This window comes from Onychostruthus taczanowskii, unplaced genomic scaffold (genome assembly GCF_017590055.1).
Source record: "Onychostruthus taczanowskii isolate IOZ18803 unplaced genomic scaffold, ASM1759005v1 scaffold23, whole genome shotgun sequence".
Taxonomy (NCBI): Eukaryota; Metazoa; Chordata; class Aves; order Passeriformes; family Passeridae; genus Onychostruthus; species Onychostruthus taczanowskii.
Genome location: NW_024499573.1, coordinates 12,312,525 through 12,588,082, shown reverse-complemented (window position 1 = coordinate 12,588,082; position 275,558 = coordinate 12,312,525). Strand labels below are relative to the sequence as shown.

The following is a 275,558-nucleotide window of genomic DNA, read 5'->3' as shown; positions in this document are numbered from 1 at the left end:
GAAGGAAGGAAGGAAGGAAGGAAGGAAGGAAGGAAGGAAGGAAGGAAGGAAGGAAGGAAGGAAGGAAGGAAGGAAGGAAGGAAGGTCCAAATCAAATGTCCACCATTTTTTCAGCCAAAAATGTTGGTCTTGACCCAATAAGGAAGTATGACAATAAGGGTTTGCAGTAAGAAGTTGAACCCTGCCATAGCAAAAAAAACCCCTAACAATATGTCACAAACTTTATTCCCCAAAGACTTTGGTTTCTCCTATGCCTGAGAGCACCATTAGGGTTGATCTTCACTCCATGGCTGCTAGGTGAACAATGTCCATCTGTCTCCTCTAGGTGATGTGGTGTTTACTCTGTTCATAGGAGGAGCTGAACAGTGAGATCACTTTGTTCCTTGTTTGCCCCTGTACTACTGGCTTCATACTCCCTCCTGAGTGAAAAGTTCAGTCTGTGTAACTGAGCATAGGTGAAAAGAAGACTGAGGCAAGGGCTTTCATCAGTGTACTCAGCATAACATCTTTCTGCACTGAATGATGAGATTTCTGAAACAGAAGTCGACTTTGATGTGCACAGCATAAGGAAAGCAGAACTAGGTCACTCTCATGTCTAGAAATATATTGTATTTTTCACCGTAGCAAGGGCTTGGCTTTATATATTGGAAAGCTGTAGAATATTATTAGTTTTCTAAAAATATAACTAATTCCTACTTTTTTCTCTAATAATTACAGAGGTTTTGCATGCCTAAGGCTGACTACATGCAAGGTTTTTTTCTATTTTTGTATATATAGATAAAAATATTGCTGTACTCTGCAGACTGAGCTTTCAACAGCTTCAGCAGCCTGAAATAACTGTAAACCTAATAACAAAATAACTGTAAACCTAATATTACCTTTTTTCAATGTGTCTTATGAATTTGAGACCTCTAGAATTTTATTTAAATCTCACAGTCATCACTCAGGTGAAGAAAACTGTAACATTCCTACAGGGATCAGAAGCAGTAATGAATGTAAATGACTCAAGTGTGGTCGAGCTAACTACAGGCATTTCAGTTCATAACCTGAGCTGCCATATGAGCCCAGAGCCCACACACCTGCTCACACCCTGACTCACATCTGGAATGAGACAAGGCAAGAAAACTCATGCCCAGGCTAGATCTGCCTCACACACCGGTTATGCCTTGGTTGGCAGAATGGGTACATCCACCTTGAACCCTAGCCCAAGCAGACAGAGTCAGAATGAAAGTAACCACCCAATGTCTCTTGTGTTTTGAGTACAGAGGGGAGCAAGGCTGTGTATCTGCCTGACCTGGTGCCGTGACAGTACTGTGCTCTGATCTGAATTTGAAGACATGACCACAGATTTTAGCTGGTTCAAAATGCAGAAGGCAGCTGCCTGCTGCCTCCTCAGCGCTCCTCCAACGATGTGCAGTGCAGTGCACTGTGCAGAGCACCCTGGCTCCCTGGTCACCTGTAACCAGTGGCCAGCTGTCGCTCATGGAGTGACTCGTGCTTTTGTCTGTGGTGGGTTTAGAATAATTTGCTACTTGCTCTGGGGGTAATAGTGAAGTTAATTTTGGCATCAGTGGCAGAATGTTAGTTCTGAAAGAAGAACTGTTACTTGAACTCAAATAGTGGTACAAAAATCTCACATAAAATTGGATCAAAAGTCTAGAACTCCTTTAAACCACGCACCCCACCCCCTCCTCCTTCCCAACTGTATTTTGGACTCCATCACAACTACTGAGTTCAGCTGAGAGCCCTTACTGAATCCTACCTCAGCTGAAATGCCTGAATCTTGGTGGCATAGTGGTCTCAAACAAGAGTATTTGACTAACACTTGCATTAACCCTTGGTAAGTGGCCTGCAGCTCTTAATTTCCAGACCACGTTGAAACACCTTCCAGTTCATTTGATTTGTGATTAAAAAGGCTGATGATGAAGAGTAGCATTTTGGACAAAAAGATGTTAAAATCTGATGTTTAGCTTTTTGAATTTTATGCTGTTTCATTCTGGGTTTGTTTGACTTTTCATATGTGTTTTTTCCCAAAGGCTAAGAAATATAATTAAATTAACTGGAAAATATAATTGTTGATTTTCATCGTGACTGTTTAGAGATTGGAGCACTTAGTCATTCTTGAGTCTGTGACATTTTAAAAGGTTGCATGGGATTTTCGTCACATCTGTCCTGCTACAGTCCTATCAAATCAGACACCTCACCTCTCTCCTCTTGGTAACTGATAGGAGAACAGTCATTAGAATTAAAAGACCACACATGAGTTTGGAAAGGTAGTGAATAAAGTTTTTTTAGAAAACCTAGAATGGATTAAAATATTGGTAGTCAGTCTGAAACTGTGAAGTATCTTTCACATGGAAGGCATCATTCCAGCACATTTGCAGCTAGAAGTGAGTCTAGACAAGGTGTCTATCAGTCTAGGTATATGTATTGATAACCTCTGGTGGAAGGGGAATATATAGTATTAAGAAAACCCTATCTTGATTTCCATATAATTATTTTAAAAATAGAAAGAGATAAGCAGAAGAAATAAGAAATGTCAGTATCCATGGCAGTCAAGCACGCTACACTCTCTTCTGAGTAAGCATTCTTTGTATCCAGGGGCAGAACCAATAGTGACTCAAATGGAAGCTCCTTGCTGCTACAAGCATGGCCTGTGGCAAACATCAAACTGTGGCTTACCTGCCCCTTACTTCTTTCTTTGAAATGTTAGACAGAAATTGCTACAGTTGTCCCAAAAGCACAATATATACCTGTTCCCTCTTTGTTTCAAAATGCAATCTGAAGTCCATTTTTTCAGTATTTCAAAATTGATACAGCTTTCTACAGCCAGATTTACTACAGCAGTGTCCTCTGCTTTGAAAATACTATCCTGTGGGGATTTGCCTGCTCTCTGAAATTCCTAGGATAATTCTTCTATGGGTGGTGCTATAAAATTCAGTGTTGATGATTGTGTTCTATTGTCTAATGACTTGCTTTTCACATTCTTCTGCACCTAATTAGATTCAGATCAAATGAAGTCATAAGCGCCTGGGGATAAAGAAAAAACTTTTAAAGGGCAATTGGCTCAGTCAATGCAAGACTCTAAGGGGTGTTTGAAGCAGATGCAGTGATTAATTGGTTATTTCAACTTCTTGTGATGAATTGTTCTGACAGGACAGGTATTTTCATGCTGTCTGATTTGATTGCAAAAGCTGTTTGTGTAAGAAAAGTGCAGCATCGAAGAGACAATCATTTAATGTGCACATGGGGACTGTATCATCAAAATAAGTATATGGAAGTCATGAATATGTAATAATTAGTGTGGAGAGGCTAAGAACATATTTCTAAGATCTAGGATATGCTGAATAAGTGCTCCAAAAGTGGTGATGTTAGTAATGATATGACAAGTAATAAATATTTAGCTGAAACAAACTGACATCAGTAATTTAGAAGTAACTCTCGGAAAATGTAAATGCTTCTGTATAATGGTGAAGTCTTATGAAGGTAACATGCACTGAGCCAGCACAGCAGCAGCTGGGAGAAAGTGCAAGATCCATCACTGAGAATCCATGCCCTAGCACTGGTACCCGTTGCCTCCAATTCTTCATGGTAATGACAGGGTTAGGATAACCTTCTAAAAGTTCTGGTCTGATTAGCCAGTGTTGAAAAGAAACTTCATACCCTACAGGTCCCAAACAGTCTAACAATGCAAACTCTCAACTTCTGTTTATTTTACTAATTTAGGAGCAAAACATCTTCAGCAAGAGAAGAGATTTCAGAACTTGGGCTAAGGGAGTTAGGGGTGTTTAGCCTGGAAAAGAGGAGGCTAAGGGGTGACCTTATCACTCTCTACAACTCCCTGAAAGGAGGTTTTAGCCAGTAGACATTTGGCCTCTTCTCTCAAGCAGCCAACAAGGATGACAGAACACAGTCCCAAGATGTGCTGGGGAGGTTTTGTAAGAATTTCTCCACAGAAAGTATGATTAAACACTGGAATGGTCTGCCCAGGGAGGTGGTGGAGTCACTGTCCTTGGAGGTGCTTAAGTAAAGACTGGATGTGACACTCAGTGCCATGGTCTAGCTCATATGGTGGTGTTGGGTATAGGTTGGACTTGATGATCTCAGAAGTCTTTTACTACCCAATTGATTCTGTGATTTGTTAACTTGGTCCCTTCCAGGCTATAAGTGTATATTTTTTTTTTTGTGGTATAACTTTGACCTTCCAAGTACGTTACCAGGTCACACCATTAAAGCACAGATTGTCTGGAGCTAAGCAATGAGGAATTACCTTTGGAGTCTCTCTGGGCTCTGGTATTGGAAGTACTTGCATGTAAGACTGTCTTGCAACTGACCTTTCCCCATCATCCCCCCTTTGGCCCCATCTTTTTTACAGTCTGATTTATAGCCTGTCCCTGGTTCCTCAACCTTTCCTTGCTTCCTTCATTGCTCTCACTTTATTGTCATTTTGCTTTGCCATCCTTTTTCCCTGCTGTATGTATTCTGTGCAGACACATGCCCTCCCATCCTACATTGGGTTTTTTCTATTTTAGTCTCTCTCTCTCTTTTTTTTTTTTTTTTTTAACAGAACACATGCACACAGGTATGAGCAATGCTCAAACTGGTAAGACTTCTGAAAAGTCTTACCAGTTTGAAAAAGAAACACATTAACACCTTTTATTTTGGTCTTGCTTCCTTTTGCTTTCCCCATTCTTTTGATTTTTGGCTTAATCTCTCATGAATAATCAGGCTATATACATACTTTGTAGTAGGAACTATATCTTTTATCAGTACGTAAAGCACTTCTGGATGCTATAGAAAAGCTGCAATATGTGGTTAAAATATTTACCTTAAGAACTCGGGTACTTAGCACTCAGACTTGATTATCTCTCTTTCCTTAGGCAATTGGCTCTGAAATGAGAACAGCAATAGCAACAAGGAATTAGTCAACTTGTAGCAGTCAAGGGACTGCACTTGGTCCATTTATATCTTGTTTACACGGAAAAAAATCAAGGCAACTTTACTGTGACTACAACTTCTGTCTAGGAAAAGAACACTCCTACACTCAAGATTTTACACTTAATTTAGAGAGGAAGAAGAACAAAGGATTGTAAGGTGAAAATACTGCTCAAATTGCATTCTATAACATGGTCCAGTGTTTTGAATTTTGCTGTTTTAAGATAAGATTTTGCTGCTGTGTATGCCCAGTGATAAGGTACAGCAGTGTCCCAGTCACCAGATCCCTTCCCAGACAATCCTCTTACTTCCACAGGGCTTCTACTCCCATTTACCACATCACATGCTCAGCATGGGACACCACAGCCTTATCCACAACTCAGCAAACTTGGGTAGCAAATTGTCCAGGATGTTTGCTATGTGGGTCTGAGCCTGTGGCAGGCCTGAAAGACAAGTTTTTGCCGTGCTTGCAAGGGTGCTGTGACCACTGGAGTATTTTCAAGGCATGAACAATGTTACAGAGGCACGAAGGAGGCACTGATTTGTTCTGAGAGGAAAAACAGAGCTCATAAAACTGCAGTTTCTAGTATATACAAAAGAGAGACAGAACTTAAAACATAAATTTCCCTCTAGGTTTTTGTATGTTATCCACCTACTTTACACCAGCTAAATCTTGATTTCTATACCACTAGTCCTCCATTCATTGTACATAAAATTCTGTGAGGACTAAACATTGCCAAAAGAACCAGATACCTAAGTGTTAACATGGCAAAATCACTGAAGCAGACCTATAACTTTGTAACTGGAACAATTATACAGTGCATTAGAAAATGTAGAGGCGTGTCTTTGATTAGTTGTCAGCTACTAAAGGCTTTTTTCAATTATTTTTTAATTAAAACCATTGGGGCATTGGAAGAAACAAATCCGATCTTTTTACTTTGTTTCATATTTTTAATGTGTACGTTTTAAGGATGCTCAGTGCAAAATTAACTTTAATGCATAACCTTTACAGCTTTATGAATAATGCTACCTTATTAATGGTGAATCAGTCTGAAAAAAGCCCCAGTATTGCACTCTTGCTGCTGGCAATGTGTTTGCTTTTTATTCATCTGTTGTGATGAGCATAGACCTTCAGGTTATCATTTTGCTTCACTCTAGTCTTACATTTCACATTGCAGACAGGATCAAGTTTAAGCAAGCACTGAAGGGAATGTGGTTAAACTCCTTTTTACTATATTTTAATACAATAGAAACATGTAAATGAACTAACTGGTCTGTAATTTTTTTTTTTTTTTTTTTTTTTTTTTTTGTGCTAGACAACACAGCAAAGCTAGGAAAAATAATCATCCCCTCCTCAGATTTGAGGGCTTTGGATGCAAAATTAGGACGTGAAACTTTTCAATTAAGTTGATGCTCCAAGAGCACTTTGGGACAGCACAGGTCAGTCATCATATCAAATATCCGTCTTAGAGCACCTCTCTCACTGTGTGGCAGTGGTCTGAATACACAGGGTCAGAGAATCCACTTGATTAGAACCAAAGTGGAAAAAAACCAGATAATCAAAAAAACCTCCCATCTGTTATGCGTCCCCCTCATCCTCTCCCCCGCCACCACATAACCCCTCCCACCCCAAGTAAAGGGTGTACACAAAATCCTGGTTAGTTTTAATCCAGTTCAGCTCCCTGATCAGGTAGCAACATAGGACAGGTTTCAATTTAGGCTCCCAAGTGCTCTTGTCTCCAGTGTTAAAATTTAAAGGTGAACCCCTCGCAGAGGGTCTGACTCTCCATTACAATTAAGAGAGATGTAGGCAAGAACTCAGGGGGTAGCAGCTAATATCCCAGATACCCCAGGTTATCCAACGTACTTCTACAGAGCTGTCATTCTCTTGCAAGATTAAGAGCCCTATGCCCTCCCAGATGGGTAGATGGGCAGCAGGTGAGTTAGTGTAGGGACATGCACAAGACTAGATATGTATGATTAGCCAATTGAATATGAATGTCGACATTTAAAAAATCCACCTATCCACCTCTGTTACTCTCATCCTGAATCCTGACCCTAAACTCACTCAGCCTAAAGCAGAGCACCACTCACAAACATGCCAACACCAGGGAGAAGGGCAGTGCAGGATGTAGGTATTACTCAAAACACACAGGAGTGAAAACCTCCTTCTTTAGAGCAAAAATACTTTCTTTTGAGTGGAAATCTCTTGGTGTACTAAAACATGATTTTTATAATTACCATGTTACTAGTTAAAGCAACAGCAATAATCTTTTACTTTGGAACAAGAGGCCATTAGTTCCCCTTTAGTCCTAAAAAGACCTCTCAGGAAAGAGTTCCAGTTCAAGATGCATCATCTCTTGACCTGTAGTCTGTATCTGAAAGCATATGAAGTTATCCTGGAATATTTTCTATAATTAATTTGCATTCCTTTGTCCACAGGTTAGAGACTCTGACTCAAAGTGCTTCTGGGCTCAGACTGAGGTGAGGACAGCCCTGAAGGCTTAGGATCCACTGGGAGCATGCTCTCTGGTAGTGGAGTGAACTGTGATGAACAGGGCAGTAAGAAAGTTGAGGTGAAGTCCCCTCCCACCTGAAGTACTGAAATAGCATAAGTCCAAATAAGTGTGATCAAAAAGGAGAAAACTGTATTTCAAGAATAAAAACAGGTGCTGCAACGAAATAAGTGATAACATGAATGAGAGCAAGAATGAGAAGTCTAATGCCCCTGAAATTCATGAGTTTAACCTCAATGCATTTTTCTGCTGATTTCATCTGGTTTCCTCACCTAACCTTACGTAAAACATGTGGACAATACCTTTGATAGGGATATTTCACTTCTAATGAAAACAAGTGTTCATACATCTTCCTGTTTAGGTGGGATTTCTGCAAGCATCTCTCTGCTGCAGGAAAAGGGAAAAACGTCTGTTCATTCTCTATTGCCATCTGGGCCTTTCTTTCTCAGAGGTTACTACCTTTACCTCATATCATTCCTCTGAATAGACATTATAAAAGGCAAACTGAAAAAAAAAAAAAGTAACCAAAGGACATTTAGGGAACAGAGAACCCTCCTTCAGTATTAAATTTACCAATAAAACTCATTGCTCAGTTTTTACATATATGAATACATACATAGAGCAGCATGTGACAGAAGGGAAACCTCATAAAGAGAGATCATCATTACTCAGAGATATTGATTCAGAAGTTGGGAACAGCCAGCCCATCTTAGCTGGCATGGGAAGAACTTCCTGGGAAAAGCTGTTCCAGCTCAGAAAGTCTGACTCAGCTAAAATTAAACTTGGAAGCAAGGACTTGCCTGCAGGGACAGCTCCAGGGTAGAACAAAAATTGGAAGTAACACCTTTTTTTATTCTAGTCTTGACTCATTCATTTTATATTTTCTCTGTGTAGAAAATTAGATTTACTTGTATAATAAATACTGCCTTTTATATTTGAAAGTCCCTTTGGTCTTCTTTGGGAAAGTTCAAGTCAAGTTTCCTCCTGTATTTTTCTGTATCTACAGAAATTTGTTGAATCTGAAAAGGCTTATGTGAAGGAAAAGTTCTATGTTTATTTTAAAATAGAGGAAGAAAACTTGAAAGGATGAGCCTTAATGCTATGGAAGAGCTTGCAAGCTTAAGCATTAATACTCCAACAAGAGATTACAGAATTAAAACATGTTTTTAAGTCAATGCTCCATTTATTTCCTTGGAGCCTTTTATTTTCATGTCTAGAAGTCAATTTAGTTCATGATTTCTAATGTTAGCTTGACAGCACTGAGTGATTATGTTAAACTTGGCATTAAAAGGACCACGTTTAAAATAAATCAAATACTTAGTGCATATGTAAAGACAGAATAGGATTTAAGGAAATCATAATGAACACTTGAATGTTGCCTATCAGTCAGAAAACTCTTAAAAGGTCCATATTCTTGAGATATTTTCTTTGCTTAGTTTGATTAGTCATGTTGAAAGTAACAGGACCCTTTGTGCGCATCAGTGTCTGAAAGACAAGCTACTAAATTAGCAGGAGCTACTATATATCTATTCTTAGTTAAACAGTCTGAAAATCTCAAATTCTTCTTTAAATTCTTGACACCTTCAAAGTTTTTTTCTCTTTTCAGGTAGCTCAGTTCTTTGTTAATTCAATTGCTTTGTGTGGTTGTCCCTACCAAATGGAAAACAGCAATTTTCCTTAATCTGCAGCTTTTAAAATGTACTTCCCATGATTATCTGATGTACAGTATTCCCTCCTGCAGTATCTGCTTTGTAATTTGCAATAGATTTCCAGCTTCTTTAGAGTGATCTGCAATAGCAATCCATTAAAATATTTTTGATGAATTTCCATGACTATCTGATTTGATAGTAAGGCTATAGAGTTTTTCAAGAAAATGTATCTGACAACAATCAATTCTATATTATTTCTTTATTATATTATGTTAATTCTATCTCTTATGGATAATTAATATATGCAGAAGTTGCATGTCTTCCTCTAGGGACACTTTTTGAAAACCAATACACTGAAGTATCAAAAAGAGGAAAAGGAATCAAAGTATTCTAGATTTCTAACTGTTAAAAATTCAGTAGTTTGCAAAGGCACTCTGATAAACTGCTTCTATTCCCAGACAGAAATAAAAGCAATACATGTTAGGGAATCTAAAATAATTCCCAAGAGAAAGGGTTCTGTCTGACAACATCCAGTTTCTTTACACCATCACTTAGCTGCATTTGGAGGAGCTTAACTTTATTGTATGCCTCATTATTTAGCATGAAATCCCTTAGACACTAATACCTGCACCTGGAAGGGGAATGTTTCTTTCCTGCCTGAGGCTTTACTGACTGGTAGTTTGTTCATTCAAATGGGCAGCATTTAAGTCCTGACAGCAGCCTGGAAAGTTAGTTGTGCCCAAAGATAAGAGCTGTCCTCTCCTGGCCTGCTGCTGCTCTTTTTCCTTTCACTGCCTGTCTTTATCAAGATCACAGAATCACAGAATCCTCAAGTCTGGAAGAGACCTTCAAGATCATCTAGTCTAACCATCAACCTGGCAGTATCATAATCACCCCTAAACCATACCCCCAAGTGCCACATCCAGACACCTTGTGAGCACTTACCAAGATGGTGACTGCACCACCTCTCTGGGCAATCTATTCCAATGCCTAACTACTCTTTCAGTGAAAAGTTATTTTCTAATATCTAATCTGAAAATTCCCTAGTTCAATTTAAGGCCATTTGTCTCAACTTTAAGAGGACTGTTGATGGGTGGATACAAAACCAAGGCTGAAAACAAGGTTAAGCATGTTCCTGTAGGCACCCATAACCATGAGGTCAGATCCAGACTTTCCTTGTCTTTTGCTCCCAGAAGCATAGTGTTCAGTTTCGACCAAGGGACAGGGGATGCCCTAATTTTCAGATCACAGAATGTTGTAAATTCAGCTATTCTTAGAGGACCCATACTGGGGGAGCACAGACCCATCACCTAGTTCATCCTGTCTTCTGAGCAGTTTTGTTAATTGCTAGTCTGTTACACTAAAGATAATTATCAGTGCTATCACAAAGATCTATTAAAGATACCAGCCTCCAAAGAGCAGGGGTAGACTGCAACATGAGTGACAGATATTATCAGCAATCTGAATCATCCCTTAAAGTTGCCTACAGATTCAGAGGGAATCACTCTAGTTAAGCATACAGCATTCAACCAGCATGGAATTAATGTAACTTTTTAAATGGTGTGGTTTGAGAACCTGGAGGAAGCAAGTTCCCATTTGGCCATGGAATAATAGAATTGACTAAGAAAGAACTGAAATGCCTATTTTGCAATACATATAATGATCAAAGTGCTCTGCAATTGTGAGAAATTACTTATTCCAATCAAAAAATAATCACATTTTTCTGAGGTGATACTTTTCTACATTATATTATGTCTAAGATGCACCTGATAAAAGAAAGACACAGTGAAGATACCTATTTTTAGATACCTATTTTTAGATACCTATTTTTCTTTGGGCATAATTTTGTTTTTCTACTTCTTATCTTCCTTTCAATTAAGACAGAGAAGAAGAAAGCATCATAGCTGTTGTGTTTTGGCCTAACTCCATGGCTAGTTGCAATTTAGTTCTCTGCTGTTTGCCCTGCAAATCGTGGGTATCACTGGTTAACAAGCCACTAATCTTGTAGAAATGGAACCGAATAGAGTGTCAGAAGCTCAGGCAACTATTTGGACAACACAGCCTATAATTGGATTTCATTAGTACTGCACTAATAACTCAGTGCATTAGCAGAAAGAAAATCATGTAGGAAATGGGATGGAATCTGTCATCAGGCTACTTGTATGTTTTCACTCTGGTGTGACAGAGCAGAAGGGTTGATGCCTCGGTTACTGAATTTGATGTGCAAGAGTAAAAAAGCAGATAAATTCAAACCTTCCTTTTTTCTAATCCATTATGAAAGTATATTAATCTGTTTTTGAATTCTGCAAAGCTATGCATCTTCCTCTCACTCAGTGCAGGATCAATGAACAAAATGGAACAGGATTCATGCTATTTGCAAAATTACTTTTTTACATGGAAGCTAGAATGCCATAAAATGTGTGACTAGTGATGATTGTCATGACAAGTAAAATAATTTCCTTTTCTCTTAAAAGGTAAGTAGCAGGAAAGAAAGAAGGAAAGAAATTATTTTACAAGAAGGATTTTGCAAGCAGCCACAGTGGGCTTACTGTTGCCTGCTCCCACTCCGAGTGGCCCCTTTAACAGAACAATTATGGAAAAATGCAAGAGAAGTTTACTTACTGATGGATCCTTCTCATGGTTGATGTGGTTTGTTTTTGTTGTTTTTTTTTTTTTTTTCCTCTTTCCTCTTTTTTATAATCTTTGCTCATGCAGAGGTAATGGGGAAGATTGGTGCAGCTGTGGCTGGACTCTGCTGGGGCTATGTTAATTCATGAAAAGGAAACGTTCTTTACAGATACAAAAGACTTGCTTGGACTCTAGAGGAGAGACAACAACTTGAAGTGAGGTCTGTTACAGACTACAAAATCTACTCAGGGAGCCTCCTGGATTGAAGATGGTCAGAGGCCAAGGATGCCAGGAGAAGGGTACAGCAAGTGATTGTCCACTAGCTGCTCACAGCTCCCACTGGAGACTGGATACTAGCTGAGAACAAGCACGGGGCTTTTCTTACTGGATCATGACTTTAAAGAAAACAATATTTCTGCCTCATAATTAGGCAGGAGATTAAAAAATTGTGGGTATTTCTAAAAATACTTTAAATTAATTTACATAGAAGTATCAGTTAAATTTTAACTCTAAAAACTTACTAAGGAGGTCTTCCTCATCTCTGACTTTGCCATTGTCTGTAAGTGCAATCCTTCCTAAAACATTTTCCCCTAGAAAGTTTTGTGTATTCCTTTTGTTTTCATCACAGAGATTTCAGAAGCTGTTGTGTACTTACCATGTGAAACAATTAAGCAGTTATAGGTACAGTAATATGAGCATTAATAACTAAAACTACTACATTCATTTTGTATACAACCTATTCTATATTAGAATAGTAGAATGGTTAGTAGTCCAAATTGCAATGCTTTGCAAATGAATATGAATAGTCAGCAGTGAGGCTGGGCTGTTACATCACACCCAGAGAGCTATTATTTAGCATGTACATAATATTTTCATCCCCAGAGAGTTTCATGAGCAGCCATGCATTCATCTCCTAAAGATGCCTCAAGCAAAGTAGGTAAATATTACCATATCTATTTCTAAACATGAAAGACCAAAAGACAGGAAGGGTAGGGAAGCTAAGCGACTCACCCAAAGGCAATCAGTAACAGAAAGTCACTATCAGAGACATAATTATAGACCAAGCACTCCTAATTATATCTAGAATACATTTAGAGGAGGAGCTTGAGGCCATGCAAGTCGACATGCTTTTGTCAGCATTTCAAACATGAGGCTGTGGTGACCTTTGGAAAAAGTCAGAGAAAGAATTTCTGGATAATATTATCCCTTAGTGCAGCATGCCTGATCCAAACACCTCTATGAATCATTCCAGAAATGTTTCTACCATACCGTGCAGTATAAAGAACATGCACAGAATTATTCTGATATCTCAGCAACTTTGCCCTATCAGTGAGTGGGATTTGTTGACAAAATAAAAACTTCTGCTGTCAGCAGTATGGTCAGTTAATAATGCAGAGCATGCTGGGCTGTACCTGGTAATTTCCTATCCTGAAAGCATAATGTGGGTGTGGATGCCACCTCTAGCACTCATAATTCAACTTTAGCACTCCGTTTTCCCATTCCTACTCCTTTTGTGCTGTCATTTTCGTCATGTGGAATCTCTCTCAAAAATGCAGTCTTTCTTTGAAGCTCACACTTCCCTTTCTGCCCCACAGGAAAAAAAATTAAACCCTTTGCCCATGACCTTATGAAATGTGGCTTTGACTGCTGCCTATTGACTGTTCCTCATGATGAGGGGATTCATCTTATTCTCTTAACACTATTCTCATCTCTTGTCTCTAGTCCCTGTACACTTCATCACACAAATTTTTTGCAGGAGAGGTACATTCTTTACAGCCCTTCTGTACAGCAACACAGTTCTACCTCATCTGTCTCTCAAACTTCACTGACCAATTTTTTAAACTTTTCTATGCCTTCTATCTCCAATCACATTTGTGCATTCACATTGCCCCTCTCCTTTCTATACCCCCTTTTCTACAGAACAGTTAAGAAGTCTTCTCCTTTCAGTCTCATTCATTACACACAAACCCTCTGCATTCCAACAAAACTTCCATCTCAGTACTATTTCCCTACTCACTGAAAGCTAAATACACCCCAAGGATATTAGCATAACTGAGCAGTTCAGATGACTGAAACCAGGGGAGGACTTGGGGTTTTGAAAAAACATCACCCTATTCTGTGTTGCCTGAACCTCAGCCCATCCTCCTCCACCCACATATGATCAACTCCTTCATGATTTAGATTATTTAGATCCTTTGTTTTACATATCTCAAACAACATAAGCTAGACTGTTGATGCTATAGAGTGGAGGTTTTTGCCTCCCTTATTTTTCTAGCACAGTGATTGACCACACAAATCAGAGTTGCACCGTTCTTTATAATTCTGTTCATTTTAGTTTACCATTCAAAGGTGGGAGAGTTCAGGGCATCCAGTGAACTGAGTGAAGGAAGGATCTCCTTGCCTTGTGGACAAATATACGGAGCTTAGGCATCTCTTTCCCACAGGCAAGAAGTGCAAGGATTGCTAAGCTATGCCGGCTTACTTATTCACATAAAAACATAAGATTTCAGGTTCTATTTCTTCTGTTTTTCTGCATTTGTAGTCAGTTCATGTACAACACTGCAAAAATGTACAGTCAACCTCTTTAACCCTTAGCGAGCCCATTTAAACTAATTTTTACTGGGCAATTTGTGGAAAAAATTACAAGGAAGAAGCAAGCTTAAAGGGTTTAATTCTCTAGTCTTCAGAAACACAATTTGGTTTTGTTTGTTCTTCCTTTACTGTATAACTTTTTTGGTTTTTAGTTAATAAAGAATAGTTTAGACTGGAAAGCTGAGCTTATCTTTAGTTTCAATGAAGAAATCTTGTCAGTAGAATTTCTTGATGATTGAAAGAAGCCCACAGAGACCAGCTGGTGGGATTCTTTTCTGAGATTAATCTTTTCTGTTTGCAGATAGTTACAACAGTTAAAGGAATTCAGTACTGAGAGCCAGTCTGAGTGGCTGAAAAACACTTTTCAACCATTCAGATATATGCAGGAGACAGTACCTCTAGTATTGTAAATGAATGTATCACTCTCAACTTCAAAGGAACTAAGATGTTTCACACCAGATGAAAAACCAATCCCATTGGAATTTCCTCTTGTGCCAGAGTTTGGTTGCTGTTGCATGTTGGGTTCAGCTGATCTGGATCAAAAAGGCTTTTAGTCCCAGCTGCTTCTCACTGTGTTCTCTAAAGGTTAACCCCCCTGTTTCCTTCCCATGCTCCCCCTCTGATATGTGTACATAATTGTTCTCTAACCCAATTCAATCAAAATGAAACAGGTTAGGAAAAAAGCTACTATTTAAAGTGTGTGAGCTAACCTGGATCATTGTGACTGAACTGGGTCAGGGAGTGATTATACGTGCGTTCTACCAGCTGAATGAAAAGGAAGGGAGACAATCTATTTGCTTGGCTTAGTAACAGTCAAAACAAGCCATAGGACTGCAGCTTTATGTGATTTATTCATAGACTGCCTGTGGATGGTATAAACTGGCATGTGGTCTAAGAGATGTCTCACTGCGCTCTTCCTTTTGATGTGGTTTCTGCATAACTGAAATGCCCTGACAAATCCTCTTGAAACCATAATGGGGAGGTCAAGTGAGCATTTCAGGTCTCCCAACATGCTGATGCCTTGGGAAGTTCTGCCACACACACTAAGCACTGGCAAAACCCTGCAACCAAAATGGTTTAGAGCAGTGCTGGGAGATGCAGGGCATCAGCTAACATGTATGTCTTTTGAAATCAGCCGGATGGTTTTCTCCTGACAGATCGAGACAGCCCTGTTCTATTTACTCTGAAGGGGAGAAAGGATTTGCTATCACCATCAACATGCAAATGTTACTGCACCCTGTCTAACAGATTTAAGCATTCTTCAAGTGAAGACATTTAATGTCAACATTTGGGCTTAACAGTCTTTGTCAACAGCTCATTTTATGTAACAAGCCTGTACTCTGCCTGACCTTTAGTTGAGCAGAAGGGAAAACCAGAACATAGACACTGCATGGCCTTAGATGTGTGCTTTTTGGACACACAGAAATCTCAGCCTTTCCAGTGCTGGGGCTAGTATTATTACTCTGAAGCCTATTCCCTTCTTGGAAGAAAAACAAACCAATAAACCTCAAATGTTTTAGCTTGTTTGGTCTGTTAAACAGTAAAGTTCTTCACTGCAACTCCTCTTTCTCAGTTCTCCATTATCCAGCTGCTGGCAGGAGTACAAGAGCACAGGAAACTCTGTCTAAAATAAAACAAAACAACCCTCTAGGAACCATCCAGGTAAGAGCAAAATTCACCCTGGTGTCCCGTCCCCCCCACACCTTTTTGTAGGCTCCTATTAAGTCCTGGTAGGCTGTGCTAAGGTCTTCCTGGACCTCTCTCTTCTTCAGCTGAACAACCCCAGTTCTTTCACCCTGTCTTCATAGGAGAGGTGCTCCAGCCCTCTGACCACCTTTGTGGCCTCCTCTGGACTCTCTGGACTCACTCTAACACAGCCACAACCTTCTTATTTTGCAGACCCCAGAGGTGAAGCAGTACTGGAAGTGGAGTCTTGCCAAAGCAGAGGAGAAAAACAAAATCCCCTCCCTCAACGTGCTAGCAACACTGCTGCTGGGGAAGGCCAGGCTGAGGGGGTACAATATACCAAGGTCTTTATCCACCAGTACCCCTAATCCTTCTCGGCAGGGTTGCTCTCAACCCTTTCATCCTCCAGCCTGTATCACCTGGGTTGACCCAGGCAAGGTGCAGGACCTTGCACTTGGCCGTGTTAAAGCTCCTGGAGTTCACATGGACCCACTTCTCACAGTCTCAGGTGAATCAAGAGGCTGAACTATAACATTCAATACTGATGCCCAAAAAATATTAGTAAACATTAAGGGCAGCTGTCAGTACTATTCGAAAATTGTGTCTGAGAGCTGTGGTTCACAATCCTTCTCAAATTCAGCTCCTCTTCAGAAATGAGGGTTAACCCTGACATGATGATGATTTTCATAGGTACAGCTCTGCCAGCAGCAGACCTGCTGCATGCTGTACCCACTCTGCAGTGGGTTGTTAATCTTTCCTGCAGGAAAAGGGTGGACAGCTGGAGGCAGTAACCTCTTTTGCCATTGTAGTTAAATCCATCAGAGACTGCGAATCACAGCTCATATTATTTTCCACATGAGCTCCATTTATGCTCTGATGAAATGATGCATTCAACAGAAAACAAAATGAAGTGCTGAAACCATTAAATTCTTTAAGATCAGCAGACACCGCAAGTTTTTGTCATTAATCTGCCATAATTAGGAACTACTATTAATGTCTTTCTTAGTACATAATATTGAAATGTTATTAATGAAAATGTTACCATGGCATGATATGGTGGGATGCACAATTTCGTCTACACCCAATTGTGCATTACTGATAGTGTAGTGGATTAATGTGGGAATAACACAAACCTGAAGCAATATGATCTGAAATTAAAGCTTAACTTAGAGAATTCTTCTGGATTTTTTCCCAAAAAGAAACTTTCAAAATATAGAAGGTGTGAGGGGAAGACCACCTGTTTAACCAATGCAAAAACAAAGCCTGGGTTTAACTCCAATTTGAGATGAAGTGAGATTTCAAAGCTAATCACAACCCAAAACTTTGGAGTTTCACCTGCACTTGAAATCACAGAAGAAAAGTGATGGAAAATGTGATATGTTGGAATGGAAAGAGGATATGGTTTTCAGGTTATCTGATTTTAGGCCATACAAGCTGGACAGACTTGTCTATCTCTATCACTACAAGCAATTTATTTACAGTCAAGGACACCAACAAAATAAAGAAAAGCAATATATAAAAGTTAAATATAAATATACATATATAGTATGCTTATTGTCTGTAAAATAGACAGTAAAAGATAAGATCTCTTCTTTGCAGAGCAGAGCCTCTTATATTTAACAGGAAAATTTTAACAGGAAAATGCAAAGCCAATCCTGATTTGCACAGAGATTAAAAAAGAGAATGGTTCTTTAATTCCAGTTTGAAGAAAATGCAAATGCAAATCTCCTTCCCCAATATTTTTCATTATTTTGAAATCACAGAAGAAAAGTGATGGAAAATGTGATATGTTGGAATGGAAAGAGGATATGGTTTTCAGGTTATCTGATTTTAGGCCATACAAGCTGGACAGACTTGTCTATCTCTATCACTACAAGCAATTTATTTACAGTCAAGGACACCAACAAAATAAAGAAAAGCAATATATAAAAGTTAAATATAAATATACATATATAGTATGCTTATTGTCTGTAAAATAGACAGTAAAAGATAAGATCTCTTCTTTGCAGAGCAGAGCCTCTTATATTTAACAGGAAAATTTTAACAGGAAAATGCAAAGCCAATCCTGATTTGCACAGAGATTAAAAAAGAGAATGGTTCTTTAATTCCAGTTTGAAGAAAATGCGAATGCAAATTTCCTTCCCCAATATTTTTCATTATTTAAAAAAAAAAAAAAAAAAACCAAAAAAAAAAACAAAAAAAAAAACAAAAAAAACCAAAACAAAAAAAAAAAAAAACCACCACACAACACTTAAAACTGTTTCATTTTCTACATACAAGGTGGAATTGAAAATCCAAGAAATCTGACTTTCTTTTCTTTTCCCCCACCAAGAGATGTCATGGTGCTCGCTCCTTTTGGAGTCGTGATGTTCAAACTCCCTCCCGTACCCTCAAGAAACAGACACAGGAGAGGTCGGGAGGGAACAGATGTTTCCATTCTTCCCGCTAAGTCTGCCTGTGGGTTACCAGGTGGAAGACTCTTTTCAGCTCTCTTTTATTACTGGGTAAAAGCACAAATGGCAAGGTCCTGCCAGACTGAAAGTTGTGATTTTAGTTTTTTGAAAATATTTATGACTATGCAAAAGTATGAAAAATTCCTGTTGACCCTATTACAGCTGGTTTTTCATATGTCTCACGAGAAATGGAACCAGTAAATAGTGCGAGGAGAGAAAACAAAGAGAACAAAATCTCATGGTTATTTGAAATTGTGCACATCTTGATAGTTCTTTTAAAACTGATTTTTTAATGGCAAATTCCATTTTCTTCTTGCACACATAGTGGAATTAGCAGTAGGCATACACTATATTTTATTTTATTGCAAGATCTGTTTGATTCCATGAGAAAATAAGACCATTCGTAACTATTTATCCTGTAAAATCACATTCAAGCACAATACTCTGGGAGATTTTTATTTGTCATTTTTATTTATGGAAGCCTTTGGTGTTCTTGGCACTGTACAAAACAGAAAAAGCCAGAAAACTTCTCTTTCCTATGGAGTCAACAACCTGTGAGTTGTGCTGTGCAATTTAAGGCCAGCCTGGGTCTAGAGTAGTGAAGAGCTGCACTGTGTCCTGGAGTGAGAGCACACCAGCTACTACTCTTGCAAAGATAAAGTTTGCACATCTGGTATGCTAAGCCAGATTTGCTCTTTCCTTTGATGCAGTACCATGCCCAGGGAAGCCATAAAAATGTGGGATGCAGCAGATCTTTGAGTGAGAAGTGAAGCCACATGAGGTGCAAGTTTTGTGGCTAGTTGTTGAGAACAGCAGAGTGCTAATCTTGCAAAATGGTCAAGATTTTGTCTACTGTGTGCAGAGCAATATAGGTTTGGTACTGCTGGTACTATTGCCCAGAAAGGGATCAAGATGGGTGAAATAATAGTTGCTGCAATGTGAAACCACTCCAGTGCAACACCTTTTTCCAAATAATTCTTTCCAGCAGAAGTGGTGGCCTGTCTCTGGCATCCCACCTTCTGAACAATAAAACTTACATTTTCCTAAGATGGCCCAGAAATTGAGAGTACTCTATATACCTGTACAATTTATGCAGTGCTGTGTAGACAGCTCTACACCAGGGCTAGATAAACAAATATATTTAAACAGGACAGTGCACTATCTTGCAGTGATATTAGCTTGGCTCCCAGAAGCATAAATTAATAGTTTTCCACTGGGGCAAGTTTGGATGATGCATCATCCTGACATGGCTGTAACCCTGGCAGTTTTTGAGTCAGTTCATTTGCAGACAGTTTGGATATGCTGCACTGCCTGATGTGGAATTATCCTTTATGATCTCCCTGCCCTCACAGCCTCAGTACTTGAGTAATGACCCACCCCAGGCAGGTCCTAATTTTGTGAGAGCAGTCCAGACAATGAATATACTGAGTAAGCAGATGATGTACCCAACTCAAAATGGTTTAGATGTCATTTTATGATTAAAAAACTGTGTAGTGAGCATAATTCTTGCAACAGGCTAATCCAGGAAGGCATTTATAAAAGTGAATATAAGGGGAAGGTGTAATGCATGCATGGTCATCAGGCAGTGGCTATATGTGACCGTAGACAATATGCAAAGACAGACTGGGAGATCATGTGTCACTTACAACTGTCATCAAACAGTGGAAGAGTAGGCAGTGATAAAGGATTTGCACAGAGAATGAGGAGTCTGCTGAGTATTCAGAACAGGTTTGAATGTGAGCAGAAAGGCTCTAAATTAGTTAGTGTAGGAATTGAGATCATTAGCGAAGGAGAGAGGAGATCTGCCCCTGATGAGAATGCTGCTATGACTTGTCCACTTAACCAGAGATTATTTGGTCGCACACCCCCTGTATTTGTTTGCCGGGGAGGTAGACAGCAGAAAATAAGTCAAAATAATTTTGTGTATATTACTTTTCCCTAAAAGATAGAATGTTAAGTAATTTTTAATAGATTTTTGGCAAAAAAAATCATGGAGAGAGAATAGTCTTGTACTGCATATTTAGTGTGTTAGTTTCCATTCTTTCAATTAGAGAAATAGAAGACTCAAGAGGGAAAACAGGGTTCTTCCACACTTGTCCCATCCTTGCTGGCACAGATCACATTCCCAGCCATACAATGGGGATCTGCAGCAGCAGCATGTGTGTCCTCAGGACCTCTTCTCTTCAACTTTCTGGAGCAAACCATCAGCTTCCTCTCCCAGCCAAGATGAATACATCAATGAATCAATTTGAAGGGAAGATTTGAAGTTACACTGTTACTAGTGTTTAAACTGCTGTGTATTGACTGCATGGGAAACAGGCTGATTCTTCCCTACAGCAGCAGAGTGCATGGGAAGACAAGTACTTTTGTCATATTCAACTAGTCCCCTACATACAGCTATACATCCCATGCTACACAGTGCACAGAAAAAGTTGTTCAGCAGCTATCTAGAGCTTGTTTTACACAGAAGTTTAAGAAACTCAAAAACCCCACAGTTCTTTCAGCAGTAGTTTAAAGGGAAACTGGATCAGCAGTAATGGTTCACACTACACATATGCATATGTACTGATACATATCTTTCCTTATCCTCATGAAATTTTAGGTTTTTAGAGGAAGTCACAGTCAATACAAACAACAAAGTCCCATGTTACAGTCCCTGTGAGGACATGCCAACTTTTTACACATGACAAGGTATTATGCCATAGAGAAGCTCTGTCTCAGTTCCTAGATTTTCCAATGTCTCAGAGTATCTAAGCTGGAACCTCAGGAGTTCAGCTTTTTCTGAAAGTTGAAATTAAACCTAAAACTGACATAGCCTAAACCTCTAAGGAGTTTTCAAAATGTTCTTGGTCTTTATTTTCTCTGCTTTCAGAATGTTTTGATAAATGTCCTCTCATGAAGGTGTCCTTCAGGATCCTCTCCGCAATGAGCACACCTAAAGTAGATATTATTCAAACAAATGCAAAATTAGTATCATTTGATATGCCTTAGGCTGCCCTATATGGATATATCTCATTCGTCAGGGACTCATCCGTAGATGTTTTATATTTTCCTTGCGTTGAGAACTTTCAAACCTACGGAGCCCATTTCCAAGAAAAGGGCCATGAGACTACTATCCACTTTCATCCTTTTTTATTTGAAGCTAGATTATTAAAGAAAAAATATGTAAATTTCAGAATGAGAGCAGATAGGGAATCAAATTCTGTACAGTTTGCTTCATATAAAGAAATTCAATAAATCAGAGAAACACACAATGTTACTTAAGGAATTTTGATGTTGAGAATTCATTAGTATATGTAAAAATCATCCTGTCATTAATTATGTAACTGTCTTAGATGTCGTTGTAGAGCATCAGAGATGCTGATTACTTTCATGTATTTTTTCTCTTTCATATCTTACATAGTACAGAAATCACTACAGAAATTATTATTAAATCATATGCTGATGAATGAGAACAAAACTATTAATAGCACATAATTTGCAGTGTACATGTCCACTGGAGTATTTAGCAATCCATGCAGATCTTATAGTATGCCCTATGTGCTTTGATTTTCTCTGTTAGATGATTGAAAAATATTCATTAAGAGATTTCTCTAATGAGCTGTGTTCAAGCATAAAATAGGCCATTCCTTTTATAATTTAAGTGTGGTTTTTGGAATATAAATATCCTCCAATTCCCTATAGGTACCAACTTCAAATAGGGGTTTTGTCTTAACACAGATTTCAGGATCTTTGAAGGGTCTTTGAAGTTTATAATTGGGTGCAAGCTGAAATGTGGTGTCATTCACTCAAACACTGGCATTTGCAGTGCTTATGTTTGGTAGCAAACATACATTTTTTTGAGATATATCCCCAAATTTCTTTGTATAAATACTGTAGAAAGCTGAGAGAATATTCACATTATAAAATCAGTACAACACCACATGACCCTCTGGTCAGTTAATCCTCGATCCCATTCATAGAGTTACATCAGACTTACCCTTTTTGTTTTCCTTTAAGTTATTAGAGAGAAAGCTTTTTTGTGCTTTAATTTATTCTGTTTTCATTTGCAAGGCACTGAGAATGCTTGAGCAGTGGCAGCTTTTAAGAATATACTCAAATATGATGAAAACCAAAATAATGTTTTCCCATCTACAAGGTGAAAAGCGCAGAGTGAAACTGCCCTTTGTGCAAACATTTTGCTGTTCTGCCGGTCTGAAGACTGTTAAAAATAAGAGCCATGTCCTGAGCGTGCAGCAGGTCTGAACTTCTGGCCTCTTGGGGAGGTAAACCTAGCTGAGGACATCACTTGTCAGAAGTGGCATCTCTGAGCTGGATGAGCTCACTGTGATTTGTTGGTCCTTGCAGAGTTGAACAGAGGAAGACCAGGAGCATTCTGCTTTAATGAAGTAAAATAGCTAGTTATGTGATGAAGTGAGGGTACTGTAGCTCCTTTCCTTTGCTATTTCCTCTTCAGTCATGAACAATTCCTAGCTGATGCTAAATTGAAAACTCACTTTGGCTTCAAGCTCCACCACAGATATTCAAGTAAACTTCAAGCTGTATTGTTGCACTCATCACTGCTTTGGTTTTCTTAAATAGAGACAAAGGAGCCTTAACATGGTGGCAAATTTAAAAAAAAAAAAAAAAAAAAACAAAACAAAACAGCCAAAAAAATTTAAAAAAAAAAAAAAAAAAAAAAAAAAAAAAAAAAACAAAACAGCCAAACAAAAGCCAGGCACAAAGACTGGACTTTGGCACAGAATTTTGGCAGATGTGACTGGGTGATGGTGCATTATAAGTGAAAAAACCAAAGCCAGAACCAATGCCACATTGCAACCTGCTGTGTCTATCAAGGATAAGCACAGAGCAAGGGTCCCATCAGAAATAGACTGTAATTTTTAAATAAGTGGAAGGTAGATACATTGTCTACTCTAGATACCAAGACACCTAACAGAGCTAAAGAGAGTCTGGTTACAGAATAAGGATTGCTCTTGAGGGACAAGCACATAAGTGCTCTGTCCCATAGGAGTACTCTGAGCATTGGGCTGCCATTGCATTTCTTCATGCCTCATCTTCCTTTGGCTCTGTGATCATTGGCCTCCAGGTGCACATTCTCAGCCTCCTGAAAAATGGATCTATGAGTTCAAACTACTCTTCAGCTCAGAAGTCAGAGCTTCCTTCTTAGGCAAGCACACGAGAAGGTAGACTTTATGGTAAAAGATAAAACTGCTGTCACCAAATTCAAGCCATCAATGATTCCAGGTAGCCATCCAAATGAGAAAGAAAAAAACCCCACTTTTCTATAATATGTGCAAGGTATCAAGATAATTGAAGTCTAACATCAAGCTCAGTAACTTTCTTCTCTTTCTCAGCCAAAAGAGTCTGGGGACACTGAATGTACTGTCACATCATAATTTAATCGTGCTTCCTTTTTCTTTCCTGAAAAGTCATTTTGGAGAATGTCATCTGTGCTAAATGCTACACAATCAAAACTCCATTAGTTATACTGTCAAAATGAAATTCATTAAACTTCCAACCAAATGTAGGCAATTGTTCTTCAATGTCACTGGTGTGGTCAAAATACTTTTTCAATTAATTTTCACTAAGGAAAAATTTCAGGATTAGGGTTGAGTGGTAATTTACCCTCCTGTAAGTCATATTTGTTTTTCCATTGCCTCAGTTTTGTTGTAAAGGTTCAAAGACATAGTTTTAAATTGCTGTAAAGTGGCACTCCATTGACTGAGACATATGAACACATCAGGCAATTAGGCTAATCTTGACAGGCATAAATCATCTGTGCCTTGAAACCTGAAATCAGTATGAAAGCTCGCTTCTCGGACCAGAATTCACAGAGACAAAACAGCCATTTTCATTGTGATAACCAGCTCATTTCCTTTTGGAGACACTTTTGATGCCTGCCTTCTATTTTTCTCACATCACTGAAAACAGGCATGAATTCAGTGTCCCTACCTTAATAAAACTGTCAGCCTGACTAATCCACAGCCATTCCCAGGATAACAAGCAATTTTAAAGATGTAGTTTGCTGCAATAAATACCATGGTGACTGAAGATCTGCTTGTCCTTTAATTCTCATCACTCAGCCAGGGATTTCCAGTTGCTGCTCACAGTCCTGTGTGGTTTACCAACATCCACCATTCATTGTGAAAAATTCACTGTACTTTAGCCATTGTTCATCCTGGTGCAGCTTTATGCTTTGAGAATACTCCATGAATGATCCACTTGGATCCAAGCTTTTCTATGGCTGAAAAATATTGGTTAAATGGGTACTTCTAATTTAAGAGACCTAAACATTTTTCAATCTTTTCCAATGTTTGAGAAACCATGCAGTAGATATTTTTCTGCAAATATCCCTTTGATAAAGAAACAGTGGCATTTGGCAGCATCATCACATAAGCCTTATATCACAAGTGCTAGATGGAGGGATAGAAATGTGTAGTGTGGTTGGACAAACATGCCAAAAAAGAAAGAGCAGCCTGTGTTTGAGGGTTCCTCTTACCTGTTGTGTAATCATAGTTGTAATCATCTGTTACACCTATGATCAAGAGAGATATGAATTCAAGTCACTACTAAGCAGCCACTGTGAGCTTATATCTCATTAGAAAGAAGCACATGCAACAAGGTCAGAAGGATTCAGTTCTCCTCTAGCTGTAAGAATTTTATGTATATGCAATGGAACCAATGGCTTGGATTTAATACACGAAGAGTAAGTAAAACTAATGTGTGAAAAGATGGCTGGGGACCTCATGGAAGGACGGCTGGGAGTAAAAGCAGAGGAAACTGAGATGTTATATTCACAAATCAAACTGTAGTTGTGAGGGTGTGGAAATTATAGGGTAAAATACAGTTGCTGATCTCTCAATGGAACATGGTTGGCATGAACCACAATGAGTCCCCACACAACAGTAAGCACCTGCTAAGGAAGATGGAATGGAGTTGAGAAACCATGGCCAGGCTCAGTGGAAATCCTTGTAGTGAGAGGAACTCCATGGTAGATTGCAGCTGATAAACCATGTGTCACCTGTCAGCCAAGGGAAAGAGGGGAAGATGTCCTGCTGCTGAGCCAACAGCTGCGCTGAAATCACTCTCCTCAAATGAACATGGCTCACTAAAACCTAATGGTAATATTATCATATCCCTGCCAACTTTACCTGACTCCAAGGTATGACCACCCCTCACTGGGCATGTGCTCTATATCCTTTTGATTGCAACTTTAAAAGGGAAGGGAGAGAATTTTACTCCAATGAGTAACAAAGGTATGTGTGACTATAGTCACTCAAACTCCACCTAAACATAAAGAAATAATGTGAAAATAAGTCAAGAATGGGGACAAATTTAGGGAAGACTCCATTGTCACTGCTGGGATCAACTGATGGGGTGAACCTGTCTTCCCCCATAGGGACACCTGTTGGATAATAACAACATTCTGTGCATGCTGAATACTCTTACTGGGGATTAGGACTTCTCTGTAAATTGTTTTAATATGTTTTTGCAGTCAGATACTATCACCACCAATTACATTAATAAAGAGTGTTATTCTCTCACAGGCACTGGCTATTGAGTACACTGCACTGGAAGCAGAGAACATAATTACAGATGAAGACCTGCTGAGAGGTGATAAAGAGGGAAGACCCACTGAAGAGTCTTCCTTATGCTGTTGGTGCATTTCTCTGAAAAGGTCAGTCGAGCCGCCCTTGGTACAGCAGGACTGCTCGTGAAGGGTGCCCGTAATGGGACACCAACAACCTGGTCAGGCACAAGGGTCTTGTCATTTCTGAGGCACTGATAGACAAATCAATCATTAAGGGCTGAGGAAATCTCCCCTTTTCACATTAAAATTTCTCTCTTTTGATAACTTTTGATACCATAGTGAATTACTGCATTACTAAGATGTCATGACTCCATATTTGGCTGAATAGAGTTTACACAGTTTCTGCCCCAAGCATGAGAATGTTTTCAATTTTTTTGAGGCTTTCAAGTCTGAGTAATCTTACACCAGCAATGCTTAAGCATCTCTGGCACTTTTACACTTTTTTTTTTTTCTCCTCAGAACCCAAAGACAGTTCACAAGTGCTATGTGGTTGCACCTCTTAATGAATAAGCAGAATTTATTGCTTACTACAGGGAGTGTACTTAGTGCTTTTTAGTGCATAAAAGTTGTTCAAGCTCTTCTGCTCAAGCCTACGACTTGTCTGACAAGATTGTCACTGTGCTTGTTACTCTCTTTTGAAGATGTTTTTTTATCTGCAACTGAGGATAACGGTCACACAGAATCACGGAATGATAAAGGTTGGAAGGGACCACATTTACAAGTGGGGACCACATTTACCTCTTCTACACACCTAAGTCAGAGACAAGAGAAAGTTCTTAAAGGTATGTGAAGTCCGGTGTTTAGTCAGGACATGGGAACTTCTCCTCAGTCTCCTGTAGGTGTAAAGATCTGTTAAAGATGATGTAGTTGGTAAAGATCTTCCTGTGACAAATTCAGTGACAGCAGGGCTTGGCAGAGTGAGTATAAATTGGGAAATAAAGAGATTTGAGGTAAGATAAGGGATTTTCTGATCCAGATGAGGGAGGGATTTAATGATTTGCATCTGTGTGTAGAAACTCTATGGGCAGGAGCAGACCACTTGGGAAGACACACAAATGCAAAATGGGTATGCAAAATGGGTATCAGGAGCCATCAGCTCCTGCAGGTTCCTTCCCTCTCACCAGCCATGGAGAATTGTCAACTGATGGGCAAATTGCACAGGGGCTGTAGAGAGGCTTCAGCTGCAGTCAGCCACACACTCTATCCATTGGACCTCACCAGTCAATGTGTCTATTGCTCCATGGAAACTGGACGGGATTCATTGTGTCCCCCTGCTAACAGTTAATAAAGGGTTCTGTTGGGCTGAAAGTGCAAAGGTAGAGTATGTACTGCAGCTATGTGTTGTGTAGGTGCTCTGTGATCTGAAATGACCTGGAAAATGCTTTTTTTTTTTCTTTTGTTTTTTTCAGATATGTTCTGGCATGCTCCAAAATGCATACAAATAGTCTCTCTTGCAAACTGGAAGGCATTCTGACAGACCACTTCAAACAAGCTTATCAAAGAAATACCTGTGGTAGATAGGTCTCTGGGCAAAACACCCACAGCACAGAGAACTAAGTAATGACCACCCTCTGCATTCCCATGTACTTTATACCACCTTGGAGTTCATAGTGTTTTAGAATTCTGAGTGGTAACATTCTAGCAAGACAGGGAAGTATTTTTCTTTACTTTGATAGGTGAAGAAGCTGGAGTTCAGACTGGCCCAATGACTCACCAGTGTACCTAGGTGTGTAAAACATCCCTAAAGTAAGTGAGATGAGTTAAAAAGCAAGCCCCAAAAAAAAGCTTCATATATACATATCAGGTATATCCTGCCAGTCACTTCCACCTGAAAGAACGTTTCTCCTGTTGCCCATTTTTATTGTTGGCATTCATCCTGCATTTTCTCTGTTCTAATTGTTAAATCAGACATTTGCCAATTTTGTCGCATACATTATTTTGCACTTGAGCAATCCTAGATGAATTCATAGCTGAATCTCATTGTAGATAGTCTTAGAGAGCATCTCATAAATTCTTCTACTCTTCTATTGCAAGGAAGCCAAGTACACCGAGAAAGCCATTTCTATCTAGATTTCTGGCTCTTTCATATTCTGTGTGGAATTCTCCTTAAATAGTCTACCAGTCCAACTGTTTTCAGAGCAATGCTGTGTTAGGAATCTATTCCATTTTCAACTTCCTGAACACCTTTTTGGCTAAGCAGAATACAAAATCTGTACCTTGATTCATTAAAATTTCTCATAGTAGTCCAGCTCTGAAAAAACACTTTTTAAAATGCTGATACGTGTCCAAAAAGTTCAATGCTGTTGCCTTCGGTCACCACATAATATGGTTGCCAAAATATGAGGAAGATATAGAACCAGAAATACTGCACAGAGATGCACTAATTAGATCATTGCTTATTCAAGAGAAGAGATCTTTCATCTCCAGGAACTCAGGCAATTAGGTGAGGTCTGTCACAGTACACCAGAGGGGCAGCCAGCTGATACTAATGAGTTTTGTGCTGTAGTTGAGTAAACAACCAGTCATCACAGTCTCATTAAGGCTCTTCCATTTCCATGTTTTCTTCCCAGTTGCTGGGCTCTGTGGTCTGGTAGTGTGTTAAGGCCCTGTCACTACTTTGGGTCTGCTTTTATTAGTTCTGCTTGTTCCTCCTTCTCTCTGTCCACACTGTTTTGTCTGCAGTGTGGGACTGGTGCTGACCCTGCCCACTCTGCCCTCACCCCATCTGTTTAATTTTTTTCATGTGCTAGCATGTCTTCCATTGGATGCTCTGGCCTGTTTAGATATGTTCATCCATCTTGAGGTTAATTTAACCGCAATGCAAATTCCAGTTATAGAGAATAACTCTATCCATTTTGTTCAGGACAACAGCTGTCACAACTGGATGGGTTTTACTCTATTTTATAATTATAATTTACAACAAAATATCAAATTTTTAAGTTACACTGACAGTGATGTAGTTTCAAACTATTCAAATACTGCACATAACTAATTTTCATTATACCTCTTGAATATATATTTTTTAAAATATATAAATTATTAATTTATCAAAATATCAGTAAAAGTATCTGCACATAAGAAATAACTGAAGTCTGAATATAAATCAGCTTTAACATTTGAATGCATAGAGATAGTAAAGACTGGTATAAAAGTAGATACACAAAGTAATTTGGGGACACTTGGCCAGACTGAGCTCCCCAGAGCATATCAACTTTATACTAGAGTCAATGAAAACAGACATGTGGTGTGAGAAGCTGCAAGAGACCACAATCTGAAAAGCAGAGCTTTTAGCTAGCAGTCAAAGGCCACTCAGAGACTGATGGAATCAGCCATTCTGCTGAAATCTAAGATCATGCCAAATTGGATCACTGTCACTTGTATTTTGTGTCCAAAGAAACTAGACTACATTGTTACATATTTTAATTTCTTAATCAGAACATGACAGCATAGCTTCCTTTATGCAGCAAGAGATTCCGTCACTTAAACAGAGGTAGCTGTTGTCATTTGAGATGCACTGGCTGCCAGCTGCTGCTCCAGATAGGACTCCCACAGCTCCCTGTACAATTAATATTACATAGGCAAATAGATACAGTTACCAATATATGCATCAGATACTTGTATTCAGGCGACTAAATCCCAGCACCAGTGATTGTCAATAAGCAGGTTTTAATGCCTGCATGCATTTCAGCATTAACATCTTTAGCCTTATCTTGCAATTAAAGATAAATACAAATTTCTGTGGGTTTTGATCCTTGAACTTATCCCATAGTGTCTTTCTTAAAATACATTTTCTGCACCTTTTAAATGTACTGTTCACTCTGGTGCTTCTTGAGCTGTAGTGCACAATATTTCATTGCTTCTAATCAAGGAAAAAATATTTTCACAAGCAGGTATCTATAATTTCTGTCTTTGTAAACTTCTTTTGTGATTACTTACCTTAAAAAAATCCAAATTAATAAACTTACTCCAAGAGGAAAGTGTTTTGGAAGTAGATAATGCCAGAAAAATGTGTTCTCATCAGAATAAGATCTGTGCTTAGACTTCAGATGAATTCAGCTGAAAATACTTTTTTTTTTCTTTTTTGTATAAAAAGATAGATATAGAGGTATAGATGTGTATGTGCATCCTATCTCAAACCAGGGTAAATTTAAGACGAATGCAAAGCCTTAGCGATTTGCACTTGGTTATATGAAACAAGCTTTTTCTTGTCAAATTCTTTTCTTTCCCAACCTTTTCTTACTTGCAGTAACCTAACCCTTTTCAAACAGAAGCCTGCCAGACCACAGACTTTGTTGTCACTGAGAGAACCCTGGGGTATCACTGAACAGGCACAAAGAACATAACAGTCCCCAAGAAGTAAAGTATGCTTATTTAAGCATATTTAAGCAGCAGAACCTGTCTCTTCTCTTGAACATATTTCACAATAAGTGCAGAAAAACTTGAAAGGGTGGGAAAGGAAAATATTGTCTGTTTTAATGCCCTCTGAAATGGTAATTTGCTATGAAATTAACATGAAGGTGAACAGAGATATTCACAAACTGCATGCAAAAACTGCTGATCCACCAAAGTTTTAAAAAAGATAAGGTTTTTGATTATATGTATTTTTAAATGAAATATGATCCTCATGAAGTGAAGCAAAATTATGAACTTTGAATGCAGATTCAGTTTGTCACTGAAGTTTCTGTTTTACCAAAAGTTTTTTAAATAATTGGAGAAGTCACTCAGGCACTAAACCCATGAAGGGGCCTTTAAATTGACCCTGAGGTTTCTGTAACCCATGGACGTGTGCTGAGTGTCAATGCAGGTCTCATCGTGGCTGCAGATGCACAGAGGAGATTCCCGTGTTTCTCTCTCAAGAGATAGATTCTGGAGGATCAATTAAAACATGCCTGGACTCGACTGACAAGTGAAACTCATTATAAAGAGCTGAACCAGCTGATTTCTGGCATGGGAACTCACAGTCAGCTGAACCTCAAAAATCCTCTACTCTGGCAGTGTGTACCTACACACAGAAAGGGATGGAAGACTCATGGCTGTGCCACTTCCCTCGGCTCATTTATGTAGACACAACATCTCCGTAGCAAAAAGCGTTATACTCAGTGCTACACTCCTGAGCTAGGAGCTGTCAATGCCAGCCTTAGTGGAGCACAAGTGCAATGTCAGACTCAAGCAACTCTTCTGTATGTGTTTTTCCAGAGACAGAGACCACCAATTAATTTTTCCTAGATAACCAAAAAGCTGCTGTGGTAAAGATATAATTTTTCCTACTGAGCAGAGCTACTGCAAAACTCACTGACCTGGAATTGAGATGGCCACATAAGCTTTATTCATCCTCAGATAAATCATGTGGGTTTAACACATCTTTTCCTAAATAGTGACCAGGAGTAAATGTTCAGTTTTTGAAAATTGTTAAATAAAATTCCATTCTCATTTATGCCAGTGTGAATAACGGTATTGAAGAATCTGATCCACAAACTAATGATAAACATTTTCTCTGACATGAACACAACACATTCCTGTGTTATGTAACTTGAACTGATTTTTTTTTTTTTCTCTGTGTTTTCCTTTGTGGGTTTTTGGTTTTTTTTTTTCCCTATAGCTTGAACATGAAAACAAATGGGAGTTATGGTCAATATAGATATTCCTAAGAGGGAGAGAAAAATTTAATGTTGTGGGTCAGCTAATACCTAAAATAATGTTGTCCTTCTGTTCTTTGTCTTTTGGATATTTTTGAGTTTGCCTGTGGTTTAAAAATGAACTCTCTTCAGTGGAAAAGGTCATTGTGCTCCTGTAATTTTCATGCTGCATCTATGAAGTGCATCCGTTTTCTTATGTCCAGTCAACTAACCCAAGCACCGAAATTTTAAAATACAGCACTGCCTTGTGCTTATGTGGAACACAATGAGGAAAATCCAACCACACATTGAGAATATTAATTATACAATGGCAAGAAACTTACATATTAATTACAATAAATGTAGTCAAGATGGACATGTGGATTTTTTTAGCTTACATAAAGGAAAATACGTATGCAATTCCACTTAAGATACTATTAAAATCATGTGGCTCCCTTAAGAGCCTTGCTTGGCATGCAATGTTTAAATAGACATTGTAACTTTATATTGAATAGCATTCTATGGTGCAACATGGAATAAAGTAATACCCTCCTGTCTTTATCATAGAAAAAGACCTACAAAGAAAAAAGATATTTTACAGTGAATATTCCACCTATAAACATTCTTTAAAATTACTTACACTATTACTTTAGCTATACTTAAGTTTCAAAAGTGGTTTCTATGTTAACCTCATTCCTAACTGTTTATAATATTCTGAAATGCCTATGTGTTTTGCCTCAAATAAATAAAGTTTGCCTTCTTTACAATTTATTTTTTTATAATACTTGCATCTCCAAGTTAATTCTTTCTATTTTCTGACCTGAGCTGAAGTGAGTGTTAGTACTGTGACCTAAAATTACATCCAACAACAAATCTTTGTACAGAAAAACTGTAAATATGTGTGTTGACCTTTAAAGATCATGCACAATGAATTTTAAACACACCTGCACTGTTCTGTAAGCCACAAATGAAGAGTAGCTTTTATGAATAACTGTGTGCAGGGATGGGTGTACTCCTCTGCAAAGGCAAAACCTCTAACTCCAAATATTGTTACAATTCTGAAAAATTATGCTTTTATATATACAGAAGGGACTACTTTCTATATTTCAGGGTTGTTACTTAACCTCCCTTTCTGGTGTCTGAGGCTGCATCTTCTTGGTCACATTCTCAGGCCTTGAGAGCAAATTGCACCACACAGATCATATCTGTGCTGTTAAATTATATTTCAATTACTCACCTCTGTGTCTTTATCTTCTAATATATCTTTCCAGAAAGCAGATTTGTCTAGATGTGTCTGTGCTCAGGGTTAACTAGTGCTTTGAAAAATAGTGTAGACCTTCAGGGACGGATGTGACACTTTTTCTCTCCATATCTTGCATACAAGATAAAAGATTTGTGTAACAGCTCACACCAGCTCCAGCTTCCTCTTTGACTTAGCCTGCGTATTGTCTGGAGCAAGGATTAAGATCCTGAATCACCTTTTACCCCCCACTCTCAGACCTGAGTAAATCTTCTCTTATACCAAAAGTATAGCACTGAAGAACATTTGAATCATTATGCTTCCCTTTCCCAGTTTTTGCCAGCTGTTAATTATCAATGATGTTAAAAATAACTAATCATCAGTATGCAGTAGGTACTGCAGTGACATTTAAATGTGATGCTGAAGGGCCATGAAACAAATGACTTTTGACTGTTACCACGCTATAGTTATATTCTCATGTCATGTGATTTTTATAATGGGAGATAAAAAGCATTTTCTATAAAGTATAACAATTGCTGCCACTAGAACTAATGTCCAGATCCACTCAGTTACCTCTAGGGGGAGGAGTAAAACAAAACCTCCTTGCCTAGAGTCTCTGGTGGAGGTCTGATTCAGAAATTTTTACATCAACCTCAATCACCCTACACAACTATTTTCAGGTTTTATTCTTTCCTGCTTGCAGTTCTGGATAAGTGAGATTGGTTTGGTGTTGAACTCATAAACCAGAATTTATACTTTTCAGTCTAGGTAACTCAGAAGTGTTAAGTATCAAAGTCTACCAGCAGATTTTCATGGCTCAGTGTTGCTATCACACAAAATTGCAGCTTGGAAACATATCAGTGTTAAACATAAGTCATGAGTGCTCTTAAGCTTTCCTGGTATGAAAAGAATAAAGCATTTTTTATTCCTTATCCAAGACTCTGGATTTATTCTTGACCACACAGCAATAACTGAAAGTAAGTAGATACAAAGCTTTACAGTGTTTCCAAAAAATAAATACATTCCATGCATTGGAACATACACAGATCTAGAAAAAATAATAACACTTCTATCAAAATTCCCCCACCTGGATTGCCTTCTTTTCAACACTCATTCAATATGCTTGTGTTCTTTGAGAAATCCAGGATCTTTCATGATTAAAGTGCAACCTCCCACCACACTCATGGCCTCGTTCTTACTCTCAAGCAAGGAATTGTATTTCTTCCCTGGATTTTCTCACCTGCTGTGACTAACTACCTGAGTACAGTTTAGTGGTGTGATATAAACTTTGGGTATGGAAAATTTGTTAATGGCAAATCACCTGAAGTGAGTTTGGCAAACTCTGGCTGCACTATCAGGGGTTTTATAAAAGCATCTTAACAATCACTTTAGTGGGAGCTGCAGAACCTGAAATAGGGAAAGAAATTAAATCCATGTAGTTCGTGCTGCATGAGGATGGTTTTTAATTTAACAGTAGACATAAATTTCTGTTGTAAGAATTCCTGTCCCTTCCCTGCTGTCCAGCATTCCTCTATCAGTGTTAGTTCCCCTCTTGCTCACCACTTTTCACTTATGTAGTTATCAATGGCAGCTGTTCTGCCCTTGGACGAATCCAACAGTCTCAAATGCTGGTTTGCTCTAGAACAGTTGGAGAAAAATATTTTTCTCTTTAATTCATCTATCTCAGGCCAAACAGTTTTCTTTTACCTGTATCACCAACCTTTGGATACCATTCTAGTACATAAGCAGAAAAAATCCCCATATTCAAGCCAAGGTTCAGTCTGGACATGGCACAAATGGGTAGTCTCAAATTCATATCAGTGTTATAATCTGCATTTAGGCATATTCAACAGGTTCTTATGTGTAAATTAGCATTTTCACATATCTTAACCCAGTAGTTTCTTCTGAATAAATTGATAGTAGGTGTTTTCATTACAATAAACATAGACACTGTTTATGGTCCTATTTATTGCAAGATTTACCACAAGACCTCTTGAGAACCACACCACATTTATTGCTTTTAGAAATCATAAGGAAGTGTAGCCCTGTTACATGCTTTTCCAAAAGTTTTCACAATACACCAAAATTCATACTAACACCTTTGCTATCAAACACCACTATATGCTTTCTCATATACATGTTTCTGTGATAGACAACCCTTTCTTTTAAATTATTTATGTGAAATTCTGCACTGGTTTTAGAATATCTGCTAAAAAATAATTTGCTTTTGCAGATAATAGCAGCCATTTATTTCTTTCACATGGGACTGATGAATGCTTAAATATATTTTACATTCCCAAAATGTGTACCTTTTCGCCTGTTTAAGTCAATATGCTAAATATTTTTTTTCTTTGTCTTTAATATTTTCACATAGTAAATCATCAGTTAAGGTTGGAAAGGGTGTCTGGAGGTCATTTGGTCCAACCTCCCTGCTCAAGCAGGATCACCTAGAGCAAGCTGCCCAGGACTTTGTCCAGATGGCTTTTGAATATCTCCAAGGAGGGAGGGAGACTCTACAGCCTCCCTGGGCAACCTGTGCCTAGGGCTCAGTCATGGAGCACTGGATGCACAGCTCCTTTTTTGCAAAGATGCTTTCCAGCAGTGCCTCCAGCATGTGCTGGTGCCCGAGTTTATTCTGAGGGAACTGAGACTCCACTGCTCTTTTGTCTAGATTAGGTCACAGGCAGTACACAGACACGGCTGTGTGTTTCTAACTCGTTATAAATTCATTTTCCAAGTATGAAATCTTTTTCTGTTTCTTCATTTCATTTTACCATGGTTTAAAAATTTTCTGCTAACAGCAAATAAGAATTGCAATTGTCACCTTTGCCACCATATTGTATCAAATTGTTTGCAGAATTATAGTTACTTTATATTTTAGACAGCAAATTCTTCTCAGATATTATAGCATTATAGTTGAATTGCTCAGGGAGTCATCTGTGAGCAATGGGAAAAATCACAAAAATAACAGGGTTTCATGTATTTCCATTTATATGTCAAAAAGCAACAGTCTCCCTTTCGGAAAATATATGTTGACTTTTTATTGGCCTCTATTGATGTTACTAAAAAAAAAAAAAACATAGTGAGAGATTTTTAAGGTTTTTTTTTATGTCCTTACTTAATCTTCCACATTGTTATATTCTACTTCAAAACTGCCTAAGAACAGAAGATATGACTATCCTAAGGAAATACAATTTCATTGACAAGAAGGACATGCAGCATCATATGTGGTAGTTTTACACTGAAAGGTAATTAGAGGCAGGTTGAAAACTGCCGTTTAATATCTATTTTTTTTTAGTAAACATTCTTATTCTGTATGATGAAAGGCAGTCCAGCTATTAGAAACGCAACACAAAAATAGGTCAGTGGTGGATTACTGTGATGCTGTGGAGAGCAGGGTATTGCAAATGTCAGTCTTTATGGGTCCTAGAAGGTAGCATGAGAAGGATTTTATGAGCCAAACTGGATATACAGATTTTTCAATTCAATGTTTTATAGTAAACATATCCCAGAAACAGCAGCAATTAATCTGAGTGACTAAAGTCTACGTGAATGTAATGTAATGGCAGCTTCCTTCACTGTTGTCTTTCATTGGTTTTGGCTGAACCCAGGTGCAAGAATGGAACAAAGATGTAAACGTTCTACTATGCATATTCATTAAAAATGTCAGATTCAAGATGCTTTGCCTAATTTTTCTTTTATTTATTGCAAACTGCACTGGATTGCACTGGATGGAGTTTCAAACAAGAATGATCAGTTAAAGTATGGATTTCTAATGAAGTATTAGCAAATACATGTATGTTTTTCTCCTTGTGAAAAAAGCTATTTCTATGTTTTCCTCATTCAGCTTGGGCAAGAAAAGAGCATCACGTGATAAGCATGTTCTAGCACTGTTCATATTTAGCATATTCCTGCCAGCAGTCTACATATAAAAATTATTTACAAAATGCATCTGATTAATAAATTTGAATTGTAAAAAGCTTTCATTTTAAAATTTAAAATAGAAAAAAGGCTCATAAATAATTTTTGGGTGATTTGACTATGAGAAAAAGCTAAAATAACCAAATTATTAAAGGAGGAGTACTTACTTAGATTTATCTAAGATATTTTTATAAGTAATTCTCAATAGAAATACAGTCCATGTTTTGTAGATATCACAGTCAGGCACTGGAAAAATGTCAGATCATTTCAGATAGTCAAATGATGGCATTGATTGGTTTCTTAGTGAAGTACAAATGTGTAAATAAAACTAAAGTATTTTTGAGCTGTTTTAGTTACTTATGACTTTGATATGAGGATGATCATTTTTTGAAAAGTCAATGTTTGCATTAAAAGGTGAAAAATTACTTAAAAGGTGTGGTAGGAAGACAGGGTTAAAATTGGTAGGCTTAGTGAGGAGGAAGGAATAGATTTGCTCAAAGTGACATTGCAGCTGAGAATGCTAAAAAAGTTGGTGTGGGAAAACTGCATTTCTTATGCCTCGTGTTTGGAGGAGAAGAGTTCCTGTGGAGAGATAAAACCCTCTCCCAGGATGTGTGAAGCCTTTTGCTATGGCGAGGTGGCAGCGAGCTCCCCACTCTGCTTGCCAGGGGGAACTGAGGGATGGAGCCTGTGTCCCACGGAGTGGTTCAGCCACCTGAAAAAGGTAATGAAATGCCTTCTTTTTCAGCAAGGTAATGAAATAAATCTACTCTTTGTATTTTGGCTGTGGTTTGATGGTTGCCCTCGGTTACCTCTATGTGTTGAGACACACAAGACCCTTTTCCTACAAGACCATTGCTTTGCTTCTGTAAACCCAGGCAGGCTACACTGATAAACAGCACATCCATAACTTGCCCAAGCAATTTTCCTCTTTTGCTTCTATAGGATGATCAACAAGTTTTCCTGGGTTGGGCTGGCTGTGTCTCAGCATGTCCTGTGTAAATCTTACATAATGTGCTTGACTGATTCTTTTTCTCCAACATGCAAATCTCTCGATACCACACGATAAACCAGCTGATCAAAATTAGTGTTTCATGTCACAACTCCTATAGCATGACATGTTACAGCTGTTATTTCTACAAATTACTTGAAACACTTTACTAGCCACTGTGAAAGAAAATATATTTCTTCTTTGAAAACTGAACCACTTTCACCTGGGATAGAGTTCATTTTCTTCTTAGTAGCTCCTGCAGTGATGTGCTTTGGATTTTGTATGAGAACAATTCTAATAGCACTGATGTTTTGGTTGTTGTTAAGTGTTTACTGTAAGTAAATTACCTGTGCTCTGCTGGTGGGGCGCTGCATCCAAATCTGGGAGGTAGCTCGGCCAGGACAGCTGACCTGAAATGGCCAGAGATATTCCACACCATAAAACATCATGTCCACTATACAAATTGGGGGAAGTGGCCGAGGACCCACAACTTTTCCTTTTTTACTTATCCTCCCTCCCACTGGGGGAGGAAAGGATGATGAACAAACTGGCATTCACTCACCAACTGGGGTTAAACCATCACAAAATCCTCAGCTTTCTCACTTCTGTGGAATTTATGGATAATTTTTCCAGCCAGTGACAATTTATCTCATCCTTTGTAGAAATGTCTCTCAAATCTTTCCAGAATCTGATCATATTTCAGTGCAGTTCATGTCTTGTGTATTGCCCTCCTTTCACCCAATAATATGGTCTTTCTGTAAAATTACAGCCATATCTGAAACTGAACACAGACAATATCAAGAAAGTATTTAAGTAGTGCTAGCTGCCTTTTCAAAATTTTCAGAGAATGACAAAGTCATTAATACAAATGAGCACTCACACAGAAATGTTCATTCATTTTCAGTATTCAGAAAAAATTCCAGTAATATACTTTACTCCTTGCTTAAGGAGGAACAGAGAAATAGAAATTGATGTGGACTTATTGGGCCTGCTTGAAGCCAGCTTTTGTTGAAGTATGTGTATTGACATATAGGAAGAAGACTGGAAGGCACATCTGTGAGCATACATGTGCATCTTCATTTTGAAATGCAACACACAAGAGAAGAGCTGCTGCACTGCCTCAGAAAAAAAAAATAAAAAAAAATAGAAGTTTAGCTGAACATAGCATTGATCCTCTTGCTTTTTCAAGAATAAGCCCTGAATGGTTTGCACAACCTCTGAATAAAATCCATGGTCACAGGTCCTCCTAATTACCATTCCTGTTAATTGTCATTATCTTTTCCCTTCTCTGTCTCACACACATTCTCACCTCACAGCCTACAGTTTCAGCTCTAAAAAAGAACAAATAAAAACCTGTAACCATATTAGCAGAACCAGGACTTATCAAGTTGAATAAAGAAAAAATCATCTCCTCGATGTCAGTGCATGTGTAATTATTCTCCTAGGAAATGAAGAGTAAGAGGAAGTAACAATGCTGGAGACTTTACATTTGGAAAGTGCTTTGTTAGTTTTCACATAGGTTACACCTTATGTAATTTGGTGGAATTACTTTCACTCTTCCCTTTCCATTTTGGACAGGAGGAAAGATTTAAACGCTGTAAAACATACATGCTACAGCAAGCAGGTTAGAGGAATTCTCTGGTTATAGGAGTCCAACAAACAGTTTTCCCCAATTCATTTTCAAAGCTTTTCAACTACCATAGCTGACTTCTAAATTCCTCTTTACCCTGCCCAGCATGTAAAACATGCAATATATGTAGACACTGATATACCCAGCTTACCTCCCATCTCAGCTGAATGAGCTTCATGCTAGCAATTTTGTTGGAGTCATCCTTGTTTCAGGCCAGTGAATAGAAATCAAGCCTTTGTATGCAGGATATTTGATCAAAAATCCATACATCAGAGAAGAGGGCAATGCATCAGTAGCTGGTAGCTTTCTAGCACTTTTGCCTTCCCACTGATTTCACTGACAGCAAAGAGGATGAACATCTTGTTCAGGTACTCCTGTGTCAAGGCTGGAAAGCTCTGGGGTGGGGAGAAATGGAGCTCTGATATAAGACCTGGCCCAGCTATTTCATGGGCCAGGTCTCAAATCCATGTTAAGAATTTGAGTTACAGTCCTCAACACAGAGACTAAAACCAAAATGTTTTTATTTTGGTGTTTTATCATAATTTACTGTGTTTAGAATTACACATTAACATAATCTTCTTGCCATATTGATAAAGGATTTTCCTGATTCCCAGGTATTCTTCTAAGATCCTTTTTCTTCCCCTCAGTCTCACTGCCTTGCTGTTTATTTTAATGTAAAATAACAGTAAGATATTGCTTTTGTAAAAAGGCATCTCTAGGATGTATGTTAGCTTATCTTTTCTATTGTTGCATTGCTTTACTAGCACTAAAATTTGCTAAACTTAATACAAGCATTCATTTTATCAACTTCTTTATACTCAAAGCTTTTTAGAGTGGCGAGGACCTCATTTTTCAAACAAAAGACAGATTTTCATGTCATTGCTTATCACTTCTGCTCACTGGCCTCTTACCTGAAGCCTCCATTTAACTTAAAGCCATGAAACATGCTTAATGTTAAATGGGAAATTCTAGTGCCTTCAAGAAAGCTTTACCAGTGCAGAGCATCTGAAATAGGACATCTAAATTGCTTTCTAAAGCTCTGTTTCCAAAGTGTCTGCTTTTTGCACCAGTTCCTTAAAACCCGTCTATTTTTAATATTAAAGTTACGTGCTACAATGCTGAAGTCCTAGACTCTTTAAGAAATCAGATTTGTTATCTGTAAACAGATTTAGGGTGCCAAATTTGACAAAGGAGAGTTTTAGCCCACCAAGACAATTTCTCAACCCATCCAATTTCTAGTCTGTGGTGAGGGTAGCAGTTTTCTCTGAATTCACCCACCAAAATGACCAGTGAGCCACCAAGCTCACTTAATTCAATCTTGGTGCATATCCATGAGAAAATTTAATACCTTTTCCAGCACAGAAAAGGAAATACCACCAACATTTGCAGAAACCCAGAGGCTGTGTGGCTTTTGGAGTAGCAGGGGGAAGTTAAATAGACTGGGAGCTGGCTGTAGAAAGAGAGATTGGTTCTTGGATATTGGGATGAAAGGCTCAGAGCTGGCACGAGAAACTATATGTTTCTGGCAAGGGAGTCTATAAGAGGCATGAAAGAGCCTTGTGGGTGGCCCACTAAAAAGGGGGGTTACAGCTGGGTCTGAAGAAGGCTGGCAGAAGACAGTTCCTGGCTGTTAGATTTGCCAGCCTGTGTATGCTTGCAGCAAGGCAATGACCTACAGGGAGCTGTCTGGACAAATTCCATATCTATACCCAGCAGGCATTGGGATGTCTTTAGGGCTGAATGAGGCACGGTGATCTTACACTGGTTGCTAACCATTTGTATACACAGAACATGAAAAGAATTTTCCTCAGAAACAAAGGTTGGGAAAGGGTACCTTCATTACAACATGATCAAGTGAACACAGAGAATTCTTCAGAAGTGTTTATTTGAACACACCTGTAATTCTCTAGGTATTAAAATTGCACAATGACCATAAAAATAATAAAAAAGAGCGTAAGGTAATCTATTTATTTTTTGCCCTACCCTCTGTGGACTTGGAGTGCAAAACAGAATTAATCTGCTAAAAACAAATCAACACAAAGAACTCTTAAAGGATTGGAAGGCTTTTAATGTCCTTCTTCCTTTGTTTAATTTGCTTCTATTTATGTTAAACATGATTATATCTTTCCAAACTTTTTATGGCTCATGTTTGTAAAACTCTTTTTCCCTGGCTTTTTCTAGATTTTCTTCAACTCCATCTTTCTTAAAATATAATGACCCACCTAAATATAGTACTCCAGGTAAGTCCTCACCAGTGGCAGATACAGCAGAAGAGTGACCTCCCTGACAACACAAAATTGCATGTTTTTTCACAACAGCATGATATAGTTGATTCAGAATTAGCCTAATAAGCCTTCTAACTTCTAGGCCCATTCTGTTATTGCTGCCAATTAGTTTGTGCTCTTTTCTGCATGAAAACACCATAAGCAATATATTGAATTTTACCTTTATTAAAATTCTCTTTTTTATACCAGACGATTCTTCAGCTGGTCAAGATCTTATTCAGTGAACCTTGCCTACCATCTTCAATCATTCAGTTTTTCATTAAAGTTCTTTCCAGACAATCTAAAAACTATTCATTCAATCTATTAAAAAATACTGAAGAATACTGAGCACAGGACAGAGCCCTAGGGAGTGTGACATAATAGGAAATGGTTGACAAATAGCTCTAGAGAAGGTGTGTGCTTTTAGCTGTGAACCTGCCAAAACCATCATGTATACATGACTTCCTTGAGAGAAAGTGCCATATGGAAAGATCTCAAAAGCCAAAAGTCAAGACATATCCTGCTGTTGCCTCTTTTTCTGTATGTGACATGATTTTCTCTGGAGAATAAAGAAACTGCAGTGGATTAATGTTTAATTATTGGAAAATCAGTTGGTTTTTTTCTCATTTCATTGTTATCCTTTAAATACTTACAAACTGCTATTAATATTTTGATTCTGATTCTTCCAGGCTATCAAAATGGCATGTTTTTATAATTCCATTTTACCCTTTTCAAAATGTGAAATATCTTTGCCAACAGGTTTCCTTGGATGCTGTGATTTCTGGAACAAAATCACTGCAGGTTTGGGAGTTGCTATAATACACTTAATCAGGAACTCCCAAACTTGAGAATGACTAAAATATTCTCAAAGGGTTTTGAGCCTAGGTTTTTACATCTGTTTTTCGTTTTAATTATTTTGACCGTGTAGAAGAACTAATTTTTTGCTGTACTTGAAATAAAAAAGACTGAATTTCTCTGCTCATTACTTCCTTCCCTTTCCTGGTAAGGACTTAGCTTATTCTTTCATTTCACTTTCATTTACTTCTAACATATAATTAGAAGGTTTTCTTCTTGTCTGTGTTCTCATTAGTTACCTAAACTTTCACATTCCATTGTATGCTCTGAATCAGTTGGATTTTTCATAATGATTTTTAGTAAAATTTTTAATTTTAGTAATGATTTTTAGTAACAATTTTTAACAGTAATGTGTGTCAAGTAGCTCAGCCTCCTGGCTCAATTGCCTCATTACAGATTACTTCTACTTTTATCCATCCCCAGGGATTTCCAGCAGATTGGGTTTTGGTTCCTTGGAAGCCAGCATATTAAGCCTATTCATTTTTCATCTATGGTGTTGTTACATCCTGTGTGTTTTCTGACTTTACTATTTAGCCTGTTGCTCAGATACTTACATGAAAGAGAACAGGGCATTCTTGTGTCATAAGAAGGTGGTGTGATAGATTATGGTGATTAATCATCATAAAAATCATAAGTATACTAAAAATGAAAATCAAAAATGTGTACTGTTTTGCAACTTTCTCCTCATATGAAAAGAGAAGCTATGTTGAACATCTATTGGCACACACTGGAGAATTAGTTTCATTGTAAGATAAAGTAACTTCCTGCACAGTGAACTGGTCCTCTTTCCCTTCTGTTGAGATTCCATTCCCATGAGGAAGGAAAGCTGAGTGTCTTTTGTATTCTCCTGTGCCCTGAACAGAAAGCATAAGGTCTTGCCTGGCAAAAGGAACTGAAAGAAGTAGACAGTGTGTGCAGTGGTGGCCTCTGGGAATGGTTTCAGGACTTTGTATTTCCTAGTTATTTTGTGCCTTTTTGTCAAAGAGTAAACAATTCAAGCTAAATTATTCAGAAGGGATTTAGGAGGTGTTTTCTTTAAGTTCTGCAGAGTACAAATGTGTGGAAAGAAAGAAAAATCAAGCATTCTGCTTTGGTTTTGTGTTTTTGTTCACTGGTTACACTGAGATCTTTGAGGAGAAAGATTGTATAGATGTCTGGGGTAATCCAGTTTCCCCCCTTCCTGAGTAGGGCTTTCACAGGAAGCCACTCCAAACCACTGCTGGAAGAGGTCTATCTCAAGCTTAGTAAAGGAGAGAAAAGAAAAACCCTGGCAGATGAGGAGCCATGATAAAATCTGAGGGGACTTTGTTACCAAGACCAGTATGTTAGTGATATTTCTCCAGCTAAGAGAAGATACTGAATACTTTTCAGAAGATGGCATTATGTAAATGTGTGGTGTATTTTAGCAGTGCAATATCAGCACAAGGCCTCACAGTGCAGAGTGAATTCACTTTCCTGAAAAAAAATACCTTCTTTACATGTAGGTGGAAGAATGTAACTGCCTAAAGGTAGAAATTGAGGTAGAAGCCATCTGCTTCTGGATTCTCACTTTGACAATACAATATATGCATACACATAGATGTTTGTCATTTAAACAAAAATAATTGGTAATTACTAGAACCATGGTATGCCTCAGTACACATAATCTGCATGAAGCCAGTAAAAACCTGTTTGACCCCAATATAGCGAAGCCTTCCCCAAGGACTGCTGGAAATGCCATTTTCCAGACTTGTGCTTCCTGCAGTACATGGCAGCAGATGGCCAGCCAGCACTCTGGGATATGACTGACTGTAAAACAGTGCCTTGACTTTATTCTGTCATTTTAAGGACTCAAAATTTTAAATGTATGTATTTTGACAAAGTTGTGAGACTGATTATATGGGAAGTAATATTGTGCTCTCTAAAGAGGCTAAGAACTTCAGGCTTGCTTATGCTAAATAACCTGCTGGGCCCATGTGTCTTTGTTAGGTTAAATAACACTGAATGCCCTCAGTGAGGTCACCACCTTTCTTCAATATTCCCACAGTGTAGTTTAAGTAGAGAAAGAAATAGTAACCCCAGAAAGCTCTGATCCTCATGGCATACTGTCCCCAGGAGAACAGAGGCTGCCTCTTTTGAGATTGGGCATTTTTGTACTCTGGCATCCATCCATGTTGAGCATTATTCCACTTATCTGTTATTATGGATTTGGCTTAATTCTACATGATACAGGATCGTGTATTTATATTTGAATATTATGCTGACTGCAGTACAATTACTGTTAATGACTGATCCCAGAAAACCAATTCTCTTTCAAAGCACTGTTACAGCTATTTTCATAATGATATTTCTTCATGGTTCACAAAGTTGTGACAAGGTGCAGGCAGCCAGAAGTTGTGGAGGTACTGACTTTCAATACGTGAGGTCCAAGCACGCGTCCTTGTCCTCTGTCCTCTGTCCTCTGTCCTCTGTCTCAGCATGCTCTGTGACACTTTATGTAAGATTTTTCAAGATAGGACATCTACACTTCTTGGACCTAAAATTTAGTACACACTTAAGAACCTCACTTACCTGGAGCTTGTGAACAAAGGTCCTCCAGACCCAAATTAACAGAAAATGTAAAGTACTTATGACAGGGCTCCAATACAAAACACGGCATGGAAAGATAATGATGGGCTTGGTATATAGGAATGTAAATGCATTTAATTCTCTTTATGATATAACATATTGTAGGCTTGACATGTTGTAACAACATTGAAAAAAACTGAAGAATGTTAGGGATGTCCTCAAGGAAGCAATGCATAATAATTTGCATAAAAAGAGGTAAGGAGAGAGGAAAACCCTGCTGCTATGCATGACTTTCGAACCTTGAAGTCCTTCTCCAGAAGCTAGTGGGCAGAGATGTGAGACATGAGAGCTTGGTTGGAGGTGAGTTAGAATCACATCTTGCTGCTTCATTTTTTACCTCTGACATTCCATTTCCAGCCCTGATATTAAGAATTTAAGATTTTCTTTTGTTCAAAGGAGCTTCCATTAATTTTCCCCATCATCTTTCCAGTGCTACAGCTGAGGCCAAGAGAAGCTGACAAATTTGGCTCAGGTTCTGTCTCTGGAGGTAAAGTGTGCAAGCACCAGTCTAACACTCCCCCCATGAGGTGCACTCTAACGTGGTGCACTCTAAATGCTCTCAGCCGGGCTGGAAGGGCCAGCCAGGGCCTGGGAGTGCCAAGCACTCTATTGAAAACATTGTTCCTGGCAGACACAGAGCACATCCCTTCTTCCAGGATCAGGTAACAAAGAAAGACCCCTCACAGCAGACTCCTGGGGACCCTTTCAAATCAGCCCATGGCTTCAAGAGGAAATGTAGCAGCTTCCAGAACAGGAGAGAGGGCTGAAACTAAATTAGAGAAAGAATGAGAAAATGTTGGACAGTACTGATTTGTGAGACTGTGTTTGAAAAAATATTTACAAACACTTTCTGCAAAGTGGCTACTACTGTAAAATATGCAATAGACAGTGTTCTCATGAGAATTAAGAAAAGAAGCAGCTCTTTTAATCTAATAAATTCCATGAAATTTGTTCTTTACTCGATCCTCTGACCTGAGATGCTGTAATATATGGGTTTATTCTACCTGTTTTGAAAGGTACTGAAAGTTATCCAGTAGTTTTCTCACTCCAGTACACATTGCGACTATGTTGTTTTTATCACTTTGGTCTATAAGACTGCTCTCTGTGCTGTCAGGCTCATGCCTCAAGAAGGTCACTGGCAAAAACTACTTGAAACTCTGCTTAAAGCCCAGACCTAGGCTTTGGAGGAGATCATTAATGCTTAGAAGCTGGCTGCCAGGGCAAAATGCTTTCATGGAGCTTTCATGGAGCTTTCATGGAGTCTGCAGTCTAAAACCCGACATTCTTCTCAGATTTAAAAGCTAAATAGGGCGTGGGGAGACTTTCTATTTTATCCTCCAAAATAGGCGAAAATTGCCCTGATGTTATTTTACAGCTATTGTTAGACTCTTTCTTAGGTTGAAAACAAAATAACAGGTGCAAAAAAATGGAAACATATTGGAAGAGACTTATACAGGAGTGCATGTCTCCTTATGTTCCCATGTCCCTAAAAATGTTTGTATTCCACTCTAATGTGAGAAACTAGATGTAAAGAAGGAGAGTGCATTTCATTACAGGTAACTCAAAGGAACTGTCAGGGTATTCAGTCCCACGTTAAGTCAGTGTTAAAATAGAAACCTGACCTCTATATTCTCTAAATGCAATTATGTGAAATGTTTTGGGATTGTCACAAACCAGATACCACCAATACTATCAAAGGAGATTCTCTTTAAGTGCTTATCTGATATTTTGTGTGGTACTATGAAAAAGTGCACATTGTGCAGTAAAATAAACACCATTACCATTCAAAATCATGGGGGAAAAAAAGGAAAACCAGGCTACAGAAAACTGCAGAGTGCATTGAAAGCACTTTTAAGTAAAGTCCTTCAGAGTTTCTAACAACTGCCAAAACAAGCAACCCTACTTCATTTAGAAGAAACAGAAAGCAGCTCTGTGGAGAGAAAACCCATGCTACACAGAAGAGATTCAAGTGCAGAACACAGGGCCAAAGTAATGGTAATTCCATCTTGAAATGGTAAGTATCACAAGTGAAAAAGCCTAGCTGAAAATAATAGTGCTCCAGGTACAGGTCTTCCATAAGGTCCTAATTAAGCAAAAGAGATTATCCAAGTATATTAGCATCAGGAAACAGCTCCAGTAACCTGAGAACCCTGGCAAGTAATTGATAAAAAATTAAACTGATATTTTTAATCCAACAGCAGCCCAGGTTAAGTCACGAACTTGTGAGTTAAGCATGTGTTAGTGAAACATCAGAAGCTAAATTTTACCCATGAAATATACACTCACAGAGAGGTTATCACCCACAGAACAGGCACACACCTACTGAAAGTAGGCAGCCGTGCATGCAAAATTACCTCCTGCCTGTGAGCGCAAAGGAGCTACTTAGATCCCTTCTGTGTCCAGTAATGGGCCCCAAAGGAGAGACAGCTTGGATACTGTGTATTGCTAATAACTGAAAAAGGTGCACTGGAGCCTGCATAACTAACTGTAGCAGAAAGGGCAATAGCAATGCCTGTGAGGAATACAGCAGAAAAAAATAAAAGAGAGAACACTGATCCATGGAAAATAGTTCGTACCCCTCTTCTTTAAAGCTTTTTCTTGCAATCTTAATTAGACAAGAGAAAATTATTGTTTTTTCAGTTTGGTGGCTGAACCTAAAAAATACTTTGTAATGTGTTTCAGATGAACCTAAACTGATTTCTTTTGCTAACTTCTTTTGCTAACACAAAAAGGAGTATTAACAATATTTGGTGCTAAAGCACTTCTATATTTACAAAAATTATTTTGTAGTTGCCTTTTTGTTGGTATTTGGTTGGTTTCTCTCTTAATAAATGAAGTAGAATTTGACTTCTGCAAGGAATAAATTTTTATTTTAGAAAATTGAAATTTGATCCCAAAGTTCAAAAATTGCTTTGGTAGACCTAAAGCCTTTCCCTTCATATGAAATTTCAATTTGAATGCAGGCACAATCTCCATTATTTAAAGCTTTTACTTTTTTCCCCCCACAATTCACATTGCTAGAATTAATTCTGCCCCCATATAAATGGAGCAATGTAACTCTCACCGCCACAGGGTCCTCAATCAGCAAAGAACCTGTGTGTGTCCTTAATGATAAGGAACCTGAGAAGACATTTGTATTTCTGTTTGAAAACTAGGTCAACTAAAAAAGAAAAAAATTTAATTAGCTAAATATCATTTGAGCAGCTTACTCCTGCCTTCCTTTCCCTCTTATAACTGTGCAGTAACTTCCCTATATTTCCAAAATCCTCTCTGTCCTGTTGAGGTTCCCGTTAGGACTCTCCGAAAGGAGAAGTGATTGGGGGCAGTCTGTAAGCTCCCAGTCTGCACTGCTGACTCCTAAACAGAGAATTCCTCAGGGTACTTCTGATCTCCAAGGTCTAGATCAATGCTTCTGCCACAAGCTGTTTTTATCTCAGGCTTATCCCTGCCTCTAGAGCTCTCCCCACACTAATTACTGTGTGGATGGCATCCAGCCATATGGGCTAGATGAGACACAAGGAAGACTCAGGTGAAGCTTGCAGCTCCTGTGTCTGGGTGAACCAGGATTTCTGAGCATTCCCAGAGTGCAAACCTGCAGTTTGAGGAGTTGTGGACCATTCACATCCCACCATCACCCCAGTAGTTAACTCTTTAGCAAAAAGAAAAAAAACCAGGAAATACTTAGTAAGACAGTAATTGATTATATGAGCAATTGAGGAAAATTGACTGAACCATTTGGGCAAAATGAATAAGCTGAAGAACAGGAAGAAAAAAAATACATAAAATGAACAATTCTTTAGCAATCTCAGCTGCCTCTGGTATCAACAGTTTTGAGGACTTTTTAAGAGGGATCTTGACTGCCATACTGCTTCAACAAGTTTTCCAAATGACTATATTCTTTCCCTTTCTTTGCACTTTTCCTCATTTCAGTTTCTCAGGAATTGTAGCTAAAGACAAGAGTAAAAACATTTCCCTTTATTTAGGGTGTGTTGGAGGAACCTCAGTTGAGAACACTGAAATCACAGTCAGATCCAGGGTCCTTTGTTAAAACCTGTTTTTGGAGAATCCTGTCCCCTGCTGCTGACTCTTTTATTTGCTGTTGCCTCTTTCTGTGCTGCTGCTCTTGGCAAACTGGGCCTCCTCTCCCCTTCAGAGGGATAATCATCATATTCATTCTGGGAAATCCTTGTTCCTGGGAAAGGGATGAGGCAGTTCTTGCTATCTGCTCTGCCAGCTCTGTGGGTAGTTCCTATTTCTCCTCTCTGTCTATACAAGTTCAGGTATAGAAGACCATTCTCCTAAGCAGAAATGGTCTCTGCCTAAATACAGGTCTGTTTAAAACCACCCCAGTCTCTGAAGCTGTTGACTGAAACTACAGTGACTCTTTTGGGAGATTCAACACCTAGCAAAGTTTTATTGGTGAACACATAGGTTTAAATGTCTTAATCTGAGAGTTCCAGCTTTACCTTATGAATACATGGCCTTTTATTTCACAACAGTTTTACTCTGACAGGCAAGACAGCCCAAGCATTTAGACTCTGTGACTGAAAATACTTTGAACCTTGAATTTAGAGCCATATAGGCTTAGATCTGAAGAGTAGCTAGTTTAGGTAAGCTAGGCTGACAGAATCTAGCCATTATTTCTGAGTGTTACAAAATATAAAATTGTCTATTAGAGTTACAGTAAGTAGGATCAGATGAGTTTCTGTAGTGTCCATGCACAATGATCCCAGTCTAGCTGCTGCACAATGAGGTTCTGTCAAAGGCAAAGGGTGCATTCAGCTTTCTCACACATCGTTTTTGAATGGAGGTCCAAGTGATATCTGTCACTGATGCTTTTACTCATCCTTGCAAGTAAGGTCTGAGTCATATTCACCAGAGATTGTGTAATGACAAAAAATTGTATCTTCCCAAGGTGTTTAATACATTTCTCCAACTTCTAGATTATCAGTCTGATAGTCTTCACTGGAAAATCAATGCACATAAGATGAATACATAAACAAATAGCAGCAGCATTAACAGAAGCAGAGTGAAAACATTTTGAAAGAAATAGTAGATTATATCTGACAAAAATATATGTGAGTTTGAAATGACATTTGAAGATATATCAGAGGGGCAGGGAAAATGAGGCCTTTTCTATCTGTTCTGACTACAACTCTACTGCGAAAATTATCCTTAACACATAATAATCTTAGCAAAAAATCAGCTTCACAAAGATAATGAGCTTCACCTTGAATTCCTTCAATACGATGGCAAGAATTTTTTGCAGGCAAAGATACAACTGAGAAAGGTAACAACCTTTAGCATGAAAATCTGTGGCTTTTTGCAAACAGACTGACATTTTTGTAGGAGAAAAGTATAATTAAGTTGCAAGATTGTTTTCCAAAACAGGAAGACCTTATTCTACAAGTGAAAATTACATAAACCAAGTGGTTCATCATGTTACCTTTAAGTTCAACTATCAGTAAATTCAATTTCCACTACCCCCTCAAGGAGTTTAAACCTGAAAAATATAGAACTGAAACTAACACACAAAAACTGTGGTAGGGAAAAGGGTGGCAAGATTACAAGGGTAAATGAAATCATGCAAATCATCAATGAAATCCAGTGTCCTAGGTTTACCTGGAGAGCTGTACAGGATTTGTACAGCCACAGGCTGGTTTTACCTTAGGCTTATCTCTGGCTGTGCAGAGCTCTGCCCACAGGGAGAGCAGGGCAGGGCAGGCTCAGCCTCATGCTGTCCCCCAGACGCGGAGGTCACTGGTGATGTTTGAGGCCTGCAGAGAGCAGGAGCAGCGCCCACACATCAGCTTGGACTCCAGGATTCCTGGTGGTGATGGCCCAGGCTTACTGCTGTCAGAAACCCCCATCCTGAGGCTGGGTCTGCCAGAAAGGATCCCCCTGGTCCAGCAGAGGTCCTCTGCACAGAAGCAGTCACTGAAGGAGTTATGAGCTCCAGGCAAATATGGTAAGGGTGACAAAAGAACGTTAAAATTTTAGTGGAGAGACATCTATAACCCAGGCAAATTGCAAAGGAGAAAGGACCTGAGAAAAGAACTGGATAATGAGTTATAATGATGAGACAACTTAACTGCACAGTACTAAAAGACAAACATCAACTTTAGAAGAAAAAGACGTTTTGAGGACAGGAACATTCTTGCAAGTCATGGGTCAATGCTGCCTGTGACAGGAAAGAAGAATCATTCTTGCTTTGAGACCTTGTTCTTGCCCCTAAGTCCTTTTCACAGCATAAGAGTAGGAAAAATTTGTTAAATGTTCAAAACAGCTGCTGCTGTGCTCTCTGCTGTCTCACAGCATCCTTTGATCACCAAAATATATAAGCAGAAGCCCAGGTTCATTGCTAAGCAACAGACTGGTTAAACGTATACCTGAATTCAAGTTAATGACAAAACTCCTATGAGCAGGACAGAAGTTTGTAACCCAGTTTAAATTCACATGAGTGACTTGTTGAAGGTGGGGTATGGAGGTGGTAATGTGCACTCTTGCCCAGCACCTGCAGTGCCAAAATGGAGGTCACACGAAGCTAAAGCAATATCAGACTTCAGCTGCTTTCATGATGCTGCTTTTGGACTCAATGATCTTCATGCTCTTTTCTAATCTAAGTGATTCCATAATTTGGTACCATTGCCATGTTGGGTCTGTTGATTCATTTTTTGCAGCAGTTTGAGAGTTTTCCTTGCTCATGAATTAGGAATGGTGCAGCACGAGTGAAACATGCAAACACAGCACTCAAAGGGATTGCTGCACAATCTGATCCTGTCACCACTGTCATGGGACACCACGAAATTGGTATCTTTCAGCACCAGAAAGGTTTCACAGAACATTCACTCCCACACTGTAATCCTGGTTTATAGGTTATGGGTTTGGATTGGAAGACATATTCAAGATAATCCAGTTCCAACCTCCCTACCATGGACAGGGACTCCTTCCACCATGTTGCTCAGAGCCCCATCCAACCTGACTTTGAACATATCCAGGGATGGGGCAGCCACATCTTCTCTGGGCAACTGTTCCACTGCCTCACCAGCCTCACAGTGAAGAATGCTTTCCTAATATCATGTCTAAACCTACTCTCTTTCAGTTTGAAACCATTCCCCCTTGTCCTACAACATGTCTTTCTTGTAAGCCCCCCTTCAGGTACTGGAAGGCTGCAATAAGGTCATTCAAAAACCTTCTCTTCTCCTGGCTGAACAATCCCAACTCTCTCAGCTTTTTCTCACAGGAGAGGTGCTCCATCACTGCAATCACCTTCATGACCTCCTCTAGACTTTTTCCATTAGATCTATGACCTTTCTGTGCTGGGGATCCCAGAGCTGCACACAGTACAGCTTTTCAGGTCTCCTTCTACAAGACGTGGGACACAATTTTTAGATATAAGTATGCATGTACATGTGTGTGTGTGTGTGTATACAAATAACATATGCCATGCATACATGCATGTATGCATTTACACAGCTATTTGCTTTTGAATAAAACAGCAGAGAAAAGGAAAATTAAGGGATCTTGATGCTGTAGGACTTATTCTTCCTTAGCCAGTATTGTCCCTACTATTTGTTACATTCAATTCTCACAACACCGTGAAAAGGAGTTGGTAAGCATCTGGAACCTGAGAAGTGTGGTTCTGTGTGGTTGTGTTAGAAATTTTGGGAGAAACTGACTCATGATATAAAGGTATCACATACATTCAAAGTTCTTCTCTTCATGTTTACCAAAGCCACCTAAGGAAAGCTATAAAAATCCTCAAGAGGCAGTAAAATGATGGCACTGACAACCAGCTAGGTTCTGGGCAAACACCTTGATGACTGGGAATGGCATCAAGGCTTTTCCAACTCCTCTACAAGAGACAGGAAGAAGAGCAAGAAATACAAAATCTCCTACAGATGGGATCCTCTGCACCTCACTTCAGATGTCTGTAATGTAAATGCCTCTGTTTGAGGTAGCCATCCCCAGGTAATTTTACCTGGAGGCGAGACATCTTTCCATTGCCAGATCCAGGGATCAGCCTGACTCATCAGATGCAAGCTATGTGTAATTTTATAGGCTAATTGTGGTTGCAATTAATCTAACTCTGTTGTTTTAAAGTTTGGAGATCTGTTCAGTTCACTTGAACCACACCTGTTCAGGCAGCAGTTTTGAAATTTTGCCTCATGCTTTTATTTATTGACATAATGATCATAATTATCACCCCACTTCAGTTAGCAGTGGTTTTGATGTGGCTTCTGAGGGCTCAAAGTGTATAGGGAACAATATTCTTTCCAAAAAATGCTGATTTCGGCTTATGTAAAATGCTTCACACAAACATTAATGTCTTTCTGGAATAATCACTCTCTTTTCTTCTTGCAAGTAAAAGATACATCCAAGAAACTTCAATAAGAACAAGAGTGTAGCTCTGATCAAAGCAAATCACAGCGTAGTAGAAATGTTTAATTTTTTTCCTCTACTTTCAATGCAATTCCAAAATTATCTAATACCCACTTCAACAGATCTGAAATACATTTCTTCTTGATCAAAGGCAAAAAAAAAAAAGCATTTTCATGTCATCATTTCAATAATTATCCTATACTAAATATTAAAATATGTTCTATCATAAAGTCAAAAACAATTATTTGGTTTTATTAGCAGACATAGCATAGGAATTAGCATTTTAATCTTATCCACACAGACCATTTTCCATGTATGAATATGAAACATCACAAGGAGATCAAATTTTTCATTTTTCATGAATTCTGAAATGTTTGGCTCTGTATCCCATTTTATCTCTCAGAATTCCTTGAGAAATGGAAATTCAAATCAAGCCTGGTGAAGTTTTATGAAAGTAATATTCAGGTTGTCTGAAATCTTCTGAAATTCAGCTACAATCATTTGGATGAATCATGAAGAATTATTCTTTCTAAAACTTGGATGGACTTTTTAAGTTGTGTAACTGTGGGATCCCACATAAAAATCTATACGATACAAAATAAAAAACTCCTTTAATAATTGCTTTTACTGAGAAGGCGTAAAAAATCCTGTGTTATTTGCACCGAAATAAAGGAAGAGATGATGCTTCATTCTGGTCTTCTCTCTGAATATCTCAATATGACTTGGAAAGATCATAAATTTTAGTCTCAGAAAGATCAACCCATTATTGTATTCTAAGTAATTTTAGAAAATGGGAGTGGAAAATGGGAGTTAAATGGAAGCACTCAGAACAAAGTACCTAGATGTTATCTCAGACTCCAATTATGAAGACCAAAGAGCAAAGCCTTCCAGGTATCATTAGCACCACAGGAGATCTTTTCACTAAGCTCATTTAAAGCATAGATCTGCACCTAAATCCCTTCTCATGAAAAACATCTCTTCTGCCTATAATTTCCCTGAAGCATAAATGTTGAGGCACTGGTGTGCAAATGGAACAAGTAAAAGCAGGATTAAAAGAAATTTAAAGAATGTATTTCCTTCATAACTACTCATTATTATTCTGAAGCTCCTTAGAGTCTCATTTGATTTCCTCAATGGATTTTTAGTCTTTTTCTAGTATCAATATCAGTCAAGATCTCTCCCTGCAGAGTAACACGTCTATTCTCAGGGAAAGGAAGGGCGGGCAGATACAGGATTTCTTCTAAATCAAGCCAGAACTCATTATGCATTTTGTTTTCCCTCTTGCATTTCCACAGCCACAGGTAAGACATAGCAGGCAAAGTACTCACTATGGAGAAAAAAATTACCATTAAAAACTACAGTGAAGCCATGTAGCTCTCAAGGAAGTCTGGTGTATTTAAATAAACAGAACTCACTTTTACTGGGGGAAAAAAAGTATTGATTTGGTTTTTTTCCAATGACAATTTAGGAATTTGCCTTTTTTTTCACTGAGAGTAACAAAATAAATAATTGCTTTTGAGATTGAAGTGATCCCAATCAGCTTACAGAGTTAGGGAATTTTGCAGAAGCAAAGGCTTTATGAGGAAAAATAGTTTTATATGCCCAAAAGAATGGCTATATATTTATTATAGTTATGTATATATATATATATATATATATATAGATATATATATATATAAATATATATAATATTTCTATATTCAAATATATTTATTTGAAAATATAATGGCTTTAATCCTTGAGGGGTCACCTGAGCTTTCACCTTTCTAAAAAGCAAGCTATATGCAAGGAACCCAGAACTGATCCTTTCTGAATTTAAAAGCTCTTTATAGTTCTCACTCTTTTAATTTGTACATCTCTGTTGCTGCTGGAAGAGCTTGGTCAATATGATCTCTACAGCTGTCTCAAACACAAGTTGCAGCTAATGGAAAAGACAAGACAAGAGCTAGGATTTTACCGAGAAAACACTTTCCCATCTGGATTAACCAACAATAAAAGGTGGCAAAGCACCTTCTACCATCTTTTCTGGCCAAACCCCTACATTTCACCTCCTACAAAAGGTTACGGTCACAGCCACACATGTTTGATTTCTCCTGCTTGGGTCCAGATACTGAAACAAGGTGAAGCCTTCCCCTCACATAGGGTGCAGAAACTCATGTCTGATGGGTGTAAACTTTGAGAACACCTGAGGTTCAAGACTTAGAACCTGCACTTGTCTCCCTGCACTTAAAGACGTACTGATACTGTGGGCTGTCAAATATTTGATTTGTATTCAGCAGCCTTATTTAATTGCCTTTAACTGCTTCTGTATGAGCAATTGCATAGTTACTCTCCTCTTAGACAATTCAACCTGTGGTGCCTAGGGAGTGCAGAGGAAAAGAGAGTTCTCCAGCTGTGAACCAGCAAAAGAGAAAGAAATACAGTGAAAAAAACCACACCATTCTTGGCATAAACTATAAAATGCATGCAAAAGACTTTACAGTATTTAAGAATTAAGAAAAAAATAGGAAAATATAAACTAAACTACAGAATAATGTACAAAAATCTTTCCAAGAAAAAATACAGAGAAGCAAATATCAGTTTACCATCGACACTGCTGAGCAATCCATGGCTGGAATATGGAGTGAAATCAATTTATCCCTTTGTTTCTTGAATTGCAGTTCAACTTATGCTTGCTAATCTATTACTCTTCATGAAAAAGTTACAAGACATTGTCTTACATGTCTTGGAAATCAAAATCAATCTGTGCAGTTTGAAAATTTAGGAACATATTTTCTGTCCAGAAGTAACAAAATAAAGATGGTCATCTTACAGGCATTGTAGCCCTTGCTGTCAGTACACATGGCTCAGCCAGCTTCCTCATTTCAGTTCCCTGGAACAAATAATTCTCACTTCCTTTTCAGAGCAAAAATCCAGGTAAATTTGGATTTCAGGCTAGACAACCAGTGAATGAAATGAGACATAGCTTCACGATCACCAGTACTTGGCAGTAGTGACCTTCAGAAAGTATTTCTTCCTCCCTGTCCTCCACTCCTTCATCTTGGCATGATAGAATGACCTGAGTGGAAGGGACCTCAAACATCTTCTGGTTCCAACTCCCCTGCCTTGCACAAGCCACATTTTACAAGATTATGTTGCTCAGAGTGTTAGCAAAAATAGGTAGAAATAAAATTCCTTAACACCAATGTAGCATTAAGAAGCAGGCATTCTTTATTCTACCAGATGCACAAGAGGATATCTCCTCTGAAATGTCATTCATCCTGAGTACAGCAAGAGCTTCTGTTTACATACTGTATTTTACATACATATTAATTTATTTTCCTGGAATAAACACCAATATGATAATCATTTTATCAAATATCCTTCACATATGTTCCCTCCCTTATGCTCATGACTTCTTCTGTCCTGGAGATCTCTTTGGTAGTCCTGGTCAGTGATTCCAAAGTCATACTTGATGGCCTAGTCAACTGATAAAAATTAGGAATAACTGGGCTGGATACTCTCCTTCTTCTTGCTCAATGCTTAACATCATCCTACAGAATAAGCATTGTGCAGATCCATAGTCTAGTGGTTTATGAAGAATAAATGTTGTATTAATCCACCAAGTGCAAGCAATTTTTCATCTGTCAACAAGAGCTCCATCCACCCTAGCCCTGAACACTTCCAAGGATAGGGCATCCATAACTTCTCTGGGTAACCTGTTTCAGTGTCTCAGCATTCTCACAATAAAGGCATTTTTTCCTAATATATAATCTAAACCTACTCTCTTTCAGTTTGAAGACATTCTCCCCCTAACACATCATCCTGTCACTACATGCTCTTGTAAGAAGCCCCTTTGCATCTCTCGTCGTCTCCCTACTGGAAGATCACAATTAGGTCACCCCTAAGCCCTCTCTTTTCAGAGGGGCAGAATCCCCTCCCTTGACCTGCTGTCCATACTGCTTTTGATGCAGCCCAGGATACAGTTGGCTTCTCTCAAGGCTCACAGTATGCCCATGAAACTTTTATAAGATGTACACCTCCACATCCAGGTGCCCTGCTTTATGTCTCGGTTTTTACCTTTCTACTGGAGTGGCAAATACTCTGCTTTAAAAGATCTAATAGTTCTTCAGCTTAAGGAACTACATATTCTCTAAGCAAATTCAGAAGTTATATTTTCACAGGATTTGCAACTAGCTAGGTGCTGAATTCTATTAATTACTTAAGTAAACAAACAATTCTTCAGTATTTTATTCAAATCTGCCTTGAAACTTACCCTGCTGCTACAATCATACTGATTTCCCATGTGACTGTGTTTCTATGGATGGTGCAGTGTGTTGAATTTATGACTCATCTTCATTTTAAAGATAGTCAGTATGCACACAAACACAAAAATATGAAAAAGTTGTCATGACTTCATCTTTTCAAATCTGGTTTACAGGCTATTTGATGTAAAACACAGAAGGCTTTTCTATCATAAATGGTAAATAATACTGACCACAACTAATTTTTGAAGTCTCATTAGGGTAGAAAGATTGAACCAGAAACTGCTTGCTTTTTTGGTGATGATCTAAATGTGTAGCAGATATTGCTTATTAAGTGGTGTGAGGTGTAAGTGAAGGAACAATACATCCTACTCGTGCATTTATCAGCCCCTGTGTCAGTGAGATAATTGCATCCCAACATATAAACCATATTTCAGAGGTGCATGTCAGATTTGACTTAAGTTGATGACAACTGCATGTGCAAAGTGTGTTTCAAACCTCAGATCCATGATGCATTCCTAAATCCACTGAAGACAATGAGAGACCCCTCTTTCAAGTGGAACAGCTGCCAAGTCCTATGGCAATTAATTTTAAAATTGTACATTTCTGAACACCAAATTCCTAAAGATCAAAGACATTTTGACATTCTATTAGTAATTTTGCCACAAATTAAAATGGAAAACCATCAAATGTCAGAATTTTCCAGTGACCACATTTACTTCCCCAAAATTCACCACATTATGTTCTGCATTTATGGATTTTTATTAATTTTTGCTTTCATTCTCATTATAGAATGATTCCTTTCATCCTGAAAATAGCTACTTGATGGAAGTGGAGCCATGGACATTTAGTTTCAGCATAGACACAACAGTACAGATGTCTGAAGTTAGGATGGATTACAACTTTTTTCATTCAGACATGAAACCTGAGGCAGCCTGGCGCATTGCCCAGCACAAACTACAGAACATTATCCAGTGATCCTTTCCCTAACAGACAGAGAACTAATAAATAACTTGTATCCCACCTGTTGAATAAGGTGAGAAAGTTAGGGGTAGGCAAAATACTATAGAATATAACAGATGGTATAGAATCCTTTGCTCTAGAACCAAGAGAAACAACAGATACTAACAGCACTATAGTGAATAAATCTGACTCAAGCATACCAGCAAGGGTTGAAGTTTGAGTCAGGTGTCATTTCACTAGAACTTTTGTTCCAGCTAACACACAAAAAAAAAGCTAAAAATATATACCCTCTATCTAACTATCTGGTTTAACCTCTAGATACAGCCTTTGCCTGCCAGATTAAAGACTGATTGCATCTACTGATCTTTTTTTAATATACATATGTATGTTTATATTTTTATAAGTATCTAAGTTGTATCTTGATTTTCTTTTGATCATGGGAATAAATTATGAACAATTACCTCACTGTAACTTATGAACACTTCATAAATTCTTACTTTTTTGATAAGAGGTGGCAGGTGTAATCTGCTTTAATGTAATGTCTTCACTGTTAGAAAATAAAAATAGATGTATCATACCCTCTTTGTTGCAATAGAAGTTTTAGTGTTCACATCCAGCTCAACTGGTAGCAATTAAAACTCTAGAAAACAGCCCTTAATAGGATCAAAAAGGTCTTTTTCATTTTATTCCTTCAAATGCACGTCAAAGCCTCCAACTCCCTGGGTAGTGCCCTTAAGCTGCTCTATAAATATGTGCTCTGTCATCTGACAGTAAGGAACAAGGAATTTTTGGCCAAATAACAGTTGAGCTGCAATGTGACCACTGCAGAACACAGTACTCTGGGTAGGGGAAAGAGAAAGTTTTACTCTGAAGGCATCATGAAACTCAGCTGAGGCAAGTCAGCTGAAGAATCGCCAACCTGATTTTAAGAAGCCAGGCATCCAAACACATCTTTTGACTCATGGAATATGAGCATGAAAACTTATCCCACAGTGCAAAAAAACTCTCACAATGTCACCTAAAAGCAGAATTGGATCATATATCTGCCCTTAATTGTTGAAAACATTCATATCTGTCAAGCAACAAAGAACACGCTTCTGTTTTAGATCTCTCATGGAGATCCCGTGAGAGCCTCTTTTTAAACCTACCTACACCTCCTGAAAGACTGGACTTACAATGAAGTTCAGATTTGAGAGAAAGAATTTTTGCTGGTTCTTCAACTCAAAAGGAACTATTAATTCCATGCTGTTTGATCATTAGATGTGGTCTCTTCAGGATTTGAGACATACTGACTTCCTTAAATCTATAAGATTTATGCAAAACTTGAGTGAGGTAAGAGATAGATGCTATTATTCTCTAAAAGAACACAAATAGGAGTAGACATTGCCCTGTTCAGGCAGTTTGAACTTCCTGTGTATGAAGGGCAAGAAATAATTCTGTGTTTGACATAAGTTTTCCAAATAGCACAGAATATCTGGTGTTAAATAAGCAATGGCAAATTATGTTCTACTACATAATTCATACACACGTATGAACAGATTGTTTCATCTATTAAAACAAAGGACAACTAATTGCTTGCATAAATTTAGACTTCATTTGGACACAGTACCTTCATTCCTTTTTCATTCCAAGCTTCACCATGATATAACAATTCCTATCACCTAAGGGAAAACAGATTGTTAAAGACTGACATAACATTGTTTCAGTCCTCAGCAGAAGTCTAATCACACAATCAGCCTGGACATGCCTTTCTCTTGATGGAAAAATTAGATCATGGCTTTCTATATTTTTAGAGCAGCTGTGTAGAACTTTGAAACTAGTGGTCCTAACCAAAGTCTGCATCTATTTGAACATAATTTATGAGGTGCATACCAATATCTAGATACCCAAATAGTATCTTTCTCTCTAGCATTCTAAGAGAACCACTGGCTACAGGGTATATAACCATTCCTTTGCAAATTGAAAGGCATCTGAGAAGAGGATAAAAGGGTAAACTTGACTGATCTCTGGGCTCCAGACACTGGATTAGAAATATCCAACATCTTGATTTATATATCTGTTTTCCTGACTAGCTATTCCAATGGAATTTAACTTATCATTTAAAAACTCCTAGGGAAATGAAGACTTCCTTCTATCTGAAGAATTTTTTCTTCTTTCTCAGATGCTACATTACAAATAAGAATTAGGGATTATTATCATGAGGTCTTCACCATGTATAGAACCAATAGAAAAATGCACCCTTCAGCACAATTTAAAAGCCCAGGATAGACTGATTCCTGTAAAGCTGGAAGGAATTATCATTGCTTAAGGTAAAATTTTCAGAAGTGCTTGAATTACTTAGGGTGTTGAAGTCCCATTTTCAAAAATGACATACGCATTTAGAAACATAAGTGAATAGAAGTCCTATGATTATTGTAGGCTAATAGTTATTTCATTGCAGGTGAGCAGCAATAACTGTTATACTTAACCTGCTAAGTTCTGCACATGAGGCTTAAATGGCTCATCGTTTGTAGGTTAAGTACAGTCAAATTTTTCTTACTTCCCATGTAGCAGGCAGCCTGTTATGAAGGCCTACTTGACATGTGGCAGAAGATTTATAGTAATTCATGATTAGCACAAGAAATCCTGGGACCTCAGAGCTTATGAATATGTAAATGCAGCTCCTGAGAGGTTTCTGACTCATAGCCCAAACAGAACTTCACCCAGAAGTTCCTCCAACAATCCCACAGCAGCTCACGGAATAGACGTGTGAATGCATTCTCTGAAAGCTTGATTTACCCTGAGAAATAGCTATAGATTTTCAATTATCTGAAATATTATTCCAAATGTTCTTACACACTGGTGTGTATTTTAATATAGTTCGAAAGAGAATGTTTACTGAGAGCCTGGGATTCTTTATATTCCTTCATTTCTTCTACTTATGTCGGGTTACCCAAGTTTTCCAGGAGCTGAGTTTCTTGGTGTGCATGCACACACACACACATATGTGTGTTACAACTACAAATTGTGAAGAATGCCCTAAGAAAAGACACACTAACGGGTTAATCATCCTTCTAAATCTGTGTGTGGGTGGCTAAATAATTCATTTGAAATATAGCTCACTTCTCACCCACTCACAAAGGTGTTACTGAAGACATGAATTCTCTTTCATACTTGGGAACAAAACAAGGCTTATTTTTTGGCTTTTGTAAGAAATGCTAAAACCAATGTGAGAACCCATCTTCTCAAATACACATAGAGTTCCCACAAACATTTACACAACATCTGCTGCTGGGGAATGAGGCTAGTAAACAGTAATGTTAATAAGAACTAAAGATATAGTATTGCTAATAATACAAAGTAATAATGTGTTTCTGCTGCTTAGGGCTTCACAAGTGTATAACCTGAGGCAAAGACTGCTTTTCATCTGTAGATGGGAGAAAGAAGACAGTCACCTTTTTACAGCAGTAAATATCATGCTTTTTAGAATTTCTGCTTCTCTGCTGCAGTGTGATTCTGTAAATATGATGTATTCATTTGTTCTCCATCTATTGCTCTGTACCACACAATGGATGCTGTGATCCAAAACACATGAATGAAGAATCACTGGACTAATTGCAGAATCACACTATTTAAGTAAGAATATGCTGGATGTAAAGGCTTTGTTCTCATGGACATGGGAGCTTTTCTGTCAAACTAGCTGCAACTGAATATCCTGCTTTAATAAAAAGTACACACTATTCTATATTTACAGAATATTCCTGTTTCCAAAATGCTGCTCCTAGATAACAAAAGCTTGTAAATCTTTTCTATTACTGTGTAATACATTTCTCACCCAAACACACTTAAAAGGGAACAACTTATATTGGTTTTGCTTTCCAGGTAAATATATATATCACACACACAATAGAAAGCATGAGTATTATCCTGGTTTTTCCACTCTCTTTTATGGTTTTTAGGTGTTTTAAGTTTAAAAAAAAAAACAAAACCATGATATTCAAATGATACAGGAAAAACAAATTCTAAACCTTATGGCTTTACCATTTTAGAATTGCATCAATAAATTCAGGAGAATACTTCTTATACAGTGTGCTTAGCCTTCAAATTTAGGGACGTGCTAATAAAACTACATGGAGAAGCAACCCTGAGGCATTCTCCTTCAATAAGACACTGTCTTCCCGGCAGTCACTGCGTGATAAAAACAAGCTCAAAGAGTTTTTTGCACAAGGGTTGACATAATACAGTTCCCCACTATACCTTATTATGGTATCTTGTTCATCTCTTCATAAGGTGGGCACTGTGCACAACAGCAAAACTTGTCTTTCAGGAAATTACTTTCTGGTTGACTCTTTCTTTACTCAGATATTCAGTTCTCCTTTACCTATGCTAATAAACAAGGAAACACACTGAACTATGTATCTAAATGCAGCCCAGACCCTTCATTTTTATAAGTCCTTCTACAGCACAAATCCAGTTCAAATCCAGCTGGATTGAAAGGGAGCCTTTTCACTTTGTTTTAGATCAGGGTATGCATCCTGCCTTGGACAACTCATCTTTCTGTATAAAACCCCTTCCAATTCCTTTCAAGTTTCCTTCTAAAAACATCTTTCTCTTCTATTAGAAGAAATTCTGAAATATTCTCATTTTCTTCATGCTGTGAAATTACAGTATGTGGTCTTTATGGGCAGTGTATGATGCAACTGGCAAGTGTTAAATGGCTGGCCACCCACTGTGGAATAATAGTGGATGGTAGAAAAAGCACAGTAAAAGTCCATCAAATAAAGGGCCAGAATTCCTTAGACAACAGCTAAAACCCCAGGGATAAAGCAGTCGAGCATCACTTCCTGCTTAAGATAGATGACATTAGTGTCCAATGAAAACAGACCTAGAAGCACAGGGAAAAGGCAGACCAGATCCTGAGATCTAGATGTGAAGGCACCCCATGAGCTGCACTTGTTATCTGCCCACAAAACAATACATAAATCTGTAATGCCTCCTGTTTGGGAAAAAACAAAGCACTATATAAACCAGTTTATAATTTTTACAGTTCCTCATTGCAGCTGGCTATTGCTAAAATAGATGATCTCATAGTCTGCTGTGTGGCTGCCAGATAGCTTGCATGCAGATAGATGCCTTTGTGCTGCAGACCATAGAAACCTGCATAAAATTGGCCTTCTTTCCTTAATAGAGCTGCATGAACAAAGATGAGTTTGTTGCTGACCAAGAACTGAAAGCTTTGTTTTTTGAGACTCTTTGAATGAATTGCACTTTGCCAAAGGGAAAGGTTCTCTATTAAAAAGGAGAAGGAAAAAGGGAGAGGAAAAAAGACTGAGAGGGAGAGAGAGAAAAAAGAGAGAGAGAAAGAAAAAGAAAAAAAGAAAAGAAAGAAAAGAAAGAAAAGAAAAGAAAGAGAGAAAGAGGAAAGAAAGAAAGAAAGAAAGAAAGAAAGAAAGAAAGAAAGAAAGAAAGAAAGAAAGAAAGAAAGAAAGAAAGAAAGAAAGAAAGAAAGAAAGAAAGAAAATTTAAAAAGAAAAAAAGTAAAAAAGAAAACCAGACAAAGTGTGTGCATTTCTGTGGTGAACATTTGTGAGTAAAGTGGGCTGAAACCTTTTTTTTTTTTTTTTTTGAATAGTGGTCACATTTTTTGAGCTGAATAAAAATGAAAGCAAAAGGAACTTTAATTAATGGGATGCCTTTTGATTTGTAGAGCAAAACTGCCAGAGCAGATGTACCAGTAAAGAGGATTAGATTGTCCCTTCCCTGACGCACTGAAAATTTCTTTTTCCCCTTGTAGTAACCCCCATTGAGGAGAGGCTGTCTTTAGTGTCTAAAATTCAGCACTGCTAAAGAAACTGTTGTATTTGGGCACAATGGGCAGCTCTCACACGACTAGACAGAATATGTGAGGAGAGAGCTAATATTCCTTTAAATTCAATGTTGATTCCAGTTCAGTATTTAGAATAAGCCTAAATAAAAGAGAATTTCTAAGTTTGAGTTCTTTCAAATCTCATCAAATATGTATTAAAGTGAATCCTGAAGCAGTCATGATGAATGTTCATCCTTTTTAAAAGGCTGAAGTAACTTAAAGAAAGAATCTTGAATTTGTTTTTAATTTATATTAAAAGTCCGTCAATTCATCTACTTCTGAAAACTTTGGCTTAAGTTCAACTTTGAGCAAGGTGGAATCATGAAGTGCAAATGCAACTGATTAATTTTATACACAAAAATTGGGTCTGAGAAACAAATTCCTTAGGTATTTGATTTTTAAATATTTTAAATAGTGTTTTTAAAACTCTATTTTGAAGAAAAACAGATCTCCACATCACTTCTATTTATTTAACTTCCTTTGCACCAGCTGTGAGATAAGGTGCATAATGAAAATTCTTTTTATCTAGTTCTTGCTTAAGTTCATTTAAAATTTCTTCTGTATTGAGAATAAGCAAAAATATCTAAATAAATTGCTTTGGAAATACATAACTGACTCAGTGGTGAACATGCTAAGGTGGTGAATGCACAGAAGTCTAATTTATCCAAAGAGAAGCTAAATGGCTGCAGGAATCAAAATAAATATGTAAATTTTTTTTCATATATTATATTCCACCTATAAACATCACATATTTACCAAAGCAAATGTATTCACAGAAAATAGGGGCAATGATGCATTTTTCAGGCTACAGTGCTTATTTCTTGTCTTTTTGGATCACTCCTGGAATGGAACAGGCACAGAGGGCTTCAGTTTACATTTTCCCTCCTTTCCAAGGGATAGTAACTCTGGCCTGCTTCTATTCCTGCCTTAGTCAAAGGTTAACCTTGATGCAATCTTTCATGAGAATGTGTCCCAAGCAATGATCTTGTTACTTACTGCTTGGGTAAGTGATAAAAATTACTTTTGGTACACCATTTCCATCATGTTTACTTGCCCAGAACAGTTTCTACTGCCAAATGTCAAGCAAAAATCAAAGCCCAAATGTTTCCTTTTGTTAAAAAAGGCTTCTTCTGGTGCAGAACTTGGCCATGCATTGCTCTCCCACTGGGTAAGTTACTACATTGTTTAGGCTATGATCCTGACAAGTTCAAGTCCCAAGGAAACATTTTAAATGTTCTTTTTCTTCTTGCAAATCACAGTATAGATTATGCTCAGCATAACACTCCTGCTGCTACTGTAGTGTCAGAAGCTTTATATTGGCATCAAAAGTATGTACAGCGCCAGAGTCCCACACCTCAACAGTGCACACATCATTGCCAAGGAATCAGGACTTTTATTTAGCCAATTGTGGATCTTGTAGAACACAAATCAAAACAAACCTATTAAGTTTTTTTACCAAACTCTCCAACACCAAGTCTCTGGATGGGATCCTGCGATGGTATGACCAGCCTACCATTAGACAAATCAACTCAAGAGAAGGGCTCACCAATACCACCTCTTTCCCACGTGTGCCTAGTTAATCTGCAGTCCTTTTTGTCTACACTTGTTTTACACATAAAAACAGTGGGTAAAAATAAGCACATGGCTATTTACCAGGGATGCACTGCTCTTCCTCTCCCAGCAGGAAATTGCTTGGTTGTATATTCAACTGCTGACCCTCACATCCAGCTTTGTCTTGCAGGAGGTGGCAGGGGGGAAAGGCAGGAGCTTCAAAGTGCTGCCTTTTGGCAAAAAAAAATTATGGGTATTCTAGGAAAATTTTATGCCCTCTGGACAACTGATCCCTAAACTGTTCATTCTAAAAAAACCAAAAATCCAAGATAGGCAGATGTAGGGATTGCAGTTCATGCAGTGTACAGGGGCAAAGAACAAGTATGTAGACCCATTTTAATACCTTAATAACATAATTTGTAACAAAATTATAGCTTAGAAGTGATGGTGTATCAAAACTGTGATAATGATGAGAAGCAGAAATTTCAGGCAGGGACTCAATTTTCTTTTTCCATAGAATTTGCTCTATGTCAAAGATACTGTTTTAGTTTATTCCTCTTTCATTTTTAGTATGAATTTTAATGTACAATTTTATGGTGGATGCTTCAAATTTTATTTTAATGCAGTATATACAACGGACATAAAATAGATTTGCTATAAAATTGTGGTTTTGTTTGCTTAACTGTAAGTATGGCATTTATCAGGAAGGAAGACACAGATTTATAATATCCAGCTATTGAAAGACCAACAAAACATGTCCCCCTTTATACTGGTTTTGTTATATCCATGGTGATAGAACAAAACCCAGCAATTTGGGCTTGTGCATGGAAATTAAATTAGAAACAAAATGTAATGTGAATGAGTTTATCACATACACATTTCTATAACAGCACTATAAACACTTTACTTGCACTTGCTGTGTAATTAAATCCATGATTCAGCCTGTTTGGTTAAATTACATTCATGTCTACATGTGCAAAGATCTGATTCTTTTCTTTTCTTTTTTTTTTTTTTTTTAATTATGGAGCACAGTTAAGATGGAGCCAGTTAAATCAATGCTTACCTATGAAGCACTACACTAATTTTTCATTTCTTGTATTACTTACTTCATTAATTATCTCTTCCTTGGTTTGTAATAAACCCACTGCTCTACTTCACTAACTTAGCTTCACTAACGTGATTTTTTTAAAGGTACAGCACTATTCACTATACTTACAAAAGGTAAGATAAGGTAATGAATTATCTTTCTACTGATATGTAACACTAGTATCTAGTGGTAGAGTAATGCAGCCCCTTTATGTGTGTTTCCCATGTGTGTTTCTTCAAATCATGTTGCTCACTTGTTGCAGTCTAAGTACTAAACAAGATTTCTTCTCATTTAAACATCACTCAAAAACTTGCCTTAATTGGTTTCTTTATATTCAGCTTCATCCCAGTCTTATTGCCAGCACATCTCTATGAAACAAATTCCAGTGATTTCAATTCACTCTTAAGTCCAAACTTCATTCAGTTATAGTTCCATCATTTATCCAAAAGACAGAATATTCTAATTGATTCTAATTGTTCTGCAATTCATGTCATAGCTGCTAAAATAGACTTTTTCTGTAATATATCCTATTGGTTTTCTTTTGTTCCTCTCATCAAGCACAGTTTTACAGGTTTTGTATTTATAGCCTGAAAACTAAGAGGTAGGTAATTTGTGTGTTATATTATTTGATTCAGACACTATCCTTGATAATTTGTGTGTCTTGCCAGGAATCAGAAAAAAGTTGACCATTAGACCTGTACCAGAGGTGTTCTTGCCTCCTTACTCTATGTGGCATGAGAATGATTAGCAAACTAAGACTACCCCTCTCCATCTGCATAGTCTCAGCATGGCCACCGATAAGTGAAGGGACATCAAACAGACATGGAAATGTGCATCCATGGAAAAAACTTCACCGTGGCTCTGGCTATGACTTTTAAATCACTTTGCAAAGCACAGTCAAATGTTACCCTGTGAACAGCGAGGTATCCAAGGCAGGGTTAAAAAGCAGCTCTTGAGGGCTGCTGTTCTCAGTTGCTTAGGTAGAGTGGGACAAACAAGAAGTGTGCTATCCAGAAAGAGAGAAGATGTGGGCAGAAATTCCCAGGTAAAGGCTGAGGCAGAATTAGTAAGTGAGAGAGTGAAGGTGTTCTACTGCAAGAAAGACAAACTAAGCAGGTAGGAGAAAGATCAGAAATCCACCTGTGTTGGTATGTGATGACAAGACACAGAGGAACAATGTGAATCTCTTTGCCATGCACAGCTCCTCTCAAATACTGCCATAGGAGGGCTGATATACCGTTTGGATACAGAGGGGATCCCATTGCCCTTTTTAATGGATGATGAACCCAACTGAGGCATGTAATTCAGGCATAGATGCACTTCCACTTTGGGCACCTGCCAAAGAAGGAGAAGAAGAGGAACACCTGAAAGGGAAAGGGGTCTGTCCTTTTACCCAGAGAACATAATTTTCGTTTGTCTTCTGCACACTGCATAGCCTTTTGCACCATGCAGCTTCAAGGGAGCCGAGTACTCTGGTATCCAGGACACCAGAGCACTGGAGGGCTGGTCAGCCTGCAATACAGTCTGAATGAAATGAAATCTTCCTCAGACAAAGACTTGGATTCAGGGTTTCCTGTTTCCAAGAATAAATGACGGTGTATGATGAAGAGGACATGGCTGCTGGTTGAGGTTCACAGTGGGAAACAGTTACCTGTCACCTCAGCTTGAGGGCAGGTGAGTGTCAAGAAAGTTTTTACAAGCTTTACTTCAATGACATGTCTAGGAAGATTAGTGTTTAAGGGGCTAGGTAGCTAGCTAAGCTGAAAAGATGTTACCCTGTTTCATCTGTCTTTCACAAATAAAGTTTTATTTCTATTTATGACAAGATCCAATTCTAACAACTTAAGTGTCATTGAATAATCCCCTTGAATTGTGAACAAGTCCATCCAAATCAATTGAATTTTCCCACATACTGAGGTTGAATTAAATACAACCCAGAATAACAGTCATGGTCTTCAAGAAAATATGATTCACTGTGTTACCCCCACTCCCAAATAAAAACAAAAAACAAAACCAAAACAAAGACCCCCACTTATCGTAGACCTTCTATCATCAAATCTTCTTTTTAAGGGTCAATTATCCTGTAAAATGTGTCTGAAAAGGAATCTGTCATTTTCAAAATTTGCAATTGCCATAAGGCTACTTTATATCCCTGCAAGAAAGGTCAAGAGAGATTCTAAATTGGTAGCAATTGGCAAAAATCCATGTGCTTCCATGGAGCTGAATCTATTTACATCGAATGCTTTCCTGGCCTTTTGAGAACAAGATTTTATTGTTGTTGTTAGTATTATCATTTTAAAGGCTACCAAGACAGTAAGGTTTATGCAATTTTTTTTCTGAAACTTGTGTTTGTAAAAAGAAAGCCCCCTACTTTCTCTTTAGTAATTTTCTAATTAAATACTCATGGAGATAATCGCCACTTCAAGAATAATTGGGTGTATATTCTTGTTCTTGGAAGCATTAAAAAATTTTTAGCAAATACAACTGCATGAAATGTCCTTTATAACAGGCTCAATGGCTCTCACAACTAATTGTGACATTATATCATAGGAAAAAGTTCATAATGCTCCTCCAGCAGTGAACCAAAGAGACAAACATATTAATATATACACAAAATTTATCCTCGAGCTAAACCCTTGCCTCATGCTCAGTGCCTGAATTTGCTGCTATGCTCACATTGAAAGGAACAGAATCTAGAGTCACATCACAACAACCACGTTTTATCCAGAATGGATCATGAGCATGTATGGCTGTTCCTTGGCTCTTACATAGAGAGATTTTGGGATTCACTCCCACACTGCAGCCTCATGGTGTGCAGTAAAATGCCATTTACTCTGCCCAGTGCTGACAGAACATGGAACTCTGTCTGTGCTCCCTGTGGAGTGAGGACACCCTCACTGCTGTGGCAGGGTTCCTCCTGATGACAAACAAGTGTCTTGCTCTTGGGTTGAATTCAATGTCTGATCCTGCCCAAAAGCAGGACAAATTAACACTGGTCTGCAAGTGCATGTGCTTACTTTTAGACAGACTACCAGTTTCCAGGCAACACAATGACCCTTTTTGTTTGGAGGTATTGCTTTGTTAGGTGTAATTGTATACACTGTCTCCACTTTAATCAGAGACACCTAGTAAATTATACAGGCAAGCATTTTACAGAGAGGAACACTGGCACCCTGAGAAACTCCAGCTGTTTCTCTGCAATATTTATTATTCATATGCCATCCCCATTTTCTCTATGGGGCCTTCACATTGCAACAAAGCAGAAAGCAAAGATGCTATCAGCTGACAGCTTGCAACTCGATCTAAAAGTTTAACTGTTCAATCCCATGCCCTTCAGACAGGTTGCTCCCTGCTTAGTTGTGTTTTTGCTGCCTGGTGAATTGTTTACAGTACAGGATTAAATGAGCACAAGAAATTCTCTCGTCTAATAATAAGATACATTTTTGTAATGATATCATATCTAAACAGTAAATTCTCTCTTGTTCTAGAAAAGAACATAGCTACATGAGGTTGAAAAAAGTGTTACTTTCTATGTACCCGTGTGTCTGATCCAGTTTTGTTGTTAATGGAGGGTATTGGCAGGAGAAATGTGAGATCATTACAGCTCATTGCTATTTTTGTACAAGCAGCAAACATAGCAACGAATAATAACAAAAAGGTAGAAGAATGAGAGAAAAAAAATCAAATTCCCCTTTCTTTCATTCTCATCTCTGGGTGATTTCTACTTGAGGTGCTGTGGTGTAAATAAAAGCTTGAAAGCCCAGAGTCAGATCAACCCATCCACCTGCCCACAACACCCTGACATCACAGGTTTTAAACAGAAAAAAAGACAGACTGAAAGATGAGCCCAGGTGACCTCCAGCTTGTTTGATTTAATGGCACATAATATTGAATGAACCTTCCCAGCACAGTTAAACAAACGATCTCTGATATTTCTCTAGGGTATGCTTTACTGAAAACTGCACTTTTCAAAGATTGCACATTTGGTGATGTATTTTTACCCACTGATAAGAGCTTTGCAGTCCTGGTAAGGATGGGTGTAAAGAGGAATATTTCCCACCTACAGCATAAAATGAGGGTGATTGATTAAAAAAAAACAACTTGCATCACTTTAATTAAGCCTTCAGGTCTGTGGAATAAAATCATAGGATTCATGATTAACAGACAGAACACATAACATTCTCTTCAAAGAACAAAGTGATGTACTGTTCAATAACACTGTGGATATTAGAAGAGTGGGCAGAGCTGTGGTGAGTGGGAATTATGGTGCCATATGGCAGCAAAGCTCACACAGAAACAGCAGCTGCAAATCCACAACAGCAGCAGCTGCTGGAAGGGACTCAGGAATTGCAAACCCTTATAAAAGCCCTGGAATAGAAAAAATATTATGATGCTGGGAAGGCCCATGCAGTTATAATTCTTCTTAGAGTTCTGGACATGGGTTAAACATTCCTGCTCGACACTGCAGTGGAGTGCTGCAGGGTCAAAGGAGTATTTTCCTCGTTATGACTCTTTTGACCCACAAGAACCTCTCATCTCTCTTGGCCATGTTTCTGTCCTCTGCCCCTCCATCCTTTTTAAGATGTCTACTCTGCTCCTATGACAGGAAAGTAACCTTGTAAAACCAGTTCCGTACTTCATCTAAAAGTTCCCTATATATAGCTCTGCAATTAGGAGGTGGTTTAGGTGCGGCACACAACAAGCAGTAGAGCAAAGGAGCCTGGAGTCAGTTCTCAGCCTCCACTCTTCAGTCCCTCCTGGCTGCACCTACTTGTGGTGAGGGGGAAAGAGAGATACATGCAGATCAAATATTAAAGAACAGCATTTTACCAGATTGTTGCTTGACCCAAATAAACACTGCAATAGTTTCTTTTCTAAGTACATAGAAACCTATTACATTTCTAGCACCATAGAAGGAAAAAAACTGGAGGAAATACTATGGTGTTACAAAAGTAGAATTTTAGCTATGATTTTCTGTCTGAATGTTCCCAAACCTTATCTTAAGGTTTGGGAACATTCAGGAGAATTTTAGCTATGATTTTCTGTTTGAATGTTCCCAAAAGCAGCTTATCTTAAAGAAAATTCCCATCAAAGGCAAATACATTGAAACACCGAATAAGTTGTTTCTCAGCTTAATTAGCCCCATCATAATATGCTAATCAATAGTAAATAATTGGTTTTTAATAGTTATCACTCTATAAAGCCTTTAATTACCCACAACCTTCTTGTAAGCCATCAACGTCACCAACCAAGCAGTAACATACTATAGCTATGTTGAATAATAGCTCTAAGTTTCATAAAAATCTTTGGTGATTTGAGTATCTTATTGAAGAAACTCAACCTTGTCCTTCCAAAGACAGGTACTCAAAGCAGCTTAGCATATTTGGATAACCAGACTAGAGATGGGGATAAAGGCAGGTTTCACCCAATTTTACCAGCAGAGTTTGAATTTACATAGCTCCTTTTCTCTTTTGCTTAAAAAACACATTTCATTTGTGTTGAAAAATTATGTCCCCATTTCATTTTTTATGTAGTCCATATGGGAAAAGGCTTCCATGTGGCAGCAGTGATCTTAACAGATGCTTCCCTTTGGGCAAATGGGCTTTTAATGGAAAAAGTGCTGAGCAAGATGCCAGTACCTTGTTCTGATGGAGCAAAATCATTCTGAAATGAAAGTTTTGTTTGTCTCCAGTGTACTATGTTTATGATGTCAGCTATTAACTGCTATCCTTCATCACAAGCCATGTTTAATTTATAGGTATTCGTATCAGATATAAAAACAGAACTGGAACTTAAATCTGTTATTAAATACAGTCTATTAAATTGACAACATAACCCATTAAATGGGAGATTATAACTGCAACTTATTCTTCATCTGTCACTTTTAAGGGAAATGATTGTTGCTTTCTACATGGAGTCATCAGTCAGACTCATGGCTGCCTGATGAACTGTGCTGATTTGAACCTACGAAACATAAAGACCCAAGTCATTCATTACTTTCTCTTGTACACCACTTGTAGACATGGTGCCAGCTGCAGGAAAATCTCTCTCTGCCCCACACTTGAGTTGCAATAGGCCTATTATTCAATGCCAGGCTATGGTTTCCTAACTTTTCCGGCATCAGCTTAATAGTAGCGTCAGCTGGGCATCATGCCATGTACATCAGCTATGCCTCATTTACCCTCCTGCTCCCAATTAGCTTGATCACGATGATAAAACCAGCAGAAAGACCTTTGGATAGAAGGCACATATTTATTTGGCCAACAGTCTAGTAAAAGGAAGGAAGGATGGGAAACTCATAAAGGGGAGGAAGCATGGAGTGTGATCTTGGCTGTTCTGCAAATGCTCTGCGTGACTGCCACTTCTCTCAGCCTTCTTATTCTTGTTCCCACAACTGGGATCATTCTTTGCCTTGCTCATGGGAGTTTTCTAAGCCACTCAGATAGCACAGTGGCAAGACACAGAAATTACTATAAATGAAGGATTCCAAGAACTTTAAGTAACCCTGGTGTTCACAGATCTACAGTCACTGCTGATGTCTCTTAATCAAAAATCTTTACTGAATTTCCTATGATCCTCTTTTGTTTGCTGTGACTGTTAGGCTGTGAAGCTGCCATCTCAGTTGCAATTCAAAAGCTGAATGTGATTATTTTGGGTAAAGGAGAGAAATCTTCTACTTTAAGACCTTTTGGGAAGATATGAGCCACAGCAATATAGGTATGAGAGAGAAAGCTCTTTCATTTTCTCAGCAAGTAGTGTTTGTGCTAGCACACAGGAGCAGACACCACTAGATCTCAGATACAAGCAGGGCTTACAATATGCTGGACAGGAAAGGAGAATTTGCAATTTCCTGATGTTGAATCCATGGCATTATATGGCAGTGGAAGAAGAGATCATTTAAATGAGAAGATCCTGTATCTCCCAGTGATCTCAGTTCCAAGGCAGACAAATTGAGGGAGAGTTGCTAAAAACCTCTCCAACAACTACAAAGAAAATCTTCACCTAGCAATCTCATGAGCTTAAGATTTCCTTCATTTTGGTCTTTTGGCCCATTTACTCTAGGGTGCTGCTCATCCTCTAAAAGATACCTTCATCTACATGATTCATGGTCTTCTGAAGCACGATGTTCTTTTTGAAGATAATGGAATAAAATTAATATTGTGTGAATTCCTTCAGGAAATCTGTACCCAGTGTAGTTGTGATGAACATTCAAAGCTAGCATAAGAACTCTGGGAGTGCCAGCACCCAATATAGAACTCATTGCAGCCTCAGAGCGTGGAGACACAGAAGGAGAGAAGGCAAAGGTCCTGTCCAGACCAAATATTACAATGTCCATTACAGGTCAGGAAGGCAGTGAAAGTCATCTTCTTATCCCATCTGATCAGACATAGTTCCCATCTCTTCCCACCATCATTAAAATGGTCAACTTCAGACCTGAAATTAGTCTTGTTTCCTCATCTGGGCCTCAGGCACTAATGTGTGCGTCATTTTGGCTGTGACCCTCTATTCATCAAAATGAGTGACAGTGGAAGTGAAAGAGAAAAAGAGAGAGATCAACATGTGATGCCATTTTATGCCATCTGCTACTAAGTATGGGGATGCATATGGGAAAATACTGTTTAGAAGGCTTCTAAAAATGTTTACCTACAAAGGTCTACTACTTCACTGCTGCAATCTTTCCTAGCAAGAATAATTCTCAGAATGCTTATATCCTCTAAATCTCATTATAGCATTTACACCTACATTATTTAAAAGTAATGTCCATGTTCCACCTGAACAGGCTTTCTGTGGGAGGTACTGAATAGAGTGTAAATACCTTACAATGCCTATGTGTATTTGTACGTGACTTTCATTCTTTCATTCTCCTGATTCAAAGACTTTGAATCTGTTGATTCAAATCCTTGAATTTGTTGTTCACAGCAAGAAGACATTCTATTATTTAACTTCACTGAAAAACTTCAGTTATTCCTTAGAGACTACATATAAATCAAAATCAAGTCTGTAGGAATTAATTTCATCTGCATCATAATAAACATCTTTGCCTCTGTTCACTTTCATGTTTCTTTGCAAATTGGAAGACTAACATATTTTTTTTCTTTCTAGCAATCATAATTCCATCCACATGAAAAATTAACCCCTGCTTTCTTGAAGAGTCTTAGGTCCTTATCCAGAAGACTGAGTTTTCATATTTGGAGTGTGCTTAGAAATCTCATTCTAGGAGTCATGTGACCCCATCCCTCTTTAGAGCAACTGTCCAAAAGCTATAATCCGTGATGTTTTGAACATATTCCTAACTTTTCTTGTACAAATAAATGGCATTCCCTCTCATGTTTGTAGAGTTGGCCACTGACTTTCTACATGACTATGTAATTTAAGTATATAACCTGCAGCCAACCATTAAAGTGAATAGATTTACTTTGCTAAAGATAAAAAAGACTATTCCTCTTATTAATGCCCCAAATCTTTATTTCACTACTGTGCAGAAGATAGTATGCCAGTGGAAAAAAATACATTTCAGTTTCACCATTATTCTGAGTGCTTTTCATTTTTCCATTTGTAGACTTTCTACCAGGGCACTGCAGCCCCAAGCACTCTGTCATAATTCCTCAAATAATTAACAAGGCAATCATTTAAACTGAGCAAGTCTCTGAATACACCCATTGCTCTCTAACATGGGAACTTCTACAAAATGGGATGGTTGTGCAATGACATTTGTACACAATATTAAGTAATCTAAAGTACCATATGAAGAATATACCAAAAGTCACTGACAGGATGTCTCCTTGCAGCCAAAAGAAAATGCTTGTTTTCAAGTGAAATACAAAGTGAAAGAAATACTTGCTTTCTAAAAAAATTTAAAAAAATACTTTGGTGCCAAACATTTTAGAGATATTGTTGAGGAACAGTCCTTCCTCACATAGAGGTTATCCCTGTGGTGCTGCCAAGTTCAGTGCCTGAGTGGATGATTTGCCAAGTAAGTGCCAGTTGTGTAATATATGCTGTAGCAGGCATGGAAGCAGATTTTACTTTCACACTCGCCTTCTGAATTGGCATTCTTTGACTCTTTTGTGCCAATATTGCTCCTCTTGCCCATTCTGTGCCCTCCTTTTTCACCGGAGTGCCCTTTCCTCTCGCGTATAATCTGAATGTCCCATTGTTTGCTAGAAAGCAAGAGCTGCTGAATATGGATTTTATGAAAGTCACTCAAGAAAGACAGACTGTATTACTTGCTACATACCTTATTCACATGGTAACCCTACCATGGAGTACATTATTTTTAAAAAAACCCACACATGTAGTTGTCTATCTTATATAATGGAGATGAAAATAGCTCTTCATTCCTCTGGAGCTTTTCTTTCTCATACACCCTTTCTGTCCGAATGACTGTTTAAATTTTACCTCAAGTTTTTCTCTCCCAAATCTTGATTGTCCTCATATGTATTCCTTTGAGTTTGCAAATTTCCACTGTTTAGATAAATATGTACCTACTCTTCAGTGCTTAACCATATGTTTTGAGCCAAGTCTCTTTAACAACTCCACACAGAGCTTAAGCATGTCTTTCCAAATGCTGACACTTATGTGTGCCCTCTCCAGTAGGAAAACTGGATTTTCCAAAGACTTTATGATCAAGCCTTAATAGGCACATTCATGCAATCAAATTATAGAAGTTGTTGCACAGTATTAGAAAGTTTCTGCAAGTTAAAGGCAACTTCTAGCTCAACTGGAGAATCAAAATCCTGTTTTGTTTATGTTGCTTTAAGTCCAGGTCTGCAGTAGACAACGATGTTCTTCTTCTTTGTTCTGGAAGCAGGAAGGATGAGCAGGCTGAACAAGGACATATCTTAAATGGCCTTCATCTACCTGTCAGTGGCCAGAGTAGGACATCAACCTTGCATCCTTTGAAGTTACAGAGGACTCCTTCCAAGAAGCAAGAAGGGACTGGAGGATAATAATCACTCTGAGTTTGGATTTATATAGTGGTTGCGTCAGCTGCTCAGGTCTTCACTTGTCAGTCAAGCAGTTGTATTAATGAGGATGTGCGCTCTGATCCTGGGGTAAACACTAGGTCTTTCAGCTTAGATTGTATCTTTTCTTTGTGGCTTAATCAAACTCAAGTTTTTTTCTCCTGTTATTTCAGGATGTGTGTATAGGCAACTCCTGACACTCAGCCAGTGCTTGGTCAAATGTAAAATATGGGGTGTGGAATTTCTGAGTCACAATACCTTTACTGAACGTCTCTAAGCTGGACCATTTAAACTGTTCCCTAGCTCAGCAAAGACCCCAAATGCCAAGTCAGCTGAGTAGAGTATCAAAGCGTTTTACGTACACCTTTTAGCCAGAAGAACTAGAAGGGACTTCATTGCATAGGACCTACCAAACCTTCAGGGACTGGTGAGATCCAATTAATGCATCTCAAGGGTGGTTGATGCAAATGCAGAATGCTCAGCAGTCTTATACCCGGCACACGCAGAATTCTTTGGAATGCAATGATTTTTTCATGAGGAATTCTACTTAGGAGAATTTTTCTTCGGAGGAAAGTATTAGTTAACCATTCATTAATGTCTACTACCAATTAACGTCTACAAACATGTCTCATTTATCAATTACTACAAACAAGAAAGACACCCTGCTAAAAAAAAAAAAAAAAAGGGGGAAAAAAGACTTACTGAAATGCCTGGACAAAGTTCTTTTTACATTTTGATGAGAGCAATGGCTTCATCTAAGCATATGTCAAAGTAAGCTTTTAAGAAAAAGTGGTTAAAACTCAGTTTAGACTCCCTGTCAGATTTCTCCATTTCAGGGATCATGAACACACAGAAACACAGGAGTACTGAGTACAGCGTTCATATGGGGGGAGCAGGGCAATTAATAGAAACCAATTTATTTCTTTGGAAATGCTATTAATAAATAGGTCACCTCCTTTAAAAGGGAGTAGAAAGTCTGCAGATGCTAATCTTTGGTGTGTTTTGAATCACACTTTCCCTTGTGACACCCTGATATCTGCACTTTGCTATAAATCAGAAGCATTGCAGATGTAACCATCTTCTATTGTTTTCAGGACTCTAAGAGACAGAGTCCTTGTACAAGCTTCCCAATATCTCTGTGTAGAATTTGAATGTACAACAGAATTTCTGGCAGGTTAACTAAATTTGGAGGAAAAAAAAAAACAAACAAACAAAACCAAAACTTACAGGACACGTGAGAATGACCTTTTGTCTATGGCAAAATATATTTTATTCTGATTTAAAATAAGAGTTAGTGACTTACTTTCTTAGTGGGATATTTTATTGCTCTATCTCTTCCTACAGTAAATCAGTTATTCTTTTATAATAACCATTATTTGTTAACTTCTTTCTTACCATTGTAACAGGATGATCAAATTATTTTATTCTTCCAGAGACTGCACTTAATCAGACACTTTACTATATCTCATTATTTCCACAGTTATATACTCAATTTATTTAGCATCTACGTCTAATTTCTTAAAGTGTAGTATCATGCATTGGTGGTTCTTCATAAATAAAAAAAATAAGAATACAGCCAGATTTGTGCATTTTCTTTATTTCTGAAATTATTTTTCTTAAATTGATGGGATTAAATAAAATATTTAACCTTTAAAATACATTTAAATATTTGTAAAACAGGTTTTTCACTGCTAAGCAATCCATCATCTTTCCTGTAGCTTTTCTTAGCTAAACTTCATTAATAACCAGCTCCTTCTCTCTTCCTCGCTTTCCTTTTCCCTCCCTTTCTCTCTCTTTATTTCCCTCTTCCTTGTTCTCATTATTATCCCCATCATCTTTCTTGATCTTGTCCTCATCATCCTCTTCCTCTCCCTCTCCCTCCTTGACATCTGCTTCACCTTATTTTCTTCCTCAAAGCAGGTTAGACTCAATATATGTCTAGGACCCATGAAGCTCTTCCAGATCTTTAAGCAGCCAAAAAGAAACTCAATGTGAACCAAATTATAAAATAGGCTAAATGACACAAAAGGAGATAACTCTTCACAAAGTTTCCATGTGCTGACTCTTTCAAAGCTGCAGGCCATGCCTGGAGATGACACTGATTTCTGTCCTATTACGTCCCAGTACTGAAAGGGAAACTTCACTTACAGCTGGACTATTATTCTCAAAACCTGAAGAAAATTAATATAGGATAAATCCAGGTTTTTCTTTGGCTAATAAGTGAAATGATTTTTTTAAGAGTAAATGATTTTTTTTTTTAAGAGTTGGAAGTTCATTTAAAGTTAAATTAATTGGGATGTTAAGTACAGAGGTTGCAAAATAATAATTTTAGAAAAATTATGAGAAAGTCTACTTGATCTAGTGCTTGCTGTTATGGCAGCTGTGCTATAAGAAGCTTTCTTCATAAAAGTAATTTATTTTTTTCCTGCCTGGAGTCTGCTCATGTTATTATCTGAAATGCAATAGCTGAAGCATAGGGGAGTGAAAATGTGAGGTGAAAAATTCCTAACACAATTCATTGGTGTATCTAAGCAACCAAGTGAAGGACTAGATGTGCTGTCTCATGGCCTTCTGAAACTTTACAGTACCTGCCACTCACCAGTGTGGCCCACTCTGACAACAGATGCAAAAATGGAAAATTTAATAAATCTGACTTCAGGACAAGCTACACAAATAATCTGTGCTTCAGCATAATAGATCCATCATATAAAGTGTTCAGAAGAACTGCTATAGACTGAGAAGAATAAACTTTCCATCTCTGCTTCATTCACCATGATGTGCCTCTCACTGCTTTCTTCTCTTCTTCAGCCCTAATTTCCCCTCCTCCTTCCCTTTTCAACTCCTAATTCTTTCACTGCTTCCCATTCAGGCCTTGCCCTCTGCATTCAGTTTCTGCTTCTCATTCCCCTTTGCCCGCTACCCGCCCTGCCTGGTCTTTTTTGGGTTCAGTTCTTCTTACTTCAGGCTTTTATTTCTCTGAGGGATTTGAATAATCACTCCTTCTTTTTTGATCTCATTGTCATCTCAAAAGGTCTTGCTGCCTTCCACCCTCTCCTCAAAAGGTAGGTTTCCAAAGAAAGTATTCATTCCCAAAAGGAGGAAAGGGACCTCTGAAACTCACTGACCCTTCCTAAATTGGATGCCCCATTGTGCACCACAAAATTAGGAATTTTTCTATTGTAAGACAATGTTAACTTTGTTAGTGAATTTCTTTTTTAATGAGCACATTAAAATCCTCCTTAGCCTTATAAAGACATGACTCTATCATTATTAATTTCTGTTTCCAGACAGCTAATGGGGAGTTTTAACAAGGCTGATTTAGTCATACATTAAATTTTATGTAAAACATCAGGTGAAGGAGTCTTACTAAAGGACAAATAAATGCTTTTGTAGTATAAGAACCGGGACCCCAAAACAAGGCTGACACATAGCTGACACATACTCTTGACCATATTTTTAAAATGTCCCTCAAATCTAAAATCTGCAACTGAATACCCTTGAATGGAACTCTGCCCAGCTGAGCACCTAATCACACTGCTTGAGCAGAGAAGTCTTTCATAACTGTGCTTGTTCTTTGTAATAGGTCAGACCAAAGACCCAGACACAAATATCAGGTATTCCAGACAAAAATACAGTGATACTTCAGTCATAACTGTTGCAATAAATTAAAGAACAAGTCAAAAAATAAAATAAACAATTTTGCAGCTATTATCAAAGGCTTCAGCCTTTCACTTTCACCATACATTAAAAAAAAAAAGAAATGAAGAAAATCCTCAGTGACATAGAAAAGGCTACAAAACAAGAACATCTGGAGTCAAAGTTCTTCAAAGGTCAACCATATAGGCATAATATATTTAATCAAGCAAGTAATATATTTCGCTCCTTTTGTATTCTTTCGATGGCAAACCACTGCTAGTTTGCTACAGACCTTGTAGCTAGGTGAGGAAATATTAAAACATTCCTTTTTTTCCTGCAGCACCCAATCACCAGGGTACTAAACAAGCATTCCAAAATAAAATGAATGCAGAACCATATGGTGAGTTTTGCAGGAAAAAAATCGCTCATCTTCTGTTCTGTACTACAGATGGTTCTGATGGACAGCACATTTTTACTGCCTAGAAAAATGTGAAGACAATTCTGAAAATCTATTTATGGAGCACAGTCCTTCTATTAGACACAGGGATAAGTAGCCAGAGGGTACCTTTAAAGAGTTGTCATTTCTGTTTTATATTCCTCTGCACATGTATTATCTGATCATGCAAATTTCTTAGCAAATCTTTGAAAAATGCATTGTTGCATCCAGTCTTAAGACTACATTTTCTTCTAGTAGTTTCATCTTGCTTCCTAGAATTCTCACTTCTACCTGTAACATTGAGCCTATTGTTACTTGACCTTTCTGAGCATCAGTATAGTGATTTTTTCTTCTAAACTTGGTAAGTTTGACTGCCTGGTCTTTTGAAGGAGTAATGATCTTTAGTAGTTGCCTAGTAGACACATCTGACTCATCACCATATCTGTGGGATGTTGACTAGATTAAAAAAAAACAATCGTCAACAAAAATAAGTGAAAGACCTATTTTCCTTTACATTTACAATTCCCATACATATCAACAGTTTTCTTTTTAATGGATAATGTAAACCGACAAGCATATTTAACTTTCAGGTTTTCATTTATTGTTTTCTTAACTACAGGACAATAATGTCCAAAATGTTCAATCTACTGTTATCAGAATATTGCCAAATTAAACTGTACTGCAAAATGTACAGATTTAGATAAAATGTCTCAGAATGATCTCTTCACAAAACGTAGGAACATTCATTTACCAACAACAAAAAAAATCATTCTCATGTCATCTGCCTGTGACCATAATATTATGAATTTCTGTCTGCTCTCCATGAACTCACAGGAAGAGAAATCCAGCCCATTCTCCCTCCTCCTCCTCCTCTTTGTCCTTTGCAAGAATTTAAATAAGATTTCCATATCTACTTTTACCACTTACATTCTGTTTCACAAATAAGTGGTTTTGTGTAAATGCAGATAACACATGGTCACAGGCATTCCTGTTCTACATTCAGTTTCGACTATTTTGCATAATTTTCTCTTTAGGGATTCTTACAAAAAGTGACAGGGGGATGGAAGTGTGTTTTTTTTACTCCTCAGCCATGAATTCCATCTGTTGTCATGGCACTGAACCCAGTGTTGAATAGCAGCCAGCATTGCTTTTGATGTTCTGTAGGATTAGTAGAGATGTCTGAAGTTATTGTGCAACACAATTCATTGGAATAGCTCTAACTGAGCTATACGCAAATATTAAGTTGCTAAATTAATAAATAAATATGGTATACCACCAAAGTTCACTTTCTGAGGGAAATCCCTTGGACTGGTACTATTTCTCTAATGACTCACATACATTTTTTCCAATTATTCTCATTTCTACAAACACAAGTCAAAAGTCTGTAGCGTTTTGTTAGAGGCAGTTCAAAAATAATATGGCAAATGAAATATAACTGATGATCTGTAGCTGGTGAAATGATAAGGCAAGTTTTATTTTTGTAATCTAATAAAAATATTGATGATTTGGCTCTGCTTTTCACTCTGATATTTTCTATTGAACTATCAACAAAGTTACCATTGATCCTAAATTCAGGAGGAGTCAAATATTCAACAATTAGAGATATTATTCAATGCTCAAGACATTCAGGTTGTCCCATTTCAGATCTTCAAATCTCTTGACATAATCAAAATTTCAGAAAAGCCCATAGAGTAGAAGAGCATTATTTTTGTTTGGTTTTGTTTTCTTATAAAGATGAGTCTCAGTGCTGTATAGGAGTTTCTTCCGACATTTCTTTTCCAAGTAAAAACTAAAGGCTGCCAGTCTAACAACACCTTGTTAGACACACTTTGGAAAGATTCCCAAGTTTAAAAGAGAGTTTCTGGTTGAAACAGAGAATATTTAACCTTGGCATGAACTCAGGAAAAGGACATGTAAACAGCTTTTTGCAACAGGTAATTACAAAGGGTAGCATATGAACAGAACTCTGCTGCTTCCTCTTCTGTCTCTAAGAAGCCAAGTTTGCTTCTGCTTCTCAGAAAGCAGCCAGGTTATACTGGCCCGGGCAGTGGCTGGGGGAAGAAGAGGTAGCAGCTGGCATCTGCTGTCCTCACTGGTCCTTCCCTGCAGGAGCAGCAAGCCGATTTATTGTGCTGTTTCCTGAGGAGAAGCAGTCCAGCCCTTCATCCTTGGAAAAGAAGCGCTCAGTTTTGCCTCTGCAGCTGAGAGGTTCTATCTCAGCTCTGTCCAGCAGAGTAGCCTGGTGGGTGGCTCTTTCTAACAGAAGTAGAAGATATAAGTCTAGCATGCAGAGCAGACTGTGTGGATTTGGTATCCCACAGCTAAAGCCAGTGCCCTGCTGCTGCCTGTACTCCATGGCTTCAATAAAATGTTTTAGAAAGAGCTATCTTGCATTTTATGCATCCTGAAAGGACAAATAGGAACTAGATATTTTTTTTCTTCTCTAACTGATGAAATATTACTGATTTGAAACCCCTTAGATTTATGCTGTTTCTAACCAAAAATAGCTCTTTTTTCCTTAAATTCATTATTTTCATATCAACTGTTTGCACAGACTATATGGTATCTGAGAATGGCATTGGACTCTTACAAGTGTTTGGAAATTACCCTGGCTTTTCCACACGTGACCCTCTTTGAATAAAACTATGCAGCCAGCTCAGATAGTGTTTATGTGGAACAAATCTAATTATTTCAGTAGTAGCATCCTGAAGCTACTTCAGTGCAAATGAATACGTTACTAAATTAATTAATCAGCTTCTTATTTGAAATATAAATATAGAATACAGATACATTGCCTTGAAGACAAACAGAAGTCTTCTGATATTCACCAAGGGAAAAGGATAAAGACAACTGGACTTGTTGGGATATGGGATGGAACACAGAATGAAAGTATGCTGTGCTATGCAGGTGGGTTTCACCTGCAGATGTTTTGCCCTCCCTGGTGAGCCAGTAAGGCTAAACTTCCATACATTTAAGGAAGTGAGCGAGCTTTAAAACTGCAGCAACAAGTGCACCAAAAAAGAGCACCTGCTGCAGAGTTAACAGAGGTAATTTCTTGTTTATTTTGAGAAAAAAAACTAGCATGATTTAGTCTTTTGTGTGTGAACTGGTAGAAAGATATGCCTGTTTTAAAAGAAGAAATCATCATGGCCCACAGTACTTTTTCTCCTTTCTGTAAAGGCTTTTCACCCATATCTTCATCTCAGTCTATTAAATGCATGTTTCTTTTGTAGCTGATGTATCAATGTCCATACAAATGCAGCACAACACATGAATGTGAGAGGGCTGGACATTAAATTGGTTTGGAAGAAGCACAACTTAGGCACTGGTGAGACAGAGGCCAGACTGTTATTTCACCAATACTTAAATCTCATTTCTTTGTGATGCCTCCATCCCCAGCAGCTCCAGCCTGCAGCAGACGTGTAGCATGGGAATGGCATCAGCCTGGAAATTCTGCTGAGCATCAGCTGCAGCCCTGCTCACCTCTTACTTCATCCTCTGGCAGATGCAATATGCTCAAACATTTACTCTATGGGCTCTGTGTCCCCAGGGCTTGACCATACAATCCTTGGGCAGGACAGGGAGAGTACCACAGTGGAGATAGGGGTGTTAACCCTTGCTTTTCAGTGAAAAACAGACCACTGCTGAAGCAAATACAAATTACCGTATCTGGAGATGCTCTGCTCTGTTCTGCTGTGGGAGTCCCTTGTGCTGCTCCATTCTGTGGAGACAGTGGTAGAGGACTGACAGTGACAGCACTACAATGACCCTGGTCCAAGAACAGTCATGGCTGGTATTCTTGTTCTTATGTGCACAAAGAAAGGGGAGAAACAGAGAGGCCAAGAATCCAGAGTTCATTTGCAGGTTAGATTGAATCTCACTGAGGTGAAAAACCTTTTCCTGATGTCACAAATACCCTTCAGTCCCTGTATTAAGCATTCTGTGGGGAGCATACAATACAGACACATCTCATTTGTAGACTGTAAAATTTTCACTGATAATTTGGCTCATAAAACACATCCATCGTAGGCTCCTGGTGCACAGGTGCAGCACTGCTAACTGAACATGAGCCCATGAGCAGCGTGGTAAGGAGGGATGCATATGATACAGCACCAGGCTCTATCGGTGAAATTACTTTAATTTTTCACTGTTGTAGTCCTGTGTGCTAGACTGAGCTGCCCTTCAGGAAACAGAGTCAGGCTTGGCTCCCTGTGCTCAGAAGAAAGAGTCTCATCTAGTAAATAAGTGTCATGCTATCTAATTGTGTGAATTTTACTCAGTTTCATTTTTTAAGTTGTTATTATCTCAGGTACCCGTAGATAAGAGATCACTGCAGAAGAAACATTAGGTCCAGGTCCAGAATGATCCTGTCTTATTCAAGGACTCTCCTTGGCCACTAAAACCTTAAAACCTTTATCCTCCTTAAGGAGATCCAAGAGCTAGTCTCTCTTTTGAAAAAACAATGCACAAAAGAGATGTTGAAGCACTATTTTTTTTTCAGGGGTTTAGTAGACTCCACTGTATTGTTTACATTTTATTTGGCTTTACAGTGCACTGAGAGTGTCTTCAGAGACAGAAACCTCTGATAAAAAGCACAATTGTCTAATCTGTGCCAGTCATGCTGATGGACGCTGTAGATACCTTGATATTATGGTGCTTAGTATTGTCAGATGGAACTGAAATATCAGCATAGAATTATATTTACAATGAAGTTGGGAGCAAACAGCAATTAATACGTACAGTTAACAGGCTTTCAAAAAGTGGCAGGAAGCCTACCGAGCTCTCTTTTCACAATGTATCACCAGAAAAAGTCTTATCGATAACCTGTTTTCAAAAGACAGAGAGACAGCAAGACAACAAGATCTATGAAAGAAGAAGCATTTAGGGCAAGATTATGAAGTTGTTGAGCACTTACACGTCAAATCTCATTGACTTCAACTTCTCATTAGCATGAGAAAGGGTTGCATAGTGTGGCCTTTAGTAAGACAGTAGGCTTAAAAAATACACATTTGTCAACTTTCAGCTGAAGCATCTCACTAATACTAATTCTATTCAGACTACCCAGCTGAAAGAAAATCGAATTAAGTACCTGCATGGGAGGCTTTTTCTATGCATTTGTGCACACAGGAATGAAATTCTGTTCAATTTATAGAATACAACTTTTACTCTAAGATTAAAAAAAAAAGATCACTGTCTGCCGTATTTTATTCCTCAAAAGCTGAGCCAATCTTCTAAAACTCATTACAATTTGGAATCAGTTGCTGAAATGTGCACAGATTTCACAGGTATCCTTAAATATTTCTTTCATGTATATGGAAACAACACAAGTATTACCAACAACTGAATAGTCTTGGATGAAAACTGCCTTTAATAAGTTTGGACTAGGAGAAATATCTGTTTCTTGATGTAAAAATAAATTACAGAAGGCTTTCCTTTACTCTCTAAGAATTAGTTCTTTCACTAAGAATTAGTTCTTTCCTAAACTTCTAAGGATTTTAGAGTTACATGATGCAGATATGTTTTTTGAAGCTACTCAGGCAGTAGAGAGAACATGCTGATTCAAGAGCTCCTTTTTTGAGGGAATATCCCTCTCCTTAATACCCTTGAAGCTATTATGTAGGCCAGAAAAATCACACAACAAAGCCTGAATGTGTACTGGGCTAAGTTTACTTTCAGAGTAAACTTTCAGGGACCTCATCTCTTTCAGTAAACCCATGTTTTAATACATGAACCCAATTCAAGACTATTTTTTCCTTTGAGGGTTTCCAGAATTGTTTTGGAGAGTCAGTATACAGTTCCAGTCGTTTGTAGATAGAATCAAATCATAGCTAAAGACGCAATAATAGAAGCATGGCTCTAGATTAAAACAAAACAAAACCAAACAAACAAAAAAAACAAAAACAAACCAAACAAAACCACAACCAAAAACCCATAAACAAACAAAAAACACAAACAAAAACCAAAACAAACTGATAGAATTGTTTGTCTATGGTATTTAAGAGATAGTGGAGAAAAAAAGAGGCACATTTCAGGGGGGACACAGGTCAGGTTATGTTTGATGATTCATGTTTTAATCATTCCACCAGTGTTTTTTTCTAATCTTTCTCACTTATCACTGTTTTAAAAAACCCAACATGTCTTATTATGTATTATTTCTCTGCATCTACTCAAAAACATTTGTTTTCCACATGGACTCCAAAGGCAGAAGGAAGTGACAGCATTAAAAAGAATAAGGGCACCACCAATTCTACTAACAATTTCAAAGCTCAACGGGAGTCTCCAAGTACCAAAGAAATTTAACCTGTAGCACACAAATGTATTTTATAAAGTACAGGGGATTAGATTAAACCATGAACTCTCAGAAACAATGGAATTTTACCACTGACTCTGCTAGAGGCCAGGCTTTCATCCTCATTGTATCCCATAAAAGATCTATAAATACAATCTGAACCTGAATTTTCCCTCTGTAAAGACTCAAAACTCTTATTTGAATGGAAACAAAGAGAGTTTTGGAGGGGGGAGATCTAGTGCAACAGCACTGCCAATCCCATAACTAAAACATGTGGTGCATTTTTGCAGATATAGACTGGACAAGGACTGTCTTATCCACATGGCTCCCACCCTTGTCATTGTCCTACCTGAATGTTGTGAAAACATTCCTCACAAGAAAGTGGCTGTATGGGGTTTATGTAGATAACGTAGGAAATGTTAGGAAGAGAAAGGTCATCTGTATTTTCAGAGGCCTTCTGATTCCAGGCTTGACTTAGAGGAAGCACTAGAAAGCCTATGCCAGAAGGACTGCTGGATTTTACAACAGTCATCTAGTTGTAAACATCATACATCCCTCATCTAGGCCTTTTTTAATTTTGCACAGTACAGTTCAGTTCAGAAAAATCCATCTGTACTTAGGAAGAATAAGTTTTGTGCCTCCCAGAATAATTTGTAGCAGGTCCTAAGGTAGAGAAGGCACAGTCCAATGCTACAAAATTATGTTTTAAATTTGAACTCACCTATATTACAAAAGTGCAGTAGTGTTGCATTTTAAGGCATCACAGTTTATATTACTGTAGTGCTTCTCAGCCATCTGACTAGTACAGCAGTCATGTATGCCCTAGAAAAGTGGGGAGGACAAAAGAGCTATGAGATGAAAACCCTCAGTTACTTAATGCTCCGAGTTCAAAGAAACTGAATGCAAAATATTACAAATTCAGTCATTTACTTACAGTGTACGCCAAGAAAATCTGAAACTGTTATTTCAGTAAAAAGCCAAGATGTTTTATAGCTACAGCACATTTGTTGCCTGTGTCAATTGGACTTAATCCAGCCCCTTGAGATGTGAGTTACAAAAAATCATTAATTTTATGACAAATATGCTCATTGGTATCAAAAATTGGTGGTGAGACTTACCTACATCTTAATAAAAAGTATTGGATGTCTGACCCTGCTTTCTGATATTCTGCGTTCTGATATCTGCACAATGTAAATTGTGCCTTTTCAGTTGATTTGAGAAGTTGGCAGAGTAAACCACGGATGTTATTCCAGTCTTTGGTTTAATTGGAAGCTTTCAGTACATACTCTAAAAATATGGGAAAAGAGACCTGGTTTTCAGTCATACCTATTCTAGTTATGGAGTTTTTCACACTGTTAACACAGCAAGTCCTTTAAGGCTACTTCCAACTTCAAGACAGTCAGAAGATGGGGAGGCCTTCTCCGACTGACTGCCCAGCTCAGCATCCCTCAGAGTGAACTGGAGTGCAAAGGCAGCTCACACCACTCCGGTGACATTGGCCACAGGTGAAGAAAAGTGCAGTTTTGTCCAAATATTTTTTTTCTATATTCTTGATTGTTTCTGGAGTCTTAAATCTAGTTTGAGATTAAAAAATTCAAAAACAAATAAATAGTGTGGGAGCTTGCTGTACAGAGATAAACACGCACATGTACACACACAAACATCCACCTCTCTCTCCACCCTCCCATGTTAAAGCAGCTATCTTGCACATCAAAGGGTGAAGAGTATTTTTGGTATATTCAAAAATCACCCAGGAGATGAACAAGCTTATTTGTTCCAAATGATGAAAGTTCAAAGTATTTCATTTATGCTAACAGTTCATTAGTGTAGCCACTCATGTGTGCTAATCCCACTTATTAAGCCTCCCTGTCTTCTATTAATAATAATTTAGCTAAATGGGAGATGTTTCAACAAGAGTATTCCTACTTTCATATATAATTATACCAGATATGGGTATAGTATCTTGATAATAATCTTCCTTTTCACAAAGCCTTTAATCTAAATAGAGCTCGGAGTTGCCACAAACGACACTAAGCGCTGCACAGGCTGTGTTTGTCTGAAATACTGCTACTGAGCTGGCTGTACAGTGCTCACCTCCAAAAATCCCCATGGGAGTAGATTAGCAGTGGTATCTCTCCTGAGCAGACAGAAACCTGTACAGCAGAAAAACACTGGAGTGGAACCCACAAAACCACTCATGCAACTTAATGGGTCTCAGGACCTTCAGGCAAGCTGTGGCAATGAAAAGAGGCAGCAAATGTTGCAAGAGCAATGGAGGACCTGAGTGTCCTATTATTGCCTACGTGAGAGCTTCAGCTAGTACACAAAAAGCGGTCATTGCCTTCAGCTGTTTCCAGAAGCGAGCTAATTGTCTGTGCCTTGAGAGATGATTTACACAAGACAGTTAAGCCTTAGCAGCCATGGTTGCCAGATTTGTTTGCAGGACCTGCTACAGCTTTGTTCACCTCTGCTATAAGTAGTCAATTTCTTTCATCACGTAAGGAGACAACTTTATGCTTCTCCACTCCAAATCCAAGAATAGACCATTTCTTCCTCCTTTTCCATTAAAGTATCCCATCTTTCCTTTTTCCCCAGCACATTGCCGTCATCTCATTGAGGACATCTCAGTTTCCACTCTCACACAGGGCAGCCCTCCTTCCCCACACACAGTATTTACACAGTCAGCCCCCAAACCGCACAGTGCAGAAAGCCTGCCTTTCCTCCATCCTCCTATTTCTGGCTAAATTGGACTACCTGCTTTCTCTCCTAGCTGTCTTACAAGAGCCCAAATCCTGCTCTGCCAAGCACCATGGCAAGCAGGATGGAAGATATCTCCACCAGAGAAGAAGGAGAAGGCCTAACAGAAGCACACATGTTCCTAAGCTCATGAAAGGATTGCGTCCGTGACTGTGCATGGACAACATGTCAGTCAGTCCTGCAGGGAGGATAGGTACTTATCTGGAGAAAGAGGGAATGTCTGCCCATCCCTAACTTCTGAGAGGTTTAGAACTTAGCCCATGAATCTTTCTCCAACAGCCAGACCTCTGGAGGCAATATGGAATGAAACTCAACACCCATGCACTAATACTTTTTTAGGGACTTAGGTCCTAGCAGTTCCCGGAAGGTGACAAACCAGGGAGAATATTCATCTTGAAGATGATAACTGAGCACATGTAACTCATGTATAGGCATCTGATCACACTCAAGATGCTTCACAAATGAGTTTCATGCTTACAGCTGTAGGTCTCATCCAAGTCCTGAGGCCAATCTAACAGTACAGTGTGCAGGTCACTGAGGTTCTCAGATTCTCAAATAGCACTAAATGCCTATATTTAACCTGAACTGAGCCCTCAGAGGTCTCCATGTATGTGAGTTTTCTAAGTTCTCACAGTCAAATCCCAATTGAGCCATGCAATGGCATTCAGAGAGATATTCAACATGTCCTGCAAAGTATTTGTTGATATTTGTTCAGAACACACTGGCTAGCTCTCCTTGTCCTATAATGGGAGCACAGTCATATTGGAGGCCCTTAAATTTACATGTCTTTGCTTGCAAACTATAACATCCCCATCAAGACAATATAAGATGGAACAACATAGACAAGAATTCAGCATGGGCTTTACAAGGATAACCACAAAACAAGGAAGATTACCGATGCAGGATGAAATAATGTAATCTGGCACTAAGGATTGACTCCAATTACTTGCCCAAAAAAATGTATTCAATATTTCAAAACAGTGAAAGATCACAAAAGAAGTCATAATCCAGGAAATCACATGGGTCTCCACACACTTGTGCTGATTCATACTGTGAACTGGGAATGTTTCAGTCAGCTTGATCAAAGAAAAAAAAATTATTGACCAACTACCTGCTCACATATGCAAGCATGTTTATGCTCCTCATCAATATTTTCCCAAGCATGTTCCCCCATCCTCCTCGATCCTTCCCTTTCTTCTCTGGTCTTTCTCTAGATAATAAATCAACCCTCAATTATTTTTCCCCATTTGTCCCAGTTTTACTATACATGTATTTGTATTTGGTGGTTTTGATAGTTACCTAGGTAGTCTTGACCTTACAAAAGTTTATTGATACTGTTACCTAGGCACTGATGACATTAAGATTTCTCCTCCCCAAAAGATGCCACTATTGCCCTCCAATTACTGTGAATTTTGGTCGGCCCTTAATTCATGTAACTTACCCTTAACCAACTGTGAAACACAGCCAACCTCCACAGTACTATTTCTAACTTCTGACAGCCTCTCATTCTGCTATTCATTATGTCCCACAAGAAAATGTCTTGTGCCACATTCAATTAGCTGAACCTCAAGTCTGGGCTCTGTCCTCTCCCTGCATACCTTACACTTGGCTGCTTAGCTTTCACTTAATTGGACCCTAACCCTTACCTTAATGATAAAAACTTACCTAGGGATTTAGCTTTTTCCTGCAATTCAATTCCATGGACATGTTTACATATTTTCAGATGCATTTTAAAATAAGCAAATGACATTTGATAAAAGCACAACCTAATGGCACACCCTTTTATTGCAGTCAGAATATTTTGATGATCTGATGGTAAACACCACTATTACCTTTCTTATTCCGGCATATTTAAATACACCATAGTTTCTGTCATCGGCCAGGGCCATACCTGTCATCAACAAGACCTCTAAAGGTCTCAGCTGTCTGTGAAGAGTGAACCTAAAACAATTTAATCCAAAAGTGTCATTTGGCTCACAGAAAGTAACCATTCTTTCTCTGGTGGTTAGTAGGTCCCCACAAAAGAGAAAAAGAGGACTGGTACACAATATTTCCCCCAGGTAACCTGCAACCACTGACTAATCCTGAGTTCAGATTTACTAAGACTGATGGTATGTGTGCATGTAGTAACGTTCTAAACTCTGGTTGGCCAGTCCTTGAACTCTCATCAATACATTTGAATCCACAACACCATTGCCAAGGATTTTCACAGGCCTGAATCTAATCACTGAAATAACTTTGGGGATGGAGTACTTTCAAACTTGGCTCATGCTGGATTCATTTGCTGCCAGCAGTTCTTCCTGTTGGCCAAGTGAGCAGTTCTCATCTTTGCTCTCCATGGTCTGATCTGGTTCTACAGACCTTGGCCATGGGATGTCTCTCTTCCAAACTAAGGAATCTCAGACTCTTCCCCCCTCAAATGTATTCCTCAGTGTTTCCTAAACACAGAAACCTCATCTTTGAGGTGCTCTTTGGAGAAGCTGTTGTTCTTAAGAGAAGAAAATTTTGGTATTTGAAGGTGTGTGGTGAGGAAAAAAACCCCAAACAGAACCTAAGGAGATTTTAAGGAGGAATTTTCTTTTGGTCATAATTAGAAGCATCAAGCAAGGAGAGGATTTATAGAGTGACTTAAGTAATGATGTTCTCAGTTTTGTTCTCCATTAAGAATATTTTTGCCATTTTTTTGACATCTGCCAAGTACTGAGAAAGACTTTTCATACAACTGTGTATCATAACCCCAAATACCAAATAGTGAGTGGCAAGAGCAATCTCAGATCTCATCATATTCCTTTAAGATATGGAATTCTTTTCTATACATGTGTCACTTATGTCTTTGTATATATTAATTTTTTTATACTTCAGTAACACAGTTGATAGGCAGCTCTGAAGTTTTAGTAGCAAAACTAAGTCTACGTTTTCTGATAATATTTTGTTCAAATATAAGAAGTTTATTTTTCTAACAACACAGGTTCTGAGATCTTAAAAGTCTTTACAATGGAATGACTGCCAGAAATGCTTTTAGAATTAAGAAGGAATATTGTTTAATTATTCCGTTCCTTACTTGGGAAACTTGGGCATTTTATTTCTATGTACTAGAATCCAACATGTCTGCCTCTGTTTATTTTTCCTATCAATGAAGTAGCAACATGTGGTACTGTCAAAAGAAGGGGGAGTTGTGAATTTATTTTGTGGATACCTTGAATACTGACAAATAGCTGCTATTTTTCATATCGGCTATGGCATACCAGCATACTTTTGTTGTCATTTTGTGTGCTTTTATCCCCAGTTGAATAATAGATTTCAAACATATTTATATTTTAAAACTATGAAAATAATAGCAGTCATAATATGCAAATTCATTTCCATAATCTAACTAGCTTCTTACTCTAGCTAAAACTGAAACATATATTGTAAATGTGCTACAATTTCCTATAAGAAAAAAAAATAGGAATAAAATTATAAACATGCATTTAAGAACAAAAACTCCCCATGATTCCTTTTCCAGCAGTGAATTATTCCTACCATTCAATATGCATTATTTGAAAACTCCTCTGTGCAGCGTCATCAACAATGTTTACCGGAGCATGATGATTATGATAAATTGTTCCAGGGAGTTCATATCTATTGTAGTTGTAGGTCAGCACTTGCTGTAAGAAGAATGCCACCAAATTCACAAATAAAAGAGAAAAAAATTATAAATGTGACATCAGCATAGGAAAAAACTGTTTGATAAGATCTGTGAATATGCCAGCTTGCTTTTGGCTGGAATTGACCTAGCAGATCTCAGCTTAATGGCTTGTTCCAAGGAGATTAATTAATTAATTAATTAATTACCATTAAATGGGCTATTATTAAAGCTGCTGCAAATGTAGGAATGGGTTTTACTCTGCATGACCAACTGTTTAAGTCTATGCATGCCTTTAATACATAGCTTAACCATGCACTGGAGTTTTGCATTTTGGATTGATGTTTTTGAAAGTATACATTTTGGTTTTGTTTGTCCAAATTTCCTGTCAGGATGTACATTATCTTTAAAAGAAGGCAGCAGAAAAAGAGCCCTTTAATCATCGATACCACTGAAAACAGTGCCTTATTCTGCAGTTACTGACTGAGAGAATTTTCTTCACTGGCTCAGAAAATGCCTCTTTACACTCTGCAATGACAGCTACACCAGCAGTAAGAGCAGGAGGAGAAGGGGACATGTGAAAGTGTAGGCACAGCTCACTGCTTGGCTGACATGAAGGACAGTGGACGCCTTATGTGCCTCAAAGTGAAGGGCCAAATTCAGTGCCTGGGTAGGCTGCAGAGGAGCTGGGAGAAGCTCTGCACACCACCACTGTCCCCAGCTGTAAGGCAGACCTGCTTCTACCTGGCCTTCCATAGAAAGCTCAGCAAAAGTTAATGTGACCTCCCAGAATGTCACATGACCTTGTGTTTGGAGACTGGAAGGGAATTGGGTGATAAATAATTCACTCCTGCCCACTCTTCATTTATCATTTCAGGATTTAGCCTTATCTGTCTCTGTGGGAAACTACTGTGTTGCTAACAGATAACCAGGCAGTGGGATGATATGATAGTGTGGTCAAAGCTGTGCTTTCTGCTTCCAGTTTTACATTTAATAATCCAAGCAGAAATTAATAGGAATGTTAAACAGCAGTATGAAATATTATTTTCATTTCCTCCTTCAATTTCTTTGCTCTATAGCAGGATGGAAGATAACCAAATGTCCGTAGAGGTATATCCATTTGTCTAGAACATAGGAAGAGATTTGCAACTGGAGTAAGAACATTTTTACAACATGGCCATGGCTCCCACAGAGATGAAAATATAGTCAGAAACTCAGCCAGTGGTGCATCTTTCTTCACAGAGAGGTTTTGTGTATAAAAGACAGAATCAACCTTCAATAAATATGTTGGAAACACTTGTTCATAAGAGATGGTGAGTAGTAGCAGTGGGTGTCAAGCAGTAGTGTTGAGTGCTACGTAAGAAGAGGTAAATTGTGATCAAACAGCCAAAAACAAGTATGAAGGAAATGCAGACAAATTTGACTCAGTGCTCATGCACGTATGCATGTGTGTACATAAATATATACTAAAAATGTTCAAAATTTGCCTTTCAGTCCGTCATTACTTACTTCCCACACTCGATAATCACTCTGCTCCAAGACAAAGTGGGGTTAGAAGGTCATTCTTCAGCAGACTTAACAAGGAGCAGCTGTTTTGGCATGTAAAACAGGAGAGACTGGTTTTGCCAAAAAAAGACAGAGATGTTAGGGGATGTGGAGTTTATTTCACAATCACCTGGTAAAGCTGGGAGGAAATAATATATAAGATTTCTAGCCCATAAACCTTTGCTTTGCTTTGCCAGAAGACATGGTATTGAAGCCTTTTCCATGTCTAAGCCAGACAGATAGCTGTCTAAAAAACAAGTTTAAACCCTGGTTTTTTTAGTGCATCTAACAGTTCAGCTTTTTTCAAATGGTTTTTACAGGGAAATAAAATTAAAAAATCAGATTATGTGAATAGACTTCGTCTCTCACACAACACTTCCAAGAGTCTGATGTCACCTGGCTCCTGTCAAAGTGTCAAGTTTTGATCTTTTCCTGAGAGGAAATTATATACATGCACAGCCCTTCTGCTCAGCTTTGAAAACCAAATTGGGTTACATCTTCTCTTTTGGGAAAGGGACAAGAAAGGGCTTCAAACTAATCATTTTTCTTGTCTTTTTGTGTTCTTGGATGTAGATTATTTGGGAAAGTAATGCCTCAGACCAATTAAAAAATGAAAGTAACAGTAGATAGAGCTCAAAAATGGAATTAATTTAAAATATGAAAAAAAATGTATTTATTTGTTAATAGGTTTTGAATAATCTTGAAGCTCTAACATGCCGAACAAAATTGAGGTAGACAAAAACAGTAGGTTTACTTTCATTTTGTATCAATATTAGCAAAACAAAAGTTTGAGATCCTGTGCTAACACTTCTGCACCTAAAGGGGTATTCAATATTAAACACCCATGTCAATAAGCAAGTGCTCTGAAGAAAACTAATACTTTAACTTGACAGATCTGATACATTTTATTTCAGCACAACTCCTAATGAGGAGTTTGGTTTTGTATCGTGCATCTGAATGATATTCCTAATGATGGTAGTGACAGACACTGCCAGAACAACACATGTTTTAACACACCTTTTTAATATTTTGAATGTACATGTGGGTTTCTCCAGTGAAGAGAGAAGAGAAGAGAAGAGAAGAGAAGAGAAGAGAAGAGAAGAGAAGAGAAGAGAAGAGAAGAGAAGAGAAGAGAAGAGAAGAGAAGAGATGCATGAAAACCCAAAAATGGATTTGACAAATATCAAAGTTATTACTGGAAATGAAAACAAGAAAAGAAGAAAAATGCTACAAGAAATTGACATTGTTGTGAAAAAGCACCTATAAAGCACTCAGAGCTAGAAAAAAAATTAAAAGCTGAAGGAACCATGGAATGACTCATTCTGGAAATTAACAAGGTTGTCACAATACAAAGGAAACTACAGTGTCGATGCTGAGAAAAAGTTCATTTAGCCTAACAAAAAATGCTGAAATTGATAAAAAGAACAGATTTGAAGAAAATATTTAACATCAGGTGGGAAAAGAAAGTTGAACATTAAAGAAATTTGAAAACAAAAGGAAAGGTCTTTCAAAAGTTTTAAACAGGGAACAGTTTCTCATCAAGATTTGCTAACCATAAAAGTACAAGTAGAAATATTGTGTACTAAAAAAAGCTTTATGAAAATCCCTAACATATCTACTATACAGTACAGTGAGGAAAATAAGTCATATTTTCATTGCTAAGTCATCAATAAGAATAGTAAGTTTTAAAGAAACAAATCTGTAATATTAGCTACAAGTCCATTTCATATCTGCTTGCTCCGGTGACATGTTCTGGGTTATTTATACTTCATAGAGGAGAGAGAGGAAGAAGTAATACAAATCATGTTTTGGGCTAGTTAATTATTTTCTTTGCACATTTGTTTATTTACAAATTAATTACTGTGAATTTGGCTTGTAACTGTACAAGCTAAAACATCATGAACTGACAGCTGAAAGCAAAGATGAAGCGTCACCCTACCACAGCCAAGTGCTTCCTATTCCACAGGGAGCTCTCTCCCCAGCCTTTCCTCAGCTCAAGAACCAGAAAGGAACTGTAGTACTTGGCCTCTGTCCTGCGTATTTTCTAAATCACTGACACCTATTCAAAGCAGCTGTAAAGTATAATCACAACAGGATATTATAATTTAATTCTTATTCTGACCAGCTATGCGCACACACTGAAAGGCCAGAGAAGAACCTTCCAATCCATCCTAATTATCTCCGTATTACAGGCTACAAAACTGCAGGTGAGCTGCTTAGTGTAGGCATCTGTGGCCATGTTTGAAGGAGACTATATTTTGATGCAAATGTTTGAAATTACAGAGAGTCTAACACATTCACTGGTGTTAGAATTATAGGCTAAATATAAATGTTTATCATGCACCTCGTAAAATATTATAGTGTATTACCTACTGAAAGTTAACTGTCAGTATAACAACCACGTCAGTCCAGATTCTCCCTGTGTAGTAATTTACTGTGGAAAACTAGGAAGTAGTAGCACCCTCTGTAAATGCTGTGAATGACTTACCCTTCATTGTGGATGTGTTCATGATAGGTAACTTAATCATGGCATAAATAAAAGGGAATTCTTAAAGAAACCCTGTAAGAAAGAAATACACTGACCTATCTAAAGCTTTTCCAGCACGTACCTGAGCAGCTAATCATGCTAGCCGCTGTTAAGAGGAGGTCCTTTAGTCTTGTCAGACAGTCACAAACCACGGAGCAGCTGGCCACAGCTGAGCACCTGGCGATTAAAAAGTCATAAAACTACTCAAAAATTGGTCCCAACATGGATAGAGGAGGGACCTAGAAGTTGCTGCAAGCTCATGCATACTCAGAAGCAACACAACTGAGTTACATCTACCTATCATCTTGAGAGAAAAGCCAAGCAGAGACATAGTCTGAGGCATTACTGCAGGCTCTGGCTTTATACTGTACATTACAATGACATATTGTATATTACGACATATTGTATATTGCAATAATACCTCTGCATACTGCCATGCAATATTGTATTATTCTTTCTCCTACTGAAAAAACTAAGCCAATTGCAAAATGGTGTTGGAGCTGGAGTTTATCTCAAATATATTGATTATTTGTATTAGTAGCTTGTCTTCCAAATGTGTATCAGTGTGTTCGTGCATGGGTTTGGAAATCACATAGCTTTTTCCTGGCATTTAGGTTCATTCAATAAAATGAAAATCAGCTGATTAAAATTTTTAACATTTTCCCTTAGGACAATCCTAAAATAGTTTTCTATTGGTGGAGCTCAGCACGTGAAGCTTGTTTCTTCCCATGATGCCAAAAGTCCATTTAGCATGAACTGTCACTCAAGTTTTCTCCTAATGAACCAACCCCTATTGTATTTACACTGTACTACACTGAAAGATGCTGACCTTGCATGAGAAAACATATCTGCAGTCTGCTTTCCAAATACAATTGACTGCTTGAGCATCTTGGCACTTTCTCCTCTAACTTTTGTTCACTCTGAAATTTCTACTTTGTTTAATGTCAAGATAGCTCCTAACAAAAAAGCCAGGTAGAGCAGGTGGAAATTGAAATGAGAAATACACAGGATGTTTTTTTTGTCTTCTTTGAAGGACAAGCTGGCAGATGCAGCCCCTGTGCCTGAGGACTGAGAGGCTCGGTAGAGGAGGGTACCTATAAAGCACCAAGTGTTTTTACACTTAAGTTGCCCACCATTAAAAGTCGCATCACATCCGTGCAGAATAGACCGTTTCACTCGGATGCAAACAGTATCACAAACACAGGGACCATTCACACGCCTCCTGGGCTGCACTTCGGCGAGCCTGGGATGGAGCCGAGGACCGTGTGTACCATCTAACGCTCCCAAAATCTCTTCTGTTTGCCAGGGGTGTTTCCAGCCCCCACTTATCTTTTCCCATGAGAGCTCAGCTCGGCGCAGGAAGGCCGTGGGAAGGCAGGCGCAGCTCAGAGGGCAGGGTGCCCGCCCCGCCGGTCGGGGTGCGTGCAGGGCAAGGGGGGCTCAGCTGGGGCCCCGCACCAGGCCCACGCGTGCTGCTCTGCATCCCCCGCCCCGGTGCCCGCCGGCCCGCACTTCCCAATACGCGGGACCTTGTGTTTGTTTGCCGTCATGTTTCATTTCTGGTTTGGGTGGGTTTTGCTTTCTTTTTTCCTGGTCTTGTTTTGACTTCCCGCAAAAAACGGTGCCAGTGCCTGCGCCCTGACCCACTTCTCCGTCGGATAATGATATTCCGCGGCTCCAGCCCCTTCCCCCGCTGCCACTCCAGTTCCCAGGGAACATGCAAACCCTCCGGTTCCCGGGGCAGGGAGCAGCCGGCAAACGGCACCTCCTTAGAGGCGGCTCCGCTCCGTTCCCACGGCTGCCCATCGCCGTGCGCGCCCGCGGCCGGGCCCCGACCCACGGCCCGGGACCACCGCTGCCATCAGGGTCCCTCCCCCGGCCGCTGCGCTCCGAGCGCTCCAGGCTGCGCTGACCGGCCGCGCACCTCGCTGACCTCGGAGACCTCAAGAAGCCCAGAGCCACCCCCTGTCTCCGCCTCTTATAAAGATCTTGTAAAAGAAATAAACTTTTCTTCCCACGGCAAGGGGAGGCTGGCGTTGTCTGGGGGGCTGCTCCTCAGCCAACGCCGGAGCTGCATCCCAGTTTTCGACCCCGGGGCCACGCTCTGCCCGCGGCGGTGTGAACCCCTCTCGGTCCCCAGGCCCCCGTTCCCTCCCTCCTGCTTTTTAGGAGGCGGGGGAGGGTTCTGTTCCTCCCGCCCGCGGGTGCGCACCACCGGACTCGCCGCGCACAACACCCCCGCTCACGCACCCCCAGCCCCGCACCCCCATCCACACCCACAAGCGCGCACACACACACACACACACACACGCACACACGTACACATATACTCTCTCACACGCGCGCACACACACACACACACACACTCTCACACGCGCGCACACGTGCGCGCCCGCCCAGCGGAGCGCGGTCTCCGCCCCCCGCGCACACACATACACGGCGTGCGCGCACACACACACACACACACGACACACAAACAGTCGCGACAGACACATCAAGCGGACACCCGCGCACACGCACCCGCCCGGGCACACCGCACATCCCGCGCTCCCCCGCAGCCGCTGGCTGCCCCCGCCATGCGCTGAGCGGAGCCGCGGCCCCGCAGCTCCCAGCGCCGCTGGTCCCGCCCGCGGCGTGGGGGCGGCCGCCGGGCGCGGTCGCGGCGCGGAGCCGGATCCCCGCGAGCCAGAGGTGCAGCAGCCCGCGGCGGGCGGGCAGGAGGCTGAGACAGCCGGACAGGCAGGCAGGCAGGCAGTCGGAAGGAGACGAGGGACGATTTGGACATGCTCATTCTCGGGCGCTTGGTTGCCTGCATCCAGCTCATCTGTATCCTCAGAGTGGGTGAGTGATCTCTGCATGAATTCATCTTCGGGCTTCGGAACAACTTTTCTCCCCGGGCTCCGGTGGTGTCCGGTTTTGGTCTCTCTGATCCCTTTTACTTGGATATACAGGCGCAGTCCGTGCCTGTTCCACGTGGAGAAAACACGCTGTCAACACCACGGGTGGGAGCGTTTCTCCTACCCCTTTTGCCTCAGCCGCCGGGCTCCGAGGATGCGCGGTACCCCACGCCACCTCCGGCGCTGGCGGGCTGCTCCGAGCGGGGCTCGCCGGCCCGCGCTGCCTCTGCTCCCGCAGCGTGCCCCCCGAGCCCTCGCCGGGCTCCGGCCCCGCTGGGCTGCCGGCACCCGCGGGGGAGGCACCGGGTGTGCGCCGGTGACAGGGGGACAGAGGGAACCCGTGCCCAGCAGTGCTGACATCGATCATCTCCGGGGACGTGGGATGGGAGATGCTACTTTAAGGTCTCGCATGAACTGTTCCGAAGGGAAGGGGATGGTGCAAAATTTCTCTTTAAAAAGGACTCGTTCTCCCTGAACCGGTAACCTCAGTGGTTGCCCTAAACCATACAAAATACGAGTCGTTCATTCACGTGGGACCCCGCATACAGAATATGGATTCATATATAAATGTTAGTAGGACTGCTTACATAACCAAATTCATTTTCAGCTCATGCAGACCTATGCAACTGGAGCGCATCCTAAAAATCATGCAGTTCCCTGTTACATGATAAGATGGTTATTATAACCAGTGTGAGTCACTTAATGCTGCTAGAAGTGCTTCATCAAATAAACACTAGCAGCTTTTGTGGTCGGTTTTGTATCCTGTTGAATGATCGTTTTGAATTTATAAGTTCTAATTGAATAGAACACTAGAATATACCAGTTGGCTGCTTAGATTTAAGTATGAGGAACTTGGGAGCTTTACCTCCTTGTGTACAAAACCAGTCTTACAATAGGTCTGCGGTGACAAAGTAGTCACTAACCTACATTTGTCACCCAATAGGTGGAGCTGCTTCTGAAACTATGCAGCTCTATAAACAAAGATCGAGGTTAGGTTTCACTCTCAGTGGAAGCAGTTTTGTACCAAGTTCTGCTAGTTAGGGAAAACTACTTTTTTATTTTATGGGAAAAATGTTTTTGCCTCTTTTCAGAAAATACTGTGGAATGATTCGACTATAAACAAGATGAATGTAACAGATCTAAAATGTATCATATTTGTAAGGGCATTAATAACATTTTAATGTCACTTTTAAACTAACCTATTCCTAAAAATAGGGTACTTGCTCCAATTCTCTTATTTCAAATAATTCTCTTATACTATGGCAAAGAATGGCCTGTTATAAAAATTTTGATAAGTTTTAATAATGTCTTTCTTACATTGACAACCTGTTTCCTAAAATCAGATGTACTCCCAAGTCTGTTTAAAGGAAAAAAAAAAATTAGCAGGTAATTTTACATGTGTGTGGAGGTATATGAAAATGTTTGAGAACAGATCAAGTATACGATAATATCATCATAATGTAATACAACTCAATTAAATTTGGGAAAGACCTTCCCTTTTCAGGTGATCCTATCACACTGGAAGCAATGCAAGACATAATTTCATAACCTTTTTTGTTTGTTTGTTTTAAATAATTTCATCTAGCATCTTACTAGAAATAAGCTAGTTTTATGTAATATAATGTTTGGGTACTTGTTGTGCATATGTACATTATATTAATGAATTTACAAGATCTGGCAGGATGGGAAAAGGTTTTCTATTCATACAGAAGATTTAAGTGCAGCTACTTTTTGTTTCTCTAGACAGATACACTATTGGTTTCAAACTGACCTAGAGGGGACCCCCTTTCTAGATGTGATGGATTGATTTGGTCTCAGTGGTGCAGCCTTCTGAAGACTCATGAGCTACACTTGTCAGTGTGTTCAACAGTATGATTGTTTCCAAGAATGAATAGCCTGTGCAGGCTATTAGATGGATTTAATCAGATTTCATTTGAATATGTTCCTGTTTGATTACCTCTCTATAACAAATATGGGATGATACGATAACATTAGTTCATAGAAACAAATACTTAGAATCCTGATATCATTTTCTTCTGTGTATTTTGTTTGTTTGTTTTTTTTTTTTTTTCATAAAATATAAAATAAATAATTGCATACCACCAAGGAATGGTTCCAAGGCTTTGGTGAGAGAGAAGAACTGGATGGGACTGCCTGGCTCTTACCATTAAATATTTCTGTAAATATTTCTGGTGCAGAAGAAACCAGACCCAGGCTCTGTGAATGGATTGGTGCTGGAGAGCATGGCAATCTGCCTTGGCATTGTGGAGCTGATGCTTATTAGTGTGAGGCTAGGCAGCATGTAGATCCCAGCCTCATTTGCTTCTAGTTTCAGAAAATGTTGTTGAGTCCTTAGCTGGTCTGGTACAGAGCTTTATCAGTGGTCCTTCCCAGGGAATCTGATTGGGAGATTGCTGTTGACACTGGGAGATTCATCAGGGAAATCTGTCTCATATGTGTCCAAAAAAGACAAGGCAGCCAAGTCAGCCTCACTGAGGAATAAACTGTTAGAGCAGATGGAGGCAGAAAGTTTTTCTGGGAATGATGAGACAGTGACAGTTCATTCTTTGCCTTACTGAAGAAATGCTTTGGAGCTTAATTCTAATATCCCTGCTGAGTTATGAACAGCACCTTCCTTCACAGTGCTACTGAAGCCAAGGAACTTGATTGCATCAAGTACTGATGTAATTATTTATGGAGCAGGGTATTATCTGAGTACTCTCAGTGAGTGCTGTTCAGTGAAGTCCAATGAAACCTGTGGAGTGAGATGCTACTCAGCCACAAATAAGAGCTCATAAGAAATCCTATGCCATTGTTTGTGAATGTTACTGTGCGGTTAGAGATTTCCTATTAAGTTCTTTCTTTTACTGAGATTAAAGGGAGAAAAACCCCAACCCTACATGGACAATCCACTTGGCTTTTTTACATTTTTATTTTAAATGAGAAATTTAGGAATCTGTACTCTTCAGCCTGCATGTATCTCAGACTGAAGATGCTCTTTGAAAATCTGCCCTGGCTTGCTGATGTGTTCCATATAACCTGAAAGTCAATGAGATGTGCCCTTTTTGTGCCTTTTGTTGCACTGTTCCTATGGAAATAATATCTGGAGCCTTTTCAATAAGTAGACTATTTATGAATCTTTGTAGGCAAGAAAATGTTCATAGAAAAAGGAACATATTTTAACAAATTAGACTGTAATTGTGGTTAAATTTGAGTCAAAGATGTGTAAATATTTAGGCAAGAGTTAAAAATACTGCATGTTTTCATTAGCAAAATGTATGGGTAGTTTCCCCAAGAAAAGTAAAAACTCTCTCTAGAATTAGCTAATCTGCATCCTACTGCTGTCACTGTCCAGCCTCAACCAGGGTTTTGCCTTTCAAAATGCAGCTCATTAATCTATGAATTGCTTAATTAGTTATGTCTCAGTTTAATTTCTCACTATCTAGAAAAGATCTCTTGTTTTTAGTTTGTTTCTGGCATCCCTGTGCCATGACTTCATTTACACAAAGATGGTAATAATTCCCTAAATATTCTTATTTTTCTTACACAACTGACATCAGGACACTATTTCCAAGCTGTCAGGCAGCATGCACCTCACCATCAACATGAAAACAACTTCTCTGCACTATTTACTGGAGGATAACTACTAAAAATTATGAGAATCTAAAGCAGAGAATCCCTTTGGCTTGCTAAATCCAATCACATTTTGTGTTCATTCTCATTTCCACATGTATAGACTCAGTAAGCCCTTAGACTATTAAAGGACTGTAGGATCAGATCCTTCTTTTTTGCACTGATCTCTTATTTTGGCAATATTTTTAGGCCAGTTATTTGGTACATTTAAAACTGAATTACATCACAGTAATATTAATGTGTACTAATAATTAATGTGTACTTCTAATGCTTTAGCACATTTTATGCTTAATATTACATGTTCCTATGGATGATGGTACATAGCTCCTATGGAGACATGTCTCCTATGGAGACATTTAATCCTGCCATATCTAAAACATAAGAGCTGAAACAAAAAACGAGAATTTTAGAACCTATTTATTTTCTACTTTAACCACCTATATTGTGGCCATATATATGTTATTCATTTTTGTACCACAGAGATGTATATGTATCAAAATATAAATATACAGTATGGATTTATTTTACGTTCAAATACTGGCAGGTATGAAAAGTGACAAAATTAATGGCATTTTAAAATTAATGTCAGTTTAGCCAAATATTTACTTAGCACACTAGTTATCTGTAAGACATATCTAAAATAATTATGGGGTTTTCAACATGGAATCAATAAAATTTATAAGGAGAGTTTTCTTAATTGGCCTTACTTCATCTCTGAATTTACCCTTCTATCTGGATTCCTGGAGAGAAACTAAATAATATGTATAAAACTAAGATGGTAATTTGAAAATATTATCATTATAATCTCTATTGTAAATTAGGATGTTAATTTATGAAAATAGGCGCTTGCCCATTTCTTAAGGAAGGCTATTCCCTAGATATTCAGTGCTCATCATTTAAGTGACCACTTCCCACTATGAGATCTCTAATTAGGAATTTAAGGGTGAACAGATTCTGTTCTTTCCCTGACAATTTCAATTCCTCTTCAAATGTTCTGTGCTTCTCAGTATTCCCCGTAGGGCCTGGAAGTCTGTGGCAGTTCCGGAGCCCCCAGCTCCCATTTAACAGTTCAGTTCTCACAGCTTCTTGCACCATTTATGTGGCTTTCCTGTACAAGACATCATTTGGCTATTCAATAAGCTTCTTTTCCCATAAAGACAAAAGTTACCTTTTTGAATACATGTCAAGCCTTCTGTATTAGAAAGATGAATCTACAGGAAGAAAAGGACTTACAGTATTAAATAAACAAGATCCACTAAATGAAAGATAGCAAATATTTCAAAGAGGCTGGGACTCTAAATGAAACTTGGCTCCTGCAGGTTGTGGAGGAACTGCTGGCGGCAGAGTGCTTTTGTAGGAAGGTATGGTGCAGGTTGCTCATTGAATACAAATTACTGATGTTGGTCCATTCAGTCTTGAGGCTAAACTGGAAATAACTGGAAATTTTAGAAACATGGTGAGGGTTTATTTGTATCACTGGCTGGTAATTATGGTGCTATCTGATAGAGGTGAAATAATAGACTTTTTAAGTAAAGCAGACTGAGTGTGAGGGTGTCAGATTATTCTAGACGAGGCATGTCTCTCAAAAGCTCCTATTGCCTTCTACATCTTGCCCACACTTTACTTTGGTTTTCTTTCATCCATTGGAAGTAGCTATATTTCACCCTACAAATCAGTATTTTTCATTACTGTTTGAAGACCCCAGGAGCTATTGTTTGAGTTAGTTAATTTCAGAAATCATTATTGTGGTGAAAGTCACAAGGATGGTGAAAGTACTGTCCTACATCTGCTGAGGAGCACTCAGCAATGGAACTAGGATGCCTGTGGAACTTAGGTGTCTAAACCCAAAATTTTAATCAAAAGGTTCCCTGACTCAGCTCCTACCTTGATGGCTTCCAGAAAGTTTTCAGGCAGCTATAGTTCCTCTCCTCATGTGCCTTACCTGACCTTATGGTGTGCATCTCAGTGCCTCTTTCACTCCAAAGTCCCATTGGATCCACATGCAAATGTCCTTTCAGGTGACTTTCCTGAACCTTACGTCAGTAAGGCTTCCCTAAATATCTGCTGGCAGAATCAGGTGTCTTGATCTGGCTGCTGCTACTTCTCTTCGGGACAAAGGACAAGGTGGTGGCTGTGACACCTTCTCATGTTGTAGCCCTGCCACTGAAGCCTTTTACCCAGATAGTCTAGAGAGAAGGCCTGATCTGGGATAAAGGGATTTGAACCATGTCTTCTGTCTCCAAACATTAGGTTTTGTCAAATGAGAAGACTTTTCATACTTGTGTAATATGAAGCAATTTAGCTTATTTTTTTAAATTTAAAAAAAAAATTGTGAGGATTCTGAGCAAAATCTTGAAAGAGGGTTGCTAAGCAGTTGGAAACCACATCTATTTCAGGAGATTTTGGAGCTGGAAATGGAACCTGGGAAACTTTGCAAGAAAATTTTCTAGCATGTAAGTTTGCCTTTTTCTCACTGTTTGTTAAGCATCCACTTCAGGCTTCTGAAGCAAGGATTCTGAATTAGTACAATGCTACAGCAAGATTGGAAATATGAGTTCTTGTGCCTCCTTCTACTCAGAATTTCATAACCTACTTGCTGGATACAATGCATAAATCACTACCCCTGCCTTTTCTCTGGTTGTGCTCTAAAAAAATATCAGATTTTGCTCATTTAATAGTTCCAGATACTTATTTAAAGAAGGGCACTCTAGGCTGCACTTTTGAAAGACTAACCTATCTCACAGGTGACAAAGCTCGAATGTTTACTCACCAACTCAGCATTTTACATCAGCTGTCCTGGTCAGCTGAGTACCATTTGGGCAAGCCAGTTGCTTGTTACTGCACTCAGCTGCTTAGATCCCCTAAAGGCAGGGGAGCAGCCTGAACTTCAAGACCCTGGATCCTGCTGTTATTGCCTGGCACATGGGTAATTGTCTTAAAGCTGTCTTATTCTTGAGGTTTTTTTCTAAGTCAAGGCTTTTGGATACATCTTTTGCACCACAGTTTCAATTCAGAAGCTAAAAAATAGACTAGATGTGGTTTGGCTACTTGCCATATAAAAAGCACTATTTCCTTATCTAGCTTTTTACAGCATCCAGTTAGACATACAAGGTGACATGTTTGGTTTTTTTTTTTTTTACTATCCTTTGTATTTCACTAAATTAAAAGAATGTAGTTACTTTGAAATTTTCTCTGTGATATTGAAATGTTAAAGATCCTAATGTGCAGGTAGCATTCAGCAACTTATATTTCTATATGAAGCTACTAGGACTTCTCACCTGACCAATGAGAGATTTCATTAGGAGTTTTTGGGAGCACCATATCTGTCAGTAATTTGGCTGGGAATTGTCGTCCTCATTGCCAAAAAGCTTCTGCTAAATATTGGATTGCCTGAAGGCTGAAATATAAAGTAGGTAACATTTGAAAAGTTATCAATTTTCACTTCCTCATTTATCTGTTTGCTGAGATAGGATAAGAGTAAAGCAGGGAAGAGGTGGTTAAACAGTGACAGGGAAAGGGCAAAATAAGAGATGTCCAGAGTACTTGTACTGTGTTGAGATCATGTTACACAAAATTGGTCTTCAAAATCTTATAAATTAAGAATGTTATAAATTAAGAATATTGCATAAAAATAAATCACATCAAATGTATCTTAATGAAAGACACGTTTTGTAAATTCTGTAACAGAATGTGACAAAGAATTCCTGACTCATTTAAAATTTTCTTGTCATGGCAAGTTCTTTAATTAGAACAGATTTTTTTTTTTAATAAGCTATCCAGACCACATGAAATATTTTCCTAAAGAGAACTGAAGGATTTATTGAATTCATTGAGATTTAGACTGGGTTGTATCATAATGCTTCAGAATACACTTTTCCAAAAATAATGGCATTTTTTAAAGCTTAAAAAAAATCCTTAAAAAAGATAAATTTGTGATGTTCTGCAGGGACAGCATATACCAAAGAAACAGAAAACTTTTTGAAAGCTACAGCAAATATTTTGAGGAAAAATAAGCCTTTAAAATCTGCATTTAAAAAAAAGACTTGATTCTTCAATTGCTTTATATGCTGAACTCTATGATTTCAGCAGAAGTTCCCAAAAAGAAAAACATCTGCTTGCTGAGACTAAATAGCTAATTATCAGAGTAACAGCTGGCTTTATAAAAGGGACCTAATATTGCTCTGGGCAATTTTTCTTCTGGCACCATCCCCAAACTGACCAACCGTGTTTGATCTATTTCTAGTCACTTAGAAAAGTCATTTAGTTTCAAGTGTATGCCAGTTATTTCTTTCAGGACCTTTTGTAAGTCTTATTCTGATAGGCATGTCTAAGTACAATAACTAACAAATTTGTCAGGCTGGGACTTCCTGGGTGGCCTGAGAGCCTTCTTCCAGCTTCTTGGAGCACTCCAGTTGTTGTCTGTGGTAAGTCATTCCCAATGGTGCCCTGGCCACACAACCCATCCACTTGTCATTTGCACAGAGTTTGGGGAGAATCTTGTGTGATCTGTGCCTACCTCTTTCTTCATATCTTTGAGTTTCAGTTACTACCTTTGCATTCCATGTATCTTGCAATGTTGCAGAAAAACTGACTTTCTGTTTGTTTTTTGAGTTTTTTCTAACAAACTTTGAGTTAAAAAAAAAAAAAAAAACAGGAAGAAGTTCCAGAAGACCTATAAAAGTTTTAGGGTAGCGCTAACACAAACCCAAATGACTATAAACTGGCAATGTGAAAATTTATCCTGGCAATTCAAAGAAGGCTCCTCATTATGTCAAGCAGGCAAACAGGAACATGGCATGTCTCTGAGGACATGGCACAGCAGTTTGCGCAGCCAGGGGAGGCAGGCAGGGTTGCAGGTTTCCTCCTGCTAGTGGGATTTTTAGTTTGTTGTTTGTTGTGTTTTGTTGGTTGGTTGGTTTGGGGTTTTTTCTCAGTAATGGTTTTTACATGATAAAAAACTGCAGTTAGTGTACATAGCAAAATAGAACCCTCCAAAAAGGATGTGTCTGTCCAGACCCCGTCCTCTGACAGAGTGTTTGAGCCTTTCTGTGGTACCAGGGGGCATTGCAGGAGAAGCCTGCCTCAGGTGTGAACAGGTGAATGATCTCCTTTCACTGGTGGCTGAGCTTAGGGAGGAAGTTGAAAGACTAAGGTGTAATAGGGAAATTTAAACAGAAATAAATTGGTGAGGTTCAGCCCTTCCATCCTTGAGGGAGGCCCACCAGGAGAACCCCCATGCCTCCCAGTGCCAGGCAGTAGGAGGACACCAGGTAGATTAAGGGAATTGGAAATTGGTCCCTACTCGGGGAGGTAACAAAAATTCCTCCCAGCCCAGGTGCCACTTCAGAATAGGTATGAGCCCCTGAATCCAGAGGGTCTGCCAGATGATGTAGAAGAAAATTATCTGCCCAATGAGCCTCCCAGTCACGCTTCATGTGTCAGACAGATCACCACCTCTGACATTAAAAAGAAAAGAAGGGTAGATGTAGTGGGTGATTCCCTTCTGAGAGGAACAGGGGGCCCCATATGTCGAGGGTCTCTTGCCTCCCTGGGGCCGGGTAGAGATACTGCCAAGAGACTCCCTGGGCTGATTCAGTCCTCTGGTTATTACTCACTGCTGAAACTCCAGGCTGGCAGTGATAAGATTGAAAAGAGGAGCATCAGGGCAATTAAAAGGGACTTCAGGGCACTGTGTCAAATGCTTAATAGAGCAGGAGCTCAGGTAGTGTTCTGCTCAGTCCCTCTTGTGGCAGACAAAAACTATGAAAGAAATTAAAGACCACACACTATCAACACCTGGCTCAAGGGTTGGTGTCATCAGCAGACTTTTGGGTTCTTTGATCATATGGCAATGTTTTTGGTACCTGGACTGCTGGTAACTGGATGGGCTCCATCTCTCTGTTAAGGGCAGAAGGATTTTAGCTCATGAACTGGCAGAACTCATTGAAGGGCTTTAAACTAGGTCTGGAGGGGGAAGGGGATTTCAGCTGGGCTCTCTGGTAGCAGGCCCAAGGGTGGTAAGCCTGAGTTAGGGGTGAAATCAGGAGCACAGCTGAGGTGCATGTACACCAATGCACACAGCATGGGTGGCAAACAGGAGGATCTGGAAGCCATGGTGCAGCAGCAAAGCTGTGATGTAGTCACCATCACACAGACGTGGTGGGATGACTCACGTAGCTGGAGTGCTGCACTGGATGGCTACAAGCCCTTCAGGACAGACAGGAAAGGGAGAAGAGTTGGAGGGGTGGCCCTTTATTTAGGGGGGCTTTGGATGCCATGGGTATTGAAACTAATGACAGTGAAGTTGATTGTCTATGGGTAAGAATTAAGGGGAAGGCCAACAAGGCTGACATCCTACTGGGGGTCTGCTATCGTCCACCCAACCAGGAAGAAATAGATAGCTTATTCCATAAGCTGGAGAGTGCTGGAGAATGTTTCAGGATCACCAGCCTTTGTTCTTGTTGGTGACTTTCAACCTACCAGACATCTGCTGGGAGCTTAATACAGCAAAAAAGAGGCAGTCCAGGAAGTTCTTAGAGTGTGTCGAGGACACCTTTTTGTCACAGCTGGTGAGTGAGCCCACGGGGGAGGAACTACAAATGGAGATGGGCTGGTGGGAGATGTGGTGGTTGGAGGCCGCTTGGGGCATAACAATCATGAAATTACAGAGTTCTCAATATTTGGTGAAATCAGGAGGAAGATCAATAAGATTTTTGCATTGGATTTCTGGAGGGCAGACTTTGGCCTATTTAGGAGACTTATTCCGAGTTCCTTGGGAAGCAGCCCTTAGAAACAAAGGAGTCCAGGAAAGGTGGGCATGCTTCAAAATGGAGATCTTGAGGGCACAAGAGCAGACTGTCCCTGTGTGCTGAAAGATGAGATGATGAGGCAAACATCCAGCCTGGATGGGCAATGAGGTTTCAAAGGAACTTAGGAAGAAAAAGAGGGTGTATTGTCTTTGGAAGGAGAGTCAGATCTCTCAGGAGGTATTTAAGGGGGTTGCTAGGGCATGTAGGAAAAAAATCAGGGAGGCCAAAGCTCAGTTTGAACTTAATTTGGAAACTTTTGTAAAGGATAATAAAAAATGTTTATACAAATATATTAATGGCAAAAGGAAGGGTAAGACCAACCTTTGTTCTCTATGGATGGGAGGGAACTCAGTAACTGCAGATGAGGAGAAGGCAGAAGTGCTTAACACCTTCTTTGCCTCAGTCTTTAGTGGGAAGATGGCTTGTCCTCATGACAACTGTTCCTCCTGGGTTGGTAGATGGTGCCAGGGAGCAGAATGGTCCCCCTGTTATCCAGGAGGAGGCAGTCAGAGAACTGCTGAGCTGCTTGGATGTTCATAAATCTATGGGACCAGATGGGATCCATCCCAGGGTGATGAGGGAGCTGGCAGATGAGCTTGCAAAGCCGCTCTCCATCATTTACCAACAGTCCTGGCTCATTGGTGAGGTTCCAGATGACTGGAAGCTGGCCAATGTGATGCCCATTCACAAAAAGGGTGAGAAGGAGGAGCCTGATAATTATAGGCCAGTTAGCCTGACCTCAGTACTTGGTGAGGTGATGGAACAGTTTATTCTGAGTGTAATCACACAGCACTTACAGCATGGCCAGGGTATCAGACCCAGCTAGCATGGGTTTAGGAAGGGTAGGTTGTGTCTGACCAACCTGATCTCCTTTTATGACCAAGTGACCTGCCCAGTGGATGCAGGAAAGGCTGTGGATGTTGTCTGTTTGGACTTCAGCAAGGCCTTTGGTTCTGTCTCCCACAGCATACTCCTGGAAAAGCCGGCAGCCCATGGCTTGGACAGGAGCACTCTGCTGGGTCAGGATCTGGCTAGACGGCTGGGCCCAGAGAGTGCTGGTGAGCAGTGCTGCATCCAGCTGGTGGCTGCTCATCAGTGGTGTCCCTGAGGGGTCTGTGCTGGGGCCAGTTCTGTTCAGTATCTTTATTGATGACATGGATGAGGGTTTTCATTCTCTCATTAGTAAATCTGCAGACAACACTAAGCTGGGAGCATGTGTCGATCTGTTGGAAGGTAGGAGGACCTGCCCAGGGAGATGATGGAGTCACCATCCCCGGATGTGTCTAAAAAAAGATTGGATGTGGCACTCAGTGCCATGGTTTACTTGAGGTGTTAGGACATGGGTTGGACTCAATGAGCTTGAAGGTCTCTTCCAGTCTAGTCATTCTGTGATTCTGTGATTACAATAGTGGAATTCTGAAAAGTGTTTCCAATATGGGAGCAAAAGGCCAACCTGTTTTTCTGGTGGTTTTTTTTTTTTATTTTTCTTGTAATTGTAGAACACTATGTTTTATAAGAGCCTGTGGCACCTGGAGCAGGAGAGAACCCTGTCAATGATCTAGGAGTTCCTGTCAGTGGGTAGCACGGCACAGTTTCAAACTGTGAAAAAAAAAAAAAAAGAAAACTGAGCAGTGTGCATCTGGCTGTGCCAGTCAGCTGCCCACCAAAACAACACAAACCAGTCATTCCTCATGATGGACTGGTACATTTGTAAGCTGAGGTACTGAGTGCTCACTTAGCATCTCAAGCACCTCTCAGCATTTCAAAATACGTACAGTAAAAGAAAAATATAAATAGGAGGCTATATATGGTAAATACAGTATAAAATCATGAGACTTAAAAATTTATATTTTGAGTTTTATTTTTTTTTTTTTGAGGCTGTTGACCATTTGCTGTTTTAAATAAGATTACCTATAGAAATATAAGGTAAGAAACCTCCTTTAAAGGAAAGTATTTTAAATTGCTCATGTGGCTGTATGACATCGGGGGCTAGAGGCAGAGTTAAAACACTAGCCAATTGAAAATCTTAGAGAACTGGCAGTGTTCTCACTCTCACACCTGATACAACCATAGGAGATTTAATTTTATTTCAGTGTCAAATTTTGCATTGGCTGAATTCTGAGAGTATTCTCAGGCTCATCTGCCCATTACTCGTTAGTCCTCTCCACGTCCACCTCTCATATTCTCATATAAATGGTTTGGCCTCTCTGTCAGCCTCATTTCTCACTACATGCACATTTTGCCAAAGAAGTAGGCAGTTACATGGTAGTTTACTCACATAAAATTACTCCAGCAATTTTGTCAGGGTTCTCCTTGCCTGGTTTCTGCACCCCTTTTAAAGTGTAATTCTTGCATACCTGATGCAATTCTTTTTCCCTGTTTGTTCCTCCTCCTTTATTTGGGATGAAGAAAAAAGGATTTCTGTTTTGCTTTCTGCTTTCTCCATATGGTAAAAAATAAAGCAAACATAAATCAATATGTATTAGAACTAACCAAACACTAGGTAAAAAATGTAAATTCTTTATTTTGTTTCTCTGTGAGTTTTATTTTCTGCACTGTCTCCTAATCAGCTTGAAAGGTGTATATTTTGGTATATCTTGATGAGAGATAGAAAAGATTTCTGTGTTTAGAAGTTGTTTATGTATTTGACCAGTGTCAAGACAGTATTACATTCAACACAATTCTTCCAGGAATACTTAGACTAGAAATTATTCATTTAATCCATTAGCGAAAAATACCTCCATGAAAAATTCCTGAGGATTATGCAAAGATATCCTTTAATCTGAGTCTTTTCAGTATTTTCTGGTTTTTGCAATCCACAGTGGGGTTTGTAATGCATGAATCAGCAGACAAAGTATGTTTCCATGTGGCAGTAGCCATCTCTTCTGTATGGGAAGTTCCAAACTTTTTGTGTGAGTGATAAGACTGTGACGCAAAATCTTCCAATGATTTATCTGAGCAGTGGCTGTCCTCATGGAAACAAGGGTTTAGATTAGATATTAGAAAAAACATCTTCAGTGAAAGGGTGATCAGGCATTGAAACAGGCTGCCCAGGGAGTGTTGCTCCTGGGAGTGTTGAAAAAAAAACATGTGGAGGTGGCACTAGGGGATATGATGGTCCAACTTCATGGTTGGACTGGAGCAGCTTAGAGGTCTTTTCCAACATTAAGGATTCTGTGTTTCTTTGAAAAATGATAATAGGAACAGATATGGCCTATTGTTAGGAATATGTGTCAATCTTACATGACCCAATTACATTTTGCAACTATCAATTTACTGTAGAAAAAGAGATTAATCATAGTAAAACATATTGCAAGTGCACTTTAGAGCAGATTAAAAATATCCTTATTGCCCTGCTAAATGGAAGAAGACAGGTTCAGCTAAATCTGCTGAAGCTAATAAGACAGTGATGAAAAAGAAATAGTTTCAGATTACGTGCAGTCAAGTGAAATACAGGAAACTGTATATGGAGCAACAAGAAAATCAAGTCCTTGTTTTGGTGAATAAGGTAATATGAGTTAATCAGCTTTTTCTAATATGATCTACATATTCTATCACAATTGTAAAGAGTGCATTTGAAAAAAACTGTAATACAGGTTTTCATGGTTTGCTTCATGGTTTGCTTAGTTAAATAATTCTTGGATGTGCAAGAGCTTTTCAAAACACATGTAACCCTGAAATCTGCTGTTCAGTTGAAAGCAACAGGAAATTCAACCTACTCTGAGTATGATTAAACCAACGATGTTTCATCATCTTGCAGTGGAACTCAAAATGCTGGGTGTGCATAGACTGGGACTCACAGCAGCCAGCATGCCCTTTACTGGGACATGGAAGCTTGACTGGTAAAATAAAGATCAAAATGTGAAAAGGATAACTAACTGGGACATGCTTCTCAGGGACACATATTGGGAATAATTATGCTGACACATCTTGTTTAGATGGCTAGATATGTGGAATTCACAACTGTTGATCTTACTACCCCTAAACCAGCTATATGATGCTGATACTGGACACTTTCCATCATCATCTAATAATACAATATTTGCCAAAGAAACAGGAGATGGCAATCCTAAACATTTCCCACATAGTGAGATTTGAACCAGAGCTGTGGAGGGCAATGTGATCCACAGTATGACAGAGCACAGCAGCTGGGGATGGGCAACACTGCTGATCTGTACCAGGCTGAAGATCTGAATTGTAGAAAAGTTTGAAAGAGGAAACCAAACTATCCAGTCCAATGGGTGGGATAAGGTGGTTGAGTGTAGCATTTCCATGTGCTAGACTACATCTTTGCCCTCTCTTCTTCACTGCACCCCTGCTACCCTGCTCCAGAGCAGCAGCTGCTGCTGTGTGTGAGCAGCAAATCCTGAGCAGCAAATCCCTGGTCTCCTCTTCTGCTGTGGCTCCTTGCTATCTTTTCCCTCTACACCCCCACACCACTGTCACTCTGTGGCTGCAGTAGGGATCTCTCTACTGGAATGGACACAAATGTGCATTTGGCAGCCTGAACTGCTGGAAGGGCCGCTCTGCGATGGGCAGTGGGCAAGAAAATACCTTCTGTAGGTTGGTTTAAAGGCTTGGGTCAGCAGTTGGCCCATGCTGGGTTGTGTCTGTCATAAAAGTAGTGATACATGGAATTCCACACCCTGCCTCTATCTAGCTCCTATCCCATGTAAAACCATCAGGATTTCTGTTGTCTCCTGTAGTTTTGAACCCTGATGAAGAATGCTACTGTTATCTCCTGGTCAGGTGCTCATTCTGGTGCTTATCTAGGTGTTCTGGGCATCTCTGAATAGTCATCTGCTTATCCTGCACCCATGAAGTCACTGAATCTTTCAGTCTTGGACAAGTTGCTGCTTTTGTTGTGTTGCAGAAGGTGAACCAGTTAGGCACAAAAGTGCATTGTAACTCTCCCAGAAAAGCCTGTAGCTGTGTCATTAGTCTGTGTAAGGAGCATGTGCATTTGCACCACCCCTGCTGGAATAACAGGAGGTTTTTCTGCCACAGGCAGGTATGGCAGCTGAATGACCAACTGTGCAGTGCCCTGGAAGAAAACACAGCATGTGCTCCTTTTTGTAGCAAATCAGATGCTTTAGATGGCATAGAGACAGCAGATGCATTTCCCTGAGCTTCCCTAAAGCCCCTCATCTCCAAGGCTTTCAGCTGAGGTGAAGCATGTTATGCTGCTGCCAGAATAGTCAAAACCTTAAAGGCTTAGTCAAACCTATAATTAATTAATGCTTGTGTTAGACTTAGAATATATCTCACTAGATGAGCACTAAGTCTGTTGCTAATGATTTTAAATCTATGAAGCAACTTCCTAAAACCCTTTAAAATTGGCAATTATAATGTTCTGTCTTACATGGGAAAGCTTTGATCACTCCAGAGCAGGAAATAAATGCATCACTTAAACTGGAGAGATTCAGTGACAGAACAGCAGCAAACTGTGAAATACAGTGTCATGGCAGAGAGCCAGAGGAAGATTTGCTGTTGCTCCTTCCAAAACTCAATTTGAAGTCATTTCAGTATTTCTGTGTAGCATAAATGACTGTGAAAGTCCAAGGAGGTCTGCAGTTGCATGTGCTTACAGTCTGAAGATAAAACTTAATTGAAGAATTATTGCTTTCATGTTTTGTTCACTTTTTTTTAATTCCTATGCAGTTATAAGGGTACATTCTGACACAGCTCTAGAAGTGAAACTAATGAAAATCTGGCTTGTTCTGTCACAGGTACTTAAATGTGATTTAAAAAAAATAGGTGTTAAATGTATCTGAAAGCCTCTTGTTTTCTGTTCAACAGAAGGAATACTTTGCAGAGAAACTAACTAAACTAACTAGCCCAGTCTAGAAGCTTCATTTTTTGCTCTGGTGTTTTCTGAGAGAAAACATGTGAGTCTATCTCCTGTGCTTGACTAATGCTTGTTGTGGCTTTAGCAATGCCATCCACCAAACTGTTTTCCTAACCTACTCAATTTTTAATGAAATCATTAAAATTAAGCAGGTTCTTAGGTATAAAGCAGTCTGGTATTTGCTTGTAAACTTTTTACTCTTCCTCAAACAACTCACTTATTAATGTGTAGAAGAGAGAAAATAAGAACATTTTAAGAAAATAAAAATGCATTCTAAAAAGACTCTGCTTTTAAGGATGATGGGGTCTTTTTAAGCTACTGTACTGCTGTCACCTGCATATAATAAGCACCTGTTGGAGGCATCTTCAGGAACTTTTACTTACTTTGATTAATTGCATAATAAATTTTCCCTAGTGGCTGTTAGATTAAGTGAAAAATGCTACAGGTTGCTTCTTGAAAGAGCAAATTTTATTGTAATGGGTTTATATCATAATAAAATAAATTTACATCCAAGTAAAATGAGGGAGAAGAGGTCTCCCTCTCTAATTGTCCATAAGCTTTCCACTGAGGGATTAAATGTTAGCACTGTGTCTATTGATGCAGTACTAGTACGCTTCCAAAATTTTACAAACATTAGGGAAATTTATAACTGGTTATTGGAAACACAGCCATTTAAAATACACAATGTATTTATTTCATTGCATGCAATATGTTTATTTCATTGCATGCACAGATATGAATCCTTTAACTGGGTTTTTATATGTGTTGGATATTTAAAAAAAAAAGAGATCTCAGGTAAAACTGACATGTGGAGATGCTGTATAATCAGGGAATTTCTACCATTTATTATTTATGTATTGACAACATTTACGTGCATCTGTCAGTGACCAGGGTTTCATTGCATGATGTACCATATGAACACAGAGCAGGAATATGACACCTGCTCTAAGGAATTTAGAAATAAAATAGCATACAGAAAGAGAAGCTAATAGCGTACAGAAAGAGAGGCTGAGAGGACAGAGAAAATGGGTATTACTGCTAAGAAAAAGTAATACGTTAATATAAAAAGCAGTTTAGTTGGTGAAGCAGCAATTTGTCATCTTTTCTAGCTGTTCCTATGGGTACCAGTTTTCAAAGAGGTATTGAAGAGGTCTGTCTAGGTTCTACATCTGTAAGGTAGAGCTAGTGATACTTAACTCAAAGGTATTTTGTGTGAACATGAGTACGTTCATTTCTGAAGCTCTTTGAAGAGTAAAAAGGTTGACTCAAAGTCACAGGTGGCAGTGTCCCACTGTGAGGAGGTTGTGCAGGGAGCCTCTGCAGCCTCTGAGGACCCAAGGCACATGTGAAGGCAGCTCTGTTTGCAGTTCCCTGGCATCCCTGGTGCAGCCCCTCGTGCTGTGTCAGCGCCAGGCAGCACTTTGAGGTGAGGAGAAGCGTTCACCTGGAGACCTGCTGTGTTCTGATGGTTCAATAGGCAGCTGAAAACCATGAGACCTTGGAAATGAACCTGGCAGTATCAACTCGAGCACGTCATTTTACCTTCTTTGCTTGTTTGCTTTCTGCAAAGCTGAGATGATATACCCAAACTTTCTGACATTGGTTCAGGAACAAAAGTACTGCATGCATGCGAGGTGCAGACATAGCACAGTGTGCACACGGGCGTGTGAGCAGCCGAGGTGTGCTGCTTTGGGTGTGAAAGGGAGCCCTTTCAGCCTGTGCACAGCCTTCATAATGGTGTATGGCTTCACTTAGGGAAGACTGCATGGACATTTAACCTGAAAATATGAGTTAAAACAGCTGATCTGAACATTTATCTAGTGGTGGATTGTCTCTGATCGTAATCCTAAATGGGGGTTCTCACCCTGTGTGACCCACTGCTACCCTGAAGCTATGGGCTGCAACAAGATCTCATACCTCATGGTCCCTGAATGTCAGCATGGAGAAAGGTGGGACTATCAGGTAGGCATTTGCTGTGTAAAACAAAGCTCCAACATCTCACAAAAGGAACGATTACACTGAATACACAGTGATGCCACTGATGTTATTTTATCTAATTGCTGTAATGTGGTGTTCTTCTGAAGCCTGGTAGTACATTGAAACACACTGAAAGTTGGCTTTTCCTCATGTGTAGCAGTCAGTAAAGCTTGGGTCTGTGTGTCATGTTTGATGATAATAAAAATAATGATACTCTATATTCTGTGTATATTTCTTCATGTATCATTCTTCATGCTACAAAGGTAGCATGTGAGCACAGGTATAGGGGTGGTGGCTGTTGGCAGCTATTTTCCATTAGCTGCCATTCAGTTCCACAAGGTCTTGCAACCCACATCTTCTAGGTGGTGCCTGGTGCTGACTGAATGTACAGCTTTTCACTCTTATGCCCTCCATACTGTCCCTTCATGGGTCACTCTGCAGGCTTCTGTGTTTGCTGCCAGTTACCATTGTCCTGACACATTCCTGTCTGCAATTCTGACTTCAGGGAGGTGATGCTCTGAATCCATTTGTTACCTTTACTTCAGAAATAAATGTTGACTTCTAAGTTGTTACCATAAGGCCAACTACTGACATGGACAAAAGTTTTAAAGTGCACAGGTACAGTGGATAAAAACCTACATTTCTTTGTATTCTCTCTTTTAAAAAATAGCATATGTTAAAAAATTAATTGAAGGACCATTCCAGATTTCTGATGTCTTCCGGCAAATGATAACTTGTGAGGGGAAACAATAAGAAAAGTGGTGGGTCCTATTAACAAGAGGAAGAGACTTAATGGTAGTTTCCAGAGTCTTTAGTCTTTTCCAGTTTGTAGAAATCCCAGAGCAAATGAGAGAGTAAATGAAAGAAAAGAACAGCAAAGGAAAAAAAAAAAAAAAAAGAAAAAAAAAAGGGAAAGAGAGAAACAGGAAGAAGTGAAGAAGAGAGGGAGAAAAAAAGGAGGAGCAGTGATGGGTAGAGGGAAGAAAGAGACGCCACCTCCTGCCCACTTACCCACACTTCCACGCTGCCTTGGCCTTTGAGGTTGGCCTTCAGCCACTCTTCTCCCTCCTCACAAGGAACTGTATGCACTCCCATTCTCCTCCTTCTCTTTTGCAGCCCCACATCTGGGTGTGAGCCAGATTCCCTTCAGAAAATCCTACTCTTCTAGAACAGTTCTTCTCTGAGGGTAGGAGGGAATACTGCAAAGCAGATTCTGGGTAATTGTCACTCACTGCCTGTGGCAAGCATCCATATCTGAGATTATCCTATAAATTCTACATGCAGCTCAAGTTCCGTGGATTTGTTGGCAATATTACAAGTCAATTATTGAAATAGTTGTTAAAGAGTGAGTGTTGACAGTGCTATTCAGGCTGTAACGACCATTGTAATCTAAAAACTTCCAAGGAGCTTTATTATTTCCAAAGAGAAATGTATGTTCTTACACTGAAAGGTAATTTGGTTGGAATAATACATTTCATTTATAATGAGTACATCCTAAACTAAAGCTGCCTCACTGAACATTATTCACTTCCTAAGGATGGCACACTGCTGCCTCTATGGACAGGACATCAGTGTGTGTTACAGATTAAACAGGACTACTGGTTTTCACCAAAATGTACAGACCTTTGGTATAACTCTTTGTGAAGAAACATTGGAAAGAGAGTTAAGAGCCTTGGCCTTGTAAGGACTGTGTTAGGAAGAGTTTTAGCATGTAACAGGGAACAGACAGGCTGGCATGGCAGTAAGTTCTTTAAGTTTTTTTTTTAGAGAAAAAATATTTAGAAATAAGTTTCAGCTAAATTTCACAATTATTTTAATTGCAGAAAACAGCTCTAAATTCTTTTTGATGCAATAACTGTAATGAGTACTATTTTAAGAATCCACCCAAGGCTCTAGTCATGAAAGAACATGTGCTTGGCTGGGTTGCATTCACTCTGTAAAATAAAACTGATGTTCTACTTGCTGCTTTAAAGAGAAAATCTCCATTCATTTTCCTCCATGCCAGAATTCCATGATGGCTGTGATAAGTATCCTAGTTTTCCATGGGAAGAAAATCAGAAGAGAAACAAGCTGTAATTACCTATGGAAAAACTAAATAAAGTAAAGAAAGAAATTGTCAGGAGAAAAGGCATACTAGTGCCTTTTTGATCAAGATTAAAAAAAAATATTCTGCTCAATTCTAAAGTGTGTCCATAGCATTTTTGATGTTCATCTACTAGGTGTTACCATTTTCTGATGTACATTGTACAACAAATAAGTCTCTAAGAGCAGGCCAATACTGGGGTGTTGTGGTTCAACCCCAGCCAGCGCTAAGCGCCAGGCAGCCACTTGCTCACTCCCCGTCAGCAGGATCATGGAGAGAATCAGAAGGATACAGGTGAGGAAAGTCATGCGTTGAGATAAAGGGAGACTGATAAGGAAAGCAAAAGCCCCACTCACAAGCAAGGCTAAACAAGGAATTTTTCCCACCTTTCCTGTGGGCAGGCAAATGTTCAGCCATCCCCAGGAGAGCAGGGCCCCGTCGCACATAGTGGTGACTTGGGAAAACAAATGCCATCACTCCAAACATTCCTCCCTTCTTCCTTCTTCCCTCCATTTGGTATACTGAGGATGATGTCATAGGGTCTGGAACATCCCTTTGGTCAGCTGGGATCACCTGCTCTGACTGTGTCTCCTCCCAAGCTCCCATGCACCCCCAATTTCCTTGCCAGCCTGGCAAGGAAATAGCAGAGAAGGCCTTGGCTCTGTGCAAGCCCTGTCCAGCAACAACAAAAACACCTCTGTATTATCAACCCGGTGTTCAGCACAAATCCAAAACAGAGCCCCATACCAGCCACTGTGAAAAAAATTAGCTCTACCCCAGCCCAAACCAGGACATAGAGTAAGAACTAGTGTCCAAGAGCTTCTCCTATGTTTAAGTGACTTGCATGCTCAGAAAGAAATTAGAAAAAAATTAACTGCTACAAGTTACCATATAGCAAGCCAAATTTTAAGAGGATTGATTCCAATTAAAGATGATCATCTGCTTTCTTTGATGTATAAAAATAGCCAAAACATGGCCAAAAATGTGGTGTAGTCAGTGTTTGCATGAGAACGACCTATTGAGCATACACCAATGTAGCCTCTCAAGAGCTTAGTATCTAATTCTACATCTTCTACATCTATCTATCTTCTAGAAGTAGATATTAAAATACCAATAAAATAAAAAAATCTTTTTTCCTACAATTATATTCTGTTATTACCTTTTCTTTGAGTACAAATATAGAGTTCATAAGAAACCATATAAATTTTAGTGAACCAATAAATTTTGATCCTAATATAGATGTATACTATATTGCCTGTATAAGAGCAGTAAGCCCATTGTTTTGGCAATAAGCCAAGGCACTGCTGGATAAATTAAAATGCAACCCTTTCATCACTGCTTGATTTAGCAATTAATTGACATCAAACTAGGAAACATGCACTAGGCAGAGTACAGAATGTGATTTCTCCATATTAGTACCCTAAATTCTTTTATTGCATATCTATATAGTAGGCAGGATTAACACTAATAGGATTTCCTCTATTTACAAAAAAAAAAAAAATCCCTAGTCATGTTAAAGTGTTATTTTGCAGATGCATTCAGCATAGATAAGATATTCCTTCACTCTTAATATAAATATGACAACATTAATAATGACAAGCCTTGAGAAAATAAGTGTGTGACAATTAATAAAAAAAAAGTGGGTTAGACATGAGGGACTTTTCTTTGTTGATGATGACAGGGCTCAACCTATAAATTACTAGTGTAAGAGGAGTATTCTGAGAAAAGACAACCGTTAAGGTAAATTACAAAATCTAAATGAGACCCTGGGGACTAGGGAGATAATGATGTAAATCTAATCTGAGATGTGGGCTGAGGCACAAATATATAGGTGAAAAGCGAAGCTTCGATTTGATACAAGAAAAAGGAAATGTTTGAGAAATGATCTGTAAGTTATATGTGACCTCAGAGAACAATTCATCCATCATTCAGTTAACTGCTGACAGCTTGCTTTCCCTGGGGAGTTAATTTGATGGCAACCACCTGCCCTTAGCTGTCATTTTGATAGGAGCTGAGAAGCTTATTCCTGCCACAATCAAGCTTTTGGCACTCACCTGGCACCCAGCATGCACACAAATAGGTGTCTGTCACTATGGGACAGAGAGGGCCACCAAGAGTGGACCAGAGAAATCAATGTGGCCATTAAGGAAGCTCTTGGTCAGCTCCCAGCATGGCCCTGGGAAGGGCATCTGGATGCTTTGACAGCTGAGCCACCCCTCTGCCCCTGCCAGCATTGGTTCATCAGTGGCACAGGGGCCTGCCCCAGCAGCATGTGAAGGTTTGGGCCCCTGCAGCACGCTGGCCTTTGTGTGGTTAGTGCCTGGGAGCAGCTTATTAAACATTAGGAAATTAAACATTAGGAATCTGGAAATAGGTGCATATGAAGTAAAAGTTGGCAGGAAGGTTAAATGGACAGCTTAAACTTTCAAGCTGCAAAATACAACAAAATTAACAGGAAAAATTAGGAATGAAAGGAAGGGAAGAAGAAAATAGATTAGAAGACAGCAGAATGAACTTTGGGTCCTATTCTGATTTGACAAAGAACTTCTTTCAGAAGACTTCTGGGTTTTTTTACAAAAGCTCTGGGTTTTTTTGTACTTCAGTCTTCACATACATGCTATAGTTCTGATTCCATTTTTTCTGGAAAGAGAGCTCAAACACTCTTGTCCCCTTTTGGAAAGGTATGATGATTTTGTTTTGATTTTCAGCCCAGAAGTAAGTTTTACCAATGAGGAAATAAAAACGGGCAGATACACACTCTCTGGTCTTCTGCATGTTGGCCTCAAAAGTGAATTCCTTCAGGTATTTATAAAAGCCACAATCCTTTCATAGTGCTACAATCACCTAAGAAGGCCAAGATATATTTATGTAAATTTTGGAATTTACAGTAGAAGACTAGACCATATTTAGTTTTTTTCTTTCTAATCTCAGCTCTAAGCTGTGTTTGATTGCTGCTGTGATGGATCCTTTCCCCTGTTGTGCCTCAGAGTAGAAGAAAAGGGAGAGTTAATGCTGATCCCTATATTCTAACCATTCAAGGACCAAAGATGCTCCTTTGGGATGAAGATTAGAACTTCTTTTCTAAGGCAGACTTTGATGCTGTTATTATTTCTTGTTGAATTCAGTTACCTATGATATGTGCCTCCTGAGAACTTTGAAAAGGCACTGCTTGCACAGGTTGTATGTAGTCAGCACACCCCCAAGAAATATTCCTTACTTTTCTAAAGAGAGTGTTTACTTCCTGCTTCTTTCATATGCCAGTCTCTTACAGTGGGTGGTGGAAGTTTAATTTCTCATTTTCTTTTCTTATTTTGCTTTAGTATACTTATGAAGGAACCTGTGCTTTGGAAAGGGACAGTAATCTTCATCACAAATTATATATAACTTCAGCTAATCAACATTTGCTTGGAAAATTTGCATTTCCTATAAATGAAACCATATATAACTTGCATAATGCTTTTTCACAGAAAAGCTATTTTCTTTCTATGGAAAGGCTTGCTCTGATGTAAGTCCCTTGAAGCTGGTGGTAAAAGTGAAGTTACAAGTTAATGATACATAGTACCAGAGAATATTGTGTGAAGTATTGAACACTGAATTGCAGAAAGCTATGTAGATATATGAAATGTATTTGTTATTAGTGATATGGTATTTATGGACTAAGAAAGGTCATCTTTTTCAGATGAGTGTCAAGATACTTGATTTCTTTCCAGATGAATTTTCAGAGTAGAACTTAAGGTACAACTTCAAGATTATCACTGAAGCCCCAGACAGATGTTACTACATATATATGCATGCATGATTATTGATTTCAGTTTAAGAATTCTAGAATTCTCTCACACACAGAATAAATGGTTGAACGCCAATGCCTCTTACTAAATTTTCTATTTTTATTTACTAAGAAATGTATTTTATTGTTTGGAAATCATTCTTATACCATGTATCAGGATAAGCAGATAATTTAGAGCATAGCAGGTACTTTGCTTTAAAGGAGAATGAGGTAAGAGAAAAATTTATTTCAGTTCATTTGTGGAAATTGTGTTCAATGTATTTGAAGATGTTTTAGATAATGAATTTTTGTACTCTCAGATCATACCTGAACTTGATCCCCTCAAAATCTGTGGCAACACTTTCTGTTTCTTTAATGGAGCTACAGTTTCTTTTAGAGAGGCTTGGGTGTGTAAGGGAGAGAAGGAGCTTTACAATTAAAACTGTTATGTGGTAGTCTGACTTAAAAGTACTCAGGACTTGTCAAAGAAACTAGCAATTAACTCTGAACTCTGTAAAATTTCAGTCCTTAAATACAAAAGAGAGATCTCTTCCATTTGTAATTATCCTTATGCTTTAAAAAATAGGCTCCAGATAAAGGAAAGCATTTCCTTTCATTAAACCCCATGAGTACTGTTAGATGGAAAGGTCATTACTATGAAAATATTGTTCAGTTTAAAACCTCAGTGTGATTCTGTTAGGAAAAACCGCACAAATACATAATTCATTATTGAAAATTCCTCCACTTGTGCATAGCAGAGTCATAGGAAAGGTTTTTTAGGTGCAGAAGCTGGTGAAAAAGGTTTGGAAACCAGCAGAGAGAGGGTTTTGGGGAAGGAAGATGTGATGTCAGTTAGCCCTAGATGGATTCAGAGGTGTGGAAGACTGAAGATTAGATGACAATAAACTCAGAAATATGAACTGTAGCATTTTGGACATACTGTGCATTCCTCAGTGCCTTTGGAGTAAGAGATTGTTCAGGTAAGACACTGACCTTCATGCTGTAACACACCCTTGGCCAGAAGGTTAGCCCAACAGGACCAATCCAGATTCCTCCTAGAGATCTGATTTTCTCCTCAAGGGGTATGTGAAACCAGCAAGTGTATTGCTGCTTTACAGGGAAACATTTTGAAAAGGATTCATGTCATTTAAGTGCACAAAGTCCTACAGTAGGAGTATTTTAATTTGGAAGTCTTGACTCTCCCAACATAATTTAAAAAAAAATAATTTCTAATAATGCTATATTAACAGAGTTACAGTAAATCCAGTATCTGGAAGGCCTTTTCCTGGCCTCTCCTCTTTCAGAGTTCTTGAATGTAAAATTGCAGTGATGTCTCATAGACCAAAACAAAAAAAAGGGTCTGAGGAGAACAGAATGTAAGTCTAGTTCTGGCAGGGTCAGCCAAGCCAGACTGCATTAAGGACATCTTATTGGTCAAAAAGAAGGGATTGCATCTTCATTTGGGTTTATGTCTGACAGTTGTACTGCTGTGACTTGCAGTGTAATTTTTTGACATAAAAAGTTCACTATTATGGCATAACAGACTAGTATTTTATTGTTCATAGGATATTCCAAACTGTTTAAATTTTGCAGCTACTTGGTCTAAAGTAGTTGGATAGTGATTGTTTATTTTAAAAGATCGTTTTAGACAGTTACCCAAAATACTAGTTTTCCTTGCTGTTCAACTAATTTTCAGGTTTTTTACTGTAAACTATATTTTAGGAGATTAAAGTATGTATTGTTTGAAACTCTCATCACAATATTCATGTCACTGAAAGCTTGGCTGCCTGTTTTCTCTGCAGACTTATGTAAATTTTCAGGGACCTTGTGTGAATGGAAGGAGTCTGAATTTGTGTCCATGGTAATCTGTTCAATGTGTAGAGGAAGTTACAATGGCCTTAGCCCATGAAAAGGATCAGTTGTTTTCATGGAAAGCAGTCAAGACATGCTTTGAATTCAGATAGTCAACTTAATCAGAGCTGGACTTTGTTTCATAAGGGTTTCTCTTTGAAAGAGCTGAATGCTGGTCACCTGCTACAATCAAAATACATCATTCATCTGTAAAGGGGCATAAAAATTTAACAGTTAGCTGAAGAATGGATACATCTCTGAAACAAAGGGGAAAAAGTCCTGCAGTAATTTAGAATCTCTACATGGGCATGTAGAATCATGAAAATGCCACAGCTATCAGGACTCATTACCTGCATTCAGCCATGGGCAGCTGAGTTAATTCTTCCTGTGCTTCTTTAGGAATGGGAGTCCAGCTGTGCTTCTCCTCGCTGGCTTCCTGGCTGTGGTGGGAGTTCTGCTTGGGCAGGACTGGCCAGCACACCTGATAGGCAGAGAGAGGTTTGAGCAAATGTGGAATTTTTTCCAAAGAGTTGTATCGGCCATCAGAGGACATAACAAGAATTCAAGTCTAGTCCTCCACCTCAGACAAAATGGTTTTGTGTGGTACAGCTTATAGCTGTGGTAAGAATAAAATGATTGAAACTATATTTCTCTTTTGTCTTTATTAAAATAAATAATGTAACATTTGGTGGTTTTTCCCTGTGTTTAAATGAAATTACAGTACAAATACTAGGAGAAGTATCATTAGGCAACCTATATTTATTTGGCTATTCAGTAAAGATTTCATTTGAAATATTGACTAATACATGTCTCAGCTTCATCTCCTTCAGCTAGTGAAAGATATTTCTGCTTCATATCTTAATTAATCTGCTGCAGAATATTTCCAGAGATTAAAGGTAGATTTGTATGAGGGATGGCTTGTGTTTGATGATGAGAAGGACGACAAGGTTAAAACCAATAAATACAATAATGTAAGAAAATTAACAGTTTGTTATTCATGCAAGGTTTTTTTGCAATACCTATCAAGTGCTACTTGAACAGTTTCCACATTACCAGTGTTAGCTAAATAGATTTCCCTTATTGTTGCATGAAGCTGCATTTAGAGAGCATTGTAACTACATTTCTTGGCCTTTGTTGAAAATGTCATTACCCAACAGCTTTACAGTGGGAAGAGACAGATCTTGCAATGCAGAGCTCTGAATTAAGACAGCAAGGACACTGGGTACTTACCCCAATCCAATTTAAGAGCTGTAAATTCACAAAATTATTTTCATAAGAAGTACTGTGCCCTGTGTGTGTCCACCAGTGGAGATGTGGACATTAAAACTGTAATGGGAAACATGGTAGCTGCTCAAGGTGTAAGAGAGAAGACCATTGGTGGACAATCACAGTGTAAACAGCAACATAATCTCATCCAGCCAGAGGAAAAACACTTAAGTACTGTTATGGCTTGCATTTTTACTGGAAATTTAAGTTTTCTTCCTCCATAGGAGCAGACAATAGCAGCAAGGATTTCCTTAAAAGTTGAAACAAAAGAGCATAGGCAAAGGTATACTGTTAGGGAGTATCTCAGATGTTTTCTACAGAGGAAATAGGGATCAATGGCCAGATCAGGCTATTCTCTTGGTTCTCCACATCAAGCACAATTGGATAAAGCAGAATTTCTGGAAACTGTTCAGGGGGAAAAGCAATATTAACAATAATAGTCACCTAAATAAAACTTTATAGAGTAATTGTGTTGAACTGTACAGTGAGAAATCATTGAAAATGCTCTTGTCCACAGCATAAAGAGTGTACTCTGCAGTGTTGGTTAGGCCAAAATCTGCTCTACCCTATTCTTTTACTTGGGTAGTGAAAGACAGTAGTGAAAGACAGTTGTCTAAAACCAGCATTTGCTCTCTGAACAAAGATTGCAACACAAAAGTAAGCATCATGTGATCCCAGTTCTATAAGGTAGCTGCATCTGATGGATCTGAGGTTTTTCCTTCTGTTAGGTATTTCACTTCACAGTCATGTTTTGCTTCCCTGATAGAATTTCAGAGATCTAAGGGGCACATTGCTAAAGGGCATTTAGGGACATACTCCTGTGAATTGAAGCAAGGGAAGAGTCAGTCATATCACTTTCTCCAGCAATCCTCTGAAAGTTAACTTCATTGTTTACCTGGACATAAAAGTAAATTGTCTATCACAGAACAGTAAGTGATAATTATTTTAAGTTTAAATAGTACTTGTATTTTATCTAGGCAAAATGCTGCCACTGTTTCAAATACCATGCATCATTCATGTGTGGTATGCAAGTAGTAGGAATGGCCATGTTGGGTCATCTCTGAATTCAGTTTTGTGTGACAGAGGCCACTCCAGAGGTTTCAGAAGAATGGGTGTGAAATCATACAGTAGGTAGAAGTTAAATACTCCCCAATCTTTTCTCATATTTCTCATCTGTGCTACCTTTTAAAATGTGTTGTGATAAGACCAAGTATTCCTGATATCCTTACAGTTATTTCAGTCCTCATTTAACGGTTATCCTGAGCAGTTTCTTGCAGTGATAATTGCCTAGACAGATGTGAATAAAGTGAATCCTTTCACTGTTTTTTTTACTTTCGGCCTCCTCATTAATGACCCCAGGTGTTCTTGTTCTTCCAAAGAGAGGGGAACAGAAGTTCCGTTTTCATCTTCGCAACATTCATTACTCTTTATATTTGTTTTCTTTACAAACAAGCATTCTTAAATTTTTCCTTCTCCTTATCTAGAACTTTTCTGTGGCCACTTTCATCAATGTTCCCTCTCTCCCATGTTATTGTGCTTAGTTGTTTTCAAGAAGGCAAGTTCAGTACAGAATGCAGTTTTCCAGATGAAACCACACTGATGGTTTGTTTTAAGGGGCAATAATATTTGTTCTTCACCATTTCTCAAATATTTCCAAATTGAGGCATGGACTCCAGCTGTAGATTGAATGAAGAACTTAATTTAGCTGTCCAGATGCCCTGGTCTGTGCTATCAGCTGATAAAATTAATTAGAAACCCAACAAAGTAAAAGCAGGAGCTTTTTTCTGTGCTTTTTAAAATTACTTTTTGCTGCTACTTCTGTCAAAGCTAATCATCATTTGGCAATGTTACACATTTTCCTTGCCTGTTAGAGCTCTTTGAATTTCTTGAAACCACAGTCTTACCTAATCTGATTAAGTGAAACCTCAGTGCATCACAAGATTTTGCCATGTCCTCTTGGATCTTATAACCATTTTGCTTTCTGGAAAATTAGTAGACAATTGGAAGAAATGTTGCATTGCTATTTAAACTGGAAATATTTTTATTTTGGGGAACTCTTTAAAAAGACTGTGCATTTAATTACTAAATGTAGGTGTCATTGTACTATTTTGCCACCCATGCTGTTCCTTGAGTGTCAATTTGAATTATGGTGCCATCATCACTCTTTAATGACTCATCTGCTGTTCACTGGGTAACCTGTCTGCTGTGCATATTAGAAGAAAGGATTTGGCTTGTTTGTGTTCAAGAGGTACTTTTCAGATTTGCACCAGCAGTGTTACTCTAAGCTTTGTCCTGCTGGGCCATTTATCCATTTTAAATGTGGCCATTGATGTCATAGTGGTTTGTTACATTGTGCTGATTATTTCATCCTGTTCCCCCTTAGGACTTCAATTTGCTTTTCTTTGCTAGCCTTTGTGACATAGCCACATATATGCATATTTGTACATAAAATATATATATATGCACACAGTATATCTGTTATTAAGGCTGAGACTTTTTCTTTATACACACAGTATATCTGTTATTAAGGCTCAGGCTTGTTCTTTTAGAGTCAGCTGCAAGTTCCTGTCCTCTCAGCAGTTTTATTTTCCACAAGGCAGTCTCCAGTTCCCAGAAGTTTAAACCTTCATTGCCCACTCAAAGTGAGTTTTAGCACTCTGTTCATTTTGTCTGTTTGGGCCTGCACCCTTAAATTCAAAAATTTATAAGAAAGAGAGAGAGAGTTTCTTCTAAGGCTATAGGTAAACTTCCAGGCTGTTCCCTATTCATAGCTCTGCATTGCTAGGCGGGATATGTAAGTCAGGCTTCCTCCCGAGCACAATGGCAGAAGTGTCTAAATGGCCCTTGGACAAAGCGCCCTAATTATGTGCCCAAGGAGTGCTCACTGCAGACACTCTGAATCCAGCCTATTGAAGTTTTTTCTTTATATAAATATTCATAAGAGAGAGGGGGACAGGCAGACATGCTTCACAAGCTGCTAATTAATGCCTTTACCCATGGTTTTATTGCTCTACACCTAAACCAAGGACAGGATGTGTTTATCAAGGGCTTTGAGGATTTGGGGAGCCTGCAGTGGGAGTTCAGTGTTAAAATCCTCTTCTGGTACTAATTCTTTATCACTGAAGAGCCAAAACCTCTTAGCTCTGTTGGAAGTTGAGATCTGAACAGGCAAGGAGTTTAGGCAGGTGAATTCCCAATGAGAGAATAACTTGATCTGTCCTGGTGTAAATACACAAGCCTCTTTAGTGAATTGAAACCTAAGTACAAGATTCAAGCATGCTCATGCTACTAACTTACTATGAATTTTTGGATAATGTTTTCTGGATTCTGGTTGCTGTTAATTAATGGACCAATTAATTAATAAATTTATTGTCTATAAAAATAATTCAATCCTGGTACATAAGTAATTGCATGTTCTTCTAGTTAGGTACATTGTACTTAACATTTCAGTGTTTAGTTTGTAAGACAAATTTGCCTGTGAATCACAGTGACATTTCCAGGCTTCCAGATTTTAATTTCAAAGATTTAATTTCTCAATATTAGAAAGTCACAGTCAATTTGCAGTTGGTTATTGAGTGTTGACAGCTGACTGCCACAAGTATGAACTTCCAGTTGTATTGAACTAATGGGAGCCTAGGAGGAGTTCTGCAATAGGATTCTCAGTTCAAACTGTGTTACACGCTCAGGGTAGGATTGCAAGTAACAAGAGGTCAGAACCTCCATTTTGTGGTTCAGTGCACAAATTAAGGCTTTTCATGGAGTGCCACCACCACCTGAGACCTGTGAAAATGCTTTTTACTGCCTTAGTTGAAGATTGGATTATATGGGGAAATGGTTATTGCAGGAAGGTGAAATTTCATGTTTACGTGATTTTTCAAACCATGTTTCCATCATCTTATGGGGCTATTATTTCCACATCTTGAGTCAAATCTTGCTTAACTCCGTTTATGTCTCCTGACAGAACTGGCATTAGAAATGAAAGAATATGAAATAACAAAATAACGTTGTGGGTTTGTTTTCTGAAATCAAAAATCTGCATTGTCTGCTATTACTGTTATGTAAAATGTGCATAAAGTAGACATTAGGAGGATGGGTAGGTGATGGTTGTATGCCACTGTATAGTGGTTTTGTGCTCTGTCTGCATTCACATGGGCCTTACATTTCCTCCCAGTAAGATTTGCCATCCCACTCCAAGATGAAGAGCATATTGATTAAGTACGCAAGATGCATTGACTGTATAGATTGTGCAAAATATCTGATCAAAACATCTTTCTACTTCCAAATATTATTAGTATCTGAATTCCAAAATTGTCTTTGAAGTTCCAGTTTTGTAGGTGATTTCTACAGGACTAAGATGAGATTCCTATTTCCTTCATGGTACTGTCTTGGGCATACATAAACCATGAGACAGACTTTGACCCTAAAACTATATCAAATGGTCACTACAGAGTCGATAACAAGTAACTGAAGAGAATTAAAAATTAAGTCAAAAAAGCAAATGTGAAGAAAATAATTTTTAAATTGGCCTGCCTGACCTTATTTTATTTGATATCCCTCCCACACACACACTTTTTTTTTAGTTAAATCTGTATGAGAAAAGAAAAAAATCAAGTGTCAATATTGCTGTAGTTAGCTACAATAAACAATCACATCCAGGCTCAATCAGTACACCATGTTGTTTTCAGCAATCTGTGAAAGTAAAAATATTGTTCTGTAGAACAAGACACCATATTTGTGTATATTTGAAGAAGTAGGGGACCAGATACTGAGCATTTGCTTTTTAAAACACAAATAAAATATGCTGCTCAGCGAAAGCTTAGTGTGAGCTCTCAGTGCCTGGACTGTATGACAGCAGTGGTACAGCACCCTACCTGCATGGTACAGGAGCTGGCAAAGCACAGAGGAAAGCCCAGACCATCCTCTGGAACTTCAAGCCATCCACCTTTTTTTGGTACTCTTATTTTATGTGACTTTCCAAAGTAATAATAGAAGATAAAACAATGTCATTTAATCTGTCTGTATTGACTTTTAAATTTTTGAAATGAACTTCTGAATACTGAAGTGAAATGATATCCCACCAAAGGCAGAGGCCATACTAATCTAACTTGGGACTGTGTGTCCTTGGTAGCTGTAAGATCTAGATGAGGATTATGGGAACCTCAGCCCCATCCAACAACAACACCCTCCTCATCAGTCAGCCCCTTCCAGCTGCTGCCATCTCTGAGCAAAGCCCCAAGATCTGGGAGAAATTCTGGCTAAGCACACTAATTTTTTTTTTTTTTCTGATCTATGTGCCATATACTTATTTTTTCCAGTAATTTCCTGGTTTAGGTTGTGCCACAGAGGTTAAATTCAATATACATTTCAAATATGTTGTTGTGAAATCTCACTTAGAGATAGTACTAGAACTGCACTTAAAATCAATAGGTATGGTTTGGCTTATTCAACAGTGAGTTTCCAAAGGATTTTGTAATTTTACACAGCAGGTGTCAGACTGAAAAGTGACACTTAGGCAAAAGACCCAAGTCCAAAGTTATCCAAGTCCTGAAAATGCTGAGAAATAATGCCTGACTTTTCAGATCCTTCATTTTTTTCCCTGAAAGTCTGCTGAATGCTTAAAATTCTGCTTTAGAGTTTGTTAAAAATGTCTTAGTCTGGATGGGCAAGGAGCTGCCTGGAGTCTTTTTCATACCTAACACATATCTAATTTTAAAAATTAATGACTTTTCAGGCACCCTTTAAAAATTAAACAATATCAGAATAGGTTAAAGTACACATTTGTAGTGTTAAGCTCCATATAAGCTATTGCTGACTCTAATTCTCCTTTTCACTGCATCTTACTGGCTTGAAAACTCCATGAATATCAGGAGACAGGTTCTTCTTCCTCTGACTGGGGAGAGGTGAATCTATGGGGCAATTGCTCCTTAAAAGCACGAAAAAGGCAAGGACAAGGCATCTGCAGGGGCAGAGGGAAGGTACTGCCCTGTGCTCGTGGCAAGGGCAACTGAGGATCTGAAGGGTAAAAGGCAGCATAGATTGTGTATCAACCCAGTGTATTGTTAAATACCATATCATGAATGAATTTTAAAGTAATTGCATTATTCGGATTATTTTCTCTGCAATCTCCCTTATGCCACTATATTAATAATTCTGCTGAAGTCTAGTAAAAAATAGAAAATTATTAAAAAATCATAACACAAACCCATAAGTACATGTCTTTGTTTTGACTTTGGTTTGTGTTTCTAGTGTGCCAGTGTTTGTCACATTTTTCTCTGTTGTCTCTATCAATCATGAGACACTGTTTTCTTTTACAATTATGTGTTTCTGTGATGAGTTGCAATAAGGAAATGGCTAAAGAAAAAGAATAAACATGACATTTAATCATGATGTTATCATAAGGGAGAACAATATGTGTGTGAATGCATTTATATACCCCTTTTTGTCAAATCCTTATAGATGAACATTTATGTAGACATGCTGATGCACATATATAATATAATTGTTAGGATCTGTCAGAAAATGGTAGGTTGTATATTGGTTTACATGTTTTTATTTGTTTTGTTTTTCATTATGTTTTCATCGTGTTTTTCATTATGTTTGTATATATTTTATGAAATAGAGACATATTTTTAGAGATGTGCAGTTGCTATTGGGTTTTCATGATGAGCTTTGGAATTTTTCAGTCTTGATATTGTGGTGTGTAGTTTCCTCAAGGGAGTAGAATAATGTTGGTATTGTTTTATAAAAGGTATGTGGCATAATCCCTAGACTTATTTGAATACTTATAGGAAAATCATCCAGAGCAACCTCTCTCTTCCCCATGGTTATTGGAAAATAATTTCATTGAGACTGTAATATGACTGGAGGGATAATGGTTGAGTAGAATTTGCAATTCCTGCATCAAATAAATGGGAAAGGAAAATATATAATCATTAAATTAATTCCTCCAGTAAGGAATGTCTTTCTCTCAATAACCCATCCACCAGCATATTCAAAGGATACAGTCTAAGGCTGTTAATTCAGGTCCCCAAGATGATTTTAGACATTGAAATATTTTGCAAAAGACAAAGTTTCTAACAGCTTGACTTCACAATCCCTACTGTGCTAAAAAAGCATTTATTTCAGTAAATGCTCCTTTGAGGCAGCTTGCATAAGGTTTTCTCTCAAGAGTTTCAGATAAATATTGCCAAAGATTTAGAGCTTTACTAGTTGGTAGCTGCTAACAGACAGAGAGGCATTGAAGAAACATAGTAATTAAAAAAAACCCATAACTTTCCAAAAACCAGTTAAATGTGAACTCTGGGATTTTGGAAATAGGAGTTAAATTTCTTTTGTTTTTCATTGCACTTTTATCACAATATTTCTTGCTTGAAAGGGAATTGTGAATGTTTTTACATTTAGCTGTGAAATATAAGAAGCAGTGCTCATAGTCTTCACTCTTAATTGTATTTATTACAGTACTTGACACATGATTTCACTAGAAATTGGGATCATTTGAGTTATTGGAATGCCTAGAATGTTGAAAAGGATTATGCAAATAAAATTATTTTACCTGTACTACTTATGTTTAAAAAAAGCTCAGTTGTTTTTATCTCCTTCTTACTTCTCTGGTACTGCTGTAAGAAAAATAAATTAATTTTGAAATCAAATGTCCATAGTCTCCCTTACTTGATTAATTTCTTATTTGTTCATGTCTGGTCTGGATGTACTTTTTATTTGTATGATTCCATGAATTTACATGTCTTGCGTTAACAGACTCTCTGGGTATGGGGAAAAGAATCTGGGTAGCAACAGAGTTATAAAAAGGTGTTAGGAATCACTCCTTTTTACCTGCTTGTTGTTTTTTTAAATATCAGTTCCAATTTCTGTCATAAACACCACCTCAGTTCATACATGGCACAATGGTGTAACATTTTTGGGGAATTATAGTCTTCCTAAGTCCCTCCTGCTTTTGGCTTTGGAAACCTTTTTAGGTGCTTCAGCAGCAATCTAGGCCTGTAGTTTTGCAAGGCTATCTCATTCTCCAGTCCTTAAATTATTGATAAATCTTTGTGTTTAGCCCAAGGTCTTCACAAGCACTTAATTTAATTTACCTGTGCTTGTTCAAAGATGAGCACTGGTAGGTACCACTCTCCATCTAAAAGCTGTGTGTTACCTTGGTTTCGGTGAGCAGACACTTCAGTACTGTGTTGGTGACCAGAGAAGCCCTAAAGCTTGCTATGGATAATGCTTCATCTGTTGGGAAATGGCTGTGTGGGAGGCTGAACTCTATCAGACCGTTTGGGTGTACAAGATGCCAAGTGGAAGGAGACATTTAACATTTCCTACTACTTGGCCTGTAGTCAGAGTGAAGGTGGCAGCCTGTAATTTAACCTTGTTGAATCATACCCCTAGAGTATCCCTCCCAATTTCCACTGGCAGCTTAGGAATTTCAGGGCCACCTGAAAACCTCAGCATGTAAAATTCCAGAGGAGTAGAACCTAAATTGGTCCAACTGGAGTCCATGTTACCTTTGCATGTACAAATGCATTTGAAAATTGATTAAACAAGATTTATAAATCTTAGCTGATGCCATAGGTATTATATTTTTAATTCATGGCACTATTCACTGTAAAGCTGTGACAGGTAAGTAAGCAGTGTACCTGTTAATACTCTAGTGCTTAATAATAGCTACTTTTAAATTAAAATAGTCAGTATTTTTCTTCTAATTTTTTTTAACTTAAACAAAATTTGTTGTAGTAAATAAACACAACAATCGCCAAATTGTAAGAAGAGTTTTATCTTGGTTTTATATTTAGTGCAAAAAAAGTCTCATTTGTCAATGGGTATTGGAATGAGCAGCCTACACTCCAGCATGATGGAGGGGACTGACTCTCTTTATATATACCTGATCATGTACCAAAACCTTATATAAGCCTACACACAAGAAACTGTGTGTAAAAAAAAAATTTTTAAATTTCACTAAGGGTGGGAGTGTTCTCAGACAGGTCTTGACAGAAGACTTAGACACTTTGATGTTCAGGGAAAAAGAATATATGAAATTGTAGAGGAGGGTTATTAAAGTATTTCTGTGTTAAGAATTTTACAGATGGCATTACAGAATGAAATACATTCATGAGAAGAGGGAGGCCTTACTCAGGCAAATGTAGATCATTCTGCTAAAGTGATTTATAGTTAGCAACTGTCTTTTAAAACTTCAAGACTGTTACCAGATTGTGTTCTGAATCTTCTCATTTCCTCTGTCAGTATAAATTAGAGTTATTTCAGTTGAGGCAATGAAGCTACACCATCATAAGATTGATGAAAGATATAGAAGTGGATTCTATGACAATCCTGTCAATGAAAGACGCTAAAATAAGTAAATTAAAATTGTGGGAGAAGCAATCCATTTGTCATCAGATGTGATTTTGGAGTTTGACCTCTGTTTAATGTTCTCAGAAGCAGAATCTGTATAATGAAACTCTATCCAATAATCTATTTAATTGTATTCTTTTAATATTTGACAAGCACCAAGCATATATTTTTTTAATTTTTTAAAATTTATTATCATGCCATTTTTGCAGTTTGTCTTCCTCTCTGTAACTTCTTTGCAGCAATTTTGTCTGGTGTCCCACTTCTTAGCCACTAGCCATGCACATATTCTCTTTCAGCTACCCTGTATAAGCATTGCTGCTACCCTACCATTTTAGCTCATTCTACAATTGCTAATTCTTCTCCAGTGAAGATATGTGTATCTTAATCTACAAATAAGCTACTTGCCTGACAACCTGTCTTTATTAATAACCAATGCCAACTGACAAGGCAAGTGGATTAAAAGAGGGCAGATATGCAATGAGAATTTCTTAATATAATGATACCGGTTTGATCAGTAGACTTCGTGAGCCAAAAGTGGTGTCACTATGTTTAAGAAGTGTTTGTGGATTTCTCCTTCACAGATTTAAAATAATTTCCAAACCTCTGTAATCCTCTGATATTCATAGCTTCTTCGGTCAGTAATACCAGTGTGGATAGCTGAGCTCTCATGAGACACAACTGGCTTGAAACAAGAGCCTCTGTGTTCCTCAAAGAGAAGATTATCACAGTTTTCAGTGATTGCTCATCCTTGCTGCTATTCTGAGAGTTCCTGTGCACTTTCTTGGCCTAAGAACCATGCATTGACTCTTCCCCATGTAAATTGGACTTTTACTACCGACAAAGCCTTTATCTCCATCACTATATTGCATTGCCATTATCCACTTATACCAGATGAACGCTTATAACTTTAGAATCTGTCCTCTTTGCTCTCAAATTAGATTTTAGGAGGAAAATATTGAATGGACCGTGTATTCCAGGACCAAATCATGTTTGTAATCTAAATGCATAGCTCATAATATGTCTACCCATACTGCACATGCAGAACACCAGTGTCCTATTTGTAGATCTCACTAATGCTGACATTACTTAATGTGTCCCAGTTCCCATAAATAAGTCATTCTGGTATCAAAATCTCAAATGCCAGCTCCACTGCAGGTGCAGCTCACAAGTTCAGGCTGAGTAGAGGTAAAACCACAAAGAGGTTGTCCCTTTTTCCTCTTGAGTCTGGCAGCTGGTATGTCTTGACACTGCTGTGGCACAAAGGACATAAAGGGTAAAATTACAGTATCCTGGGTATAAGTGTCAGTCCCAGATAATGCCTGAGCTTGTATCCTTTGTAGCAAAGCAGCACGTGGAGCGCAGCATCCCCAGCCTCTCGAGCGCCGTCCTTAGAAAGCCCTTTTGTACCAAGGCTTAGGAGAGCGATCTCTGGTGGGTACTTGGAGCTTGTTGCCTCAGCATCTCTGACAGGAATTTCCCCAATAGAATTCAGAGGTTTATTGTTGGTTCTTTTTTTTTTGGCACAGAGTGTCAAATCAACAGGATCTCCCTCACAGAAAATTCTTTCTGTTAATCATTAAAGCTAATCATTTTTCACCTATAGATATGCATAAACATATTGAGGATTAGAATGTTTCATTCACAGCACTAAATCAAAAGAAACTCAATTGAGGCCAGTAAGTACAAAAGGAATATCAGACTCATATCAGAAAGAAGAAAATCTGGTTATTTATACTTTTTAGACAGGAAAAAGTATCTACAAGATTGTATTACTCCTAGCACTATGCTTTAACCAGAGGTCATGTTCTCTCTTTGCCCTTGTGACTGAACATGAGACAGGGTCAGTCACAAATTAGTCTGTCCTGCTACCCCTGAATAGCAGGGGAGCATTTGCCACCATTATTTCTGATTTCATGGGCCTTGGGCACATACTGTTTCGATAGAATGTCAAAAGAAACAAGTCTTACAGCCTCAGACAGAAACATTTGACTTTGAAGGAGGGAAGTAAAAGGCGGGGGGGGCTGAGGAGGGGGGGGGAAGCATTTAATGGTATCTTGCATGTCTCCTTAATAGGCATAGAAGGATAATCATAAAACTGTTTAAAACATGATCCCAAAAGCAAGCTTCCCTGTTCTGTGAATAAATGAACATTTTATAGAAACGTTCAATTGCTTCCTGGAAACAAAAAAGAATATTTTGTATTTTTTGCTTCATAAAGCAACACCTCATCCAATAAAATTCAAACTATTTTAGGCACTGGCTGAAGACGTCAGTCAGTGTCACCGGAGTCATGCAGACTGTCAAGCTGATCAGGCTCAATCAGTATCATAGATTTACGCATAAAACCACAAACTTGACATCAGTTTTGCCTTTTATTTGTGAAGATGTTCTTCCCATCTTCATTTAAATTAAATGCAAGGAATTTAAATACAACATTTAAACAGAAGTACCTGCTGTCATATATCATCAGCAAAAGAGATGGTGATTTGTTAGCTTTAAATAAAATAAAACTAAAAAATAAAATAATTTCTTTCCAGCTGGTCTCTACATTGTTAGCTGTTTAACCTGACATTTTACACAGCAATAGAACGCATAGTTGTCTTTCCCAGGGCCATTTACACCAGCAGCTCAAAGGAACAATTGCTGCATGGCTTGACCTCACACTCACACAGCACTTTCCTCCACCACTCATGCTAGCTATGAATCTTTGGTCATTTCCCATGTTTTTCCATGTATTTAAAGTGCAAAAAGACAAGTCCAAAACCACTGAGTCCCTGCAGATGCAAGAAGGTTCACGGCTCTGACTGTGCTGTGGAGGGGCTGTGGATGCACAGCTGGCAAATAACAGAGGAAAGAAGGTGTATCAACTTCTGACACCTCCTGAAATCTTTAAAAACTTTCTGTAAGATTTACTGGGTCTGTAAGTGTGTAACACACCAAACAAAGTGAACCTTGCCCTTTTTTTTCCTTATTCATTGAAATTATTACTGTTCATCAGAACTCCCTGTAAAATTTAAAAAGCAGTGGGAAGCTCTCATGCTCAGGCCCTGCTTAGTTTGCATGTGACTGCTCAACAGATTTCAGGAAGTAACAATTAAGAGGACAATGGATAAAGGAGGAAACTAGAGACATTATCTAACAGCTGTGAATCACAATTTACACAGCTTTCTTTTCCATAATTAATTGAATGACCAGGCACAATGCACATTGACTTGGAAATGTGGTCCAAAGACACCTTTGGTGCATATAAATCCTTTTCCACTGTCCTTACTTACCTGTGAGATTTGATCTTAGTCAGGAGTGAAAGTTGTGAATTGTTACAAGGGATAGTTTGGTATTTTTGGGAGGGGGGGAGAAGGAGATGAAAAAAATAGGAAAGGACAATCACATCACATGGAGGAGGTAGAAGTCTAGTGAATTTAGTAAAATATGGGCTTCAGATAGGTAGCAGAAAGTCACTGTAAGACACACAAACATGTAAACTTGCAAATAGGAATTATGATTTAACCTCCTGTAACCAGTACTACATTTCTGCATGAGAGATAAAGAAATGAATGTTATGAAACTGTTTCATTAAATTATTTATTGCAGAGTATGAGCTGAATTCTGTGGCATTTTGTCACAGAAGCAATCCATATATGTGTTCAACATGCTTGAGGGCAAATATTTCTTAGATAAGTTGTATTTTACTTCTCTAGAACAGTAATGACAGTTTATACTATGGCTCTACAAATTATGATCTCAAAAAACACATATCTGCAATTTACATGCCTTAGTAATTATTAGGGGGCATAGTCATCTATTTACACATATCACTCTGTTGCTAGAATTGCCCTAGAAGTGGCATAAAAAGAATAACAATGAGGGTTATTCAGTAGTCAAAGTAAGTCAATGAGCATTTATACACTTAGATATTTCTCTCTAGAAAAAACTATCATTTAAAAGTAACTAGTATCTAAACTTCTCTCTCCATCAAATATATGAACATACAACTGATACTTTATCTGAAATTATGCCAATGATAGAACACAATGAAAATAATTTTAATATTTTAGAATATTCACATTCAAATAGTGACTCATTTTATAATATTTTATTCATTATCTTTAACATCTATCTTGTATCAGCAGTACAAAGTTACAGAAAACATGTGAAGTCATGACCACACTGAAACAAAAGTTTAACTGCCATTGACATCCTGGTTATCTAGAATGGTTCTTCTAAAGGACATGATAAAACATGATTTCTTCGTGACAGAGTTGTATTAGTTTTAAAAGAGGAGGAATGGTTGTGGGAAGGAAGAAAGGTGTCATTGTTGTCTTACTGTAAAATTTTTGTACCGTCTTTGTAAATTCTCATGGGTAGCTCCTCACAGCCAGCTGACTCCTTCCTCCTCACAACAGCACCTCCAACTCTCTCTCAACTAGCTAGCTCACCTTTTTATAAAACTCAGCCTCAAAGGATATACCTGTGGCCTAACCTTTGGTAATTAGTACAGCTGCAACTCCTCAGGGGTGAGATTGCCTTTAGCACTATGTCTTATTCTTCTGCAATCCGGATGGATGGATGTTTGCTTTTCTTGTGTCCTTAATATGCTACAATGTTAGTGGTATTTAGATTCTGTTTAACCAGTACTTATCATTTGAGGTCCAAGATAAGGACAAAGTAAATTATTAATCATTAATTAAAACAATGATTATCTTGTTGGGGGCGGGGGGGGTGTCATCAACACTTCAAGGTCCTGTTAGGCTTCTAGTTTTAATTGTAAATTATTACTATTTTGCAGATTTGGTGTACGGATACTATAGACAACAGAGGAAATTGATTGAAGAGATTGATTGGTCATATACAGGTAAGCAAAACTGTCTATTGAATAACTTACTTCACTTTGATATTTGTGTGTTCATTGTTAAAATTTTTAAAGAGCCTCGTGTATCTGTATACCACTTACCATATGCCTAAACAATTGCTAAACTGCAGGAAGTGGAATCTGAAAAATACAGGAACTTTACAATAGGAGAGTATTTTCATCTATTTAGATTTGTATTTCAATCTACTTAGTAATAGATTACATCTATTACTTTTCGCAAGAGAAAGTCAGTCTTAAAACCTCAGCCTGAGACCTGAATTATTTGATGAAGGCTGGGCCAGTAAATTCTTAAGTGCTTTTTAATCATCTCAACATTATTGTTCTAGCAAATCTGAAAAGCAGTCAGAAAGGCTGAAACACGGCATAGCACGTTATGTGGAAAAGAACCCATCCATATACTGCATATGAACTTCTACCCTGTGCTTGTGAGCACTTGAGCATCCTTGCCAAGTCCCACCCTGACTCTCCTAAAAACTCAGTCACTTTGTCTCTCATTTGCTTGAGTAAGAAAGATATACCCCGAAATTCTTCATGACCGTTGTCTCATTAAAGAGCAATGGAAAATTCACAATTAGCTTCCTATGTCCTTACGTATAAGTCAAGTGATTTCAATAATACTAAAAACATAATTTTGTCCTAGGTATCTTTTGCCCAGCATGTAGGAATTGATTTCCTATGGATGTGTATAGGCTCTTACATTTTATATTGCTTAAGCTACTGTTTCAAAAATACCAAATTATGAAAAATAAGGACTGTCAGATTTCAGTTTTCCATAAAACTGATTCAAAATATGTTCCTGTAGTTAAGGAAAATTACACCATTCTTTTTATTTCTCTAACCCTCTTTCTCATTTTCAAGGCAAATTTTTATCTTCTAGTGTAAAACATATCTAACAAGTTTTAAACCTAGAGAGAATTTAAACAGGCTAGTCATAAACCCTTCAAAATGAGATTTATAATGAAAACTCCCACTTTCAGAGATTATAGTGCAAAATTCAAGCATAAGATCAATCAATACAGTATTTGATGTTCAAAGTCGATCCATTTTTTAATATTGTAGTTAGATGACTGTGGGGATAAACCTCCTGGATTCCTCGTGACCAGTGGGCAATGTTTAAAGGATAGCAAATAGGGTTTGTTTACGATATTGGGGTATATAGCTCTTCCCTAGACTGCACAGAGCACCCATGCACTGTGCAGCTGCTGCAGCATCCGTAGCTCACACTCATGGATATTTTGTATGGAAAAATAGCACAGAATTGGCATGTCAGCTGATCCATACCTGTTGTTTCTCTCCCTTAACCTGTGATGGATACCTGTGTGTTGTCATCTCAATTCATATGCTTTGCTCCAGTGACTTCCCAGCTGGCAAATCCTTTCTGCCCATTCAGACCTGTCCAGGAGCCCTGGCTAGCATCCTGCTGCTCCTGCAGCCACCCGCCCCAGCTGCATCCTGCCCTGCTCCTGATGCCTCACCGTGCCCTCTGCTGCACGAGCTCTGTGCACCCCCAGCATTCCTAAACTGCTGACTGCATGTGTGGTCAGAAACTGATCTTCAAAGCTTTTGGGGAAGGCTGCATGTAAATCAGACACTCGGAGCTTAGGGCTAGCAACTGAGTGTTATGGGATGCTTTGGTAAAATACCAGGTAATTGGTTCATGGCGTAGGTGGAATACACAAACCCAGTGTTCACTGATAAAAAGACAGCCTTCCTGAATGTGGAAAAAAATTGCAGCTTTTAACATTGTGCTTTGGAGGCATAAAGGTCTAGAGACTGAAGCATATGGGTTTTGATCTCCTTCATTTATAATAACTTAAATTTGTGTTCCTGAGGCAAGCAATATCAGGTACTGCATGTATGAGCACTGTACCTAGCACAGGCTTATGGTTGTGAGGCATAGACCAAAATGCACTTCTGAATGGATGAATGCTTTCCCAGTACATTTTTTTCCTCACACACCAGTTATATTCTACTGTCTTATAACCTTCTCACTCAAAGACTGAAAGTGAAAAATTTCATTGAAAGTGAAAAATTAGACTCAATGTGCCAATGAAGTGTTTTGAATGGGCCTGGGGATCCTGGAACCATAAAGTCTAATCCACCATGGGTAGGAGAGATCCAACTAGCTTGGTAAATTAACCTGAGTCTGAGCAATGTAATTCTCTATATGAAATAAGAAATTTCAGATACATCAGCCACAGTGGGTCAATATACTCCTTTACTGGAATGGTGCTGTGAGGTGAAAGTAAAATGGAGCTAGAGAGTTTTACCTGCTAAAATCATCCAATTTCTGAAGGTGAAGTTTCATAATAAAGTAATTACACATGTGGGAAATTAATGAGTCACCATCAGGTTTTGACTCTTGGATAAGTGTATAATGAAGTCATAAATGCTACTGGAAAGATTTTGTAATACTTCTAAGAGCTCTGTTTTAAGCCATGAACAAAACCTGCATTTGCATGCATTAATTTAATCTTTTGTGTCCTAACTTTGCATATATTTGCATAAACAAATACCATGTTAAAGAACTGGAAGGTACAAGTTTTGTTACAGATGCAGCCAATGTTTTCTGGAATAAGGGGATGCTGAAGCTAGCCTATTTGTAAAAAATACTTTATTTTAACAAGCTTTCATTATATTTTTCATTAAAGCAGTCACAGAAATTTTTAAAAATGTCACAAATATTTTCAAATGGTGTCATATGGCAAAAAGTGAATCCAACCATTTTTTGTTGCAGAAAAACCCTGGTGTACTGTGAAAATTCAATTTCCTTAATTCAGTTACATACTAATTGATAAGCAAAGGTCATTTAGACAGTATTTAACTGTACCACTAAGTTTAGTCATTCACATATTACTTCAAAGCATAAAGCAAGTAATATGAGCTTCAGTTACTTTCTGTCATAGAAGTGAAAGATTAATTTTTTTTTTTGATGCTTTGCTTATCTGAATTGTTTCTGACAGAAGGAATGATATAATGTTGTTTTCTGATTCTGATGTTTGGGATTTTTTTTAACATGGCTGGTTGATATTAGTCTGTCAAAGTCCAAGTCTAAAAGTTCACATGTAAAACTGGCAAGTGATATCACGATTTTTTTTTTTTTTGTTTTGTTTTGTCCCCAGTGAAATGTCTTTCTGTTGGGTTTCACTCCCGGGATTTTGGTTCTTGTTCACAACAAACAAGTTGTGTGCTTTAGGGAGAAAAAACACAGCTGAAATCTGTTAAAAACAAAGAGATTCTGAACAGTCTTCAAGGAATTAGCAAAGCCAAAGGTTTCAAACATTTTTAAAAATTGAATGTAAATAAATACTATAATCACATCAATGTTCTTTGCCTCACCATGTAGGAGTGTTATGTTCAGCCTGTGCTGCCATTTATTATGTGATACACTGTTACACATTTGCTTTACAAATAATGGCAACTCTGATCTTGAGGAAACGGTAATTTTGGTATAAACTGATTGGTCTCCAGGTATTCAAAGAACATTTTTATTATTTGCAAGTAGAATCTGAATAATATTTCCTTTTTCTCTGGGGAAAAGCATCATGAATCATAGAATCACAGTATAGTTTAGGTTTGAGGGGCCCTTGGAGATCATGTGATTCCAGCCTCAGCTCGAATCTTCAAAGCTGAAACAGGAAAAGTATGGAAAATTTCCAAAGAAGGAGGTACTGCAGCTTGGTCAATGTGATGTGTTGTTATTTTGAAAACATTTATTTTCTTTTACTCAGCTTCAACACGTCTTATTGCAACTTGTGGCCATTGCTTCTCACCCTTTCCTTATGCACTGCTCTCTAGGTTGCCTTTACAGAGCAGTAGACTTCAGCTCAGTTCCCTCTCAGCTTAAGCTTCAGCAAACTCAAGTCCCTCAGCCTCTCCTCATACATGGTGTACTCCAGCCCCCAAACCAGCTCAGCAGCCCTTGGGTTGTAAATATCCATCTCATACTGGGTTCAGGAGGAAATCAAAACTGGACCCTGCATTCTCGATATCACCTCTCTGGTGTGCACTAGAGGGAAGACGACACTTCCCTCATCCTGCTGGCTCCACTCTTGCTAAGGTAGCCCAGGACAATGTTTGTCTTCCCGACTGAGAGGCACGCTGCTGACACACACATAACTCATTCCATCAGGGTTATTAATTAAGATATTCAGATAATTTTTAATATCTGATGTTTTTCAGTACTAATGTATAATGATGGTGCTCTTCTGGCACTTGCATCAATACTTCTTTCAGTAGCAATGCCTAAGTGTAATGATTTTTTTTGTTTTGCTCCCCCATTGAACTAATTGAACTAATCTCGTTAAACCTGGAATTGTTACCTTTTTGTGTCTGATTCAACAGCTTCCTGAAGATATTCCCCTAATTTATCATTCCCTTTACTGTTGCTACACAGACAAAATTTCAATTGGTATTTGAAAGGCTAGGTTTGCCTCCCCAAGTCTTATAAATGTGCTGTGATTGCTTCAAATGTTCATGCCTGTAGTTTGGCTCAGAAATCAAAATGGCCTTTGTTTTCAGTGGTACTGAGAAAATGCAAATTTTTTTCTTGCCCAAACAAGAGCTAATATTTTAACTTCAAATGTTCCATCATATTTCCATACTGAGATTTCATTTCAAAGTCACTTCTCATTAAGTTTATGGAAAAGCATGCTGTTGCTTATATGCATAACAATGCATGGGTGTATTTTGCTTTTCACTCAGCCTAAAAAGTGACCAAAGATGTACACTATCTCAGCTGTGGCTCAACAGAATGATTTTAACACTGGTGGCTAACTCTGCTTATTGTGTAAAATGTCTGCTGCTTCTGATACCCACCAGTTCAGTGCAGGTAAAGTGGAAAATCCGAGTCTTTCCCTTCATCCTCACCCTGTCTGTCTGTTCAGCAGCCATCTGCTGGGAGCATGGGCAAGGTGGGGCATGCAGGTGCTGCTCCCTGCCCTGCAGCTGAGCTGAAGGAGACGCCGTGCTGCTGAGTTTGTGTGAGCGTGGGCATGGTGCACGCTGCCTGTGAGACAGCTCCAGGAGCAGGGCAAAAGGAGTCAGGAGGGAAGGGCAGGGGGCTGGGCCTAGGCCATCACCTCCTAGGGTGCAGCATGATAGATGAGCTGTTTTTTGAGCCAAATGCTGACAGTCAGACTGAGACTGAGAGTGGGATGCACCAGCAGGAGCCTGCTGGAAGTGGGATCGAGGAGCTGCCTGCTGGGCTGACTGCTTTAATGGACAGTTCTGCCAGACCAGCCTGAAACGTCTCCAAGAGAGCCCTGGCCAAGAGTTGATGAAACCTTCTGCTTTCAGTGGCTTGATAAAACTGTGTTCTGGGAAGATGATGCATGCCAAATTAAGTATAATTTCTTTTCCTTGCAAAGTAACTACCATAGCAGTATCGACACAACTTCATGAGAAGATCTTGCCTTTTTATGACCTCCTACCAAATACATCATTTTGTGCTTTGTGTTCACCAGGTATAGTCATAACTGATGTGCAATATCAGTTGTGGATAATAAACAAAAGCCTGTGCTCTTGGGCTGTGTGGGTTCCTTCAATAAAGGGTACAGCATAAGAAATGAAAATAACATATTTTCTTTTATTAACTCATAGTTCTGCAGGGGTCTTTTCTTTTTTAGTAGACCTTATGCTTCAGAGACTGTCATACCTTTTCCTGCATGACAGCTCATTACATGCTTTTATAAGCTCCAGATCACACAGTTACTTGTGCTTCCAGTCTTTCGTCACTAAATTCACAGGATCGCTAATTAAAAGCCTATTACATTGTTACTGGTTTTGGAAAGCTTATGATTCCACAGCAGAAAGTACATGGTTATGCATCTGTTTGCATCAAAGGTACAAGGTGTCCTCAAGTGAAAAGCCACATGCTGGCATTTCTGGCCATCAAGAAATTCCTTTTAAGATATCTCAGTGTGTACTGAATCAACAGCACAAAGCACATTATTCAACACAAAGAAGATGTCTATTCAGTATATTTCCAGATTTTGAATTCATATAAAATTATATGGTTCAGAAGTCAGTTTACAACAAGCTTTCTTTTCAATCAAGAAAGCTGATCTTTGAGCAGTAGAAAGATACTGGCAGCAAAGTGGAATTTATTTAGTGTTTATTCAGTAATATTTCCAGGGTAAACTGAGTGGAAAAGTTTTCAAGGGATTTTGGGGGAGGAAGTAAGAGAAATGGACCCCAAATTAATGAAATTTTCAAAGTTGGATGCTTGTAGGACAGGTCTGAAGAACAGCATGTTGGTATTGATATTTGTCTCATCACTGCTAAACTATAGCATTTTTATTTCAAATAATATTAAGGTGATCAATTTACCAAAGTTTCCTTTGAAGAAACTCAGATAAGACTTCCTCCATTTCAGTCCTCTCATGCTGTAAACAAAGAAAACCATTTTCACAAAGTGCACAGCAACTTCTGAGCATCATCCAGATTTTTCAAATGCAAGGTTGGCTTCTGAAGTACAGAAGTCTAGTGTGAGATATTTGCATTATGTGGCACTGCTGTTATGCCAAGGTCTGTTCAGGGGTCAAAAGATGCAGAAACTTCCCATTAAGTAAATTCATTTGGAAATTAAAAGCTGTTTTAGGAGTGCTGTCTTCAGAAATATACCAAAGTCAGATGGAAAAAGCAAAATTTGAATATCTCACAGCAGACTGCAGCCTCTGGTTAAGCCCCTTTGCCCTTCAAAATGATCATAAAAGTATCTTTATGCACATGCTACTGAATGATTTCTCTATTTACAAGTGCATTCAATCTATGCTGCAGTAGGAAGGTTATGTTCTTGGGGACCATTGCTTACCAAATGCACAGGTGATTACTTTGAGGTCATCACCTCCATATCAAAATAATCTGTGTGTTTGTGAGGTTTAGAACCCAGCAAATAACTCTCACAATGCTTATCTTTAGGCCGTATTTAATTATCTGCTCCATCCAATTTGTTTTGGACTTCCTTACTGACATTTTTACTCCAAGGCAATTCTGCTGTGTTTATAACAGGTTTGGTTTTTCCTGGTGAATTCAAACCCTAATCATTTCAGTATGTGCAGTGTGATAATAACTGATAAATAATTCTGTGGAATTTACTCAAAAATTTGAAGCCATTCCTGATCTTGCTGTGCCTCATTAATTCAATAGATATCAAACCTTTCTAGGCAGATTTTCCATGTAATGTTCTTTAACCCGTAAGAATTAAAGCAGTCCCCCAAAGGGCAGGATTAGACAAGTCTGTGAGAGAAGGAAGAGAAGGAAGATAAAAGGTACAATGAAGACTCCTGAGCAGGAGGGCACCATGGAATGTTATAATATCTTTTCCCAAAAAAAAAAAAAAAAAAAAAAAAAAAAAAAAAAAAAAAAAAAACCCAAACTTTTCAGTTTGAGAAACTAGAACTAGGGAAACCCATCAGCATCTCTCTCTTGGAACAGTCAGCATTTGCCACTAGATTTATCAGTTGAACTGTTCCCTCAATCATTTGAATGCCAGAATCACGGAATTTCAGTTCTGAGCATCTCTGCCAGCTGTGAAAAATGCACAAGCCCTTTTTTTTTTTGAAAAGCTGGGTCTCTCTGCATACATATTTAGCTGGTTCCTGCTATGCTTGAACAGTTGTGCTTCCAACAAACTCTATAGACAAGCTGTGGTGGCCTCTTTCTGTTCTCTTCCAAGAGCTTTCTTTGTAAGACAGTAAACTGTGGCTTGATCTGATATTGCCTGGCAATGATCCTGTTTTAGGAGCCACAGAAACAATTGACTTGTCTTCTTTCATCCTTTATCATAGATGCTGCATTTGAAACCTAAGCTGTTTTCCCTCTGTCAGTGGCTCCTCTGTCAGTGCACTTTAGCTGATGAAAACTGTGTTAACAAGAGATGTTTTCAAAAGGTAGTTACAAAAATTAAGGTATTAAAAATGTAAAAGAAAAGAGATGGATAATATGTTGAATGCTAGAAAAAAAGGAAAGAATCACTTACATGTAAGGACTTGAAATGTTTTTTTCCCAACTTCTGATATTTCCTTAGATGTGTAACGACCCAATTCAGGGCTTGAGTGCATGGTTATAAACTGATTGCAATCATTTTTACTGTGTTAGTGGTATAAACAAGCCCAGAACAAAAAAATACTCAATTTTTTAATTACCCTACATCAGTAACTGAAAGGGAAAATTTGAAAAAAAAATATTGTTGCTGGAATATTTACAAATACTGGGATAATGACTAATAAATTCTCCTCTTTCAGAGCAGAATGGATTTTCTGCCTGATTGTACATGTTTTGACCACTTTGCATATGCACAGTATGATCAACCTCTGTTATATTTTTTCCTGTTGTTTTTCAGGAAAGCAAATATTTGTGGTTAGAGTTCCAGTCAGTGAAAAATTACAAGCTAAAAGAGTTTTTATTATTATTATTCAAATGTAATTTCTTGAAAGCTAGCTTCAAAGTAGGGCTGTGGTGTGTGTGAACAGAGGAACACTAGCACATTACCTGTTTAATCTGTATCTCGCTTGCTTTTCAAGTATCCAAAAGAGATGCAAAGTGACCAGCGCAAACAGGCAATAGACAATATGTAATATACATTCTTAAGGAGCAGGAACATACTTTAAAAAAAGGCAAGCATTCATTTTTTTCAGCTGTAAGTACCCACTTCACACAGATTCAGCACATTATCATGGCTAGTCTTTGCCAACACATTTAGCCACCAAGATGAGATCTGTACACCTGCCAGTCCTAATGTGATGTGTATCTGATCAAAATGAGAGCAGTACTTGTTCTCGCTGTGTGAAAGCAACTGATGGTAAGCTGTTGCAGTGGCTTGATCACACATTTGAAGTTCCCTTTGAAATAATTTGTTTTTTCCTTAGAGAAGCTGTGGAGCATGTGCTAAAAAGAGCTTTTCTGGATGACTTCCTGTGTCTCCTCACTTCATCCCATTCTCAAAATAAATTTTCCTATCCTTTCCATTTTACACTTTTTGTCATATTGCTTTAGTTCTTCTCTTAGAGTGCAGCCATGACTTGTTTCCTTTTTGCATTACAAAATTCTCCTGTTTCCCACTATCAAATAATCACGTAGGGTTTTGTTGCCTACTTCTCCCTGATATTCTTAATAGCTGCATGTAGTAACTGTCAGTTTGCCACTTTATCTCCCGTGTTTCCAGGAAAAACTTTCCTTCTGAGTAACTAAAGGAGAAAGAGCTGGCTGAGTGTTTCCATGACTATCTTGCAGTCTCTCCCAGCTGCCTTTTCCTAAATGTCAGAGCCACTTTCCAGCGTGGTTACCATGGTGCCTTCAGCTGGCATGCCTGCAAGGGTTCACGGAGCCAGCACACCCACTGCACGTTTTATAGGAGCATACCGAGAGGGAAGGCTCTTACCTGCTGTGTCACAGTTAAATAGAACGTATCAAAAGCTACTTCTTGGTGCATATCCTGTGTAAGATTGGCTCTAAAAACCCATTCAGTCAATTAAGGATATTCCCTTGTCCCTCTGTTTGTGAGGGCAGTGGTACATCTGTAGATGTGTTACAAGTTACGTACATAAACCTGCTGGTGAGTTGCCAGCTGAACAGGTCATAAATGTAAGTGCTGCTGGAGAACAGTGAGATTTACACTGTGCTATATTCATTAACTGTCTTCTATAAAAAGATTTTAGGGTGGTTTTTTTTTCCTTATAATTTATTATTCAGTTTCAAATACTGTTGTTAGCAAAATAAACTTTTCATCAATATGGTTTCCTGACATGAAAGTCAATACAAATAAAATATATTCTGCATCCTGCCATTGGAAAGCATGATTTTTTAAACCTCAGGTTCATAGCAATCTGTTGATAGATTAGTAGCTGAAATAACAAAATCCTTTTTAAAATGACAACAGATTTTAAAGTTTACTTTGAAATTCCATGCAACTGAGTCATATTGTTGTTTCTAAAATTTGCCTTTGTTCCAAATAATAAGCTACTAGTAAGTTTTGTTCCAGTCTGTCACTTGTTTCAGGTTCAGTTGGTCATATTCTCTTCAACAAATGGTTAGGTAGACTGCAAGTACATTTCAGGTGATCATAAAATAAGAGCTCTGAACTACAGTGTACTTTGATCTGTTTCCTTGATAAGTGTTTTATAGAAACAAAATATTCTTCTCCCAGTTGCTCAGCTTTAGTTGTTGTGAATGAAGTGGTATTTTCCAGTCCTTTAATTGAATGTTCTGGGTTTTGTTATTGGTACCATATATGAACTCCCCAACTCCAACACATGCTACAGGCAATCATGCCATCTAACTCTTACAAAAATTAATTTAAATCTGTTTTAAAAATAGGTGTAATATGTTGCTTCATAGTTTCACTGAAAGACTATCTCAGAAGCCCATTCTTGACTTCTCATAAAATCATAGAATCATTTACATTGGAAAAGACCCTTAAGATCATTGAGACCAGCTGTTAACCCAACACTACCAAGTCCCCCACTAAACCCTGTCCCTTAAGCAACACATCTTTTAAATACATCCAGGAATGGTAACACAGCCACTTCCCTGAGTAGCCTTTTCCTGTACTGGATAACCCTTATGATAAGGAATATTTTTCTAATGGCCAATTTGAACGTCCCCTGATGCAACTAGAGGCTATTTCATTTTGTCCTGTCGCTTGTTACCTTGGAAAAGGGACTGACCCCCACCTGAGTACAGACTGCTTTCAGGAACTTGAAGAGTGATAAGTTCTACCTTCAGCCTCCTTTTCCCCAGAATAAATACACTCAGCTCCCTCAACTGCTTCTCATCAGACTTGTGGTCCAGACCATTCAGCAGCTTCATTGCCCTTCTCTGGATACACTCCAGCACCTCGATGTTTTTCTTGTAGTGAGGGGCCCAAATCTGGACACAGGATTCCAGCTGTGGCCTCTCCAGTGCCAGGTACAGGGGACCACTCCCTTGCCTGGTCCTGACTAGACTATTTCTGATGCAGGCCAGGATGCCATTGCCCTTCCTGGCCACCTGGGCACTTGCTGGATCATGTTCAGATGGCTGTCAACCAGCCCCCCCAGGTCCTTTTCCACTGGGCCACAGCCTGGAACATTGCATGGGGTTGTTGTGACCCAAGGGCAGGACTTGGCACTTTGCCTTATTGAACCTCGTCCAGTTGCCCTCAGCCCATTGATCCATCCTGTCCAAATCCCTCTGAGAGCCATGCTGACCCTCAGCAGTTCAGCAATCTGCCCAGCTTGGTGTCATCTGCAAACTGACTGAGGGTGCACTTGAGCCCTTCATTCAGGTGATTGGTTAAGATCTTAAATGGAACTGGCCCCAGTAGTGAGCTCTAGGGATCCCCACTTGTGACTGGATGCCAACTGGGTTTTACACCTTTCACCGCCACTTTTTGTACTTGGTCATCCAGCCAAACCAATTTGGATTTCCAAGCTAGCTGTATTAGTGGACTGTTGAGATAATGTGGTTCTTCTGGTAGAATTGATTGTTTTGTTATTGTTTGTTCTTTGGGGACTTTCTATTGGCAAAATTTACCTGCATTGATATCCATTTCCTGTTAGTTTTTTAAGTCAAAGTTAAACCACAATAATCTGGTCTCTTGTCCCTCTTTGATTGATGCACTAGATTTTTCTGCTCAATTATGTTTCATCTAAAATTATTTTGTCTTCAACCAGCATCTCATGCACTCATCCTACATATCAGGCTTTCAGAGAAATGTTGTGGGTTTTTTTTTTCCCAGAAGAGCGAACTTGCACATTGTGCCTTTTTTTTTTTTTTTTTAACTGTTCCCAGGACTGTTTGCAGAGAGATTAATACTTCATTTATCTTTACTAGGAGTTGCATGGTTAGAACTTCAGTACACACTTGCCTTTCCATCAGTTTATAGACCTTTGAGACTGTCAGACACGGTCTGATTCTCCTCCTCCCCCATGTTTTTCCTATGCTGAGATTCTTATTAGTAACAAAAACTCCCACTACTGTCTAAATGTATGACTTTACAAATTTCATTGTTGAATTTCATGCCATATTTAATACTGTTTTTCTCAAGGTCAGCTGTTCTTCCCACATGCTGTACTGGACCTCCTTGTGATGGTGTGTTTTCACATGTCATGTCATCAGTGGGTGAAATTAGCAAAGCTGAGAATCTCCAGTGCTTCCCGCACACACACCCAGCCTAGTACTTCCTATTTACTGCTGCTTACTATTTTTCTTCTTTTCTCATCGTGAAAGTACTGAGCTCTTAGTGCTGGGTGATAGCAATAACAAGATAATATGGTAACAATTTGGTGTATTTACTGATATATTCAGCACAATTTAAAAATTACAGATTTTCTGCTTTTCCTTTTAGTTTTCCTTTCTCCCTTCCTCCCTTTCTCCCTTCCCACTCTTTATTTCCTTTCTTTCTTCCACAATATCGCAATTTTGAAATCACCTAAACAGTCATCTGTGTTCTCATTCAAATTCTACAGGCACATTCAGCCTCACTCTTAACTCCACTGCCTTCATGATCCTAAGTCAGTATAAGGAAGTTAGCTTATCAAATGTTCAATATCCTAGGTGAAATATGTTGTAAGTTTATTTCCTGTTCAAGCATCACTAAATTGCAATGATTTATAGTCTAAAAATGAATGGCTATATGAATACCTAATACACAGTTTGTACCTTTATTATTCTGTCACCCACAGATAAATATCTTTGATAAATTCCAGTGTAAATAGAATTTAAATTATTGCTACGTAGGTACAGAATTCTACAACTGCTACTAATTGCCTATACTCAGATTCCAAACTTCATTGTTACTACCTGAACCTAAGCCAACTGAAATCAGTGAAAAAGATATCCCTTAACATAAAATTAAACTACAGTTCAGTCCTACCTTATCATTATGACCAATTTATATCACATTAACAGTGGAGTATGTTTCTAAACAAAATTTTTATGTGTGGATCTTAGCAATGATGGAGCAGGTAGGAAAAATACTGAGAAATTAAGTGCAAAATTTATTCTACTTTCAGTGTGTAAAAATTATCAAATTGATTAAAAAATTATCATAGCAAAACTAGGAGTATTTGACAATTAGGTGAAGAATCGCTTCATAACACCCAACGACAATTAGCTGTTGCCATGTAGACCCCTCATTATTTTACATTCCAACAAAAATTACAAGCTTATTAGTTTTATTCTGCAAAGTTGATCATCAGTGAAAATTGATGTTGATGTTAAATTGTCATGAAACTTCATATCTGGCACCTCTCTAAGATGAACAGCTAAGTTTGTACTTGCCAAAGCTATTGTTTTAGTCTGTGGTAGTACAAGATTCAAAATAATGCAAGCAAATACACCTTTTTCTACACAATCAAGAATGATGTAGATTTTTACACAGTTTATGGTAATGTGAGAATAGAAAATAGTTTCATAAATCCTTTTAAGACATATGCAAGAAATCCCCTTAGATGTGATCTTCTTCACTATTTTCACTAACGTCTCAGGTAACAGGAGGGAGGGCATTTGCAAACCATGGGAGACACCATGCTGGAAGTTGCAAGAATTTTGGGTGACATAGTAAGAATTCAAAATGTACTTGAGAAATATTCTGAAATTAATCAAGTAGAATTTTTCAATAAAGTGGTAACAGCAAGCACAAATTACTCCCACCCGGAAAGAAAATCAAACATGTACATGCAAAATGGGTACTGTCTGGTTAGGTGGCTGTATGGCAGTTAGCCTTAATTGCATCTGAATTAACAATATGTTGTCATTGCAGAAAAGGCAGTCCCATTTTGAGGTGAATTAGCAGGAATGATGTATTAGGCATGGGAGGCAATTATTCTGCTCTACTTGTCACTAGGAATATCTCAGCTGTACTTCTGTATTTATCCTTGGGCTGCACACTGTAGAAAAGACAGTGACAAATTGAGAGAAGGTGCAGAGAAGAACCAAAAAGAATGATTGGTGTCTTAGGAAGCCCAAAATCCTTGGAAGATAACTGAAGGAAATAAGTTAGTGTAGAAAAGGGGGCTAGGATAGTATTTTTCAAATATTTAAAAGCTGTCAGTGTTCTTGATTCCACTGAAGTGACAAGGTTGAATCAGTTTAATCTGCAGATGAAAAAGGCAAGGTGCAATAATAGGAAAATATAACTGTGAGAATAGCTCCATTCAGGTTGCTTAGGAAGGCTGTGGAATCCCTCTTATTGAAGTTCTTTCAAAAAAATGGGGAAGACAAGCATTAGTGAGAGATTATTAAATCTGATTAAACTTGATCCTGTAATGAAGGAAAGGACTCAGATGACCTTTCAGTCTTGCACATCTGTGATGCTTTGGGGCAATGTAAGACCCAATTTAATCATCTTTCAAACAGCACCTCGTGTCTACGTCATTGCTTAGACAAAGAGAATACTCCCAACCATTCCTGACATTACCCAGATTTTCAAACCTTCACAACTTTGTTAATCATTAAACATTTGTCTAAGAAAATTGTTTTCTATGCTGGGTGATTTCCTCAATTTTGACATTTTGAGGATGTGGGAGGAGGGGCTGCAGGGAGTATTCCAGACAAAATTATCAGGTTTTTTTATAAAGAGGCACAGAAAAACGTGCAAGTTCTCTCTTCTGGGGGGAAAAAAAAAAAAAAAAAAAAAAAGGCACAACATTTCTCTGAAAGCCTGATATGTCCTTATTTTGGATCTGGATTCTGGAAGGATGAGGTAGTTTTTATTTTATCTACTCAGTTTCTGTATAAGGTAAGTTTTTCTTGGGCAGGCTCTTGACACCGTGCCCTGACATAAAATATTTGTTGAAATAATTCAATGTTACCTGGATGATTTAGACTACTGTAATTCTTTTGAATGGAATTGCAGTAGAGTCCAGTAGGATGGAGACCTCTGTCTGAGAAAAGTAAATTCTTAAGTCACTCAGACTTGTTTCTGGGCCTTGCCTGATTTGCACCTACAATTCAAATTTAACACTGAAGATTTCTTGTAACTCTAAGTTCATAACTTTCTGTGAGTTTTAATCAATCACTTACTTTTCCAAAACTTTTGGATGCCTTTTTGAAATCCAAACTAATTTGCTTTTCTTTGGACATTTGTTGCAGATAATTTGAGATTAAATGCATTTAATTTAATTTTATTTAATTTTCTATCTCTTGGATTACTGCAAGCCTGCAGTCAGAACACTGAAGGCAGGCAGTATTTTCTTTCTTCTGCCACTGAGCAGCTCCGATCATCTGGACTGTCAGCAGCTGGAATGTATTGACTTCACTGTCAGAGGAGCCTGAGGGCTGAGTAGTCTGCATTTGTACTGCTTTTATCCTGTTCTGCATTTGTGTGCCCTGTGGACTAGCAGGGCCCTATTTCACAGAGCCCACCAATAGTTGAGTCACCTGTTCACTCAACTAGTAGTTTCCAGTGGCTGCTTTGTATTTGTTCTAGCATTCCCATTTTATGACATAATATGAGAAATCAGCTTTTCCAACCTTTTCCAGCTTCAGGACTCCTCCAACAGCTTCCTTCAGCAGTATCAGTGTGCATCACTGGTGCTCACGCATTTGGTGTTGGTGAATCACTTTCCTTTATGTCACACTCTTTTATATCACACTTTCTTTTATGTCACACTCTTTTTTGTTTCTGCCTAGCTGAAACATTCCTTATAATATTCCCTGCGGTAACTGCACTGGGGAGTATGATGAATCCATGTCCCTATGAGGATAATGTTAGGTTTCTTTTTTGCATCACAATGATACTGCGTGATGTAGCCAGAACTTATGCCTAGAGATGGAATAGTTACAAACAAAACCAACCCAACAATAGCAGATCTAGAAAAAACAATTGTAGTCACTTTTGTAAATGTCAGGCTTGCATCCACATATCCTCACAAACTTTTTGTATATGTTCTTTAAAACACAAACTACTTTCTGTTTTCTGAGCAGCCCAGAGCACTGACATGACCCTGTAAATTTTTTGCATGTTTTTGTTGTAAACTGGTACATTATAGGAGTACAGGTAAGCAGATGCTCTTTTATCCTAAGATACATTTACATATGTATTTAGGACCTGATTCTAGCTATGCAGTCCTTTGAGGTTACTGGGAACTTAAGACACTGTAATTTACAGGCCTATGCACTTTGCTGATTTGAAGGAAGAGATGCGGTCAGGAAAAAAATGTCTTAGTCTCTTTCAAAACATCTTTCTTCTTCCCTCTGATGTATTTTTATAACCCATGAAGTGACTATTCTAGTTGTCAGGAATCACTGGGGTACTTTCTGTCAGCAGAGCACAGAAGTGCTGGTGTGTATGGGGAGCAGGGTTGTCTATCTCTGCATAAGGGCATCATGTTCATCAGGCTCAAGTATCACTTGTCCCCTTCTTTATTTTCAAATGAGGCATCCACTGCTATTAATTACTTAAAGTGAAATGAAATACACAATCAAGCAATACTTTTCCATTAGAAATGCCCCTCAAGGATACATTTGGTTTTCTTTTTACATATTTGTGCTCTCCATATTGCACATTCCACATAAATTTGCAGCTTTGAGTCTATAAAGTGGCAGGCTCTTACATGAACTGAAACTAGCCTTATCTAACCTTGTACAGCTCCTTTCTTCTTCCCACAGTATGGTGCAATTTTCCTGCAAATTAGCACAATTCACTGGAATTGAGGTTCCAGATGAGGCTTCCCCATCTCTCAGATTATATTGTCTCAGAGTAAAAGGCAAAAATAAGACGTAAAAGGAAACACAAAACTTCAGAATGTTCTCTTGTCCTCCTTCCCCTACCCTAAATGCTGAAACCACAAGGTGAAGTCAGGCTTCTTTTAGCTTGAGGGCAGAGGTCTTTTGCTGCCCAGAGGCCTCAGCAACCCAGCCTTCTTGGAAAGGCTGGACACTTCTCTCTTTTACTGGTTAGGCCTTTTCTCAATATCTTGGGATAACTCTTTCAGGAAGAATAAACCTAAAAATTCAAGTCCCTTCTTCCTCATCCAGTGCTCTAATCACTAGTGCACTTGCAGTGGAATATGATCTGTGGCCATCATTCCCATTGCCATTAAGAGAAAATTGATTGGACATTTGGACTGACCTTTGAAAGGTGCCTGCCTTCAATACAGCCAGTGAAGAGAAAAGGCAATTAATTTATGAACATTCCCCTACAAGTCCTTTTGCCTTCGGCTGCATAGCGTATTTTACATTTTGCATTGGGTTACCCCTCAGTTTCTTCTTTTTGTTTGAGTAAAACAATGGCATATGGATGCTCATGGGAAAGCATCCTTTAAAAATAGACAATGTGATGTCAAATGACAAATGTGCTCCTTCAAGCCAAATAATCTGATTTTCTTGGAAATGACTGCCCAGGTTTTTATTTTGCAATGAGCATCCTTTAAATTCTATGCAAGGTAGCAAACTGCAGTTTAAATGCCAACATCTTAAGCAGAAATGCAGATTATGCAATCTTGAAATGACTTAATATTTCTCAGAATTTATTTATATACTCACCTTTTGTTTTTTTCTCCTCTGCTTCAATGAAGGTTGCTTCTACATTCCACAGCTCATGTAGGAGGCTATGCAAGAAGTTATTAATAAAATATTAATGTTGTTGTCCCACAGGACATATTGTTTATACCATCACAGATGCATTTTACATCTCAGATCAATGCAGCAATTTTTAAAAACCTATTTTGAAAGCAGCAATTGGAGTATGATTATAGTTGTCCACAGTAGTTATATCATACAGCAAATTAGGAAATATATGTCAGGACCCATTATGCTAATGGGAGTCTTGTAAGATTTTTAAACAATGTAAGTAGATGCCAGATTTGCAAACTGATGACCCTTTTTGGTACAATACTCTCAGTAAGGAGGAGAGAACAAAAATATTGTTGACTTGAACGTGGCTGTCAAGTTAATGCTTCACAGGGACCCACAACACTAATCACCCTCCTTGAATGCAAGTTCTCCCTTTCTTTAGCTCTCTCATAAGTTATCCCTTAAGCACTCATTAGCCAGTGCAGCTGATGGCAAATTTGTTTTCAGTGTCAGCTACCACCCTTTCAGTCCTGGCCAGATACAAAAGAGACAACAGTATACTGCCAATGACACTTTATTTCCTGCAGTATTTGTAAAGAAACATTTTGTTTTCCAAACCAGTTAAAATGGTAAGCTCTTACATATTTGTGCTCCATAAAATGCCCACTGTGTAGAGGGTGAGAACTGTAAAAATTATAATGCAGAGGATTGGAAATTCTCTATCCTAAATGGCTATTTAAGTAGCACATCTGGAGAAGGACATCTGCCAAATTTTTAGCAATCAGCAGCAGCATCATTAACAAGGGAACCATTATGGTATGTGTAATGGTAATATTTATCTTATGCAACTGAGAGTTTGTACTAATATGAAATTAAATTATGTACCAAATTAAAGGTTAGATCAAGCTTTACAGTCTTTCAATGGGCTTTACTTATTATCAAAGAGGGAGTTGTCAGACCTAATCTGAAGGGGGGAGTTTATGCAGATGTACAGCTGCAGCCAAGTCAAAGGACATGGGAATGCAGAGTGGGCAAGGGCAGGGAGTAAAGCTCTCTCAGTGCTCTGTGTCTGCAAGCTGAGGATTATTTGAACAGTGATCAAGTGTTCTCAGGAGACATGTTTTAATTAAATTCTGCTCAGCTAAGAAGTTGGACAAGGACATAATTGTCAACAAAAGTCCCTCCTTGATGAGACTAGATGCCAGCATCATGAAACCCTCAGTGTCCCTCAGTATTTCAGTTAGGTGGAATAGCAGTAATATTACAGGTTGACAATGCAGAGGCAAGAACAGTGCTCTTCAGGCTATGCCTACTGATGTTGCCAATGTGCCTGTGGAATATGATTTTCCAAGCTGTGGAGTAGTGTGCTGAACTCATCTCAGAAATGAGAGGGGGCCAGGATGGCCATGCAGAGTACTTGTAATACCTCAGGAGCTCTTAGCTCTGATAGAGTTTGTGTAGTTCTGGTGAAGACATTTTCTTTCTGACTTGATTTACCAAGTTTGTATTTTTTCTTTACAAAGTTCAGCATAATGGGAAAAGATTAATACTGGAAAAGAGTAATGCTCTCTCTTTTGTTCAGTGATTTGGATGATGGGGCAGAGTGGACCCTCAGCAAGATTGCTGATGATATACAACTCTGAGGAGTGCTGAGGGACCTCATCAGACTGGAGAAATTGGCTGACTCATGAAGTTGAACATAGGAAAATGCAAAGTCCTGCACCTGGGAAGGAAGATCCTTAGGCACTAGCACATGCTGGGAGACAGCCAGCTGGAAAGCAGCTTTGACAAAAAGGACCTGGGAGTCCTGGTGGTCATGAGTCAACAGTGTAATGTGTCCTTGCAGCACGAAAAAAAGGGTTAATGTTGACTTGGGCTGCACCAGGTAGAGTGATGCCAGCAGAAAAGGGAAGGTGATCTTTCCCCTGTTCTCATCCCTGGTGAGGCCACGCCTGGAATACTGTTCTGGACTCCTCAGTACAGGAGTCATGGATGTATTGATGAGGCTCTGAGTGATGTGATCTGGTGAAAGGTGCCCCAGTCCGTGGTAGAGAGGTTGGAACTAGATGATTCTGAGGTCCCCTCTAACCCAACCCAGTCTGTGATTCTATGATTCTGTGATTAGAGTGAGTCCAGTGAAGACCACAGGCAGAATCTGAAACACAGGAGGTTCCCTTTAAACTTTGGGAAGCACTTATTTCCTGTGACAGGAACTAAGCACTGACTCAGGCTGTCCAGAATTTTGGAATCTGCATGCCTGGAGATATTCAAAAGCTTGGTCCTAGGCAACTGGCTTTGGATGACCTAATCTGAGCAGGGGGGTTGTACAATGAGCCTCAGAGATCCATGCCACCCTCAGCTGTTCTGTGGTTCTGTAATTCCAAGTATCTCACACAAAAGACAGATGATTACAAAACCAGAGAAGGAAGGAAGGAAATAAAAGAACATGGCAAGCTAAGAGATGATAAGGGTGAGTAAGTCTCAATAAAAGTTTGCAATGGTAAATCTCCACAGAATAAGAGTTTCAAAGACAACAATGAGTCAAGGAACTATTTATCAGAACTGCAGTGTGACAGGATATTAGCAAAAGTACAGGCAATATAGAAAAAAAATGGTTTTCACCAAATCTCCTGTGACTCACAGTCACAAACTGGCAGTATTTTCTGTGAAGTCAAAAACATCTGTTCTTTGCAGAAACAATTCCATGGAAACTCCACTCACTGAGTCTTCTAGATTTGATTTTACCACACAGGGAGGTAGGCTGTACTGGAAACAAAAGATTCTGGGTATTATTCCAAGATAGAACTTGTTCTTGTGAAGTGAAAAGTTGTTGTGGCCTACAGCAGAGAAATTTTTTTTCAAAGACTTCACAGTTACATATGCAAGAATCTGTCTCTGCATTTTCTCAGAAACTTTCATTTACATAGTTCTTTTGCCTTGCTTTCCCACCCCCAAGCTCCCACCTTCTACTAATGTAATACGTTATTCACTATTTTATAATTGATGCAGAAGAATAGTATAATTTACCTATAGGGTTTTTTTGATCAGTCCCTTAGACTGAAATCTCTGTGTAAATGTTGTGCAATTTCTTCAAGAATGAGATTAACCTTTTCATATCTTCAAAACTATACCAAGAGATGAAGATTCAGTACTTGGGCTTCTCTGTATCTTGCCTGTGTGATATGCCTTAGCTAGGAAATCAGGTCTTGTATCTTCTCTTTAATGATCATAACCTTTTGCCACTTTTTCCACCCCAATTGTAATCAACGCCTACATTAGTCATCCACAGCTACCCTAATTAGGGAGAACTCATAAACAGGTCCTCAAAGAACTAGAAAGAGAGGAGAGACTGAGACATTGTGGTGTAGACATGGTAAGCAAAAGGGAAATTCTTACAGAAAAATAATATTTCAAACCAGTAAGTGATTGGTTTATACTTTGCATAAATTAGGTGAGCTTTCTTCTCTAATTTTCTTTATTATCTTTCCTGTGTCCAGGTTTTGGCGTGGATACAATTGAGTTTCTGCTTCTTAGCTGCTACAGTGCTGTGTTTTGAATTCAGTATGAGAATAATGTTAATAACACACTGATGTTTTAGTTGTTGCAAAGTAGTGCTTGCCTTAAGTCAAGGGCTTTTCTGTTTGCCAGTGGGGATGTGCAAAGAACCTGTGAGGGAGCACAGCTAGAGCAAGTGACCCAAACTGGCCAAAGTGGTGTTCCCTACAGACCATCAGACTCAGCCTATAAACTCAGGGAAGTTGGCTGGGAGCCAGTTGCTGCTGGGGAACGGGGTCAGTGGGTGATGACAAGTTTATTGTGCATCACTTGTTTCTCTTGGGTTTTATTCCTCTCTCTTTTTCTCTCCTTTTTCATTACTGTTATCATTAGCATTATTAATATTACTATTGTAATTTACTGCAATTTTCAATTAAACTTTTTCTGATTATCTTTCCCATCCCACTGGGGTGTGGGGAGTGGGCAAACCTCTGCATGGTATTTAGTTGTTCGTTGGGGTTAAATTATGACAATATGCAATCTTTCTTGTTTGAGAATATAGTAATTAGGCATCATAATTTCATGCAAATTTAGGTCAGTAGAGGTTTTATGACTTTGGTCACAAGAGGAAAAATTTTCAGAAATTTCAGAAAACAGTCAGATATTGAAATAATCTCTCCAGGGAAGTGGTGGACTTCCCATCCTGGACACCTGTAAGGTTCAGCTGGACAGGGTGCTGGGCCATCTTTTCCACACTGTGCTTTTGCTAGGAAAGATTGAATGAGATGATCCCTGAGGTCCCTTCAAACCTGGCATTCTATGCTTCTATGATTAGTTATGGAACCGTGTCAGAAAACTTTAAATGTGTACAGTGCTATTTGTTGCCATATTACATACACTAGCCATTGAGCTGGAATAGCAACTATAAAACAACTATAAATTGATTATATTTAATAATTTTTAACATTTGCTTGCTCTAATTGGAGTTTGATTTGCTACAGAAATATGATCTATTTATATGAACAGACTGATGATACACAAGGTGTTTTGCGGCCATCAGTATGTTCTGTGACCAGAATAGCTGACTGTGCACATTGATCTGGTTGTGAGGCTGAGACCTAATTCAAATGAGAACCAAAACACCAGAGAAATACTACAGAAGAAATGGACACTGATTTAGGGTTTATGTGTGCCAGTGGAAGCAACATGAGGAATTTTGCAGTAAGTTCTGTGTAGACTTCTCAAGAGCACAAAGGTTTAGTGAATCCCATTGTAATAGTGCTGATGGCAGAGGTGTATATTCTTAAACTTCAAAATTCAAAGTTAGGCACCTACATTAGGCACATAAATAGCACAAGGGGGAGTTATTTTCTTCAGAAAACACCACTTAGCAGAAAGGCCCCTGCTTCAGCCCGTTTGTGTCATCCCTGCTCTTTCCCTGCTGAATGCTCCAGCTGCTGGGCTACAAACTCAGCCATCCCTCACCTTATCTTCTTAAGGCCCAATAATGCTGGAATTTTTAGCCTCTCCATGTCTCAGCACTGGCAGAATGAGTGAAGATGAATTATTCTCCTTCCCTTTTAACTATTCTTAGGCATTATCAGGGAAAATGCAAAATATGGATGGTGAATAATTTTCTTTTAGCTGAGGAGCATAATCACACTGTGCCAAATACACTGCCTGGTTGTAACTGCTGGGATATTGTAGTAAAATGGCCATTGCCTTGAATGTCCCTGAAGGGCAGGAGGCACAGCTGCAGGGCTTTGCTTTCCCCTTGGTGCTGTTGACTGTGTGCTCTGGGGGTCACTAGGCCCATACCAGCTGGATCTGTGCCTTGGGGCACTGTGGCAAGGGATGATGATCCAAAATAGGCTTCAATTTTGGTTCCTCAGCTTAGTCAAATTGACAGTGTCTTAGGGTACAAACAGTGATAGAATATTTAGGGGTGCTTTTGGTGAAAATTTGGGTATCTATGAACTCTAATGTAGCTTGGTCTCTTTACCTTTATTAACTGCAATTCAGTTAGGTGCACAGTGGACATCTGCTGGGGAGATTTTGTCCCAATAACTTGCAGGCCTATTTCAGTTATGGTGTCCAACTCTTTGCAGACTGAATGGACAAGATTCTTGTCTGAAAATTTTTACTCTGAAATAATTCAGTAAATGTAAGTGTGTTTTCAAAATATTTAAATTCAAGATAACATGTTCCAGGTAGTATACTTTTCTTCCTGAGTATAAAGTGATACTTCCTAACAAGAGCAAGACTGAAAGGAGAAGCAGCGATAAATAAAATTTCATTAAAATTTAATCTCCCTCTACAAATCAAGAAGTGTTTGGATTCTTCAGTACTGGGGATGACTTGGTGCTGAAGTTACTTGTGTGCATTCATTCCCCTCTGGGGACTCACTAATATCCTTTATGTGAGTGACAGCATAATTCTGTGCAGATGAAAATTACTGCTCTGCACTGGAGAGACACTTGATGGTTAGGTGATGTTAGTGGGTCAGGAATACCATGTGCTACTCTTGATCCTGCCATAATAACTTCTTGATTAAAGTAGATAAACAGACCAAGAGTCATTCCTTAAATGTGTTCCACTGTGATAAAGTATGATAGATCTCTTGATGCTTAAATGGTTTATTTAGTAAAAAAGTAAAAATGCAATATTTGCAGGTGTAAAAATTATACCTTATATATTTGATCCCTAGGTAATAATGTGACAAAAATAAGAAACATGATATTCAGGTCCTCTTCTGCTTTCCTATATGTATTTAAAAAAAAAAAAAAAAAAAAAAAAAAAAATACAAGTACTAAACTGTTTAAGAGTTTAGTGAATTTAAAGTTAATATTGATATGAAAACTTCCCCACCCTGAACTTTTGTCTTAGGTAGAGTAGGTAGGCAACAGGGTTTTTTGTTTCTGAACACAAGCAGTGCAATGAATTCTTCATTTCAGAAAATATGAAGTAAAAAGCTCTGCTCCTAGCAACAGCAAGACTTTTTAGGTAAGTTTTATCACAGTGAGGCTAAAGAAAATACAAAAAGAAAATACAAGAACTTACTGGCTGATTGAGATAGATGTGAGACCACAGCTGCCCAAAGATGCATGAGTTGTGTATCTCTGTCCAGTTGATGCTGCTTCCATCCTCATTTCAAACATTTTCCATTGTAGGAGAGAATGGGAAAGTTGTGAAAGACAATCCTGTCAATGGCAGCAAGTTCCAAGTCTGAGGTGGATTGCACCTACTGCTGAATAGCTTTTAGCTCTGCACTCTTGAGAATAACTACTCAGCATTGAGAGTAACTTTGAGAGTTCTTAGTACTGAAAGGTTGTAAAAGATGGTTAGGATTTTTTATATATTTGAAAATGAAAAGAGAGACCTGCACAACATGTTTATGCAAAGAGTTCTTGCAAGAAATATCTGCTGTGTAATTTACATAATGCCGTTATTGCATCAAGACTGGGTAAGATATCTCTCAGTGGAAGAGTTTAGAAAAAGTGTTTTTGAGGATATGATAATCTCAAAAAAGTCTAATCAGGTTATAGTATTATTAGTATTATTTAAATTTAACATGGATTATCAGAGGAACAGTTCTGTATATCCACTGACATTGCTATGGCAGTTACAAAACTATCTGTACAAGTTTTTGAACAAAATGTAAACATAATGGTAATGCTGAAATTATATTTAGTCCAAATAAAATAATGCCTTTAGTGAAGGAAGGTTTGTGTAATGTTAGGAGGGGGTTGATTTTTAACATTTTTGAAAGGATTTTCTTTTATTTTGGGGAGATAAAGGAAAGAGAATTAAAGTTTTTAGTTATTGTAGTCAAAAGACCATTTTGTGAACTAGAATTGAATTTCTAAAGCAGAAAATAAAATATGAGAAAAAATTGTGTAGATAAACATGCATAAGCTATGGCTCTATGTAAGAAATCCATATAGCTCAATATAGTTCTGTACAACATATTTCTGCCCATCACCTCATTTTATCCTTGCCATTATGCAAACAGAATGTGTATTGAAATTCCCATAGAAGTGTGATATGAAATCCTGCTAAAATATGCTAAAAGAAATCCAAATTTCCTATGGTATTATATTCTTCTGGAGATATTTAGAAGGTTCATTTTATAAAAATTGAAACTGTGTGAAAATGAGAACCTAGAGAGCAATGAACCAGAATTACTGGTATGTAATTTTGGACATTAGGGTAATTTTTTCTGCAGACAGCTTCTGGGACTCTCTGGTCAGTGATGTAATCCAATAGTCTTTTGTATTTATCTTGCTTTGGTTTATATCTATCTAGGTCCTTGCTTTTTATAATCTTTATGTTATTCTTTACAGCTGAAATAAATGCCTTTTTGCTATTCAGAGTAAAATGCTGACCTTTTTGATGGTATTTGTGGGACTTTTCCATTCACAGTTCCACTGCTGCTGCTCAATAGTGATGTTTTATATGCTCACAGCCAATCTGATTCAAAGCCCAGAGAACCTACTTTGGATTATTTTTTATAATTGAGCAGGCTTTGGATCAGAACTCATGAATGTGGCCTTTATGAAATGTATTATTCTTCTAGATAGGCTTGTCCTGACCCAAATTATTTTTCCTAGGTGGTAGCAACATAGTAATGCAGGAAAAAGTGCCCCTGTGCTATACCACAAGAGGGCTTCTCATGGAACTAAACAGACTGCCTGTTAACATTTAATGGTCCAAGAGGGAGGGAGAATAGAGGGAAGAGAACAGAGGAAAGGAAAAAAGAAAGAAAGAGGACAGGAGGGAGGTCATACTAGAATAGAAGGGAAAAGGAGACTATACTGATTTTCTCAGTGAAAGACACTATTATTAGATCTGCTGAGCTGAGAAGGAGATTATATACTCTATTCTAAAATTCATCATTGCATTTTGTTTCTTTACAACAGTGTGCCTGGAGTGCCTGGTTCTGTCATGCAAGATAATTTGTAAAATACAGTAGTCTGCTTTGTAATAATGAGGAGAGAAAAGTGAAGACTAACACAGTGCCATAATATGAGTCATTACACTTAGATGGTGATCTGTACTCCAGCAAAAATGAGGTTTCTTGCTGCTGAAGATGAGTTTCATTGTGCTAATCTCCTGGGACTGCATGAACTATCACTTGTCAGGCAGGTGCTAAATGCTGTGCTTGAAGTAGGTTATAGCTTCCTCTTCCTTTGCTCAAGCTGAGAGTCCTTTAAAGTGCATCTTTTAGGCCTGTTTAAAATTGGCACAACCTTTGTGTCTACACAATTTCTTTCATATGCAGCCATTCCATTTCTCATAAAATGGTACTTGCATGATATGGGGAAGAGGGATGTACCATCATAAGCTTCATTTATGCCCATGTTTACCAAGAGAAAGACAATAAACATCCACTTGTTCTATGTACAGTAGTCATATGTTTGGGAGTAAGCTCTGCACCTAGAAAGTGCAGATTAACTGCTCATGGGGCCACACCATGTTTAAAAACGTTGCTTTTATATTCCAAATCAGCAGTGGCTTGAAGGGACAAAGCCTGTGATTGTCCTGTTTTATTCTTCGTTCCCTGCTAGCAGCATGTGAAACAGCTGAAAAACAGGTGGGGAATCCTCTTCTTGTGCAAGGCCAAACACTCTCGTGTGAGAGACCAATGTTGCCGTGACACATTGACAGCTAATTAAAATGCATGTATGTTATAGGAAAATAAGCCATAGCCCATGTCTCGTGGTGCATATTTCTTAGTCTAAAAGTGAGTCAGTCCTATGTATTCCAGTTCTGTTTTCAGCTCTGGTTATTTGTGATCTTGAAATTATCCTTGTCACTCAACAGTGTTGTATTCAGTTTCATGCTTTAAAGTATTAATGAAAGTAAAAGAAATAACTGCTACAATCTGAATTCCTTGGAACAAGGTTAGAAGTTATGAAGCCCAATTAGGGCTTCATATATTGTCAATAATTAAATAAACCAGGAAGAAGAATGTGTTACTTTTTATCGGACATTTTCTCATTTGGCACTGTACCAAACTTCCTTCCTTAATACTTAGTTGAAAATACTGCTTAGATCATAACACTACAGTAATTATAAAAAATTATGTAGCAAGTTTTCATTATATATAACTACATGATTCTCTAGCTGCAGCTATGTGCAGATTCAGCAGTAATGAGATGAAAATAATAAAAAAGAGGTGCCTTAAAAGGTTGACTGAATTTCTCCCATAATCCTTCTCCTAGTCTGAACAGCTGTCCTATTGAGTGCCCTGCAGATAGAGCATGTGTGATAATCTGTATTTCTCTAGCAAAGAAGTATTTGATTGTATATTTTCTAACTAGCCTGCAATGGCCAGATCTTTTAGGCAATGAAAGAAGAGGAACAGCAAACAGTTGCTGTTATGAAAGAAAGCTGTCCACTGGCATTCATCTTCCTATGCATTTTGCTCAGTAATTCACTTAGTCTGACTATGAATCATCAGACTGAGTCCCAGGAAGAAAAAATGACAGATAGTCACTGTATTAATAGAACTGATTAGTTTCCACCATATCTCAACAACTGTAGTTTATTCTATCTGGAGATAAAGTGGAAAAAACAAAACATCTTTTCTTACTTGGTTGGTTTTTGACTACTTTATTGAGCAATGTCTCTATGGCTGTGGATATGAAGAAAGCATATAGTTTATGTTCAAAAAACAAGCAAAAGAAAATGGAAAAAATAGCTACAGTCTGAAGATAGCAAAATGTTTCATCAGTGTTTTCCGGACACATCTTCTATGACAGATTTTAATAAGAGGTAAGAGGTCTAGGACATTTTAAATGAGGAGAAGGAAAGATTAAGATGATAGGGTTCAGTTGACTGTGGATTAATGCTGTGCTATCTTTCAGGGTATTCTCACAGATAATCCATGTTTATGTGCACGTAGACACAATGCACAAGATACGGTATAGGTAAGCTGATATTTAGGTACAAAAATTATGAATAAGGTGCTAAATGGAATAAGAGATTAGATTATTTGGCTAGCATGAATGCATCTGGTTGCAAAGCAACTAGAATTTTCTGTTGATTCTGTTTGCTTTATTTGAGATATTACACCCCACAGTAAGAAAATGTGTTGTCTTTGTAACTGTATGAGTAACAGAAAAAGTCCATGGGATAAATATTATTTGACTTCTGCTCATTTATAAGCAAGTTACTCTATCAGTGTTGAACTTTGAAGGTTTAAGTGCTATTAAATTTTTCTGGATCTAGCCTGTGGGCTGACTCTCTCTAACCAAACCAGCACAATTTTATTTTTGAAAACTTTGACTGAGATATCGGCAAGAAATCCAGTTTTGGAAAACCTCCAAGCAACTGCATCACTGAAAGGCATAATAAATGGCTAAGCCCAAACCTGGAAGCTAAAACTCATTCTTTGTAATTACAACTCTGTCTGGGCAAGTAATTTCATCCATTAAATTCATGAATTTTCCAATCTTAAGAATTTTTATAAACTTGTGAAACTGATCGTGATCAGGTTGTGGGAGTAGTTGGGGCTTTTGGAGGGGAAAAAACAAAACCCTAAAACCATTCCAGTGAAGATCAAGATGACACAGAAGCATTGCCTTCTACTCAGTAATATGTGAAACTTAAGTCATCTATTTTTTGATGACCATAATGTTTCCCTAGAATGCAAAGTATTGTGTTATAGCCTCTGGAATATGAGATGTGGTAAGATTCCCCAGACCCATATTGGCAGAATTTCTCTCTTTGGGCCAATAGTGCACTCATCCAGATGGAGAACTAAAATCATTCTTCTGCCTTGGAGGATTACAGAGTGCATTGTGCAACTTTGGTATAATGATTCTATATTTTACAGTTCAGAGCATTACTGATTTGGCATCTAAATTTAAACTTTGTCCCAGTATAAGTACACATATCTTTGTGTAGCCTTATTTCTGGTTTTTCATATCTGAGATAAAACATGTTTGCTAAAAATAAATAATTGAAATCACTTAACACTTCAAAGTGATAATAACATTTTTTGATAAGGCAAATCCATTAACAGTCCACACAGAGGGGTTATCTTTAATCTCCTATGTGTGTCCAATATATATTTATAGAAGTAATTTTAAAATCATGAAAGCAAATGCTGATGAAACATGGAGAGGAAGAAATTAAGTAGAGGTAAAGAATCCATCTCTTTTCTGCTGTCTTTCATCTATAAAATAAACTCTGGGATTCACATCCATTTCATTAAAGGTCTTCCCTGAGCCTCCTTTTCTCCATGCTAAACAACCTCAGCTCCCTCAGCTGCTCCTCATAAGATTTGGACTCAGACCCTTCACTGCTCTGTTGCCCTTCTCTGGACACACTGCAGCACCTCTATTTCTTTCTTTCAGTGAGAGCTGAAGTGGAAGCCAAAAGGAGAACTGGATGTTCAGTACAGGAGTGGACTGAGGTTGAGGAGCAGAGTTAGATATGAACATTTCTTAGAAAGAAAGGCTGGGGAAAATTTTCTTCAGACATTCTGCACTGGACAAGAGTGCTAAAGGTTGTGGTATTACAGACCTCCATTTAATCTACTTTGTTTGGTTTTATTTCCATTCTTTGTGAATTGCCAGTTACTTTTTCAGATCTGACACCTTTGACAAACATTCTTCCTCTGTGCACTCTTGAACATATATTGTGCATATATTTGTTCTCCTCAGATTTCCAAAACACAGTTTTTGGGAGAATTCATTTTCAAAGCTAAGTTTCAACAATATTTTTCAAAATGGCTGGCACAGCTTTGATTTATGATTTCCATCATAACACCTAGAGTAAAACAATCTGCTCTTGTTTAAAAACATTCAGTTCTTTCATTTTTACTTTGGTTTTCAGCAGGTTGTATAAACTGCAGCAGTTCCACCACCTGCTGCCTACACCAGATGAATTTATGTTAACATTTTAGTTCAGATCAGGAGTGGACTTTTAAAGCAAATCTCCTGTCTGCACCCCACTTACTAAGCTTTGGTTTGCACAATAGAGTTGTCTCACAGTGTGTGGTATGGGTTCCTCTTAACTGGTACCAGACAGGAATTGTGTTGCAGGAGAGTACCTTATACCCTTCGGCAGCCAACGGGCATTCAGCCCAGGGGACCAGACAGAGCTAGACTGAGGTAAAAACCTTCTGAAAAACATCTGGTATGGACATCTGGTCCTCAACCTCAACTGTTTCCTTCTATAAAGCTACTTGTATTGTTCAGCACTATTTGCTAATATGCACACCTAATATCTCCTCCAACATTTGCAGCATTCATGCATAAAAGTGTATTTTACTGCTGTAATGTAATTTGGGTCATCGTGACCAGACTCCAGTTCTCCATTCCTTCTCAGACTCCATTCCTTAGGGGATCCCCCTTGTTTCTGCCCCACATCAGACCCTGCCATTGATTTTCTGTACATTTTATTCCACAGTTTTTTATCAATGCTACAACTACACACTGTCTTCTGGGATGAGCAAAGATTGCAAATTTTATCATGAGATGCACGTTAGGACTTTGTTACACACTGAGCCCCAAGTAATGACTACCAAGTTGTAGAACTTAAGTTCGACATACAAAACCACAAAATACAAAACTATGGAAGTTGGAAGGAGATTATAGTTTCTCTGGTTTTAATTTACTTGTTTTCACTGAACATTATCGTAGACAGTAGAGAATTTAAAGACAAGATGAAAAATGCACAAATGTCTTTCATCAAAAGAAGCATGGAAGAAATTTTCCAAAAGCACCATAGTGGGAAAAAGAGAAGAGTAGTGTTTTTAGTCAGTTCTAATGTCAATGGTGGGAAGAGCAGAATAGCAGAAATGCATGTTGGAAAAAAAAAAGATGATGTTCTGAAGGAGAGACTGCAGGTGAGCTATGGGATTGGGTATGTCAGTGTTAAGAGAACGGAGATTTCTGCTGCCTTGAGGCAGCTGCAGGAATCTGGGGAAGCGTTTGGCTTTGGCAAAAGGAGCAACAGAAATAGAGCATGGAGTAGGGAGTGCAGCTTAACTCCAAGGGATGGCCATGGGCAGCCGTCTCAACCCAAACTGGCAGAAACCTGTGAGAGAGAGCTTTAAAGAGATTCCTGCAGCTTGGAAAATCACTGAGCTGTCTGAAATCAGACCTGGAAACAGGAGCCTGTTTGCAATGATGCACAGGGCAAACTGAGAGTTATTTGTGTCCTTTCTGACCCTGTTTGGAGGCTTTTCTGTTTAAAAGTTAACTAATCTATTTTTTTTTTTTTAATTTCTTTCTTGATGTTAAAAACCTTCAATATTTGTTAGAAAATTCACTATAGAAGACTTGAGCAGATTAATATCCAAGTATTGGTTGACTTGAACTGAGAATTTCCTGAGGGACACTTTTGAAAGAGATGAAATATTAGCCACTCTTTTCTTGTGAAAGTGCATTACAAATCACGATATTGCATTATTTTTCCAGGTGATAAATTAAAACTGACAAGTAAAGGACAAGTCTGACTTGGGGGGGAGCTGAAAGCTTACCCAGTGTGCTATTTCCAAAGGGAAATAGTGCTTGCTTGGTAGAGGGCTCAAGTGCCCACCTGTAGGATGCTGACATTCATAAACCTGTGGCTTGATCTCCCTTTGGGTTGTTGGACTGTTGTTCCTGTCAGTTCCTTCTGTTGCTATTTGCAGGCAGTAAATGTGTTTGCATACCATCTGCAGTAATTCTGATGGAGCAAGGTGATACTGGTAACTGGCTTAATGTACTTGTTCAATAATTTAGTTCAGGTTTCTTTCTAGGTGGCTATCCAGGTGAGCATCTTGTATTACTGCCTATTGTCATGGTTACAGGACTGGCTGCATATCTTCTTCCCCCTATGAGTTTTCTGAGTGCAGTAGGAGAGCTATCCTTGCCTGGAGTACAAGATAGCAAATCTTCACTGACAGACTTGGATGTGGCACACTGGCCTGTAAATGAGCATCAGTTTGTTTCAACATAACTAATAGAATTCAAATATATGCACTGCATACACTAATATTAGTTCTTAACTGCTAGTAAGTGGGAAGTTAACTGAAGTAATTCCATTTTCTTGAATCTGTATCGTTAACTCTTGGTTTTAATTAGCATTTTGAAGTACTGCCAGAAATCCTTGTCAGGAAAAATATCTATATGTTTTCAAACACATTAACATACACAAAATATTGTTCCATTTATATTAGTATGTTATATAAACAAAAGATTGTCAGAGCCGATGCTACTGCATCATGCTGATTTGTGGAGTACTTGTCCATTTCCTGAAAATAATCAAGTCTTTGGTGAAGGACACACTGCCTGTGTCCCTGGTTTGTGTCTGGACTGGCCCCAGTGAAATGCTCCCCCAGCCCTGTGCCCTGGAGAAGGCGCTTGCTGCAGCACAGGAGCTCCTCTCTGCCGGGCAGCTGCAGAGGGAGACAGATGGCTGCAGTGGGAGCGCACAGCCCTCCTCAGGCACAGCTGGGCCATACAGCCAGCCCCTCAGACACAGCATCACTCATGTTTTTTTCCTTTTCCAGGGTAAAAACAGTTTACCTTTCCCCCTCTGTGTAAGAAATTCTCCAAACATCTCACTGCTTCTTTATATTTAAAAACCTTACCGGATACGACTACAATGGAACATTTACATTGGTATGATTAAAAGTTATTTGGGTAGGATAGTTTTCCAGCAGTTCCCATGGTTTTTTGGATGCTGATTATGTTCATCTGAAAGCTTTTTTTTTGTGTCATGTACATTGTTTATGAGGGTTTTGTTGTTGCTTTATGCTTTTCTTGGAGATTCTTAAGAATGTATGTGTTGATGTCTAGAGTGCTCAGAGTGTGACTTAACTGCTGAAGGTAGGAATCAGTGGTAGGTGTGCTAAATATTGCTACAGACAAAGTCTAAAAGAAGGGCCAGTACTCTGATCTCAGATTGCAAACTGTGTTTTAACATTGCCACAATAAAAAATGTATGGATGCCAGTTTGCATTTAAATGTATTTACCCCACATGTTTTGATTTCTAGGAACTTTGAACCAAAAGAACTGGGGCAAGAAATATTCTGCCTGTAATGGTGCCAAACAATCGCCTATTAATATAGATGAAGACCTTACCCAAGTTAATGTGAATCTGAAGAAACTTAAATTCCACGGATGGGAAAAGGAAACTTTGGAAGATACTTTCATTCGCAACACTGGCAAAACAGGTAAAAAAATCAGATTTCATGTTTGGAGTTAAGAGGTCTGAAAAGTGATATAGGACAAACAACCAACCAAGCACTTTTACTGAATCATTTTCATTTCATTTAGCTGATGCATTCTGAGTTTATCTATTAAATAAATAAACAAAACAACAGTGATGACAGTTGAAAAATGAAACAGAAATCACACAAGCAAAAATTTTTATGTGCATGGACAGATACAGCCAAAGCAATCACATCATGACTATCATCCCATCATGGGCATGTCATTAAATCTAAACAGTAAGCTGGCATTTGCTGTGAAATTATGGTAATTATTACTATATATCTAGAATCTGTAGTGGGTAGGCAAAAATGATGTTTTAAAAGTACAAATAAATTACCTACTCATCTGAAAGCACTTCATGGATGAGCTGAAGTTACAAACAATTCAGGTTGGGATTTATCTCACCTACACATAGACACATATAATATAGAAACTTCCATCTGAATTACTCACATAGATACCTCCTAACAGTCAAAGAAGAGAAATGTGTGCTTTTCTGTTCTGATTTGTTTTACCAATCTTAGAAAAACATTTTAGAAAGAAGTGATTTATACCTACAAGTGCCTATTTTTCCCAGCCGTGAAGAAAGCTTATGGTGTCATCTAAATTGTCAGACAAATCTTTTTACAACCACTTATAAATCCAGGAACATAGTAACTAAAAGCTGCTTGTTAGAAGTACTTTTCCTTGCTCCTCGGGCATGGGTGTGGAGGAAGGTATCTCTTAACAACTGTCTTTGACCTTCTACCAGTTCCCAGTGGGACCTCTAGATCAGCCTTTTTGGTTTATTTTCATTTAGTTTGATTTAGTTTAGTTCTGTTCAGTTCAGTTTAGCATCATTGTTCCTAATTTCTATTCTTTATGTCATGTAGTTCCTACATACCACTGCACAAACCACTTACTTCCCTCCTGCCCTACCAGCTGAGATAAATATTGCTTTGTATTTTCAAAACACCCCTGAGAAAATGTTCTTTAAAGTCCTCAAAGTGCACTGAGATCTTTCTCATCTGCAGCAATCTGGATATTTTCAAGGAACTGCTAAGCTTTCTTAAATGGTCTTCAAAGTTTTGAGGAAAGGAAGATAGGGAAAATGAACTCCATTAGTGCTGTTTTATCAAGAGGTCAAGCAGTTCACAGTTGCTGAAGATGAGAAAGACAAAATGTGGGGCTTCAGTCTATCCCATCTTGCTCATTCTCTCCAGAAGACAAATTTTCTGTCCCATCTACAGCTTGCATACAGCTATGTCCAGCTGGAGACCTGTCATTGCTTTTTCCCATGGGAGACAGCTCCACAGCTAAGGAGTCTTACAGTAGGACAGCTGGCTAAAATATTCTTTTGTCATGCTGCCTCATGATTTGTATATAGAATTGTGGTAAAAATGGGGGGCAGGTGTGTATTTTCCTTTTCATTAGAAACACAGACCCTTTCAGGAAGGTATGCAATTCAGGAATTTATTTTCTTAGACCGACCAGCTTTCTGAGCTTTTTAGTGTAGTTCTGTGTCTAGTTTCAGACAACAGGAAACAAAGTGCACTTCATTAAATTAGTATTTTATGAACTACAGCATGAAATGAAACATATTCTCCATGCTAATAGTAAATTACCACACTTGTTACTTAGTTTAAGTAACCAATTTCCTGTCCAATTGCTTATGAAATACAGAGAAATAAGCATATCATATTTAACTTCTAGCACCTAAAACTGAAATATGAGAGTTATAGATACCTTGGCTGGATTTTATATTCACACTCCTTTTTTTTCCCTCTTTCTCAATTTTTTCAGTGGAAATTAACCTGACAAGTGATTATTATGTGAGTGGAGGTGGGTTAGACACTATATTCAAAGCAAGCAAGATCACTTTTCACTGGGGAAAATGCAACGCATCATCAGACGGATCAGAACATAGTCTAGAAGGACAAAAATACCCTCTTGAGGTAAAGTATAGAATTGATTTTGATAATTTCAACAATTTGACATTCTGCAACATTACTACTCTACAGAATTCCTTTTTCATCTCTTAAATCTATTTGCAAATATAATCATTCACTTAAATCCAAATTAAGAATAAACTATGCATTTTAGAAGGGCAGTGTAATATGTTAGTGGCATATTAAAACTGTCTAAACTGCATTTTCCCCATCTTCTAAAATCATATTAGATGTCAGTTCTGCTAATCTGACAAAGCTGCCACTAAATGTTAAGCTCCTACAAATTTGGCCCATCATATTCCACAAGTTCATTGTTCAAAGTGCAAATGGACTTTTCAAAGTCAGGGCTTTGCTGAGAGCCCATGGGAGCTGCTGGGCCTTACAGATACAAAGCATGGGCTGGAAAGAGCTGGCAGTGGTGTGCCAAGAGCCACATGAGCAGGTCCTGGCTGCAGCCACATTCCTAGGCAGCCAGGTCAGCATTCCCCTGGCTGGTTTGGCAGAACGGGTTGCAGCAGCATGGGAGCGTGGTGGAGGAGAGGAGCAGCTCTTCCTGGGATGCACAAAGGCCAAACTCTCTTCCCTCAACGTGGCATTGTGTCATCTTCCAGTTCAAAAGAGGCAGCTGTGGCAGGCAACTGTGCTGTTCCTCATTCCATGCATTTTGAACTTCTATGTGAAAGCAAAGCAATAGTGCCAGGGCCGGCCTATACATGGGGAAGAGTGGTCAGCCAGGAGCAGTCCCTGGACAGTGTCATTTCTTTTACTTCACTAGCCACTTAAAAATTCCCAATCACACTCCAGCTCTCCTGACAAGGCATCACAGAGAATACTCTGTTCCATCATCGTCTCATAGAAAGCTAGTAGGAGCAGTGACTCCCCCATACATGTTGGTCACCCAGCACTGGAGGAGATTTCCCAGCTGTATCTGGAGAAAGAGAGAAAGGGGTGCAACAAAACCAATTCTCATGACAGCAGTCAGATGTGGGTTCAAAGTGCCTGGTAATCTTATATTACTAATGCTTTTCTACACTTACTGCAAGGCAGATGCAATAGGGACATCTTGACATATTCATGTTTTGTCACTGATGTACAGATTGACTTCACCAAGTACTCTAGGTCCAGGTATCTCAGCTTACTGTATTATCCATGGAAAGCATTGTTCTCCTTGAAAGGGTAATTCCTGCATCCTTAATAGTTGTCCAGGAGAGATTGTTTTTACATGGCTAATTATTGACAAATTCCATTCTGCATACACAGATAATACAAACAAGAGAGGTAAAAAATCCTTGAATTTGTTTAAAATTTTTTGTTTGGGTGTTTTTTTCCCCTCAAAATGGGAATATAAATAGTTGTATTGTTGAATGTTTACAATTTTTTATATATAAAATTTGAATGTATTTTTAATTGCAGATGCAGATCTACTGCTATGATGCAGATCAGTTTACAGATTTTGAAGAGGCAGTTAAAGGAAGTGGAAAGTTAAGAGCTTTATCAATTTTGTTTGAGGTAAACAAAATATGTCTTTGTGTAATTTAATAAGCCTTGAAACACAGCAGATATTCAAACTGAATTTAACTGGTTCCAGTGTGTGATCACTGAGTTAAAAAATTTCATCTCTTTTTCTAATTTATTCTTGCAGAAAAGCAAATGGGAAAATAAGTTTGTTTGGCTTTAAATCATCTATAATTTTGGTGGTAAACTGTAGCTTTCAATCTTTTTTTGTGAAGCTGTACTGTTAAAATATGCAATTTCTTTTTAACAGATTGGACCAGAAGACAATCTGGATTATAATCCAATCATTAATGGAGTAGATAGTGTTAGTCGTTTTGGTAAGTTTCCTCCATTTTTTACTGATTACTGATTAACTAAATTCCACTTCAGTGTGATTATGAAACCTTTAAGATATTGATGAGAATGGTTCTGTATTGCTCAGTCATGTCTATTTTGTTAGAAATTACAGAAGTCATCTGGACAGATAACAAATGGACAATCACCAACCACATGAAATGTAACATTAGCAAGTGTCAGATTCTGCTCCTGGGAAAGAGGAATCCTGGTTATATATACAAACCAGGGAGGGAGAGTCTGAAGAACACCCCTTTGGAAAAAGGTTTGGGGTTTAGTTCAATGGCAAGTTGAATGTGAGTCAGCAGTGCCCTGGCAGCCAGGAGGGCCAGCCGTGTCCTGGGGTGCATCAGGCACAGCACGGCCAGCAGAGCAAGGGAGGGGATTGTCCTGCTCTGGTCTGAGCTGGGACAGCCTCACCTCCAGTGCTGGGGGCAGTTCTGGGTGCAGTGTAAGAAGGACGTCAGCCTATTTGGCTGCATCCAGAGAAGGGCAACCAAGATTGTGAAAGGTCTTGAAGACAAGGAGTGTCTGAGGTCACTTTGTTCAGCTTGGAGAAGGGTGCCTCATCACAGTCAACAACTTCTTTAAGTGGGGCGACAGAGAAGCATTTGCTGACCAGTGGTAAGACATGAAGAAACGGGATGAAGCTGTGTCAGAAGTTCATACTGGGCAGTAGAAAAGACCTTTCACTGGGATGGTGATCAGTGTCAGCGTGGGAGCAAGCTCCCCAGAGAATTATGTGGTCATGGCACCAAGCATCTGGATGATGCTTTTAGTCATATTGTTTAGTTTTAGGTAATCCTGTGAGGAGCAAGGAGTTGAACTTGATGATCCTCACATGTTTCTTCCAACCTGAGACATTTTATGTTTCTCTGATTAATTTACCCCAAGAATATTTGTAACAACAGACATGTAAGTGAATAAATACAACTATCATGAGAAATTTGTAACTGCTTAAATGCTAAATCCAGATAAATCTGATTTATTGTGTAAGTCTTCTTAATAATACATGTCAGGATTTTTATATTTGGTTGGAAGCCAGGTAAGACTCTTGTAAGTATCCAGAAAGGGTCTTACAAGAGTGAGACCATCAGCACTCAGTCAACTCAGAGGAGTGAATTTTGTTTTTCAGTAGCTCCTGTGTAAATCCAAAATAGTCCAAATATATTGTATTGGTAGTGGTTGCTAATCAAGATATGACTTCAATGTGCACAAAGAGATCTGGACTATGTTTCTAACTCAGTTTCATGGTGTCTTTGCAGATGAATAAATATGAATGAGCACTGTCTTGAACAGGGATATAGTCTTACATCATGTCCATGACTTTAAGGAAACCTTGTCTGTTTTCTTTTATGTAATGGCGCTTGAATGTAAAAAGCTGTTTTAAAAGCCTTCAAAAGTGTGACACTGAAATCAAGACTTCTTTTTTCCCTCTGGAAAACAAACACTATTGAACAAATTTAAAAGGGAACACCTTTCATAAGTTAGAAAGTCATAGGGGGTGGAAATATAAAGTAGTTAAGATTCATTACTTTTGTGTGTCGTCTTCTGTGAAACAAAAAGGAGAACTAGTAATACATCAAGACAGATACCGTCCTATGGCCTTGGAAGGAGCTGTAAAACTATCAGAGCAAGATTCAGGATACAGCCACTACATGGTACTTCAACAATGCTTAGAATACAATTTTCCTGAATAAAATGCAGATGAGCTCAGGAAATTCAGGTCATAACCAAATCAAGTTGTTTCTTCTGAAGAAAAGCACACAATCTCTCCTTGACAGTCATATCTCTATTGTGCTTATTTGAATCACAGTTGCTGAGCTCTCAAGTTCTGCAGAGGAGCAGTCCTGTTCCTTCTAGACAAACTTTCTGGTTTTCATCATTCTTTATAGGTGTTTGATTTGGAGAATCTAGCCTGTGAGTCTCATTAAAGAGTGTTCTAAAATCCAAATTTGCAAAATATATGGCAGGATTCTTATTATGAATGAGAAGTTTAATGTCTCCAGCCATCTATATAAAATGGACTTCATTTTTGCTGAGGAACAAATGTGTTAACCAGACACATACCAGATAGCAGTCATAACTTCTGTCTGAAGGCTGATTAGCATTTTGACAGGAGAAATGGAAGGATGTGCTTTGCTCTACACTGCTAAATGTTCCCTCTTCATGATACATAAATGAGAGAGAGGGGATGAGTCAGCTCTTAAACCTTTACTCAGCAAAGAAGTCACTGCAGAGAAGAAAAGCATCAATCCCTTATAGTCAACTGTTAATGCAATTTACTGCTCTCACCAAATTTGTAAGGGATTATGAAGACAAAGACAGGTCAGAAATCTGTACAGGGCTGAAGAAGTAACATACCTGTAAAAGCATGAGTTAATGCACAGTCTGAAAATCCATTACATATTCAGAAGTAAGTACTTACCAATTAGGGAGGAACTTGATATGAGTAACTTTAGATTGAAGTAAGTTGTATAAGGATCTACACTATTACAAGGTGTGAAAAGCAGCATTATTTTGCATGCACCAGACAGTAAAGCAGATAATTGTCACAGACTGAAAAGTCAACCTTGCTGAAGTTGTTACCATTTATGCCAGTTGATGTTGCTGGACCCTACTGCCACCCAGCAGACACAGCTTTCTGTGGGTGGACTTCCAGCAACCCCTCATGCTCACTCTCAGCTGACAAGATACCCAGTAAACTGCTGACCTGAAAGACGTGATATTATTTTATCGTATTATCACATTATTATTTTATTATTTTACAGAATGTGTTCTCCTGGAGGAGGTCTTTGCATCGTTTGCTGATTTGTGTAAAACTGTTGCAGTTTTTCACTATATTATCACCATTTTAAAAAGAATCCTGATCCACAGAAATTCTGCTTCTGCGGTCATGAGTAATATTAACCCTCAGGCCTAGCATGGCGACTGTTCCCCAGGCAGTGATTTTCTGCAAAAAACTCAACAACTTGATTAAATTGCAGGAGATTGAAGCCATGTCATGAGACCTAGAACAAAGATTTAATTTTTTTTTTTCTTTGAAATTCAAGAGTGAGACAAATGTTTGGCACCTTGAATGTAGGCTTACAGTGAGAAAATTCTTGTGAACCAATATACTAAAATTAGTCTGTTTGTTGCTGGAAAAACTTACTACACCTTCCAAAGTAAACAAAGTTGGGTTTGAGCTATTCTTTTTCAAATTAAATAGATTTCATGATTTATTTGGATGCTAATCTCTCTGGAGATTAAATTTTGTAAAGCCTCTAAATTAACATGTTCCTATAATTAACATGTTCTTTTGGAGAGTGTGATTTGTATTTATTAATTGCTTCTGTAGTATTTTAACTATCTATTTTTCTTTTTTGTTTTCTCAGGAAAACAGGCCGCCTTAGAACCATTTATTTTGCTGAATCTCTTGCCAAATGCAACAGACAAATATTACACTTACAATGGGTCTCTATCAGCTCCTCCGTGCTCTGAAACAGTTGAATGGATTGTGTTTAAAGATACCATAAGTATTTCTGAAAACCAGGTAATTTGTTTAATGTAGCAAAACTGAACAATTATGCACAATACCAAAGAGAAATGTATATAGTAGAAGCTTATGGCATTCATTGCCAGGCCAACAACAAAGCTTTTTTTTTATCTAGTTAGAAGTTTTTCATCAGCTGTTAAATTAGAAAGCATCTATATTAATTGTGTTATCTTTTACATTTTTTATAGTTTAGTACTAGAATCTGAGCAATTAAAATAGGGTAAGAATAAATGTTCAGGCTGTCTGGACTTTGAGCTCAGATAAAAGGGAGTACAAAACACATTTGGATATTCCCCCGGCCACATGGTTATGCTGAGCAAAGCATAGCTCCAACAGCTGAGTGGTTGAAAACTACTTGTGGAGTAAAACATTAGATATACTGATAGAACAGAAGAAAAGTTCAGTGCCATGCAGGATAACTCACCTGTGAGATTTTATCCAACATCTTTTCCTCAGAGTTTTTTGCCTATTAGCAGAAACTGGTCAATTTTTATGGCTTCTAACTTATTTTTTTTCCTCTTGTCTTTCAGTTAGCTGTATTCTGTGAAGTGCTTACAATGCAGCAGTCTGGCTATGTTATGCTGATGGACTACCTGCAAAACAACTTCAGAGAACAGCAATATAAGTTCTTTGGGCAAGTGTTTTCCTCTTACACTGGACAAGAAGAAATTCATGAAGCAGGTACTTAACTGAATAGTCATTCCTCTCTTCACAAGTTAAAAGATGATTTTCAGTAAAAAATTCATCCAAGTATGCAGTTACTCATTTTAAATTGTGTAGAAAGTAGCACACTGTGTTATTAGTCATAAATCTATCACTTCAGTGAAAAAAACCCAGCAATCATAAAACATGTCAGATTAAATGGAGTGGAAAATTAAATGCTTGTCTTGACCAAGCATTCAGTGAAAATCGCGTCAGTTCAAGCTTCCTTACAGTGCCCTTTTAATGTGTTTCAGACTTCTACAAAGCTGCACTTTCAAAGACGGCAAGATTATTTTGTTTTACAAACCTATTTGGTTCTTTATCATGTAGTGTGGATACGTTTTCAACAGAGACTGAATGGTTGTCACCAAATTAATTTCATGTAGTTTGCTTAGAAAGTGATAGATGCAGAAAATTCCAGAAGACAGATTCTGTTCTCAGTCTTACCTAAAACTTCAGGCAGGTTTGAGAAGGTTATGTGACCAAAATAATACATTATGTAGTGGGAAAGAAGATTTGGCACTAAATATGGAGGTTAATGATTCCTATCCTAACAAGCACAAAAGAATATATAGAAAACTTCTTAACTGGAAGCACTATGTTACTGCTTGGATGAGAATACATGTAGATTCTTTAATTCAGTTTCACTGAACTGTGTTCAATTAGACATGAACAGATGACTTAAGCACAGGCTACAGGTGTTCTCCAGATTAGAAGTGTGGTTTCATGCTTTTACATATTTATGTGATCACACATGTATATAGACACACACAAATGCAACTATGGGGTTTGTTTAATGTAGAACATCAGAGAAGCATTTATATTTTCACCTCCATTTTAAGACAAAATTTAAAAACCCTGGGAATCATTAAACTTAAATGTTCAGATGTAAGAGCTGTAACACAAATGCCAAAGTCTCTAAGAGTCAATAGGCTTATTCATGTTTAATATTGCATAGTAGTCAACAGAAAAAAACTAATCTTTTTAATCCCTTTAGAGGATGTACGAGAAATGCCAAGACTGATTATTACTCAGGTAGATAACTGAAAAATTATTTTGTGTTGTGAAATTTAGAGTTCCAATTATCTCCTGTTGCGTTCAGTGTAGATTCTCATTAGGGAGTAGGATTAAATGCTTGATTTATTGCTGTAATTAATACATGACATTTCATAAGTAGAACTAAGTTTTCTAAGAAAAGCTGGAAGAATCTTTCTCTTCCATATAAAGTAATTTCAGGAATTTTCAAAATATTTTCAGGAATTTTCTCACAGTGACATCCCCAACATTTTTGGCGTACAAGCACAGTCCTACTAAGGGCATGGGAGATGCTTCATTCCCCAAACCTGCCTAGTGATATACATAATTTCCCTATGCAATATGTATGTAGCAATTTAAGAAGATTAAAATAGATAATCCTTACAGCCATGCTTGAGGATTCATCTAACAAAAAGTGTTTTGAAATTGTAATGCTTAATCCCCACCAACCTCAGCTGGCATGCAAATCCATTTATAATCAAAATCATTGTTTATTCCTGTAAACCTGAGAACCATTGTGGTGGCTGCTGGGCACATTGGGTCACTTTCCATCCGTTCCACCCTTCTGGTAAGGCCTTGGAAATAAGATAAATAACTCTTATTTATCTTCCTGGATTTAGTAAGGTATAAAAAACAATGGGTCCTTAAAATTCAAGACTGACAATATATATTGATAAAAAGTCAGCCTGTTTTCCCATGAGAAATACAACCCTGTAAAGTTCAGTGGCTGTGTCAGTTAAATTCTCTTGTGAGACATGGGGTCAGGACTCGTGCCTTTGCCCTTTCATGTTCCTCAGTCCACGTGACTTCAGTGTGAATTCTCAGATTCCCAGATGTGTGTGGGACACTTCAGCTGGCACAGTGTGTGGGGTGCAGGTGCCCAGGCATTGGCGGTGGTGGGAACAGGGGGAGCCTCTGTGAGGAGAGCCCAGGGCTGCCCCGAGTCAGACCCAGACAGTTCCAGCTGGCTCCAGCCCACCCATCTCACGGCACAGGAGCCATGGTGACAGCACCTCTGGGAAAACAAAGCTGCACCGCAGTGAGGAGTAAGTGAGACATGAGAAACTGCTCAGTCACACCCAGGTGAGAGAAGGAAGAAGGGGAAGAAGTGCTCCAGTAGCAGAGCAGAGATTCCCTAATGCGGCCTCTGCCGGGGTATGCCCGGTGGGCTGCAACGGTCTGGATAGCACAGACCTGTTCAGCACAGCCTGTCCGAGCTCCCGAGCAGCTGCTAGCCACAGGCAACCTTAGCAAGCTCAGCTCTTGGTGATTTCAGCTCTTTAGCGATTATCAGCTCTTTGTGAATTCAGCTCTTTAGCTTGCTGAGTGCCAGGCAGACGCAGGGAGAGAGAGGAGAAGGCCGTGCAAGGTTCCGTAGGGAAGTCTTTATTGGGGTCTTCTACGAAGGTTCTCAGGGACAACTCTTCTGCCAAACTGGGCAAAAGTAGGGTTTTATATAGGCTACAGGGGTTTTGGAAATTGTCCAACAGTAAGGGTCAAAGGAAAGTGACCAATAGTCTTACAGAGCAGGGTCCGAAAGGCAGAAGAAGGGGCTTCTAAGGCCCAGTCATCATGACTTGGCTTTGCCTGTCTTGGGCTGCTGACCGCCATGGAGGCATTGCAGGCCCTGGGCCTGCTACAATTACGCAGCCCACAGTGAAGATTATGGTGAGGCAGCCTGTCCTGTGGCAGACTGTGGAGATTCCATGTGGGAGGAGGCTGCTGGCTGTGGTTTGTGGAGAGGAGCCCATGCAGGAGCAGATTATCTGTCAGGTCTCTGACCCTAGGGAGGACCCACAGTGTAGGAATATGTTCCCAAAAGACTGTCCAGAGGCTGAAAAAATCATTAAAGACTGTATCCTGTGGATGGGACTCCGCACTGGAGCAGAGGAACAGCATGAGGAAGGAGCAACAGAGGCAAAATGTTATAAGCTGACCAAAATTCCCATTCCATATTCCCCTGTGCCACTGGGAGTGGAGAGATGGAAGAGTCAGGAGTGAAGTTGAGCCTAGGAAGAAGCAAAGGGTGGGGAGGTTTCATAGTTTTGGTTTTGTTTCTCACTATCCTACTCTGTTTTTATTGGTGATAAATTTCCCCAAGTCTAATCTGTTTTGCCTGTGATGATGGTTGGAGAACAATCTGTCTTTATCTTGACCCATCAGCTTTTTCATCTTACTTTCTTCCCCTGCTCTGCTGAGGATGGTGAGCGGGCATGTGTTTGGGTGGGCAGCTGGTGGCCAGCCAAGGTCAACCCAGCAGACATCTGGGTCCACCTCTATTACAGAGAGAAGCTTTTTCATCTTACTTTCTTCCCCTGCTCTGCTGAGGATGGTGAGCGGGCATGTGTTTGGGTGTGCAGCTGGTGGCCAGCCAAGGTCGACCCAGCAGACATCTGCTGTGCTGCTCCACCTCTATTACAGAGAGGGTGTATCTGGAATATAGAAAAATTGCTTTTTGCCACACACTGCAGGGATCTACAAAGCCCCTGAATATCTAAATGTAAATGAAGTGATTTCATGGCTTCAACAATTGAAAAGTTGAATTGAAAAGATAATCTCAAACTAAAGTAGAAGAACGCAACAAAGGTGGGAGAGAAAAAAGCCAAATTTGGGCAGGTTATAAAGGTCTTCTGGTCAAAAACATAGCCCAGGCAATTTTTGGCAGTGATTTAGCTGATGTACCCCCAGTGGTTCCCCATGATGCAATTAAGTTTAGATGAAAATTTCCTAAGTTACATGGGTAGCATTTTATTCCACAGAAGAATAAGTAAAGATAGATGCATTGCTACAACGTGATATGATACACAAAACCAGAATCTAAGTATTCACCTGGAGAAAGCAGAGACTTGTCTTCAAGTTTAGCAGGGGTTTGAGTAGGCCTCTGACTTTCTGTGAATTTTTTTGCAAATTTTTCTGTGAATTTGTGTCTTCAGACTCAAGAACTCCCTTTCTTGCAGTCTCTTTGCTCAGATTTTCTAAAAGTCAGTATCACAGCAGAAGTACTTAATTAGGTAAGTTTTCATGTGGTCTCCTTTCTAGTCTCTGGAGAAGGAAAATGGGAAAAAGCAGAGTAAAATACTTCTGTGTTACTGACTGGTAGAAAAAAAAAAGGGATCAGCAGGATGATTTATGAAGTGACGTAAGAAGGGCAAGAGAAAAGATTTTGGGAAGAAATTGAAGTGAAATAATATGTACATGATTGTCATGTAGTAGTATTGTCAGTCATTGGTGAGATGAACCTCAAAGGGAGGAGAACAAAAAGGAGGACTTTTTTTATGTAAAAAAAAATCGAAAAACCACCTGGAAAAGGAAAAAATAAAACAAAGAAATAACGCTGGAAGAACAAACTTTGTACATTTAAAAGTTTTATAATACTGCTCTATGAGTCTGAATACAGGCAGAGATTTCAGAACCAAATTCACTCATAAGCAAAAAAAGATGAAGGGAGGAAAAAAGACTGTAGAGAAGAATTTGGAATACAGAGAAGCTTGTTGTTTATATTATAAAAAAGTGTTTTGACAAGAATTTTAAACACCTTTGGAAAGAAATAGCTGAGGAGTCTTTAGATTCATTGAAAGATAATGAAATCTGTTTAAATCATCTGTGTTCATGCTGAGAATTGAAAAGGGCTAGTATAATCATTTCTCCTTGCCATTTGTTGGAAATGGGGAGGAATGACACATTTTAGGAATGGAATGGAATGGAATGGAATGTACACAACATGAGATTTTTTTTTAAATTTGCTCTTTCTCTGCATCAATTAAAATAATTAAGTCTAATTAATAAAATGATGTATCAGTTATATAGCACAGTAGATTCAAAACTCAGAAAGGGAATTTGCCTAAATTACACAGACTAACGCTGCCTCTGCTATTAGCTTACACAGACAAACACAGAAGTTTGGAAAGCCGTGCTGCTTGTTTTCCATTGGCTATCTCAGACAGAAGCTGCTCAGAACTTCCCACTTTCCCTGGGGAGCGGGAGAAATTTGACAAATATTTTGACGGGGTTTGAGTGTCCCCTTGTGTTCAATTGGTGAAATGCAAAGCTGAAGGGCTTCTCTTTCAAAATGCAGCATTGTCCCCGAAAGCCTTGGGGCATCTTGTGTTCGATTCTTTTTAGAAAACTCCAAAGGATCTGCACCTGTTTTCTTAGTAAGCTAAATCGGTTTTTTTTGCTTTCTTTTTCTAGATACTCATATGTTGCTCTAAGCACATTATGAGATGTGAAAAATGTTCCCTCATTTATTCCAATTCAAGCTAAAAATATAATAACAAGACAAAATATAATAACATGAAATTACTACTGTTAATGCAATACTTAGCTTCTTCTTATTTACCTTTTCTCTCTTCTTTAAGTACTGTAAAAATATTCAAACAGCCTTGAGGGGAAATTCAAGCAATAGGTTTACCTTTGACCATTAAAAACTATCAACTGTAGATTAGTTTATTATAGCTAGGGCGAGAGTATGCAGCTCTTCTAGTGCTACTTTCATAGAGCCATAAAAGTAGAATTGTTGAGATTTTTTTGATTCCCAGGACAGATATAAGAATCTTTGTGTTTTATCATTTATATTTTATTTCTGAGGAACTGGATACTAATATTTCACAAAATATGTTATAAGAGGCAGGGAGAGGAAACTCAGTCCTCAACATTACTTGCTTTTGGAAATCTAGTGTTTAAATACTGGTTCTGTTTGCAATAGCATGGCATTTCAAATATTTTAGTAGAAAGGTAAAATTGAGGCGCACAAAAAGACTTTCATTGGTTTTCTCAGGCGGTGTCTCAAGATTTTAGTAGAGTTACTTGTACCGTTTGTTAAATACCATATTCTTTCCTCTTTTCTTTCTTCCAGTTTGCAGCTCAGAACCTGAAAATGTTCAGTCTGATCCAAAGAATTATACTAGTCTTCTTGTTACCTGGGAAAGACCTCGCGTTGTATATGACACCACAATAGAGAGATTCGCTGTCTTTTATCAACAGCTGGATGGAGAAGACCAGACTAAGCACGAGTTTCTGACAGATGGGTATCAGGACTTGGTAACTGTAAACTCTTCAAGTTTCATAAAAAGGGATGATGGTGGAACAACTTACTGTTAATTATTGTAATGGATTAAACTGTAGCTGAGAGCTGATTGAAGAGAAATTATCTAATTTTTTGGCTATAAAGCCACAAAGACAATTTAAAACAAAAGAAAAAAAAATCTCTTTTCTAGAACAGGGAAAAACTCTACAGATTGTTGCTTTGATTTGCCTATACTTGCCATGAGAATGTCAATCACAGAGCTCCCTGCCATAAAACCCAATTGTCAGTTAATAATAACCTGTAATTCATTGCTCATGGATGTGAAAGAATGACCTACACAAGCAACTAATGAGATTCAATTCAATTATACTGCTATAAATACTAAGTTACTGATTACAGCTTCATAGTATTTTACTAATGAGATCTGTTCCTCTAACCCTCTTTAAAGACTCATCAGACATAATGTTACCTAAACTTGTGTTCACCACTAAATAGTTCTTTGATTTGTTATCCTCCATGTAAAAAGTCACAAGTGGTTTTTTTAATTTGACTGAAAACCATTTGTGACAATAAAATAAAAAAGCACTCATTATAATACTAGAAGAAAGGAGCTTTGTGCTTCATAAGAGAAATGTGTTATAAAAAAACTAACATTTCCAAATTATTAATACTTATTTGCAAGTAAATTTTTTTTTTTTCCTTTTAGGGGGCTATTCTAAACAATCTGCTGCCCAATACAAGTTATGTTCTTCAGATAGTTGCTGTTTGCTCTAATGGTCTGTATGGAAAATACAGCGACCAAGTAATTGTTGATATGCCTTTAGAGGATGCAGGTAAGTGGTCTTTTGAGTTTAGTGATCTCTTTTAGCTGAAAAATCTGTATTTGAAGTAGTTTATTTGCAAACCAGTTGAAATGCATGACTTCCAAATAATGCCAAAATGAAATTTCAAAATCACTGCAGTTAACCTTCAGCATGTCCCTTGCTAATGATATTTTACATGACATAAGTCCGTGTAAGCACTACCTATAAAAAACTGCATGCTAATTTTTTTTTTTTTTAATTCTAAGAATATTCTGAAAAGCACCTACTTGATTTCAAATCTCACACAAATCTCACAAGTGTATCTTTTAGATGTGTAGGGAAATAAAACCATGTTTGGTCTTATTTCTCTATGGTTCAAGCATCCTCTCAAAATTAATCCACACTGCCTAAGTATTAAGGAATCAAAAAATACAACCCCACTACATGATTTGTAAGTCTATATGAATGATTTTGAAATTTGATTTCTTATAAATACTTGGAGTTTGATTTCAAAAGACTTGTGATGATGAAATTCCCTTGCTTCTTAATGCTGCCTCGCAAAAAAATCAAAAGACCTAACAAAAAAATCTTAATGATTTCACAGCCAGATTTGCTTCTTCTGCCTGCTGGTAAATATGAAATAACTTGAAACTGTAGCATGAAGCTTGATCTTCTCCTTAATAATTCCTTAAATTTGGAGTAAGTTTTAGCATCAGATTCAGTTCCTATGAAAGTGAGTGAGGGCTGTGTTTTTAATTAAGAACACTGTAAGTAGAAATAGAAAAAAAACGGGTTTTTTTATCATGTTAGGAGCTTTTTTTTTTTTTTCCATCTAAGGGCCTGGATTTTGTTGTTTGCTTATTTATTCTGTAAATTCAGTATTATAGTGACATATGTCTGTTTAGCTATAGCAAGGTCATAAGTGATGGTGTGGTGAACTTGGGAAAACAGGCCAGTTTTTCCTTTCAAAGGAGCCACGTTCCATTACAGTGAGAGAGAATGTGATTCTCAACAATCTCCTCCACATGAATTCTGGACTAATAAGGGTAGTAGGTTTATAATAATGTGGGTTTCTCTGTAGGAGGAGGACACAGCATCAGGTATAGTAAATACACATTTTTAATAAAGATTTAACTTGTTTTTAAAACGCAGTGTATAATAATGTATTTTGGGGTCTTAAGTTAGTATCTACCAGAATTTTCGTATTTCTCTTTAGTTTTCTAAAAAGTCCACAACAAAGTTCTGACATTCTGCCTGACATTTCACTCTTCTGTCTACCTTTTATCCATCTCTTAGAGAGTATATTCTTCCACTTACATTCCAGAATTTGCTGGGTTTGTGTTTGAAGAGTTTTCTCAGATGAGAGTACATCTACATACCCCACATCCATTTCTATATAGAAAGACAAATGAGCAGCATAGTGTTAGCATCATTTAACAACAAATCAAGTCAGTACTGTGCTGCCATGGCAGCTGTAAAACCTCTGAAAATACATATTGCAAAACAAAGCCCAGTGTAGGCGATATCCAGAGGATAAACCACCCTCCTGCTGCTAGTGCTGTATCCCTGCTGTAAGGATGGGCTGCATCCAGCCCCGCTGTGTTGCGTGAGCCCCTTTGGAAGGAGACGTGGGTGCAGAGGCAGGGAGAGAGACAGGGGCACAGGGGCTGGGCAGGCAGTGCCAGTGCACCTGTGGCACGAGCTGTGCTGCTGGGGAGCAGCCCCTGGAGGGGAGGATGAGGCACTGGGCAGCCTGTGCCTGGCCAGCACTGCGGGTCCCACCAGCCAGCACGGCTGCCCTGCTTACTTCTGAAGTCATGCGGAACAGGGGCTCTGCAATCATTCCAGCAGAAGGAAGAGGGAGGGAAATACGTACCGGAAAATTACATACTTCACCTTCCAGCATCAGCAGAAATTTCTCTGAGATTTGTATGCTCAGACAAGAGAACTTTTTACAATAAATATTATATTTCAGACTGTGTTACATTTGTTTTAACAAATGTTACATATCAGACTGAAGGTTTGATACTCTCAAGCCTTTTTACACAGGTAAATCATTAATTTTTACTTTGATATTTTAAATTTCCTAAAAAATTAAATAAAAAGAGAGCAAGGCTTTTAAATAAAAATTAAATACTGAAATGAATATTTGCCTGTTTAAAAAAAAATAGTTTCACTCACATGCTTCTTATCTGAAATGGACACAAAGTTATTAAATCTAATTTGGTTCTTTTCTTTTGGCACTTCCACAGTGATACATCTGAAAGCATTGAATAAAGAAATTTCAGGGAAAAATTCCTCTCATGTAATTAGTATGATTTCTAAGAGTGTACATTGCTCTGTAAGTAAGTTTCTTACATGCTGTATCAACTCTGGATACAATTTTAAAATAGGAAAAAATCTTCCATTAATTTCTAACATTAATGGTTTTTTGCATAATTAATTTTACTAATTATTTACACCTGAATTAACTGTTGCAAATATTTCAAATATTTTCATATTTAATTATAATATATCTATTATTAGAAAACAGATATTTGGGAATGTAGATATCTAATAAGAAAGATTTCTTCAGAGCAGCTTGCTGATTACAACTATAACATCAAATTGATTTTGTGATCTGCTTTATAGATCTTGAGGCAAAAGGGGATTTCTTGGAGCTCCTGCTTGGGAATTTATGAAAGAAAAGTTATCTTCACCGTGAAGACATGAAATAAAGTTGACACACATAAAGCATAAATTAAATATTTCATTTTCAAGAATTACTCTGAGTAATCCAGTTTAATTAAGATGAAATTCACTACAGTCACCTCCAGATCAATTAGTCTTCCCGTTAAGAGCCAAAGCAAGACATGAGTCATGCGGAGCCATTAGATGGGCCCTTTTCCAAGAAGAATTCTGTCCTTGGAGTGGCCACTTCTAATGAGCTCTGGTATTCAAAAAGCTGAACACTGTTGTTTTAGACTTTCCTTTTTGAGATACTTGCAAGAGAGTGTTTCTCATGCCTTCTCCCCACCCAGTCTGGTGCTTCCCATAAGGTTAGTGAGGGCTCTACGGGCTCTGGTGACCCACAGATCCAAGGCTTTGTTCTCAGCAATGTTTTGTAAGATTAAGGACCTCTTTGGGGCCGTGGTCTCTACTCTAGTTTGTGGGAGCCTCAGGAGCTGTAATGTAATGACACTGCGCAAGTCACCACAGTGGAGACCTCTGCTCTCTGGGCTTTTCCTGAACTCTTCAGATTTGCAACCCTTCATCTTGTAATACAGTCTGTGTGCAGGTTAAATTTTTTTCCAGTAGGTTTCCACTTAGTAAAAGCCAACAAATGCACTACTTGATGTAGCTACAAAATTTCCATTGAAAATTTAGGGAATCATGTATAATGTATTTTAATGAGCTTTGATAAAAATCCAACCTTTATTTATGAAATTTTCATTTGTTATTAGAATTGGATTTTGAATAACTGTGTAAATGTGTGCTTTGACTCTAGATAAAATCTGTATAGAACTGAAGGTTGTGCAGTAGTTTGTTGTGTAGCTAATCCTGGTGGTACTTACATGCTTTTGCTGACACAGGAAAGGAAAGTATATAACTCCCAATTCCTATTCCTTTGTGTAGACTTCAGTTGGTGTTTGTCAAAAAAAAAAACCCAGCATGCTGGGGCATAGCTCTCAAATGCTGTCTTCCTGCCTGGCAGCTCGTGCTGTCAGCAATGCTTTGTGAGGGTCTAACTATGAAATTCTTTATAACTCATCTTTGAGATTTTTGTCCTAGAAAGCGCTAAGTGTATATTAAATGTCTGATTTAGGAGATGCTTTTTTCTAATGTTGTACTGATAAAAGTAGAAATAAGAAAACTAATTTAATCAAAAGAAACAGGCTTTACTTTTTATTACATGTCAGTACAGAAATGAAAAGAGTTTATGTTGTGCACATAATTCTATGATTATAAATCACATTCTTTTAAAGAGATTTTTTAGCATTTCCATTAAAAAAATGTAGGGAAATAGTTACTTCTCTGTATTTGTTTCTTCACCTGTCATTAAGATGGACTAGGAAAAGACCTCTACAGAACTCTAACTAATTTTCTAATTATTTTATTTTAAAATGTATACTATAGAATAATCAATATGTAGTTTCAGAAAAAATAAACAAGCTTGTTCATCAACCTTTTGGAGGGTGTGGCTGTTCACCTTGGATGGGGAATGTTATATTTCTGTAATCTGTCAAATCAAAAGCTCAGCAACAGGATTAACAGAACTTCTGTAAGCGTGTGTCTCTAATACTTTTGACAAATAAATTTATAAATTTTACATGACCATCTAAATTTACATATTCTTTATAAAGTTTCTGGATCCTGGATAATTACTGTTTTTGTTAATAAAGAGGTTATATATATATATATATATATATATATATATAATGTATGTATGTTAATGCCTCTCCCTTGAGAAAACAGCAAGAAACTGTAGTTTCCTGCTGGTGGAATTTGAGAGCATGTACCCTACTGTATACTCTAGCACAATCACTACAGTTTGTTTTTCTGACTTAGTCTGATTAAAGCTCAACTCAAGAGTAGTAATCACAGAAAAGTATGGATAGAATTCCTCTGTACTAAAAACACGTTTCAGAGAAGTCTGAAATTGAAAAAAATGAAGTTGAATACCTAGTACATGGTATGGGTCAATTATGGGAAAGCATTCAGACTAACGTCAATATTTGATTTGTATCATTGAGAAGCCAGGGAATATCATTATCTTATCCACCCCTTCCTCCCCTCCACTCCCCTTCCCACCCTGTCCCAGAGCCTCCTAGGCCTCAGGAGTCAGAGGTAAGATAATTTTTTTATCTATCTATCTAAAGAAAGGTCAATTCTGTATTTGATAATTTATAGATGTTTGTTACTAAAGGACAATTTGTGAAGATTTTGTGCAGCATTGCTTAGTCAAAATTTGTTTGCATGCTATAACCTACAGATAATACTGTATGATCTTATTAGTTTGATAAACTTCATCTAGTGTATGTTGCATATAGCACATCTTAATTTGTTTTGAAACGTATATGTGGATAGACCAAAGAGAATACAAATTAAGTCACAGACCTCCACCTGACTTAGCAAAAAAGAGAAATATAGAGATGGACTCTTCATCCTAGTGTACTGAACAAACTACATTTGGGAGTTGTGGAGGAAATGCAGACATGGAGCTGTGTGTGATGGTGTTGTTAGAATTGCTCTCCAGGCTAAGAGATTGGCATTTTCACCTCGTGCAAATCAGAATATGTGCTAGCACTTGTGTGCAGACAGAGTGCTAGAACATGGCTTAGGAGAAAGCCTTAGAAAGACTCGGAATGGATATGGGCCTTTTGGTGGACCAAAGGAGCAATAAAATGCATTAGTGCTCTGGAAGGGGTGTTAGATTTCCTCACTGAAGACCTGTGCCAGTTCCTAGCAGAGAGGTGGATGTTTCTTTCAGCCTTCTTTGAAGCCTTTCTTGCTGACCACCATCAGAAGTATAACATTGGATTTGGCTGAAAAGAGAGAAAGAAGGCAAGAGACTACCTCTAAATTTGGAGAGATGGATTTTCAGCTGGGTTGTAGGAAATTAATTTCTTCAACCTATTTCAACTGGCTTTTTATTTTTGAAAATTGGGGATGCCTCAAAAGCCTCTAGAGTAGTTCTTCACAGAGTGTGCAGTACCTGTTTATTAGGGACTTTTTCTGGGATGTAATACAACTGGTTTACATTAAATCAAGTAGGTGGGAGTTTGAAAAAGGCTGTAAGCACTGGGAAGGGTGGTTCTCTTTGGTCTGCCTTGCTGGAAGCATGGAGCCTGCTGAATACTGAGTATGATGGCATTGCTGTTGCTATAGTACCTAAGTCCAAGCCTGGGTGCACAAACAAGGAATTTTCTAGATGAAAATTATAGAACAGATTATTTTCCAAGAATATCTTCAGAGCTTTCAGATTTAATGTAGAGAAATAGTTGATCCCCAGACTTACTGTTTTTCTCACTTCTGTATTTTTGCATTAAACTGCAGTTCTCATTGAAAATATTTTTGTAAACTTGGCTTTCCCCAGCCAACATGTGCTTCCTCCAAAACTGCAAATCCAATGGTATTGAAATAGAGCCAGACAAAACCGTAGTGTCTGAACGAATGTGTCCTGCCTAGATGAGTGAGCATTGCTACCCTTAGTCCTTGATGCAGGGAGTTGGCCACTTCTCCAAACACAATCCTACAAAAAATCTTCTACATTGTCTCAATAACCATATTGATTAGGCAGTGGAGTCCTTGCAGAATTCAGAATTCTGTCTATTTAAAATTGTGGATGATACAGTCTGTATTTTTGTTTTATAGAGGCTGACCTCATTCCTGAACTGAGTGAAGCTGAAGAATATGAGGTATAGCATTAATTTGTTTTTTAAGAGAGTATTTGAAATAAATATATTCCAATTAAATTGAAATTATATTCTGTGAAAATTTACAAAACTGTGTCACCAGCTGAGTGTATTATCTGCATTCATGTATACATATGCCTAAGTATGTGCATATATAGTCTTTGAGCTATATTTCTCCCTAGAGAACTCTGGAGATACCTCAGTATTTCGTTTGGGTTGGAGGTACATGGTGAAGTAAAGGATATCACAGAAGATTCCTATTTTTAAAACAGGGCATCAGTTGACAATCACCCCTCTGTGAAGTCTGACAGAAATGTTTAGCAGAATCAAAGCTGCCATCTAGTGTTAGGCTTTTTGGTTAAAGAGAAGTTTGATTTGTCCTTGCTTGTGATGGTCTTATGATGTAGTAAATTAAAGTAAGGGAGGACGATAGTTGTGTTGAAGAGTGACATTCAAGTGTGTCTGCTATCAGTGTGCTATTGGTTTAACTGTTATTCAGAAATTCTTGGAGGTTCATTTGCTTCTTGAACTCAAGTGAGACTTTAAAGTACAGCTCTGTTTTACAAAATTTTTGATGATCTCATGATAACCTTTGGAGGCTTCATATTCAGTAACTAGGTCTGTGGTGTCGCAGCAAGGAGAGATGTAAAAATACCATTAATTAGTTCTTAACAGTCTCTCATACCAATTGTGCAACATAGACAGTAACTTCAGTAAGACATTTATCAAGTAATGTCAAGTAATCCCTCATAATTTTTAATTTATAGTTTCAGACTATGACCACAATATTCTCACTGCATGACAAGTTCTTTTAGTTAAATAGCACAGCCTGTGCTTACCTATCTATTTACCTTCCCTTGCATTTGTGAACACTGAGTAACCAGTAACACAGTCATTTCTCTGTTGTTGTAAGCTATATATCTAGATTATTGTATTGCATCTCTTAGGTGCCAGTGAACATCAACTGATTTTTACTTGAACCAAGAAAGTTTAAAAGTGCATACATTGCCTTGCATAAATAGAAACAAGGGCCTCTCCAGTCTAGCCCAGGTTTGAAGGAAATCAGTCTTGGTGCTTCTGTCCCTACATTTTAGGTATTTAGTCCTTAGAATGAAATCCAAACCTGAGAGTGACATCTGAGGTACCTTATGTTGTGTGAGTGCATGAGGGGTTCCTGTTTCAAAGAAGGACTGCAGAGTGAAGCCCAGCTCTAGCCTAGTGGGAGAAGCCCTTGTTCTGGTGAGACTGGGTAAAAGCTCACAACTCCTGTTTGCGGAGTGCCTCAGTCAAAAACATACTCAGCAGCTCTTTATCTTGGGCACGTTCTTTCAAAGGCTGTTGGTTTTTTACATTACTCTCCCTGCTGTGCCCTGTTCAATGCAGGAATGGGAGATCTACTCAAACTAAACTGTAGTGGAAACTGAGGAGTTGTTACATTGATAACTGTGCCTATCTCCTGTCTACTGGGTGTTTTCTCTCAGCATTATGCTTTGGAATAACAAACAGTGGCATTTCAACCACATCACCAAGTCAGATCTTTAAAAAAAAGAAAAAACTAAAAAAACAAAACTATTTTGGAAGAGGCTCTGCGCTGCTCTGTCTCTTAGGGCTATGTGTGCCTGTCAAATCAGGTCCCTTCAGAAACTGAAAGGTTACCTCAATCTAGATGGCAGAGTTGGGCTGGGACAGGTTCGATTCTGGTGCAGCACTAGATGGGGACACAACACAGAACTGCAGGGACTGCTGTATCTAAACAAAAACAAAAATGCTTCCTGAACAAGTTAGGTGCTTCGATTATATGGTTTTTTATTTCGTGCAGGGAAAGCTGTAGAGGGGATTAAAAGATTTGACCTTAGATCCTCAAGCACTGCCTAAATCCTGATTGCATTAGGCACATAATTTTTTTTCCTGTTTTGGATATGTCCTTAAAAGGCAAAACTCTAACACAGATTTTGCACAAATTATTGTTATTCATTGTCACGCATATTCAGAAAACAAAGGGTCATAACAGGACTAGGGGATATGACTCACAGCACTTGTGAAATTCTGACAATCTTGCTGAGGATCATGAACTCTTCCAGAAAACACTGACAATTCAGCAGAATTGAGGTCATAAATATATTTTACAAATTCTGTTGTTATTATTTCAGTTTAATTACCATCAGGATATTAGTGCAAACCTCTAAGGCATTCTGATAGCAAAACCATTTTTTCACTGCAGTGTATACAATCTGTGCTATGTATTGCATATAGAATTGCATTTTATTAGGAAAGGGTTAGAGCCTCCTTAATAAAGTAAATAAATATTGTGAGCGATTTTTGCCTCTCAAACACAGTTTAACACAATATTGAAGAAGTTGTTGCGACACAGCATTTTTCTGTTTTTATTGCAAGTAAGTAATAGTTTTCCAGACAAAAGATAAAATACCTGTTCTTGCAGTTAATACTTTAGTTTAAGACCAACAGTCTTCTCAAGTGTTGTTTTGCTTTACCCTTCCTGATTTACTGATCCAGGAAAATATGTTGTTGCAGTTTTAGTTTTCATTCATGTTCAGAGTCTATAAGCATTTTTAATTGTCTTTGGCTATGATGTTTTTTTTCAAAGGATGAAGTTGATGAAAAGGAAACAGAGGTGGATGAAGAAACTGTAGTGGTTCCTAGCACTGACAGTACAATGAACCAATTGAGGAGAGATTTTCAGGTGATTACATCCAGCTACAGTCAAGGAAAAAAGGGAACAAAACCCAGTGAAGCCAAAACAAATAGATACCTAACAAGAGAAGAATTGCATGGTAAGGATAATATTTTCAAAGCAGTTTATTATGCTACTTCTCCACCTATTGGTGAAAATTCTGAAGAGGAAGATCCTTTTTTGGAATCCCAAACAATTACTGGAATTCCTCCTCACGTCATTGACTCCACCAAAGGCAGAGAAGACGAGTTTATATATCTTTCTTCAGGCACCGAGCCAACAAGAATAACCACCACTGGCCTCAGTGACGAAGATTTCTTATTGTCTTCTTTTAAACCTCATCAGGAATCTGATGACTTTTGGAGTTCAGTTCCTACCACTTCTTCATCACAGCTGGTTACAGAGGAGGCCTCCCAAGAAGATGCCCTTCCTTCAGGAAGTCCAGATATAAGTGTGCATGATGTTCTTTCCCAAGGCTCCATTAAATATATTTCAGAAGTCATAGCACCCCCAAGCTCCTATGAGCCTCCAAAGCATACTTCTTCCACTGATGGAAATTTATGGTTTCATAATGCTACAGATCCAACAATTCAATCTGTTGATACATCACCCAGCGGGCAGTTGTCTCAGCCCAGTTACACAGATGCTTATGTAGAGGGATTAAAGCCGACTACAGAGCCCTATACAAGCAGCCCTGTGGTTTTACAAGACACTTCAGATGTGGATTTAGAATTGCCATATTATTCTACCTTTGCTTTCTCCTCTGCTGAATTATCACCTCACTCTATCTCTTCAAGCTCTGGAGAATATGGTTCTGCTTCTGCTGCCAGTGAGGTACTCTCTCAGACAACTCAGCCAGTCTATAATGGTGAGATACCTCTTCAACCTTCCTACAGTAGTGAAGTGTTTCCTCTAGTCACCCCCTTATTGTTTGACTCTCAGATGCTCGACACTACCCCTGCTACATCAGATAGTGATGTGACCTTGCATGCTACACCTGTATTTCCCAGTGTTGATGTGTCATTTGAACCCACCCTGTCTTCCTATGATGATGTACCTTTGCTTACATTTTCCTCTGCTTCCTCCAGTAGTAAAATGTTTCACCGTTTGTATACAGTTTCTCAAATGTTTCCACAAAGTGCTACTCCAGCTGTTGCAAGCGATAAGGTGTCCCTGCATGCTTCTTTGACGTTGGCAGTGGGTGATCCATTAATACAGCCAAGCCTTGCTCAATTTGCTGATGTGGTGTCACATCAGACCACTCATGCTGCTTCGGAGACACTGATGTTTGGTCATAATAGAACTCACATATTTCCTCAAGTTGAACCATCCAGCAGTGATTTAAATATGCATGTACTATCTACAATGTCTGAACTTCCTTATGCTTTGTCTGGTAATGTGGGCTCCCTCCAAAGCTTTACTGTTTCCTATGACTCTGCAGAATTTGTGCATGGTTCTGTTGATGTATTTCATCAAGATCCTTTATTTAGCAGCTATAACAATGTACTGGTGCATAAACCTTCTTCTGTAATATCACAAGCTGATATTTTGCTGCAGCCTACGCGCTCTCTATCTAGTGACACGGATTGGTCTGAAGCATACTCTGGTAGTGAGTCCCTTTTGCCTGATACAGATACTTTGACCGTACTTAACGTTTCTTCCTCTGATTTTGTTGATGAGATTCCATATGAATCATCCGGGTTTAGTGATGTTAATAAGATACTTCAAAAAGGCGATGTTATATATGGAGATGAGAGAGAACTGAAAATTTCCTCTTCTTTAAGTGAAATGGCTTCCAGTGCTGAAAGTAAAGTAATACATGAACTTTCTACATCTGTTTCTAATAATGTTGTAATTGAGCAGAATATGTCTCTGCAAGAAAGCCCACTTCCTGTTTCTAGCACAAAGGGAATCCTTCCAGTCTCTCTTGCTTTTCCCACTACTAAGATATTTGATAATGGTATTAGTAAACTTACAGAAAAGCACCTTTCTGTTCAGCCTTTGCATGTTACAACTCCAGCCTTTGATGACACTTTGCTTAAACCTGTGCTTAGTGCAAGCTCAGATCAAGCTCTCTCTGTCCCTGCTTATAGCAAAATGTTATCCTCGACTCAGCTGTACTTTTATGAGACTTCAGCTACATTAAATAACGAAGCATTACTGCAGTCCTCCTTCCAGTCTTCTGGCGATGGCACTCTGCTTAACACCGCTGCAGTTGTGCCTAGTGATCCCGTATTGGCTGAAAGCTCAAGGGTTCAAAAAGATAGTTCTACATTTGACCAACTAGTGCATCAAATGGCACCAGGTTCTGCTACAACTGAAAGCAAGCTGCATTCTACATCTGCACCTTCTGTTGCTGATACAATGTCAAACACTTTTAGTAAGCCCACAGCGTCACTTCAAGGTTTATCTTTTTCTTATGCAAATGAGAGATATGTTTCATCCAGTTTATTTAACAGTGAAGATGTTCAGAAGGTTATGCCTTCATTGTACAGTAGCGATGTTTCATTCCAGCTGACCAGTTTAGAAAATACAAATGCCTTTCCGTCCCAGGCAGCGAATGCTGCAACAACTCCCTTCCTAACAGGTGACACATCATCACATGTAGCTACTCCTACAGACAGCCACTCTTCAAGTGTTTTTGAAAGAATTGATGCTGACAGTGTCTCTTCAAGTTCCACACTTGGTTTTGATCCTGTTCATATGCCTGCAGTTGTTTCTGGTTCTGATGTGTCCGTTCATCACACTCTTCCTTTACCAAATACACTTGTTTCAGTTACGGCTGTCCCTTCCAAAAGCGAGATCCCTGTAACTTTGAATAGGTTGCTGATTCCTTCTGGAGAATCCTCTGGGTTGTCTCCCAGTATCATGTCCAGTACTGATTTGTGGTCTTCTGTAGTTGAGGATGACTACGATGAATATGATGATGCCTTCCCTGTAAGTAACTGTATCTCATGCACTTCCCATAGAGAAGATCAGGATATGGTAGTAGAGGATGAAAATACAGAGGTAAATAATAACAAGGATCAGAGTAACCTAATTATAAGTTCACATTCTGAGAAATCTGAAGAAGAGAAGTTTTCTACTGCTGCATCTGACAGTCAGATAAACCGTGCCATGGACAGACATAATTATACATCCATACCAACTTTGACAGCGAATGTGATACCTGAGAAGCGCAACAACCTGAAAATTGTGGAGAACCACATTCAGACTTCTAGTGTCCAATTGCAAAACACATCAGAATCTAAGTCTTGGGCTGTTTTGACAAGTGATGAAGAAAGTGGTTCTGGCCAAGGTACCTCAGATAGCCTTAACGATAACGAAACTTCAACAGATTTCATTTTTCCTGACCATAATGAGAGAGACACTGAAGGGGCAGTTGAAGCAGGTAACTCAGAATTAACTCCTGGATCATCACAATCATCAGCCTCATCTGTTACTAGTGATCATTCATCAGTGTTCAACATCTCTGAGGCAGGTTAGTTATGGATAAGTCTAATGAATACCGTGGGAAGCTGTGAGGGGATACATTTGTGCCATAGAGAATGAGAAGGTTTATCTACAGATAATAAAGGGAGAACATAACAGTGCCAATGGGTGTGATTAAGGAAGCAGTGGGGAACAGGGGTTCATACTGAGCTGGCTATCTTGCGAATGCTACTTCTGGCTACTTAAAACTGTACCTGAAATATTCTTCAGTAAGATGACTGATGCTCTGCTTTTGGATAGATGCATACTGTCAGCAGAAGTTGAGTCGTGCAAAATCTGAAACAAGACTTGTTTCAGTGCTAATTGTTGCTTTTAGTTTTAAAGGTTTGTGAGGGACTTAGGTTCTCTGTTGAATTCTTTGTACAAGGACAAGTGCTGCCCTTATGGAAATGCCACCAGAGGAAACCATGCCTCTGCCAGAGGAAACATGCCTCTGATATTCTCTTTTAAACTTACAGCAGCACCTTTTTTTTGTGTTTTCTAAGAGATTGAACAAGGAAGAAGATGCTGGTTTTATTCTGATTCATAAAGACATTCATTTTTATTCTGTGTATGCCATTTTCAGATTTCAGTGAGGTGCAGAACTTTTGTGCCAGATTTGCGTATTCCCAAAGAAGAGCTAGAGTCTCCTCTATATGTTCATATTCAATGCTATTTTCTTATTTATTCCTCTTAAATTCAGTGAGAGTATTTGCAACCCATGATTCCAAGGATAAAGTCAGAAGTCAAAACTCATAACACATTTCCTTTGTATTTAAAAATGCACTGTGGAAAATATGAAGTATTCAGACACATAATTTTCATTCCTTCTTGTGCTAGAGAATTGAAAATCAAAGAATCAAGTCAAAAATAATCTACGACCTTTGAAAAAAAACCCAAACAACAAACAAGGTTGAATTGGTATTTTAGCAAATAAATTGAACTTCTGTTATGTACTTGCATCATCTGTAGAGGGCAGTATCATTCAACTAAACCCATTAAGGAATGACATTCACAAAGCTTGGGAAGGTTTCTACCCAGTCCTACAAATAAATACAGTTTAATTACATAAGGTTGTATTTCTCATGAGCAACAGGATACTGATATGAAAAGGTGGTAAATTGACACTCGATATAGTTGGGGCTAGAACAATATGAAAAATAGAAAATGGAAATTAAAAGGGAATAAAAAACTTAGAAATTACTAAGAGTCCTAACAAGGTAGGTGTTACAAAATTGAATTAATAAGTGAATTAGTTCACTGGTAAGTAGTTGCCACGTGCTGTAAAATGCATAACATTCCTTCAAAAATAAGCAAAAATAGCATTAATGTTTCAAAACCTATTATTATATTATTGGTATGAACGAATGTTGCCATAACCTTCTAGAGTTTACATAAAGAGTGTCATTTGAATTTTTACCAATAGTAACTCAAAAAGGACTATACAGTACTGGAGGAGGAGTACAATAGACTTAGTTTGTCTTCTAGATATTATTGAAAGACACTCTGTGGTATCATTTCAGCTCATTACTTTTTTTCCAACACACAATGCCAAATACTGGATTTTAATAAGCTGAACATTCCATTTCAGCATGTCTAACATGGTCTCCTGTAAATCAAAGACATATTTACTTTTAAATTACAAAGAAATACAGCAAACACAAAAATTAATCTCTCACCTGAGAACTTACTTATACATTGCAGTGGATTTTGCAAAAATTGGTGAAATGCCTTTTCATTGTCACCATTACAGAAAAAAGTCATTTAAACTTTTCCCAGTCTTGTAGCTGTTGATGCATAACTATGCTTGTTCTGAACTAATATCTTCTCTGTAAGACCTCTATGACTACCCAAACTTTTCAACTTCTGTTGAAAAACTAAGACAAATTAATAGAAAGAAATATGCAAAGGATCCAAGCACATCAGTTATTAGAAACCAAAGAAATCTGCTATAGCTGAGACTGCCTTTTCAGCAGCCATCACTGGAGTGAATGAAGTAGGCAAGAAACCCTCTGTTACAGGAGAAGCCTGCACTTCATTCCCCATAGGAGGAGTCCTAATAGAACGTGGTCATGAAGTTTCAAGGAACCCTGTCATCACACAGATAGGATTGGATTTTATGCTGTGAATTAGTCCAGAGTTGGATAAGCAATTCTGACTGTTTCAAAGGGATCGTATTGTGCTTTCTCATGCATACACATAGTTTTCCTCTGGAATCAATAGGAAGTACCAGTTTTAACCTACTCAACAGACACTGGGAGATTTTTCAGAAGCAACTTTGTGCCTTCAATTACTTTGCCCATTGAGCTGCAGAATTTAAAAAGAAGTGATTTACATGGGTGTTAAAGAGTATTTTGAATTTAAACCAAGAAGACATCTGCAAAATTAGAGCCTAGACCTTTTTGCACATAAAGTCCTGAAAACCTCTAAACTCAAGAAAATGGAAGAAAATAGAGCTGCCTGGATATCTGTACTGTGTGAAGCCATTTGGTTTTTGACATCCTATTTAGAGCATGTAATTTGCTGTCTTTTTTTTTTTCCCCAGATTCAACTCCATTCCTTCCTCCCTTTGTGTAAAAACTTTTCATTCATGTAAAATTTGTCGCTTGAAATCCCAATGGAGTGCAGATGTTTTCTGTACAGCAAAATTCTGCTCTTATACAGAAAATTCATTGAATTAGGACTGTTCGCAAAAGCAGAAAACATTCTAGGGGTTTAATTCTAAAAAGCACAAAAGTGCTTATTTCTGCATCTTAAATAATGCTCACAGTAAACTGCACAAATCAAAATAAGTCAATTATTTTACATCAAAGTCACAACTTTAAAATACTTACTTCTTGAGATTTGACCAAAGCTAAAAATAAAGTATTGGTGTTGTCCACCGTTGATTTTCCTTCTTTAATAAAATTATAAAATATTTTGTTTTAATCTTCATACAGATTCCCATGTCCAAATATTTCTGTCATCCAATAGTATGTGGCTCACAGAAATACAAAACCAAAGCAATATCTAAATAATAATTTGAGCACCTGTAAAGGCAGAGGTGGGAAATTTAATTGTGGCTCCAGTATAGTTGAGAAAGGCAATTGGATTCAAAGGAAGCAGGGTGTATCTATAAGGCAGTTTACATAATGGGCAATGGATAAAAATACAGAAAGCTAAACTAAAATACAGCAAGCACATAAAGACTTTTACAAGATAATTTTTATATTAACCTATTAGCCAGAGAAGTGATTTGCATTATATGACTGACAGTTTAATATCAATTCCAATGCACATTTCAATATTCTGTATTCAGACTTCTTAACTCATTTGGCTTTCAGCTAATAAAACAGATTAAAATAAAAAAAACTTTCTTCTGAATTTTAACGACAGTCTGCTATTCTTACAAAGAGGAGTCTCCACTGCTATTCTTACAAAGACGAGTCTCCACTGCTGGAGGGCTGAGTCACATAAGCTTGAACACTTTGCTTTACCTTCTATCTGCTTATCTTCTGTAAGCTGGTTTGCAAATATATAAACTTTCTGCGGTACATAGTAAAAAAATAGAGGTAAGTGATATTAAGTAGGCTCATTTTAAGACACATTCACCTGTGCTGTGCATTTCTCAGAATTTAAACTTGGACTGTTTCAATTTTCTCTGACTGCAGAGGCAAGTAATATTAGCCATGAGTCTCGTATTGGTCTAGCTGAGAGTCTGGAATCAGAGAAGAAGACAGTTATACCACTTGTGGTCGTATCAGCCCTGACTTTTATCTGTCTAGTGATTCTTGTGGGTATTCTCATTTATTGGAGGTAAGTTGTATTTTGGTTGATCTTTTTTTCCGTTCTAAAGAGGTATGATTTGAAAAATGTAATGGGCATTATTGAGTTGGTTTACAGGAGGGAGACTGGATCTTATCTCTTACCTTGCCTTCATATTGCTCAGTGTCATAAAGATGACAAAATAAAGTGGTTTCTGTCCAAAATACTCAGATGCAATTTTTTTTTGTTTTGTTTTTGCAGAGGGTTTAACCACTACAAACAGTTTATTCCCATATTGATAGGTCTTAGTAAACAATAACTCATGATTGATGCTTAGAAACCAAGTGACTAAACATAGACATCATGGCATGGGGCTATTTACTATCTTTCCAATCCTTTTCCCATTAAAAAAGGTAGTTATCAATTTAGAATGAGAATCTATTGTCCTCAACAGGACCATGTAAATAAGCAATTCATATGGCACTGTAGGAGTCTGTTGACACTGTTTAATGATACTGTAATAGTGTCACTGTTTGAAGATCACTTACTGAATAGCTGTTAGGATGCTCTGTGATTAAAAAGTCATTCTAGTTTGTGATTCTGACAAACTAAAATTAGCCCTGGTCTTTCAAAGCTTTAGTGGAGAATTATGGATGTGTTTCATGTGCACATGTGCTCAGGTTTCCTCATGGATGTGTTTCTCTGTGACTTGACAAATTAATAAGCCAGTAAAAAAAAAAAAAAAAAAAAAGTAGGATAAAGGGAATTGATGGGTATTAGAACTCATTATAACATAATCAGTAAGAGAAAAAACTGTTTCTGCACTGTGAAATAAAACAGACCAACTAGCATGGTGCAGATCTCTTCCATACAGCTGAAATTATTTCCCTCAGAGAGGATAAAAAGAGTGGCTGCATTCACATTGCTAACTGGGGATGGCCTCTGCCCTGTGCTAACCCCAAACTGTGTCAAGCATTTTGTGAAATACTGCAAGTTGGCCTGAACTGGAAATGTACCAGGATCCTTGTTAGCCACATGGCAGTATGTGGCAATGCTCAAGGCTTTGGCACTCTCCCACGGGTTCTAGTTAAAGTCAGTCTTCCTAGGGACATGCCTGCTTAAGCTCACAAAATCCTTGCACAGCCCTAAAACTTTCTCAAGTGTTTAGATTGTCAGGGAGGAAATGCTGTGATGGACTGGAAGGGGAAAATAAGTTGCAATACTTCTACTTCGGTGATTGTCAGGAACCTGATCCTGCTTCCACTGTGCTAACACATAAACTAGCAGCCAAAAACAGGACCTTGCTCTTACAAGGACTGTACAAAGAATTGGGAAGACAGGCCCAAACATCTTCTTTCAGATGCCTCCAGAGCTTGTTTCTTCTTCCTTCATCCCAAATAATCCTGCTTAATCTAAAACGAAAAAAAAATTGGTGGAGAACCATTAACTTTGGCCCTTTCCAAATTACTGATTACTGTAATCTCTAGGCTGTGATGCCAGGATCATGCTTACTGACTTTTCTTCTAGTCTCCTGTTGCTGGTTTTCTGTAGGCCTATCAGGGTGTGTCCCTCAAGGGGGCAGAACTCATTCCATCCCTGAACAGACTAGGCTGGAGAAATTGAGTTCAAGCATCCTTTGTTCCAGACAAGTGTGCTAGTGAGACAGACAGCCTTTGCTATAATTAAAGACAGTTGATTGATAAACCTTGAGAAAGATTTCTTCTCCTTTTCAAAGTAGTAGTTAATTGCCATAATAATTGCAAAAGTCATTTCTTGGTTTATGCTTAGTTGGATAATTCTATTCTCCATCCCAGGATTTCCAGCTAGCCACCTGCATTCTGAGAATCCTTTTCTGTCATCCATGTTATGCAACATGATTGTTCATATTCAACTTCCAAAGGGTTTCATCCCTGATGCTGAACAGTATTTGAAATCTCTTCTATTTGCTAAAGAAGGTCATGCATTTAAAGACCCAGATTGTACAATGCAGTTCTAGTAATCCTACACGTTACAAGCTTGTTTTTGTCGAATAACATTGTGTTCATTTTGTATTCTTTCTCTGGGAATGAACAATTCTGTAAAACAGGTCTTTCAAAATGAAGCAAAAATCCCGTTAGCAAGAATATCTTCTTGCCTTGAATCTAATCTTTTCTGTATTTCTTGTGTATTACAAAATAAAATATGGAGCTCTTTTATTGTTAATCCTCAAAATTCTCTTGGCATTATGATAACACCAGTAACTATTTCTTATTTCAGGGGCATGCAACATAAAGACTATGCATCATAGATAGGAATTTACAGCCCTCTTTCAAAGCTGCCAAAACACTCACCTCTTATTAAAGACTGGAAAACATATCAGAATATTAACTTCATTGCTATGCAGATTTCATTAAGCCTGGAAAATATTAGCAGAAACCCTGTAAGATTTTTCTAATAGATTTAGGGGTTTTTTTAAATAATTGCTCTTGGATGTTAATGTTTCTTTTTATATTGCACCTTTTTTTTCCCCTAATATGGGCCAATTATTTTCACTTATTGAAGTTCATAAAAACATTTTTACAAGAAGTTATTCTATATTTCTTTTGCAATGGTAGTCCAGAAAAACCATTGCTCTATCTCAGCTTGTCACATGAATAAATAATGCTTTGGGTTGTTTCCACTATTAGCTCCTTATTTGAATATTCAAAAGGTGTGTTATTTGGTTTAAAATGAAATAGCTACCAAGTGCAACAAGTTCCAGTCTCTCAAGGTTTAAGAAAGGCAAAATTATTTATTTCTTCACTTTAATGACTTGTATCAGAAAAATAATTCTGTACCATCTGTTGTTTGGGTTTTGGTTTTGTTTTTTTTTTTTTTTTTTAAATGAAATTGTTAATCAGCACTTGAGGAAATTCCTCAATCTCTTCACTATCTCATTAGGCACAATTTAAATCTTTTTTTGATAGATATTTATTTCTCTGACAGGGATTAAAACTTCTAATGGCAATATTGTCTAAAGATTGAATAATTACCAGTAGGAAAATACACAATTTTTAACTACTCTGGTTTTGTGTATCTTTTCTAATTCAAGCAATTTTCAAGCAATGTCATTTTCCTTTAATTTCTTCAGCATGATTAAGATTACAGTGGAATAAACAAGGAGATTCTTTGCCCTGTTTAGTGGCCTTGCTGTCCAGATAGACTTTTTAAAATATCTTTAGAGAGAATTTTTCTGTTCAAATCTAGAGTCTATCCATTTATTTCAGTATCTGTCTACTTTCTGAGTCCTAGCAGCAGAGATGTGTCAGGAATACCTGAATGTACTTGCTCTCTTCTTGATGACTTCATTATTACTATTTTGCTTAATTATTCATATTTGTGCAGATCAGCTTTATATTGTTTATTGTAGGAAGAGGTTGGAGAACAGTAACATGGTAACAGTTATCATTGGGCCTTATACCATTTAAAATTCTTTTTCAACAAACATAAGTGAAATGTAGTAAAATACCGTCTCTGATGATATGAACCACAAACTGCTAATGCACTTCCAGGTCCATTTGCATCTGTAGACGTACTGAGTATCAGCTGCCTGTCATGCAGCCTGTTAAGCATTTCATGATAGCAACAATCCAGAAATTGCCAACTCGATGACAGACAACACCTTGAGTAGTTACTTGAATTTTAAATTTTGCTCTACCACCCTATATAATTTGAACTACACCTGTCAGAGAATGTTCATTTTCTTAGCCATGATTTGAACAAATGCCAAGTCCTGTGATAAGTTTATGGGAACAAAGTTGAGAACCCTCTCTGAGGATCGTTAAGCTTGGACATGCAGAAGCAATTAAACCATATTTAAATATACAGAGGCACACTCATTCATTCATAGAGGAAAAACTTCTCAACAGTGTGCCATGTCATAAATAAAAGTCTTAATAAAATCTGACAATTAAAATTCCACTTGAAAAACACATAAAAATTAATTGCAGCTATTTCAAAACTGAATAATTAGCATCCATTGAGATGGATCCTTATAAATCCTTTGGCTTCACCAGATCTTTAAATTATCTGTAGGTTTAAAAAAAGTCTAGTAAGTGTTTGAGAATACCTACTGGTAGATAATCCTGTGAGATCAAAAGACACTGAAGTTTTCAGAGAAAGAAGTAATCATGCCTCTAAGACCATTGTGCATGAGCAGCAGAAGCACAAACATATCTGTGGATATTCTCAGTTCAGTCGAAGAAAGAACAGAGATAATTTCTGCTTGGCTGAGCCTGGGAATCGTAGAGGAAAGAATTAAAGCAATTATTATCTCTCTTTCTGTAACTGTTGTTTATAGATATGGTTCTCCAGAGTGTGCTATTCATAGTGCACCAATAGTGTGAGATGTTTCTCCTTTGAGACCAGTCACCTATCACATTAGCGAGTCACATTATAAAAGACCTGCTACTTTCATTAAACACTTTTACCTTCTGATCCACCTGCAGACTGGAGTCCTCCTTCTATCCCTGTCTCAACAGCTTCACACATCCGCTCACAGATGCCTCTGACTCGCAGAGCTCAGCTCCCTTGCCGAGTCCCCGGGCAGGATCACTCTGCACACAGGCGCAGTCCCACAGGGTGCCCTGCTCCCTGCCAGCCCCAGCGCCAATGCCAGCCCGGCTCCGAGCAGCCCCTGCTCCAGGGCAGAAGCAAGCGCACATATGGGTCCAGGGGCCCAAATGCTGGAAAATCTCTGTCTCCCACAGTCTGGGGCTTAGTTTTGTAGTCTCACATCGTTGCCATTGAAGTGTTCTTTCAGATCTAGTATCCCTCCTGTCAGACTGAAGTGCTGCTGCTGCTGCTGTACAGATCCAGACAGTATAATTAATTCAATGGTTTAGCAATACCCCCATTTTATATCTATAAAATGTGTCTTTGAACAAGTGCAGTGTCTAAATTACAAATTACAGTTTTAGGTTGGGAATCTAAGTGCTGTGATGAAAGGTGTAAATTAAATAATCAGGTTATTGAGTGATGGGACCTTTGTCTGGAAGTTTGAAATAGTCATCACTTTTTTCATTAACAAGAAGTGATAATTAACAAGATGTGAGTATTAACGTTAGTTTTAGTCATGAAGGCTTTCAGTGCTGATGCAGAAGCAGATGGAGTACCTATTTATGAGTCTTATTACAGGTTAAGTCAACTGCTATGAATTTGTCTCCCAAATGTGCTAAGGGTGTAATTTATTTTCAGCCACAATTAATTTTAAAGATTAAAAATACATTGGCTCAGTGAGGGATAATGAGTGTATGGCATAATATGAGAACATTTTAAGTACAGCTTTAGATGTGAAAGTCATTATGCTAATTAAATTCTTTATAGCTCAGTCTTTTCTCAATAAGTGACAACGTTAGCCCATAAACCTAACATGTGACGGTTGTTCACAAGCAGTAGATGTTTGGGGGAAGGACAGGTTTTGGGTTTGGAGCTTTCACATCAGGCTGCTTGACATGTTTGTTTGGTGCAGCTTTTAAAAAACAATACAGCATTTGCTGTGCCCAGACTTTCCAAAGTGTTTAGTGATTTGAAGACTTGGAGACTTGCCTGCGTCTCACAGATATTTCGCACACAGTTCTGATACTAACTAACTCTCGAGTTTTATGCTAGCATGGAGACAGCCTCTCTCACCTCAGCAGCCACTGACTCTGATGCTAGACTCTAAAAGGGTGTTCCCAGGTTCCTTCAGAGTGTGTTTTTGGTCTGCATCCAAAATTGCCATTTCTAAGTAAAACCATGTACGTAACAGATAGTGTTGCCCCAAATATCTCATGCAAAGTCAAAATTTCTCTGTGAACATCACAAATACGCTTTCAGAGAATTCTAGCTGGACTTCAGATTTTGTTGTCATGTGAGTTAGCAGAACTATTTTGCATGTCTCAGTTTTCCCTTTTAGGTAGCAGTCTGCTTTTTCTTCTGTTTTAAGAGAATCTGTATTGTACACTGATAGAAAATTCTCAACACATTCTGAGAATATGGGCATGTTTCCCAGAGGTTTAATTCAAATAAGCTTACCAAAGTCTTTATTATCTATATTAATGATTCTGGAAAGAATGACAAGAGCCAAATATTCCCTATCTATTTCTCAAAGTATCTTTATAAATATTTTTCTTTTTTTTATAAATAAATTTTTTTCTGTTTATGACAATTATATGAGGGGTTTTTTTATGGCTGCAGTGATACAGGGATGATACAGAATTTAAAATTAATGTGATTACACAAAGTTACAACCAATCATACAATAGCTGCAGCCAACAGCTTTGAAGAGGCAGAATTATGTAAATATAAAATGAGATTAGTATTTTCATTATTCATATATTTCTTTTTAAATTTAATGATTAGTGAATAATATTTCAGAGAGATTAAGTGACCCAAAGTTAAGATTGTTATTAGCATGTTTCATCATATGGAGATTTTTTAATTGAAGAGGAATTGCAATGCTTACAGTGGCAGTTGGTTATTCATTCCTTTGAATAGCTTGAATTCTTAACAGATGCTATTCCTATTATCTTCACATCTGGATTATAACACGGATACAAATAACATTGTGAGTCATAGTTAAAGTTGGTTCCATTTGCATTCATACTTCAGTGCTTTTGCAACAAAGCCAACTTCTTCTGGAGTTAGAAATTTCCCTGTTTCTGTCTGTTTCTGACTTTGGGAAGTCCTCCTTGGTTAAGATGCCCCTCAGTGTTGTGATTACGTTATGAATAGTTGTTTAGCCCCAGTCACAGTAGTTCTAGAGCCACTGTTTTGGCTGTTACAGGGCATGTTGGTTTTTATTGCATTTCCGTGTCTGCAATAGCATCTATGAATGAATCACCAGAACTGATCTCAAACTTGCTCCATCTTCAGGCTAACACCATCACATGAAAGGGAACAGTAACTCTTTAAGTGAACTATTTAAGTGAATAAGTAAGGAAGACAGTGATGTTTTTTGTACTTGGAGTTAGGCAGCATCTACAGTAGCTCCTGATGCAGAGTTTCTCTTTCAGCTGTAACTATGTCTGATGTGTGCTCTGTCTTCTGCCTCTGGTATAGGTAAAGGTGTATGAACTATGTATTATGCTGAGGTAATGTAGTATCTTCATGTCGTATGCATAATTTGGTTATGTGCTGGGGGAATATTTATATTGTAGCAGTAGTATTTGACACTCCATGAAAATTGGTTTTCAGAACCATGAGTTTTCTTTCTGACTCAATAGTGCCAGAATTCTAAATTATTTCAGATAATGTTTTGGTGATGTTTTGGGGGGGGTTTTTTTTTTTTTTTTTTTTTTTTTTTTTTTTTTTTTTTTTTTTCAATTCTTTGTATATTTATTTCTATCTAGGAAATGTTTCCAGACTGCTCATTTTTATTTAGAAGATAATACATCACCTCGAGTGATTTCTGCTCCCCCAGCTCCAGTCTTCCCAGTCTCAGGTATTTCTGGCAACTGTTCTGTGGATTGGTGTTAACTGTTGGAAGATGCTGCTTTATATGTGTCAATAAGAATTCTTCAAATACTATAACATATGTAAACCAGAGATTTGTAACCTCTTGTACAAATCTGTGTAAACAGGTACACTTGATATTGGCAGACGTGTTATTAATAGTCTCTTCTGTAGGTGGCACAGAAGAGACATATCTTCAGTTTACAATGTTGCCTCAAGGACACTCTGTGCTTTGTAGCCTCCTGGAGTGGCTGCTCATGTAGCCATCTGAGCTACACTAAATAGCTCTAGAGGATTACACCAGCAACAGATTCTGTTGCATTTCTGCCTCTAATTGGATTTGTCACCTGTGTATAGACCATGTCCTATTCTTTTTACCAGCAGGATAAGGATGTGCCTCATCTGTCTGCATTTCACTTGCAATTACAGCATGTTCTTATACTTAAATATTTTACTAGCATAATTACTATGGTATAGTTATGTGAACCTCTCATTAAAATAATACAGAAGTTCAGAATATTATTAGCATCTTCTGATTCTATATCCACCACATTTATTTGGAGAAACTGTTTCCTTTCTTTTCTCAAAGAGTATAACAGGAGCACATGCAGCCTTCCAGTTTTTTCAGTCTGTGTAGAATGAAATAGATTAATTTCATTCATCTACTTAAACCCAAAATTAATTGATTCTGAAGCAGATCCTAAACCATATTCTCACCTATTAGACAAGGTTATCTTGTTCCACAAGCAATGTTTTTGCAAATTATACTATTATACAAGGAGATGGATTTTCATGGAATGACTAAAGGAAGAATATCAGCCCTTGTGTGAATAACTAGTAAACACAAATAAATCCCAGACATTGGGCTTCCATGCAACTGAATTTTAGACATCTTCAATGCATCTTGTATGGATTGATACTATTAGGGGATGCATAACCTATTACTAAATGGTTAAAAAGCAGAGCTATGGCTTGATTTCAGAAAACATGATTATATATGAATATCAAGCAGCAATCATAGGAAATCTCTGCTTTAAATCTCCATCATTAACTGTATTGAACTACAACTGTATCATTTTCTTACAATTTTTCCTGTCCAACTCACCTTCTGGGGAAAGTGTTTTCCATTTTATAATTGCACTTACGATTATTCTGTAAATGCATGCCTAAAATGCATGTTTTGAAGCTGGAGGTTTTCCTTCTGAATTTGTGATAAATATTGAAGAGAATTTTTTTTTTCCTCGGTGGCTGAAGATAGAAAAAATATTTTATGGAAAAAGCTGCAAGCACTGAAGAAATAGTATTATTTTGCATGCAACAGATGTCAAGTGAACAGTTATTGTGTTTTCTATTGCAGAAATGTTTCAACAGTGTAATTTTACAATTGCACCTAATTACAATACAATGCTAGAAAAGAGTGTAAGGCGGGAAGAGTGTTTTGCAACTGCTAAGTTTAATTCTTATGGCTGTGACCAAAAGCACACTCCACAGATCTCATTATATATTTTCTTCCATAGAATTATATATTAAGTTTTCCTTCCTTTCATTGTCAGAGATAGGAGATCTGCAGTTATTCACAGAAAATACCATGGCTCTTCACAGCACAATTCAAAGATACATTTAAATAGTAATGAATTACAGGGTAGGATTCAGATCCACTATCAAACTCTAAGTAGTTTGAAGTGATACTTGCCATAAAGATATAAAATACATTCCTGGGTTCAGAAGTGATTGAATTGACAGATTTGCACGGGGAAGGAAACAAAACCTAAGATTTATTTCTCCATTATTGTACTCTCTCTTTGGGTCATTTACCTCCCCGTCTGGTTTTGAGTTTGCATACCATTAGGACAAACACTTCATGCCAGGTTTCAGCTCCAAAGTGTGAAGATTGTGTTACACATTTGTTCAGCTTCTCTTAGGCTTGACTGGATAAATTCACTTTTTGTATTCAGATCCAGTCATATAAGTGGGAGACCAGATGGATCTTAGTACAAATCAACAAATTCTTGGTAACTGAAAGCTAAAATTATTAGGTGAGCTAAATACTGAACATCTGTTGATGTGAATAACAGGTCCTTGAAAACAACGTTCAATGTTTCTGATGCTTTGTTCACATATGAAATGGTATGAAATTACAGGTTGTAAAATAAACATATTTTTAAACCATGAAAGGCTTTAAAAAAATCCAACAAAATTATTCTTCGGAACCAAATCTAAGTGAAATAATGTCATCCTTCAGCAGATAATTACCATACAGATGACTTTGTTTACACAGCGTATTTGCAGAAAAGAGAAAAGTCCCAAAGGTTTTTTGATGTTATTCTTGACGCATATTCTACACAAGGTTTTTTTTTGTATTTGTCTAAAGTGAAATGGAGATGCCACTTTAATTATATTTATTCCTCAAGAGTGTAGCTGTTTTCTATGTGAGTAGCCAAAAAGTCTTAAACATAAATCTTTCATTTAAAACTTGAAGTATGAAGCCTGATGTGAAAATCTGTGGTCAGTAGTGCCATGGTCAGACATAAGATTATTATCAATAGGTAATCATAGCATCACAAGGAGAGCTGGGAGAAAATTCTGTATGGAAGGTAGTCACTAATGCAATAAAAGATGAAAATTAATTCCTGTTTCTTTTGGATGCCAATGCAAACATACAAGTGTCAGTTAATATGAAAATACTGGCATAATGCTGCTTTAATTTAGTAGGCTTGGAACTATGTGGCTCTGAGTTCCAGTGCAACACTAATCAAAGTGGAACACCCAGACAACTGCCTAATCATTCCTACTTTATCAGCATTATTCAGAGCTGTGCTCTCTCCTTTTGAACATCTTGCAGCAAAGAGCTAATCCTCCCATGTCTCCTTGACTTCACAGGGAATTCTGTGCGTTCTTCTATTTACAGCCAAGCTCAGGATCTTGCAGAATCAGCACCTTGATTTGGGGCGCTTACAGGCAGAGCAAGACCTAGCAAGGCATTTTCATTATCTTCTTTCCAAATAATTTAGAAATGTACAAGTGTTAGGTAACTATTTTAAAAATGTTAATGGCATCAAAGGATGTTGCATTTTTTGGGAGTTGTATATCCAAACTTCATGCCAAGAATTTTATTTCAGGATGTTTTGTGGATTGCCTACATATAAACTGCATTATATGTCACTGGCTTTTTATTCTACATAAATATATTTTTTGTCTTTTCCCACCCCTAAGATGATGTTGGAGCAATTCCAATAAAGCATTTTCCCAAACATGTTGCAGATTTACATGCAAGTAATGGTTTTTCTGAAGAATTTGAGGTATGACTCTATGATGTAATCTTTTTATTAGCACGTACAAATAATGTTAAGTTTAAATGCCTGCAAACAAAAATTGGGGCATTACATTCTGACTTGGGCACTAGTTTCATGAATGCATGTAAATGTGAGTGCTTTGAGCCCTGTACAGAGTTGATGCATAAAGCCTGGGGAGATTCCTAAAATCAGGACTGGAATACAAATGGGAATGTTTATTATTGTGATATAATACTGAATAACTGTGTGAAAAAACTGTACAAAGGTAGTACAATGTACATTGTTTATCAGATGCAGTGGTAGATGTAATGCTTTTCCAACACTAATGAAAATTGAATTTTGCAGAAGCTACCCATATTTGCTTCTTCCATTTACAGAGAAAATAAAATTGAAGTAATAATGAGTGCAAGTGGCAAGACTTCTGATTAACAGGGGAGCTAATGTAGTCTTCATATGTAGTAGTGAAAGTTTTGCAGTTTCTTTCTTAAAGTATATGGTTCATAAGAGGTATTTCATAATGTTGAAACATGTGCTCTAATCATATAATGTTACTATCACCATATGTAATTAATGATCTTCATTGTTTTTCCCACTCGTGTATTGCAATCAATTTAAATACGGATATGTTCCAATTTAATTCACATAAGTATTAAAATCCCCAAATACCTAATTAAAGCTGTGCCATTAGCAATTTTTACAAGAGATTTCTAATAAAATCAGTCAGTTGGGATGGAAACAAGTAATTTAGTAGATCTATATTAAGGTAAAACATGATAGTAATATTCCTGTTGCAAAAACAATAATGAAATAAAAATTCAGAGTTTTGCATCTTCAGAGTTTTGCATCTTCAGGTTTTATTTTTGTTTCCCTAGCCAATGTATTCTGATCTAGTTTACCAAAAATTCCATGTCCTTCACATAACCTTCTTCATCATCATTTCTTCTTAAATTCATTTAATATTCAGAATATCTATTTGATTGTGAGCCAAACTTGTAAACTTGTGAATGTCCAATAGATATTCATATATTACACATGGGCATATGCAGTGATGGAACTGGACTCCAGCTTGACTGCTATTAATAAGAGCAGATGTTGAAGGACTGTATGTAAATACAATGGATACAAAGTTTTTTCAGCATTAGTCAGTACAGCAATACAGAAATCAGATTGTTCATTCTAAATTGATCTTTTCCTACAATTTTACTTTTCCTAAATTACAGCAGTAATCTAAAGACCAAATATAGTGCATGTCACTGAGCTACAGCTGCACCATCTGAAATATTTCATGCTAGTTTTAACTATTACCAAAAAAAATCGGTGTCCTCATCATTTCTTGGAGATCTTTTTTGGGTTTATGGACTACTCCAGAAGTAATGTTCAGTTTTTTCTCTACTGATAGAGAACATAGAAGATTAGGGGAAACTGAAATATAGTAATTGTCTTCACAGAGTTAGCATATATATTTTTGGCGGGTTTTCAAATTTTTTTTCTATTACTACAAAATAACTCATTTAAAATCTAATTTTAAAACTGAAAACAACGTTTCATATATGTATTTAAGTAGATTAAGGTTATTGACTTTAAAATGAATTCTAAGAAGTGTTGGGAAACACCATTAGTTCTTTTAGTGATGGCAATATATTTGCTGCTTAAAAGTGTGGACCTTATAAATGCTTGAGTTTCCTGTCAGCTAAAGTAATCAATAAAATGAATTAATTTCGTGAGTCTTGCAGACTTTGTGCCTGTCTTGTCAAGCCTGTCTCTCTTTTTATGAAATTGTTGGCTTCACTGTGAAACAGCTGGCAGCCTGAGTGAGGGCTGTAGCTCTGTCTTTCCCCAGAGTGCTGCGAGGCTGGCTGAACTGCACACAGTCCTGCTTCAGTGCAGGTTTTGCAGCTGAATGCAAAGAGAGAAAAAGCATTCCCCTGAGAAACTAATGCATTTATAAGGACACATAAAAATTCCAGTGAACTGTTACATATATAGATAATTTGGCTAAAGTCTGTGATGTTGCTCATATGTACAGTCTTTCACTGACTTAAAGTCTAACATTAAAGATAAAGATAGGAAAGGAGATACCAGCATTTTAACTGGGAAAATTACCTCTTGTTTCCTTTAGCAGTTATGTCAAAATATTCGGTTTTGTTGTTATTATGGATATATTGCATGACCATAACTGTTTTCCATATAGTAATTGTAATTTATATAAACAGTTATCCATTTGTTCTGTGCTGTGGAATTTGATTTTTTTTACTTTTTTTGCATTCATTCCCTCATTAGACACTGAAAGAGTTTTATCAGGTAAGGAATTATTTCACTGCAATTTTTTTAGCAATGAAGTAGTTGTAAAATATCATAGATAATTGGGTATAAGGTTGTGGTTCTTTTCATGCTTGCTTACAGTATTTAAAGATACTTTATGTATCTTAATAGTTACTTAATTGTGACATATTTTTTTTTTTTCAGGAAATCCAGAGCTGTACTGTAGATCTAGGTATTACATCAGACAGCTCTAATCACCCTGACAACAAGAATAAGAATCGATATATAAACATTGTTGCTTGTAAGTAAAGGCATCACTTGCTGTCTTATGCGAGAAATCATTATGAACAAGTACAGATTTATATGTTATTAGCGGGAGCAAAACTACTTCTACACTGAAAGCTCCAGCTACTGATCAGCAAAGTGCTCCTTGGAGAGGAGTTAGTATCAGATTTCGCATTTCTTCAAGTTAGTCCTCTGGCATTCTGCTGCTTTGGTGAGCATGTGTTAGCAAGATATATTTGTGTCTTCTGCAATGACCCAAAGGGAGTTGGGATATTTCGTTATAAAGCCATTAGAAAGCCAAAGAAGCTTTGAATGTCAAAATTAATCCATCTTTGATTTAGAATAATGGTGATTTATTGTCTCTATGAGCTTCAAAATCCCTGGATATATCTACTGTCAAATATGAACATAAATGTTCGGGTTTTATGTTGTGTTATGCCTGGCAACAACGTAATACAACAGCTTCATTAGCCAGTACACTTGTTTGCCCATTGCGTCACTCTCCCAGATTTTTCTGCTCTGAAACACATCTATTCAGTTGTGTTAATCTCTTTTTCAAGCTATTTGCTCTGGGGTTTTGATCATTTGGTGGCTCAACACTTTTTTTAATTCTCTGTAGCATTTCAACTTTGTTCTTATTACCAGAAAGGTCTAAATTAAATATATCTTCAGCATTCAGTGTCATTAAAGCTTTATAAAAAAAAAAGTCAGAACCAAGTCAACTGTCAGGCAGAAGACAGTGTAAACCAGCAACAAGAAATGCCAATCCCTCTGACTAAAGATGTCTCTAAAGGGACAAAAAAACTCAGGGATTTTCCTCTGCCACTGTGTTTTGTACCTGATCATACAAAAGGCGCTAGCCCAGGAGTTGTTTTAATAAAAAGCAGTGCAGAGACAGCTTAGGGCAGCTGAAGTAGCAAGAATTGTCCTCTATAAGTGACTCAAGTGTAGTTCTTACAATCAGTCCAGACTACAGAACACTTCAGCTCACCCTGATGTAGTTACTGTTGACTCTTCAGATGACCAGCATTTTCAAAGTCCATTGCTCTCCAGAGTCCATTCTTTTAACTTGGAATTAAAGTTCCTCAACACTGGTGCCTGCTGTCATTTTGAGACATCTCACTGTGCAGATTTGGCAGTCATGACGCAGGATTTATGGAATGACACAGGATTTATGGAAGACCTAGACACCTTTACAAGCAGCAGCTGGAGGCCATAGGGGAAGCACATAATAGTGGCTAAAATGACCCCAGGTGCTGCTTTTCAGACCACTAGATTCTGAATCCCTTCAAACTTTGTGTTCATTTCTTTATTTTTCTGCAAATTAGAAGTTTTAATCTTCATATCTAAGGAGAGGGTGATTGATTGTTACTGTATTGGCCTTATGTATTGTAAAAATGCATCTCACTATTTTTATGAGAACGAATATAATTCTTACCAAAAATTACTTATTTTCTCCCTTGTTTTACTGCAGATGATCATACTAGGGTTAAATTAGCACAGCTTGCTGAAAAGGATGGAAAACTGACTGATTACATTAATGCAAACTACGTCGATGTAAGTGCTTTTTTCTATCCATTGGCCTATTTATCTGCCAGCCTTTTCTGTAAAAAAAAAATTATGTATGGAGATTTAATTCAAAAAATGTATCACAATATTACAGATTATGTTAAAAAAGCTTTTGTGTCTAAGTTAAGCCTACTAAGTTAAAGCAAAGATAAAATGCCAACTCTTTCTTGAATCCATCTTGATATTGTAGCAGCTGCAGCTTAACAAGGGGCATTTTTAAAGAAAAACTGTCCTGTCACATCTGAGTCATTTTAGAAGTATATCTCTTCTGAGAGGTTAATTCTCCCATCTGAGGTAATCCCATGAGAGGAAGATGCCATTTGGCTCAGAGCCTCTCCAAATACCATTACCAGTTTTCATTACATAATTCCTTACATGTGAGTGATCGCAATTCATTTTTTAAACCACTTTTGCAATGCATGTCTGTGTGTCTCCTAATCACTATTATGTCAATGTTCTGCCTAAACATGGGTATTTGAACATACATACCCTATTTGTTGGAATGATAAACATTGGCATAACAGTCGTATTCCTATGTCATTTGATGCCACAGTGTTTCCGCAATGTCGACAGTTAAAAATTTAAAAGCACTTAAAAGCTTTTCAGAGTCTTTACAAATAAATACATGAAATGTCATGTACACCTCCCAAACTCCTTTTGCTCATGGACAGTGATTTGACAAGTGTCATTTCTTATATTTCAATTTAGGGCTACAACAAGCCAAAAGCCTACATTGCAGCTCAAGGGCCTCTAAAATCAACTGCAGAAGATTTTTGGAGAATGATATGGGAACATAACGTGGAAGTTATTGTGATGATAACTAATCTCATTGAGAAAGGAAGGGTATGAGTACTGTTGTCTGTTTTTTACTTCTCTGATGTTGGAAGATCTACCTGTAGCAAAGTGCCCTCTTTCTTTTTAAAATTTAGTTTGGTCAATTATTGAGCAAAAAACAATCGTTTTTAGTAGTTGCTTGTACCTGAATTGGCTACAGAAGTATACAGTTGAGGATTTGTAGCATGAAACTAAAGAAAATATTCAATACATTTTGAAAATACCATGTTCTAACCACAAAAATAAAGAACATGCTGAAAAAAACACTACTTGTAAACAATAGGAGTGGACAGACTGTGGGCCTTGTGCCCACATTCTGCTACCAATCTGCTTCGCTCCTTGCCATCATGCACTTTGTCAGGGTTGCCTTGGACCCTGGAAAGGAGAAGAATGTAGTTCAAGTGAACTTTCCTGGATAGTCACTGTCTGCTCCCTGTTAACATCCCATGGTACTCACAGTTCTTTTCCTACTACATGACTGGACACACATTTATCCAGTGAGACCAAATGGGGTCAAATCCCACCACAGGGTGTGTGTTTCTCTGGTTATGTGATGTACCCTGGGGTCACATGAGGAGACATTGCATCACACTTGCCACACACTGTCAGCAATGCCTAAAATGAATGCAAATCTTGTCATATAAAGCATCTCTCAGATGATACAGACACAGTAATTTCAGATGAGGGCTGACTGGCAGTGCCACTTCATTTGTAACACCATGCTATAAACAAGCACTCTTCTAATACTCTTAGAGAAGGCTGTATGACTACCCAACCAAAAGGCTGGACATACCACAGCTCTCTCCTGTATATTCTAGCCATGCACAGGCTCAGCCTTACCCTCTACCAGATATACTCTGCCCATACTATAAACTAATCAGAAGCCACATACGACTCTACTGACTTGGATGTAGTCCTATATTTCCTATAGATCCTGTTATTTTATTTAGGTTTTAGTGTCTGTAGAATGGAAAAATCCACAACATTGGATCCTTTTAACTCTGATAGTATGATTTAAGCTTCTTTTTTTGTGTTTTCCAAATAAAGATCATCTTTGAACAGGTATCCCTCTACAGCACAAAATAATTGTTATTTGTTCTCCTATACAGAAGATCATGTCTACTATAAAATGGGTATATTGAAAATCCCAATTTGTGCTTTACGCTGCTCTTAAATTTGAACATTTCAGCTTACTAGTTTGACATTTTATGGTCGTTTCTTTTTTCTCTATTATTTATAGAGAAATTTTCTAACAGAGAAAATTTCTTTCTAACAGAGAAAATGTGACCAGTACTGGCCTGCTGAAGGTAGTGAAGAATATGGGAACTTCTTGGTTACTCAGAAGAGTGTTCATGTACTTGCCTATTACACTGTGAGGAATTTTACTGTTAGAAACACCAAGATCAAAAAGGTTTGTGACATCCTAAAAACACAAGTAGGCAAAAGGAAGTGTTAAAAGATGCTCAGAATATTTTTAAGGCTGTTGACAACTCTTTTCTGCTGTATATGTGAAGCTGAATGCTATAGATCTCAGCCAGCCAAGATGCTTGTGAACTTTAGTTAATTTGACCAGATATACAAACTCAGAAAACTGTAGGACCATCAGGGAAAAAGCAGTGATCACATTGGAGAGCTGATGTGGACTTCGCTTGCCTGAGCAGCAGGACAATACATTTTCAGAAAGTGCAACTTGAAGAAGATGTGGTATGAGTTAAATTACCACCTCATCTCTCCATTTTCCTTTTTAAAGACAGGTGAATACACACTTTGGTTTATTGTAACCAGAACCAGCATGATCTCAGCTCAGCAGGGTGATGTTAGCTACTTTGAGGAGAATTCTGAAAACTTAATTTATTCCAGCCACATAAATGTCTGAGACATCTAGCCTCTCACCCTTCCTGCATAATTAATACATAATGTTTGGTATTTACTATCAACTAATTTATTCTGCCTATTTTAGGAACCAGTCTCTGAATGAGATTACCTGCTTTCTGAAGGCATCCCTGCCTGTGAGATGCCATGGAGGAAGGGAGCTTAGAAAAGCAGCCTACACAAGGCTTCTTACCTTGTAGATCACTAAAGCTGGATGAGATGAATCCTACTCCTTCTATTCACTCAACAGAGGAGCAGAGTGGCAGGAAGTGCTGGTGACTCTTCGGAGCAGCAGTAACTTGTTACCCTCTAGTGGTCTTAATCTTTCTCTATGGCTTTCTGAGACAGTGTCAGGTCATTTTTCCACTCAGTGGGCAGGTTGGTAAGACAGGAGCACCAGTCCTTCCCCTTCTCTTTGAAGGCTGGAATACTAGAGCCAGATGGCATGCTTTGAACTAAATAGGGATACTACTAGTTCAACAACTATCAGGTATGGAGATAAAATGAAGGAAGATCTGGGCTGCTTACATATGGAATTATTTTTTTGTTGCAGGGCTCCCAGAAAGGGAGGTCCAGTGGCCGCATAGTGACTCAGTACCATTATACCCAGTGGCCTGACATGGGTGTTCCAGAATATACCCTGCCCGTTCTCACCTTCGTGCGGAAGGCGTCGCATGCCAAGCGCCACGCTGTCGGGCCTGTTGTGGTTCATTGCAGGTGTGGTTTCTAGTGCTGTAAGGTTCACTCCACTTTTGTTTTGCAGAAGAAGAAAAGAATTTTTCAGTGGTGGGTTAAGCAAAATTTCACTCTTGCATTTAACGATTCCTGATGGAGTAAGATTAACTTCTTAGCTGATATTCTTATCTGATATTTCTCTCCTTCATAAGGCCAACTAATCAATTGTGCCACTTCTGCAAATCTGTAAATCTCCATAAGCAAGATGATGCTGCTGCTCTACACTATGTTCTTTTTTTTTTTCTTTTTTTTTCTTTTTTCTTTTTTTTGGCTAAACTGCTTTTACTTCTATTTTTTGGCATTTCTGTTCTGCTATCTTGAATGCTATGAACTTACCAGATACACGTGTGGGGATAATTGTTTCATTTCTGCAAATATATTGTTAGGATGCTTTTGGCTCATGCTTTCTTTGGTGCAGGGATACTCTGTAATCCTAAGAGGAGCTCTGTGCACAAGAGAAGACTCACTCTATTCCTGGCTGAACTACAACTCTGCTGTTTTTAACATTCTCTGGGCTCTTGCAGTCATTTGCAATGGAGGAGCGTTCTGGGGAACGGTTGAGGTCTGCATGTGCCGCAGTGTGCAGGCAGGTGTTCTGTCAGTGCTCTCTGAAACTGGCAGCTCAGGGAAAATTGGTTGAAAAGGGCTTGTAGGGCCTGGAATGACTTCACAATGCCCATGAAGGACTGGGTTATTGTAAAATATATAAGCAGGTTCTGGTTTTCCACTGTAGTACCTCACCTTTGATGGAACATTTGGAAAGAGAACCTCCTCATGAATTCTGTCCTTCTGGAGCTGACACTGAGAAAGCCAACAGGTAAAGTCACCTCACAAATGCTGCAAATGAAGATATTTTATTTGTAGGATGATCTAATCTGACTGACATCTGTTTTTAGCTTGGAAAATGAAAATTCTATTTCTTGTTGTTCTGCTGCTATTTACATCCTGGCTGTTCTTGGGAAATTCAAAATTTCAAGTCTGATATTGCTGAGATATTGGCAATACATTAGGAGTCAATTAAATTGAGTTTTTAAGAAGTGAACAGTGATAAGTTGTGTGGCTTCAGTCAGACCTCTCCCTTGGGTCACAGGTATAACTCACCTCTGCCTGTAGGCAGTTTTGGTTTTGTACAGTTTTTAGCTAAACTGACCACATGCACTATGGAATTTCAAAGGAATCATCTCATGTTTGAAATATAAATGTTATTTATATTTACAGGCTATATGGAAGACACAAATGATGAGATTCATAAAACTTATTGTAGCTATTTTTATTTGGTACTTTTCATGTTTTGCCATTCATAACAAGTAGAGATGGTGTCTGGTAATCTTTGTACTTCTTTGTGTCTAACAGGGTATTAACAACCTGGACCTTTGAGTTTCATATTATACTTATTTAGACAGTTTATTACAGAAATCTGATCTCACTCTACCTATGCTCTGTGCCCCGTCTGTGGCAGAAATGAGATGACTGAATTAGCATGTTTGGACTGAGCTGGATCTGCCCACAGGGGACCATGCAGACCCAGCACAGTGCTGCTCTCAAGTTACATGTACAGTATACATAATGTTCCTTCATATCTTAGAGGGGAATTACAATGGACTATTTCCCATATATGACTAGATAACAAAAACTGACCTCTTGACCTTGTACTTCCTACCCAGATATTTTATTAAAAAAAAAAAAGTTTTTCTCTAATTTTATGATACAGCTGGTTTTATGCTCTGTTAATCCAAGTTCATAACAGGAATGAGTTGATTAACACTTTCTTCTCCATTTCCTATTTTTAAAAAGGTTTTCAAAAATTGCTTGCCATCTTAACTTTGTCTAAGGAGCACTAAGGTTTTTTCTTTTACAGATATACTCTCAAGAGTTCTGCCATTTCCTGGGGTTTATCTTTGAAATCTCTTGTACTGTAGTGGGTTGCATAATGCAACTTTTGCTTTAAAGTGGGGTTTCAACATAGAAGAATTTGAACATATTAGCTGCGCCCAAGTGCTGACTTATACCACCTTATCTAGATATACCTGACAAAGTATCCTAAGGAATATCAGAAGGCTGAAAATTGCAGATCTGCAGGAAATCCCTTAGTTCTATTTCAGCCAATAATTTAAAAACCATTTGAGAAAATGATCTTTAGGTCTCTTCTTATACAGAGAAAAAGATTGCTATCAGCCTTGAACCTTTAAAAAAGTATATCATATGATAAATTCATTTGTAGAGGAAAAGCTTCCATATGCAGCAGTTTGTTGAAAAAGCTATGTGTATGAAAAAAGTTCTTTACATTAGTGTTTTATTTCAGGCTCAAGACCATTTTTTTGTTTTATAGTGCTGGTGTTGGAAGGACAGGCACATACATAGTGTTAGACAGCATGCTGCAGCAAATTCAGCATGAAGGGACAGTCAACATATTTGGATTCTTAAAACACATACGTACCCAAAGGAACTACTTGGTGCAGACTGAGGTAAGAATAAAATATAAATGGCATGAGACTATTACAAACTTTCTGTTTGCAGGAGAAGAGATAAAGCAATCCTCTTTCTGGCACCACCAGACAGACAGAAACCAGCCACCAGATTAGATTTTCTCTTTTGCTTCCCTTGGTTTTATAGAGACATCCTTCTAGGCACACTGAGAGCAGTGCATTAGAAATTACCTTTCCTTGGGCTCTTGTCTGTTTATTAAGGAGGACTCAGAAGGAGGTCTGTATAAATCACGCTTCCTACAGCAGTGCTTTCTTGGCAGGACTTGTATTTTTGTCATGGAGCTTTGTGAGGAAGCACCATTATCAGGCATTCAGATCTTCACTGAACCTCATCAAACCGTTTATATTAGGCAATAAAATATGCTAAAAAAGCTATTTCAGACAGAAAATTGTATATAGGTGCTTCAAGCTGAAGATTATATATAGAATATTGAAAGACCAAGAGAAAACAATAAGGGCAACAGCAGGGCATTTGAAAGTCTATTTCAGGTTTCAAGAACAGGTGGTTAGATTCCCCAGTGCCTTTCAATAGGAAAAAAAAATAATCAACAGCTAGGACGCTTGTTCCAAAGGATGTGAGAGAGAAAATGGAGAATAGCAGTAGGAACCAGGGGTAGAACTGGCTTGAAAATTTTACTCAAGGCTGTGCTTGCATTTTTACCTGAATACTGTTAATGTGAGATATCACAGGTAGTGAGGATTTGATATTAAATCATACATATATATGTGTATGTATGTATTGCAAATGTAATTGTCCAATTGTGCTTGTAATGCGTGTACTGTCACTGCAGAGGGACAGCCTTTGCTATAGAGGAAACATTTGAGAAAACCCCTGTGAAAAAATACCACATCAGAAGTGGCAGCTTAACCAGAGGTATCCAGGGGAATCTGAAAATCATGAGAGCTCAGATGTTTGGTTGTGTTTTCCTAGGAGCAGTACATCTTCATTCATGATGCGTTGGTCGAAGCGATACTCAGTAAAGAAACAGAAGTCCCTGAGACTCACATTCATGCCTACGTTAATGCTCTCTTGATACCTGGACCAACAGGAAAGACCAGACTGGAAAAACAATTCAAGGTGAGCTCTCTGAGATAGTAGTGTGAAAATCTTTATGTTTGTAAACCTGAATGACTTAAAAGTAGGTATCTCAACACAACTTTCATCAGCTTTCTCTACCTAAAATTTAACTGCTGAGCCTAAATTAAGATGAAATTTATCAAATGAATGCAGTCAATTGGGACAGAATTATTTGCATACTCTTAAACAAGGAATCTACCCAAAAAATCCACAAAAAAAGAGATCATGAGAAATAGGACAGTAAGTAGATTTTGGAAAATTTAACTACGTGCCTTTGCAGGAAGATCTCGAAGGTAAAACAGCAGTCTGAAAAGATACCCTTCTGGCAGATATGCCAGACTTCACCTTCAAAGATATGGTTATTGATCTAGGGTTCAAGAATATTTTGAACTGCTAAGAAAAGTGAAGAAAAAATATTCTGGTGACTTGCTAAGTAGTTTAGACAGAGAGAAAACTAGAAAACTAAAATTAAGGGAGACAGCAAAACTGCAATATATGCACCCTTTTGTTTAATGCAGCTTATGAAGGAATGGCTTTTCTGCAGTTACCTGACTTTTTTTTTAACTTCATTGTTTCAGTTACTGAGCCAGTCTAACACACAGCAGTGTGATTATTCAACTGCACTCAAACAGTGTAACAGAGAAAAGAACCGAACCTCATCTATCATTCCTGGTAAGCTTCTTCAAATCCTCAACAAGAACTGAAGACATCAGCATCAGTTTGGAGCAATGCTCTGTAAAGAACATTACAGTGAAGAAGTGAATTACGAATTACACATAGGAAAACAAAATAGATGGCTGGATAGCACTTTGTCCCAATTGATGGAGCACAGTGTTATAATTACTGTGAGATGTGAGATAATTGCTATAATATTATAAGAATCATCACAACATGCATGTGAATTCCTAACTTTTTTTACAGTGGAAAGATCTAGAGTGGGTATCTCATCACTATCTGGTGAAGGCACAGACTACATCAATGCTTCGTATATTATGGTAAGTCAGTTAATCTATTGGTAAAAAACAATGAACAGCTGTTTTCAGAGCTGCCATTTGGTTGATTAAGGGTGCCACAATCCTGATTTTGAAAGCTCCTTTCTTTGGTTATTCACTCTGCCTTAAAGAGTTAATTCCCTCAGGAAGTACTATTACCATTATTACTGCTTTTAGGATTGGTTAAGTGCATTGCATTTTAACAATCTGTAGAAACAGAAATCACATCCTCATTTTAAAACCTGGTAAAGCTAAATGCTTTATGGAAAGATTATTTGAGATGAACTAAATGTCTAAATGTGTTAACTAACAAGTTTGCTTTTAAAGGTTGTGTTTGTCTTCCTACATGCCCATGTTACAGTGCTTTTGCAGGTGGCATAGCCTAAGATTACATAGTTCATCAGCTTTCCATTATCTTTTTGCTTTCTGGATTTTCTTCAACTCTTTCCCCCTTGAATACCTGAGAGGGAGGACTAAATGCCTCCTGGACATTCAGGGAAGAGATGGCAAATCTCTGAGCTGTGGTATTAGAAAATGACCTTTTATTTAGAAAATAAAGAAGAGATGGCAAATCTATGACCTTTTATATTAGAAAATGACCTTTTAGGTGCATTACTGCATAGGAACTCTCTTTCATGGTAAGAGAGTGATCTGAGATATCTGTACAAATTAAGAAACTGCTTGGGATTTTTGCAGATCTTTCAAGTATTCTTTTATTTGGTCAGGTAGTCAGCTCCTCTGGAAGGAGGATAAAATATTTTTATTCTGACTTGGCTGTTTGAGTCTTCTCTGATCTCTTTTCTCCTTTTTTATCAAATTTTTAAGTCTTAATTTTTTTTCAATGCAATTGAATCTATTATTTTCACGTGGAAAATATTTACACACAAGTTTTATATTTTTCTAATATTTGCAGGAAGCTAAAAGAAGGAACAAGTATGCAATGCATTTTCTGTGTTCTCACTCTGTCCACTAGGAGCTTCCTTTAAGCATTAATACTTGGGAAGCAATTCCAAATCTGTATTTTTTTTTTTTTTTTTGGCAGGGTTATTATCAAAGTAATGAATTCATTATTACTCAGCATCCCTTACTGCACACTATCAAGGATTTCTGGAGAATGATATGGGACCATAATGCCCAGTTAATAGTCATGCTTCCTGATAGTCAGAACATGGTGAGTTCTGTGGTTGATTGTTATGAATTTATGTATGAATTTTATTAGTATTACTATTTTGGAATATGCAGGATATGAGAAAATGTCTTGGATTCTGCAAAAAACAGTTAAAATTAATAATACCAAGCTGAGTGTAAAATCCTGAAGTCATCTAGCTGAAATCTAGAAATCCTTGCCTAGGCAGATTGTGATTGGAATGAAAATGTATTGAATCAGTCCTCTATAATTTATACGAGGAGGCAAACAGCAGAAGCAACCATTATGCAAGGTTAGTTTTTGCTCCACGACTTTTCACTTGCATTATGGCTTCTTAGTCATTATTAGCTAAGGGCAAAAGTGTGAGGTCGTTTCTCACAGCAGCAGCTGGTGGGACCTGGGCAGGGCCAGGAGAACCAGTGGCCAAGCATTCCTCACACAGGAGTGGCCAGGAGCACTGCCAGCAGGGGGGCACACAGGGCATGGGGCCTCTGTTCCTGCAGGAGAACGTAAGGGCACTGAAGCCCTGGCAGCTTGCCCAGGCAGCGGTGGTACCCGCCCAGCACACAGCCATGGCCTCTCTGAGCTCTGCATCCACAACTGCAAGCCAGCCCACCGTCCCAGGTGGCAGGCAGGCAGGACACACGACAAGGAGGATTCCCTATCCATCTGGCCATTTTGGTTATTTAAACTATTATAGGATTTTCTTAAAAATAAAAAAAAACTCTTTTCATTTCTACTGTCAGACATTCATGCTCCCATGAACTTTTTTCTGCACTTTCAGATAATCCCAAGACCACACACACATTAGAACACACCAGCTAAATTTATCACATGACCATGAGCTATGTACAGCACAGCACAACCCAAAGGCCAGGCTGGATGTGTGGCACTATGCAGCACTGCAGGTTCCTTGCTATGTATGTCCACAGGGCACATTGATCACTACAGAGGTGTCTGAAAACCATCACTTTGCCATTGTTATCCCACTCAAAATTTGATTTGTCAATTTAAGTCTAGATGGCTTGAATGATTATATGTGACACATTATTTATTATGTTGGATTTTGTATTTTAAGATTATTTGTATTTTTATATTTTAATTTGCATTATTGTATTTTAACACTGTTTATTTTTATTACTCCAATTTTGGGGTTTTTTCCTGGAGGCTGAAGATGAATTTGTGTACTGGCCAAACAAAGATGAGCCTATAAACTGTGAGAGTTTCAAAGTTACTATGATTGCTGAAGAACACAAGTGTCTGTCTAATGAGGAGAAGCTCATAATCCAAGACTTTATTTTAGAAGCTACACAGGTAACACTGTCATAAACATATAACTCAGGACTTGATTTTTTAAAGGTAATGCCCACATTTTTTGCATTTTCCATGCTAAATTACTGATAAAATATCCATGCCCTAGAAACATCCATGGAGGGAGTAATGTCTATAGGGTAGTATGATGACATGGCAAATAAGGTAGCCCAACCTCACAGCAGTGGGGTTCTGCATCTGGAGGCTGGAGCTGGAACAAAGCGAAGGAAAAGAATAAAGAAAGTCAATCTTTTACAAAATTGATTTATGGGTTTTTTTGTTTGTTTGTTTTTAATCATTTAGGATGACTATGTACTTGAAGTGAGGCATTTTCAGTGTCCAAAGTGGCCAAATCCTGATAGTCCCATTAGTAAAACTTTTGAACTGATCAGCATCATCAAAGAGGAAGCTTCCAACCGTGATGGGCCCATGATTGTACATGATGAGTAAGAACTGCACTTTTCCATCTGTTTTGATGTTTTTTCTGTAGAACCATCCATTCACTGTGTGAAAGCAGCTGAAACAAGGCAGAAAGTCTGCCCTTAACAGTAATGGTGATGCTTCTGTTCCAGCTGCATCAACAAGAGAAACGTTTTTACTGTATCATACTTCATTTGAGTTTTATCATTTTGATACTCTAGATGGTTATCAGGTAGGTCACTAGAGGGGAAGCCAGTTAAGATTTCATTGCCTTTTACTGAAAGAAATAACTGTTTAGATGAGGCACCATACTGTTCTCCAGATTTTCAATAATGGCAAAAAATAACAAAATGTTGAAACACTGTAGGACCCAAAGCCTTCAGCATTTGCTTATTAGAGGATTAAAGAGAAATAATTCTATGAAGTTGTAGCTAGGTGCTGTGAAAGTTTTTTTAAGCCAGTGCTGGGCAGACCTATTTAAGATATCATAAATATCACATGACAGAGATTCGTCTTACCAGTTTGCCCCAGAATTTGTATTTTTTCCAGCCGTAAAACCTGGCCCAGTTTCTAGAGTTTTGTTTTGTTTTACTTTACAAAGGCATGGAGGGGTCACAGCAGGCACTTTCTGTGCATTAACAACTCTGATGCATCAACTGGAAAATGAGAATTCAGTGGATGTTTACCATGTAGCAAAGATGATAAATCTGATGAGGCCTGGAATCTTTACAGACATTGTAAGTAATAAGCAAAATGTGCACTTTGTTCCCCTATGTGTGACATTACTGAGCTATTTTGCATCTTAGTTTCTGCATGAATTAATCAAAACTGTCTTCCAGAGGTGCTGTAGAAAAAGAAATCTTCCTGGAAAGAATTCAGAGGACATAAATGAGAAAAAAGCCAACAGACAAATAGTAACTCTAACCCTGTCCCCATATTTGCAATTGACTAACAAGGGTCAGAGTTAGCATATAAGATTTGTTTTAAAATACAGTTTTCTCCCCTACCTTTACTGTGTTCCCTATTGTTGTGCTTTACATTGTGTGCAGGAGGAGCCGTTAATCAAAAAATAATAAAGCTGCTAAGTAACACAAAAAATTCTGGAGCACAGTACTTTACAGACTGACACATCAGCTGTTAATTAATTTTGAGCAACAGTGCCACAAAATAACTACTTCTGCCAACATCCTGAGTGTACCCTCTTTTCTCCTCCAGGAACAGTACCAGTTTCTGTACAAAGCTATTCTCAGCCTTGTCAGCACAAGACAAGAAGAAAATCCTTCAGCATCTATGGACAGTAATGGCTCAGCTTTACCTGATGGAAATGCAGCTGAAAGTTTAGAATCCTTAGTTTAATTAGCACATCAAATCAAACATGCATATCACAGCATCACACCAATCACACCTGGAGTTTACCATTACTATTTTCAGTTTTATACTTTGGGTGGGGAAAATCTGTCCAGTCACTATATATAAAATCAGACCCCAACCATTGCTCAAACCAAGTCATTTCTGTTATCTACAACTTTACTGTGGAACTTTTATCATTAACAATGTGTGCCTTTTCTTGAAAGATTTCTTGTAATACATTGTTAGAGCTGGACTAACTTGATTGACTTTTACAGTGTTTCTAATAATTGAATTGTGGTATGTTTTTTCAGTATTAGGTTTTTTGATTTATCCGGCTTTACTTTTAACTTAAATTTACCATATTTATAGATGTTAGGGAATTCTCAATTACAAACATGTCATGGGTTTAGTATTTGGTTTATTCGCTGTATTTATAACAATTTACATTTGCTAGAAATGCAACTTTTAATATAGTAGAATGTAAATAAGATACTGTTCTACATAACATTCAACATTTTAAGACTTCAATTAGACATTTAGAATAGTAATCTGATACTTACTGTAAATACTGCTACTTCTGTAGTAATCCATGGACCAAATTTATATTTATAATTGTAGATTTTTATATTTTACTACAGAGTCAGTTTTCTAGTTCTGTGTAATTGCCTTGTTAAAATGATGTAGTCAGTATGTTTTTACTTTAACAAAGTCTTCTGATATACAATTGTGCATCTTAAGCAATTTACCTTCATATAGCTGCATGTGATTTTAACTTTTTGTGGGAACTAGAAATCATTTGTTTTGAAATGAAAATTTTTATGAGACTAACACTGTACTTGGCATTGTTAAATTGTTTTTACCCTGGTATTGCAAAAATAAATATAAATATTCCAGTCTGTGCTTAGTAGTCTTCCACGTAGAGTAAACAGTCTGCACTGTCATGCAGGAGAGATTTTACTTACAAGAACAATGACTTAAGGCTGATCTGCAGACAGCTGCTCTTCCTATGGAATCCACGAGTTCAGGAGACATTTATAGAAAACTTTTATGTTTTTTAGTCTCTGCTCCTACCCGTACCTACAGTGTCCACATTAGCTCCTTTTTTAGCATTTCCTCCCACATCTCCCAGTCTGGCTGTCCCAGGTGTCCCAGTTTTCTCAGCTGGCCCCCTCCCAAGACACCTCTGTGCTGGCTTGGCTTCAGATCATTCATTCGGCTGCTGAGCCCTTTGCTGCCTCCTTTGGCAAAGCAGCCACCAGACGTTGGAAGCAGTAAAGCGAACAGTCTGCAAGAACAAAACCAAAATGCTTCAAATTGACCTCAATCATTTTCTGTAACCTTCAGAACTGGCAAGAAAAGATACTGATTGTTCTGAAGGCTGTGCCACCGAGGGGTTGGAGGAGCCTGGAGTAAAATGTTCATTTAAAACAAGTGTGGGCAGCAAGACCAACTATTTTCTCACTTTATACAGTATATATTTAGAAATATTGAAAGCAGAAATACTGTTCTGGAGTAGAATGCACAGAAAATAGTGGACTCTATCTGAGATGAAAACTAAGCGTGGCAAAAGACAGGTCTTGATGTGAGCCTGAAGATGTTAGTTGAAGATGTTACACATGCCTAGGGTGTAAGGGAGTTCCTTGTGTCAGCAGATAGATCTAGACCCCTCAGCAGTGTGGGACTGAGGAGAGGTGGAGCTGCAACAAAGCCAAGATAAATTTAGATTTAGAGGAATCTAAACAGCAGAATCTTTAAAGAATCCTCATACTATTGATACATGAAATGAGCATGAAGGTCCTAGACAAGGAGACAGACTGTCACAGAATGTCAAAATAGCTAGCAGTGAAGGAGGTATTTCTATGTTCTTATCCTCTTTTATTACAAGAAAAATAATCATATAGACAAAATAATGTATCACCAAATCACAGGGACGGTGTAAGGTTGGAAGGGACTACTGAAGGTCATCTAGACCGTGTAATATAGAGGTGTTTATAATACTGTGTTAGAATAGTAGTGACCACTTCTGTTTATAAACACAGCAGTGCAGTCACAGAGGTTATGGAGTGTTGAATCCATTTTAGCCAGGACCCTGGAGGTTTCCCTTTCCCCATCCACCAGAGCTGCATGCAGGATGGTTGCCCTGTCAGCCCAATGGCTCTGTGCAGACGCAGCCAGGGAGTGTGCGGTGCACATGTTCCACACAGGGAGACACACGTGCATACACACACAGAGGATGGTAGAAATAGGATTCATGACACAGAGAATAGGACTAGGATTTAAGAAGGGGGCAGGACAGAGGGCCATGGTCAGACACAGGGCATGAATGGGTGAAGGTACTGGCCAGCAGCCAGCACATACACATGCAAGCACCTTTTACCCCTCTTCTCTCCTTATTCCTGTGCCTATTGCTTCCCTGTTCTCCTTAGTGCTTCTGTTTCTCCAACCTTGTCTATCTCTTTGCAGGTAAAAAAGTTCTTACTTAATTACTTTCATGGGTAGGTTGCCACCCCATACCCAAATGTGAAACCTCAGATGCTGCTACTTAGATCATCTCAGCCACAATGGTGTTATCAACTTCCCTGGTACTTCTTCACTCACAAGCTTTTCTTTCCAAAAGGTCTCCCCCAGAGCTTGGCCTTCCCTCACATAGCTTCCCATGAACTGCCTGTGTAGCACCACAAGACTTCATGGCACTCTTCCTAACTCCTGTCAGCTGCTCATTCTTGCTCTCTCCAGCAAGTTTCTCAGGATCTCTGCAGGTAGCTCAGCCTTAGGCCAGGGGTGCCAGCCATGTGCCTGCAGATACAAGTGTTCATTTATTTAGTTCAAAGATATAACAGAGGGAATCTACTTTCCTGGGCTAAAATATCTTTATTCAGCCTTTACACTCTTTTTTTTTTTTTTTAATCCTGTGGTTCTTGCAATGGTTGCATAATTGGTAATTCTGAAGTTCAGGAAGAACAGGACTGAGATAGGACTCCTAAGTGCAAGCAAAAATGCAACATATAACTTGTGGAGTTAAGTGCTGTGAACAAATAGGATTTAGAACTATTTTAAATTGCAGAGTTTAGGGGTTGACAGGAGTTTAAAACGTACATAATAGGTACATTGCCCCAAATGATGCACTTTTTTAAAGCTTTACACATATACATTTTTCACAGTGTTCAGACATAAATTTGATGCATACAAAGTTGTGTAATGGCTGTGCTTTGCAAAATTGATTATTTTCTTTCTCAGGTGTCCTGAGTGTTCCTTACTGTTTCTTCTAAAGCACTCAGATTTGCTGACAGACTCCATTTGCACATATGGCTACAAGCACAGCAATATTATGCACTTCCCCCTTCTTACTCAAAAATTAAAGAAAAAATTTTTGATATCCTAATCTCTAGGGGTGCACATACCAGAAAGGTTAATTGTGATTTTATGGCCAATTGCAAACCATATTCCATAACCTTATTAGCAGACACTATACTTCTGCACTTCACCACATTAGCATCTCACGTGCTACTTATTCGGCCTTTTCTTCTGGAAAACTGGCTTGTTGCCTGACATACCAAATAACAAGCATGAAGTTACCTTCTGCTAATGCATTTACAGTTTGATATAGTTGTATATACAAAGTAATTTTTTGACCAATTAATTCTGTTGTTTTTTCAAGCATCTATGGATCAAAAACCAAAAAGGAATCCTCCTTTCTAAAATCCCATCTTGACATAACTGTTCCTCTCAACCTAAATTTTTTGCAGACATTTTAAAATTGTAATCCAAGCTGTCATTCAAAGTTTCTTTCAGAGATGTTTGTAATCACATTCATCATCTTAGCATGCTGACAAGTTATTTAAAACATAAGTGCTTAAGATAATCTCTTTACTCACACATATTGGTTCTGATCTAGAAAAAAAATAAGAATCATAAAAAATCTTCTATAATCTTCAACTGTGATGGATTATAGATTTTAATAAATGCGTGTCAGTTCCTCTCTCAGACAAAGGCCATATTCTAATTAATTTTTTTCTTATAATCCAAGCCACAGACTCAAAAGACATATAGACTGCCTATTCAAACTGGGTCAAGTGTGGAGAAGATGTTATGTATCTCTGGCAAAAAGTAAGATATTAATAAACAACATCAGGTTAAGCTTTTTTCTTCACAAAGCTGTAAGTTGTGTGACAGGGAAAACTTGATTAGTCCTCAGAATCATAGAAGAGTTGAGAGTTTAAAAAAAAAAAAGGAAACAAGTAATTTCCTATCATCAACTTTTTAGTGATTGTGATGTGGAGATTTAATACCTATGGAAAAGCTTTTCAAGGATCAGAAGTGGTGAACCAAATTCATAAAAACTCACCACTATCAGTACAACAACAAATCAGCTAAAGGCTTCAAAAAATCATTGGACTTCCAAAATCAGTTGACAAAACTAGTTAGCAATGTTTTATCACAGTGCTTTACCTGGCTTTACAATTCTTTGCTATGTCCTAGGATAATGTGAGTAATTTCAGACAGGTTGAAATTCTCTGTGGTAAATGCTTACTTCAAGATGAATTTAGCAAAGTTAAACTCCTTTTTCTCTCATTCTGAAGCATAAACAAAGCACAGCTGAGGAGGAGAGGAGCAGTATTGTCTTGTTGGGATTAAAAACAGACACAAAGGCCCCACTGCCGTCCTAGGTCTGAGGTATCATAGGTTACAGCCTTAGTTTTCACTACTTCACTGCAGCAATGCCCATGTCTGACCATCCACTTCTCACAGGTTTGTGCTTTGGTGGATTAGGTTTTCAAAGGCACAAGAAGGAAGAGAAGTGTCTCTCACAATATTTGGCCACATCGTGTCTGACTCTACTTCAAATTGCATTCATTCTTTTTGAAACCAAAACAAGTCGGGGTGGGGGGAAAAAACCCTCTAATGGAATGGAATTCTTATGGCTCATGGAATTAGTTTCTTCGTTTCTGGAAAGTCACAACCTGTACACAGTAGTTTAGTAGGAATATATTTGAGATGGTCTGATTTGCCTTGATAAATTTTGCTAGACACTCACAGCTAAATTTCTTTTTTCTCTCTGTCTTTCTCTCTGTCTTCTTAGTTTTCCAGCCTAATCACAACCACTAGAGCACATTTTTTTTCCCTCCCAGCTATAATAAACAGCTATTTTGCTATGAGCTTACACCCTTTTCCAGCAGTGTCACTTTGTACTCCAGTCCCTCCAAGGGATATAATTCTCACCTGTAGGAAAATCTGGGGCTGAGAGAGTGAGAAACACAGAGGCAAAGAAGTCAGTCTGAGTGTAATGGGGCTCAAGCACCTCCATCTCAAAAAGAAACTGTGATCTTACATGTCATGAAGATATGGCATTAGGATAAATTCCAAAATGAAAAAATGAGACACACAGTGAAACAATCTGTTCCTTGAAGCCTGATATGAACAAAGAGTTTAAAAGCCTTTCAGCACAGACAGTGATAGCAGAAGCCATGTGCTCAGCTGAGCAAGGTCCTCAAGCTGAGACAGGCTGTGAGACACCAAGGTTCCATACTTTCCTGGGGCACAGGGAGGTATCACACACCTACTGTTCTGTATCTTAGCACTTTTGTAGTTGCCCTTGTGCCCAAGATCAAAACGTGCTGGGGAAAAAAAGATCTCTTAGGATTATAGCTGAAAATTATCTAGATACAGATATACCTATATATCTGCATATATATATATATATATATATATATATATATATATATAAAAATATATATAGATGGCCATGTTTAAACAATCCTTGAAGAGTCTTCTCCTGTGAGTCTAACAAGAAGGATGCAGAGGTATTTCATGCACACAGAAAAGTCCATGTGTAGGCATCCTTTCAATGTAACCATCTATGTGAAAAACAAGATCCCATTCGGGTACATCCTATTATTAGACTGTAAAGACGACATGACAACAAAACAGAGGAGTTCAGATTTATTTTTCAAGCAATCTCATATATAAGATACAATTATCTTTCCAGTAATATGCAAAGAGAACTGAGAAGTATAATTTTCATACAAAAAGATGAGCAATAAATTCATTTGAGCCTAAACATAGAAAACAAAATGCAGCATTGCACTGGGAATTAGAAATATATTCCAATATAAAATGTGTCAAAAATAGTAGCAGTGTTTCTTGATGAAAATACTGCAGTTCTCATTCTTTAGTGCTCCAAAAATATTAGATATTTGTAAAAAAAAAAAATCAGATTTATATCCCATACTGCAATTTCAAGGCAGAAAAGCAAGTACAGTGCATGCATATATACAGAGGAACAACTCCATGGTTGTGTATTTGTGGGCTAAGGGAGGGGACAGAGAATTCTCAAGTAAAATCCTGGTCTCACCAAGCACTGGACTGGAAGGGACCAGCAGCTACAAGTATAAGTTAACCCTTAGTTGCAGACCATTAATCTACTGGAGAAGGAGGAGGCAGCAGAGAGCAGAACATCACTGCAGGCTCCATCTTCACCCAGCTGCATCTACCAGCCAGACAAGAGACCAACAAACAGCCTGTAAGGTCAGTGAGAAGCAGAAGAACTTCGTGGAGACAGGATTTTGTGTGATATATGCATAGAACTGTAACAGAATCCAAATTTGACATTACAGTACAAAAGCATTGGTTCAGTAGAAAAAGTCCTTCTTTTTCACAGTAACAGATATTTGATGTTGCTTGCCCTTCATTCTCCCTTCTCCCTTTGGCTCCTTTCACCTAACTCCCTAGCAGTTGCTTCTTCATTGCATCTGGACAGAGAAAATCCAAATCCTGAGTAGCAAAACCTGAAGATCAAAACTTGAATTATTGTTTTGGCTGCTTTTCCTACCATGCAAAACAACACCTGGAATTCCAGCCTCTCTGAACTGTGATAATAGCACTGGTTCTCAGGAAGGAAAAGGCGTTTATCAGCAAAGTGCGTTTGTGAGCAAAGCTGAAAGCACACAGCTTCCTGCATCAGTATTCAGCTTTAGAAAACGGAAGCTCTAGGCAGGTGCACAGGTAGCAGTGCAAATACAACCTGCCCACAGCATTACACCTCACAGACCTGACTGGTGAAGTCTAAGCCATGCTTAGAGTTGCAAGGTAGTGTAGAAATCCCTAAGCAAAAGGCAGAGAAGCAGCCCTGAAACAAAAGGATGCAATTGGTACTATGTTACAGAGAAGCTGCACTTGGGCTGAAGTTCAATTGTGGACTGATGTGGCTAAACTGCAGCTAGAGCAGGGCTGACACATCTGACAGCACAGAACTCAGCAGCAAATGAGCTGGCAAACTCCATCAGGCTAAAGTGACACGGTACTGAGTAACAGGCATAGTTTCCCAAACAGCTTCAACCCCATGGCAGCAGAAGAACAGAAGGTAACTCAAAAAGTGACAATTTAAACCTCTAAACCTAGTGCATTTCAAAGCTGCATGTACTACACAATGTATTCCCTTTGTAACAGTACTTAACCTGGATGAGGCACGCAGTGTAAGTGGGAAGAGTAAACATGTCATTTGGAGCATCTTCTAAGCACAGTAACTGTGTTGTATTTCAGACTGCCCTTCGTAGCTGCAGAGCTAAATGTTTATGTGCTCTCTCCACAGCACAAGGCAATACGTAACAGCAGGTATTTCAATATATTGCAACCAGCTTCCACTCTATAACAAGAAAGGTTATGGGGGGAAGTTTGCTTTAAATGTCCTTCCTCCTCCAATTAATTTAAATTTACATTCATTATAAAGTGATTAAGAATATTAAGACCAAGGTTTCAAATATTTAAGAAGTGAAGATTTTCAAGATTTAACAGGATCTTATTTGCTAGTAGTGCATAATTTCTAAACTATTTTTTGCATATTGTTATTGTGAAAACATTCATGAACACTGCTAAAGTGAAAGGAACAATCAGACTTAAAATTTAAGTATCATGTCCATCTCCATTTTCTGAATAATAATTTTTACCACATGAACAATCAGACTTCATCGATGGAGTTCATTACCCAGACTTTTCCACCACAAAATAATCCACTAATAGATTTTTCTTTCAGCTCAAATTTGTCACAATAATAACCCTATAAACTTAGAAGATAAACTCTAATAACAAAAATCAAAAACCTTCTGAGATATTTTAGAAAAGATATAAGGGAAGATCTGATTGATGCTAAAACATGTACATGAAAGCTTAACAATTTTAAGAGGAAAATATCACAATCTGTGAGTATCAAGTTTCCACATCAAGCCTGGTGGCAGGTCTTACAGAAGGCAACATTTGCATATGAAATGGCAGGTGCTCCCTTTAGCTGGTCCAAACTGAGATTCTAAAAGGGGAGGTGGGGGAACCAAAAAACTCCTAATTAAATCCACTGCTTTCAGTTACTGTTTGATAATGCTGCGAGTACTGTACATAATGCCTTCTGCCCGAACACGTTCAAGTATTGGCCCATAAACATTCTTTGTCAAAGGTATGACCATGCCTTTGGCAGTTATTTCACCTGAAATAAAGGCATTAAAAAAACAGTGTTAGTGCTCTATCAGGTTTATTTGAGAAAGCTTTGGTAGCTTCACAGTGGGGTTTTTGTGGGGGTTGCTGTGCCGGACACAGCCAGATGGAGGTGCAGGGAACTGCTGAGTCATTCAGCCCTGTCACAGAATCAATTATAATTTATCATGCTAAAGGTTTTGTCTAGTGTAACATTTAATATTAAATTACTTAAAAATCTTTGAGGATTAAGCAGTAAATTAAGAGTCGTCACTGAATGTCTGAACATCCAAACATGCAGATTAAAAATTCATATAAAGAAGAAAGGAAGTGTCTGACAAATGAAAAGAAATACACATAAATATACTTAAGAGACACTATATATTTACTTTCTACAGGCAGGAAGATAAAGAGGATTGAAATACTGTTACTAAAGTTGGAATAGCCACTTACCATCTAGAACCATTTTAGCAGCAATAGCTGCAGGGTATCCTACTGTTTTAGCCATTGCAGAATATCCTTTGTTATCCCCATAGACAACCAGATCAATAAATTTGTCTTCCAAATGGCCAGAAGGATGCCTGAGACCTATTTCACTTCTCATAACAATCATATCTCTCTCTCCAGTGCCTAAGAGAAAAGCACACAAACTGTTCATTACTTGTATTTCAGTCACATCTAGATGAGGTTCCTGAATAGCCAGGCACTACACACACACATCATGTATATCAGGGAAGTGACTGAAGGCAAGGACTATTAAGGAGGACAGAACACTAAGATCAAACTAAAAGTGTAACAGGAAAGAAAAGGATAAATTGGGGAAGTAGGGAATATCACAATACATTAAAAAACCTATCACGAAGGTTTATTAATGAAGGTGAGCAAACTAATCCAATTAAGGCTTATAAAAGATATTGCCTTGTTCCATTCAAACCCATGAAAAAGAATTTTTCACATACCAAAGGGCAGCTTCATCTCCATGTGCTTTGCAAGAGCCCCTACAATGGAATCTGCTGCTGGAACTGGTTCATCTCCCAATAAACCTAACCTGGCAGAAGAAATGAGGAAGTCTTACATCATTGCCCATCAGCAGTTTCATCTCATTTTTTTAATTTCCAGTTGTTCAGCATACCAGTTTAACAGTGTTAACATGAACCAAAATAGCTAGAATTGCAAATTTTTTTTTTTTTTCATTTTTAAACTTTACCATTCCACTGCTTCTAGCTGGCTTTTGTCCTTCTCCAGTTTGCTAAATACAGCTTCTTTAAGAACATGGTGCTCAGCAGGTGACTTAATTCCAACCAGTTTGCACATGAGCTCTTTCTGTTTGAAAACAAAAAGGGTTCGTGAAGGCCTGACGTCTGTTCCCACTCCATCTCAATCAAGGTTTTGAGAACCAGCTACTCTAAGATAAGTTAAAATCCAGGACTTCAGAGAAGACAGCTTATGTGCGCTGGGAAAGTGAGAAAGTTTGAGAATTTTAATCACAACAGGTGAAAATAGGGTTTATCTTTTCCTAAAAGACTTTGTACCCCAGTTCTTTGTACCCCCTCTACTGCTTTCCCCCGTCATTTAGTCTTATCCCTTCCTCTGGCAGCAAAGAAAGAACATAGAAACTGCAAAAACAAGGAACACTAGGAGGATATTAGGATGACAGAGAAGCCACCTGGAGACTGACTGAGAGAAAATTTAGAGATAGGATATCTTTCAGTTGGTCTAGAAATGGAGAATGTCCCTTTCAAAAGGAAGGAAACAGATCCATAAGATGAACAAGGCTCTGGCAATCCTGTGAGTGTTACCAAAGAGATTTCTCATGATACTTGTGCATATCTGAAGGCTGTTTTGTGTCACTTAGATGCTAGTTATTGCTTGCTTCATTCACAGCAATGTGGACAATGAAAAGAACTATGAGCAAGATATGAAATAAGCAAGAACTGCAGAGTCTACAAGCTCATGTTAGCCTTTCTCTTCTACTTCCCTGACAGAGTAGATAAAGATGTAAAAACATCACTGAAAAATGTTTGCAGTGAGAATAATGAGTTTGTAGCTATTTTTACAGATTACATAACACTGTATACTTATTCATTGAGGCTAGAAGAACTGGAAATTCCAGCCATCTTTACAAAGGAAACTTGAAAATATCAAACCTAAAATTGGAAGTAGACAACAAATTATCTCAAAATTTAAAAAAAACTTCAATAAAGAAAAAAAATAACAGTAATTCCCATATGGCCACCTAAAAACTCCTGGAGTTTGCTCATCTTCCTAATACTATATGTTAGTCAGAGACAAGCAAGACTGTGGCCTCTTCACCTTCTTTCTTTGTTCTGAGAATACTCAAGACATTCTTCAGCTCTTTCCACCCCATACTGAAATATGAAATACCCTGTCTCTACAGAGAAAAATATTGATTGTTAATGTAACAGCAGTACATCTCATGTCTTGGCTGAGATAAAGATGAAGTAAGGCACCCAAAATCAAAACAGAAAAGCTGCATAACAGAAGACCTAAAAATCTTTGTACAGAATTTCAATAGAAAAAAATATAATATACTCCTTTATGCACAATCTTACTTCTTGATGCCCTGAAAAATACTTTTACACTAACACTCATAAGCCAGTAACAATATGGACACTGCAAACTCAGAGCACTGAGGACTAGACTGTGACTAACACAAAACACAATTCATAAACATATGGCCATGGCTTTGTCTAGCTGAGGCCTGAAAGCCTCCAATGTCAGACCCTCCAGAATCTACCAGGGAACCTGTTCCAGGACCTTATTCCATTCCCACTGAAGAAAGTTTTTCTGATTTCCAGAAAAAAAATCAAAGATTGGGATGCAATAAAAGATTCTCGTTGCTAAGTACACCCAAGTCTAGCAATAAGAAAACCATCAATAAAACAGAGGAAAGAAGGCAGAGTAAGCAGAGTAACTCACCCAGGTTAGAGGTGGTGTAGTTGAACTTAGCAAAGGATAAGGATCTGGGTTAATTAATCCTAGTTTTACAAAGCCCCCCATGGTTCTAGAGTATCCCTGAAATAAAAGAATAACACCATTAAACATATTAATCACTTGAAATGGAGGTATTTCTGCTTGGTTTGAATGTAGTGATAGACATAACCATAATTATTCCCTTGGGAAGCCAGCCACAATAACCTGATGCCAGTGAGGTTACTGCCACAGAGCAGTGTCTTCCCCAGCCCCTCTCCACCCTTCCCCACTTCTCAATACTTATTTTTAACGGCTTATTCTGTCATCAATTCTTCCATGGCAAGCACCACTGGTTGTTGAGATCAAAGGGCTCAGCTGGCCAGCACTAGTTGAAATCCCAGCCCATCACTGCAGGGTTGTATCAGCCAGCTGGCCCATAAACAAACTACTGAATACACAGAGCACAATGAGGAACTCTGCTCACCCAGCTTCACACCACTGGGATTGTGTGGCTGCTTTTAAAGGTAAGAATCCTGTGTGCTTATTTCTTATCTTCAGGAATATCAGACAGACAAAGCAGTAGAACGGTTTAAAAGAAACAGCAAAGGTTGCATTAGGCTGCACAATAAAAGAAGTCTCAACTGATTTCTGCTTATTTCTGTTTGTATCCCATTAACATTCCCACACAGCTGCTGAATGCCTGAGAGCACTTACATGCAAGTGACTAGAAACACAAAAAAAGCAGAATGGAGGAAATAAAGCACCCTGAAAGAAGACTAATTAAATTAGGAGTCCCTTATTTGGAGCACTAGATTATCAGCTCAGATGGCCTTGCAGTGCTATCCTTCTGCGTGACACCTCTTTTTAAAACGACTCCATTAGCCATTTAAACTTAATCTCTGAAAGGCACTTTTAGGAGATGATTGCCTCCTCAGTGAACAGACTGGCTTCTGCTCTGCAGCACAAGCATGTGCAAAGGGCCAACACTAACTTCTGTCCTGCTCAGCACCCGTGCTGGCGTGTCAGCACCACGCAGGTGGAGCTATGGAAACCCTTCCCACAACCCTGCCAACACCACCCAGCCCAAAGTGCTGGCCCTGCCGTGGGGTCAAGGAAACAGCACTAAGCACAGGAACAGCACTCTTCAGCACACTGACATCCACTTGGCATGTCACCCTGACACTTTGGCAGTTCCTTGTGCTAGCCCATACAAAGGAATAAAGTTTTACCAGGCACCAAATGGAATGGATATTGTCGTATTAGGATTCCATTATGAGATAGACACCTCCCACATATTTTTACAATCTCTTCTGAAAAAAGAGATTGTATCTACACCGACAGAAACAGAGCTATTGCAATTTATAACCCTCTTCTCCCCATACTGGCCTTCCTTCTTCTTCCATGCCTTTATATAAGCAAGCTTCCCTCCCAGAAATACATAAAAAATCCTGCTGTACTGTAACAGGGGAACTAAGACAAAAAGGACATACAACTTCCTCAGGCTATGGACAAATAGCAATAACTTAAACCCTAGCATAAACCTTAACAGACATAATACAACATCCATAAAAGCTTTTTCAAACCTTCAATATGGTTCTAGGTTTATTCCTTCTTAATGTATATTGACTGAAAAAAAATAAATAAAATCTGACAGAAAAACATCAAAACATTTTGATTCTGCTTTGGACATCTAACAAATTAAAGGAAAAGGCTTGATCAGTTAGAAGGAAAACACATTTATCTCTTAATATTTTACTTAGCTGACCAAAATTATAAAGCTTCTCAAATTTAAAATTTGTAGTTACTTAATGAAAAACATTCTCAGATTGATAGAAAATCATAATTTTCTGTAAGATTTTTACATTATGTTTTTCATGGGAATATAAGAAAATGGAATTACTTAATTTTTTTAAATCTTCTACTGATCTGACACCAGACACAGAGCCAGAATAAAAAGAGGAAACACGGACTATGCAAGACAACTGACCAACTGTCTAAAACAAATAAAACTATTTTTCAATTTTGCAGCAAATACCTATTAAATACACCAGGTAAAGCTACATTAAAAAAAAAAACTGCTTTCAGTTGTCTCTCAACTGGGATAATGCGGAGCTCATAAACAGCAAGTGCAGAGCTATAAAAGGCTGAGTTTTAAACACACATTTTTACTGAAATTACAACACTCATCTCTTGAGGAGAACAATAATTACTAATAATAACACCAACAACTTACTTTGTATCTTAAGGTGCCCCTCAGCAAAGTGCGAGCTGTCTGAATACCATATGGCTCAGCATATTTTGTACTGTCTCTGTTAGGAAAACCTTCAAGGTTTAATCCTGGGAAAAAATCCATTGGAGTAACAGAATCCAGTAACGCTCCTCCAGCTGGAATATTGATAATCTAAAGTTTGTGAAAGAACAGCAAATATTATTTTTGTGCAGTTGTATTTGACTTATTTTAGAACAGAAAAGATTAAGTATGCTCAAAAACAGGAAAAACATATTTGGCATTCAAGTGCAAACAAAGGCCCAATCTAAACAAAGCAGTTGCCCAAGCCATTTAATCATACCTGGTTCAGGAAGAGCATGCAATGTGTCAGCCATCAAAGGGCTAAAACAAGCCACGTTCTTCTCACAACCACAGTTCATTCCTGCATTTATATTAAAATGGCAGGTTCCCATTTCACTTACATTAATGTCATTTTGGAGTATGTCTCTAACTGCACCAGTGTGATGGGAGAGTCTACCCAGGAGCTCTCTGCTTTTTGGTCAAATAATTTATTATCTTGTTTAGGTTTTGTGTGGTGTTTGTTATATGGGAGAGAAAGCAGATATAAACAAAATTATGGATGTTTGCTCCTTTTAAAAAAATATTAAAATAAATCAAATTATATCACATGAATATAAAACTACTGTCCATGTGTATCTTTCCTTGAAGCTACAAAGCACCATGGAAGGAAAACAAAAAAAAACCAACAAAAACTGGTGACTAGTTCTCTTACCACTCCCAACCACAGCCCTGAATCCTGTTTCTTTCAAGCAGCTAAAGCCCAGATCTGCTATGCAACATCAATAAAAACTCATTTTCTGACTTCTGAGCAAAGGGACAAGGTTTACTTATAGAAGAAATACTAAAGCAGTGAAGCCTGCAGCAATGCCAAAAGATATTGTTGTGTTTGCCAGGCAAGACAGGTGTGTGAAAGAATCCTACACAATGGTCCAAGACATAAGTATTTAGAGGCAAGGAGGAAAAATTGCAGAATTTTTCTGCAATTTATCAGATGAGCTGATAAGCTCATCTAGTGCTCACATGATTCATTCATAGGCATGATCTAATTTTTCCTAGCAATGGATGAACCAGATTAGAAATAGAAATATTTCAACATTTTCCAAGAACCCTTTTCATCTGAAACTTATACTTCATTGCTTTTTAAATAATGATCCAATGTACAATCCCTGCATTTCTCCTTTCTTACTTCCATAAAAACAGTAGAGCGCCAAAATGTCATAAAACATAAAAGATTAAGTTTTACAGGTCAAAGAGTTTTAGGTAACTAGCTAAACTTTAAGTGGTTATACAAGGCAGTCTCCTTGACAATACAGTCTCAGTAACTACTCTGAGCAAGTGACAGTGAAAATAAATAGTGCTGAAAAGCAGAAATGTGATAATGGCTTGCAATAGCTCTGCACAAATCAATTACAATGTTTACATAAAACAGAAGCAGTGACATTTGTAAGGTTAAGTCTAATGACTCCTGCACAAACAGCAAAATAGAGCTTCTATAAAATAGACCCAAAAGCATTTCACAAAACCCACTCAGTGGGTTATTGGTGTTACACATTGCACCAAAAGAGAAAGGAATCAAGAGTTCTACTGTGTATTGTGCAAGTACAAAATGAAGCTGTTTGATTTATCAACACAACTAGATAGACAAGCATTCTCACCTTTGTCTCACAGGACCAAAGACAGGGCAATTAAATAGCAAAAGCAACACCCAACAGGAATGGAAGCTGAACCCAGAAAAATCAACTCCAATCCAGTGCTTTAGTCTTTAGAATAAATTCCTTCCTGGCAATCAGTTTCTACAGAGTAAGTAAGTATTAAGCTGGCAGCAGCTAGGTATCATCATGCTTCAAACACAGGACTAAGTGATTTAGCAACTGGTTTAGGCAACTGACTGCCACTGGCTTGAAAGTAAACACAACATCTTACAAGTCCCAGTTCCTTCCTTAGCCAAATACCACAGTTTTTTGTCTGGTTTTAAATGAAATGTTTCCCATTACTTCACCTCTCCATCTTTTAAATACGTCGCAGACTGAACTGTATTCAGCAACACTCCTTGTGGACTCCAGCTGAACTTGTACCTCAGAGGATTGTCAGAGTGCTCTGGAGCTGGTAGGCCACCGCAGAAAGAAGTGTACGATATAACCTGTCAGATTCATCCACAGGAAAGAAACAGTGAAGAAAAGACTGATCAGGATGCATAGGGATCTACCCTGCAGGATCTCCATCAGTTCTTAAAATTTCTGTTATCCCCCAAATGGGCTAGATGAGAAGGATCTACAGTGGGGAGGGGAAAACTGCAGGCACTGCCTGTAAAGGAGAGGAAACCAAAAGATACACCGGGGCAGGGCCATCTTAGTTGATGGTCTCACCATGTGAATTAGTAGCTATGACATTCAAAGCATCAGGAAAAGTAAAATGTCCAGAGTCTGTTACACATCAGTGACATGCTCAAAACCTGCATGGTGTTAAAAGAACAACTTTACTAACATAATCTTGGCAGAACTACGCACTACCCGCTAGCCTTACCGTAGCACCAACTTCCTTTGCCTTGTCAATACATTCCATCGCCAACATGTGATCAAGACCAGGATCCAAGCCCATTTCACTGACAACTGTAATACCAGCAGCTTCTACACTAAAAATAACAGAAACAGAGCCATCAGAATATCCACTATTACTGGCCTTTTATTCCAAAATCTGGAATAAAAAAAACCTGTGCAATCTGCACAGTGAGCCTTCCCCAACGCAGTAAATTCTGGGCTCTGTCTGCAGCTTGTCGGAATAAAGAAACAAAAGCAGATATTAAAACCTGAAAAGTGACAACCATCTAAGAGCCTTCTAACCTTTGTTTCTCTTACTTCTCTGGACCTAGGTGCTGGTGGAAAAAGAATTTTCTACCAGCAATTCATATCCCACAATCTCCTGGACAGTGCTATAATGCAGGAAGGTAGTAATGCAGAGAGCAGCACAAAGATAGTCATAATTGTCCTAAAGAGCACCTACAAGGAAGAGAGACTAAAATGCCTGCTTTCCAAAATTATGAGTATTTGAGGGTTTTTTTCCTAATAGTTGCCTAGAGTCCCAAAGGAGTTCACTTATCACCACAAACCAAGGATTTATTTTATTTTCAAAATCAGTTTGTCTTTTGACAAATGAGAAGTGCCCTTTTTATTTTTTTTCCCGAGAGCATGCTATATTCTGAATAAGAATGGTAGGAGAGGCCCCTAAATATCCTTCACTTTCTGCAACACTGATTCTCTGCCAGTCTAGCCTTTTCCGTTTTATCTTTTGTAAAGACACAGCATGTACAGCTCTTCACTTGAATGCACTTCTGATTTTCCAATACTGTGACTCAAAGTAGCACCTAGATGAAGTTCCATGCTCAAAACAACTTCCAAGCATATAGTAAATAGAACAATAGAAACATTAGTTAGAGTTGTCACCAATTTGAAAATTATACAGTGGGTGTATCCAAAAGAAGAGCATGAAGGAGGAAATTACTGTAGACACAATAAGCCAAGAATGAGTTTTTATTATAGGAAGGCAAACGATGACAAACAAGCTTGCTGGTAGAATATGACACCACAGCTACTCAGCTTGAATATCAGCCCAGCTCAAACATCTTAACAGGTCTGAGGGAATGCACATTAACATCAAATAGGATGATACAGGCAGAAAAATACATTCCATTATTTACAGCATTAGTCTAACCAGGTTGGGGTATGCACTCATTGCTCCACTCTGCAACATGCACCTATGGGAAAGTTACTTGGTCCTCCATCACAGAAGAGAAGCAGAAAGAATTCAGAAAGCAGTAATTCACAATAGGTGTTGCAGGTGTAACAGACTGCAAAATATTCGGATAACACACTAAAGAAGGAAGCAACACCAGGGAGATGCTGCTTCCACACCTACCTCTCCTGAAGTTCTTTCATGGCTGGTGTTAAGTAGCTGGCTGTTACCAAGTTCACTTTGTTGTCAATACACTTCTTAGCAACAAAAGGATGTGCTGAATAAGGCAGCAAACTACAAAGGAAGGAGAATCATGCAACATCAAAATTCAACCAGTGACTTATCCTGTCACTGGAAAGACACTCAAAAGTTTTTTGAATGCCTACAAAAGAACTTAAGTAACAGCTCAAAAAAACCAGTCATACCTGCCTTGCCCTGAGCAATTCCATACCTATGAAAGTGAAACAGTACCCTATCAGGACAGCATTGTTGTATGCACTCAGAACAGGGCATCTAACAATAGGGAAGTCATTCTTGAGAGAGCATCACACTTCTCTGTGAACCACAAACCACGGACCTCTTTCCAAAGACATCTTCTAAACTAGCATGCTGGAGGTTTAGAAGATGCAAAACTGCAAAACTGTCCTTGAGAAAGCTTGCATTACAAAGATCTTGGTGAACTACTTTGTGAAAAGCACGCTCTACATGGAACGGAAGCAACATTCATGACAGCTGTGGCAAAAAAGACAAAATGGCAAGGACTATGAAGTTCCTTCCCTGTATCAATATCTGGAATGAATTCTTTCTTAATGGGATATTCCAAAGAAATTACCAAGATGGCAGAATTTTGCCTCCTCTTGTGAACAAGAAAATTTGATCCCAGGAACACATAAGGTTGTGGATGCAACTTCACATCAACAAGGAAATCCACCTAATTGGTGAACACTTCTGAAGAAGTCAAAACCCCTTTTAAAGTTCTGATGCCCTACTACATGAGAAGGCAGAAACCACTTACAACTACTTACATACACAAATATGACCCCACATCTTGGCCATTAGAAAACAAGTTTATGAGTTGATTTAGGTCAATCAGCTAGGAGAAAGGAGCAGCATGACTTAGGGTTGAGCCTATCATGTTTTACACAGAAATCTGACCTGATCACAAGGTCATGTTTTTTCACCAAAGAGGACAGCTTTTCCTCATGCTTAAGGACATCCATATGAACTGGAGTAACATTTCTGTACTTCTTTGTCAGTTGTTCAAGTTGCTCCTTCATGACAGATACTGTTTTAAAATGAAAACAATGAACCGTTACTTACAGATGAAGCCAAGTCTAAAGCACACCCATGTATAATTGTGCCATATTTCCCCAAGAGAAACAGCTGCATGCATGTTTTCCTTCACTAGCAGTTGAAGAAAAATCAGACATTTAGTAAACAAACGTAATCAGAAAAACTTACTCGATCCCTCATACCACATGTTTAAAAAGAAATGTTTTTAAACTCTCTTTCAATACACTTTAACAGAATTCCTATTTATAGTCAATAACAGCTTAATAGCTTAAAGCAAAAACCAATTCACATCAATCACCATTTTTAACATGACAAAGATAGACACATTAAGCTTTAGCTTAGGTCAAGTGTGAGTAAAAGGTTCAAACTGACTACTTTTAATATTTACCTACGGTGTTAGTCCTCCCATTCCCAAATACCATCTTATAACTAAATGGAATAAACCCACTCTCTGCCTGCCTTGACTTAACTACCATTATAAAGAAAGCAGAACTGAAAGAGATCCACAATAACACCACCAGTATTTGCCACCTCTGACTGGTTTCCCATCCAGCTCACCATGCTGCCAGCACAAGCCAGAGAGAACAAAAAAGGAGTGGCCAAAGAAGACAGCACACAGGGCACAAGCTTCTGGGGAATTAAAAGGCATCAGCACTTACCATTATAAGGAAAGCAGAACTGAAAAAGAGAACGACGGTAACACAACTAGTATTTGCTACATCTGACTAATTTCCTTTACCAGCTCACCATGCTGCCAGCACAAACCAGAGAACACAGCCAGGAAAAAGGAACGGTCAAAGAAGGCAGCAGGCAGGGCACAAGGTTATGGAGAATTAAAAGCATCTGTGCCTCTGAGTTAGGGTCTTATTCCCTAATGGCCTTTCCACAGTCAGTGAGAAATAAACATTACCAGAAGGTGTTTCTCTATACCCTACAAATCAAATTGTGCTGAGGGAAAAGAGCTAGGCAAAATCATCTACAAATTCAAACTAAAAACAAAGTTGATTACATGAAGGTTTCCCAATTAAAGTTTTCATCATCTGGATTTAAAGTAGTGTAGCCTAACAGTACGAAACCAAACATGCACTTGGATGAGTGTTTTGTTTTCTGCACCTACTTGCCTGCTGTCAAAATATTAAACAAGTAATATCTTCGTGTCCCTTTCCTTCTGTGCTATTTGTGTGCATGTGTGCTGTAGAAACTGCATGTTTTTAAGCTACCCAGATAAGAGGCTATGTTTGTTCAGTGCCTGGCAAAACAGATCTTCCAGTTCACCTGGTTTCCCTTCCTGCTACTGCACCGCAGGGAGTGGATGCAGCCTCTGTAGTTACAAGGGGATGGGCACTGCCCGTTGCTGTAATCCTTCCCTCTCCACCACCTCAGGCAGTGCTCATAACAACGGTTCAGCTTTCTTAGATTTCCCCTCTTCCTCCTAGAAAATCTTTTCCCAGGGGTTAAAAGTACTATGGTTATCACCATGAAGGGTAGAAAAAGCAGCCAAGAGCCAAGTATGAAAGTAGCATGATGAAAAAAAAAATCAATGCAACAACAATCAACAGCAATAAAACTGTAAGTTTTAAGGGAAACCACTTTCCAGCAAAGTATCTTTCAGGCAGTAAGGCAATAGAGCCTGAGTTTTAAATATGAAGTCCCAGAATCAATGTAAAGTCATCATTAAGCATACAGAAAAACATTATTGAGATGCCCAGCCTGAAATATGCTACAGATAAAACCAAAACAGAGGAATAAACAAGTTGGCATTTGGTGCTCATGGGAAAGCCAGGGTCTGAAGTTTTACCATCAAGACACTTGTTATAAGAAAAGCAGTTACTTAACTCATACAGATGTCTATAAAAACATTTTCATATTCTTGCTGTGTGAGGCTGAAAACACAGCCAAAGACCAAAAAAGTGACTGACTATCTACAAAACCAATTCTGAGCCCAAAGCGGGTTACAAGGAAAAATACTTCCAATTTCCCTACAGGTTACACATGCAAACAGTTAACTTTTAACATGGCTGTCATTTTCAAATCAATTATTTAAATTCAAAATGCTCACAAAGCTAAAAAATCCTTTTCTGCTGTGTATAAGAACAAACATTTCCTTTATCTCTTCTCAGAACCACATCCATTTATTATTTATGAGAAGGGTTCTGCCACATGTTTCAGTAAGACAAAATACTGTAATGAAAACAAATTCTTACATACCAACTGTGATGTCAATGTTGGAATCTCTAGTGAGATATTCAAGCACAGGGCCAGAAACATAGCCAGATCCAAGCAATAAAACCCTCTTCTCATCACCCATCTTCAGGGACTGAGCCTGTTCCCTGGAAGGCGTTACAGGCAAAATTAAAATTACACAGAAGGAAACTGTAAGCTGCCAAGGTTAACAGAAGAAGTATGTTTTAGTGAGTCTACAATTTCTTCTAGCTGTTCATCAAAACTTTCCTCAGCTGTATTTTTCCCAATGGCCAAATTACTGTAACCTGACAATTCAAGGGCCACCAATGTCATGTTGGGCTGTCAGAAAGGGATTCCAGGCTCTGCCTTGCTCCCTTTACATCACAGTAACTGTTAAAGGACACTAAATCATTCTTGTGAAAGAGTGTTTTGTGTAAATCATACTAGGTTCATATTAGTCCATCACAGCAACATGGTAGTCAATAAAAGTCAAATAAAAGTTAATGGCAAACCAAGGAATCATCACTGCAGACAAGGACTCAGATTTGAAAACCATCACAGTGTTTCAACCTAACTACTACTACTCTCGTAGATAAATTTAAGTAAATCTCCTGTTGACTTTCAATATAAGATGTATTCACATCAGATTTTGCATTTCTTTCTGTCAACCAGAATAATGCACTCAGCAGTTGTTTAAATATGGTCTCAGAAATCCATAAATCATAGCAGGAATACACATTTTGGTTGTTTATAATTAGTCTTCCTTTTAGCTTAAATTTGCATTAAGTTGTAAAATCAGGATTGTGAAACTAACGTATGACTACATAGATAAAAAATTATTTGGCAAAAGCAAAAATTCTTAAAGCACTTCTTATTTTTGAAGAAAGCTGTCCACAGCCCTACTGTTTAATCTAATTAATGGAGACTGAGGTTTGGCTTTTCTTATCCCACACCCTGAAAATAAATTTCAACAATAGGTAGGACTTTCAAAGATACAGTCTCATGGGAATCTTCATAAGCATATAAGCAAGAGCCTCCCTTTCCCCTTTGTCCACTAAGAGTTTATACCAGCATTGCAGATTATGCCTCAGAAAGAATCCTGACCTTCAGCTGATGTCCACTCTGCTGAAACCTGCTGACCTTAGAAGAGGACCAACCATATGTCTACTAAATAATATTTGGTTCAGATGTCTTTGAGGCTTCTCATGGCAGCCAAAAGTCAGTATTTTGGTTGTGTTTTTTTCATTTTTTTCATTTCAAAAATGGCCATAACAATGATAGATGATGTAGAAGTCTGCCAGAGCAACACCTAAAAGCAAGACAAACCAGAGCACCATTGCCCAGCCTAAAGCATGGCAGGAAGTATCTGATTACATTTAGGGGAACTAGGCCTCAAATAATGCCATTGAAAACCTGTTGTGAGTGAAGAGATTTAAATCAATACCAAATACATCTATACCATATGTCTGAAGCACATTCCAGCTTACTGTATCAGTACTGTAAAGCCTGAATTACTCTCCAAAATTTCAGATGTTCCATCCTCCTTTCCTCCTATTTCAGAGCCTTTTTGCCTTTTTAAAAAGTCATTCTTTTCAGATAATTAAATCTGAATGGTATGTACCAATGTATCAACTCTCTAACCTAAATTATTACTATAGATTACTGTAAATTTTGACCTTCATAAGAGTTTGATTTTTTTTTAAATGTTAAAACATTATTTAATACATTCACAGAAATTCTCCTAAGCCCATGATATCCTTTTATATTGCAAACCCAAGGATTTTCCTCCTCTTCCTCCTATCAGAACATCTTCCACAACTGTACTCTTATGGGCAGTGAAAGAGAAGAATTCCTCTCCATGCTTTAGGGAACAGAAGTGGTAGGTAGCTTGGACTGTTTATGAAGGAGAAATTCTTATATGAAAGCAAGCTGGATTTTGCAATACAACTTGTCACATTTAGTAAAAATTTTCCAGTGTGTAGAAGAAGTCCCACTTGAATCAAATACAGCATGTTTACTCTAGGACAGGCAAAAACATGGGCTGCCAGATGGCCCATCAAGCATGAAAACAGATTCTACACAGCTCCAGATTATGCCTACTTTCTATAAATGAGTTTTAATAATTCAGTTACAAATAACATCTACATTGTTAATGTGATGTGCCTTTACAGCTGTGGGTGAGAAAACAGTAGGACTTAAGAAGCAAGTAAGGGTACAAAGATGTAGATGATTTTGTTTGGTAAATCTAGTGGCACCCAAGACTGTTCAGCTCATACAGTCTGGCTGTCCCATGTCTGAAATGTTCACAGACTTGAAGGAGTATTAGCAATTAGTCTAAATAGAACCCTCAGAAACTGGATGTAGTAAGTAAAAAGCATAATGCTTTTCTAGAGTGGAAACAAGCCACATAATTCCTATAGGGCCTGAACAAGAGCACATCTCTAAACCATCACACCCTAAAGCAGTGAAACCCTTCTTTCATTTGCATCACCTCTGAAGTTTGCAAAATAAAGGAGGGTATTTTTAGCAGGTCCTGCTTTTCTGACAGCTAAATGAACACCACTGAACAAATGAACATCACATGCAGCACACAGATCTGCAGAAATATCAAAAATCTACCCAAAAATAACCACCCTTGGAAATGAAGTCTCCATGGTAGTTCACAAAAGACCATGCAAGTGATTATGGAGGAAGTTAAAAAAAATATCAGATCCTTTCACTGTGTGAGGAATAAAAAAAATTATTATTGAGACAGCCTCTTGAAGGGGTCTAGCAAAGAGCACAGAACAAAAATCACTATGAGCTGAAGCCTCTAAGAGGCAAATAGCACGTTACTTAGTGTGAAAAATTCACCTATAGTTCATCATGCACAAGTTCATAACAGAAGTCCCAAAGAAAATTGGAGTGGTTTGAGATGCAGAAGTCAACACACTTTTTAGTGCATAGTGCATGCAGTGCTTATGGTCAGAACAATTTAAATTTTTGTAAGATGTACAGTGTAGCTGTCACTGACCATGAACATGAACCCACTTACTGTGAAATTAACATTTTTCATATGTAAACTATAGATACTTGTTAATAGGAAGGGGGCAAGGGGAATGGAAGGGTTGTACAGGTTATTTATACTTTTGTTAGCTTAATTCACTCTAGGCTACCACTGGCACATAACTGCTGTGACAGGGTGGGGATGAAGTGGTAGCTGAAGCTGTAGGTGCATGAATATAACAAAAAGTCTGAGAGTCTCAGAGTCTCCTCAACACATCCAGTCACAGAACAATGCTACACAGCACAGCACTTGAGCCATACAAGAAGTAACTAGATTCAAGGAATATTCAAGAGCCTTTTGCTTTCAGGCGTTCCTTTCAAATGACTGTATTTTACATCTTTTTCAAAAGGGCAAGGAGTAACAGTAAATGTAGCATGTGGCTGTTCTCTGCCTCTGGTAAAACAGTTTTCATAATGCAAGACAGAGAAAAATGACCCCTTGCTCAACTTCAATATAAGTTACTAACAACATGTGTTAATGATTTAGGCAATGTGCATGAAGAAATAAGGAGATCATAACCTAGAAGACATTTAGACACAGTGCAGTATAGATGCACTCCACCAAGACACAAGAATAAAGGAATGTAAAAGGGGAGACCGAATGCAGCCAGGATGGCTTTTTAAATCCTGAATCAAATAAACTTTAAAAGCATACATTACCTGCTCTCTCTCAGTTTCTGGATATACTGATACTTAGGTGTCAGTGAGCCATTAGATGCAATCACTGCCTGGAAACATACGAAAGATTTTGAGGGCTTTATGTGTCTGTATATTTCAAAGTAAGGGAAGACAAGAAGGGTGCAAAATTGCAAAACTTACATCTCGAACAACAGGCGAGTAATTCTGTTTTTCAAGAGGTTCTGAGCCTTCTGATACCAGCTGTGGAGATAAATTATTTCAAATCAGGTCATTTTATTACCAAATATTCTCAAAGTAAAACATTAAGATTTTAAGCAACATTTAAATGCATGCAACAATACAAATACCTGGTACATTTGAAATACTTCTGGCTGCAATCAGCATCACTTGATCACTTTTAGGAAAATACAGAAATTCAAACAGCAGTCTGACTGTAAGGGATTGCTGAGTGCCCAAGAAAATCAGATGTTTACATCTGGTGCAGGGTCCAGAAGCAATGAACTACCTGCCAGAGCCTGTGTTCTGCCCACAAAAAGTGTTCTTGACAAATCCCTGAGACATCCAGGTCACTCATGTCTCATTCACATGTTTCCTTTTCAAAGGATTGCCTCAAGACTTCAAAAGTTTTTTTCTTTTTTTGAAGTACAAAGTCAGTTATGTTCTACAGCAGATTCCTTTTGAATGTATACAGGAGACCAGAAAAGCAACAAACAAGCGGACCAAATTCTGAGCCTTTTACCTTCTTGTCAGACACATAAACTCTTACCATCTCTTCAATATAAGGGAAAAGCATATCCCCAAAGTACTCTGTTGCTTCTATAGGAAGCTGAGCTGGCAGATTGTCAATGGAACACATCAGAATCCCCGAGCCTTCAACACTGAAAGAGAGAAAACAGCTCTTCTAAACTACCTCTTAGGACCTGAAAGGTACCACCTTTCAGAAGTGTTATAAATGCATTATTTCCTTCAATATAATGTTTCACTCTACAAGTTACAATGGAAAACAGTACAAAGTAAGGGCTCTCCCACCTGTCGTGAGTAATATGCTGGTCAGCATCATACATACAAAATGGGTTGTCAATTGTTGTACACTCAGTCATAAATTCTATAGATCCTCCAGTATCTGCTGAAATGTCACATATGGCCAGAAGTCTAAAGCAATTAAAATAAAAAGACAGTGGAATAGAGCATTATATAAATTACTAAGAAACACAGGTATAAATGGTCACAAGTGAACAGAAAATAAAAGAAATGTGAAAAGATCTATGCAACTTGTAGCCTTCTTCATCTCAACCAATTTAGAAGTCAACAAAACACAAAAAATTGTATCCAGAAATATAATGGATATTTGGCCCTATTGTAGTCATCAAGTTTGCATTCCTATCAACAGCATCCAATTTCATGGAAAGACTGGCAGAATCCATTCGCCCATGATGTCTTCTCTCTATGCCGTGTGCTGCCAACACCTCCCATTCATTTTCCATCTTACAATTTCCTCAAGTTGTGCCTGTGCAGTCCTGCATTAAACTAACTTCCCATCCTAAAGGGAAGCCAAAAGAAGCAGCTGCCTCCTACCAGCTCACAGACAGCAGGTGCAGGTGGAGCATTCATTAGCCTAATGTACAGCCTCTGGCTCCACTGAAGGTTAGCTCTTCAACTCTTTACTTGTGTGTGAGAGAAAGAAAGGTGTCAAGAACTGGCAGAGAAGAGACAAAGACCTGATTCCTCACTAGGATGCATTTTCATGTCCTCCCCAATCAATGACAGGGCTATTAGAGAAAGGGTAGCTCCCATCCCCACTGAAAGGAGACTAACCCTTGATTTGCACCCTACATTCTATCCTTAATACTATTCAGGGCTGTGAAGCATTTCCACTACCTGCTGCAGAAATAAGAGGTGATAAGGAAGGGTTATTGAACTTGTACATGCCAAATGACAGGATAGGAAGAACTTTCCCCAAAACTCTGCTCAGACATAGAAACTCCTACCAATACTTGGTGCAGCAGGTACATTCCCTGCTCCCCGTATCTCACTTTTGTTTGTATTGGATTCTCTATGAAAATCAGTGGCAGAACTACCTCTGCAGAAAGACACATGATACCTGTTAATCGTTTTTACTGTGATGTTTTCAAAAACTCCAAACTGTGAAAATAAGATTGCAAAGCACAAAAGAACAAGAGCAAAATCAATGAGGCACTTTAAAACATGCTACAAGAACAATGTAAAATAAACAGAATAATTTACTATGCACTGTGGTGAAACTGCCTAACATTACAAGTTAATCATTGTGCTGCAAAATTGTTACAAGTGAAATGAGTGTCTCACCTGTGTGGTAATTCAGGACAGCCATCCATTGCACCAGTAGCAGATTTAACTGGCACCAGCAGCTTCTGAGTGTCCTGCCGACTGAGCAAGCGAGGACTGTTTTGTTCCCAGTATATGCCATTAATTAAACAAGTTGTGTAGGGTGCAACCTGCAAAGAAAGTTATAGATGCCTGATTTTTTCACCTAGTACTTTAAGAAGCTGAAAGCACCTGGTCTAGTATTTTAATGCTCTCTCAAATGACGAATATGCAAAAGCATAGTAAGTACAAACACTCTGTGGAAAACCTTTCATAAAAGAACAGAAGAGATTCTCACATCAATGTGAAAGCGAGAAATGTAATTTTCTGGATGTTTATCATAGTCTACTGGATCATATAGTCCATCATGTTTCCTCACGAGATGATGGTGACGACTCAACACTGTTCCATAGACTTTCCTGAGGTCTGAAGTTCAAAAACAAAAACAAAAACAAAACAAAAAAAAAAATTAGCTCTTATGCTTGGATAAAAAGGGTTTCAGTGTTTTTTATCCCTATTGTCACGGCATACCTCCAGATCTGGAAACTTCCTTTAACTCATGTGGCTCCACAAACTCACATGGGAGAGCACTGAACATTTCTTGAGCACCCTGAAATCATGAAGTAGGATTTCGAATAAGTACACCATAAATGTAACGTAACACTGCAAACTTGGTGTTTGAAAACAAAGATGAAATGCCACATACAATTTGACAGCCCTGCCAGAGAACAGCTCCAGAGATGCACACGTTGTTTCACACATACTCCTGCTTATGCAAAACTAAGCAGCTTGGGCATTATGTGCAAGGAATTTACATCATTCCCCACTACTGCAGAATGCCTAAACCACAACCCAATGCCTGGTTCACAGTTCTAATGGCTGAGCTGGGAGGCCTCAGCTCAGCCACAAGAGGGTTTTGCTGCCACTCTGAGCAGTTTCTCTTTAGGAAAGATCCCTGAAGCCACTCCTCATCAAGCAGGCTGTTCTAAAGGCCAGGAACTACAAGATGACTTCCCCAATGAGCTGTGATCACAACCAGAAGACTTTCAGACACACCATCCTTTTGGCTAGAAAGAACACATTTATGCAGGCAGTGACTTCACCTTATAGCTGGAGTCTTGTTAACAGATCTTTGTGGCCAAAACCAGGGGTATGTCTCTTCCCTATGCCACAGAAAATAGCCCTGAAGTCAAGCACTTATAAGCCAAGTCAATAATATCCAGACATAAAAACTCGGCAGGTGTTGGAAAAAATAATTCTTTTCCCCATAGTTTAATGGAGTGATTAATTTACCTTGTGAGCACAGAGTCAACAGTGGGGAGAGAGGGAGAAAGAAAACATGCAGTTTGGAAAGGAGAGAGAAGCAGTAAGATTGAATCCATGTTCGTTGATAAGAAGTTAGCATGTCAGCCTGGTTAGACATGACCTCATATTAAACATTTCAGTTTGCGTTAGTTAAAAATTGTTACTGGCAGAGGAACATGTGAAGTCCAAGCAAACAAAATAAACCCATCAACCCATTTCAGCTGATACAGATCAAATGCCAAGAATTTCTATTAACAATTATACACCATTTCATCTTGAAGACAAGTCTTACCTTCGAAACATTACCAGTGCCCGTAAACACAAATGTTAAGGGCCCCACTGACTTTGGCATCAATCCCAGTGAAATTTCATACCCGGCATCCCGTACTGCCTGCACAGCCTGACTGCTATTCCTGTAGTTATGTGCCATCCCAATGTGCTGAAATCAAAGGCACAGACCAATCAAGATATTCTTCATATGCAGATACCAAAATGTTATTTAGCTAAAGAAAAATACATACACACATACTCTTACCATGAAGGGAGTGTGATGACCCAGAGCTAAAAATCGCAAACCCAATCCATGCAGAATGTTGATCATTCCTGTTATTAAAAAAAAAAAAAATAGAAAATTCGACCATCAGTCTTAATTACAAATATGCACAGTTAGAAACTGCAGAGACTGACTGAAGACTCCAATCATCCCAGATATTTTCCCTATGTTTTTATATTAATACTTTACTGCTAAAGAAAGTCTACATAAAACCAGAAAAGGAAAAATTTAATAGCAATCCGTGGCCTTAAACTTGCTCTTGGCACATTATGCATTTAGGCACCATTTAATATTCAGATATCCTTTTATGAGGTGTATCCACAGCACCGGATTCCAAAGAAGGAAATAAAAGAGTCTCCTGAAGAAACAGTGTTAAAGTTCAGTAGAAAGAAATGAGAACCATGCCACACAAGAATCAGATTAAATGCATAACAGTGACAAACAGATGTTGTTCAAGCTCTCGGGACTGACAGCAGCCTTTTTTTTATCAAAAGCCTAATCAGTTGATCTCTTGATATTTAGTCTGCTCCAGATAGTTCAATGGACAAACAGGACTTCAAGACAACAGCATAAAATATTAGATTTGTCAGGAACCCACAGGAATCTATTTGACATGTCGTCTCATGAAAGTGGGAGGCACAAACCAGAATGGAAAAAGGCTGTTAAAAGCAAGAATTCAAAATGCAGTTAAAAACACATCGCAAGCCTCAACTTTCAGGAAGGACAGACAACCAGAAGTATTACAGGAAGTCACTCGTTGCAAGCCTGCCTTTACTTTATACACTATACCTGCTACACCAGCCCACTTTCCAAAGGCCACAACTCGCATTCCTTTATGATCAACCATTTTTTCATAGTCAAACAGTCGAATTTCCTGAAAATACACAGCAAACTGAGTATTAAAATTTTCAGTGAATGCAGTCTGTGGCACATTGCTCTCCCAGGAACTACCTTTTCACATGCCTTTGTCATTCTTCACTGATAGAGCCTGATGGGTTTATATATCATAACAAGATTAAAGTATAAAAATAAAAACATAACAGTTGCACTGAATTCTTGTTTGAAAGAATGTCTGCACTGGCCATGCCCTCTTTGCACAGAGCTCCCCAATGTTCCACTCCAGCTGCTGCAGGCCCATTCACATCCTCTGCCAAGAGGCTGCTCATTTCAGGGTCAGCTGGCTGACTTCCTCTGAAATGGCCAATATGCACTCCAGCTTAGGACCTTTCCAAGTCTCTGTGCTCAGAGAGAAAGAGCCTCCCTTGAGCACACCATGCTCACAACTTATCTGCCTCATGCACATGATGACAGTAACACTGCAAACACAAGATCCTCTGAGCAAGGAATACTCAGTTTCAGGAAAGTAGCCATACTAGGCAGCAAGCTCTTGATCACACTTAAGTTCAGTTTCCATCCCATGCTAACTGACAATGATCTTCAATATGACATCATTTACCTGTCTTAAAATCTCATCCAAAAGGGGCATGTTTGCCTCTTGGGCTTTAATAGTGTGAGAAAAGAAGGCATAGTTCTTTTTAGGGATTAATTTGTCCTCTGGAGGTCTCTTCACACCTATTATCAGTGAAGCCTCAGAAATATCTTCTTGAATAATGGCACCTGCTTTGACGTACTCCTATGAAAGAGAAAAATCAAAGAAAACTTTTCTGTGCTTCTTCTTATTCAGATCTCAGCATATTAGCAGCTAGAACAGAGGGAAAATATATAATTCTACCAAGCAGAAACAAGTTACTGCATGTGATATATTCACAAAATTCTTTGATAAAGAGGTATCAAGTAACAAATTGAACTACAATGCTATTGTCCTATTATATGAGGCCAAGTTATAATTATGTGTTAGTAAAGTACTTCACCTTACATTTACAGACTACAAAAAGGATATTTTACTAAATTTGAAGTATGCTGCAGTATTGCAATAATGAACACTTTGTAAGATATTCAAATACTTGGAAATAAATTTAGAGAAATATGAAAAATTCAAAAATATGAAAACTGATGACATGATTTTGTAAAATTGTATAAGCTCAAGTCCAAGCTGAAGAGTGATTTCTAAGGAAATGTGATAGTATGATCTGCACTTTGATGAAAAAAGCACTGTGTTTTAATTAAAAGGTGGTATGTGCAAGTAATGACTAATTCCCTACTTTTGTTTCAGTTTTCTCAGTTCTTACAGAAGAATATTACTGCTGCTACAAAAACTATAAAAGTTCTCTGTCTTGAAGCTCACAGCATTAAAAAAAACCTCTCTCCTGATTTCACATGAGGAATGGGATTGAAGCAAGAGTGGAATTCACCAGATTCATCTTTCCTGTTCTTTTTAAAAAAACAGGGTTTTTTAGAGCCCTTGCCTTCTCACAAACAGACGAAAAAACCAATGTTAAAGAAATTCCCAAGCTTCTACTTCAAGAGAACCTAGAATTTCTAGGAAGAGTGATGACAGGACACGAAATTAATAAGAACAACTCCAAAAACCCACCATGGTGCCAATATTACATTAAAAGGCTAAACAAACAACTCCTTTTCCTTTCCACTAGCACGACTCCTCATTTAGCACAAAATTTACACATTTCTGGGGGTTTTATATGTTTCCTCATAAATGGCCTTTGAATATTCTTTTTCCTGTACTATGGTTAACAACTGCACGATGATTTTGCCTGTGTCTCTCAAAATGGGACCTTACCTTTTCATGGATGGCTCTCCGGTTTGACGGCTGCACCAAGACCTTGTATCCCATCTTTGTCAACTCCTTAACATGCTTTGGTGCTAGAGGTGCTCTTCTTTCCCATGCATTGACATCTTCCCTCCTGATGGCCAGCACAGACTTACGATGATGCCAGCACTTAGCGTGGTGGAACACGCACCTACCGTTCGTGTGACTAAAGGCTCGGAGCATGGTGAAGCCTGATGGCAGCAAAGACAAAGCAATAAAACAATACAGGTACATACACAATTCAGACACTGTTTGTGTAAAAGTTCTGGTCTCCTTTAGCATCTGCTGTAAAACATAAACCAAACACTTCATACTCAAGTTACACCCGACTGCTGTGAGACATGAATTCAATTTCGGTGAATTTTGTTACATCTTGGTCTGATGAGGTGACAGTTTGTCTCCTGTGATTTTTCTCCTTAGAGACAAATTTTCAATTTTAGTAATTGTTTTGATTATTGTAAAGGAAGGCTTTTAATGTGTTCTATGCAGCTAGTGTTTAACTACAGGGCTTAAAAAGAATTCTGGAAACTTGCATCAAGAACAGTCAGAACTTGCAAACACACAGAAAGAAAGCAGAACACAGGCTGTATGGCAGGCAGTTGATTAAAAGAAAAAGCCCAGCACTAAGTATATAACTAATGCTTCACAGGCCAAAAATTGAAGATAAGGTCAAGACCTTAACTAGTGAGTAGCAGTGAGCATATGTGTGACCAGGAACAACAGGTTTTCGTCCTAATATGAATTTTCTGCAAAATGGAAAAGCTTCACTAGAACAGATTCCCACTGCAGAGGAAAACCCCTTTGTCTTCTATCTCTTCCTCTTTACTCCCAGTGAAGCCTACATGCCACTGCTTATTTCTGCAGGGACACTGCCAGGTCCAGCATCAAGTATCCAAGAGCCTAAGGTCTTCAGATACTCACGTGATTAAAAGATGTGAATCTCAGAGATAGGCTTCAAAAATGTGAACTTTGTTTCCAACACAATTTTAACAGATAATACATGAATCTCTGTATCTGAATCATTTGGAAAATCCTGTTTGTCCTCATGCCTTAAACTTGTAAAATCTCTATATACTAAAGACTTCAGAGGTCCTGTTTAACTCCAGAGGGACTAGCACACGAAGGATGGCACGAAGGGAAGCACACAGTCATCTACAACAGCTCCAAGTGTGGTCTTCCTACCATGGCTACATTTGTCCACCAGCAAAGATTGCTGTACTGAAGTTGGAGGTATTTGGGCACTTATCCTCGGCTTGCTAAAAGGGTTCTCAAGGCGCATAATGATCCCTCTCAAAAAACAGGAAGCCTTGTCACACCAAGTCACTATCTCTAACACTATCTATGCACACTAAAACACAACAATGAGAGCACTTTGTACTAAAACACTGCACCTCATACCCAAGCCTGCAGTGAAGCAAATTTCCCTCACACAGAGGACTTGCACAAGGAGAGAAGCGACGCCTTCCAGCGGGAGTGCACTGGGATCGCGGGTGTCCGGCTAGCGAGCAAACAGTCGGGTGACCTCTGGCAGGCCAGAAGTTCGTCTGCATACCTCCCTGTGTGTGCTCAGGCTCAGCCACAGCGGTATCCACATCCCGTTGTAAAAGTGAAACTAACCTCAGCATTCCAAGCCTGCGGAGCCCTCCCCGGCCCCAGCACGCCGAGTGACCCGGGGCCGAGCCGCGCCGCTCCCTCCGGCCCGTGCCGGGAGCGGCTCACACCCCCGCGAGCATCCCCGGGGCTGGGACAGTGCCCAGCAGCACAGCGAGGGGCCTCCCGCCGGCAGGGGCGACGCGCGGAGGGGAGAAAATCCCTGGAGAGCGGCGGGGAAAGGCAGAGGGGCGGCGGCGGGCAGGGGCAGCAGCGGTGAGAGCGGGCGGCAGGGCGGAGGGCGGCGGGCAGCGCTCGCTGACACCCGGAGCGCCGGGCAGCGCCGAACCTACCTCGGGCAGGGGCAGCGGCGGGCACGGCCTGCGGCCCCGGTCCCTCCTCCGGCCGAGGTCCGGCGGCGCCGCCGCCCCGCGCCGCAGCCAACCGCGAGGCGGGCGCGGGATACACCTCCCGCGCCGCCAATGGCCGGCAACGCGCCGCCGGCCGCGAGGAAATGCGCCGCTTATGGGAGCGGAGCAGGAAACACCCCGGCAAGCCGGCGGAGGAGGCACTCGCCTGAACCTAATGCTGACCGCCGAGGAGAGGACTTTCTTTGTCAAGAGCTGTCAGCTGTGAATATTCCTCGGGAGTTTTACCAAGCCACGAGCCTTTCCAGTGGAGACGTTACAGAGATAACATACGTGTCCCTGTGTTGTCTCCGATGTTGAGTGTTCTGCTTGGGCCACGAGCCGGCTGCTTAGAGCACTCTACTAGAAAGTTGAGCGTTGTTTTCGAAGTCGCAGTGTAATTTGAGACGCTGACTTGAAAACATGTGTCGAAAGCATAAGCACGAGCAAGCGGGTTTCCAGGGCGAGCTCCTTCGGCTTTTTACATTGGAAGATACTTTCTGTATATGACTCCTTGTAACTGAAGGGTCTCATATCTGAGCCACCCCTGAATGCCCTAACTACTGTGATGGTGGTTAAAATATTTTTTTAAAGTTCCTGCTGTCTTTTGTGAGGCCCGAGACATGGTCTAGACACCAATGGGATCGACTCCTGTACATGAGAAGGGGAGGTTGATTCCTAATTATAGAGGATACATGGACATATGTACGGCTGTAGCTCTGGTCAGCTCTGCAAAACTGTATTTTACAGAACAGTAGCTAAATTTTTTTTTTACTACCAAACCATTTCATTTTCAATATATTTCTGTTTGCAAGAATATTTAGAGATTCCTTCATGTGTATATAAAAGAGACTTCACTTTTAGCTAAAACTCTATATACACTACTTTGCTTGGGTCAAAGTATATGTTGTGCCATTTGAAATTATTGAGGTTTGTACATTTTAGTTTGCTGATGCTTTTAGAATGTTCTTCTAGAAAATGAAGTTCCAGGCTGGGCCAAAATTGTCAGCAAGCCAAAGATCATCCTTCTTTAGTCACAGAGATATACACAGAGATACTTGGTGACTCTGGCTTTACCCAGCAGCAAAACCCTATAGGCAAGCAGGAAGAGCAGAACAAATAAGGATGTGACTGAGATACTGCCAAAATGCCATTTGGAGAGTTGATTTCTGCCACAGATTTGCCATCCCTCTGAATGGAGATTGAGAGAATTTTATCAGCACCATTTGAATCTCTTCCAGCACACAAAACAGACCAGGATAATTTTCTTATATTTGAAGCATAATAGGCACTCCAAAAGTGCCCATTATGCTTCAAAGAGAAAAAGGAAGCCTAAACAACCAGCATGGAGTCATGCTGTGACAATGTAAAGCCAGGTAAGGTGAATCTCACCTTCACTGTACAGTGTTCCAGATAGGGAAGACTGAATGGCTTAAAAGGAAAAAAAATCTGGAATTCTGACTTTACAAAACATGCTAATTTGGAATTAGAGCTGTTTTCTGTAATAAATACCTTCTGGTCTGTGTGGATTGTAATTCCATTTGTCTGAAAAACCCTAATTATAAGTTCTAATTCTTACTCAGCTGGAATGCTTTTTACTCAGCACTGTGGGGGAAGTGCTGACTTCCATTATGGTAACAATAAACTCCCAGAACACATAGAGAGAGGTGGACTTCATAGATTTTGTTCTTAGACTATCACATATAAATCTTGAATCTGTAGAAGTGAATGAAAAACTCACACCAACTTCTGCTGGAATAGGGCTTCTCCCTAGGTCTCAAGTGAAAAAAGGATTTGGTGTCCTGAAGACATTGTTGCAGACTGTGTATCTACCTCTCAAACTCTTGTTTCTCCTTTAATTCTGGTTTTATACTGCAGAGATCAAGAAGTTCCAAGAAGCTTTCAGGCTTTCAGTCAGAATGAGGCTATTGAAAAACATGACCTTTTATTCAAAAGCCACTACCTGCAGTGGCTGTTGCCTGCCACTGTGAATACTGACCTCCCAGCAGAGTACTAGACATCACCGAGCAGCACAGTGTTGTGTTCTCTACAATCACATAGAGAGTATATTTACATTCCTATTGCTCAGTGGGGGAAATTGCCTTCTCAGCATCCCCAAAGACCTTCTAATTTTAGTAATGCCTCAGATGTAGGATATATTCTCATTCGTAAGCACCAGAACTCACAGTAGCATCATTTCCGTTCCTGTTCACTGTAAAACTTTGTCTTTTGCATTCACAGTGCATACTCAGACTGCTGCATCAAATTGAGATGCTTTTTTAAGCCATTCTCATAATCCTTAAGACACCATGTAAGTATTTTTAAATGGCTCTGTAAATAAACCTAAACACGGAAGAAAATTACAGCCTGTGATGTCGGGTTACTCAGCAAATTAGTGAATTGGTTGATTAAAAGACAAGTACCAGGTTCACCGCAAGAAACCACAGCAGGTCATCTAAAATACCCTGACATACTTTCATTAAAATCTCATTTAATCTATTAATTAGACTTACTGATGCTCACACCAGTAGACCATTCAAGTCAATAACAATCTACCATTAATTATGGATCCACGGAATTAATAAAATCAAAACTGGGGCCTTGTTTTGAGAGAATCAGGGGTTACTGCTTGAAGAGCCCATTAAAGCAATTATGCCATAGCTGCGTTAAAAGTGCAAACCTGCTTCTTAGGCTCCTTCAGCAAACAATGGCAATCACTGCCCTAGCTCCTGCAAGTGAGGTTTGTCAGAAAGAGCTGAGCTTCTTCTGAAAAAAGATCACAACAAAACTCAACTTTTTTTCCCCATTTTTGTACCATTAGTGTCTTTATCAATTTGGTTATAGGAGCATGGGTATTGTTCACATTTTAAAGCTGATAAAAATGGCACAAAATTGTGCCAGCCTACAATTCCCATTCAGACCAGTGCCAGACCAGACGTTCAGGACTTCTTCACTGAAGTTTTTTCTGCAAGAGTTCTTGATTTTTTTTGGATTTTTAAAATCAAAGATATAAAATTTATTTTAACACAACCATGAAAATAGTAGAAAATATATAACATGTATAGTGACAAGTTCTAGACCAGCAAAACTCAAGTTCTAGACCAGCAAAACTATCACTAAAGCATGAAATAGAACTGAGCTGCCTTTTAATAAACAGCTATTTCTTTAATAAGAATACTCCTCGTTCTTCAGTACCAGTCAGCAGACTTAAACTTTAACACAAGGTGTGTGCAGGCACAAGAATGAGGTGTATAGGCATGGGAAGAGTAAAAGACATGTCTGCTGATTTAAAAAAAAAAAAAAGTGTGTTAGATTACTGTCTCAGTATGGTTGGCTTTGACATCCATTTAGAAGTACATGTTGGAGCAGGTCCCGAAACACAGTATGTAAGAAAAATTTTACCCAACAACAACCAGATATCCCAAAATAGATCCTCCATGTACTCCTGCATGTGATCAGAGTGATAGTATATCCAAGGGCCAGCTGGCTTTCAAACCACTTCTAAGTAACTTTCTGAGTGACCTCAACAATTTTTAGTGATTGGGGTACTGTTTCAACATAGATATAGAATTCAAATTACTAATGTGTCTGACTTTATTTGGTAAAATAGAAGAAAACGCTCACTTATTAGGGAGATAAACATGTAGAACAGCAGCACAAATGACATTTACTGACTTATCAGGAAATATTTTTACCACTAAAAGAGATTCTACTAAACAATCAAAATGAAGGTGCATAATGCAACTCCACTTGTTAATGGCCAATAACAAAGTAAAAAATTCTCAGGAACAATTTTCTCTCTCTTTTAAATATTAGAAACCAAGCCACGTTTCCAAAGAATTAAACAACAAACTTCATAATCCTTTTTAACAAGAGTGCATTGTTCTTCAGATGTAAGAACTTACAGCTTACATATTTGTTACTGTATGTATAAAAAAACCTCTACATGTTTCCTTACAGCAATACTGGAGACTTCAATCTGTAAGACACTTCAATCTGTAAGGTGAGGCTATATAACAAATACACAGTTAAACATACTTCATATGAGCTCTTTGAAGCATTTAACCATGTCCTATCTGTTCCTTTTCCTGAAATACCTACAGACATATTGTAGTTAGTCTCTCCTCCAGATACAACACTCAAAAATGCTTCAGAAAATTAGTGTATCAAGTAGAGTCATACTGTTCCCTTGAGATCCAAGGGACCCAATTCTCAGTTACATCTGCATCCTTTTAACCACTTTGGAATGTAGTGGGCTTCTAAAACCCTTCAAATGTATAGAAACAGCCCCTCTGAAAATAACCTTCGTTTAAGGAGTTTCTTTTCCTGATGCACTACTGTGATAGAGCTCCAGAGCATCCCTCTCCCCAGAGCCCTGTGCAGGGGGACAGAGCAGCAGGTGGGAAGTGGCATAGGAGCTTTGACAGGATCTTACTCGGCATCTGGTGATCTAGAACTCTGCTCTGGTTTCCAGGCCTCATGCAGAGTGCTTTATACATTTACATAATGATCATGGAGAATTTGTTCATTTCTCCATAATGATCATGGAGGGAAAAAAAAAATTAAAAAAAAAAAGCAGGAGCCAAACCTAATGGTGAGAAAGCATCAGTGACACCTGATGACAAGCATCAGTGGGTGACAAGCATCAGTACCAGAAGGGATGAAAACATGGCATGACACACTAGAGTTTGTTTTCCAAAACAAAAGAGTATAATATAATATTTTGGTCTACATCTGAATATTGCAATGCTTTAGGAGAGTACTCTGCCAGACTTGAGAAACTGTGGAGAGTGGTTTGTTTAATAAATACATGCAGATGTGTGTATGTGTACAGTGTGTGCACGCAGAGAGTCCATCTTCTGAATGTTATTAAAGTAATGCAATCCACCAATTTTGCTTTCCTGAAGGAAATCATGGTAATTAATAACAGAATCAAAGAATCATTTAGGTTGGAAAAGGTTCTTGATAATACATTATACTTTATGTGTGATAACTGACAAGAGTGGTTTTCCAATTTTTTTGCAATGTTTCTCAACAGAATAGTTCAAAGACTTTGATAATTCAACTTGAAATAATCTCACTTCAGAAAAAATTAAACTTTGTTTATTTTGAATTATTATTACCATTCCAAAATAAAATTGCTTCATTTTATAAGAAGATTTTTAGAGTAATAAATATCTAAGTTTTTGGGTTTTAAGATAATCTGGGATAGCCATAGAACAACTCGGTAAAAATAAAACCAAATCTGACTTATTCAGGTTAATCCAGGTGTTTTAATATTGAAAAAGTCATCTCCAGAGGGCAGGAAATGTATTATTTAAGTGACAGGTCTCGGAAATCTCTGACTATGTTGAACTGAAGTTTATTCCATGCAATTCCTCCCTAATATAAAGCCAAGGAATTTAATTGACTTTCAGTGAGCAAGCAGCTGAGGCAGTGTCAAGCATTACCAAGGGATGTTATGCTCTGCCAATTCCAGTGTGAAAGCAAGGTACTCCAGGAAAAGTGGTAAAACACAAAGGACCACTGCAAAAGAACTTGTCGGAGTGAGTTTCAACTCTATCAGATTATCCTGTTTAAAAAAAAAAAAAAATTCTTGAGAAATTTAGAAATACAAAGGAATGTGACTTTTAATCCCTGCACATTGGAACAAATTCAATGCATTGGCTGCTGGCTGGCTCTGGTGAAGAGCTCTCTCAAGGAGACCACTGTGCTCTGGAATGACGATTTGGCAATAGGCAAAATTCTTGCCAGCAGCACACTGCAGCATTCCTAGCTGGGTAATTACGGAGAGTCTTCAGTGGCAGCCAAAAACAAGATTTGTCGAAAACCAAGAAATGTTTTCCATGTGTAAGAGAGAAGGATGCTGGTTCTCAAAACATGTTGACAGATAGGATTTCTTGCCAGTTTTCAACCAGGATATAAGGTGTATGACAGGGAAAGCATTTCCATTGCAGTAGTTGAAAGTGCTGGAATGTATAGCTAATAAAATCCATGTGATGCCACTTTGCCAACTCTTCTCAGCAATACAGAATATTTCCACTTGATGGCACCAAATTTTTTTTAACCTTAGCTCAAAATAATTCTCTAATGAGATTTTGAATTCTGAGGAGATAATCTGGAAAAACTGTTTATTTTATGCTTTCTTCTGAGCACATTTCTTTTCTTAAAAATCTGGACTTGTTTATAAAAATTGTAGTGGATTTCTTAGAGTGGCTTTAACTCTTCTATTTGACAATGATAGTAATTCAAACTACCTATTTTTTTCCCCAGTGCTTAGAGAATATCTTCTTTCAGTGAAGAAAAGGTTATGTTATCATATTGTTATGAGCCAGCTCTTGAATGTGGATGAATAATGCATTTTAAGATAAATTTTGTTTCTGGCTCAATCCTGGAAGCTCCATATGCATTTGCTTGTTTTAAGAAAAAAAGGCACCCATACAGATCATAGCAAAATAACAGGCAATTCTTTAAGGGCTACGTACCAACTTTGATTCTTATGATTCTTACCCTAAATTACCTGTTGTTTATAATTATTAATTACTGACTAGTGATTCTCCAATAGCCTTAAATACTTTAAAACTACTTTAAAACTCTGCTTTGTTTTTCTGTTTAAGCACTAGGAGTGTAAACAAACAAAAATGTCATTTCAATAATTGTCCAGTTCTTGGGGATTTTTGCAATCTTCAGGCAATGGTCAGAATCACGTACAATGTACTAGATAGCAATAGGCAGTAGACTGGATAACATCAGATTACAGCAAACATCCATTTCTTGTCTCTCATCTCCTCTTGCAACAGTAAGGTGGGTGAGGCAGGGCTGAGTCCTGTGTCTGTGCAACACCTTCAGGGGGAAGGGAGGATGGTGTGATTCATGACTAAACCAGTGGCATGGATGATGTACAGAACCATCCATTCAGGTTCTACAACTGCAAACAAGCATTTTAGCCACACATAAGGATATCTGTAATATTTCTGTCTATAAAACAGAGAATGTGGTACAGCACTGGGGTTTGGAAGGATGAGGGGCACAGTTCTGTCCAGGGAGAGAACTGGGAAGCAGGGGCAGAACAGCTTTGTGCATGTCCTCATCCAAAATTAGGGTACTAGGTAAAGGTAATTCCAGAGGCTGCATTTTCCGGTCTCTTAGGAGTAGACCCTGCAATGTGTGCTCTGCACAGACACTGTGTATATGTGCAGTAAAAGAGCCCTTAGGATGTGCTGTATTTATTGCTCAGGTGCAAACTGACTGCTTAGTGTGTAAAGCAGGGCTGACACTTCCCAGATACATCCCATTTACCAAGTGCCTGTGACAAAGCTTCCCTGTGCATACACAAGTAGGTACTGTCACTTAGATGTTCAGATACACAGCATGATTGAAGCTACTGTCATTGCCACAAACAGGCTGCCAGATATCCAAAGGCCTCACTTAATTTATAAGGAAGAGTACTTCTTTGTAAAAGCCTAGGTAGAGGCTGCTTTCATCTACAAATCTCCCTTCCCTTCTGCTGCCTGCTCTCTTTTCCTGCTTTCAAGATCCAGACTTCTCTGAGTTGACCTCTGAATTGCTCTTCTGATCTATAAGATTTAAAAGATTATCCAATACAACTTGATCATCTACTACCAGTTCACAAATCTGTAATGAGACTGATTTCCTATCTTCTTCAGAAGTATCTTTCAACTTTAATTTCCACAAGATTTCTTTCTCTACTGTGAGAAAGTAAGCCACTTGCCCAGTCCTGGATATTGAGATTTCCTCACAATCTTAGCTCCATTTGAAACCTGCTTTTGAGGTAAAACCCCTCTCTGAGAATATGACTATTTCATGTAACTGGGGTTCTTGGACCAGGAAAGAACCCAGCCACTGAAACAAATATCTGTCATGGCCTGCTTTTCCTCCTTTTCATTCTAGAAGAGTAGTATGGAAGAAAGCTCAGTCCTACAAACATGTAAGGACAGCACTATTCATTAACGTTCACTTATTATTTTAAGCAAATGGTCTTTTTTAATTTCTGTCTAATAACAGAAATCAGTAATTTCAACTAACTATAAAAAACCCAAGCCTTACACTTTTTCATTTTACTTTATGCTCTTCTGTGTTTTCTTCCCTGCATATTACTGTTATTTGATTACTACATGACATTTCTGGTGTTTCATTTTCTGTTAGAACATGAGGAAATCTAAGAGCCTGAGAAAAGAGCA

The 275,558-nt window shown here is 38.4% G+C and overlaps 2 protein-coding genes across 4 annotated transcripts; one reads left to right on the top strand and one right to left on the bottom strand.

Annotated features, from left to right (window-relative positions):
* The first annotated feature begins 111,794 nt into the window (after positions 1-111,794).
* PTPRZ1 (protein tyrosine phosphatase receptor type Z1) lies at positions 111,795-233,863 on the top strand. The gene is made up of 32 exons (XM_041405332.1): positions 111,795-112,113; positions 112,331-112,597; positions 142,296-142,361; positions 175,370-175,549; positions 177,372-177,523; positions 178,931-179,026; positions 179,283-179,349; positions 182,743-182,900; positions 183,434-183,584; positions 189,496-189,680; positions 190,373-190,499; positions 196,824-196,867; positions 199,470-203,037; positions 206,678-206,822; positions 214,121-214,212; positions 217,437-217,522; positions 219,797-219,817; positions 219,983-220,079; positions 221,538-221,620; positions 222,341-222,475; positions 223,743-223,877; positions 224,892-225,055; positions 225,807-225,890; positions 227,403-227,538; positions 228,491-228,637; positions 229,216-229,309; positions 229,559-229,632; positions 230,672-230,800; positions 231,944-232,090; positions 232,391-232,533; positions 233,109-233,244; positions 233,723-233,863. The coding sequence occupies exons 1-32, from the start codon at positions 111,795-111,797 to the stop codon at positions 233,861-233,863; spliced, it is 7,569 nt and encodes a 2,522-aa protein (XP_041261266.1).
* A 5,919-nt stretch (positions 233,864-239,782) lies between these two features.
* On the bottom strand, positions 239,783-267,506 carry AASS (aminoadipate-semialdehyde synthase). 3 transcript variants are annotated; one of them, XM_041405344.1, is made up of 24 exons: positions 267,304-267,506; positions 265,331-265,551; positions 264,089-264,265; positions 263,422-263,506; positions 262,615-262,682; positions 262,372-262,518; positions 261,306-261,384; positions 261,073-261,200; positions 260,757-260,905; positions 259,461-259,583; positions 259,198-259,309; positions 258,612-258,671; positions 258,453-258,520; positions 254,772-254,893; positions 252,426-252,555; positions 251,454-251,564; positions 250,065-250,173; positions 249,541-249,681; positions 247,485-247,652; positions 245,258-245,353; positions 243,525-243,640; positions 243,277-243,365; positions 242,771-242,947; positions 239,783-242,330 (listed from the first exon to the last, which is right to left on the bottom strand). In XM_041405344.1, the coding sequence occupies exons 2-24, from the start codon at positions 265,541-265,543 to the stop codon at positions 242,212-242,214; spliced, it is 2,787 nt and encodes a 928-aa protein (XP_041261278.1). In that variant the 5' UTR covers positions 265,544-265,551; positions 267,304-267,506; the 3' UTR covers positions 239,783-242,211. The 3 variants fall into 3 exon arrangements, with proteins under 3 accessions (XP_041261278.1, XP_041261279.1, XP_041261277.1); XM_041405345.1 differs by lacking the exon at positions 267,304-267,506 and adding an exon at positions 266,978-267,266; XM_041405343.1 differs by lacking the exon at positions 267,304-267,506 and having other exon boundaries at positions 265,331-265,687.
* Between the last annotated feature and the right edge of the window lie 8,052 nt (positions 267,507-275,558).

Coding starts and splice junctions, on each gene's coding strand:
- PTPRZ1 (XM_041405332.1), top strand. CDS start 111,795: ATGACAACTGTTCCTCCTGGGTTGGTAGATGGTGCCAGGGAGCAGAAT. Junction 175,550..177,371: donor TCGCAACACTGGCAAAACAG/GTAAAAAAATCA, acceptor CAATTTTTTCAG/TGGAAATTAACCTGACAAGT. Junction 228,638..229,215: donor GACTGGAAAAACAATTCAAG/GTGAGCTCTCTG, acceptor TCATTGTTTCAG/TTACTGAGCCAGTCTAACAC.
- AASS (XM_041405343.1), bottom strand. CDS start 265,672: ATGAAGTGTTTGGTTTATGTTTTACAGCAGATGCTAAAGGAGACCAGA. Junction 264,266..265,330: donor GGAGAGCCATCCATGAAAAG/GTAAGGTCCCAT, acceptor TCTCTTTCATAG/GAGTACGTCAAAGCAGGTGC. Junction 263,507..264,088: donor TGGATGAGATTTTAAGACAG/GTAAATGATGTC, acceptor GTGTATTTTCAG/GAAATTCGACTGTTTGACTA.